This window comes from Engystomops pustulosus, chromosome 1 (assembly GCF_040894005.1).
Source record: "Engystomops pustulosus chromosome 1, aEngPut4.maternal, whole genome shotgun sequence".
NCBI lineage: Eukaryota > Metazoa > Chordata > Amphibia > Anura > Leptodactylidae > Engystomops > Engystomops pustulosus.
In genome coordinates, this window is record NC_092411.1 from 162,177,779 (window position 1) to 162,407,319 (window position 229,541).

The following is a 229,541-nucleotide window of genomic DNA, read 5'->3' on the forward strand; positions in this document are numbered from 1 at the left end:
ATTATTTCATTGCGGGATGTAGTTAGCAAACTAGGGCACTTGTGTGTTTTATGTTTTTTTATTTAGGTTTTCTATTTCCCCTCTAAGTCTCTGGATTTGTTAGCAGATCCTTTATAAGTTCTTTATTTATTTATTATTATTATTTATTTATATTCCAAGTGCTTTATCATTCGGGAGCCCTGCTGTATTTTCTGGCTAGAGTTTAGGATCACAAGTTGGGTCTTTCTCACATCAGGAAATATGGCTTCGTAATCTGAGAGCTGACATTTTACAGTGGCACAAACTGGGCGCCACATAACGGGCACCACATAATGGGCACTGAACTTTCCAGAAATAATTGCAATTTCCATCTTGGACTCCATTGCCCATCATATTTGGAAACCACCTATATCAGTGGTGGCGAACCTATGGCACGGGTGCCAGAGGTGGCACTCGGAGCACTCTTTGTGGGCACTCAAGCCATCACCAGAGGTGGCACACAGAGCACTCTTTGTGGGCACTCAGCACAGAGTTTCCAGACAGGAATCCTCCTGCAGTCCCTGGGCATATGCTGTGATCAGTGCTATTTTGAAGCTATACATCCTTAGCTGCCTGGGACTACTGGAGGAGCAAGGAGGTGCAGACAATTCCAGGGGACCCTGGAAGGAAGCTACAATGATAATTTGAATTTCTCCTTCTTTCTACTGTATTGCTGTCCTCAGGACACCGATACAACTAAAAGCTGTAACAAAACAGGTAGCAACATGTAACTGCTTAAATTGCCATGTTGGCACTTTGCATTTAAATAAATGAATTTTGGTTGTAGTTTGGGCACTCGGTCTCTAAAAGGTTCGCCATCACTGACCTATATGTTCAAAATGCTCATTTCACCATGTATATTACACTATACCACATATTACACCTTGCTATATTCCCCAAGGGGTGTACATTCAACAGTTACGGTCACTTTTCGGGTTTTCCTCTGTTTTGGTACCACTAGGGCTCTCCAAATGTATCCTGACACATGTGAAGGATTTCTATGAAATTTGGCCTCTAAAAGACAAACATCCCTCTTTTCCTCTACTGTGCGCCCATAAAGCATTTTATATGCACATGTGGGGTACTTCTACACTCGTGAGAAATAGTTTTACACCTTTTTCAGGGTTATTTCATGTATTATCCCTTGTGGCTTACAAAATTAAGGGGTAAAAGTGACATTTATAGGAAAATTGTCACCTTTTTAATTTTTAGGGCCTAATTGGATCATTCACCTGTAGGGGCAAATACATATATTACACATTGTAAAATTCTTTAATGGGTGTGCGTTCAATAATTAGGGTCACTTTCCGGATTCTTATTTGTTTTACACCACTAGGGTTCTCCAAATGCATGTCAAACATTTTTTTCAAATTGGGCTTCTAAAAGGCAAACTTTTTACTTCTAGTGTGCTGCTACACTCGAGAGAAATAGGTTTACACATTTTTGGGGGTTATTACATTTTTTTTTATCCCTTGTGGCTATAAAAAATTAGGGCTAAAATGATCTTTATAGGAAAATTTTCACCTTTTTCCTATTTAAGTCCTAATTAAATCAAACACCTTTACAGACAAATACACATATTACACCTTGCTAAATTCTCTAAGGGGTGTGCTTTCCAAAATTGTGATACTTGTTGGGGTTCCCCTCTGTTTTGGTACCACTACGGCTCTCTAAATGCATGTAAAGGATGTCTGTCAAATTTGGCTTCTAAAAGGCCAACACCACTCTTTCCCTTCTGAGCTTCACTGCGTACCCATACAACATTTTATTTGCATGTGTGGGGCAATTTTTTACTCGGGGAAAAATGCTAGTACACATTTTTTGGGGTTGTTTCATCTTTAATGCCTTATGGGATACAAAAATTAGCAGCAAAAGTGACTTTTTTGGGAAAATGTTCATCTTTTTCCTTTTAGGGACCTAATTGAAGCAAACACCTGTAGGGGAAAATACACATATTACACCTTGCTAAATTCTCCAAAGGGTGCACTTTCCAAAATGGTGACACTTGTTGGGGTTTCCATCTGTTTTGGTACCACTAGGGCTCTCCAAATGCATCCTGACACATGTAAAGGATGATTGTCAAATCTGGCTTCTAAAAGGCCAAAGCCCCTCTTTCCCTTCTGAGCCATACTGTGTACCCATACAACACTTTATATGCAAAAGTCGTGCAGTTCTGTGCTTAGGAGAAATAGTTTTACACATTTATGGGGGTTGTTTCATCTTTTATCCCTTGTGGCTTACAAAAGTTTGTGGTAAAAGTGACTTTTTTGAGAAAATTTTCACCTTTTTTCCTTTTTGGGGCCTAATTGAATCAAACACCTGTTGGGGCAACTACACAAATTAAACCTTGCTAAACTCTCCAAGGGGTGTACTTTCCAAAATGGTCTCTCTTGTTGGGGCTTTCCTCTGTTTTGGTACTACTAGGGAACTTTGAATGCATCCTGACACATGAAAACTTTGTCAGCCATATTTGCCCTTCAAAAAACGAAACAACGCTCTTTCCCTTCCAAGTGCCCATACAGCAGGGTACAGTGACAAAATGGGTATTGGCATACTCAGGAGGCATTGCACTAAACATTGTGAAATGCATTTTCCGTTTTAACCCATTGTGGAGGTGCAAATTTTAGTGTTCAATGAATCTATTTTAAGATAAAATTACATTTCTGTAATTTCACTTTCATTTATTTTTCACCCTCATGAAACGCTCAAAGGGTTAACAAAATTCCCAAAGGCTGTTTTGAATATTTTGAGGGGTGTAGTTTCTAAAATGTCATTTGTCAGGGTTTTCTGTCATGTGGGCCTTATAAAGTCACTTCTAACTAAATTGAGCCTCCAAAAGTAGGTTTTTAGGATTTTCGTGAAAATCTGAAAAATCGCACCTAAAGTTATAAGCCTCATAACATCCTAAAAAAAGGAAAAGATGTTTGAAAAATTATGCCAAGTTAAAGCAGACATATGGAAAATATTAGTTATCAAGTTATTTTAGTGATATGACCAACTTTCCAAAAAGTAGAAAATTTTTAATTTGGAAAACATTTTTTTTAAAAATTTTCGCCAAATTTCCATTTATTTTGAAACATCCCCCACCGGGGCCTAGCCTTTTCTCGGGGCCTGGAGACAGCCGGGGCCCGCAGTACCTGAGTGGCTGGCGGTTGCGGCCTAGGCACGCTAGTGTCACGGTGCTTGGTATGGGGAACCGGAGGGCTGTCCTACAGCCTGGCAGGTCTCCAGTAGGGTGGTGTTGGCAAGAAATGATGAGGGAGAGGCTGCTATAGCGGATCTCCCTGGGGCAACCCTTTGGTGTCTGGAGTATGGGTCTCTGTGTGGTGGACAGGGTGCCCGTGATGGTGACAGCCGTAGTAGCAGGGACCAGACGGAGGCAGACGTTGAACAAAAACAACTTACAGTTCTTTATTGGAACCGACAGGAACCGCAGCAACGTGCCTTAACAGGATGGTGGAGTGCTGGAGATGTAGTTGGAGGGAGCCACAGGATGGATCCTCAGCCTGGATGCAAAGGGCAGGCTGGGAGGTAGCTGTGTCCTGGAAGGATGCTTCAGCTTTATCCTGGATTGCTTCAGGTATCACCCTTAAAGGTAGGATGATACCCCTTTCCTCACTATACTAGCTATTAGTTCCACTCTTCAGGCAGGGGCTAGGCTCACCTGCTCTTGGTCTGGTGTGCTAGCTGCACAGTCTCCTCAGAGTCTCTAATCTGAGAGAGTGAACTCTCTCCTAACACTGCACTCTCTTCTGAGAGAGAGCTTCACTTCTTCTGGAAGTTTCCTGAACAGGGCTCTTGTACTCCCCCGGGTCAGGTGGTGGCTGCTCCTCCAATTACATCTCAGCTCACAGAAACAGAGTGTAATACATGTGATTGGCTGACACATATGATATCACACAAAACACTTAACTCCTGCCTTACCAGGCAGTATCTACCACTGCAATGTTCCCCTGTGTCCTATAAGGACTATGTAGTGTGATGTAGTGACATGCTGTGGGGCTGATCAGACCCTACACAGGCTGCAAACTACATGGTGGGACGTATTCGCAACCACTCCTCTGCCTTGCATCGGCGAGGGTGTTGCATACCCCCGGGGCAATTGAAAGAGCCGTCCTCGGCTCGACTACAGACTGTTTGGGGCACAGAGGTAGATAGGGACACTTCTGTGAAGTGCAGGCTACATGATCTGTAGGGACAAACCGCCCATGGTCCTGGAGACAGGCACCTGGGTTGGTGTCGGACTAAGACAAGGACATGTAAATGCAAAGTATGACAGTTGGTCGCTAACGCCATTAAACCAAACTGTACAGTAGGAAAGGTGTGGTGTCATGTACTGTAATCCACTCCTTGCACCAGGGCCTGTATATTTGTTATATAAACACTTCTTCCCTAGCGACAAATATATAGTGTGTGTATATGCATTACATTGGCATATGTGACACAATGAGACATTATACAAATGTATAAGTACCTGCCGACTGACATTCTTACACTTGTATGAGTGGCATCCAGGTGCTATCTCTGTAACACCCACTTACAAACTTCGGTTTGAGGCATAAGATAGCGGTCAGGGTTTACATATTGGACGGTCCGACACAGCCACACTACAATCTGGAAAGCCTATAAAAGGTTAGTGCAAACTACTGACATAACATTGACAGTGTGCAAACACATTGGTAAACTCACATTGGCTTAGGAGCCCAATGGGTACACATCTTATAATATAACAAACGTTACAGATAGGTAGGCTACTCGGGGTAGCAAAATAAAATGTCTCTTTACCTGGAAAGGAAAAGGCATAGTAGTGCATGTAGAATGTCCATACCTAAAAGGAAGGCATTAAGTGCAAGACAATAGCAATGAAATAGCAACTTTTCCTTGTAGTATCTGGAAAAAGTCTCACAGAAGGTCTTTATTGGCAAAGTCCATCTTCTGGGTACAGCCCTTGATGTGGGGAAAAGTGCAATAAAAGAAGCAAAGGGTCTCCTCTTTGTGTAGAGGGACAGAGTCCTTTGTAGGAATCTCTGCTGTGGCAGAGGAAGGGGTGCTATCATAGCACATGACAGTGGGCAGTTCAAGGAAAGTCTCTTGACTGAGATAAATAAGGGTGAGAGTCCCAGGAAAGTCTCTGGCTCTATAGGGTTAGCGGGCGCTCAGCCCAAATGGGAGTAGCAGAAATAAATATACATATGTACAATAAGCACAGTACCTGGTAAGGCTTTCAGCCCATCAGGGGTTACTCAGTATCTTCTTCGGTGGTAAGTACTTCGGTGTCAGAAAAGCGTACCTGCCTCCTCCTTCTGTGTGACACCAGTTGACACCAGGAGCTTTACCTTTTGTCTCCCTTTGGGACCTCCGAAGTTCCGGCTGGGAGAAGATAACAACCTCCTCATCGTCCTCCTCTGAGTCAGGCGCTGGAGTCGAAGTCTCAGCTGTCTCTGATGCTTCAGGGGTTGCAGACACTGAAGCAGGATCATCCTCCACAGGCAGCAATATTGGAGACTGCGGTGGGGATGATGGTCTCTCTGGGGTACCTCTTACTGGAGTGGAAACAACAAAACAGAGTTGTGGCACAGTCACAAGTTCTAAGAAACTGGGGGTAGGTGAACACAAGGAGGTCTGTAAGTTGGGGGTCGAGGTGAGAGGTGTGGACATAGGGGCAAAATGACGAAGACATCTCTTCAGCCGGTTCCTATGTACCCGGAGTAGTGGACGGTCTCCTTTTGAAATCTCGTAGACTTCAGGGGAGAGACTGTCCCTAACTAGGTATGGCTCACGCTCCCAACGCCCATCTAGCTTACTGGTGGGATGGTTGTTGCGCAGCCACACTCGATCTCCTGGGGCAAGAGGCTCAGCACACGCATTACGATCGAAGTCCCTTTTTTGTTTCTCTCAGGCCTCTTCCAACCGCAGATCCACAACTTCTCTGGCATCCGCCAAGCGCCTCTGGTGTTCGTGAACCCAGTCAGTCTGAGGGAGTAAAGACTGGGAATCAGGGGACTCCATGTCCCAGGTCATATCAGCAGGGAGATGGCCGTGTCTCCCGAACATCAGATAAGTGGTATTGTTGTACAGGTACGCTAATTCAGGCAACAGTTTTGGCCAGTCAGAGTCCTCAGCATGTTGATTAGAGTCTGATTCATCTTTTCGCAAAGCCCGTTGCCTTGGGGATGATAGGCTGTGGTCCTCAGCTTTTTGCAGCCATATAGAGTGCACAGCTCCTGGAAGACTTGGGACTCAAAAGCTGTTCCTTGGTCTGTAAGGATCTGGTCCGGACAGCCATAGGGGAGGATGAAGCTCTTCCACAGGGCCGCTGCGGTGGTCCTTGCAGATAGATCTCTGACAGGTACTGCAACCACAAATTTGGTATAGTGGTCGATGATCGTGAGAGCATAACTGTGACCGGATCTGCTGGGCTCCAACTTCACATGATCCAATGCCAGGATCTCTAAGGGCCGTTGGCTCACAATGGGATGTAGAGGGGCCCTTTGATTGTGTCGCTCTCCTCGAGCGATGGCGCAGGCTGGGCATTCCCGACACCAGGCTTCAATGTCGGGCTTCATGTTGACCCAGTAGAAGTGCCTTCGGAGGGTGGCTTCAGTCTTCTGAGCGCCAAAGTGTCCGGACTGGTCATGGTACATATCCAGTACTATCTTGGCGTCCCTCTTGGGAATCACAATCTGGTACAGTCGGTCATAAGTGATAGGGTCCAGAGTTCTTTAACAGGCCCTGATGCATGTTTAGAGTCTTTCTCTGGCGCCACAATTGAGACAATTCTCCATCAGCTCTTCTCCGGCGAATTCTTTCAGGCACTCGCCCACTAGAGAGATAGTCCATTACTTCTCCTATGGCACGGCTATCAGCCTGAAGACTTATCTAGAGGTCCTTTTCCGCAGGGGGCTCTGACTCTTCTCGAGGAGTAGCTGGCGCTGCCTCTGACGGTAAGGAGTAAACTCTCCGGGCATCTTGACGCTCAAACCGGGCATAGAACGCTGGCATCTCCACATCTTCCCACTGAGCATCCGTGGAGGGTCCCTCCCACTGGTCAGGGAGACGGGACAGAGCGTCGGCGTTGTCATTGGTCTTACCAGCCCGGTACTTGATGGTAAAGTTGAAGCTGGCAAGTCTGGAGGCCCACCGTTGTTCCAGTGCTCCAAGACGAGCGGTGTTCAGATGCGCCAAGGGATTATTGTCTGTGAAGACAGTGAAGAAGGATGCAGCCAGGTAGTCCTTGAACTTTTCGGTCACAGCCCAGACTAACGTCAGAAACTCCAACTTGAAGGAACTGTAGTTCTGGTCGTTTTGCTCCGGTTCTCGGAGGGAACGGCTGGCGTAGGCTATGACCCTTTCAGTTCCATTTTGGAGCTGGGATAGTACAGCCCCTAGGCCTTGTTTGCTGGCATCAGTGTATAGGGTGAAAGGCAGACTGTAGTCTGGATATCCCAACACCGGAGGCTCAGTCAACCGTTGCTTGAGCATCTGGAAGGCAGCTTCTCGTTCGGCTGTCCACTCATTGGATACTCGGGAACGTTGGCTCTCTTTTGGCAGGCCCTTTAGAAGTTCTTGCAGGGGAGCCGCCAGCTGGGCAAACTTCGGGATGAAACGCCTATATAACTGGCAAATCCCAGGAAGCTTTTGATGTCCCGTATGGTTGATGGGGTAGGCCAGTCGTGGACAGCTGCAATCTTCTCTGGATCTGGCTCAATTCCATGAGCGCTCACCACATGTCCGAGGTACTTGACGCTAGGTTGTAGCAGGTGGCACTTGGATGGCTTGACCTTCAACCCATGTTGGGTCAGGATTTGGAAGACTTCTGCCAGATGGTGGAGGTGGTCTTCATAAGTCTTGGAGTAGATGATGATGTCGTCCAAATATAGCAGGACGGTCTCGAAGTTGCGATGACCCAAACATCTCTCCATCAGCCGTTGAAATGTGCCTGGGGCGTTGCATAGCCCGAACGGCATGTTGTTGAACTCGAACAGGCCCATTGGGGTGGTGAAAGCAGTCTTCTCTCTGTCTTCCGGCGCCATGGCCACTTGCCAGTAGCCACTGGTCAGGTCCAGGGTAGAGAAGTAGGCAGCTGACCCTAGGACTGCGAGGGATTCCTCGATTCGAGGCAGAGGATAGGCGTCCTTGTGGGTGATATTGTTGATCTTCCTATAGTCAACACAGAATCGAAGGGTTCCATCCTTCTTCTTCATAAGGACCAGCGGGGCAGCCCATGGGCTGTGACTCTCCCGGATAACGTTGGCTGTCTTCATCTCTTGTACCAGCTTTTTCACCTCTTGGTAGCAGGCTGGAGGTATGGGCCGGTATCGTTCCTTGATAGGAGGATGAGAGCCAGTAGGGATGGTATGTTGGATCAGGGTAGTCTGCCCAAAATCCAGTGGGTGTTTGCTGAAGGCCTGGTGGTGCTTCATAACGACATCCAGGACACCTTGTACTTGGTCTGCAGGAGTAAAATCGTCGTCTCCAATATAGAGCTCAAGCCACCAGGATTGCTCGGCAGGCTCACCTTCAGCACTTTGCTTCAGTTCCAACTGTTGGGAGGCAGACAGAGAGGTTTCCACCAAGTCTTAAGGATGGACGCTGAAGAGAGTGGCAACGGCTTGGTACTTTCTCAGATCCACTGGGGAGTCTCCCACATTTAGTAGTCGAATGGGTACTTGTCCTCGGGATACAGTGACTAGGCTCCTGGCGGCTAGAATGGGCAGGTCTTCATCAGCTGGTAGAGGTTCTACTATCGCCTGGTAGTCTTGACCTTGGACGCCCATGTAGGCTCGACACCATACTAACGGCGGACAGGTTGGGGATCCTTGATCCGGGCTCTGCAGATTTCTCCATTAGGGCCAGCAAACTTCTGTTGCACCGCTAGAACCTGCATAGTCTCCTGAATTAACCTTCCAGGAACCGTTGGGCACTGTTGGCAGGGAGTCGTGGAGAGCCTTCAGCACTTCAGGGTAGCAGTTGCGGAGGACATTGGTACCCAGTACCAGGGAGAAGTTACCGTTTTCGGGCACTCGTGTCACCACTACGCCCTGTCTGGTTAACTCAGTGTCTCCAATGGCGAGTGTGGGCTCCCAGTAGCCGCTGATGGGTACGGGTTTCCCGTTCGTAGCAATAATGTTCAAGTAAGCCTTGGGAGGCTGGACTAAGGATGCTCCTCCTCGGCATTTCTCGAAGGCAGCACTCCGGAGGGTGGTCACTTGAGAGCCGGTATCAATTAAGGCCGGTAGGGTAACTCCGTTGATGGTTACATGAACCATGGGGCGAGTCCCCACGGACCTGGGCATCCAGTTAGCATCTCAGGGACTTACAGGTTCTTCCCTTGGAGGTCGTCCCTTAGCTCCAAGGGTTTGTCGTTTAACTGACGACATCCATCCTCTTCATGCCCATATTTATGGCAGTAGCTGCACCGCTGGCGGGGTTTCTTCTGACTCCAGGTGCTTAACGACTTCGCTTCTCTTGGTAGCTGTTTGGCCGGAGAGTCACGAGGGGTAGCTGACCGTACAGAGTTCTCTGGAGGTTTCTTCCTCATAGCGGAGACAGTCACTTCCAACTGGGTCAACCGATCGAGTATTTGATACAGGGTGTCCGCCAGATCAGAGACCTGTCCTGCTAAGCCAGAGTAGGTGATGTTGACTGCGTTGGATGGCAACATAGAGCATATTCCTCCATTTCCACGGATTCAGGCTCTTTCTGCGGTCCAGTAGGCAGTCGGTCCCCTAATATGTCAATGGCAATTTCCTTAAACTCAAGAAAGGAGGCCTGGGCATGTTGAGAAGAGAGGATCTTTAGTTGACACCTTTGATTTCTATCAACAAGTCCATTAATGAATTGTTCCCTCAGGGTTTGATCAGAGGTTTCAGCGTCTTTGGGATCAAGACGGGTTATGGCCTTCCATGTCTCCTGTAGGGAGAGGGCAAAGTCTCGGAGGGAGTCTTGGGGCTCCTGTCTTTTCCCGAAGAATTGCTGCTTCAACTCTGAGGCAGTACACTTGTCAAAGGTGTTGCGCAGCCTATCAAGAATTTGGACCACATTCTGACACTGTTCTCGGGGCCAAGACTTGACTTCCCAGAGAGCGGGTCCTTTCAACTGCCCGGTTAGGATGCCCACTTTCTGTTCCTCTGTGAACGGGTACAGGGCGAAGGTGGCTAACAACTTGTCCCTGAATTCAGGGAGAGTGTGTGATTCTCCCTTGTAGTGGGGTAACCAGGGGGCCCCCAGATAGTAGGCATAGTCAGAGGCATCATGGTGGGGGTCCCAGGGACCCTGGCTGTAGCAGGGGTGAAAGGACTCTCTGGAGGGCTTAACATGCTCCGGCACCCTGAGGAGGGACCAGGGGACGGGACCTGCTCCAGTCCCGTATCTTCGTCCTGGGCGGACATGACTGGCCTAGCTGAGGGAAGTCTGTAGGGTTACACAATGTCCGTTGCTATGGGTGATGGCTAGAATGGGACGTGGGCACTTTAAGACACAGTCACTATTCCCTGGGAGGTGAGCCAATAACCTTGCGTCTGAAACAATCTCTACCCCCCTTTAACTTCCCCAGCGGTACTCACTCAGGATCAGCCGCGGTGACAGGACAGCTCCGGTGCATGAAGGACTCCGCTCCCGATGTCCGGCAGGCAGCAGGGGCTCAGTGATGCTCAGCGGTGTTCTCCTCCAGTCGCAGGACCCGTGCCCCGGAACTCCGGATGACGCGCACACTGCTGGCAGGCTTGAGGCTCGGCCTGCGCCGAAATCCAAGATGGCCGATTAACCCTCTTCGTTGCCGGCCGCACACGCTTCAGCTCCTCCACGGTACTTTGCGCCACTCGCGTAGGGGGCGGAGCCTAGTGACGACTCTGGAGTTCCCGCCAGTGAGTACTTGCTGCGCCACACGCCTCTGAGGTAAATTGCTTCAGGCGCAGCAGCGCCGGATGTAGTAGAGCTGACAAAGTGCAGGGTTTAACCTCTTGAGTGCTTGAGCGGTGCTCGGCAGCACGTGGCAGCAGTATAACACAGTTCAAAGTAGTAATGCACACAATCACTTGGGCCTAAACCCGGATGGCAGCAGCGTTAGGCAGCACAGTCTTTGTAATAAAGTACAGTCTATAGTGCCAGAATAAGGCACAGAAGTATATATCCTGTTCGTGACGCCACTTGCAACATCCCCCATCGGGGCCTAGCCTTCTCTCTGGGCCTGGAGACAGCCGGGGCCCGCAGTACCTGAGTGGCTGGCGGTTGCGGCCTAGGCACGCTAGTGTCACGGTGCTTGGTATGGGGAACCGGAGGGCTGTCCTACAGCCTGGCAGGTCTCCAGTAGGGTGGTGTTGGCAAGAAATGATGAGAGAGAGGCTGCTATAGGGGATCTCCCTGGGGCAACCCTTTGGTGTCTGGAGTATGGGTCTCTGTGTGGTGGACAGGGTGCCCGTGATGGTGACAGCCGTAGTAGCAGGGACCAGACGGAGGCAGACGTTGAACAAAAACAACTTACAGTTCTTTATTGGAACCGACAGGAACCGCAGCAACGTCCTTTAACAGGATGGTGGAGTGCTGGAGATGTAGTTGGAGGGAGCCACAGGATGGATCCTCAGCCTGGATGCAAAGGGCAGGCTGGGAGGTAGCTGTGTCCTGGAAGGATGCTTCAGCTTTATCCTGGATTGCTTCAGGTATCACCCTTAAAGGTAGGATGATACCCCTTTCCTCACTATACTAGCTATTAGTTCCACTCTTCAGGCAGGGGCTAGGCTCTCCTGCTCTTGGTCTGGTGTGCTAGCTGCACAGTCTCCTCAGAGTCTCTAATCTGAGAGAGTGAACTCTCTCCTCACACTGCACTCTCTTCTGAGAGAGAGCTTCACTTTTTCTGGAAGTTTCCTGAACAGGGCTCTTGTACTCCCCCTGGTCAGGTGGTGGCTGCTCCTCCAATTACATCTCAGCTCACAGAAACAGAGTGTAATACATGTGATTGGCTGACACATATGACATCACACAAAACACTTACCAGGCAGGATCTACCACTGCAATGTTCCCCTGTGTCCTATAAGGACTATGTAGTGTGATGTAGTGACATGCTGTGGGGCTGATCAAGCTACATGGTGGGACGTATTCGCAACCACTCCTCTGCCTTGCATCGGCGAGGGTGTTGCAATTTCATAAATAAATACTAAACATATTGCTTAAATTTATCAACCAACATGAAGTACAATGTGTCACAAAAAACATTCTCAAAATCAACTGGATATGTTAAAGCGTTCCAAAGTTATAACCACTTAAATAGACACATGTCAGATTTTTAAAAATAGGCTGCGTCAGGAAGGTGAAAAGTGGCTTAGTGCGCACGGCCCTCCTTTACTTCCTATGTAGCCGCGTGCACGGTCGCGCGCATGGTGCGCCGAGCGCGTACCTCCCTGCGCCGAAGCAGCTTCGGCAGTAAAGTTTAAAAAGTGTTTTAAACCGCCATACTGCGGTTTAAAACACTAACAAAAATAAGCTCCGTCACCAGCTCACCCTGAGCTGGTGCTCGGTAGTTCCCTCTTATACCTGCCACTTCAAGTGGTAGGTTTCCTTTAAGGGGTTAATAAATATATGCAAATGCAGGGCAAACTCTTTACAATGAGAATATCATTTCTTTCTTTCAAAGAGTATTGTATTCCCGTCAGCCAAAGGCCTTATTGGACTTATTTTTTTGCCAGATTTGTCCAACATAACTGAATGCTTTCCTATGAAACTAGAAGCACAGGGAGGCACAGGCACATAACATATCCACGTGCACCAGGCGTTAGCCACATTTTCAATTGCTATACTGTAAAACATAGGCTATTGTTTAAGGCACTACATGCCATGTATCTTTGTGGGAAGATAAGGCGCCTGCTTAATAAAACTGCAGACACAGCCTTAGTACAAAGTGTTTCATTACAAATCTGAATCATTGTGATGAAGTAGTTAACCCACCGCCTGTGCAGTCTATGGGAGGGATGAGTGAGCATAGCTCCTCCCTCACCCCTGCAGATGCCAGGGGGCACAGGCCAGACGGGTACAGCCAATGTGTGATGAGGAGGGGACATGCAGATAAGGAGGAGGCGACACATGACAGGAAAGGAGGGGGTGACTAGAGGTCCAGGGTAAATATTGAGGCGGGCACACCTGACCTGAAATGTGAACGTAGAGAAATGAATGCGTTGTGAGTGCACATGTAGCTGTGTGATAGCATCACGTAGTCTGGTGCCTTAGGAGTTGTACACTGAGGAGCAAGGCACACTCTCCAGCTATGAAGCCCCTGAGGGGCTGCTGGGACACCATAGGGCGCAGGGTGACGTCCCCTTGAAAAGGAGGTCGCATTCTAAACAGGCAGTTTAGACAGTGGCCCGGTGTTTTAGGGTGCTTCTTCATCCCCAACTCCCTCTTCCCTCCCTCCGGCCCAGTAATTCCCCAGCTGAAGCAGCGGGGAGGGCAGTACAGGAGCTCACACTATGTTACTCAGCATTTCATTCACAGCACCAGTTAAAGGAGACGGGGGCACCGGGACCCGCAGTGGCCACTGAGACAGGACACAAAGGGACCTTGATGGCGTTCTCATCACTTCCCTTCTGTTCTACCCAAGCAGCATGGACCCGAGAAGAGCGAGTGGCACCTCCAGTCTAATTGTGGATTCCTCATTATAGCGGGCACAGCAAGTGAGGGAGCTGGATCATGGTAGGTGTCAGTTCCAGCGCACTGTGGCAGGGTGGGGTGCTGCCATCCGCGGAGAGAGAAAAGCGCCCGCCCGGCAGTGTGGCTTCTTTGCGGGCAACATACTTTATACATAGGACAGTATTGACTGGCGAAGGGACACCCCCATCCCTTCACCCCGCTATGTCTAGCTTTGTAACAGAGGAGGGGAATTTAGGACAAGGGGGTGGGGAAACTTTGCTTTCACAGACTAGAGGTTGTAGCTGGTTAAAAATGGCCGCGTAGGAAGAGGAGGACCCAGCACAGACATCGGGATGAACTTAGAAATGAAGCCGAGAAGGGGTTCACCTGACTAGACAAGTGTCCAGGGGCAGCCCAGCAACTCCATTCTGCTACACAAACTCCTTGTGAGCAGGCCACACGTTACTGGTCGAGCAGCCTCACATGTAGGACAGTGCCGTGTCCTCATCTACCCACGGGCAGCGAAAATCACATGCAAATGAAGAGGCAGCCTGGCAGAGCTGCCAGCCGCAGTCCTTACTGCTGCAGTGCCCTCACATCAAAACTAGGAGGTGGCTCCGGGCACGCGAGAAGTTTCTGTGTAACCAAGCCTTGTAGGATAATAAAGCACTTGCTGTACACAGGAGCTCAGGACAATCTATTAGGCTGGGGTGGGTTTAGTTATTCTGGGGCCCCATTCAAAGTTATGCCCGAGGGCCACTGAATGCAGGGATCCACTCTCAATGCCCTTTGCTCTGCCATAGCTCTAAACTAGATTGGCACCCTGAGGATATCAGTTGGTGCAGTAAATCGGCTATTGCATATGAGCTACAGTAAGAAACGACTACAGAAAAGTGTAAGAGAAAGAAAAGGTACAGACACCCTTCTAACGTAAGCCAGCCATAGATCTACATTGTAGGAAGAATTCAAGTTCACATCAATAAAAGACCATATCCTTCAAATAATATTACATCTCCTGTATATGAAAGTCTCAGTCAGATGTACAAAGCCTGAATACAGACAACCATTTTCAGCATGGTAAAAAGAGTATTAACTCAATATAGGTCTGACCATATACTGTGCTTGTACATAACTTTGAATGCCATTACTGCCTTGGAGATTTAAAGTATAAATCGCAAAGCGTAATAATATAGAAAGTTGCCTAGTAAAATAGTTTTCCAGTGAACCCTTTCAATGCCACTACACACTGTAATGTAACATGAGAAAATGAAAAGTCTCTGATGTGCAGTTACTCTCTAGTTGGTGGTAACATCTCACCATTCTCTCCTTGGTGGCTGTGTTAGGTTAACCAGTTGTTTACTAGAATAGTATTGAGGTGCAGAGGGAGCAGCACAGCCTCTATCACCGACAGTGTCTTCCTTCTTTGTTTATAGATACTACATCTTTAAAGGGATGTCATTTTATATCAGTTTTTTTTAAAGTAGTGTAGGATGGGCTTGATGTAGGACGTCACTCATTTTTCTCCTCCCCACCCCTCCTTCCCACACTCCTCTCTTTTTTTGTCTTTTTTATTCTATCGTTTCTCTCTGCTCATTTTCCTAATGGAACACAATTCACAAAGTTGCCTTCTACCTCTCCGGGAGGAAGCCTAAATTGGGCAATGTGCTTAAGAAGGGATTTGTAAAGGAAAACCTCCTGCCACTATCCAAATCTGGAATTCCCAAAGGAAGCCTTTCTGCCTTTTTTAATGTGTATTTTGCAGGAATATTTTTACTTTTGGGGGATACAAAGAATTGGATGTGGGATTGCAGAAGAAATAGCAAGTGTACAGCTGCTGCCTGTGACTCAGTAACTTTGTGTATGTAACAGTGGAGTATAAGAGGATACCTTATACAGTCATGTATGCTTCACCTTTATGTCTGACACAGGTAAAGTAACTTCAATCTACTTATTATGTCTTGCAGCTTAAAATACTCTTCTCCCACCCTTCTCTCTACTTCCCGCTGCATTCTACAGCCTTGTAATACGCAGTTCTGTTTTCATCTTTATGGGATGCTTAATACAGGGCAATGTGGGTATAGAAGGTTTGCATTTAGATGAAACAGATCAGAATAAAGCCATAAGCTATGCTTCTACATTAAAAGGATGGTAGTTTAGACGTGTGGCTTTTTAGAACATGGTAGTATGATGAGAGAAGAAACTGATTGTAAGTGGGACGGAAGTCAATCCTCAAAAAAGTCACATTTCCACTTGTGTTTATTTTGTTGAATATACTAATTCAGATAAAGTTCTGGATGCAGGCTTTTAACAAGTTTTTCTTTCACAGGAATGTGTTACAGGCCGTTCTACGCTTAAAAAAAAGGGAGTCACATGTCTAGTCCGCCCATCGCCCCACACCCTCTTGCCCGCTCTTTTCTGAGACATGTTTTTATATCAGATATATTTATATATTACAAAATATATTCTATAACTTTATGTATTGATGTTTCATGATGTAGTGCAGAGGAGAGACATTTGGCACCATCTCTATGCTCAAGGGGGTGGGTGGGTTGGGGGTTGTGAGATATTGTGAAGTTTGCTGCGCAGTTTATTCTCTATATATTTAATGCACTGTAAAATACTGTAAGTGAAGGATTTTTGTTTATTTTTTATCAAATTAAGGTTATAGAATTAGTGCCTTTATTCCCTGGGGTACTGAATAATTGTGGGTGTTTTCTAGCTCACCCCCCCCCCCCAGTTTTAATGTGCTGAAGCTTGGCAAAAACTAGGTTCAATTTTTTGTGTATCTTATTACATGTTCCAACGGTAGTCCAGGGGTTAATGGACTGGTGGGTGGAAAAGGCCTCGTGTGTGAAGTGACCTTGGCCTGGTATGACAACTCTCAGTAAGCAGCAGAAACCAATTGTTCACACTTTCATAGCATTTTACTGCACCTGCTGTTTAAATTGCTATCTATCTATCATACACATTTATTGTTACCTCTGTTTATGTACCTGTGTGTCAGAACTTTTCAATATTTGTGTATTTAGACATGCAGACTATAATGTAAAAATACATTCTATTACAGGTAGTCCCCAGGTTACGTACAAGATAGTTTCTGTAGGTTTGTTCTTAAGTTGAATTTGTATGTAAGTCGAAACTGTATATTTTATAATTGTAAGCCCAGCCAAATTTTTTTTGGCCTCTGAGACAATTGGATTTTATAGATGTTTGGTTGTCATAAGAACCAGGATTACCAATAAAGCTTAATGGCAGATACCTTAGAGTTGTTTATTTTAGTCTAAGGGTAAAGTACAGTAAATTACCAACATCCAGAGGTCCGTTTGTAACTAGGGGTCGTCTGTAAATCGGTTGTTCTTAATTAAGGGACTGCCTATATTGTGCATTAACATGTCTTCAATATTTTTTCTTCAGTATTTTGTGGCCTAGTGATCATTCATGCTAAATACAAATCAGCTGTGTAGTGAAGACCATTGACTTGTGCTTTACAACCAAAGGGGCTGCATGTGAAAAAACTTTAAGAGGCAAAGCCTTGGCATAATGCTGGAAGTCGGCTCTCTGGCTTACAGTGTAAGCCTCATTTCAGACCACCTATGCCCACAATTGCTTAAATATCCAGGGTCCAAGCACAAGTCTATTTACAGTATACACTGTTATTTTTCTGACTGTAAATTTTTTATAAAATGATACACTGTACAATTTCAAAGAATAAGTAAGGAAAAAAAGCACCAAAAATTAACCTGTATTGATAAAGAAATAATTGTATCCCTGAAGATGATTTATATCATATATCTCTTGGCTATAATGGTGTCTGTCACTAAATTTAATGGCTTAGCTGGTTTGGGAAATTTCTTTGTTATTGGATAAGGTTGAAGCATAAGGCCATATATATCCCCATTACTTTTTTCTTTTAATTACATAAACATATAAAAGGTACATAAACCTTAGATCCCTTTTTGCATACACTGTTTTGCCACTAGTTATTTTGTTGGAGAAATAATTGGTCTGTGGCTAGTTTTCAGTTTGATCTAGGTAACATTTGCTGACCACAGACATAAGACTTTGCAGACCGATATTTAACTTTCACAACAAACTTCATCAGAACAGATAGACAGTTGCTGGTTAAATTTAGGGAATGCTCAGTGCTTCATATTTTCAGAATAGGCCTGTAAATAATGGTTTTTGATTTTGTAGGCAAGCATAGTTCTCTGACTTCAACCACATCCATTACTTCTAGCTATATGGACCCAAATCTCAATTGTCAGGTCCCAAATCCAAACCATTTCAGAATATGTTGTGGGTGTGGTGTGGACTTTTCATTTAAATAATAATTGTGCAGGGACATATTTAGGTACAGCTATTTAATCTACGTTTGTATTATGCCTAGAACAAATACAAGGTCAATGGGTCTAGCATAGCCTCCAAATGCTTTCATTGGGAGCAAATAAATAGTAAACTAGAATATTTCTTGCTGGGAGGAGGGGGATATCCTGACTTCTCTAGGGATTTGTGATTTATTTGTTCAAGCATATTTTACTTTTATAACATTCACTATTATTTTAATTTTATTGGATGATTGACCGTTGTTAGTCTGTCAAGTTGATGTACTCCATATTTATCATAAATATCTGGAATAAAATTAGATAATTATTTCAGGGCAGAATTGTAAAAGACTTCACATTTATCAAACATGGGTGAAACTTTATTATTTACAACTTAATCTGATTAGGGCTGTTGGTCCCGTCTGTCATAACACACTGAAAAAGCTTGCACAGGCTGCAAGCCTGCTCAGGAATAACACCTGCTATATAATTTGCAGCCTGGGCAGTTGGTTCATGCATGGGGCCTTTGGCATGAGCCAATATCAATAAATGAGGAGAAATAAATGCACATGCCCATAAGGCCTTAAAATGTATGATAGTTAAAATTTTGAGGCATGGTTTCTTTTTTATCGAAATGTGCAACTTTGAAGGAGAGAATGTCTCCTACTAGGGCACGGTCTTACTATAATCTATGCCAGCAATTGGAGTAAATTATTGTTCAAATCTGGGGCAGCACCTAGCCAATTTTTAAGGGACAAGAGACAATTTTCATAAATTTGCCCCAATTATACCATATTAATAGATTTGGAGCAAATTACAACAAATTTAGACTCCAGGATAAGTGATTTGAAAATTCTCCTCATGATAACTCTCCTAGTAAAAAATCCTTTTGAAGTGACAGAAGCTACCATATGTACCTACTGCTTGGATGTGACGCCATCCAATATTTACTGTACCATAGACTTCAGATATTCATACATACTGCTGATACATGGTTTCTAGGAAACATAAATTACAATAAACCCTTAGTACAATAACCTCTAGGAACTCCCTTACCATTTTCCTTTAGATTAGAATTGGTACTTTTTTACAAATGTAAAAGGTTAATGTGAAAGTGATCCAGAATACTGTGCATTGGAGAACACAGTACAGAGCATTTCTGTCTTACTGCACATGCACATCTACAGTACTTTCCTAAATGCACACACAGACACTGTGTCCTCGTATAACCTTACTTTCTGTTCTCTTAACACAAACACCCCTCTCAAGCTCCACCTGTTCTTACTCCGGAAGTAAGATTCCCCCCCCCCCCCTTCCATTACTTGCATTTGCTTTGTGGAGTTAACCATTCATCGACCCAGAATAATTATTATAACTGAGAGCTCTCTTCTCAGCTTTGCTTCATGTAATAAGATTGGAGATTAGGCTGTGTTTATATATTCATCTTATAGGAATGGTGTACATTATACATTAACATACACTCTTTCTGTGCATTGCAGAACTTGTGATTCACTTTGGGGATGCCATAAAGTTTCCTCTCTGTTAAGAGTTTCCAGCAATAGTATTTTCAGAAAGAAACTCAATGTATTCAACTGAAATAGGCAATGAATTGTGGGAGCATATTATTATTATTATTTTTAGGAACATAATAAATATTGTGCTCCTATCCACCCCATTTCAGCTGAGTGTTACATTAATGTTAAATTATAGATACAGGCAGTCCCCGGGTTACATACAAGATAGGGTCTGTAGGTTTGTTCTTAAGTTGAGTTTGTATGTAAGTCAGAACTGTATACTTCATCATTGTAACCCCAGCCAGAACTTTTTTGGTCTCTGTGACAATTGGATTTTAAAAATGTTGGGTTGTCATAAGAATCAATATTAACACTAAAGCTTCATTACAGACACATGTGATAACTGTTACAGCTGTTTATTGTAGGCTAGGACTATAGTACAATAAATTACCAATATCCAGAGGTCCGTTTGTAACTATGGGTTGTATGTAAGTCGAGTGTTCTTAAGTAGGGGACCGCCTGTATAAGATTTACAATTTGCCTCCATTTTTGACATCACACTTATTTTTGGTTCTAAATAAAGCAAGCTTTGTTTTTGATCCACTAGCCTGACAATCCAATAACTTAATCTAATTTTGGCCATGCTTGGTGGGTCACCAAAACACAGTATTTTCTAACAATTATCCAGATTTTGGGGGAATGTTTGGGAAGGGATGAAGAAGGGCATCAGTGACTGGAGACCAAGAGAAGGCGGAGATACTTAATGAGTTTTTTAGCTCTGTTTATACAATAGAAGAAAGAACTTCTGACGTGGGTGGTGCCAGTGCGGGTCATGCATCCTGTAATATACTAGACTGGCTGAATGTAGACTTGACCCAATCTAAGCTCAATAAAATCAATGTGTACGAGGCTCCTGTACCAGATGGGTTACACCCCAGAGTTCTTGAAGAACTCAGTTCTGTTATTGCTGTACCGCTGTCTAAAATCTTCAGGGATTCCGTAATGTCTGGTGTGGTGCCAAGTGACTGGCACAAGGCAAATGTTGTGCCAATATTTAAAAAAGGCTCTAGAACTTCACCAGGCAATAACAGGCCTGTAAGCTTAACTTCCATTGTGGGGAAAATATTGGAAAGGTTAGTAAAAGACTATATACATTCATTTGCAATCGGATTGAAAACTGTCTGAAGGATCGTATCCAGAGAGTTGTGGTCCATGATTCCTACTCAGAATGGTCACCAGTTATGCGTGGTGTAGCCCAGGGTTCTGTGCTTGGCGCACTACTATTTAATATATTTATAAATTATATAGAGGTAGGAATTAATAGCACTCTGTCAGATGACACCAAGCTGTGTAGCGTACAGTCTATATGAGAGTATGTTCATAGGCTGTAGGATGACTTGGACAAACTAAATGTTAGGTCATCCACTTGGCAAATGTGGTTCAATGTGGATAAATGTAAGGTTATGCACCTGGTGGCTAATAATCCTCAGGCAACATATGTCCTTGAGGGAGTAAATCTGGGAGACTCCCTTGTTGAGAAGGACCTGGGGGTACTAGTAGATCATAAATTGAATAACAGCATGCAATGTCAATCAGCTGTCTCTATAGCCAGCAAGATCTTGTCATGTATCAAAAGTGGTATGGACTCTCGTGATAGGGATGTAATATTACCACTGCACAAGGCATTGGTTTGGCCTCACCTGGAATATGCTGTCCAGTTCTGGGCTTCGGTCCATAAAAAGGATGCCCTGGAGCTGATGAGGGTTCAACGAAGAGCCACAAAAAAGAGGTATGGAGGGTCTTGGTTATGAGGAAAGATTAAAAACAACTAGATTTATTTAGTCTAGAACATAGACGACTACGAGGGGAAATGAAAAATTTATATAAATATATATAAGGTCCATACAAAATATATGGTGGTAAGCTGTTTAGATTAAATCAAACCAAAAGACGAGGGGGCACTGTCTCCGTTTGGAGAAATCAAGGTGTAATCCCCAGAGGCGACAGGGCTTTTTTACTATAAGAACTGTCAATTTGTAGAATAGCCTGCCTCAGGCGCTGGTCACAGCAGGGACAGCAGAGAGCTTCAAGAAGGGTCTAGATGCCTTTTTACACATAAATAACATTGATATATATATTGATGATATTGCTATATAGAATTGTTTCCCATAACTCTCTTCCTCATCCAATCCCTTCCCTTCCTTGGTTGAACTTGATGAACATGTGTCTTTTTTCAGTTGTATAAACTTTGATATTATGATACTAATCTATGATACTATGAAGGGGAAGGGAGAAGGGAGATGAATACTGCTGCATAGGAAACTTAGCGGCCATGCCGCAAATCCGCCCGAGGATAGTAGCTGATGTATATTTTGTGGCCATCTGGCTATTATGCCTTTTCCACCATGCCTTCTTTATTATGCCATCTCCGCTAATTTTCAGCTCTTTTCACCCCGCACGCCACTTTGGCTGTGTTCAGGTGGCGTTGATCCGGGGGGCCCTGAACACCTGCCAGAAATCTGCTGGAGACTATATAAAAAAACTCAGTAAAGCTAGACCTCGTATAAACAGGTCAAACATGGCAGAGCCTGTGCCTGCATCTACTGAGAGGTCGGAGCCTGGAAACTCCTTTTGTGGGGTTATATCACGCCCCACAATATGGCCATGTGCATGGACCTTAGGCAATATTCATATGAAGATCCCTATGTTTAAACTGTTTGGTGAAAATTATCAGTTAGTACATATCTGAAGCTAATCTAGACAGAATTCCATTTAATCAACTTACTCAAATCCAATATTAAACCTTTTAAGGACAGAATGGTGTCTCCATCACAAAGCCATGTCAAATCATGGAAGAAAAAGTTGTACGACATTCCTTTCTTTTAACCCCTTCGAGCTCTGCCGAGGATATATCCGCCGCTGAGCGAAGTGACTTACCGCTGCAGTGCTGATGCCGGCTCAGCTCTGGAACAGAGCCGAACCAGCATTGGGATACACGGGGTGCCGGCTGTAGCTAACAGCCGACATCCCAGTGTAACACACTCGGCCGAAGTGGGCTCCGATTGCGTTTGTTTAACCTGTTAAATGCGCAACCGCGTCATTTAACATGCCTCAGGGGGTCTTTCCCCCAAGATCGGCCCCACAGCGCTGTCTTCAGGGGGCGTCCATCGTTCCTATGGCAGCCCTGGGGTCTAATCAGGACCCCAGAGCAGCTTGTAGGCACTGCCTGAAAGATGGCGTCAATGACGTCATCTTAAAGGCACAGAGTCAGCCTATGCACATGCACACTGCTAATACCCTGCAATACATCGGTATTACAGAGTATTATCATGAACAAGCAATCAGATGAGCAACATTCATAGGTCCAAGGGCCTTCATGTCACACTGCTCAAGTTTAAAGGGGTATTCCAGAAATAATCATAATTCATAATCAAACGGGTTAACAAATATAAACTAATGTCATGAATACATAAGCTTAGCAGAAAAATGTTGTGGAAATACACTATAATGAATAATTAAAATGCTACTGTCCCTTTAGTCAGTCTATTGATTTTTTTTACCTGTGGAGGAGAGACAAGATAAGAATATGGCTGATGGTCATATGTCCACATCACATATTTTGCACCTACCTGGGCAGGTCATGTGATCATCACTATGTTTGACTGTAGTCGGTTGCTTGCAGTGCATCCGGTATGGCCTGTGTTGTGGTGAGACATCATCTCAGTGAGGCAATGTGCAGCGATGGCAGTTACACATCATTAGTGTGGTAACAGTGCAGGACAGCCTGTTAGATCATCACTGGGAGCAGAGCATAAGGTGGAGGAGCTGTCACTGTGAAATGAGGGCTCATGGGAGTTGTAGTTGTAGATGGCAGCGATCTTGAATATAACTACTTTAGAAAGATCATAAAGTGAATCATAAAAGCAAACTATTTTACCCCTTAACGACTTGGCCATTTTGCACCTTCCTGACACGGCCCTTTTTTTGAAATCTGACATTTGTCACTTTAAGTGGTTATAACATTGGTACGCTTTAACATATCCAGTTGATTTGGGATTGTTTTTATGTGACGCATTGTATTTCAAAAATTTGCGACTTTTTGGAAAGTTGGTCATATCACCAAAATAACTTAATATATAACATTTTCCATATGTCTGATTTAACTTGACATCATTTTTTTAAATGTCCTTTACTTTTTTTAGGATGCTAGGAGGCTTATAACTTTAGGTGTGATTTTCACGAAAATCATCAAAACCTACTTTTGGAGGGCTAATTTAGTAAGAGGTGACTTTATGAGGCCTACATGACAGAAAACCACCACAAATTACACATTACATTTTAGAAACTGCACCCCTCAAAATATTCAAAACAACCTTTAAGAAGTTTGTTAGACCTATGAGCGTTTCATGAGGATGAAAAATAAATGAAAGTAAAATTACAGAAATGTAATTTTATCTTACAATATATTCATTGAACACTAAAAATTTGCACCTTCACAATGGGTTAAAAAGGAAAATGCATTTTACAATGTTTAGTGCAATTCCTCCAGAGTATACCAATACCGATTTTGTCACTGTATCCTGCTGCACGAGCACAGGGTAGCACTTGGAAGGGAAAGAGTGTTGTTTTAGTTTTTGGAGGACAAATATGGCTGAAAAAGTTTTCATGTGCCAGGATGCATTTAGAGATCCCTAGTAGTACCAATACAGAGGAAAGTCCCAACAAGAGACACCAATTTCGAAAGTACACCCCTTGGAGAGTTTAGCAAGGTATAATTTGTGTATTTGCTCCAACAAGTGTCTGATTCAATTAGGCCCCAAAAAGGAAAAAGGTGAAAATTTTCCCAAAAAAGTCACTTTTACCCCTAATTTTTCTAAGCAATAAGGGATCAAAGATTAATGAACCCCCAAAAATGTGCAAAACTAGTTTCTCCCGAGTATAAAATTGCCCCACGGTGTAAATAAAATGTTTTATGGGTACACCGTAGGAAAGAGGGACGTTGGCCTTTTAGAACCCAAATTTTGCAGACATTCTTCACATGTTTCAGGATGCATTTGGAGCCCTAGTGGTACCAAAACAGTGGAGAACCACAACAATTGACACCATTTAGGAAAGTGCACCCTTTGGAGAATTTAGCAAAGTGTAATATGTGTATTTGCCCATAAAGTTGTTTGATTCAATTTGGCCCTAAAAAGGAAAAAGGTGAAAATTTTTCTATAAAGGTAATTTTTACCCCTAATTATTTTTATAGCCACAAGGGATAATAAATGTATTAACCCCTAAAAATGTGTAAAACTATTTCTCCCAGGTATAGAAGTACTGTACATGTGCATATAAAATGTTGTATGGGTGCACAGTAGAAGGAAAAAGGGATGTTTGCCTTTTAGAAGTCAAATTTGACAGAAATCCTTCACATGTGTCAGGATGCATTTTGAGAGCCCTAGTGGTATAAAACAGAGGAAAACCCGAAAAGTGACCCTAATTGTTGAATGCACAAGCCTTGGGAAATTTAGCATGGTGTAATATGTGGTGTAGTGTTGTACACATTGTGAAATGATCATTGGGGGGGCAGCAAAAACCCTCTGGATCGTGAGGCAAAATTAGTGGCAGTCAGGAACAGCCGCCCACCTTGTCCCGATCACCGTGTCTACAGACATGATATTGGTATGACTGATGTCATAAGTAAAATCACTGCTATTGACTGGCCTGCATTGATCAGCCTATAGCAGCGATCATGACCTGGGGAGGGGGGGGGGCGACGAAACCCTTCTGGATGAATGGCTGTCGGGAACAGCCGCCATCTTGACCCGGTCACTGTGTCTGAACTGTGTTGGTAAGTCACTACCCGCCGTACCGATCTATGTCAACGCACGTTGGGAAAGGTCTTGTAGGCTGTACAGTCTTTATTTTTTGTGCAATTTTGACAAATGAGGGCTAATTTTTTACGAGACGAGATGCACTGTAAAAAAACTTCATTTTAGTGTGTCTTTAGCTTATTGATGTGATTTTATTAACTCTTTACGTGTGGAGGGAAATAAAATCCTCAATTCTTGTTTTGGAGTGTTAGCATTTTTTTGGGGGGTTTGGCGTTCACTGTAACATAAAAAATAATATATTATCTTTATTCTTCAGATCACTACGATTATGGTGATACCTCATTTGTATAGTTTTATGTATATTTGTCCAATTTTATTAAAGAAAAACTAGAATAGAAAAAATTGCATTTGTTTTAGTATGGACATTTGTACAGCAGCTTAACTTTAGTATTTTTTGGTTGACAGAGCTTGTTGTGGGCTTATTTTTTTCTGGACAAGATGTTCTTTTCAGTGGTACCATTTTGGTGCTTGTAACTTTTTTGGATCACTTTTTGTGTTTTTTTTTTGTTTTTTTTACCGCGTTTACTGAGTGGGTCCAATTTTGATTTATTGTGCAGATGGTTACAGACGTGGGTTTTTTTGTACTTTATTACTTGTGTATAGGGAATTTTGGTGTTTGGGGGACTTTCACTTTCTTTTATTATTTAATTTTATTTAAAAAATCTTTGTTTTAACTTTTTTTTTACATTTACTGACATGTTAGCTTGAACAAGTGATTTTTTGATCACTTATTCAAGCTCAGATACAGCTAACACAGTGCATGAGCTGTGCATGCTCACAGAGCTATGCATGCTCAGTGTATTACAGCCGAATCCTCCCAGGATGCAGGGACCCGGCTCCCGGAAGATTGGGCACTGGCAGACCCTCGGGCTGTCAGTGGAGGATCCGACCCCCCGGTAAGTGCCACGGGGGGGTCCGATCCACATCAAAAGCACCTCACACGCATTGGTCATGTTTGATTAGCTCTCCCCACTGAAGCCAGAAGAGGACAACGTGTTTGTAATTGGCAGATCTGAAGCATGTGATGAGTCACTTGCTTGTGACATCACTGAAGGTCCTTTACATCACACTAAGCATTTTCAAAGGATTCCGGGCAGCTTGTTTGTAATTGGGCAACCTGAAGCATATAATGAGTCACATGATTGTGATATCACTACAGGCCTTACAGACCCTCTCAACAAGCGTCCTATTGTCTCTAGCTGTAGTATATGGTTTCCCGTGGCAACCAGGAAGTATGGCAAATGGAGATTAGTCTGGGGGGCAAGGTAAAACCTCCGCTTGCTGCTAAACAGCTGCAGATAGATACCATATATACTCGAGTATAAGCCGAGACCCCTAATTTTACCACAGAAAACTGGGAAAACTTATTGACTCGAGTATAAGCTGAGGGTGTAGTATACAGCCAGCCAGCCCCCATGTAGTATACAGCCAGCCAGCCCCACAAAGTATACAGCCTGCCCCCATGTAGTATACGGCCTACCTCCTTGCAGCATACGACCTGCCCCCTTGCAGCATACGACCTGCCCCCTTGCAGCATACGAACTGCCCCCTTGCAGCATACGACCTGCCCCCTTGCAGCATACGACCTGCCCCCGTGTAGCATACGGCCTGCCCCCGTGTAGCATACAGATAAAAGAAAATAAACTTCATACTCACCCTCCGGTGTCCCCGATGTTAGTCGCGTCTCCCGATCCCCATCGCGGCTCCCGGCGGCTTCTTCGCCCTTCTATCTTCTCTGGCTGACATCATCAGCGGCAACAGCGCTGCATCACAGTGTGCGACAGCCGGCAGATCGCACATTTTTTGTGCTGAAAAACTCGGCTTATACACGAATATATACGGTAATTATAGTAAATTAGAGAATTGCTTATTTTTGCTACATAAGGTAAAATTTTGTAGACTTTACAGTTGTACTTTTACAGATAAGTACAGACAAATAATACTGGGGACCCTAAAGCAGAAAATAAAATTGGAGACATCCAGAGCATAAAACTACCAATACTGCAGACCTCAAAGCAAACAAACAATACTGGAGAGCCCCAGAACATATAGTAATACTGGATACCCCTAGATAATAAAATACTAATACTGGAGACCCCATAATACACCAATATAGTCACCTGGGGTAATATCTTAATTCTCTTCTATAATATCAGTATCGCTATACTAACATTTATCATACTTCAATACTAAATATTACATATAAGCTATTAAGCTATTTCCATATGAATACTGGCACTAGCTATTCATCAGATACTTGTTAGTCCCTATAAATAGAGGCAAGTTCCCACAATTGATGCATTTTTTGTTGTTTATCTAATTTTTGTGGTGGTTTGTTTTTTCATATGTACTAATTAGATTTTGCCCTGTTGAAGTCTCTGGGCTGACTTCTTTGTACCGATGCATTAATTTTAAATGTATAGTATTTTTAGAAAATGTTGGAATAAAAGTCAGATATTTGTTATATGATTAGAGTTGTTTGTCTTTTGTTTATATAAGGTATATGTAATACAGGAGACCCCAAGAGAATAAAACTAATAATACTGGAGACCCGCAGCAGAAAGATACTGGATACCCCAGAGTAGACAAAAAAAAAAAAAAACACTCTACTTTTCTGGCTCTTCTTCTGCTCCCTGCACCACACTGCAGCTTCTTCTGTCCTCCATGTGCCATTCTCTCTGTTCCTCGCTAGTTGTATGCACCAGATCAGGACCCAGAGCAGAGCTGCACCAGGAGCAAGAGAAAACTTTGTAGGTTCCCTCCTACTCTTGTGGTTGTTCTACTCAGTATCCTTAACCCAACTCATACAACCAGTGTGAGAAGTCAGGACCTGGGAGCAGTGGGGACTTCTGCCTTTTGCATCAATGTATGCTATGTATGTAGGCTTTTAGGGCCGTTCCACACTTACGAGTATGATGCGTTGAACTCGCATCACACTCGCAACGCATACTGCTCGGAACGCACGGCCCGAACGCTGCACACCGGGAGTGAACTCAGCATGTCAGTTCACTCCCGGTGTGCAGCGTTCGGGCCGTGCGTTCCGAGCAGCATGCGTTGCGACTGTGATGCGAGTTTAACGCATCACACTCGCAAGTGTGGAACGGCCCTTAGTTAAGGGGATTGTGTGTATACTTTATGCACATGCTCAGTAGTGAATCTCAACACTGCTAGAGTGACATATAAAACAGGACTGTGGAGTCAGAAGTCGGTGACCATTTTGGTGCACTTAATTGTGACACACTGCTTCAAAACTGTGCCACATCTGGGGTCTGCCTAATTTTTGGTCCATATTATTATATTTTGTCTGTTTTTTGTCTATATTGTTATTACCATATTTTGGGGGACTTTAAGATGCACTTTATAGCAGGAAAATGCCTTGCTAAAAAGTGCCTACATATTATAGTTAGACATCAGGAGATCCTAGCACTGCCAGATCCTCTTGATCATTGCCCTAGAAATTGGGTGAAGCGCTGACAAAGCCATTCACCAGATCTCTGAGAGAACTATGAATGACATTTATTATGCCTTGTCTGACAGTTTTCTGGTAGGCAGGACATGAAAAAAGTCTCAATTTCTGACTGTTTTTCAACTAGCACTCTACTTTTTCGGATAGTGAGTGCGACAGGGCAGGCTCAGGCGTGGATGCCTGGGTCTGTTGTATCTACTATAGTTTATATTGATCCTGTAATCTCCAACAGGTCTGACCTGGCAGAGATTTCAATTCGGCGAATTGCAGCCAATTGGTAAGATCAAAAAAGTTTTTTATTTGCTCATTAATCTATGCTCTGCACCCCATCTTGACAGGAATATAGATTTTTTTGCTAGTTTATTATCCAAGAAAAACTGAAATATCACATGGTCATAAGTATTCAGACCCCTTCCTGTAATATTAAACACAGTCCTCCATGAGATGGTACTACTCCTTCATTGGACACCATTGCTTAATTAAACTGATTGGACCTGAGTAGGAAAGACATTCATGGTTCCTAAGAGCACAGTGGCCTCAGACGACCACAACTCTTCCTCGACCTGGCCATCCAGGCAAACTAAGCAGTTTCAGGAAAAGAGCCTTGGTGAGAGGGCTAAAGAAAAACCCCTGAGCTTTAAGGATGCAGTCGGGAGATGGGACAAACGTTACAGCATCCTTCCACCGGTCGGGGCTTCATGGCAGAGTGTGCCAATGAAAGCCTCACCTCAGTGCAAAACATATTAACTTTTTGATGTTAATTCTAAGAGATATTGTCACAGGTGCTCCTGCGACCCATGGCTCGGGTCGCAAGTGCACCTGTGCCCCTCTCCGCTGCCTGGGACCCCCGCCTTCTTCCTTACCAGTCTGCGTTCCTGCCTGTGCTCCGGCGGCCAGGCGCACGCGCCAAGTCCCTAATATTTAGAGCACCACTGCACAATTGATTTGCGCTGGCCATTCCCAGAATCCTTCATAAACCAGCCTCTCCCTGCACAGCCAGCCGATCTTTGTGCCTAGTGCCCTATAGAAAGCTTTGTTCCTATGCCCTGTGCAGATATTGTGATTTCCTGTTGTGTCCCCGACTTCGTTATTGACTTTGATCCCTCGCTGCCTGTCCTGACCTTCCGCTACGTCCCCGACTCTGATCCTGTGCTACCTTGCCTTACCTCCAGCCTGTCCCCGACTACGATTCTGCTCAACGTCTCTGTATCTCACCTTGGCCGCCACCACGGATAGTATATGAAGAACAATATGTGTGAAGAATACATTGCAGATGTTTCCATACATCTGCAATGTGTTCTTCACACATAATGTTCTTCACATACTATTGTGAAGAACACCATTCGGCGTGCGTGTCTTCCGATAAGTTGGCAGATGTTCGGAACATCTGCAATGTGTTCTTCACTGTTCTTCACTTCTTCTTTCTGTGCTCGGGCTGGGCTGTGATGTGATCAGGGTTGGACTGTTGGTCCTGCTCCATGCCCGCTCCAGTCCACGATCCGCTCCTCCATTCCCGCTCCAGCCCCGCTCCTGCCCCCACTCCGCTCCTCCATGCCCGCTCCAGCCCCTGCTCCGCTCCAGCAACCGCTCCGCTCCTCCATGCCAACTCCATCCCCCGCTCCGCTCCTCCATGCCCGCTCCAGCCTACGCTCCTTGATGCCCGCTCCGTTTCGCTCCAGCCCCCACTCCGCTCCTCCACTGTTTGGCGCTTGTGTCTTCGGCTTCGTTCTTCACTGTGTTCTTTCACTGTGTTCTTCACTTAAATGATCCTGTGTTCACTGTTTTAATTGTATTCTTCACTGTCTTTTCTAAATTACTCAATCTTTTCTAAAATGCTCAATCTCGAGCAGGGGAAATACTCGTCCGAGCAACGAGCCGTTCCGAGTATGCTAATACTCGAACGAGCATCAAGCTCGGACGAGTATACTCGCTCATCTCTAGTCTGAATACAATTTGGTACTTAAGTTTTTTTGTTTAATAAATTAGCAAAAATATCTACATTTCTTTGTTTTTTCTGTCAAGATGGGTTTCAGAGTGTACATTAATCAATTGACTGCAATGAAACAAAGAGTGAAAAAATTAAAGGGCTCTCCATACCCACTGTATGTGTAGCAAACTGACCGGTACCGTCAGAGACAACCAGAGACCCTAGTGAGAAGGGAGATGCGGTTCATTACCGCTTCTCCACTCCTCATAGCATCGCACTGAAAGAGCATGATGCAGAGAGGAGCAAAGCCGGCGCTGTATTTCCCCCTGTAACTGGAACTCTTATAGATGGTCTTGTAAAAGAAGACAAAAAGACACAGACAAAATATGAATAAATATTCATAAAAAATACATTTGCATTTCCAAATATTAAAAAAACAATTCCCTCCCTATACTACAAAAAACATTGGGGCACATTTACTTACCCGGTCCAGTCGCGATCCAGCGGCGCGTTCTCTGCACAGGATTCGGGTCCGGCTGGGATTTAAGAAGGTAGTTCCTCCGCCGTCCACCAGGTGGCGCTGCTGCGCCGAAAATAATCTTAACGCCCCGGAATGCACCATCCCATAGCAGGTGAAGGTGAGCGCTTCCCAAGCGACACATTTCGGTTTTTAAATGCGGCGGTTTTTCCGAATACGTCGGGTTTTCGTTCGGCCACGCCCCCCGATTTCTGTCGCGCGCATGCCGGCCCCGATGCGCCACAATCCGATCGCGTGCGCCAAAAACCCGGGGCAATTCATGTACAAGCGGCGCAAATCGGAAATATTCGGGTAACACGTCGGGAAAACGCGAATCGGGCCCTTAGTAAATGACCCCCATTGTCTTAGTCTCCCCATTTGCCCGAGACTATACATATTATATGTCAAAACGACCAAAACAAAATAGGGAATTAACTAATGATGCTCATTTTGAGTTAATTTAAAACCTAAAAAGAAATACGTACTATACATTACAAAAAAGCCTTTTTCCAATTTCAACACCAAAAAACTTTTATTATGTTTTAAATAGCTCTGTGTCCCGAAAAAAACAGTGCAAAAAATTTTACGGTAGCACGCAAAAAAAAAGGTAGGCTCTTAACCCCTTTGTGTCTAAGCCCTGTGTCATTATAGGTGGTTATAACTTTGTGACGCTTTAACTTAACCAGGGGATTTTGAGATTGTTTTCCCGTCACACATTGTACTTCAAAGTAATAGAAAAATTTTGATGATATCTTTTGTGTTTAGTTATGAAAAAAATTGAAATTTGGCAAAAATTTCTTAAAATTATTCAATTTCAAAGTTCCAAATTTTCTGCTTTTTAGCCAGATAGTCATAGCGCCCAAGTAACTTTATAACTAACATTTCCGGAATGTCTGCTTTATATTGGCATAGGGTTTTATGCATCCTCTCTCTTTTCTAGGTTGTTAGGAGGTTCAGAATTTTGGGTGCAATTTTTCTCATTTTTATGAAAATCGTCAAAACCCTTATTTAGAGGCTCCTTCTCAGCTTTAACTGACTTTGAGAGGCCTAAACAGCAGTAAAACCCCATAAATTATGCCATTTTAGAAACTACATCCCTCAATGTGTAAAAAATCAACTTTAAGAAGTGTGTTAACCCTTTAGATCAGTGGTTCTCAACCTTTCTAATGCCTTTCTCATGTTGTGGTGACCCCAAACAATGCAACTCGCAGTAAAAACACGATAAAATTGCGGCTCCGATGGCTTTAGGCGACCCCCCGATTTGGTCGTTCGACCCCCAATAGGGTCCCGACCCACAGGTTGAGAACCGCTGCTTTAGATGCTTCACATGGGTTAAAACAATATGGAGGTGTAATTTACAAGCTGTAATTTTTTTTAGACAATTTATTAATTTTGGCCAAAAATTAAACCGTTACAAAGTATTAAATGACAAAAAACTGCACAAAGTTTGATACCCAATTTCTCCCGAGTATGAGGATGCCCCATATGTGGTGGTGACTGCTGTATGGGCGCACGGCAGGGACATATGGGAGATTATTTCTTTTTGTGGGTAAGATCCACTTTTCAGGTACATCATTTACAGGGGGGCTCAATAGCTAATAATCAGATTTTATTAACTCTTGGTGGTGATTAAAAAAAAATCATTAATTTTTGTTTATGGTTTTAGCATTTCTTTTTGCCGGACTTTCACCGTACCATAAAAATAATGTATTATCATTATTCTATGGGTCATCACGATTACGGCGATACCCCATTTATATGGCTTTTTTATGGTTAACTTGTTTCGCAGAATATAGAACTCATTTTGTGAGAAATATGCTTGTTTATGTATCGCCATTTAACAATGGGCAGAAAATTTATATTTTTTTGTTTACAGAGCTAGTTTAGAGCTTATTTTTTGCAGGACAAGCGGTACTTTTTCTTGGTATTAAGTCGGGGTAAATGTTACTTTTTGATTACTTTTTATGCGCTTTTTATGAGGTCAGATGTGAAAATTTCATAATTTTTGCAAGTTTTTTTTTTATGCCGTTCACCGTACGGGTTCAGTGACAATTTTATTTTATTGTAAGGGTTGTAACGGACGTTGTGATGCCCAATATGTTGTGTTTTTTTTGGTGATTTTTACTTTTTTATGTTTTATTGGATTATTGCATGGGATGGGACTTCAAGGGACTTTTATTCTTTTTTTAATATTATGACCGCGGCGTCTATAGGGTTAAACAGCCGGGATCGCGATAGTCGCGTTCCTGGCTGTTACTATGCGGCTACCGCATACCGCCGGGATCCCGCGTGGCGATCACATGGGCTCAGCTTCTGAGCCCGGGCGATCGCCATGACGTGATACTACGTCAAGGTGCGGGAACGACCCGCATCCTATGACGTAGTATCACGTCAAGGTGCAGAAAGGGGTTAAACCGCCACATACAATAATTTGCTAAAATGCCCTGGCCATGACCGCGGCGTGTAAGGGTGTTCCTGCTAAGGATCAGATCCCCCTGCTGAGTGCTCCGCGGCTGCCCGATCTCCCTGGCAGATCTTCCGGGTCTGACTGTAAACTGTCTGCGCATGCTCTGCATGCTCAGACAGTTTACACTGCTCTACAATGAAAAAGTATTGTAGAGCAGTGTATTGAACTTGAACCAGCGATCAGAGCATCGCTGGTTCAAGTTCAAGTATGTATAAGTACAAAAAAAAGTTAAAAACACTAAAGGTAACACATTAGAATAAATAAAACACAAATACATAAAAATATAAGCCCCTAAAATGTCACTTTCCCTTAAAAACACTTAATAAAGTATAAAAAACATAAAAACAAAAAAAAATTGCCACATATTTGGTATTGCCTCATCCGTAACAATCTGTATAATAAAACAGAATCTGGTGGACCTGCACGGTAAACGCCGGAGGGAAAAAACGCAAAAAACGTTCCCAAAAAAAAAAAAATTAATGCCTTTAAAAAATGCTCTAACAAGTGATTACGCACTCTAAAACAAGACCATTAAAAAGAACAACTCTTCTCCCAAAAAATAAGGCCCTAACCAGATTTATCAGCCGAAAAAAATAAAAATGTTATGCATATGAAAAGATGGTGATGCTAAAATGAACAAAATTGGTCTCCAAATTAGTTTTTATTCAGTAAAATTGAATAAAATACACAAACCCCAACATATTTGGTATTGCTACATCCGTGGCAATCTGCATAATAAAACAGAATCGTTATTGGACCTGCACAAATAACCTCAAAAATGCTCAGAAAAAAAGATAATTTTTAATTAACACCCTTTAAAAATGCTCTAAAAAGTCATTAAAAAAAGTTACGCACTCTAAAATAATACCACTACAAAGAACAATCCTTCTTGCAAAAAATAAGTCATTAACCAGATTTGTCAGCTGAAAAATAAAAAAGTTATGCATATGAAAGTCGGTGATACTAACATTTACATTTTTGCCAAATTATTTTTTATTCAGTAAATTGGGGAAAAAAATTAAAAAAACTATATAAATGAGGTCTTTTCGTAATTGTGGAGACCCATAGAATAAAAATAATATACTATTTTTACGGTATGGTAAATGGCCAAAAAAAACCCACAAAAAAAGTTCCTAAAAATTGATGATTTTAATTTCCTCCACCAACAAAGAGTTAATAAAATCTCACCAATTAGTTATAGATGCCCCAAAATTATGTACCAGAAAAGTGCATCCCATGTGACAAAAATATAAGCCCCTATAGGTCCACAATAAAAAAACGAAAAAAATTATAGCCTGTACAATGTGACATAGCAAATCTGATCTGCATGGCGCCTCCTTCCCTTCTATGCCCGACTATGCGCCCATACAGCAGGTTATCACCACATATTGGGCATTGGTGTACTCGGGAGGAATTGGGTATCAAACTTTGAGGAGCCTTTTTTCATTTAATCCATTACAAATGTTTAATTTTCCACCCAAAATGAATGTATTGTCAAAAAATATTACAATTTGTAGATCACACCTCCATATTGTTTTAACCCCTATAAAACACCTAAAGGGTTAACAAACTTCTTAAAAGTGTTTTTTCATACGTTGAGGTGTGTAGTTTCCATAATGGGGTAATTATGAGTCTAGCTATTATTTAGGCCTCTCACAGTGAATTAGAAGTTGAGCAGGTCCACCTAAATATTAGTTTTGGTGATTTTCCCAAAAATTTGAAAAATGGCCCCAGATTCACATTCTAGTAAAATATGTGGAATCTTAAAAAACCATGCCAACATAAAGCAGACATTTGGGAAATGTAAGTTATGAATTTATTTGGGTGCTATGACTATCTGCATCAAAAGTAGAGAATTTTGAATTTTGAAAATAAAGAATTTTTGCCAAATTTATTTTTTTTCATAACTAAACACAAAAGATATCATCCAAATTTTTAAACTAATTTGAAGTATTATGTGTCACGTGTAAACAATCTCAAAATCCCCTGGATATCTTATAACATCCCAAAGCAATAAGCACTTACAGTGACAGAGGGCAGATTTGAAAAATGGGGCCGCGTCCTAAAGGCCAAAATAGGCTGACTCCCGTAGGGGTTAATAACTTTTAACTGTGTCAGTGATCTGTAGTGGGCAGTTTAAAGCATGCATAGAGGATGTGCGTAGTCATCACATTTGAATAACTGTTTTAGTACAATTATATGCATCCCACAACTGTGTGTCATTCCCCAATCTCTAGAACCCCGAGCCATTGCTTAAGTTGCTTTATTAGTAAATTTTGTAAAATAGTAAATTTCAGAGGCAGATTTATCAAGCTGTCTGAAAGTCAGAATATTTCTAGTTGCCCATGGCAACCAATCACTGCTCCCCTTTAAAATATTCATGAGCTCTGGTAAAATGAAAGCTGAGCTGTGATAGGTTGCCATGGGCAACTAGAAATATTCTGACTTTCAGACAGCTTGATATATCTGCCCCTAAGTCTTTACGGATCGCCTTGCTTGATTTTTAAGCATTCAAAGAAAAAAAACCTCTCCTAGTCTCCTCTTTCCTTGGCGGCTACGGATTCCGGTGAGCGGCATATTACACCCCATCGTCAAAAAGGTACCAAAGGGACCATAGGGACCTGTGGTTGGTTTAGGGTCCAAAAGCAACCTGACAGGTCTTCTTTAAGCCTGTATTCAGGAAAACTATGATAAAGCCTTGGAAAGTCATCCACCGTGATTGCAAGCTCTTGTACCATCATTCTAAAAATATTGCAAAAATAGTGTTTATTGTAAAAAGGTTAAACAATACAAAAATGCAAATTTTTTTTTTTTTTACCTTTACTGAACACATCACCAATTTTATATTTGTACACACTACAAAAGGGGCTTTTGACAACATTAAATGTAACAACACATCCAATCCACACTGGCAAAGATATGAAATTATGTGTAATAATGAGAGAGGGAAAAGTATTGGAAACACTTACTGAGATGTATTTATACTTCCGCCCCTGCGGCAGTTTTTTTGCACATTCTTTTTACTGCTTGCACATGCATTTATAAAGTGTCTGCGATTCTGTACTGAAATGGGCGTTCTGGTGCACAGTCGGACTATGCAACACATTTAGCTAGCAACGTCTGACAGAAATGTTATGGGGCTCTATGTTAAAGGCGCGCCAAAAAAAAGTTGGTTCACTCTGTCGATGAAGAATGCACCACAATTCATGAATCTGGCACTTTCTGTACTTTTTTTGATAAATGTGGGCTTTTGTTGTGATGACAGCTTCAAGACACCTCTTGTATGAAGAAAATAGTTACAGGCATTGCTCAGGTGGGATTTTGGCTCTCTCTTTCACACAAATACATTACAAATCTATTGGATTCAAGTCATGTGATTGGCTGGTCAATTCTAGCAGCTTTTTTTTCTTTCTCTGAACCAAGTTGAGAGTTTCCTTAGTTGCGTGTTAGGCATCTTGGTGTAGCCTTGTTCATCTTCCTCAGACTGGTGGATGGCAACAGATTGTTGTCTTGGTTCATTTGTCCATTCATCCTTCCTTTCATTACATGAAGTTTGTCAGTGGCATATGCTGAAAAACAGCCCCACCAAAATTTGTCTAAATTAGGGTTGCACTGATACCAAAATTTTGAGTGCGATATGATACCCAGATAGGCATCACGATACTCAATACCAATACGATACTTTCAAGAAAAGAGTATTATCTGAATTCAATGTTAAGGGTGCAGTCATATGGGGCGTTTACATTGCAATTACAGTACTCAAAGGATTCCTTCCTGTGAGGAAACCCCTGCAGACAGCTGCTGGAAGTGTGTAGAACTGCAGCAGTCATTCAGTACCGAAAATGACAGAAACCCATTATTGAACTAGTTTAAGTTTGAAAGTATCTAACCAGTACCAAGGTTTCGATACATTGTGAAACTCTAGTCTAAATGTTGTTGAGCAAACATTAAATGCCTTGTACATGGATTTTGGAATGGTATTAATCACAAAGGAATCTTGAGTGATGAGCATTCATACAGGCCGTGGAGGTTGAATGTACTACTTTTCTTTGAAAAAATTGTTTCTGCTGATGCCAGGTCTTTCTGTAGTTCTCCACAGTTGGCTCTTGGACAAATCCCAAATAATTCTTAATCCTCTGTCTGAAATATTGGTGGAAACAACTGGTCATAGGAGGTTTATGGTAAAATTATTTTATTTCCACTTCCACATTATAGCCCCAACTGTGCTTCAGTAGTTAAAGGAAACCTACCACATGAAATGGTAGGTGTAAGATGCAAATGCCGGAGCTTACTTTCGCCAGTGTCCTAAACGGCTGTATCGCGGTTTAAACACTTTTTAATCTTTATAACTGAAGCAGCTTCGGCGCACCATGCCACGTGACTGTGCATAGGAAGTAGACCTGGCAGTGAGACAAAATAAGACATGTTGGAGAAACGGTTGGTTACCACTCAGATGACTGTATTCCCAAAGGAAGATGGAAGATCCATGATAAATTCCATGGCCATGTGAGTCCACAGGTAGCTGTGTATTGACAACGGCATCAGGAGACCAGCAGGTTTGAGGCGAAGTGGCTTATTACGAGCACAGGAGGTGCAGGAACCCACAAAAACCTGTACGTCTTGGACCACTTCTAGCCACCAATAGAAACGGGAAATGAGGGCTACAGAGCGCTGCACCCCAGGATGCCCAGCCACACAAGAGCAAAGTCAAAATCTTCCTTCAAAGGGCAGGTCGGACATAAGTCTTGCCAGGAGGGAGCTGTAGAGGGCCACTGGAGCGGCCACAACCAGCCGTTCAGGAGGGATGATCTGCCAAGGAACCGGTTCTTTCCCAATAACAATAGAAATTGAAACGTGAAAAGAAAAGGGACCAGCGGGCTTTCGTGGATTGAGATGCTGAGCAGTCTTGAGGTACACGAGATTCTTGTGGTCAGAGTATATGCTGACCGGATGATGAGTTCCTTCCGGAAGATAGCACCACTTTTCCAAGGCAAGTTTAATGGCTAAGAGTACCCAATCTCCTATGGAGTAATTCATCTCAGCCGCAGAGCAGTTTTTAGACAAAAAGCCACAGGAACGCGTTCGGCTTTTGGGCCCTTTCTGAGTGAGAACAGCTCTAACACATAACGAGGAGGCATCAACTTCAAGGTGGAACAGGAGCAGAAGCAAAGGCAGACTTCAGTTTAGAGAATGGCCGAATCTCACTGTCAGGATCAGTGGTAGTGGATCCTCTGTACCACCGCGGACGATGACATAAGCCGACACCTGGGACTGGAGTCTAAGTGGTACCTGGTTTTTACCAGAGCCCACCGCAAAGCAGGTTGGACTTGTTGCGGCGTGGTACCTCCAGGTCGTTCCACAGGCACAACTTTGTATGTTGCGGCGGCCAAGGCGAAGTATAGAATCGCAAACTCATGGTCGGGGACAGGCAGGAGGTCAAAATAGCTAGCACGAGATCAGAGTAAATAATGAAATTGGGGTCACAATGGGAATTCAGAAACACAGCAAAATGCATGTAAATAGCTTTCTCAGTGGCACTAGGCATAAATCTCTGGCAGGGAATGCTGGGAGAGGCCAGCTTTTATCAATTTCCAGGGAATCCAATTAGCGGTGTGCTGGCCCTTTAAATCACACCCGGGACGTGGGTCGCCAGGGCACCCGTGGCAGAATATTTGTGGCGTGTTTAATACTTATTTAGCCGGCTGTATTTAGATAGGATAGGCTCACAACAGTATTAATAGCTTAGTTCAAAACTAAATACTGATACCACACAGAGGACCTTCAGTTTTGGTTTAGTTTTCCTCTAAGCCCAATTCATAGGTAAACCTAGGCCCTCAGTATTTTACATTATTATTGTAAGCTAAAACTATAAGTATGTCTCAGTTTAAATCTTTCCATACAAGATTTTTACTGGATAGATTCGGTGTTGGCCAAAACATGCCAAGGACCTCCCAGTCAAATCCATTTTGGAGCCAACCACTCATGATCAAGGGTAGCGGACCCACTGTACCACCGCAGATTATGACATAAGCCGATACCTGGGAGCGGAGTCTAAGTGGCACCCGGCTTTCACCAGAACCAGCCTCAAAGCAGGTTGGACTTGCTGCGGTGTGGTATGACCAGGTCGCTCCACAGGCACGACTTCGTCCGCAATGGCGGCCAAGCCGAGGTACAGAGTCGTGAGGCAGTGACTGAATCGGGGAGGGCCAGGAGGCCAGGACAGACAGCAGGGGATCAGAGTGGGGTACTTAGCAGTATGCCAGGACTGGCAGCACAGCAACAGAATCAAGGTCACAACAGGAAATCGCTATAAATGCAGAGGACATAGGGAACATGCTTTCTCTAAGGCACAAAGCACAAAGATCCGGCAGGGGTCATAGGAAGACCCTGGCTATTTAACAGGTCAGCGGCTGGCGAGCGCCAATTAGCGGCGCACTGGCCCTTTAAATTTTACAGAGTCGGTGCACAGGTACCCACGGAGGTGGGGACCTAAGCGCCAAGCCCCGGGAGATGGCGCTGGAGCACGGAGGGGTAATTGAGACTGTAGCAGGCACACAGAGGCACACGGGTGCGACTGCGACCCGAGACATGGGCCGCAGGGGCACTTGTTACACAACTGCTGTACAGCCAATTCCCAACATAGCCAACACTAATTTCGTGCAGTATTTACTTGTCCCCTAAGGTTTGCCCATGCTTAGGATAAATGGTATGTTATCAAAATCTGTATGCAGTACAGTACATACTCTGCCTTGCACCACTTATGGGGGTTGGAGCCTGTGTAGGTTCTACTACTATAATAATATTGCAAATTCTAATGCACAATGTAGAAATGGCCATAAAATTCCTAAAAAAAGAGTTCAATTGCTGTTTTTGGAGTTGAAAATTCCAGCAAAAGAAAATCTTAAGAAATCATACTCAGTGTTTAAGATTATTGAGGGTTAAAACCTCATTAATTTGTCGAATATGTCTGATTTCTCTAGCTACAGAGAAGCATGATTTGTACAGTGAAACAAAAGAATGGATGAAAATATAAAAAATAGTTATATCTGCTTTATCTTAATTGTAAACACTTTATGGGGTCAGGATTTAAATACCCAAGGACATGAAATAGACAGGATTGACACTATGGGGAAGATTTATCAAGCTGTCTGAAAGTCAGAATATTTCTAGTTGCTCATGGCAACCAATCACAGCTCAGCTTTCATTTTACCAGTGCTCATGAATATTTCAAAGTGGAGCTGTGCGCGTCGTGCGCGATCCCATCTCCTCCCCCCGGCTCCGTCCCTCCGCATCCCCACGAGGACAGTATGCTGCCGGCGTTCTGAGAACAGAGCGCCGCTCTCTTACATTCTCTCTGGCTGCCGCGGCCGCTGACATGGTGCGAGGGGACACTAGGAGTTTAGAGAGGAGCTTTCTCTGGAGTTAGGAGCGGACCCGCCGCTCCAGCTAGTTGGTGGTGGAGGACCCGGCGCAGAAAGGAGACTCCTGAGCAGCGGTTGGAGCAGAGTGAACAGTGGCCGGAGGCCCCCTGGGGCTGGCTCATGCGATAGTAGGACTATCTCCACACTGAGTTTTCTCAGAAGGGCTGTTTGGGCCGAAGGATCCGGGCTAAAAGCGTCAATAACTGGAAGCCATGGAAGCCAGATAAGTATGATGCTTCTGAATACCAAGTGTGGAAGGTATCAATATTTGTCTTTAATCTCTGAGCCTGGTGGACAAAGACTGCTCCTTTGCCAAAATATTTGCAGGGTTAACCCCTTCTGTGCTGGCTGACTAACACCTGCGGTGCTCCTGTTGAACTCATCTTTTCTTGCGAGATTCTGTTATCAAGTACACCAGCTCTCTAACTCCTGGACTAACCCAACATACTAATTGCACTAAGTAAGATAACAACTGGAAGCTACTAATATCTGTCTTTAACCCCGGAGCCTTATACAGGGGCTTACCCTACCCTTCCTGTGTTGCGGGCTAGCCGGCTAACAAAAATTGTCTGCACATGTGTTGTAAACTAATTTCTGCTCTTAACTCCTGGGCCTTTTTTTAACAAAGTCTGCTTTTGTATTAAGAAAGTGCGGGGTTAATTCTTCTCGTGTTGGCTGGCTAACTAACATTTGCTGTATATCTGGTGAAGTCTCTCTTGGACGGGAGTCTATGTTACTAAAGACATTAGCTGTGCAACTTCTGGGCTAAATTGTACTAATCGAGACTAATATTGGACGCTCAACCCCCGGGAAGGATTGACGTTGCTCTATTCCTTGGTGGACTTAACACCTTAATAGGACTAGCTGATAGGCCGGCTGCAAATAAGATACTCTTGTGGATGTCTAACTTTAAATCTATTAACTCTCTTACAACTGAATGGATTTACTGTATGAATATACATGTTCTCTAATTTTTGGGTTCCCCGAAGAACGGGCATTTGCGGCCTATTGATAGGGGGTCACCCCTTTCTGGTATAGCCAGGCGGGTTAACTAACACCTGATCAACTACTGGACTTTTTTCCTGCTCAAAGAGACTATTATCAATTGTAACAAGTTTTTAACAACTTTGTTAAGTTATTGTATTCATTGCGTTAATCTGCTAAATATTTGTGGTTCTAGTAGGGGGGTAGCAGGTTGTTGTTGAATTACCTGGATATATTCACTATCAAAAGTCAACTCTTCAGCAAGTGCGGAGTGCTTAGAAACACCTGTTGCATAATAACTTGTTGGAAAACTTTTTTTTTTTTTTTTAATCTATTATCTAGAGTACTGAAGGCATACCTGAGGGATTCATTGGATACCCACTGATTTACAGCAATATTTATACTGTTATTTAATTAGAGTTGCCACAGTAGTACAGTGCTTTTCAGTAGAAGTAACACTTAGAGGAAACTCGTGGGAATCAGGATATCTGTCTTAGAACAGAGAAGATGCCCCCCAAAACCCAAGGGAGGAAATCTGGGGGTATGCCCTCCCCGAAGGAGAAGGAAAAAACGGGGGGGAAAACAGAGTCAACAGGAAAGTTAGATAAGCTGTGGAAATCCCCGAATATTAAAACTAGACAGGTGGGGAAAACCCCTCAAAGCCAAGCAGACGTCCAGGAAGAAGGAGGTGGGGGTTCAAGGTTTGATATTCTTGCAGTGGAGGGGGAAGAGGTAGAGCCAAACCCCATCCTTAAGGAAATATTGGCAAATGTCCACAAACTCAACTCCTCGTTGGAGGAATTGAAAAAAGAAACTGGGGACGTCAAATCAGACGTTTCTCTTATTCGAGGGGCCTGTGCAAAATCCGGGATTCCTTAGCAGATACTAAGGCACAAGTTAAAAACTTAGAAAAAGAGCAGAGAGTCCTAGGAAAAACTACAGAAAAATTAGAGAAGGAGAATAAGCTTCTGAGGGAAAAATTAATAGACCTGGAAGATAGGTCAAGAAGATCTAATCTCCGGATAGTGAGGATCCCTGAGGATTCAGGGGACAAGGACCTAGAAACATTTGTGGAAAAATGGATTTCCGATACACTGAAAGTTGAGGGGCTATCTAAAACCTTCTCGATAGAAAGGGCCCATAGGGTCCCAGGAAAGCCCCCTCCGGTAGGCTCCCCCCCCCAGAGTGATATTAGCAAAACTTTTAAACTCGAAAGATAGAGAAACAATTCTGAGGGCTTTAAGAGATAAAAAGGATGTGACATATAACGGCAATAAAATCTTCATTTTCTCAGATTATTCTAGGGAAACACAACAAAAGAGGGTTAAATTCAAAGAAGTTAAAAAACGTTTACATGAAGCAAAGCTGAAATTTGCACTACTCTATCCGGCGAAGTTAAGGGTGATCCATAATGAAAAATCGCATTTCTTTTACAATAGTGAGGAAGCTTTGGATTGGCTGGAGAGAATTGGTATGGAAAGGCAAATGGATTAGGAGGAGCGGGGGTGGGGTAGGAGGGGGAGGGAATCACCGAGGGTGGAGACCTGCAGAACAGGAAGGGATGTAGGTCAAGGGGGGAAGAGGGGGGAGGGAGGGGTGAAGAGGGGGGGGGGGTGAAGGGGGGAGGGAGGGGCTTGGATGGGGTGGGAGGAGGGTGTGGATCTGTGGCTGCAGACTTTCTTTCTTTTTTTTTTTCCTATTATCTTTTATTTTCCTTTTTTTTTTTCTTTTTTCCTTTCTCTTTTTTTTTTTTTTTTTTTTAGTTAAATGGAACTACAGATAGTAACTTGGAACGTCAGGGGGTTGGGGGACCGAACAAAAAGATGTATGGTGGAGGACCTTTTAAAAAGGCATCTCCCAGCCATAGTTTGTTTAGTGGAAACCCATCTCACTTTAGAAACAAAACAATGGCTGGATAAAAAATGGGCATCAAAAATATTCCACTCATTTGGTTCCTCATACTCTAGAGGGGTAACGGTCCTGTTCCATAGCAGGATCGAGTATAAGATTTTCAAAACAGAAATAGATAAACTGGGGAGGTATATATTCTTTCATGGGTCCTGGAGAGATCAGATTAATATCATGGCATTTATTTATATCCCCCCGCCATTCTCATTTCAGGTGTTGGGTAAATTGCTGGAATTTATGGAGGTGAGAGATCCATGTCCCGTTTTTGTTATGGGAGACTTTAATGCCATTATGGATGGGGAAAGGGATAGAATGAGGATGAGAGGTAATAAGAACTACAAGAATAGCAGCACACCAAATCTGAGAAATTTTTGCCTGGAGGCCGGTCTGGTGGATGCCTGGCGGTTTTTGTACTCAGAAAAGAAGGCATTTTCCTGTTTTAGTCGGACCCATGAGAGCTTCTCTAGAATAGACTTATGTCTGGGAAATAATAAAGCCCTGGATTTAATAAGAGCGATGAGGTATGAAGCTATTAATATCTCTGACCATTCGCCGATGGTCCTAAGACTGAACGTTAGGGGAGGAAGTAGGAATGAAATATCCTTCAGGTTGAACCCTCACTGGCTGAGTCTCTTGGGTGACAAAAGTGGTTTTGCAGGGCTTATTGTGGAATTTTGGGAAAAAAACTGTAGATTGTCTGATCCGCTGCTAGTCTGGGATACCTTGAAGGCGTATCTTAGAGGGATCTTTAGGGACAAAATTGATGACAAAAAAAAGGAATTCAGAGACCAGGAAAGGTCCCTAAAGAGAGTGACGGAACAAAAGCTCAGGGAAATGGTTAAGGACCCAAATAGAGAAAGGATGATAGCATGGTGGGAGGCTAGGGATGCATGGAATACCTATACTAAGGATAAAGCACAGCAAAAGATTTTTTTTAGGGGGCAGAAGAACTTTTTGGAGAGAGGGAAGCCGGGGAAAATATTAGCCTCTATTATAAACCCAAGTTTTCAGGATAACAAAATTGTAGAAGTGGTAAATCAGGAGGGGGGACTGGAGAAGACAGAGGAGGGCATATTGGATCAGTTTAGGATTTTCTATCAGAAACTGTACCAAACAGAGGGGGAAGGCTCAAGCTCTGAACTCCAGTCTTATTTGGATAATATTAATTTACCTAAATTAACATCAGAGGAAAGGGAGAAACTTGATGCTCCTGTGTCTATGGAGGAAATAATGGAGGTTATAAAGGCTACCCCCGACTCGAGCCCGGGAACGGATGGTTTGCCATTTAGATTTTATAGGGAATATGCTGAAGTTTTGGGTCCCCTCCTGCTTCGGGTGTTCAACGAGGCCAGAACAACTGGTCACATCTCCCAATCAATGGAAGAGGCGGTGATAGTAGTTATCCCCAAAAAAGACAAGGACTTAAGAGATGTAGGCTCATATCGGCCTATATCCCTGTTAAACTCAGATGTGAAAATCTACGCTAAGGTGGTAGCAAATAGGGTAAAAAAAGTGATCGCCTCCTTGGTTCACCCGGACCAGAACGGGTTTATACCCGGTAGAAGTACTAGCCACAATCTGCACCGCCTTTTCTCGGACATACAGTTGGGGGTTGGGGGGCGCCGCTCCATCCTGTCGCTGGATGCTGTTAAGGCCTTCGACAGGGTGGAGTGGCGCTTCCTATGGGCCATCTTAAAGGAATTTGGCTTCGGCCCAGGGTTTATTGAGGGAGTAAAAATAATGTATCAATCCCCGAGAGCCAAGGTCCGAGTGGGAGGAAGCAGCTCCCCCTTTTTTAAATTGACAAGGGGAACTCGGCAGGGGTGTCCCCTCTCCCCGCTTCTATTCGCATTGTATATTGAGCCTCTGGCTATTAAAATAAGAGAATCAAGGAATATTCAGGGATGCGGTAGTGGCGGGGAGGGGGATAAGATATCCCTGTACGCGGATGACATTCTGCTCACACTGCAGGACTCGGAAGAGGGGATCCCCAGAGTGATAGATGCAGTGGAAGAGTTTGGGAGGCTCTCTGGGCTCTCAATAAATTGGGAGAAATCTCTAGTACTACCACTGGGGGAGGAATTAGGTCTTAGGGACTGCAAGTTGAGGAACCTAAAAATAGGGGGGAAATTTAAATATTTGGGCGTACAGGTCTCGGAAGAGACAGGCAAATTTGTAGAGATGAACATTGACCCCCTAATTGAAAAAATCAAGAAAAGGGTCAATGGATGGAAAAAAATGCCATTCTCAAAAGCAGACAGAGTGAGCCTGGTTAAAATGGTGGTCCTTCCCCAATTATTATACCCCCTGAGTTGTTCCCCGGTATGGATTCAACAGAGGACTTTTAAAAAAATAGAGGGGGTTTTGAGGGACTTGATATGGGGAGGGAAGAAAGCCAGAATAAAAATCATCCATTTATATAAGCCAGTCAATCAAGGAGGTTTGGCCATTCTGGATTTTAATGTTCAATTTTGAAAACAGAATCAGATAGAAGTAGAGTCTCTTAGGGTACTGGGCGCCGACAACTTAGTAGGGGCTGGAGGGTATTAGTTCTGATCGATCACTTTTGATAAAGGAAAAATAGCTGGATGATATCCAGGTCCTGAGTAATTCTAAACGGTCGGACGCCCTAAAAATATAATCTAAATTGAGACTATACTTCAATTTGTCTAGTTTTTGTATTTAAAGGATTCTTTGACTATGTTTATGTGAAACTGTATTTTTTGCTATGAGACAATTTGTAAATCTGATTTCTGATTACAAAGGAGAATAAAACTTTCATTATAAAAAAAAAAAAAAAAAAGTGGAGCTGTGATTGGTTGCCATGGGCAACTAGAAATATTCTGACCTTCAGACAGCTTGATAAATCTGCCCCTATGTGCTATGGTGCTTCAAGGGGTTGTCCTTAAACTTGTAACCGGTAGTGACTACTGAGGCCATTCATTAGCTGCATGGTCTTGTGAATGTGATTATTACTTCAGGTCAGACAGAGATCAGAAGCTCTTGGGACAAGGCTTGGAAGTGCTTGAATGGGAGATCTTTTAGCAGGTCCTTTTTTATATTCAAATGGATAACTTGTCTCTGATTAATTTAGAAAATTTTAGAATTCCCATAAAAAGGAAATGTACGTATAGACACATTTCTTTTTGATTTATTAAAATCAAAAAGTGAAGCATCATTGTTTTCTGTCTGTTATTCTGATTTGATTTTAATTTTATTCTCCATGATTATGGGATAGCTAATTTTCTTGATTGTTGAAAAGAAAGAATTCTAAGCTTTGTGTCCCAGCGTAAACCAGTCACCTATCATCACTTGCCAAATACCTTACACCGAAGCATGGCTGCATCATGCAAGGAGCCTGGTCAGGTTTGAGGTATAGCTGAATGGAGAAAAGTAGAGGGCCAGAATTTTACCACCCTGACTAACAGTGCCTGCTGATAAAGGGTTACAAGTCCTCCCCATATCACCTAAAATTAGCTGCCAGTGAGACACTGTACCTCAATTACAGCCATTTTTCTGATATGCAAATTAGTTTCTCTGACTCATGTCCGCTGGCTCTGACTATTCTCTCTCCCAGGTTGGCAGTGAACCATGTCCCATTATTTTGACTGACAGATCTGTGTCAAATCATTTCTCTGCCCCCTTGTGCTTTGGGACTGACTGCTAATATTCTACTACAGAAATATAAAGCTCTATATTGTGTCAAATTTTTTACACAGTGCCTTATGTTACATTCTTGTCATGTGACCAGAGTGACATCATCGCAGGTCCTTTAGCCTTCTAACAATGGGAAACTGTACACTATGTATGTGATCACAGAAAATCACAGCAGCCTCCATGGAGGATAGAAAGGAGCAGCTGTCCATGGAGGTACAGGAGGTCACTTACAGTACAGGTACAGTTTGCTATTGTTAAGAGGCTAAAGGACCAGAGAAGATGTCACCCTGGTCACATGACATGAACTGATGAATAGTAAGGAGGCATAGGTGGACTAGAGGGGAGAGGGCAAGCAGGAAACGCCCCCTCTGATTCCAGGTAATATGGGATAAAAGATGATTAACGTGGATGTAAGTGAAACCATTTTTTTTAGCTACAAGAAGGGTGTCAGTTAATAGGGCTCTATAGGAACCTGTCACTGGCTGTATATGTGAAATGTTGTGGCAGGTTGCCTTTAAAGAGTAACAGTAAAAATTACTGACAAAAAATAGTTTTAAGAACAGCTAGAGAGAGCCTCTAACAACAATTGCAACGATACCTGTATCATGCTTCTGGCTTCTTTATATACTGAGATATAGGGCTTATAGATAAATGAGGCTATCTACAATTTCCTCTCAGCTTTTCCCGAACTTCTTGCTTGTGATATCAGATATGGGCAATGATGCCAATAGCACTCAGGCATTCACAAGAACAAACAGGGCAGACAATCAGGATACAGAATCACAGGAGCTCTGTATCACACAGTTATCTACTACATCACAAAGAATAAGATATATTAAGGGTGCGTTCACAGGTGGCATTAACGCATTCGTTTTCAAATGCATCAGAACAGCTGAGAAGAGAGGATTTGCCTGATTACATAGCTGTTAACATTGCGTTTATAAAATGCATGAGTAAGTGCAATGTAAACACATGTATTAACATAATGTTAACATAATATTGTCAAAGCTGTTAACATTGCATTAAAGCTATGTAATCAGGAAAATCTCCTTTACTTAGCTGTTCTGGTGCATTTCAAAGTATGTGTGTGTGTGTGTGTATATATATTTATATATATATATATATATACTCACCGGCCACTTCATTAGGTACACCTGTCCAACTGCTCGTTAACACTTAATTTTTAATCAGCCAATCACATGGCGGCAACCCAGTGCATTTAGGCATGTAGACATGGTCAAGAAAATCTCCTGCAGTTCAAACCGAGCATCAGTATGGGGAAGAAAGGTGATTTGACTGCCTTTGAACGTGTCATGGTTGTTGGTGCCAGAAGGGCTGGTCTGAGTATATGCTGATCTACTGGGATTTTCACGCACAACCATCTCTAGGGTTTACAGAGAATGGTCCGAAAAAGAAAAAACATCCAGTGAGCGGCAGTTCTGTGGGCGGAAATGCCTTGTTGATGCCAGAGGTCAGAGGAGAATGGACAGACTGGTTCAAGCTGATAGAAAGGCAACAGTGACTCAAATCGCCACCCGTTACAACCAAGGTAGGCAGAAGAGCATCTCTGAACGCACAGTACGTCGAACTTTGAGGCAGATGGGCTACAGCAGCAGAAGACCACACCGGGTGCCACTCCTTTCAGCTAAGAACAGGAAACTGAGGCTACAATTTGCACAAGCTCATCGAAATTGGACAGTAGAAGATTGGAAAAAACGTTGCCTGGTCTGATGAGTCTCGATATCTGCTGCGACATTCGGATGGTAGGGTCAGAATTTGGCGTCAACAACATGAAAGCATGGATCCATCCTGCCTTGTATCAACGGTTCAGGCTGGTGGTGGTGGTGTCATGGTGTGGGGAATATTTTCTTGGCACTCTTTGGGCCCCTTGGTACCAATTGAGCATCGTTGCAACACCACAGCCTAGCTGAGTATTGTTGCTGACCATGTCCATCCCTTTATGACCACAATGTACCCAACATCTGATGGCTACTTTCAGCAGGATAATGCGCCATGTCATAAAGCTGGAATCATCTCAGACTGGTTTCTTGAACATCACAATGAGTTCACTGTACTCAAATGGCCTCCACAGTCACCAGATCTCAATCCAATAGATCATCTTTGGGATGTGGTGGAACGGGAGATTCGCATCATGGATGTGCAGCCGACAAATCTGCGGCAACTGTGTGATGCCGTCATGTCAATATGGACCCAAATCTCTGAGGAATGCTTCCAGCACCTTGTTGAATCTATGCCACGAAGAATTGAGGCAGTTCTGAAGGCAAATGGGGGCCAAACCAGTAACTAGCATGGTGTACCTAATAAAGTGGCCGGTGAGTGTAATATATATATATAATATATATATATATATAATATATATTATAAAACGGGGTTAGCTCTGGGATTACCGTCTCCTGGGATAGAAGAGCACTTTTTGGCACAACGCAGTCACAGTCCACTTCAGACAAATTGGGTGCAACTGGCCTCAACCAGTTTTATTAACTTCAAGCAGGAAAAACGGCAAAACAAAAGTAATACAGAAATAAAATCCTAGGCCGTCTGGCCACTAACTATACAATACAGTAGTTTCCTCACTACCAAGAAACTGTACCTACTGTACAGCTTCCCAACCACAGCATACAGCAATTGGCAACTCACATATAGAGTTTTCCCAGGAGCAGAGAGAGAGAGAGCGGGTCCTGAGCGCTTCCAATACCCACTTAATTGCCAAACATTCTTTCTCTACAATGGAATACTTCCTTTCATGGTCATTCAATTTCCTACTCAGGTAGACCACGGGATGTTCTTCGTCTCCCCTAACTTGTGACAACACAGCACCTACACCAACATCGGAAGCGTCTGTTTGTACAACAAATTCTTTGGTAAAGTCTGGTGTTATTAAGACTGGCTGGGCACAAAGAGCTTGTTTTGGGCTCTGGAAAGCCTGCTGAGCTTCAGTGGTCCATTTGACCATGACTGAGTCTTTGTCTTTCGTAAGGTTTGTTAAAGGGGCAGCAATACTTGCAAAATTTTCAATAAACCTCCTGTAGTAGCCAGTTAAACCCAGAAATGCCTCTTCCTGTTCAAGGGCACATTTCTTTGGATTGGCTGTCAAACCTGCTTCCCTGATAGAATTCAGTACTGCTTGAACCCAATCTAAACTATGTATGATGACATCTAAATAGGCAGCTGCATATTTTCTGTGCGGACGTAAAATTCTGTCCATCAGCCTCTGGAATGTGGCTGGAGCCCCATGCAACCCAAATGGAAGAACCACATACTGGAAAATGGCCATCAGGAGTGCTAAAGGCCGTTTTCTCTTTGGCCTGCTCTGTCAATGGTACTTGCCAGTAACCTTTTGTAAGGTCTAAAGTAGTGAAATACCTGGCGTTACCCAACCTATCAATTAACTCGTCTATTCGAGGCATGGGATATGCATCAAAATTTGATACTGCGTTCAATTTCCTAAAATCATTGCAGAAACGCAGGGTACCATCAGGTTTTGGGATAAGGACTATAGGACCAGACCAGTCACTGTGCAGTCTATAACTCTCAGTTTAATCAACAACTACAAGAATATGCTGGTGACCTCTAGCGGACTTAACCAGAGGACCTACGAGGTCCATTGCAATCCTCTCAAAGGGAGTTTCAATAATTAGCAGGGGCACCAAGGGACTCCTAAAATTTGGTACAGGGTTGTGTAACTGACACCTTGGGCAAGAGTCACAATACTCTTTTACCTCTTTATGCATCCCTGGCCAATAAAACCTTTGCAAGATACGGTCTTTTGTCTTCTCATATGCTAAATGACCACCTAGTACATGTGAGTGGGCTAGATCCATAACCTTCCTACGATGCGATTTTGGAACCACAAGTTGTTCAATAATATGTCCACCCACCTCATCCACTCTGTAAAGCAAATTATTTTCCATAGCAAAATGGGGAAATATTTTATCCACCCCAGGTTCTTGAGGTACCCCATTTATTACTTTTTTACCCTCTCGTGCATGAGTTAATGTAGGATCCCTGAGTTGGGCAGTCCCAAAATTATCGCTGGAGACTGGCAAATCAGGGAGACCAATTTCTTCATTGTTTTCCTCTTTATCTCCAGCAAATATGTCCGAGGGAAAACCCTCCGTTTCACCCAGTGTTACCCCTACAGCTTGCACAGGGTCGGGATCACTTAGTGGGATGGGGCCTACAAAAGGAACATCCCTCTTAAGCATTTCCCACAGCTGCCAAAACAATGGAAAATCACATCCCACAATAACATTATGCATTAACCCCTTAACGCTGAAGCCACTTTTCACCTTCCTGACACGGCCCATTTTTTCAAATCTGCCCTGTGTGACTATAAATGGTTATAACTTTGAAATGCTTTAACATAGCCAAGTGATTTTAAAATTGTTTTCTCGTGACACTTTGTACTTCATGTTAGTTGAAAAATTTTGGTGGTATGTTTTGCATTTATTTATGAGAAAATCAGATATTTGGTGAAAATTTGGAAACATTCTCGATTTTCAAACTTCAAAATGTTCTACTTTTTCCACACATAGTCATAACAGCAAAAAAACTTAATAACTAACATTAACCGAATGTCTACTTTATGTGGACATGGTTTTTTATGCACACTCTTATTTTTGTAGGATGTTATGGGCCTTTCAACGTTAGGTGCGATTTTTCACATTTTCATAAAAACCGCAAAATCCTGCTATTGAGGGACCTGCTCAGGTTTCAAATCACTTTGAGAGGCCTAAATAAAAGTAAAACCCCTTAAATTACCCCATTATAGAAACTACACCCCTCAACGTACATAAAACAACTTTTATGAAGTTTATTAACCCTTTAATTGTTTTACAGGGGTTAAAACAAAATCGGATACAATTTTGAAAGTACATTTTTTTTGGCTAAATTAATGTGTTTTTCAAACAATGTACAAATTCTCAGTGGATAAAATACCAAAACGCTCCACAAAATTTGATACCCAATCCCTCCCGTGTATAACAATACCCCATATGTGGTGGTAACCTGCTGTATGGGCACACGCCAGGGCATCGAAGGGAAGCTGCGCCATTCAGAGAAGATTATGCATTGTCACTCTTTATTGGCTATACAATCTTTATTTTTTTGGCAATTTGGACATATAAGGGCTTATTTTTTGCGACATGAGATGCACTTTACAAATACTTCATTTTAGTGGGTCATTAGCTTATTGATGAGATTTTATTAACTCTTGAATCTATGGGTGAAAAGAAAATTGTCAATTTTGGTTTCCTTTCTTTTTGCTTTTTTTGGGGGTCGTACACCGTACACTAAAAATACTATATTATCTTTATTCTATAGGTCACTACGATTACGGTGATACCTCTTTATATAGTTTTTCATTTATTTTTACAATTTTACTGGAAAAAAAGGAATATAGAGGAAATCTCATTTGTTTTTGCATCGCCATGTTTTCGGGGACATAACTTTAATATTTTTTTTGTTGACAGAGCTGGTTTAGGGCTTATTTTTTATGTGTTGAGTTGTCCTTTCAATTGATACCATTTTGGCGCACATAACTTTTTTTGATCACTTTTTAGAACATTTTTGTGAAGAGATTTTATGAAAATTTAACATTTTTGGCGAGTTTTTCGGGTTTTTTTTACGGAGTTCACCGAGCGGGCCCAATAATGTTTCTGCATTATTGTACGGATTGTTACGGACGCGACAATACCACATATGTGGGGTTTTTGGCGATTTTGTGTTTTTTTCACTTTATTGCATGAATATAGGGAATGTTTGTGTTTAGGCGCTTTAACTTTATTTAATTAATTTTTTTTATTAAAAAATGCTTTTATTAAATGTTTTTAACTGTGCTTTTTCACTTTTACAGGTTAGCTTGAACAAGTGATCCACTGATCACTTGTTCAAGCTATTCTTCACCTTACATAGTGTAATACAGATGTATTACACTGTGTAATGTAACACACTGATCGGAACCGCGGACCCCCCCGGTAAGCGCCGCGGGGGGGTTTGATTCTTGCAAAACGCCCCTAACACCCTAATATCACCCTAATATCTCCGATCGCGGGTGTTAGAGGCGGATTTCAGCTATAATATAGCTGGGGCCAGAAGCTTGACGTAATAGTACTGCATTTTGCGGGAACGCACCTCCCGCCATGCAGTACTATTACGTAAATGTCGGGGAGGGGTTAAAGACTTTACAACTCCTACTTCATGGCTCACTGTCCCACATAGAGTTTCAACTGACACTATAGCAGTGGGGTACTCTCTGGTATCCCCATGTATACAGATGACACCCATCTGCTTGTTTTGCAGTTTGTTAGTGTCCACCGAGCTGGCATTGATAAGAGTCACCAAACTACCCGAGTCCAGCAAAGCATCAACAGAATTTCCTTCAAGAACCATGGGGCAAGTTTGTCGCTCTACATTTGGATGAAATGAGGCAGAGTAGGCGGGTCTAGCAAACAAGGATTTTCTCCGCCCACTATCACACTCCATAGGCTCATCCACAAGGGGACAGTTGGCAGCCACATGACCCAGTCCTTGACACCGCCAACAAACAATGTTCTTTCCACTTATTGTCCACTTAGGACTAGCTGGGCTTGAAGGCCTAGCTACAAAGTCAGTCCCAGTCACTACTTTCTTGGCCTGTTTTACCCCCTTAACATTAGGAAAAATCTTACCAAGTTCAGAGGTCTTTTGGTTCCTTGGGGTTGCCTGGAAAGAAGAGACATCACGTAGATAGTCCTCTGTATTTACATATCGTTCCACCAGCGCCATTAGCTGATCCACCTTTGAGCTCTGTTTGTCCCACACAGCGTTGAATCCGAACTGGTAAGGCTCTAATAAACCTGTCCAGGACCACTTTTTCCACGACTTGTAATGCTGAAGCGAGCTCAGGCTGCAGCCACTTTTTAGCCAGATGAAACATATATATATGGGACCTTACTGGTTTATCCAACTGAAATGTCCAGGTATGTACCCGCTGTGCTCTGACAGCTTGTGTAACGCCAAGAAGCAAGAATTTCAGCTTAGGGAATTGTCTGGCATCCTGCTCAATTAAATCAAAGTAGGCTTTCTGGGACTCGCCACTGAGGAAGGGAGCCACGACATCCACCCACTGGTCAGCTGGAAGATTCTCCTGCAATGCCGCTCTTTCAAATATGGTGAGGAACGCTTCCACATCATCCTCAGGGGTCACTATTTGCAGAGAGGCTTGCACTCTTTTCCTAGCAGAGACACTTTGGGCCTGAACTTGAGGTCTTTCAGACAGCACTTTAATCTGTTCCATCAGATCTCTGTTTATCACCTGCTGTTCTCTGAAGGCCTCATACTGCTGTGCATTTGTCACTTGCTGCTGTGCATTGGCCTCTTGTTGCTGTGCATTGGCTTGTTGCTGCTGTGCATAGGCTTGTTGCAGCTGCATCAGCTGTTTAATAATGTCCTCCATGTCTGCAGAGTTGGATTTTCCAATAGCATTAGACTTAACCCAGACTTATATATATATATATTATACACACAGTGAAACCTCTCCAGAAGACCTCCAGACAACCTCTCTGAGAGCACCCTCCCTAAATGTTTTTTTTTAACTCCTTAACACCGCAGCCCTTTTTCATTTTTGTTTTCATTTTTCACTCCCCACCTTCAAAAATCTATAACTTTTTTATTTTTCCATGTACAAAGCTGTGTGATTGCTTATTTTCTGCATAACAAATTACACTTCAAAATGGTGATATTTAATATTCCATGCCATGTACTGGAAAGGAGGAAAAACATTTCAAATGCAGTGAAATTGGTAAAAAACGCATTTGTGCCGTATTCTTGTGGGCTTGGATTTTACGGCTTTCACTGTACTCCCCAAATGACATGTCTACTTTATTCTTTGGGTCAGTGCGATCACGAGGATAACAAATTTGTATAGGTTCTATAATGTTTTCATACATTTCCAAAAATGAAAACCTCCTGTACAAATTTATTTATTTATTTTTTATTTTGCCATCTTCTGGCATACTTTGGTTTACAGAGCTGTGGGTAGTGTCATATTTTTGCGACGTTTTCAATGCTAGCATTTTTAGGACTGTCGACCGTTTGATCACTTTTTATTGAATTTTTTTATATTTTTCAAAATGGTAAAAAAGTGCCAATTTTGACTTTGGGTGCTATTTTCCGTTACAGTGTTAAACACAATGAAAATCCGTTATTATATTTTGTTAGATCGGGGATTTTTGGACGTGGCAATACCTAATATGTTTATGATTTTTACTGTTTATTTTTATCAGTTCCAGGGAAAGGGGGGTGATATGAATTTTTAGGGTTTTTATAATTTAAAAACTTTTTTTCATTTTTACTTTTACTATTTTTCAGACTACCTAGAGTACTTTAACCCTAGGTTGTCTGATCCTACTATATACCGTATTTTCCGGGCTATTAGGTGCACCGGACGCATCATAAGGCGCATTAGTGATAAAGGCCTTATATATGGAATAAATCCATATATAAGGTGCACCGGTCTATAAGGCGCAGGGTCCGGGGGCGTGGCGGAGGTCCGGGGGCGTGGCTTCAAAACCGAGCGGAGAGGTCGCAACCAGCGACTCTCCACAGACCCGGCAAGAGGTAAGCGGTCTCCCCAGGGAGATGGGGAAGGGGGTCCGTTCAGGTGGAACTGCAGACCACGCGGCAGAAGTTGGTTCGCGCTATGACGCCTGTTGTTCGTGCCGCGTGGTCTGCAGTTCCCGCTGGAGATCTGCTGTCTCCGGTAGCGGGGACCTATGTAAGTAGGGTCCGCTGCCCTCCTCCAGTCACTGCCCTCCTATAGGGCGCACCGGACTATAAGGCGCACTTTGGCTTTCTAAGGAAATCTTAGGTTATTATGTGCGCCTTATAGTCCGGAAAATACGGTACTGCCATATAGGGATTTTCTTCCTTGTTCATTACTATGTGCAATTAGCAATTGAATGGGTTAAAACGAGGACCCTCTCCATGTACCCGCACCCGACTTGCGCCGTTCTATTACAGCCATTAAGGGGTTAAATACAGTCACTATGAAGTAAAATTTGCTACGCTGAAAACAAGCCCTCACACAGCTCTTTACATGGAAAAATAAAAAAGTTAGGGATTTTTGAAGGTGAAGAGAGAAAAATGAAAACACAAAAACAAAAAAGGGCCTGGGTCGTTAAGGGGTTAATGGCACAATGTAAAATTCTATGCAAAGTCTGAAAAAAATTAAAATGTGGTAAAACTGACAGTTTTTCTAGTTGCACCATCTTCTAGGCATTGTGCATACATACATATAAATTTGGCACACAAATGGTGAAATATTTACTCCACAATCTGACATTTCATAACATTCTGGGAACTGTAAAAACTTTAATCACTTTAATCACTTTTTATTAAATTTTTTAAAGGTGGCAAAAAGTGGGAAAATGTCTATTTAGACATGTGGACATTTGTTTCCTGTTTTAGTGTTTACCATATAGGATAATTATTGTTATATTTTTATAAGTCAGGCATTTTTGGATGCAGGGCTATTTATAATGGTTTTTATGTAATTAGTTTGTTTATATATATTTTCTAAGGAAAGGCAGTCATTTGAATTTTCCCTTTTTAAAACCTTTTTTTTATATATTTTTTACCTTTAAAATTTACTATTTTTTCAGGTTCCCTCGGGTATTTCAGCCCTGGGGGGAAGTCTCTTCTCATAAAATAAATTGCCATTGGCAGTCTATACTGGTTGCTGAATGACAGGCCAGAGAGCCTCATAGAAGTTCCCATTTAGTGGGAAATGATTGCTGGTCTCCTGTGGTCATGTGGTGGGCGTTTACCCAATTAGCGAAGATGGTGTGTACCCAATTAGAGGAGACATTCAGGCAACTAAGTGCTGTCACAATTTAGGTGCCACTTTAGGGATGACTAAAAGGTTAGCTGTCGTAAACTGTGCTAAAGCCCATCTTTGTAGTTAATGGCAGCTGTATAATGCCTCAAGTTTTGCAGCTTTTTGGGTGGAGCAAAAAAATTATTTAGCAAAAAAAAAAAAGTATGTTCCGCTTACCCGACCTCCTACAACTCTGTTAGTGTGAGCGGTACCCAATCCAGAGATTAGAGACACACAAAAAAAAGGCATACAATAGCAGAAGTTAAATATATGTAGGAACATTCCTCGACTGTAGTGAAACCAAAAAAGGCGACACATAACTGATCACTATCAAAACTACAGCTGTTATCTTTATTTTAATAGCAATGAATGAGGTTTTGTCTTAGATTGATACCCTGTGGATGATGGGTCTGCAACAAAAATATCCAGTAGGACTCCCTACTGTATTATTTTTTTAACATGGTTGCCCGCTCTCATTGGCTTTGTTACTTTTTCAATGCCTTGCCATCTAAGATGTGTGACAACTCTTTGTTTTACCACTCTGAAATGCCTGAGAGGGTGAAAACATTTACTTTTATTATTAGTGGCATCCGACAAGTGTCTAGGGATAAAAAGCATTTTTTTTGCAAGCTGTTGCCTGTTGATTTTTAAGTTAAGTTACATCATGATGAAATATTTATGGGCAGATCTGCCCTCTTTAGTAAAGTGTTAAATGATTATTTGGTTTACAGTGACAAAATAACTAATAATACTTTTCCCTCTTCCCATCCAGGATGAATTTCACCCTTTTATTGAAGCCCTGCTCCCTTATGTACGAGCTTTTGCCTACACGTGGTTCAACCTTCAGGCAAGAAAAAGGAAATATTTCAAGAAACACGAGAAAAAAATGACTAAGGAGGAAGAGCGGGGTGTAAAGGATGAACTTTTAAATGAGAAAGCTGAGGTTAAGCAGAAGTGGGCCTCGCGGCTTTTAGCAAAGCTTCGCAAAGACATCAGGCCAGAGTTTCGGGAGGACTTTGTGTTGTCTATTACTGGAAAGAAGGCAGCCAGTTGTGTCCTTTCAAACCCGGACCAGAAGGGCAAGATGAGGAGAATAGACTGCCTACGACAGGCAGATAAGGTGTGGAGGTTGGATCTTGTCATGGTAATCCTTTTCAAAGGCATTCCATTGGAGAGCACAGATGGCGAGAGACTAATAAAGGCAGCACATTGCTCAAACCCCCAGTTGTGTGTGCAGCCGCATCACATTAGTGTTTCTGTAAAAGAACTAGATCTATACTTGGCTTACTTCATTCGAGAGAGAGGTGAGACAATTTTTGGTGTTAATTCATCTATCCAACTACAGTATATTCCACATGTATGTTCTAACAGCTTTGTAGTTACAGCATATCATTTATTGAACCCTTTGTATAATTACTTTCACGTAGTCCATCTTACAATAACCCTGCGATTTGGGGTAATTTTTCTTACAGTAGTTGGCAGAGAAATGGGCTGCACGGCTGCAATGGCTGCCATGTTTGCTATTTTAGTTTATTTTTTTTCAATGTATCTGAAAAATTTTATATTTACTGCAGAATCATATTTGGTGATATTTGTTCCAAGCATTCTGTGTTCTAGGTGTGTTTTTTTCCATGGCTTGTCAAAAAAAAACTACCCACAAATTTTTTTACAAATCATCAGTTTTTTAAACTCCTCTCTGACTGCCTGCTGACTATACATGTGAGCGGACGCAAGTGTGGAGTCTGCAGCAATGTCTTTAGACGTCTCTGCACTAGTCATGAGACACCCATAGACAGGGTCGGACCTGGGGCCCACCAGTGAAATTGATTTTGGGGGCCCACCTACTACTACATAGAAAAATTCTGGGATGAGTTAATTTCTAAGCACTAGCGGGGGCAGTGAAGTAAAGGATAAGCTAATCCCTTTCTCCCTCCCTCTCTAGTGCTCAGCTCTTGGTTTGTGTACAGGGGCTGCAGGGGTGACGTTATCTCAGGGCATTAATGCTAGGGATAGTATAAGAGTTACTCCTGGTGTCCCGGGCTTTCTGCTGGTGGCTGGGCTGTGGTTAGGGATAGTATAAGAGTTACCCCTGGTGTCCCGGGCTTTCTGCTGGTGGTTGGGCTGTGGTTAGGGATAGTATAAGAGTTACCCCTGGTGTCCCGGGCTTTCTGCTGGTGGTTGGGCTGTGATTAGGGATGTAAGTGTTCGCACTGCACCAACCTTCCAATAAGGAAATGCTGAAAACCTTTACAAGAACTGATGACAATAACCCTACTCTGGCATCCCTGCACCACATAGACAAGTCACACCTGGCTCTCTGACCCTATAGATATGACAGTACATAAGCTGAGCGCTGTCTTAGGCTGCATTCACACTGCCGTTGCCCGCCGTACCGTAGCATGGCAGGCAACGGCAGCGCACGGGGAGAGGAGGAGGAGGTGAGCGCTGCTCACCCCCGCTCCTCTCCATAGGAACATATGGCGCACAGTGCCGTACTACGGAGAAACATAGGACATGTCTTATCTTTTTCCGGGGTACGGAGTGGTGTGGTGCTGCACCGTACCGCTCCCGTTGGGCGCCGTCTATGGGGGGCGTATATCGGCCGTATATACGTCCCCCATACGGTAGTGTGAATGTAGCCTTAGAAGGTGAGACCTACAATACAGATCTGACACAGGAAGAAGTAGGATCTTGTACCTCACAGGTGACTTGTCTTCTCCTTCATGTCCAGAATCGTCGTAAAATCTGGTTGCAGAATTTTTTGGCAGATGTGTTCAGCTCTGGGAAGCAGATCCCCCTCACTGCGCCCCTAAAAATACCACAGTTACTTACAGTATAATGTCTCCTGGATAAAACAATGTCATACACCTTGCCCCCTGCAGATTTTAATATGCCCCCCAATACACACTGCCACCCCCCTCTATATTTTATTAAGGCTCCCAATGAACACTGTCATTCCACGCCCTCCATATTTTATTAAGGGCCCCCCTCCCCTCCATATTTTATTAAGGGACCCCCCTCCACTCCATAATTTATTAAGGAACCCCCTCCCCTCCATAATTTATTAAGGAACCCCCTCCCTCCACATTTTATTAAGGCACCCCCACCCCTCCATGTTTAATTAAGGGACCCCCTCCCTTCCATAATTTATTAAGGGTCCCCCCTCCCCTCCATAATTTATTAAGGCTCCCCCTTCCCTTCATTTTTAATTAAGGTCTCCCCCCCTCAACTCCATAGTTTATTAAGGGCGCCTCCTCCCCTCCATACTTTATTAAGGGTCCCCCCTCCCCTCCATAATATATTGAGGCATGCCCCCACCCTCCATAATTTATTAAGGCACCCCCTCCCCTCCATATTTTATTAAGGGTCCCCCTCCCCTCCATATTTTATTAAGGGTCCCCCTTCCCCATCATAATATATTGAGGCATGCCCCCACCCTCCATAATTTATTAAAGCACCCCCTCCCCTCCATAATTTATTAAGGAACCCCCCTCCCCTCCATATTTTATTAAGGGTCCCCCTCCCCTCCATAATCTATTAAGGGCCCCCCTCCCCTCCATAATTTATTAAGGGCACCCCCTCCCCTCCATATTTAATTAAGGCAAAAAAAAAAATCAACTCACCTGAACCCGCGTCTCCAGTCCCTGGTGCTGCTGTGAGAGATGAGCGGCCGCGCGATGACGTCACGACGCGGCCGCGCGACGAGGTCACGGGCCGATCATCTAGGGCCTGAGTGCGGCGTGCGCCGGAAAGTACCCGGCGACGTTCACACTCACAGTTTCGGCTGCAGTCAGTGATCGTACTCAATGCGTACTATTGCAGCCACTGGCATGGGCCTCCGTTGCATCCGATCGGAGGTCCCTGCCCTAGTGACAGGAGTCGGGCCCACGGGCCAGACCGACCCTGGTGACAGGAGTCAGGGCCCACCGGGGGATTCCCCGCCCTCCCGGAGGGCCAGACCGACACTGCCCATAGATCCTAGGTAGATAGGAGATTAGGTTTATTTCTGCTTCTCCCTTCTCCATGCCTCACAGCTGTGACTGGTGGTCCCGCGACCCATATCGCGGGTCGCGGGCTCACCCGTGCTCCCCGGGGCTCGCAGGCGCGGTGCCGGTGCGACTCACCTCTCCCCGCTCCGGAATCGCTGCCAGGTTCCGGCCGCGCGCATCCCCGCATCTTAGGGCGCGCGTGGCATCTTCAGGAAATTTAAAGGGCCAGTGCACCGCTAATTGGTGCACTGGCTGATCACTTCCCCTTTAAAAACCCTGAACCTTCCTTACACTCTTGCCGGATCTTTGTGCCTCACAGCCTTAGAGAAAGCTCTGTTGCAATTTGCCTGCGTTCCAGTGTCTCCTGCGTTCCTGTGTCTCCTGCGTACCTGACTTCCTCCGTGTTCCTGTGATACCTGACCTCCTCCGTGTTCCTGTGTACCAGTGTTCCTCCGTGTTGCTGTCGTGTGTGCTGTGTTCCCGTACCCTTCTGCTTGGACCTCCTGTTGCTGACCCCGGATTGGACTCTTACGTTGCATCTCTGCCGCCTGCCCTGACCCTGTGCCTGGACTGTGACCTCGAGCTTGACTGCTGTTTCTGTACCTCAACCTTGGCCGCCACTGCAGACAAGTCACGCCTGAGGAACGACCTGGTGGTACCACGCCGCAGCTTGTCTAACCCGCCTTGCGGCGGGCTCTGGTGAAAGCCGGGTACCACTTAGACTCTGGTCCCAGGTAGTGGCTTGAGTCATCGTCTGCAGTGGTCCAGAGGATCCACACCTGCAAGCCTGACAACAGCATCGCACTGAAGTGGCGCTCTATAGACTCGGCAGTCACATAACCGTTGGGTCTAAAGGGGTTAATCAGAGCTGCTGGGTCTGATTAGACCCAGTACAGCTCTGATCAATATTATCCCTCACAGGGGGTTGTGTACCCCTTAACTGGGGCTCTTATGGATCCCCAGTTACAGGAGAAAACAGGTAAATGAAAAAAATGTAAAAATTAAAAACATAAACAAAAAAAACCTGTGAAAATGTCCCCCAAATTCATTTATGACATCATGGGGGGGGTATATAAAGTAAAAAAGCACACACAAAAAATATTAATAAATATTCTGAAAAATACATACACATTTCCCAATATAATTTTGTGCTGAAAAACCTCACCTAGGCTTATGAATGAGTCAATAAAAAAATAAACTTATATACTCACCCTCTGGCGGCCCTGATGCTCAGTGCGGCTTTTTTTTTTTAAGTACAGGCTGGCTGTGTACTACAGGTGGCTGGGTTGGCTTGCTGTATACTACAGGAGGCTGGGTGGGCTTGCTGTATACTACGGTGGTCTGGCTGGTCTGGCTGTATACTACAGAGGGTTGGCTGGGCTGGCTGTATACTACAGGGGGCTGGCTGGGTTGGCTGTATACTACCGGGGGCCGGCTGTATACTACAGGGGGATGGCTGTATACTACAGGGGGATGGCTGTATACTACAGGGGGCAGGCTGGCTGTATACTACAGGAGGCAGGCTGGCTGCATAATACATGGGGCTGGCTGTATACTACAGGGGGCTGGCTGTATACTACAGGAGGCAGGCTGGCTGTATACTACAGGAGACAGGCTGGCTATATACTACTGGGGGCTTGCTGGCTACGGTTACAGTGCTACAACATGCCTTTTTCAATAAAATGAATACTATTAGCACCAACAAATATATCAACAGTACAGTATATCCAATATACCACAAGCTCCACAGTGTAGCACGCAGGGACATTCACATATCTTGAAGGAGACTTATTACTTTTTTGTAAGATCTTCCAGACTTCTTCCAGCCACAACTCATCTCTGTGGACTGTGCAATACAGACACGATTATCAGTCATCATAGTTTATCTATCATACTCCTTTATGCCCTCTACAGAATAATAATGCCATGTTAGTTCACCGCTGTCTCATATGTTCAGTGCACCTTCTGCCCTCTTTTTTTAGTGCCCGCCAACCTTTTAAGCTAAATGGCTACTTATTTGTTCCCGTCTTTTACACATTAGTTTTATTGTGCTTGTTTTCCCACCGCTCAAGTGTCCCTTTTTAGAATTACTGCCTCCTTCCTTCTCACTTCCATCTTATCCCAATGTTAATGCCCGCGACTTGAGCCTTTTTGTTTTTGTGTTTTTATTTTTCACTCCACCCCTTCAAAAATCCATCACTTTTTATTTTTCTAGACCCATATGAGGGCTTGTTTCCTGTGTAGCAAATTGTACTTTTTGTGACTATATTTAATATACCATGCCTTTAATGGGAAGCAGTGAAAAAATGTAAAATGTGGTGAAACTGGTGAAAAACGTGGGTGGATGATTGCTGCAATATGCCCATTAGCCCATATGCATATGCCCATATGCGTTCCCGCACCTTGACATAGAATCATGTCATGGTGATCGTCGCGGATTCCCGGCGGCATGTGGTAGCCGGGATCCCGCCGTAACAGCCAGGATCGCTATACTCGCGATCCCGGGTGTTTAACCCTATAGACGCCGCGATCATAGTGACCGCGGCGTCTATGGCGCATCGGCGCAGCAAACGGCACCCTCCGTGCGGGGCATGGAGGTGCCGATCGTTACCATGGCAACCCTGACGTCCGATAAGGACCCCAGGGCTGCCTATAGTAGCAGCCTGTTAGGATTGTGCACTGTGCGTGATCTAACAGTGCAGCTATCAGCCAATGCAGAATGCATAGGCTGACTGTAATATGCTGCAATACAAATGGTCACTTGTTCATGTCCCACCCTGGGACAAAATAAAACAGTAAAAAAAAAGTTAAAAAAAAAAGTGTAATTAAAAAAAAATATTAAAAAAGAATAAAAGTCCCCTGAAGTCCCGTCCCATGCAGTAATCAAATAAAACATAAAAAAGTGAAAATCACCAAAAAACCACAACATATTGGGTATCACAATGTCCGTAACAACCCGTACAATAAAATGAAATTGTCAATAAACCCGTACAGTGAACGCCGTAGAAAAAAACACAAGAAAACCTCACAAAAATTATGAAATTTTCACATCTGACCGCATAAAAAGTGTATAAAAAATGATCAAAAGTAAAATTTACCACAACATGATACCAAGAAAAAGTACAGCTTGTCCCGCAAAGTATAAGCTCTAAACCAGCTCTGTAAACAAAAAAATATAAATGTTCTTCCCGTCGTTACATGGCGATGCAAAAACAAGCAAATTTCTCACACAAAATTAGTTCTATATTCTGCAAAACAAGTTAACCATAAAAAAGCCATATAAATGGGGCATCACCGTAATCGTGATAACCCATAGAATAAAGATAACACATTAATTTTATGGTATGGTGAACTTCCGGGGAAAAAAATGCTAAAAACCATAAAGAAGAATTAATCATTTTTTTTAACCTCCACCAAGAAAGATATAATAAAATCTGATCATTTGCTATTGAACCCCCTGTAAATGATGTACCTGAAAAGTGGATCTCATCCACAAAATAAAAATCCCCCATATGTTCAAATTACAAAAAAGTAAACATTTTATAACCTGTAAAATGTGACATTGCAGATCTGCTCTGAATGGCGGTTTCTTACCTTCTATACAGCAGTCACCACCACATATGGGGCATCCTCATACTCGGGAGAAATTGGGTATCAAACTTTGTGGAGTTTTTCGTCATTTCATACTTTGTGACGGTTTAATTTTTGGCCAAAATTAATATATTGTCTAAAAAAATTACAGCTTGCAAATTACACCTTCATTTTGTTTTAACCCCTGTGAATCATCTGAAGGGTTAACACACTTCTTATAGTTGATATTTTACACATTGAGGGGTGTAGCTTCTAAAATGGTATAATGTATGGGGTTTTACTGCTGTTTAGGCCTCTCAGAGTCACTTAGACCTGAGCAGGTGCCTCTAAATAAGGGTTTTGGTGATTTTCATAAAAATGAGAAATATTGCACCCAAAATTCTGAACCTTCTAACAACCTAAAAAAAAAGAGGATGCATAAAATCCATGCCGATATAAAGCAGACATTTGGGAAATGTTAGTCATAGCACCCAAGTAACTTTATAACTATCTCTCCGGTAGCTCTTTCTGGCATTGGGCTCTTACACTGCTCTAGGGGCCCATGGCTGTTACAGAAATGTGACAAACGCGGGCCCCGTTTGTCATTTTTTTTCATTTTCTTACTTTGTCAACCACATTGTTGCTTGGCAGAGGTTAAAATCTTTCTCAGGTGGACAAAAATTTTATGCATGGCCTTACAAAGATCTATGGGTCACCCACTGAAAATGTACAATTATTTTTTTTTGTGTATATGAGCATTACATAGAACCAACTACACCCAAATATGTTGCATATGCCCTCCAGAAAATACACGTATGTATGTTCATATCACAGAAGTCTATGTCTATAGGACAACATTGTAACATCTGCAAATAATATAGTAAATATACCCCAAAATATATGGTATATATACATGACAAAGTTATTTGTTATAAAGAGTAAACTCAATGGGTACAAATCAAATTGAGTGCAACCGAGTTGAACAGAGCAGCATGAATATCCACTCTTGGTTTTGGCACACGAGCGCTGGCATATGATAAATTCCCCCTTTATGTCTATGTATATTATGTATATATACTATATGTGTTTATAATGTCTATGCACTATTCAGAATGTGCGTACACGATGTGTATATACTTAACATGGGTATAAATGTATGGACGTGTACATAATGTGTGTATATACTTTGAGTTTGTATATAATGTATGCATGAATGTATAGATATATGTGTACATAAATGTGTACATATTTTTAATATATGTGTGTGCATGTGTAAGACTGTATTAATGTGTGTATGAGTGTAGAACTTTATGTGTGTGTGTGCATATGAGTGTATACATTAAATGTGTGTATGTTTGTTAAGGTGACAGGTGGACCAATGCATAAGTTTGCAATGGGGTCCAGCATCTCCTAGTTACGCCTCTGCACCCATCCTTATGGACCAATGATTTAGTGCCCCAACTAGGCCAAATGATTTTCAGGCATTAAGTTAAAAAAAACAAACTTACCGTTATATACTCATCTCGTCCAAACGTTCCCTCAGCCCCCTCTGTAGTCCGGCAAGTGAAGCTGGAGTATTACACCTCGGCTTCACTGTGCAAGCGCCGTAGCTATGGCGCATCCGCAGTCAGGTCAGGATACTGTCCTGGCTTCACTTGCTGCACTGTGGGAGGAGGCGCAGACACGGGCTCTTCTGATGTGAGTCTGTTGTGCCTCAACTGACTCAATCCAGGTAAATATTTAAATACATTTTTTCTTTTTTTAACATATAATGACTTAAAAAAGGTCAATTTGGGACCCTAACCACAGATCCATTAGACCTGTATTTGGGTTCCAAATCGACCTGACAAGTCTTTTTTTAAAGAGCATCTACCACCAGGATGAAGGACTGAATGCAAATGTACCTGAGGGGCTCCAGGCTCAATAGGTGATTATGGAGCCTGGAGCCCCTCAGGTACATTTGCATTCAGTCCTTCATCCTGGTGGTAGATGCTCTTTGTGATAAAGTGTATAGCTTGCTTTTATAATGCCATAAATTTAATCCAAGGATATGTAATCTTTTTCAGACTTTAAACATATCACTCTATTAATGCTGGTACAAAAACATAAAACATGAGAAAATAGTGATATATATTTCTCTGCTATTATTCTCTTACCCTAATTGTAACAGCCAGATGTCCATCTCTACTTCATAGGCAGAATAAAGGGAAGTGAACTTTAGTAACCAATTTGGGGGGAGATGTATCAGAAGTGTCTGAGAGCAGAACTGTTCTAGTTGCCAATGGCAGCCAATCAGAGCTCAGCTTTCATTTTATAAACAAAGCCGAGCTCTGATTAGTTTACATGAGCAATTAGAATAGTTCTGGTCTCAGACCCTACTGTTAATTCTCCACTGTGTTCATATACAAGACATGGAATTGATCTAAGAGTTGTCAGTGCAAAGTAAAAAATATGTACCCAAAAATAACACCTAGAGAAAGAACATTTTGACCTACACAATGGTCTTTGCCAGCATACACTTTTTCTGCTTAGATTATGTAATTTTCACATTTTGGATTTTTATAATGTGAACTCGTCCTAGATACATTTTCATTACCCTGTATGATCTGTTTATCCATAATGACACTGTCCTTTATTGCTGTAGGTGTAAAGCCAGTAAACGACCAGACTGGAGAGGCTACACCTCTATATATCATTGTGTCCTTGCCAGTTTTTTGGTCTATGTCTGCACTAAAAAGGATTTTTTGTATGTATTAAGTGTTTATGCCACTTTTGTGTTGCTGCTGCACTTTGACCGACACCTAAGGGTGTCTGTTCTTAGTTTGCGTCAGATTTATTGCTGCACCTCAACATAATTGTGTCACACGCTGTAGAATGAAAGTACACCAAAAAGAAAATGGTGCAACAGTGTGCACACTTTCCATAGCAGCGCCATAGTATTGAATTATCCCGCACAACCTGCAAATGAGTGAGGCATACTACATTTAGGTGGTTTGTACCACTTTTGATATATCTGGGCCTTTGTGCTGGAACAAATGTCTAGAGCCTTTAGAAATAAAGTGTTATTAGCTTGATCAGTCTCCCTATGTGATCCTTCCATTTTGCTGGACTTTCTTTTCTATTGTTCTTGTCACGCTTTGTCTCTCTTACATCAGCATTATTGCCTAAGTACCATGCTGGCTCCTTAAGGTTTAAACTCTAGGGGAATTTGGCCTGGAACATTTTGTCCCTTCTGTAGGGAGAATGTGTATTTGTACTCTTGGTAATGCATACGTATTGTACATTATTTTTCTGACTCTTCTGCTTTATCTGCCATGTCCTGCTCTTTTCTGTCCTGTGTTTTCTCTCTCCCTAGAAGGTCACATGCCCTCTTCCTCAATGTGGTTTCTTTTGCAGAAATAAATGTGCATATTTTAGTTTGGGGCTTAAATATTTGATTTCATGCATTATGAAGCAAACATACCGTGAGAATGCTGTAGCTACACTGATGCAGAAGCATATCTTGTTTAATCTCTGAGCTGAGTGGTTTTGCTTAAAAAAACTATTATAACATTCAGGACCCTGGGAAAGCTGGTTGCTGCTGGCTGCCATACATAAGCACATTACACGTGGATATTCCTGAACTGTCCAGACAGGACTAATCAGCCTGAGCTGGATCATTCATACACAGCAGCAGGGGGATGGTGCAGCGATTGATTATTTTATGCCTATCAGGCACAAAACAGTGATTACATAGTTCTCTCAAGCAAACCTAACTAATTTAAGAGGAAAAGCGCCGAGCCAGACAAAGGAGCGACAGAGCCTCATTATCCTGAATGTTATACAAGATATGATCCTGCATCAGTGCAGCTACAGCAGTCCCAATATATGTTTGGTTCATAATGCATCAAATCAAATGGTAGATTTTCTTTAAGAGGGAATTATTAGGGGGTAGGAGGGAAATTAAAGGGATATTCCCACAAAGACAACTTTCTTAAATGTACTTCGGATAACAAAATAACACATTCTCTAATTCACTGTTACTGTCTCTATCAGTGCTGGTGTACACAATTTCAGTTGCTCCTAAACACAACCTTGTAACTTCTGACTTAGGGTTGGGGACGCCATTTTGGATTTCTGTGAACGGCGGTGGAGCTGAGTTTCTCTCTCTCTCTACTCCCTGCACTGTACCCCGCCCCCTGCAGTCCAGGACAGAGCTCTCACTGATGCTCACTGATACACAGACACTGAGTTCCTGAGGCAGCAGCATGGGGCGAACTACAAGCTACAGACAGATAAGCTCTTTATCTGGGGAGGCACAGCAGGAAGGCACAGCAGATCTAGTGTGTTGTGGAATAGCAGAGGTGTTGGAGAGCTGAATGTATCATTGTGTGCAATAGGCACCTCATGGATCTCATCATCTCTGATCTGTCTCATCTCACTTTCTATGTGTAAGATACAGTACAATGTTCAGAAGCTAAATGAAAGTGCATATAAACCCTAATAATCTAACCACTTTGTCAGCTCGCAGAACTAGATGGATAATAATGTGTCTGCTTACAGGCAGTTAGACTGTCTCCCTCTGCTCCCTCAGAACTTCCCCCTCCCTCTGCCTGTTGTATGCTCACTGCAGAAGAGGGTGTGAGACAGTCTAACAGCCTGTGAAGCTGCAGTATCGAGGGGCAATGTTAAAACCCCCACAGCCCTTCTGACTCATTAGCACTCATTTTAAATGTTGATTTTTGGAAGGAGGCCATGGATAACAAATGTAAGATGATTACCATAGTCACAGTGTCTGGAGCTATGAGTAAGTGTTCCTGGTTTATTATGCTTCATTTTGATGGTAGATTTCCTTCAACTTTTCACTTATAAAATGAATGATGGAATGACTCCAATCAATTAAAAACCTTTCTCAGCTTAAGTGATTGTACCAAGTATTATTTCTATTCCCTCTCCAGAGGAACGGGCATAAAAATACGATCTAGAAAGGACCCCACCGATCACAAGATCAGGAATCCCATTCTCACTACTTGAATGAAGCAGCGGGTGGGTTGGCCACTCCTTTTAATTGTATAGGTCAGTTGAAACGTTTTCCCTGGAACTCACTTTCACTGTCTATGGGAGTACTGGAAATGAAGACTGTGTTCATAAATTTACTTCCAATAGCATGAAATGAAGATGTTGTACACATGATCAACCTGCTGCTTCATTCAATTTGTGAGAACGGGGAAAGAATTGAATATTGACGAGCGGGGGCCAGGCTGAGTCTTATGCTAATTACCTATCAAAGGTTGTAATTTGAAATGAGGCATCCCCCTGGGGCTTGAGCAGGTCCTGTAGGAAGGGAGCCAGGTAATGTGCAATGTGGGCATGAATGGAAGGCAACTAAGGTCTGATTATAACAGGTATTGAGTGTGCTTAGCAGTGCCTATTGGAATATGTCACCAATAAAATTCAGCCTTCTGGTGACAGGTTTCCATTAAAAGTGATCCTAAAAAGTATTACTCAATATTCACATATAATTTAAAAATGCATGTATCATATTCTTTACACTTCATAATTACTTGTTAGTTTGTGTTGCTCCTTTAAATACAATATCAATAAAATATGTCTAACCCTTTCATCATGCGCATTGGCTCACGGGTGTAGTCGGCACTACACAGAGCAGGTGTCAGCTGCATATCACTGCACTAACACCCACTACCGGAAATGCCTACAATCGTGGGTGTTAACTCCTTACACGCCATGGTCAAGCATGACGTCGGATTCTATATATGCGACCCATGGATACCCCTGTGAGCTTACAGTTAGGGACCAATCCTTCCTATCAGCGCTGAGGTCTGAAGATTGATCAAAGACCTTGTGACGTCTTCAAGCAAAACCCGACTGTAACTCACTGAGCATGAAATACCCTATGCAGCACCCCCAGCAATGAAATACCTCATACAGCCTACTCAAGTAATGAATTCTCCTCAGCAGCCCCCCTAGTAATGAAATTCCTTGCAGCAGCCCCCCACCCCCAGTAATGAAATGCCCTCCAGCAGCCCCCTAGTAGTGAAATACCCTATGCAGCCTCCCAGCAATGAAATACCCCATACAGCCTACTCTAGTAATGAAATTCCCTGCAGCAGCCACCCCCAGTAATGAAATGCCCTGCAGCAGCCTCCCTAGTAATGAAATGCCCTGTAGCATCCACTGCTACATCTTTTTCAGGTATAGTAACATTAAAGACCTCAGACGTTAGGTAGATTATTTTAAAATTCAAGAAACTGTTACCCTCTTCTTTTCACAGTAGCTGTAAGAGAGCTTCCATTTGAGCTGGTGAGAGGCAGTGCAGGTAAACAGAGCTCAGGGATTCTTCCACTTGGGCAGTGGTCTCTAGGGGTTCAAGGCATTATACAGAACTCACTAAATAAAAAACTCCCTTGTGACATTTTGAGTGTTTCTGATCTCACAGTGAACAGTGAAAACATGTCAGACATTTGATAGATACTTCAATTTGAATAGTAGGTTAGGCAGGTCCTTCTGCACCTGAACAGCTTTACAAAGCTAGAGCAGAAATATATCTAAATCTAAAGTAAGTGTTGATTTTAGAACTATGAGTTTGCTTCGCATAAATGCTTTGTGTGTCTCCCAAATGATCAATGATCTAGAGCAGTGATGGAGAACCTTTTAGAGATCAAGTGCCCAAAATGAGACCCAAAAAACTCTAGCTTTTCGCAAAGTGCCAACACGGCAATTTAGGAAGTAACAAACATATTGCTACCAGAATCTTTGGGCTCCAATCTGACCCTGTCCACACCTTTTCACTCTTCGGACAGTACCAAGCAGCACAGGATGGGTCAATTTAAAGTAGCAGGGCACTACCTGGACTGCCTAAGATTGCAGGAAGTTGCTATTTCTGGCAAACTCTGTGCCTGGGAGACAGCCCGTGTGCCCACCGAAAGCCCTTCGAGTGCCATCTCTGGCACCAGTGCCATAGGTTCGCCACCACTGATCTAGAGCCATCTAGAGCCTCATGATATGCAGAGGATCATCAATTTAAGCTTCATTCAGGGGTCATATGAAGGCGCAAAAGGCTAAGATTAAAGATCTTAGTCAGAGCCAGAGCATGGTAAGTCTGATAAGGGCAGCAGATGTGAAATGATTCATAAATAATAATTTCCTTATTCATATAGCGCACACAGATTATGCACAAAGCTTGCCAAGGTAGGTCCTACGACATAAACAGGTAGTCTAATCTGCGGTTGGTGTTATGGTATGTAGAAAGTCAGTGACGCTCCACTGGGGAATTCTGGAAAATATGCTAATACATTTTCTAGTATGGGGTAAGGAAATTATTGCCTCATTTGTCTACCTTGTAGGGCAGCCCTTTAATATCAATGTCACGGGTGCTCCCGCGATCCCTGTGACATGGGCTTAAAGCCAAAATAGTATTTCAATTCCAAAAGGAACAGATTCCCAATGTTTTATTGTCTTTGCATCTTGTCGGCAAGGGGGCCTTTTCTAATAACTTTGTTTTTAGTTTTGGTGGCTGATAGGATGTCATACACTTCTGAAGTTCTGCTCAATTTCATTAATTGGTTATGAAAGACTGTGGTCCCTAAAACGTTGACAATACTTCTATTTCTGTATTATTTTACCATAGTTCATTACATTTAGATTTATTCATATTAACCCTTTCTCTATTCATAGTACTGAATGTGTTGCGAACAGCTTCAATGTGTGCTTAGATATGCACTACTATTACATTTCATTCCTCCCAGATTATCTCAGTTTTTAATTCCTCTTCTTTTTTTGCTTCCTCTGCCTTCTTTCTGGAATCCAGTATCATAATATTTATATTCCGGTTGGTTTTGCTTCTTTGCTGACCTCAAGTCCCCTGTCTTCCTTTTCTGTCTATCCTTTAATTGATCCATTGGAGGCGCTAACCAGTAAGAAAAATTAACCCCTTTATAGTCAAAAATTATAGCAAAGTAGAACTTTTATCATATTGTAAACTACTTAGTTTAGTCTGTAAGATGCATTTGTCTCTAGATGCATACATACAATGAGGGACATTTATCAGGTCTTCTACAGAAGAAAATGTTGCATTGCGTGAGCTATCAGACCCCCTAATGTTCAAACTCTAGGAAATTGGGAACAAAATAAAATAATTAACAAAAAAAAGTTAAAATGTCTTTAAGACACTGTTAGGACAACTCTAATTTCCTTTCCTTCCTTCCTTCTGACAGTATATGAATGACTGACAGTTATCCTTTTTGAATAAATGCAGTGCTTATGTACACTCCTACAACTTTCTGATGTAGCTGAACGAAGCTGCAGGTGAATGCAACTTTGTATTGACACATGGCACAAATTCAATTACTGTATTATGCAGACTATAAGATGCACCTTACTCTAAGATGCATCACAGATTTAGTAATCCAAAAAAAGGGAAAAATATATTATACACCAATTAAGAATTCTGTTTGTCACACACAAGCACAGCATACAAAGTCATGCTACATCCATACACTCACTCAACTCTGCAACAAGCTTTACACACAGCTCTGCTACATCCATTTACAAATCACTGATACATACATTCAATCACACAAACACACTCAGCACAAATACACTCATAGTCACACACCCAGCACTGTTATAAACACAGCAGCACATCCAGCACTGCTTTACACACAGCAACACATCCAGCACCGCTATACACAAATAGAAACACACTCACATCGCTGATATACATACCCAGCACTACTATACACAAACACACAAAGCAATACACACAGCACTGGTATACACACAGCAACACATCCAGCGCTGTTATACACACACAACAAAACACCCAGCAGTTTTATACACACACAGCAATTATATAAATATACACACAGCAACACACCTAGTACTGCTGTACACATTCAGCAAAACACCCAGCACGGCTCTACAGACACAGCAAAAAACTGCTATACACCATACACACACTGAAACGTTTACTTACCAAGTCTCTGCTGGCAGGATGAGAGGCCTTGCAGTGATGCTGGAAGCATGTGTTCAATCACATGCCTCTTACACAGCTCCCTGCGTGTCGCAGTTTGTCCTGCCTCCTGGTCCCAGTCCTGACAGCAGCTGCAGAGCCGAGGCCAGGAGATTAGATCAGGACCTGTTGCCTCAACACGCAGTGTTTCTGCTAATCCCCTCAGCTGACCCCACCCCTGTACACTGAGTAAGCTCAGAGCCCGTCATCAGGATCAGAAGCAGAACTGCTGCAGGGAACGATGGAAAGGTAAGTAACAAGATTTTCTTCTGTTTAATACCTAGGAGGGGTGATGGACACCAATATAAGGAAGGATGGAGGACAGGGGGCCACAAAATTAGGGAGTATAGAGGACAGAATATTAGGAAGGATGGAGTAAAGGAGACCACAATATGAGGAAGTATGTAGAACAGGAGGCCACAATATGAGGGAGTATGGAGGACAGGAGGCCACAATATGAGCTAGGATGGAGGACAGGAGGCCACAATATGAGAGGGATGTAGCACATGAGGTCACTATATAAAGGGAATGGAGGATAGGGGAGGAAGAAATGGGCCATAACAATAAGAGGGAAAGGTGTAGGAGTACAGAAAGTATTATATATAAGTGAAGGGTAAATAAATAAAATTGGAGATACAAAAGTAAAGGTGGATAAAGATAAGTAAAGTTATTATATGTTTCTAAGTTGCATTAGGGGGTATTTCAGTGGGTATGGAAAGTATTCAGACCCCTTTAAATTTTTCACCCTTTGTTTCATTGCAGCCAATAAGTAAGTTCAAAAAAGTATTTTATTTTTACTCATTAATGTAAACCCTACACCCCATCTTTTACAGAAAAAAAAAACAGAAATGTAAATAATTTAGCAAATTTATTACACTAGAAAACTGAAATATCACATGGTCCCATTGCTGTGACACCAATATTTAACTCATATGCTGTTCATTTCCTTCTGATCCTCCTTAAGATGGTTCTACTCCTTCATTGGAGTCCAGCTGTGTTTAATTAAAAGGATTGAACGTGATTAGGAAAGGCACACACCTGTCTGTATAAGACCTCACAGCTCAGAGTGCATGTCAAAGCACATGAGAATCATGAGGAACTGCTCAAGGAGCTCAGAGACAGAATTGTGGAAAGGCACAGATCTGGCCAAGGTTACAAAATATTTTCTTCAGCACTCAATGTTGCTAAGAGTAGAATGGCTGCCATAATCTTTAAATGAAAGAAGTTGCGGACGGCCAAAATTTTTACACGACCAGGTCGTATGGCCTAACTAAGCAACCCCAAGAGGGTCACGAGGAAGGATCCCAATATAACTGAACTTTAGAGATACAGTAGGGAGATGGAAGAAAGTTCCACGAAGTCAACTTTCACTGCAGCTCTCCACCAGTTGGAGCATAGTGTGCTGATAAAAGCCTCTCCTCACTGACGAAGATTGAACTTTTTGGTTTTAATAAATGTGGAGAATAGATTCAGTACGAAGATGTGAAGAAAAAGGGTCACTGTCTGTACTTTTTTAGTTTAACCGCTAATTCGGAGGTGGCATGATGGGAAACAAGACTGGGTGCTGCTCAACATTCATAGAAAAAGACATCAGTAATGCAGTAAAGAAAGAGGAAAAAGCATTTTTTGTGAGGCTAGAGAAAGGGCCGGACGGCGCGATACGGCTGTCACCTTTGTATGTACCCCTGCTCCCCTCTCTACCCCACGCAGGCATACATGCCGAATGTATTTTTATTCCACATGAAATAAAGAAGACACTTTTTTCTGCATAAGTGTGGAGAATACCAGGCACTGCTCATCCCCTGCCAAATACAATCCCAACAGTGAAACATGGTGGTGGTAGCATCATGGTATGAGGGTGTTTTTCAACTGCAAGGACAGTAGTTGCAATTGAAGTAAAGATAATTGCGGGCAATACAGAGATATTCTGGATGAAAACCTCTTCCACAGTGCTCTGGACCTCAGACTGGGCAAAAGGTTCACCTTCCAACAATACAATGTCCGCAATATCAGAGCTTAAATAACAAAGTTGTAGCTTCAACTCTGTGACCATTCTTGACTGGCCTAGCCAGAGCCCTGACCTAAATCCAATTGAGCACCTGTGAAGAGACTTAAAAATGGTTGTCGACCAACATTTACCATCCATCCTGATGGAACTGGAGAGGATCTGCAAGGAAGAATGGCATCCATATTCAGTTGTTTGGATCAACTTTTATTCATTTTGTAAAATGTATGTATAAGTTCCCTGTTGTTAGGGTTCGGCCAGTGGATGAGGAATCAGAAATATTTTGCTTGTCTCAGGGCATCAGACAAGGCTGCCCCCCCTGTCTCCTCTCTTGCTTTACATTGAACCATTAGCTGTGAAAATTAGAAATTAAGTTGGTATTCTAGGTGGGGGATGTGGGCGCGCCAAAGATAAAAATATTCCTTTATGCTGATGATTAGGTATTTGCATAACTTGCCCGACTCTATCCAGATCTCTATACATGTAGTGGTAGTGTTAGGTTCCTTCTCGCGTTTAGAGATAAATTGGGGCAAATCTGTTCTTCTGCCCCTTGATCTTGAGGTTAGAGAATGGGATGTGAAAGGGTGTGAAATGCTGTGTTTGGATAAGTTTTGATATCTGGGCATTGAGGCATCCATAGTATTGGAGAATTTTATAAACTGAACCTTCTTCCATTGATTAGTAGCTTGAGGGAGAAAATAGGATAGAGGAGTAGGCTTCCTCTATATCGGGTGGATAGAGTAGGAATTAACATGGCCCTTTTGTCCCAAGTCCTATATACTTTGTCAGCATCACCAATATGGATTGATGAATCTTATTTTAAGTAAATAGAATTTGTATAGGTCTGTGGGGGAGGGTGGTTTGGGGCTCCCATTTAGAGGTTATTTTCTTAAAGCACAAATGGGATGTTTGGTTAAGTGGAGAGAGTGGCTATTTAAGTTGGTTTCGTTAACTCGTGGTCGATGTGATGTCCATTTATGAACCTTTGGAAAGTTCCTTGGTAAAGGAAGAGAGTTTAAAGAAGTGGACTTTTTGTAATACCCAAGAATGCTTGTAAAATTTTTTTACAAATATTGGGATTAATCAACAATACCCCTGTATGGTTCAACGCTAATTTGGTAGAGACTGATAAACTACCGGACAGGGGTTTTTGGTGGAACTTAGGGATTAGATATTTCGCACAAATATGGGTCGATGGGCACATTATGCCGTTTTTTTCACTACAAAGAATGTGTGGCTTGAAAGATGGTAATTGGAGTCACTATCGTCAATTAACCCCATGCTTTTAGAGGGAACACTCACAACACTCACTTGCAAGGATGCGAGGATCGCGGTCGCAGGGGATGCAACCGTGACTTGTCCCTGGGGTGGGCGTGGCTGTCACCATTCAATATCTTTCCCTTCTTCCTGCAGACAGCCGTGGGCCCCTTGACAAGAAAGGCAGGAGCTAGACAAGCTGTCTAGCTTCATTCCCCACTGATGAGATTCCCCTGCCAGGGGACTTCATGCTATGGGTCCCCTGTAGGCAGGGTGATTCACACTACAGCCTGCACCCAATCTCTCCCCTCTTTTGCAAGTCTAGTCACTGAAATGAGAGGAGGGGAGGAGGACAGCAAGACAGTGTTATGGCTTCTGCACAGGAAGAGGAAGCTGAGTTTCTTGACCCTCTGCCTCCCGGAGTGTGCTCGAAGCAATAACTAGTCCAACCTAAGAAGATTGTGTTCCTCACACTGACTTCACTCCTGGTAAGTATAAGTATGAGATATGTATGAATAGTGTATGAATAAATGAACATAAAGCGGCACATTTATTAAGAATGTACGGTAGGAAAATGCACTAAAAGTGCATAATGCTGAGTACGACAGATTCATGAAGAACGTGCACCAGAAATCATGAATCTGGCGCTTCTCTGCACTGCCCCGACAGAGTTCACCAACTTTTTTGTGGTGCATCTTTAACACAGGGCTTGCGACTTGCGACTTTGCATGTTAAATCTGGTCCACAGTCGGACTGAGCACCAGAACCCCCCTAATTTGTGTCATATGATGAATATGCAGCTGCGCCACAAAACGGTCGCGTGCGACACATTTGTGGTGCAGACATTTCTTAAATACCTGCACAAGCAGTTTCCACTTGAAAGAATGTGCAAAGTCCAACAGAAAACTTGCACAAAGCCCTTAGTAAATTTGCCCCAAAGTGTCTGCATGTGTCTGAATGTATGTGTCTGTGTATGAGGCAGACATACTGTATATATGTGTGTGCATATGGCTGCATGTATGTGTGGTGTGCATATTTTTTGTATATGTTGATAAAGCCAGCAGTTTATCACTTCCAAAAACGGGTAGCAGTAGGAGCTGCTTACTTTAGTAAGCAGCTCCTAGTGCCTTTTTTATGGGTGACACGTGCTCTCAAATGAACATAACACAACAAAGTAACACAATTTCTGATATCTCTTCAACATTCTATTGTTAGAGATGTCTATACAGTCCTCTTTACTACAAATGTTTTCCTCCTCATTTTATGGAATTCCCATAGATTACAGCTGAATAATGTTCCTCATGCTCATGCCACTGTGAACAATATATTGCAGTATACTTTGCAGTCCAGTATCCAGGATTGGGGTTAAATGAGGGGAGCTCTGAATTTTAATCAGGTTCTGATTGTCAGCCCAGACCGGAGACAGTCGATGCGTATTGATCAGCCTGTGAGAAGCATACTGTGTGTTGTTAAGAAGGGGATGGAATGGAAGTGAAACTCCTGCTTATTTTAACGCTGCATGTACTGATAGAATTTGGGTACATTTGCCAAATATCTTTGATTTTGATTTTAGAATTAGGCCATGTTCACACGTGGTGTTTGAATTATGTTTACGAACATTGGGGCTCATTTACTTAGGGTCCAAACGCCACACTTTCGTCAGGTTTCACGAATATTTACGTTTTGCGGTGAATTGCCCTTGTATTTTGGCGCACGCAATTGGATTTTGGCGCATCGGCTTGCACGCAACAGACGAATCCGCCGGGGGGCAGGCCGTCAGATAAACCGGGGGGCAAGGATTCGGATAAACCGTGGAATTTAAAAAAAGATTTGTGTCGCAAGATCAAGCACTTACATGCACCAGGAAGAAGCAGGTGAACTCCGGCGGACCTCGGAGCAGCAGCAACAAATGCAGAACCTTGGACGCGCGATGTTAGTGAATCATGCCGGACCCAAATCCTCGTCGGACAACGCACCACGGGATCGCGACTGGTAAGTAAATCTGCCCCATTGTGTTTTGTGAAACTGTAATGTTAATAAGGTGTTAACGCAATGTTTACAAACCTATTCAAACTGGAAAAGGAAGAGATACATACATAGATGATTGTATTTCTAAATACAATTTAAGCATAACTTGCCAAAGTGGCATGATCCAGGGGTTAACCAGAGCTGCTGGGTCTTATGCAAATATTATTTGCATTGTCAAATTTGGACAACAGTAATTTTTTGCATTTCTGTGTACAGAGCTGTGGAAATCTTTTTTTTTTTTTTCAGGAAAATTTTTCTGCCTCACTCGGCTTATATTTGAGTATATATAAAAAAATAAACTTAGTACTTAACTTTTGCTCTCTCCTCAGCTCCTCTTCTCTCTTACCTGATGACATCATAGTGTGTACATGAACAGAGCACATGGACCTGCCTCTACCCATGTTGTGTGAGTTGAGGCTGGGGATCAAATGAGTTTTGGGGAGGCTGCTGCTGGGCATTGAATGAGTGGGGGGAGACTGCAGAGCATTTAAAGAGTTGGGGTAAGGCTTCAATACATAGGGGGGGGAGGGTTGCTGGACATTTTATTGGTGAATACAGGCTTCGACCAATGGATTTCTCACCATAGGATTATACTCCAGTCAATAAGTTTTCCCAGTTTTTTTGTGGTAAAATTAAGTGCCTCAACTTATTGGGGTTGGCTTGTACCCAAGTATAGAAGGTATACTGCTATCGGAAATGTATGCCATTTTAATCCCTTTTTTACTTATTTTTTAAATGTATGATGTTTTTATTCAAGTGTAGTAGCAAATTATGTTTATTTTCTTCATAACATATTTTTAACATTTTAAAGCTCCACCTAAAAACACTAAAATCTGCCACGTTTGACAAATGACCCGCAGCGATGAGGATAAAAGAAAACCTGAAATCCTCTTGTGTGCCCCATGTGACCGCTGCTCCATTCTTTTCTGTGGAACTGCTGAAACTGTGATATTATAGTTTCCTAAAAGTCAATGGAGCAGCATTCACATATGCATAACACCACTTCATTTACTTTAGGATAGGGTAAGTATCGTTAAGGAGTTACAAAGATTGAAAAAAGAGACAAGCCAAACCAATAATTCTACATTGTGTACCTGGAGGAAGTTAAATTTCTAAAGACTCCTTCCTGACTCCTGTGTGTCAACAGAATCTCTGGATCACCCTTTCACTCCCGAACTCCCATAAATATTATCAAAAAATTCAACATACATATTGTGCCAAATATTCATTATATTATAAGTTATAAGAGTTGATGACTTTTCTCATTTAACTCTTTCTTAAAGGAAACCTACCACTTCTGATGGTAGGTATGAGATGTAAACACCGGGCACCAGCTCAGGGTGAGCTAGTGCCGGAGCTTACCTTAGCGAGTGTTTTAAACCGCTATATCGCGGTTTAAACACATTTTGATTTACCTCTCCGAGGTAGCTTCGGCGCTGCGCGCGGCCATGCGCGCGTGACGCCTCCGGCACTCCGTATGGAGGCGCGCACGCGCAGCACCGAAGCTACCTCGGAGAGGTAAATCAAAATGTGTTTAAACCGCGATATAGCGGTTTAAAACACTCGCTATGGTAAGCTCCGGCACCAGCTCACCCTGAGCTGGTGCCCGGTGTTTACATCTCATACCTACCATCAGAACCTGTCACCAACGCCCCCCCCTCCCCCCCACCACACACACATACACAAACCACACACAGTACCTTTTAGATATCTTTATACTTGTTCCACTGATATCTCTATGCACGGGATTTTTATTTTATTGTTTCAGTGTTTTCTGTAGGTGCCCAAAATGACACAACTTCAGGCCTAAGGCCCTGAAGGATATAGCTTATGTATTTCTATATAGAAATACCTCTGCTATATTTCCTGGGTGGAAGCACCTATTATGATGTCACATCTCCTGCAGGGTAAAGCAGTGGGAAGGCTCCAGCTCATACAAAAAGGTTACATATTTATTACAATTAAAAAAAAGACACATGTACATTAAATTCAACCATGGAAGGAAAGGAAGGGGAAGGGATGGAATGGAATAAGGAAGGAATATAAGGGGTTACAATCTATATTATAACATAACCGTCAATGTTATTTAGATGTAAAAAGGCATCTAGACAGTTTTTGAAACCCCCAGTTCCCGTGGCAGGCTATTCCACAGATTAACATTACATTAAAGAAGCCTTGTCTATTCCAGAGATTAACTGGTTCATGGAGAGGGCTCGCGGGCCGAACCCTCTCCATAGCCGGTAAGTCTCTGCTGCATATTGCAGCAAAGGCTTACCGGTAACACCCGCGATCGGTGCCGGCACCGATCGCGGGTGTTTTCTTGCTGATCGCCGCCAGCAAAGCTGCCGGCGGCTTCAAACGTGACATCATCGGGGAGCGGCGATCCGTCGCCATGGTAGCTTCGGGTCTCACGAAGACCCGAAGCTACTTCGGGTTAACCCATTCATTGCAATGTGCTATCAGCACATTGTAATGTATGAGGAGTAAAATCCCCAAATAGTGCCATACTGTAGTATGGCAGTATATGGTAGGATCGATCAGACAACCTAGGGTTAAAGTACCCTAGGGAGTCTGAAAAATGGTAAAAATAAAAAAAAGTAAAATAAAAAGAATTATAATAAAAAAACCTAAAAATTCAAATCACCCCCCTTTCCCTAGAACTGATATAAATATAAAAAACAGTAAAAATCATAAACACATTAGGTATCGCCGCGTCTGAAAATGCCCGATCTATCAAAATATGATAACGGTTTTTCACTGCGTTTAACCCCGTAACGGAAAATAGCGTCCAAAGTCAAAACTGGCACTTTTTTGCCATTTAAAAAAATATTTAAAATTCTATAAAAAGTGATCAAAAGGTCGTACAGTCCTACAGATAATATCATTGAAAACATCATCAAAAGTCGCAAAAGGTGACACCACCCACAACTCCGTACAGCAAAGTATGAAAAAGTTATTAGCGCAAGAATACAGCAAAATGAAAAAAAATTTTGTACATGAGGTTTTAATTTTTGTAAATGTATGAAAACATTATAAAAACTATACAAATTTGGTATCTCTGTAATCGTATTGACCCAAAGAATAAAGTAGACCTGTCATTTGGGGTGCACAGTGAAATCCGTAAAATCCAAGCCCACAAGAATACGGCACAAATGCGTTTTTTCACCATTTTCACTGCATTTGGAATTTTTTTCCCGCTTCCCAGTACATGGCAGGGAATATTCAATGTGATCACTATGAAGTGCAATTTGTTACGCAAAAAACAAGCCATCACATAGCTTTTTACGTGTAAAAATAAAAAATGTTATAGATTTTTGAAGGTGGGGAGTGAAAAATGGAAATGAAAAAATGGGAAAGGGCCCGGTCCTTAACCTGTTAAAGAAGGCCTGTCAACAGAATTTTACCCCTCGCACCAGCAATACCTGGTTTAAAGTTCTCCCCATTTCACCTTATCTGCCACTGAGACAATTTGTGCAGAGAATTTTTTTTTGCCAGGCTGCCAGTGAACTACACATAATTCTTTTAATTGACAGCTTAGTGTATTCTCAAATCTCAGCCTGAGTAGACAGGAAGTCATCTCCCCGTCCACTTCCTGTCCTTACCAGAATGCTGCCCCACTCGATGCATGTTGAATTTAGCAGTGAGCACTCTGTGGAAATCTCAACAATTGACACTCCCTGCGAAGGGTGGAGCCAACATAGACAAAGGCAGAAAATGTTTGGGGAACAATTTTACTGGTGAGAGGAGGCAGATTTAATCAGGGATGCCTACACTTTCTTTTCAATAAAGGCATAGCAGGGGACGGGTAACTAAGGTTTATTTGTGCCTGTTTTTAAAGACGGGCTCCCGTTAAAGCTTGTTTTCTACAGGCGGCAACAGTGACGGCGACAGTCTTTTGATTTGATATCACCTGGAACAACTTTCCATTAACAGGTGTTTGCGGCATATCACTGTACTGTCATCTCACAGTAAATGGTAGGAATTATTAGACCCCCTAGGCTTAAAGTACCATATGGGTCTAAAAAATAGTTACAAAAAAAGTTTATAAAAAAAGCTTAAAAAGATTTTTTTAAAAAAATAAACGTTCAATTAACACCTTTTCCCTAGAAGTAATATAACAATAAATAAACAATAAACAAAATAAAAATGTTAGGTATTGCTGCGTCTATCGATGTATAAAAATGGTCAAACGAAAATAGTGCCCAAATGTTGAAAACGCCACTTTGTAATTTTGTAATTCAGAAAAATGTAAATAAAAAGTGATCACAAGGTCGTACAGTCCGACAAATGTAGTCAGTTAAACTCCATCACGTCCTGCAAAAAATGGCACCTTACACATTTTGGACCCCTGAAGGATATGGAAGGTCACTTAGTTGTCCTTTTATAGACACTCCAAGAACGCACAGGTTCCGAGAGGCGCAGGAAGTGATTTAAAATTGTCCACACAACTTCCAGATATAGCACAACAATAAATCACAACTCTGAACCCAAGGAGCTGCCACCAGTTCTCCTTTAATATAAGACTGGTCCATAACAGGATTATATAGGGTGAGGAACCTAACCCAGTAGCATGTATAAAAGCAAGACTCGATGTGGGGATTCGTGGATCGAGATAAAAGTGCAATGCAAGTTAAATTTTATATTTAATTCCCTTAAGGGCACACTAGACAATACAGTACACACAATATATATACCGTATATACTCGAGTATAAGCCGACCCAAGTATAAGCCGAGGTCCCTAATTTTACCACAAAAAACTGGGAAGATCTATTGACTTGTGTATAAGCCAAGGGTGAGAAATGCATTGGTCACAGCCCCCCACCAGTATATAGCCACCAAGCCCCCAGTAGTATATAGCCAGCAGCCCCCAGTAGTATATAGCCACCAGCCAGCCCCTGCCCCAATATATAGCCTGTCAGCCCCTTTCCCCAATATATAGCCTGTCAGCCCCTGCCCCAATATGTAGCCTGTCAGCCCCTGCCCCAATATGTAGCCTGTCAGCCCCTGCCCCAATATGTAGCCTGTCAGCCCCTGCCCCAATATGTAGCCTGTCAGCCCCTGCCCCAATATGAAGCCTGTCAGCCCCTGCCCCAATATGAAGCCTGTCAGCCCCTGCCCCAATATGCAGCCTGTCAGCCCCTGCCCCAATATGCAGCCTGTCGGCCCCTGCCCCAATATGCAGCCTGTCAGCCCCTGCCCCAATATGTAGCCTGTCAGCCCCTGCTCCAAAATGTAGCCTGTCAGCCCCTGCCCAAGTATTTAGCCACCAACCCCTGTGCCCTCTTAAAGAGCTGGATCCCCGGTTATGGAGCCGGATCCCCGGTCCGTTATAGAGCCAGATCCCCGGACAGTTGATTAAAAAAAATAAAAAAGTCAAAACTCACCTTTCCGGCGGCCCGCACAAGTCTTCTATGCGATCCCTCTGGCTGCGGCGCCAGGTCCGTGCGGCGCAGCCGTCAGACGCAGCCGCTGACATCACAGTGTGTGCCGGCTGCCGACACACACACACTACGATTGCGGCAGCGGCGGCTTAAGTCTGTAACTGTGACATCGCACGGACCTGGGGCCGCAGCCAGAGGGATCGCATAGAAGACTCGCGCAAGTCGCCGGAAAGGTGAGTTTAGATTTGTTTTTTAGTCAGCTTTTTGACCCGAGTATAAGCCAAGTTTGTGTTTTTCAGCTCATTTTTTGTGCTGAAAAACTCGGCTTATACTCGAGTATATAAGGTGTGTATATATATATATATATATATATATATATATATATATATTTCACCCCCTGGTGAAAGACGATGTGACCTTAGAGGTGTCTGATTATGTCAGGTGCAGAGACACACTTCTGTCCACCCAACAGGAGGGTTTATGGGTCCCCCCTACGTGGTATTACATCCAGAACAGAAATTATAGCTTCTCAAGGTGAAGTCGTAGGGTCAATCAGGGAAAATCAGCTCAAGTCTTCAGAGACGATGTGGGTACAGAAATCCTTTGAAGCTTGGACACCTGCTGTGTTAGGAAACACTAGCTAGCTCCATTAGGCTAATTACGCTGAGGCTGGGGGAAAGTGAGGGATTTGAGTAGTACTAGGCCTCCCTCCCACTGGTCATATTTATCATAAGGGCAAAAAAGAAGACATTTTTCATTCTTACAAAGGGTTTTAAATTTTTAAAACCTATATAAATTTGGTAACCCCATAACCAACCAACCCAAAGGTGCCATTTGAAGGGCAAAGTGAAAATCGTAAAAACAGAGCCAACTACAAAGTGGAAACAGCGCAAAAAAAAAAGCAAGACATCCTTTTTATGGACTGATTCCTTGTACAGTGGTAATATTACATCCCTATCCGGAGAGTCCATACCTCTTTTGATACAAGACAAGATCTTACTGGCTTTAGAGGCAGCTGATTGACATTGCATGGTGTTATTTAATCTATGATCTACTAGTACACCCAAGTCCTTCTCAACAAAGGAATTTCCTAAACTTACTCACCCAAGGACATATGTTGAATGTGAATTATTAGTCCCCAGGTTCGTAACCTTACATATATCCACATCCTCATTTGGTGAATGAGAAAACACTCAGTTTGTCCAAGTCACCCTGCAGCCTATGAACATCTTCATAGACTGTATTACACTACACAGCTTGGTGTCATCTGCAAGAATTCAGCCTTAAAGGGGTATTTCCATTTCAGCAAATAAAAGGGAACCTGTCAACAGAAATTGGCCTAATAAACCACTACCAGTATGTTGTGAAGCAGCTAAGCAGCTTCTAGGGGATGTTTCTTTCATGACCCAGTGTGGTGGTATCATCCATAAAATCTACTTTGAAGTGAGATATAAATAAGTTTTATGAAGTCAAGAAGACGGAGAGTTGCACTGAAGTCAAGCTTTCCCTGCCTTACAGCAGATCTCCTAAAGTCCGGTGCATGACGTCAGTCACATGGGAGGACGTGTTCAGAGGCAGGGAGAGCTTGACTTCAGTATTAAACTCTCCGCCTACCTGACTTTATACATTTAATCTCACTTCAAAGTTGATTTTCTGGATGATGTCACTTAGCTGGTTCATGAAAGAAACATGATCTAGAAGCTGTTCAACTATTTTATAACATACAGTGATTTATTAAGCTAATTGATACAGAAAGTATATCGGAAAATTTTACATTTTTTTATCATAAAAACATTAACATTCATTTTCTGAAATTGGAATACCCGTTTAATCCCTTCTTGCCGCAGCCCTTTTTCGTTTTTGCGTTTTCATTTTTCACTCCCCACCTTCAAAATCTATAACTTTTTTATTTTTCCATGTACAGAGCTATGTTATGGCTTATTTTCTGTGTAACAAATTACACTTCAAAAAGGTGGTATTTAATATTCCATGCTGTGTACTGGGAAGCAGGAAAAAAATTCCAAATAGGTAAAAAAAAACCTGTAATCTTGTGGGCTTGGATTTTACGGATTTAACTGTATGCCCCAAATGACATGTCTGCTTTATTCTTTGGGTCGGTACGATTACGGGGATACCAAATTTGTATAGTTTTATTATGTTTTCTTACATTTACAAAAATTAAAACCTCCTGTACAAAAAAACTTTTTGGATTTTGAAATCTTCTGGCAGTAATAACTTTTTTATACTTTGTTATACGGAGCGTTGGGAGGTTTCGTTTTTTGCGGCTTTTGATGACGTTAACAATGTTACTGTACGACCTTACAACTGTACGACCTTTTGATCACTTTTTATAGAATTTGTAATTTTTTTTTAAATGGCAAAAAAGTGCGATTTTCGACTTTGGGCGTGATTTTCCATTACGCGGTTAAAAGCTGTGAAAAACCGGTATTATATTTTGATAGATCGGGTATTTTCGGAGCATCGATACCTAATGTGTTTTTGATTTTTACTGTTTATTTATATCAGTTCTGGGGAAGGGGGGTGATTTTGAGTTTTTAGGTTTTTTATTATAATAGTTTTTTTTAATTTTTTTTTTATTTTTACTATTTTAGACTCCCTAGAGTACTTTAACCAGTATGGCAGTATATGGGGATTTTACTCCTCATCCAATACAATGTGGTGATAGCATAAGTTAACTCGGGAAGACCCGAGGCTGTCATGGCTAAGGATCGTCACTCCTCGATGACGTCACAGGGAGTGATGATGCTCGCATGGGCGCCGCCATCTTTTATAAGCCGGCGCCGATCAGTGGGAAAACACCCGCGGTTGGAGCTGGCACTGATTGCGGGTGTTACTGGTAAGCCTTTGCTATGCAGCAAAGACTCATCGGCTATGGAGAGGGCTCAGCCCGTGAGACCTCTTCATGCACTCACACCCGGCATGTGACGTAGTATTACGTCACATGTCGGTAAGGGGTTAAGCCAGTTTTCAATCCAATTGCAAATGTTTTCCTGCCAAACCAACAGACCTTAATTTACCCATTTGACAGGGGCGTAATTAGGAGATGCTGGGCCCCATAGCAAACTTTGCACTACTCCTTAGAAAATATACATATTTTTACACTCACACATGTTTATACAATTACATACATTTATACTCTGTTACACACATACATTTACACATTCATGAACACACATTTATGCAGTCTTATAGACACATCTTATACCCACAATTCTCATACAGTATATGCCCAACTTATACTCACATACAGTATTGAAACATCAAATACACAAACATAGTATGTATACATGTTATTACACATACAGTATATGCACACACTCCATAAATACACATCTATAGGGTGGAAGAACATACATACAGTATACAGATACATTCATACAGTATTCACACTATACACCATACAAATCAATACATGCATACACTTATACACACATAAAGTATATATATATATATATATATATATATATATATATATATATATATATATATATATATATATATATATACTCACTGTCTGGCAGATTTCTTATCCCAGGTACCAGTTGCTTCTGGCCACATGGGGGGAATTAGAGGTTAGGAAATAGAGATGGAAGATCCCTAGTCCTGGCATACGGCTGTCCCCTCCCCCTCCTTCGACATTTCTTATCTGAGCTGCCGACTACACAATTTACAATATAATGGTGCACCTCCTCCATTCTTCAGTGTAGCAGGTCAAGTGGCTGATCTCCCTGACACTGTGGCTTCTATAGCTGCTACCACTATAGTTACGCCACTGCCATTCATTAGGGATCTATGAGGGATAATGTCGAATGCCTTTGCAAAGTCCATGAACATCTGCTCAACCCTTCATAAAAGCAGATCAGGTTAGTCTGACAACTTCTATCTTTAGTACACCCACTCTGGCTATCAATTATTATACTATGTGATGTCACATACTCCTGTATGTAGTCTTTTAGTATCCCTTACAATATTTTACCAGCAAAAGAAGATAACCAGGAGGAGGTCATTTTGTCAATACATTGCATGAAATCCATAACTTTTTTATATTTTTCTTGTACAGAGCTGTTTGTTGGCTTGTTTCCTGCGTAAATAAATTGTACTTCAAAGTGACAGTGTTTAATATTCTATGTCGTGTACTGGGAAGTGGGAAATAAATTTCAAATGTGGTGAAATTGGTAGAATAAAGCATTTGCACCAATTTACATTTTCTTGTGGGCTTGGTTTTTACCGGTTTTACTGTGCACCCCAAATGAAACGTCTACTGTATTCTTTGGGTTGGTACGATACACTGATGCCAAATTTATATATGTTTTATCAGGGTTGTAACGCTGGTAAGCACCCGAGGTCTGCACCCTGCTGAGAGTCAGAGTTCAATGAGCACTTCCATAACTGATGTAACATAACCGATGTAAGGGTTCATTAGGTGAAAAAGGACGAGTAATGGTGAGTGCAGCTGAGAAGTTCTCTCTACTACTGGGTTCTTTCCTGCTTCTCTGTTCTTCTGTGTCTTGACTTCTGACACTTCTTGTATGAATCGAGGTCAGGACCCAGAGCAGAGCATCCGTAGGAGAGTACCCAGGAGTGGTAACTTGTCAGCTGTACTCGACTCCTCCAGGGTTCTCTCCTGCTCCTGGCACATTTCTGCTTTGGGCCCTGATGCTGGCCATTACAACCAGCAAGAGACACTGAGCAGAGCGGCATATGGAGGAGAGAAGAAGCTGCAGTGTGGTGCAGAGAGGAGAACAGCCAGACAAGGAGCGGATTTATTCATTTTTTTGTCTGGTCTGGGGTCTCCAGTAATATTAGTTTCATGTTCTGGGAGTCTCCAGTATTTTCTTGTATGGGGTCTCCAGTATTATTATCTGTTCTGGGGGATTTCCAGTATTAGTAGTTTTATGCTTTGAGGATCTTCAGTATTTTAATATTGTAATACAAAGTGAATCGTGCAGAGAAAAATTAGATTGCAATTTATCAAATGTGCCATTGTAGTGTCAAATGTATTTTGCCCAACTCATGCCACTGGGGACAAACACGTCAAAAATCATTATCCGGGTTATCCTTGTTATAGCAATACCCCATATGTGGCAATAATCCACAGGATGTGCAAACAGCAGGGTTCACTGGGGAACAAGTCAAATTTAAGCTTTTGGATCTCCGTATTCACTAGACTGGGGTGCCCCTGAAGTACCAGTACATTAGAAACCCCCAGAAGTGACCCCATTTTAGCAAAAGGCCCTCCCTTAAAGAATTTATTTAGGGTTTTATGGCTCATATGGCTGGCTCATATGTAATACAAAGTTTATGGTTCAGAGCAAATATTGCATTGCAATTTATCAAATAAGCCATTATAGTGTCAAATATATTTTGCCAACTCATGCCACTGGGGACAAACATGTCAAAATCATTATGCAGGTTATCCCAGTTATGGCAATACTCCATTTGTGGCAATAATCTACAGGATGGGCACATCACAGGGCTCAGTAGGCAACAAGCAACATTTTTGTTTTTTTGGGCTACGTTTTTACTAGACTGGTGTTGGGGTGTCCCTGAGTTACCAGTACAATAGAACCCCTGGAGAAGTGACCCCATTTTAGGAAAGGGCACCCTCAAAGAATTTATATAGGGGTGTATGAGAATTTTAACCCCTAAGATGCTGGCTCATATGCAATACAAAGTGAATTGTGCAAAGTAAAAATTGCATTGCAATTTCTCAAATACAGGCAGTCCCCGGGTTACATACAAGATAGGGTCTGTAGGTTTGTTCTTAAGTTGAGTTTGTATGTAAGTCGGAACTGTATATTTTAACATTGTAATCCCAGCCAGAACTTTTTAGGTCTCTGTGACAATTGGATTTAAAAAATGTTGGGTTGTCATAAGAATCAATATTAACACTAAAGCTTCATTACAGACACATTTGATAACTGTTATAGCTGTTTATTGTTGCCTAGGACTAAAGTACAATAAATTGCCAACATCCAGTGGTCCGTTTGTAACTATGGGTCGTATGTAAGGCGAGTGTTCTTAAGTAGGGGACTGCCTGTATGCCATTGTACTTTCAAATATATTTTGCCCAACTCATGCCACTGGGGATAAACACCCGCAAAATGATTGTGCGGGTTGTCTCGGGTACACCGGTACCCCATTTGTAGCAATAACCTACAGGATGGGCACACCGCAGGGCTCAGAAAAAAGAACTGGCATTTGAAGCACAGACATTTTATATATATTTTCTTTTTTGCATCATGAAGAATTTGTAGATGCCCTTAGGGACCAGTACAGTAGAAACCCCTAAGAACTGACCATATTTGAAAACTACACCCCTCAATGAATTAATCTAGGGGTGTAGTGAACATTTTAACCCCACAGGTGGATTCCAAGCATAATGCATAGTAAAAAATAGCCATTATGTCATGTTATGCCCAGCTCATACCACTGGAGACAAATACCCCAAAAACCATGATGTGGGTTCTCCCGAGTACAGTCTGAGGGGCACAATTACTGGGGGTCACCCATGTGGGGTCAGAAGTCAAAGACACTTCAGGATAAGCGCAAGACACTTCAGGATAAGCCCTAGACACTTTAGGAGATGCCCCGGACACTTCTTCCGCAGAAGCCCCTGGCATTTCTTCAGCAGAAACCCCAGTCCTTCAGATTAGCAGATTTGATATCAGAGTCAATATAACTGTATGTCTCCCAGCTGTGTAGGTTTTACAAGCCATGTTTTTTCCTGACCTGAAAAAGGGAAAACGTACCATGAGGGAGATAGTATCCAAACTCCTCCTCCTCATGACTACTCCTCCTCCAGCACATGACTGCTACTCCTCCACACGACTACTACTTCTCCACATGACTCCTCCTCCTCGGCACGCTTACTACTCCACCAGGCGACTATTACTTTTCCACATGATTACTACTCCTCCGTGCGACTACTACTCATCCACACGACCACTACTCCTCCTCCACATGACTGCTAATCCTCTAGACGACTACTAGGAGTAGTAGTCATGTACCACTCTATCCGTGACTACTACTCCTCCGCACGACTACTACTACTCCTCCTTCTAACAGATCACACTTAAAAGTGCAGTTGTGGGGGAAGGGAAAATGGACAATGGGGGGATAACAGAAAGAAAAAATGGACGATGGGGGGGGGGGGTAAAAGTGACATCACAAATAGAGGAAGCACCTAGGTCCGACATATCGGACGCTGAATGCGGAGTTAAATCGCTTAGTGTCTGATATATAGTGGACACAGAGCGCTAAGTGAATTAAGTGATCTGAGTGAATTAAGACCTGATGGTTTTGGGGGGGGTTGTTAATTTTGAGTGTTTGAGCTGTGGGGGGTTATACTGAGAGGATGTGGAGCTGGAGATATGTGTGTGACCACCAGAGAATTTTTAATTGGCGCCACATATATTTATCCTTTGCTTCTTATGGTAAGGTGTGTCTTAGAAACCGAAAAATACAATATGTACAGATTTTCCTATGTCTTACTACTTTAGTACAAAAAAAAACACATTTTTGTGCCATTTTTGAGCCACTCTTTAACTTTTTTGTTACAACCAATCTCATACTGTTGACCACAAAATATATTTTATACTTTCAACTTTATAGTAGGAACTGTGAAGTACAGAGCTTTAAAATGGCAGAGCCCTCCCTCGGTGTCCCATTCTCGTTGTCATGGATAGGGTGCTCTCCTGTCAGAAAAGAGGCAGTGAGCTGAGAACATTTTTTTCCACTGAGTGTGTACCCTGTCTCTGTTGTACTTTAGATATGCGGTTTCTGTTGTTGAGAACACTTTCGCAATGCAAAATTAATATCATATTCAGTAAAGACTCTATTGCAACCTGAAAGGTGGAAAATGTAGGGGAAAATGAAAGAAAAACTGAGCATGATGTGGCTCCGATAGATATAGGAAATAATAGAAAGCTTGAGAAATAGGAAAGAGTGCATAAGATAAGAGGAAGTAAGAGAAGGAAATGGAATGAGCAGCTGAAAAGAGGGAGTGGAGGCAAAGAGAGAAGGAGGGAGATAGAGAGGAAAGAGGGTGCTTGCCAAATTCGAATACTTTGTTTGGCAGGCTTGCAGGGTAGAAAATTTAACCCTGTACTTCATCACCAATAGAGCAAAGACACTTTTGTGATTCGCTTGCTCGATTAGAGTATCTCTGTTATTAGAGTTACTCGCTTAAATTGTTCTGTATTAACTCTTTGTATGCCAGGGAGGCAAGTTTATGCCATATATTTTTAGTACCATGTTCCATCTCTTAAGAGGTTAATCTTTATCAGCTTTGCTTTGGATAAGGAGAATGCTGACACCCATATACTGTCTCTTATTCCTCTCCGTCTATAAAACACATATTCTTATTTGGAGACCACAAAATGGCCGCCATTCTTCAGAACTATGATAGGAGGGAACAGAAAATGATAATGTAGCAGAAAAAGAAAATGGGTGCCTAGACATTAGACAAGTACCGCGTGACCTTATGTATTACCCCCCAAACACACACACCCTCCTTTTTATTACGCTCCAAAATGTCTCCTCCCACACACACTCCATCTGTGTGCTGGACATCTGCCATTTTAAATATAAGAGCAGCACTGACTGTGTGTACATTAAATCTATTTACTCGTGTTTTATTGAAGACAGAAAGGAAGGAAGTGCCATAATAAGGTTGTGTTATATGTGTACACAGACAAAGGTACGTAGATACAAACTGATAAACACAAACTGATGTTGCTCGCTCAGTGGTTAGCACTGCTGCCAGAATCATATATATATATCCCTTCTACTATTAGCCATCTCTTGTCTTTCTTGCTAGAAAAGTAGAAACAAAATATGCAGTATTCTGGCACAATTTAGTTTAAAAGAGGGAATTTACTAGGTCATTTAGCAATTTACTAATTTTATTCTGCCCCTGTGTAATGCTGGGTGCGACAGATTCATTAAGAACGTGCACCAGAAATCATGAATCTGTCGCTTCCCTGCACTAGCCCGACTGAGTTCACCAACTTTTTTGTAGTGCACCTTTAACAGAGTGCGACAGACTTTGCATGTTAAATTGGGTTTACACCTAAAAGAACCTGCAAAGGTAAATGTGCCCCAATGTGTCAAATTTATTGATGCATCTCTTGAAGGTATTGTCCACTTTAACCACATTACAGCAAATAATTACGGTATTTTCGAGCGTATAAGACGACTTTTTAACCCTGTAATAGAAAATAGTGCCCCAATGCCCAAAATGCCACTATGGACTGGTGTTTACCTACAGGAAATAAAGAATGAAGCTCCCTGTTGCATGAAAGCAACCAGAGATCTAAAAAACTGAAGAATTAAAACAGAAAGTATATTGGAAAATTTTCATTACACTATCCATCTTTGCTGGACTATGCTTCAAGTGGACAACTCCTTTATAACTGCATTTGGACAGTTTTTTTCTAAAGATATGGTAAGAGGGGAAAGTGGTTTACTACTGACATGCAACATGCACATTTTTTTTATCATTCAAAAGCTTTATTTTGCTATACATAAGACCGCATAAATGTCAAGATTATCACATAACATCAGTGAATTATTTAGTGCGCAAAATGAGATTTGTTGGTATAAGAATCCATGGTCAAATCAACACATGCGAAGATACATTAACAATGTAAGCATACAGTAATTCTGGAAAATCCAACAACCTATATGAATAACCAGCATCTGAGTTTAAGGTGGGGGGCAGGGAAGGGGGAAGGAGTAGGAGGCAATGAAGGATGGGCAAAATATGGGGATATCTTCAAAAGAAAGGATAGAGTAGTGCATTTTATAGGGTACGGCAGAGGCATTGATGGAGACTATACCCTTTCAGATAGGAGATAGCAGATAAAAGGGTAATGGGACAACATGGGGTTTCAGAGAAGGGATATAGAACAGAATACACTCACCGGCCACTTTATTAGGTACACCTGTCCAACTGCTCGTTAACACTTAATTTCTAATCAGCCAATCCCATGGCGGCAACTCAGTGCATTTAGGCATGTAGACATGGTCAAGACAATCTCCTGCAGTTCAAACCGAGCATCAGTATGGGGAAGAAAGGTGATTTGAGTGCCTTTGAACGTGTCATGGTTGTTGGTGCCAGAAGGGCTGGTCTGAGTATTTCAGAAACTGCTGATCTACTGGGATTTTCACGCACAACCATCTCTAGGGTTTACAGAGAATGGTCCGAAAAAGAAAAAACATCCAATGAGCGGCAGTTCTGTGGGCGGAAATGCCTTGTTGATGCCAGAGGTCAGAGGAGAATGGGCAGGCTGGTTCGAGCTGATAGAAAGGCAACTCAAATCAAAGTGACACCACAGTGACTCAAATCGCCACCCGTTACAACCAAGGTAGGCAGAAGAGCATCTCTGAACGCACAGTACGTCGAACTTTGAGGCAGATGGGCTACAGCAGCAGAAGACCACACCGGGTGCCACTCCTTTCAGCTAAGAACAGGAAACTGAGGCTACAATTTGCACAAGCTCATCAAAATTGGACAGTAGAAGATTGGAAAAACGTTGCCTGGTCTGATGAGTCTCGATTTCTGCTGCGACATTCGGATGGTAGGGTCAGAATTTGGTGTCAACAACATGAAAGCATGGATCCATCCTGCCTTGTATCAACGGTTCAGGCTGGTAGTGGTGGTGTCATGGTGTGGGGAATATTTTCTTGGCACTCTTTGGGCCCCTTGGTACCTACCTGAGTATTGTTGCTGACCATGTCCATCCCTTTATAACCACAATGTACCCAACATCTGATGGCTACTTTTAGCAGGATAATGCGCCGTGTCATAAAGCTGGAATCATCTCAGACTGGTTTCTTGAACATGACAATGAGTTCACTGTACTCATGGCCGCCACAGTCACCAGATCTCAATCCAATAGAGCATCTTTGGGATGTGGTGGAACAGGAGATTCGCATCATGGATGTGCAGCCGACAAATCTGCGGCAAATGTGTGATGCCATCATGTCCATATGGACCAAAATCTCTGAGGAATGCGTCCAGCACCTTGTTGAATCTATGCAATGAAGAATTGAGGCAGTTCTGAATGCTAAAGGGGGTCCAACCCGTTACTAGCATGGTGTACCTAATAAAGTGGCCGGTGAGTGTAAAAGGACATAACAAGGACAAGATACAAAGTGCAAGAAAGTAGGGTGGATTGAACAGTGGCTTCGTCAATTATGCACACCAGAGACACTCATGTCGCTGATCTAAACACAGGGGACTGTTGGAAAACTATCCAGGGTGCCCAGCACTCATTATAGGTGGCAAATGTCCCAATGTTTGGTGCAAATTATCACATGATATACAACAGCTTGATAAATCTTCCCCATTGTGCAGATTGATCATTGGATACATAAGGGATAATATATTTTTATTCAGGAGCTCTTGTTAAACTCACACTCAACTGCAAAGTATGCCTTAAAAAAAATTGCTAAAAAATGTCAAAAGTCATTATAAAATCCACCACTTTCACCCACTCACCCACTGGAACTACAGGATAATAAAGCTCTATTTACTGTCATTGTGTAATTTTTTTACACTGTGCCTTGTTTTACATTAATGTCATGTGACAGGGCATTGTCATCTAAGATCCTATACCCTTTACATTTGCAAAATGTACCCCATATATGTATCTCATCACATGAAACTGCAGCATGTTGTATTTTTATGTGATCAGATATATATTGGGGTACATTTTGCAAATGTAAAGTGTAAAGGACTTTAAATGACATCTCCCTGGTCACCTGACATGAACTGCTGAATAGTAAGGAGGCACACGTAATACAAAGTCCAGTAGAGGGAAGTGGGGGGCACTATCCTATACTCTCCTATTATTTAGCATTAAGCCATTATCAAGACATATGACTGAATGGCAGTGGTTCTCTGCTCCCATCAGCATGAGAAGCTTGAATCCACTTTACAGCATAAAAGAAAAGAGGTGCAGCACTAACCAATTGAAAGTAGGCTTCTTTATTTCGGCTCAACGATAAAAAATTGTTACATCTGTAGGCAGGGATGAAGTATAGGTAGGGGGTTTCAGGTAACAGCCGTTTCGCCCCGTCCGGCTTCACTCTGGCCTCTTGCTTGTGGTGTTATCATTTGACTACTTATGAAGCAGGCGGTGCGTCACGCCCTTGGTACCCAAGTAAGCATGACGCTAACCGGCACTCGGAGTAAAACTCTTCGATGCTGGATAGCTAAATCATGTACATAAGAGCAAAATATTAAAATAACAATTCGGTACATTGTGACTGTCATATGTAATGTGTCTCATGCTTCCTATACTTGCCTAAACCGGCACTGGTTGCTATATGGCATTAACCATTTAGGGGCGTATGTGAAAAAAATATACTAAGTATAATAAATATACTATTTACTGGTCCTAATTCATAAAAAAACTCCCATATCATTTCTCTTGTTCAGTCCCAAAGGGTCCATCGCATTGGTTCTCATAATCCAGCGTGCCTCTTTCCTGAGGAGGGTTTTGTGTCGATCTCCCCCCATTTGGTGGAATCGATACATGTTCTAAGCCCCCAAACCTTTAAATTGAAACATCCCCTTGATGAACTTTCTTCATATGTTCTATGAGCCTCGGGGCTAATTATTTTTTTTAGTGGAAGTAGTCTACTTCTAACTACTATGTACTTGACATTACTGCTTTTTCTAAAGCATATTAAGGGGAGAGTCCCTACAAGGTCTCTAAGAAGTGGTCTTCCTTCAGCATAAGCCATTTCTTTTTTATAATCGACTTTATCCTTTTGGCTGCGGGACTGTAATTAAAGGTAAACACAAACCTTTTCCTGCTATCTTTTTTTATCTCTCCTGCTTCTTGACTGCAGTAATCCTTCTCTATCCAAAGTTGCTGCTCTCTTGGATAGCGGCACTTGCCGGCACTTGGAGATTTAAAGGGCCAGCGCACAGGTGATTGGCGTTGGCCACTCCCGGGTCTGCTATTTAATCTGGCGGCTCCCATCATTTTTCGCCAGATCTTCAAGCCATTCCTGCTAAGTGAGAGCCCCTCTGAGTTCCAGTTCCTGTTCCTGTGTTCCAGTCTGTTCATGCATTTCTGTTCCGTGTTCCTGCTCTGAGTTCCAGTGTTCTTTCCAGCGGTGTTCCTCTCGCTGTCACCTGAGGCTCGGACTGTGTTCTGCATTTCTGGAAAATCCAACAACCTATATGAATAACCAGCATCTGAGTTTAAGGTGGGGGGCAGGGAAGGGGGGAGGAGTAGGAGGCAATGAAGGATGGGCAAAATATGGGGATATCTTCAAAAGAAAGGATAGAGTAGGATAGGATAGAGTAGGGCATTTTATAGGGTACGGGAGAGGCATTGATGGAGACTATACCCTTTCAGATGGGATGTGAATGATACCTGAGAGGGGGACCGGGGGTTAGGTGATCAGTAGATATACCGACCCCAGATCTCCAGTTGGGGGAAGGGAGACAAAAAAAGACAGGAGCGCTCTCCTCGTGTGATATTGTAAAAGCTGCTTGCAAAAGGTCTAAAAGAACAGTTTAAAAGTCCTCACCTTGTAGCACAAACACATGTGCATGTAGAATAAAATAAACGATTCCTGGCGCTGTTCTCCTTTCTACCTGGATCCGCCCATGGGGTAGACTGATCGGTAGTGGTATGAATTCAGCAATAGATTCTGAGCCCCAAGCACTGGAGCAGGATGAAGTGGCGTTCAACGCGGAATCAATATCCAAGGACAGGGTTGCTGGTCCAATGCTGGTTTATTTAAATGCTATGCGTTTCGGTCCGGTACCCGGACCTTCGTCAGGCATAAAATTCATTCCAAACAAAGTTGTTTATATAGATGAAATAGATAAAAGGTATGAAAACGAGGCACCGTTTATCTATTTCATCTATATAAACAACTTTGTTTGTAATTAATTTTATGCCTGACGAAGGTCCGGGTACCGGACCGAAACGCGTAGCATTTAAATAAATCAGCATTGGACCAGCAACACTGTCCTTGGATATTGATTCCGCTTTTAACGCCACTTCATCCTGCTCCAGTGCTTGGGGCTCAGAATCTATTGCTCCCTTTCAGATAGGAGATAGCAGATAAAAGGGTAATGGGACAACATGGGGTTTCAGAGAAGGGATAAAGAACAGAATAAAAGGACATGACAAGGACAAGATACAAAGTGCAAGAAAGTAGGGTGGATTGAACAGTGGCTTCGTCAATTATGCACACCAGAGACACTCATGTCGCTGATCTAAACACAGGGGACTGTTGGAAAACTATCCAGGGTGCCCAGCACTCATGATAGGTGGCAAATGTCCCACGCAGCTCAGCTGTCAGCTCCTCCATTCTCTGAATGCGGGAGACCTCTGAAAACCACTTGCCAATTGAGCGGGCCACTGCTGATTTCCACCGCCTTGGAACAACTGACCACACAGCCAGGAGCAGGACACTAATCAGTGAGCGCAATGGTTTCCTAATCTGAACAAAGGAAGTAGGGTGATAGCTGGGTCATAATCCAGATCGACGTCCAATATTTTTTGCGTGAGAGCAAAGACTGTGTCCCAAAAACTGTGGATCCAGCGACAGCCCCACCAGATATTTAGTATAGTGCCCCTGTCTTGAGAACAACGCCAACACTGATCTGAAACAGAGAGAAAGGGGGCATAGAGTTTTGCCGGAACTCTGTACCATCAAGACTCTGTAATTGGTTTCCTGTGACCTACAGAACATAGAGAAACTATGACAAAGATTAAAGGCTTCTTGCGGGCATGCTTTAGAACACACTACTTGAATGCATAAATCAATTAGAAGAGAATGTAAACTATATGGAGTAATAAAGTCTTTATTAGTACATATTTAGAAATGGTAAAGTGGTACAACAATGGAGTACATTAAAAACAAGAAGGCAATACATGTAGATATAAAGTAAATGTATAAGACAAATCAAAATCAAAGGTAAAAAGGTAATAGGGACATCGGCAAGCAGACAAACAGAAATGGATGGCACAGAGTACCTGTGCAACAAAGCAGTAATGAAGCCTAGGCCATAATTACCATACAACAGATATGAACATGCACTGCACGACCCCGACACGTGTTTCGCGTAAGGCTTTTTCAAGGGGAGTATCTGGGACTGAGAGAGATAGGTATATATAGGAAGGACCAACCAATCAGGCAGCGTTTTTTTCAATGGCCATCACTCAGGTGGTAGGTGTTAAGGCGTATAGCTCCAATGAGGAGCGTTCATGTTGCAGCACACGCTGGACACATCGGGACCCCAGGTGTATGGCCGGCCCTAAGAGTCGCCGCGCTCACATTGCTTGATATCGTGAGACCCAGTGGGATCACGGACTCCGGGCTAAGCCGGGAAGTTTCACGATAGTGTGACACCATTGAGCTTTAGGCTGGCGCATGCGCCACCACACCAGACGGCCGGACAAGAGAAAGAAGAATGCGCAGGCGCACATCCACATAGGCCATACAGGGACCGATTGGCTGCATAGAAAGAAGGGGGATTACAGTGAGTGGATTGCAGACTTTGTATAGCAGCGTAACATTAATACAGAAAGTGTTAGTGCTGGTAAAAATTGTAAAAAAGAGGGCAGTTTATTTAAATCTCCTAGAGTGTTAAATAACCATATTAAATATATTAAATAACCATAAAAAATTTGATAATGTATAAATTAAACATTCAACGATAAATAGCTAAAAACATGACATAGAGGCAATATTACAGAATATTAATATATACATACGAAGTAAAAATATATCTTATATTATGCATATATAACAATTGTATATAGATAAACCTATAGTGTTGTAGAAGTGAGGACAAGTGGGGTGAAGTGCAAAACGTGCAAACCTGTGCAAAATGTGACATGCAGTGTTAAAGTGACACATAGGCAAAAAAAGAAATGCCCATATTTGAAGGGGTCCACAGCTAGGTATGCGGGATTCAAGGTAAGTATATATATATGAAATGGATCAGGGAAACGCTAATGAAGAGACGAAGGTGGTGGTCCATGGATGATATGAAATATCTGTTAAAACAAAAAGAGAAAGAGGGCATGCTTTAGAGTAAGACTTTCCCATTTGGTAAGATAAAGAAGACCCAGTCCACCCGGTCAAAATCCTTCTCTGCATCAAGCAAGTAGAAAGTATAAAGCTAAAAGTCTGGGCTTGCTGCCTATAAAAGGTATAGAGTCCTTAATGGTTTGAGAAAGCATCTGAGGACGCGAAACGTCCATCGCCATACCATGTCCTCTATGTGCTGCATCTGAAATTAAAGGATTCGAACCTCACATCGCTGGTGAAAGCTCCGGTTCAGAGTTGAGACGCGTTGCAACAATAAATCCCCTATCTAGAGACGAGGTTTTCGACATTCTTTGATTTAACTAGTGCGCCGGTGCACCATCATCTTTCTTCCACATGGGATCAACCACGTGGTTGAACATTCAGAGAAATCCGTGTGTCACTGCTTTCCAGGTTCTCGCTCTAGTTTTCATTTTATAAACTGCTGTGGTAAAATGAAAGCTGAGCTTTGTTTTGTCATGTTCAACTAGAACACTTCTGCATCTCAGGCACATATGATAAATCCCCCCCCCCCTATATACATTGGATGCATATGATTTGTAGTATATTGTGAATGTAACAGTATAAAGGATTAAAGAACATAGGGGTGTCCTTTAACAGTAGGGAATGAGGGATGTCATAGTATATTGGAAGGTGGAAAGAGGTGGTCTATAGGAGTGAGGGCTCATGGTTATCAATAGGAGTTGTTGCATAAAATTATATTGGATTGGGAAGGTAGTGGTAGGATTATCGAAGTGGGGTTAGTAGATTGGAATATAGTATATTGCAAGTATATTGGAATGGTGCAAAAAGGGGTCATAGTCTGTAGTCTATAGTCTATAGAGTAACAGTTGATGAATTTTGCTAGGAAGAGACAAGGTGAAACTCATGAATATTCCCTTTTCTCATCTGGTTTTAACATCAGGTTACAGGTCCCATAGGTTTATTTTAATAGTGTACATTAATTTTTTCATGGATAATCCTTATACACTTACCCTACGGCGCTCCCTGGATCTCCTTCTCTCTCCACGGCTTCACATGTAACAGAGACATGTCCTTGTGCTTTTCCTGTGCACACTCTATCACATCATCAATGGCTATGCCACCGCATAATAGGGTGTGTGGGGAGAGTGCATGAATGCGTCTTTGCCTACTCTATATTTTTATATAACAAGGGGTTGCTGCAGGGCGTTACATTACCAGGAAAGCATGAAAACTTTCTAAATCCACTGATAAATGTAGTGCATACAGTTTTTTGGTGCAAATTATCACATGATATACAACAGCTTGATAAATCTTCCCCATTGTGCAGATCGATCATTGGGGATCATAGGGGATCATAGGAGATAATATATTTTTATTCAGGAGCTCTTGTTAAACTCACACTCAACTGCAAAGTATGCCTTAAAAAAAAAATCTCTAAAAAATTTAAAAAATCCACCACTTTCACCCACTGGAACTACAGGATAATAAAGCTCTATTTACTGTCAATGTGTCATTTTTTTACACTGTGCCTTGTGTTACATTAATGTCATGTGACAGGGCAATGTCATCTAAGATCCTATACCCTTTACATTTGCAAAATGTACCCCATGTATGTATCTTATCACATGAAACTGCAGCATGTCTCCATGGAGGCATGGAGAGTAGTAGAAGTCCATGAAGACATGCTGTATTTTTATGTGATCAGATATATATTGGGGTACATTTTGCAAATGTAAAGAGTAAAGGACTTTAAATGACATCTCCCTGGTCACCTGACATGAACTGCTGAATAGTAAGGAGGCACACGTAATACAAAGTCCAGTAGAGGGAAGTGGGGGGCACTATCCTATACTCTCCTATTATTTATCATTAAGCCATTATCGAGACATATGACTGAACGGCAGTGGTGCTCTGCTCCCGTCAGCATGAGAAGCATGAAGTCACTTGTACAGCATAAAAGAAAAGAGGTGCAGCACTAACCATTTGAAAGTAGGCTTCTTTATTTCGGCTCAACGATAAAAAAATTGTTACATCTGTAGGCAGGGATGAAGTATAGGTAGGGGGTTTCAGGTAACAGCCGTTTCGCCCCGTCCGGGGCTCACTCTAGCCTCTTGCTTGTGGTGTTCTCATCTGACTACTTATGAAGCAGGCGGTGCGTCATGCCCTTGGTACCCAAGTAAGCATGACGCTAACCGGCACTCGGAGTAAGACTCTTTGATGCTGGATAGCTAAATCATGTACATAAAAGCAAAATATTAAAATAACAATTCAGTACATTGTGACTGTCATATGTAATGTGTCTCATGCTTCCTATACTTGCCTAAACCGGCACTGGTCGCTATATTGGCATTAACCATTTAGGGGCGTATGTGAAAAAAATATACTAAGAGGCAAATTTACTGGTCCTAATTTATAAAAAAACCTCCCATATCATTTCTCTTGTTCAGTCCCAAAGGGTCCATCGCATTGGTTCTCATAATCCAGCGTGCCTCTTTCCTGAGGAGGGTTTTGTGTCAATCTCCCCCCATTTGGTGGAATCGATACATGTTCTAAGCCCCCAAACCTTTAAATTGAAACATCCCCTTGATGAACTTTCTTCATATGTTCTATGAGCCTCGGGGCTAATTATTCTTTTTTAGTGGAAGTAGTCTACTTCTAACTACTATGTCCTTGACATTACGGCTTTTTCTAAAGCATATTAAGGGGAGAGTCCCTACAAGGTCTCTAAGAAGTGGTCTTCCTTCAGCATAAGCCATTTCTTTTTTATAATTGACTTTATCCTTTTGGCTGCGGGACTGTAATTAAAGGTAAACACAAACCTTTTCCTGCTATCTTTTTTTATCTCTCCTGCTTCTTGACTGCAGTAATACTTCTCTATCCAAAGTTGCTGCTCTTTGCTGAGTGTCACAGGTGCCCCCGTGATCCATGTCACGGACAGCAGGCATGCCCCTGCCCCTCTCCGTGGCAATGCCCCAGGCCCTTCTTCGATCTTACCACTCCACGCTCCCGCTGCTCTCAGGCCTAGGCCCTATGCGCAATCCCACTCCCCAGGGGGGCACGCCGGCACTCGGAGATTTAAAGGGCCAGCGCACAAGTGATTGGCGCTGGCCACTCCCGGGTCTGCTATTTAATCTAGCGGCTCCCATCATTTTTCACCGGATCTTCAAGCCATTCTTGTTAAGTGAGAGCCCCTCTGTGTTGCTGTGTTCCAGTTCCTGCTCCTGTGTTCCCGTGTTCCTGCTCCTGTGTTCCTGTTCCTGTGCTCCAGTCCGTTCCTGTGTTCTTTCCAGCGTTGTTCCTCTCGCTGTCACCCGGGTCCCAGACTGTGTTCTGCATTTATACCTTGGCTGCCACCGCGGGCTAGTTGCACCTGTGGAACGACCTGGTGGCACCCAGCCGCACCAAGACCATCCCGCTTTGCGGCGGGGTCTGGTGAAGACCAGGTGCCACTTAGACTGTGGTCCCAGGTATCGGCTAGTACCATCTCCCACGATGGTCCAGATGGTCCACAGACCCAGAACCCTAACACAAAGCCTCATCAGCATATTCAATGAGTACCCTCTTATACACAATCTGCACTTCAGATCCTCTGCCTGCATCGTAAAGATATCATTTTCCCTATAGATGCACCTTAACTTTACAGATTGACCTTATAGTATGGCCATTTTGACATGTTGAGGATGATAGCTTTTGGGGATGATGCAGTAAACTATTCGTAGCTGTACTTTTTCCAAATACTGTTGTGACTAAACCAGAATCTTTTGCTTTCACCACTAAGTCTACAAACTCGCATTCAGACTCCGTGATTATAGAGGTAAAAGACATACATATTCCTGGTGTTGTCATTGATATATAGCATAAATACCTGAAAAAGTTCTTCTGTGCTGGACCACACCACAAATATGTTGTCCACATAACGTAGGAAGGAATGTATATACAGGCAGTCCCTGGGTTACGTACAAAATAGGTTCCCTGGGTTTTTACTTGTAGTAGTTGAATTTGTATGTAAGTTGGAACTGTATATTATATAATTGTAGCTCCAGACAAAAAATTTTTTGTCTCAGTGACATTTGGATTTTCTAAATTTTTTGCTGTAATGGGACCAAGGATTATCAGTAAAACTTCATTACAGACAACTTACAGCTGATCATTTCAGCCTGGGACTAAAGGAAAGCATTAAGAGAGCTTCACAAGAGGTCACAGTGGGCAGAGGGGTCATCTGTAATTAGGGGTCATTTGTAAGTGTAGAGTCCTTAAGTATGGGACTGCCTGTACTTTTCATATAGGCTCGCTTTTGAAAATATGTATTTATCTTCAAACACTGCAAGGACAATATTGGCATATGTACACATCATGGGAGTACCCATGGCAGTGCCGTTGACTTGTCTGTACCTTTGGTGTTCAAACTTGAAGGTATTATTTGTTAATATAAAAAGGATAGCCTCACACAGAAACTCTATAAACACTTTGTTTCTTTTTTATGGCTACAACTCCTATCGTACGGAGGATGTTTGTATACAGACCTTCAACATCAATAGTTGCCAGTTTAAAGCCTTCTTGCCATGGGACGTTGGTTACAAAGGAACTCATTAGTGTCCTTTAGATAGGTGGGAATACTCTGCAAAAGAGGGGGCACTATCCTATACTCTCCTATTATTTCTTTTTAAGGCATTATCGAGACTGACCAGACATATGACTAAACAGCAGAGGTGCTCTGCTCCCATCAGCATTAGAAGCTTGAATCCACCTGTACAGCATAAAAGAAAAGGGGTGCGGCACTCACCGATTAAAAGAAGTCTTCTTTATTTTGTCTCAACAATAAAAAAATTGTTACATCAGCCGGCAGGGAAGAGGTATAGGCAGGGGTTTTCAGTTGACAGCTGTTTTGCGCTGTCCAGCGCTTACTCTAGCCTCTTGCTTGTGGCGTCACACCCTTGGTAACCAAGTAACCATGACCCTAACTGGCACTCAGAGTAAATGGCCCCTGCGGCCATTTCTATATAGGAAAAACAATCAGACCCGTCTATGTTAGGTTCAGTGAGCATTTTTATTCGGTGAAAAGTAGCAAAGGAGCCCCGAGGCTCATCGAACATATGAAGAAGGTACATCAAGGGGATGTTTCAGTTTTAAGGTTTGGGACTTAGAACATTTATCAATCCCCCCAAATGGGGGAGATCGACTCAAAACCCTCCTCAAGAAAGAGGCATCCTGGATTTTAAAAGCCAATGCAATGGGGCTTGTTTAGGCATTTATAGGAAGCATGAGACACAATACATATAACAGTCACAATGTACTAGGGTCAGAAGGTAAGAGTTCTCCTCATGGAGAGTTTGCCAATCAAGGCCGCCTCATAGGAATGTGGAGACTTAAAGCCCTATATTCTCCACTAGGGAGAATTCTGGGAACTGTGCAAATACGATTTCCGAGAAATAAGACAATCGCACATCATGTTTTCAGACTTTTTGTAGGTCATACTTGGTTGTTAAGGGGGCTGCCTTTCAAGGTAGCAAAAGGAGGCATTGTTTTCTATTTAACACCTTGGAAAACGTATTTGCATACTTCCCAGTCACAATGTACTGAATTGTTATTTTAATCTTTTGCTTTTATGTACATTATTTAGCTATCCGGCACAGAAGAGTCTTACTCCGTGTGCCGGTTAGTGTCATTGTTACTTGGTTACCAAGGGTATGACGCATCATCTGCATCATTGGTAGGCAGATAAGGATGCCATAAGGAAGAGGCTGGAGAACGGCTGTCACTTGAGACCCCCTGCCTATACCTCATCCCTACTCACTGATCCCTGCTCATTTTGTTTAGATGAAATAAAGAAGACTACTTTTAATCGGTGAGTGCCGCAACTCTTTTCTTGCTGTATGAATAGTAAGGAGGCATAAGGCATAGGAAGGAGAAGATGGGTGGGGCATGCTGTGATGATTAAGCAGTGCGCGGGAGGCAGGCGTGAAAGCAAATTTCTAGTGTGCATGCGCAGTATATCCTGAGAGAACAGGTATGTGATTGGTTAGGAAGCTGTGAATGAGCAGTGAATCTGTACACAGAGCCCTTATTTCATTGTAAATAACAGATAATATTATCCTAACCATTTTTTCCTTCTGTGGTTAACACCCTAATGTCAGCATTTTGTACCTTTAGGTTCAGCCCCATTTTTTTTTTTTAAGGATAGAACCCATCTTAAAATTTGTTTAGCAATTTTTCCTGAGTACGTGGACAGTGCTAGTGGATGACATAAGCAAAAACATTGATTCCGCAAATGATTTTATCTCTTTTTTTATGGTGTTTACCATATAGCGTAATAAACATGTTACTTTTATTTTATGGGACAGTACGATTGCGGCGATACCAATTTCTATTTTCTTTCTTATGTTTTACAAATTTTGCAGAATAAGACATAGGCCCACATTTATTAAAGTGTTTTTGCCAGTTTTCTGTCTGACTTTGCACTGAATAGAATGTGCAAATTGCTTGCACATGTATTTATAATGTGTCAGTGCCGGTTTTGTTAGTGCTTAGTTGGAGTTTATGCCACATTTATTACTGACGTGCAGAGGTCGCACTAACGTATTTCTAGAAGGGTAATAATACTCCTCTTACTATTTTTGAGGAGTATTTTTAGCCGGGAAGGAGTATGAAATTTTCAGTAATACAAGTATATAACTCATGGCTGTATATAATGTTGATAGACGCTATTTATATAAGAAAATCATGTGTCAGTATCTTCTGTGCTTAAATAGCATTAACCCCTTAAGGACGGAGGGTTTTCCGGCTCATTTCTCGCTCTCCAACTTCAAAAATCCATAACTTTTCCATTTTTCCGTGTACAGACCTGTGTGAGGGCTTATTTTGTGCGTAACAAATTTTACTTTCCCGTAATGTTATTTATTTTAACATGCCGTGTACTGCGAAGCTGAAAAAAAATTCCAAATGTGGAAAAATTGAAAAAAAACCGCACGTGCGTCACGTTCTTGTGGGCTCAGTTTTTACGACTTTCACTCTTCGCTCCAAATAATACGCCTACTTTATTCTTTGGTTCGGTGCGATCGCGGTGATACCAAATTTATATAGGTTTTATTGTGTTTTAATACATTTTCAAAAATTAAACGAATGTGTACAAAAAAGAAAAAAATTTTTTTGCCATCTTCTGACGCTAATAACTTTTTCATACTTTGGCGCACAGAGATGTGTGAGGGGTCATTTTTTGCTAAATGAGGCGACGTTTTCATTGCTACCATTTTGAGGTCTGTGCGACATTTTGATCATTTTTTATTTCATTTTTTATGTTATGTAAAAAGGTGTAAAAGTCGCATTTCGGACATTTGGGCGCCATTTCCCGCCTCGGAGGTCACCGCCGCCTGTAACCGTTTTTATATTTTGATAGATCGGGCATTTTGGGACGCGGTGATACCTAATATGTCTGTGATTTTTACTGTTTGTTATGTTTTATATCCGTTCTAGGGAAAGGGGGGTGATTTGAACTTTTAATATTTTATTAATTTTTTTTATTTTTTAAACTTTTTTTTTTATTTTTTTTTTCACTATCTTTTAGACCATCTAGGGTACATTAACCCTAGATGGTCAGATCGCTGCTACCATATACTGCAATACTTCTGTATTGCAATATATGGCATTTTTGCAGCACATTCATTACAATGAGCCACTGGCTCATTGTAACGAATCTGCAGCTGCCAGATAGCCTCGTGTCAAAAGAAGACACGAGGCTACCATGGCAACCGATCGCCGCCCCCCGATGACGTTCGGGGGCGTGGCGATCGAAAAAAAGATGGCGGCGCCCACGCGCCGCCGTCTTTTAAACGCCGCCGGCGACTTTGCCGGCGGCGTTGAAGGGGTTAATAGCCGCGATCGGTGCAAGCACCGACCGCGGTTATTAGCGGTGGGGGTTTTGTGCAATATGCAAAAACCCCCACCTCTGTATGAAGAGGACTCAGCCCGTGAGCCCTCTTCATACATCCCTTATACCTCTGCGCCGTAGAGCTACGGCGCAGAGCGTTAAGGGGTTAAATAGCAAATTGAGGCAGTTATAGTGATGTTACATCATGCATTGCCCAGACTGGAGCCAACGCCACCAACCCCCCAACCACAGCCGCCGAAACCTCCCACCACCACACTGCGGCCCGCCGAAACCTCCCACCACCACACTGCGGCCGCCGAAACCTCCCACCACCCGACTGTGGCCCGCCGAAACCTCCCACCACCACACGGCGGCCCGCCGAAACCTCCCACCACCACACGGCGGCCCGCCGAGACCTCCCACCACCACACGGCGGCCCGCCGAGACCTCCCACCATCACACGCGGCCCGCCGAGACCTCCCACCATCACACGGCGGCCCGCCGAGACCTCCCACCACCACACTGCGGCCCGCCAAAACCTCCCACCACCACACTGCGGCCGCCGAAACCTCCCACCACCACACTGCGGCCGCCGAGACCTCCCACCACCACACTGCCGCCGAGACCTCCCACCACCACACTGCGACTAACGCCGCTGACACCAAACGTACAGACTGCGGCTAACACACAATGTATCACCCTCCCCATGTGACCAGACTGTGGCAGCCGCCGCCGAGCCCCAGTGGCCAGACTGCAACTGACACTGCAAATCCATGATAGTTGCTTTGTAAAATGTTTTTTTTTTAAAAGAAATTTTGGTTTATTTTTTTTGGAATTTGTGTCTGTCATTTTTTACGTGTTTTTACTGTTTATGCAGTCCCGTTTCACATACACCTGCCACCTCAGCACTCGCCAGACACGCAGTCCCACGTAACCTATACCTCATGCCACTTCAGCACCAGACACGCAGTTCCACGTAACATATACCTAATGCCACCTCCTCAGCACCCGCCAGACACGCAGTCCCACATAACCTATACCTCATGCCACCTCAGCACCCGCCAGACACGCAGTCCTACGTAACATAAACCTCATGCCACCTCAGCACCCGCCAGACACGCAGTCCTACGTAACATAAACCTCATGCCACCTCAGCACCCGCCAACCCCCCAACCACAGCCGCCGAAACCTCCCACCACCACACTGCGGCCCGCCGAAACCTCCCACCATCAGACTGCGGCCGCCGAAACCTCCCACCACCCGACTGTGGCCCGCCGAAACCTCCCACCACCACACGGCGGCCCGCCGAAACCTCCCACCACCAAACGGCGGCCCGCCGAGACCTCCCACCACCACACGGCGGCCCGCCGAGACTTCCCACCATCACACGGCGGCCCGCCGAGACCTCCCACCATCACACGCGGCCCGTCGAGACCTCCCACCATCACACGGCGGCCCGCCGAGACCTCCCACCACCACACTGCGGCCCGCCAAAACCTCCCACCACCACACTGCGGCCGCCGAAACCTCCCACCACCACACTGCGGCCGCCGAAACCTCCCACCACCACACTGCGGCCCGCCGAGACCTCCCACCACCACACTGTGGCCTGCCGAGACCTCCCACCACCACACTGCGGCCCGCCGAGACCTCCCACCACCACACTGCGGCCCGCCGAAACCTCCCACCACCACACTGCGGCCCGCATTGGGTGGGCGCTCCCATTGGGGAATGGGCCAGTGCTGAGTTTTCATATGTGTGTTTTTTTGTACAAAGACTGCACAGACCCCCACCCCCCCACCCGAGTAGTGGTGGGGCTATCATAAAAGTTTTTTTTTAGCTAGCTGATACTAGCCGATAGAACTAAAATAAACTTTTCTACATGATTTGATTGCCACATTCCACGGCTCCTGATGTATCCCCTGTGGCAAAGGGGCTTGTAGACCATGTAGGCTTGTGGCGGAAAGGTTCCTATGGCTTAAAACTTTATGGACATACAGTTAGTAATAAGCACCAATGTTAAGAAATGTATTATTTCCGTTATCTCAATTTTCTGTCTTCAAAATGTCAGAGAACTGTTGCATCTGCTGATTTGCAAAACACATTACATATTTAATTTCATAGAACTTATTTCATATTTATCAAGTGGACTTTTCATAAAGTAAAAAATGTATCTGCTGATTCACTCCAGTCCCCCAGTGGATCTGGAAACACTGGAATTGCAACTGGTTTTCAATCGACAGATTCACACCTCATCTGCATAAACTACATTTACCAAACTGTCTAAGCCACTTTATTACATCTGATCAAAAAAATACACTAAGGCTACATACAACTGCGTGCTGGAGAGTAGAAGGTGTGACCCCTACCCTCTCATTTAAATAAAGCTGCACGGCCGTTGATAGAGCTATGTCTTTTTTGCAGCCATGTCTTGGAAAGGTACCAAGCCCAGGCACCATAGTCGCCTATGGGGGACATATATCCGTTGACCCAACTGTTGTGTGAATGCACCCTAAAACTATAAAAAATGAAGAAGGATCCCAGCTTAATGATACATTGTTCCTCCATGCTTATACAAATGAGTATTACTTTATGTCATATAATGCAGGTCCAAAAAGATCAAACTAGTTAATAGATTCTAGGAATGATTTAGACTATCTTTCAAGGTTGCATACATGAATACAAAGAATATTACCAGGGCATACAGTAACTCCAGGACATCCGGCTATATTCTTTTCTAATTGGGAAAAACATAGAAAGTTACTATTCCCAGTAACTATGAATCTATAGTCCATTAGATAGGAGTGTCAACTTAGACTGCAACTTGTTATCTGTAGTTCAAACAAGTATCATTTATAAGAATAAATGGATGTATAGCATTTCGTAATTTACTTATGTTTATGTGCTGGAATACTGCAGCAATTTGAATTAATCACAGTTTCTGTAAAGTTAATTACAAGTATTGACTAGTAACTTCTAATTTGTTGTCCCTCAAAAGACTGCAAATCATGTAAATAATTCTGTAGGTAAAATGCATAAATAATAAAATAAATAACTTTATATATAGGAATCTATCTATAAGTGCAGTATGTGAGGGAAGAGGTGTGTTGTGAATGGGTAGAGTGCTGAGTGCGCAGTGTAGGGGGATGTTCTGCTCCTCTGCAGGGAGGACAGATGTGAAGATCTTGCTGCTGGGGAGCGAGAATTGCTGAGCTCAGCGTCTGCAGGAGCAAGATATTAATAGAGAGACGCAGAAACGGGGGAGGGCTGCCCGCGGATGTTGGCACGTTCAACATGGGTGCAGGGACTGGGGAGACCCTATCACTGAGAGAACAATTACTTTCCATTCTTTTACTGACTGTAACAATGAATGAGGAGAGAAATGGTCACAGTGTAAGCTTTACCCAAACAGAGATTACAAGCAGACAGTGCAAGTATATATATATATATATATATATATATATATATATATATATATATATATATATATATAGATCTATCTATATACACACACAAATGTATTTGTGCATCTGTTTAGACATTCAAGAAATCATGTTCATATAAGAATAAACAGCAAATATATGGAGAATTGGAACAACTAAAGAAAAGAGTGAGGACAGGGGCAGCATGTTAACATGTAACATACAATGTAAAACTTAGTGGCCTTTTGAAACACATGTATATTAGCTTCATTCACTGTCGTATTCTATATCCCAGCAAAAGCTAGATTAATAACATAAAGTTCATTGTGTACAGGCAGTCCCCGGGTTACATAAAAGATAGGGTCTGTAGGTTTGTTCTTAAGTTGAATTTGTATGTAAGTCGGAACTGTATATTTTATCATTGTAATCCCAGCCAGAACTTTTTTGGTCTCTGTGACAATTGGATTTTAAAAAATGTTGGGTTGTCATAAGAACCAGGGTTAACAATAAAGCTTCATTACAGACACCTCTGATAACTGTTACAGCTGTTTATTGTAGCCCAGGACTAAAGTACAATAAATTACCAATATCCAGTGGTCCGTTTGTAACTAGGGGTCGTATGTAAGTCGAGTGTTCTTAAGTAGGGGACCGCCTGTATATCTCTTGCTTACTTCATGGTGGCATTTGTTTCATTTACCATTGTACAGTTGCCATATTTGTATGTTTAATATGATGCCATGTGATGATATTATAGTTCACTTAGGTCCATAATGCCCAACCTATAATCCTACAGTGTTTCTCCACTGGAAAGCAAAAAAAACCCCTACATTGCTGATGCAAATTGCACTGTAGCGGGGAACTAAATCCCCACAACCCCAAATATGGAAGAGTAACTTACTGGATCAACGTCAGAATAATAGAATATTTTGTTTGCCTTACCTTTTATATTATTGTTCTCTAGAAAAGCAACAAGGCCTCTCTTTAACATTTACAAAGTATCAGCTATCACAACCTCACGTTCCATAGTCTCACTGCTCTTACAGTGATGGTAGAATCACCTCTCCTCTAGGCATAGGGGATGTCCCCTTGTCCAGGTTTTTCCAAGCTGAATAACCCAAAGTTTAGTATTCTGTCATTGTATTCTTGTCCCCCCATTCCCTTAATAAACCTTGTCTCCGTTCTCTGCACCCGTTCTAGTTCTGCTATGTCTTTTTTATACTGGTGATGAAAACTGTACACAATATTCCATGTGCGGTCTGATCAGTGATTTGTATAAGGGAAAGATTATGTCCTTATCATTAGCATCTTTGTTTTTCATGTTACATCCCATAATTATATTAGCCTTAGCAGTGTTGCCTGTCCCCGGTTACTAAAGTAAAGCTTTGTCCACCAATACTCATATTCTTTTTCTGTTGCAGATTTACCAAGTAATACACTATTGGAAACAAAATTGTACTTTTTGTTTCCTCATCCAAAGTGTATAACATTACACTCAACTAGATTAAATTTCTTCAACCATTTTTCTGACCAGGCTACCACCTTCTACGAGTCTCTCTGTTGCTATACTACCCTCCACTTTGTTAATCACTTTATAGTATGAATCCCCTATGAGGTCAATAATAAATTATTAAAAAGAAGGGGTCTTATTATTTGGTCCAATAATTAGATCTATGGCGCACCACTGTAACCCATTGAGAATGTGCAATTAATGACAACCCTTGGTGTTCTATCACTAAGCCAATTGTTAACCCAAGTAAAACGGTTTTCCCACAACAGATCAGATTATTCAGTCAGGAATTATTCCCCATAAAAACACAGTCAAGGCTGTGTTATAAGGTTATAATCTTTGAGAAATTGCAGGATAGCATCTGCAAGGAACCACTTAAATATTTTCCCCGCAACTGATGTTAAACTCAGAGGTCTATACACCACATTTACAATTTGCCAGTTTTGACTCCAGAAGGTTTGCACCAACTATAGAACATCAAATGGCACCATGTTTAGGTGCCCATCACCATCAAAGGGCATGGGTCATTTGCCCCGACAGTTGGGAGCCTGTAAAAAGCTGTCAGTCCCCTTTCTGTATTATAGTGTGCCTCTGTCAGATATATAGAAACAGTATACTGACAATATACTGCAATTCAATTGTATTGGAGCATATAGTATAAGTGATAAAACCCCCTAGGGATCAAGTACCTCAAAATAAAAATGTCTTTTTAGAAATAAAGAATAAGAGAAATTCAAAACATAAGTACAATATAAAAATAAAAAAGCAAAGTGAGATATCCAGTAAGGTAGTGGTATAAGAATGGAAAGCTGTGTTTTCCATAGAGATCTTCTTGGAGAAAACTTGAGACCATAGAAATTACAAAAAAAATATATTTTTGAAGGCATCCGTTAATGCTGCAATACTGGTCAATATTTCAACCATTATGGTTTTACATGTCTTTACAGTCTATTGCCTGTTCCTTTCTTTATCTATATAGTTTTTTAACTATCACATTTCAATGTTTGCTTAGCAACAGTGTTAATCGGTCTCTCATGACACACCTTCTATACTTCTATGGATATCTATATGTCATCCTTCACATGCACAAGGTGAAGAAATGTAAAATCAAGATGGAGAGGCAGCACTGATGCAAAAGTGCATAAAAAGTACAGAGTGTGATATAGAGACATGTGCAGGGAAATTAAGTTTTCGTTACATGTTTTTCTTTAATTAAAAAAAACTTTTTTACGTGTTGCATTAGATTACTAATCTGCACTTTAGATATATGTTTTGACCATTTTGGAATAAATTTTTCCCCTATGACTACATTTTTGCTACAGATGCAGAACAGGATAGCAGTCCTCGCACAGCTATTGGCTCAGACCTGGAGGACACTAAACCGATCAATTTGGGTGAGTATTTGTGTGATGCCACTTACTTTCATTCACTCTCCTGCATCCACCTATATGTATTCTGTACATATATGAATCATGATATACCTCTTTTTTCTCTGCAGATATGACAGATTTCCAAGAGAGTTTTGTCACTTCTGGTGTTTTCAGTGTGACAGAGTTGATTCAAGTGTCTAAAAGTAAGTAACAGTTCTTAATTTCTCATTCTCAATCTCATTCTCACAAACTACTTTGTCATAAAAGTACAATTATTTTATTCTTAGTTCTAGAGATTGCATGGATAATATGTATAGTATTTGTATTCTTTGATGACACTGGAATAGAAAGTAATTATTCAGTAACTGGTTATAGCATACATTTATTGGCTGTAGACAGACTACAGAATCAATGCAAGTATCTGTCATGGAAACAGTATCATGCAATCAGACACAGGTATAATTTCAAATCATACTATTTAACAAAATTCACACTAGTGCTTGCTATATTTTATTTTAAACTGTGAGACCCTGGCAGACTTTACTTCCAATTGGCGAGTGCCAGCTCTTTTCTTTCTTTTTTTGGGAATGCAAAATGTAAATAAGTTTATATCTGTGTCTGAAGGTCTGGGAGCCGCTGCAAATTCCATCAGAAAAAAACTGTAGAAAAGGCCTTCATGGGTCCAATTTAGCATTTATGAATAAGACACTTCAGCATAGGATTGCAATTGCACACAATGGGAAACATTTACTAAGAACAGTGCTGTTTGCCTGTGAATTGTACAGGGTGTGCCGGATTCGTGATTTATGTCTTACATTCTTCATGAATCTGGCGCCCACTGCACTGCTATGACAGAGTGCACCTTTAACATGGGGTTTGCGACACATTTCTGTCAGACTTTGCATGATAAATATGGTCTGAAATTTGTGTCGGGTATAGTCTAGCTTGTGCCACAAAGTGTCGCATGAGCAACAATTGTGTCGCATACACCAGAAATGTGTCTCAGACACTTCTTAAATACCTGTACAAGCAGTTTGCACTGAAAAGAACATGCAAAGTCCGACAGAAAACTGGCGCCTGACATTTCAGATGATGGCATTCATTTGGACCTTAGCAGATTGCCAAACATAGAGAGAGTCTATCCAGTTCATTGGCCCACATTTACTAAGGAGTAAATGTGGGCCAATGAACTGGATAAACTCTCTCTATGTTTGGCAATCTGCTAAGGTCCAGATGAATGCCATCATCTAAAATGCTTCCCCTTATGTCTTTCCTGAGTAAGGTTAGATCCAACCACATCTGGGTGTGATGTATGTGTAGATATATCAATAAAATTATATGTTTATTATACAGCGCCTAGATTGAACAATTAAATAAATAACAATTAAATAGAGGAAAGAAAAATGTAATCTTCCCCTCCAGTACAATAGTACTTTACTGGTCAGCAAAACACTCCCCCTTATTATAAAAATAATTAACACTGTACTCACCTTTCCAACACCCCCCCCCCCCCCCACAATAGGTACTCTACTGCTTTTGATGCACCGGTGCCTCCTCGGGTCCTTTGGGTCCTCTTGGGGTTCGTCGGCACCACTTCAGGTCGTTCCGCTCCTCTTTGGGCCCCTTCCCGATGTCGACGGCTCACAAACAATGACATCGTCAAGCAGCTAGCATCATTCTTTGTGTCGGCTGGGCACGAAGAGGAGCGGAACAACCCAAAGAAGACTGAAGAACCCCCAGAGAAACCGAAAAAAGAAGAGGACCTACGGGGGGTGGGGTGGAAAGGTGAGTTACTACATGGGGCAGGTTATACTACTATATACTATGGGGCTGGCAGGCTATATACTACAGGGGCTGGCAGGCTATATACTACAGGTGGCTGTCAGGCTATATACTATGGGGCTGGCAGGCTATATACTACAGGGACCTGGCAGGCTATATACTACAGGTGGCTGGCAGGCTATATACTATGGGGCTGGCAGGCTATATACTACAGGGACCTGGCAGGCTATAAACTCAGGGGCTGGCAGGCTATATACTACAGGGGGCTGGCATGCTATTTACTACAGGGGCTGGCATGCTATTTACTACAGGGGCTGGCAGGATATATGCTACAGGGGCTGGCAGGCTATATACTACAGGAGGCTGGCATGCTATATACTACAGAGGGCTGGCAGGCTATATACTACAGGGGGCTGGCAGGCTATATACTACAGGGGCTGGCAGACTATATACTGGGGGGCTATATATTACAATAATTCAATATCCACCACAATTGTTAATAACTCATGGAACGGCAAAGAAATTTGTATGTTAAAAAAGAATTCACAAAAATAGGTGTGGGTAATTGAGCCTCACACGTATTGCTTCAAACAGTGTGGATTCATCTAAGACAACTAGGTATAGTTCTCAATCTGTATTTATAATAGAGGAAATAGAAACTATGGGAGACATTTATCAGGGCATTTATCAGGGCTTGAATGCCAGTTTTCTAACGTACAAGTACTGAAATAATCACAGTAAATAATACCCCTATCTGTATTAATTATAGCAAGCTCATCTGCTCAATATTTGCACGTGCACATCCTTTTTGCGTGCCAAATCTGTGAATTTTATATGTGAAGTCCTCCCATGCCCAAAACAACATAGGACACTTACTCACACAAGCACAAAGTTTTAGATTATGAGTGGAATGAGCATCACACAAAACGACTTTCACGTTGTTGGCAGATTACAGTGTTAGACACATCTTTGTGATGATTACAATAATATACAATTTCTGCCAACCGTTATTCTTTAATTTTTTTCTCTTGGCCACTTACTGTGATATGTTTAGTTTTGATGCACTTAACAATACAGTGAATCTTTGATTAAAGTAACTTAGTCTGAAAGCAACAAGCTTGCATTTTACATTATTGTAACTTTACACAAGATTGTAACTTGGTTTACAAGCTAAATCTCTGAATATAAGCATTGGGTGACCCCTCCCCACCTTCTGTATTGCACCTCTCTCACAAAATTTTTTTACTACAAGATGTTGTACTACACATGACTAAATTGCCCGTGTTTCAATGATTTCCTTGTTTGATTTACGTCCACAAGTTTTTATTTGTGACTAAAGGTATTCTGTTATTGTTTTAATGATTTCCTATGGAAAAACGTGCTTTGATATATGAGAGATTATGGATTACAAGCATGTTCTCAGAACAATATATGCATGTAATCCAAGGTTTCAATGTATATTCAAACTCCTATATATTAGTTCATTGATTATTGCATGTCCATAATTTACAGTTTGGGCACTCGGCTGTAAAACTATAACCATGTTTATGTGCCGGTAGATAGAAACAGGGATGTGTGCATGTAACCTTATTCTGTTGTTTTGAATCAAACTTTTAGGTTTCATCTTCTTCCTCTCTCTTCTCTCAGCCCTTTAAAAGGCTCAAGGCTCTAGACATTTTAGTATCCAGCCTATGTCCATAGAGCTGTGTTTAGAGTAGACTGAAAATTACATATTGACCCTGTAGAGAGATAAAATGATGATAACTGATGATCATTGTATATTATTTATTTTTTGCAGCCCCGGTTGTGTCTGGCACAGGACCCAATTTCTCTCTAGGAGAGTTGCAGGGACACTTGGCATATGATTTAAACCCTGTTGGAACTGCGATGAGAAGGACCCTGCCTAGCACTTCATCAAGTGGGTATGTAATTTGTTGTGTATGCCTTAAAGGAGATTTCCATCACTGCTGTGAGTGTTTCCAAACATGACACTAAGAGACACTAGAAACACTAAAGATTAAGTACTGACTATTCTTTATGGTGAAACTGCGAATGGCTCATTAAATCAGTTATGTTTCCTTTTTGTTGGATAGGAAAAAATATTTACTCATATCTTTCTAAAAAAAAAAAAAGTTGGCATAAATATCTTGATTTCTTGTTCCTCAAAACTAAAACCATCAACCTGGAGATCCTTGTAAGTGTCAATACAGGAGGTGGAAGGGTGAGTAAGCCATAATACTCAACCTCTCTACATGTAGTAAGGTGAAGGGAAAGGGAAACAAGCCAAGTCAAAACCAGGGGAATATGTCTATAAATACTTACAAACCAAGGAATTACAGGTCCACACAAAAGTCACAATTGGCATAATATCAAATCAGAAATACAAAGGACTAGTCAAGAAACAAAGCTGAAGTCTGAGAAGTACTTAGGTCTAGTAGTCTTTCTTCCATAACAAACCAAAGAAAACTGGCTAGTCTACTGGGACACTGAGGTTTCATTCACATGTGATATTTACATTGCATTTTGAAACACAATACAGCAGCTGAGGAGAGGAGATTTGCCTTATTACAATGCTGTTGACTTTTGCGTTTACAATATGCATGTTAACTCACTGGGGCTCATTTACTAAGGCTTGCAGATTGCACTTCCGTTGGACTTTTCAACTTTTACGGGGATTGCACGGCTTGGGCAGGTATTTAACAGGTTTCTGCACTGGGATTGTGTCGCACGCAATCATTTTCTTTCGTTGGGGGGGAGCTTGTCGTCTAAAGGATCCAACTGATTCGGACTGAGCGCGGGATTTTACTTTCAAATTGTGTCACAAAAAATGCACTTACATGCACCAGTAAAAAGATGGAGAACTCTGTCAGACCTGAGCGGGAAAGCAACATGCAGGATATCAGGCGCACAATGTTAATGAATCGCGGCACAGTGCATGATAGTCAGACAGTGCACTTTAAGTGAACTCCGGTGGGAATAAATGTAAATGTGCCCCAGTGTGTTAACATTGCATTTTCAAACTGAAAACATTAACACAACGTTAATACATGTGCTAACATCCTATTAACATTGAGGCAGATTTATAACAAGTGTCCTAAGGTGCAGAGTTAGACTAGACAGTCTTATTCTGCAGCAGATTCATATAAGTGTCTGGTGCTGGGTGATAAACATGGTGCAGTATAAGTCTGACTAATCGTACTCTGCACCTCCTACACCAGAAAACTCGGACACAATTCTCTTGGTTCAGCAGTATTTTTGACGCACAGACCTTTTTAGTGCAAACTATGACAGAATTCTTTCGTAGACAGATTAATAAGATCTCCACCATTGTGTTTTGTAACAAACGCAAATGTTAACCGCAATGTAATTAGGCAAATTTACTTTCCCCAGCTGTAGTTATTGCGTTTCAAAATGCAATGTAAACAACATGTCTGAACGAAGCCTAACTTTAAAAAAGCACAGGCTCTTGTTACATATCTTGTTAGCTGGGGACAAATAGTTGAAGGACATCTCCTATTAGTAGATGTGGCACAAGTGTGCCAGATCTGTATTGAAATAGATTTCTACCAAATTTTTAATCATCATTCATTTCATGTGCAGAGAGTACATCAGATCACAATTAGGAGCTCTTTGGGTACCAAGGTCACCGTGGCTTTCAAGGCTAAAAGTATTTTAGAACTCTCTCTATCAATGGCATCTACTGCTAATGACGCCTACTTAGCATAGTGTGCTAGTTGGGCATAAGTAGTATATCCAAGCAAATCTGTTGTTTTGAATCCCTGTTCCTTAGCTGTTTTGCTGTGATTTGAGATAGGATGGATTCCCATGGTTGTCCAGTGCTAGTCCCATATTTTGAAAACATTGCTTCATTGTTCCAGAAAAAGCACCACCCAGTCCACCCACCATGTCATGTGCTATTGCAGCTTAGATTCAAAGCCGGGCAATATCAAACACGATCAAGAAGAATTTTATCTTTAGTTTCTGAACCATAAATTCAGAGGAGAAAGGGACGATTAAGTGTATTCAGTATCCAAATATTAACCTGAAGAGTTTGAGTAAAATGCACCATTATTCAAGTTTATACATTGAGTACTTTTTCTGTTCAGCTATGTCCACCTCTGGGTTTGGGGAATTTCATATTAAAATGTGTCACAGTGTCTTGCCCTGGTTTCTTAAATCTTCCATGCTTTTTTTTAAAAAAGGGAGACAAACATCAAACCTTCTCTGGTAGAAAGTGTGCAATATAAGTGTGTCCTTTACCCTAGACAGACGAGTGCTAGAAAAGCCACTGTGGAAAGCCACTGTGTTACCATGAGTTGACCACGCAATTTGCTGCTTGTGTAAATCTGTTGTTGGTGTTCTTTTGAAAGGAGTAAGAGACATAAATCTGGGTCTCTGGAGGATGATGTGGATACAAGCCCTGGTGGGGAATTCTACGCATCTCCATCTTCTCCAACTGGGAGCAGCCGAAACTGGACAGAGGACATGGAAGGAGGTTAGTCTTTAAGTACAAATTGACATTTATACATTTATAATGTATTAGGTATTATTATTATGTTCATAATATGTTGATTCTGCTTCTGAAATTGGGGATGTTGATGCTGCCTACCTTGGTATTTCTTCATATAGGACAAAGAACATTTCAGTTCTCATCCTGTGTCATATTGACTGAAATTTGCAACCTTCCATAATGTGGTTGATCATTTTAATTTTCTTTCGATATGGTACACTGACCCTGGAGTAATCCTGTTCATTCTCAGTTTTTGTGCAACTATTTATTTTCATCCCCGTCTTTTCGTTAATTGACATTGACCCTGTCATCAGTGGCAGATTAAGTACACAGTAGGGCATGAACTGTTTAACAATCCATGGCCCCCTCTTCCTAATCACAATTCTGCCAAACAGCTGATCGCTGCCCTCACATAATGCATGTTTTCACAGGCAATGCAAAAGCTTCAAGAAAAAGGCAATTCACTGAGCACTTTATTTGTATGGAGCAACAAGTGTTTTGCCTTTTAAAAGGGTTGTCCAGTAGTAAAAATATGTTATTGTCAGGCTCCAGGGGTAGTGGACCCAATGGACCACCGCAAATTGAAAATATTAGAGAAACGCATTTATGTGCATGCAGCACTATTCCACTAAGTTACCTTAGACATTGCTCCCCCTAAATTACTAGTAACATATACAGTTTCCCCCTTTAATCAAAATGTACAGTGTCATCCAAATTATAAGATTGTGCCTATCATAAATTGTTATAATAGCGATCTACTTATATACTTCAGAATAAAGCTTACTACATATATACAGCACCAGTATGGAGTTCAATACATAAGTACAATACTAGAACCAAGTATCATACAAAAACACAGCACCAGGACAATCCCGGTCCTTATATACATATATACAGTATTTCAAATGATTTTACATATGTACAGAGCACTCTGATATGCATGTATACTGTACCCCCATAGTGAATGTATACATGTAGTCCCTCCTTTTAATTTTTACTGTGCCTCCTGTTTTTAGTTATATACTGTGCCCCATCTATTACATACCATCCTACCTTTATTTATATATATATTATATTATATATATATATGATGCACCTGTATACATATCATTGATCACACGCTGTATACCACTAAGGCATCAGCCCTGCAGGATTGCAGCACTGCGCTGGTAACCAAAGCAGGGAAAATAAAGACTCCAAACAAAGAATATTCACAATGGCAGTTTAAAAAAACATAATAATCCCCCACAAATATATAGATATCCAGTGCACTGCCCCCAGTATATAGGGAGCCAGAACACTGCAGCCCTCTCCAGTATATAGTTATCCAGGTCACTGCAGTCCTCTTGCGCCCAATATATTGGTAGCCCTAGCACACTGCAACTCCTCCACCCTTCTCAGTTTATAGGTAGCCCCAGTATACAGCAGCCCCACTATCCCAATATATAAGTAGCCTCAGCACACTTCAGCTCCCCCACTGCCCAGTATATAGATAGCCCCATCACAATGCAGCCCCTTAGTATATAGGTAGCCTTAGCACAATGCAGCCTCCCCCCCAGTATATAGTTAGCCCCAGCACACTGCAGCCCCTCACTCCCCAGTATATAGGCAGCACCCACTCCACAGTATATAGTGACGTCATAGTGTGCATGCAGAGCTCGGTCATGATGCAGCTGCTAGTAGAAGAGGGGAGAAGAGGAGCCTCGGTGAGCTTCGGAAGGTGAGTGGGGCAGTGAACTCATTTCCTCCACCGGGTTGTGCCCGGTGCCGTCGGCGCCATGCTGGGTGAAATAGACGGGCCTGATATGTCTGGAATGTGAGGGTGGCGTTATAAAAAGAAATAAAGCTCATATACTCATTTCTCTACAAGCTGTCATTAACCTGTGGAACCTCCCATCACTGTCTATCTCTGTTCGTATACAATGGCCAGCCATCCTACCACAGCCACACACCTTTTAAAGCAAGAGTTTCATGCAGTAGCAGGCGTACGTCTGTGGTAGGTTGGCACTGCTGCCCATTGTATACAAATAGAGATAGACAGTAATTGGAGACGACACAGATTAATGGCAGCTGGTAGTGAGTATAAAAGGGTTTATTGTTTTTGTAGCAACCTCCCCCGCCCCCCCCCCCCCGCCATATATATGATTCTTTAATTTCTGTAAAACCCACTTAACATTTAAAATAATGAGTAACATTGCAAAATACAAGATGTCACTTGTTCTGTGATTTTTTTTAAACCATTAACGCTCAGCGTCCGATATATCGGACGCTGAGCACGGTGACCTAGCGCTCAGCGTCCGATATATCGGACGCCGAGCCAATGCCGGTTCAGCTCAAGATCTGAGCCGAACCGGCATCGGCACCCCAGTATAACACCCGCGATCGGAGTTAGCAGTCAGCGCGACCGCGGCATTTAACATGCTTCTGGGGGATCTTTCCCCCACGATCTGGACCCCAGTGTTGCCTGCAAGAACTGCCAGTAAGATCAGTAAGATGGCGTCTATGACGTCATCTTACTGGCAGAGTGCCAGCCTATGCAAGTGCATAGGCTGACACTGCTAATACCCTGCAATACATGAGTATTGCAGAATATTATGATGAGCAAGCATGATTGCAAGATGATTGCTTGTTCATGTCCCATGGTGGAAGTAGTGTAAAAGTAAAAAAAAAAAAGTTATTCAATAAAAAATAAAGAGAGAAATCAATAAAAATGCCCAAAAGCCCCAAAACATATAAAGAGACATATAACTCAAATAAAAGTCTAAATAATGACACAAACCTCACATATATAGTATCACTGCGTCTGTAACAGCCCGCAGAATAACAGTAAATAATTATTGAACCCACACGATAAACGCCATAAAAAAAACTGTTATAAACCCTCCAAAAATTATGATTTTTACCTTTTCAATCCCACAAAAAATGCTATAAAAGTGATCAAAAAACATATGTACTCCAGAATTATACTTGTGCAAAGTACAACATGTCCCACAAAAAACAAGCCATCAACCAGCTCTGTAGCCAAAAAAGTAACAATGTTATGCCACTTGGAAGACAGCAATACAAAAATGATAGATTTTTTCCCCACATTAAGGTTTTATTTGGCAAATTTAGTAAAACGTAAGAAAAAATATTCATATATGGTATCCCCATAATCGTATCAACCCGTAAAATAAAGATAACATAATTATTAGGCTAAACGGTGAACACCAAAAAAAAAAAAAAATCCAGTACAGCATTGATGCTTTTCTACTCCGGGCCAAAAAAAAAAAGTTCCTAAATTTTCAACAATAGGGGATACCAACCCCAAAATGGTAACGCTGGAAAAAGCATCTCATCCTGCTCCTTCCCTTCTGCGCCTCGCTATGCGCCCATAAAACAAGTAACGGCCACATGTGGGGGGTCTCGGTACTCAGGAGAAATTATAGAACAAATTGTATGGTGGGTTTTCTCTTTTTATCTTTTGGAAATGTGTCAATTTTAGGGCTACATGAACGTATAACCGGCACAATTTGACCATTCTAAATTTCACCTCCATTTTGATTCACTACTTTGAAAATCTCATGGGGTTAACGATCTTCGTAAAAGCTGTTTCTGATAGCTTGAGGGGTGCAGATTTGAAAATGGGTTGGTTATATAGGGGGTTTTGATGCTAAATATGTAAAATTTCATTCAAAACTGTATTTATCCCCAAAATAGTCAATTCAGAAAATCCGGAAAATCACTATTCGATTTGTAAGCCGCGTGACATCAAAATAAATTATCCAGACATTTCAAAAATGATGAAAATGTAAAGTAGACATATGGGAAATTATATTCAGCAATTTATTTAAGTGGTAAATCTATCTGCCTGAAAATGCAATGATTTAGTATTTCGAAAATGGCAATATTTTCTTTTTTTTGTAAATAAATGCAAAACTTATCAGCCAAAATTTACCACTAAAATGAAGTACAACATGTGGGGAAAAAAAACTATCTCAGAATTGTTTAAATAAGTAACAGTGATCAAAAGTTATAACCATATAAAGAGACGCAAGTCAAAATACAAAAAATGGGGCTGAGCCTTGAGCTGTAAAATTGCTGCGTCCTTAAAGGGGACCTACCACCACGATTCTACCTCTAAAGGTAGAACGGGTGGTAGGTGGATGAATGGGACGTAAGGATAGCCCTTTTTGGGCTAATCCTTACGTCCCGGCTATCCTTTTGTAAACTTTAATCAGTTGATATGCTAATTTAATTAAGCGGCTACTGGGGCGTGGAGTAGCCGGACATGAGGCTACTAGTCGCGGCTACTCCACGCCCCAGTAGCCTTGTTCCTCCGCCTACCATGTAATCTTCGGCGCGCAGCACCTCGTAGCTGCGCTCCCTCGTCCAAGCACCCGGCGTCTGCGCATGCGCAGTAGCGCCGGCCTCGGAGCTACGGCCGCGCACCCGTAGGCCTGCGTCCTGCGCATGCGCAGAACGCAGGATATTCGCACGAGGGCGCGCAGCTACGAGGAGCTGCGCGCCGAAGATTACCCGGTAGGCGGAGGAACAAGGCTACTGGGGCGTGGAGTAGCCGCGACTAGTAGCCTCATGTCCGGCTACTCCACGCCCCAGTAGCCGCTTAAATAAATTAGCATATCAACTGATTAAAGTTTACAAAAGGATAGCCGGGACGTAAGGATTAGCCCAAAAAGGGCTATCCTTACGTCCCATTTATCCACCTACCACCCGTTCTACCTTTATAGGTAGAATCGTGGTGGTAGGTCCCCTTTAAGGGGTTAATGATGCGTTTCCAATACAAACACCTCATGTGAAGGCAGCTGTTAGCTAGTGGATCAGTTCAAAAGATAACAGCCAATTAAGAATATGCTCAGGGCTTTTGATATATTTGTGGCTTTTTAATTGGTTAGGAAGAAGGGGATTGGGGTGTGGATACAAGGTGTACGTGTCTATCGGAAGAAAGTGAAAAGCTGTGGGGGGACAATCAGTGGGGAGAATATATCATGGCTTGTAGTCCAGTTTTCTGGTGTAGAAGCCACGAGAAAGTCGCAATTCATTTTTTTTCCCCCTACACCAAGTGGGCGTGATGTGCTCAGTTCCTTGTGCAGGCTGTAGCGCAATTCTATGCTAGCTGTGAAAGGCAAAAAAGGAGGAATAATAATTTATACAGCTCCATCATATTCTGCAATGCTATCAGATCATGGAGTACATGGCGACAGACAAAGTATTCTGTTCTTTATTGTATTGCCGGTCATTTGCCACCTCAGCATTTGGTTGCATATTTCATAGGTCATATTCCTTCATATGAATAAGTGACAGCTGGAAAAGTGCAGATAAGGCAGCACCACCATAAAGTATGATATACCTGATCTTCCTTCCCTCGACAGAAGGGCTGCTACCTTCCATCCTCACACGTTGCTGCTGTAGCCTGACTGCCCGACAACTGCTTCTCTACTGTGCTCATTGGCTGAAGTAAAGTTCGGTGAGACAGAGAAGAAGATTAAGGACAGAGCTAAGGAGAGGGGTTGGCAGTGACTCTCAGCAAAAAGAAGTGTTGAGATCGCAGAGCAGAGCGGCCAACAGCAGCCGCACATTTCTCCACGGTGGATCATCATATCACCAATTTGGAGGAGCAATGGGCCCCCGGAGAGCTTTGGGCCATTGGCGACCTCCCAGAACACCCATATGATGATCTGCCATTGCCTGCCATTATCAACCTTTCACTTTAATTACATTCTTTGACAACAGCATTCCCAATTGCAGTTATGTTGGTGTTTGTTTCTTGATAACCACTGTTATCAGATTTCATTCTTGTCTGTTTACATAAAAACAATGTTACATGGGATTACGAGTATAATTTGTTCCAGGAACATACTTGCAATCCAAATAGCTTGTTTAACACCTAGAACTTTTTATTTTGCTATTCCTGGACAATTTTTACAGTGCTGCAGTGGTCTTTATCGCCTGGGAAATAAAACACTGGTATACAGTTGTCATCAAAGGGTACATTTTGCTATGATGTTTTATTGGTGGTCCATGTCATAAATCTACATAAACACCAGTACCCCAAGGTTTCAGTGATCAGATTATCATATTTCTCTACTTGCCATTCTGATGTCATCTCCTCCACAGGTAAGAGACGAAGGTACAAAAATGTAATTTATAAGACAAGGCAACTTCCTACATTTCTCCATGGCCCTGTTGTAATGCACATGTACCAATCATAGCTACTTTCAGCTATCAACATGGGGTCAGAATGGCACTAACGTTTTCAGGAATTCTTGCTACAGTATCACTTCTGGTATCAAGACAGACTGGTCTTCAGTCACCAGGCGCATTTAGCCAATAACCAGTTTGGAAATTTTTAAAGTCGCCCACAATATAATTTTTTCCGACAAGATCAAGACTCTTTTAGCACCTGCCAGAGGTAGTTTTGCATTGTTTTTTATGTGGGATTTGAGGATTGCATCAAATAAACAAGCTACAATAATGGATAAATGAAAAAAGCTAAGGTAGACAAATTGTCCTTAAAGGGAACCTACCACCCCGATTCTACCTATAAAGGTAGAAGGGGTGGTAGGTGGATGGATGGGACGTGAGGATAGCCCTTTTTTGGGCTAATCCTCACGTCCCGGATGTCTTTTACAAAACTTTATTACATCTATATGCAAATTTTTTTATGCGGCAACAGGGGCGTGGAGTAGCCGGACATTAGGCTACTAGTCGCGGCTACTCCACGCCCCCGTAGCCGCGTTACTCCGCCTACCAGATAACCCTCGGCGCGCAGCTACCAGGAGCGGTACCTCGTCCGGGTCCCCTGCGTTCTGTTAAAGGGATTATCCAGGTAATATAAAACGCAGCAGTGTATTTACTGCTAAGTGATTATTATTATTAATTAACTTGTGTCCCCCTTGTTACTGCAGGTTTAAAATAATTCAGCTAGTTTGAGGAACCAGCACGCATAGGATTTATACTGTCCTTCTCATACTGTCTGTTGTAATGCATTAAAATATTGCAGTTTAAATGTTGTGGTTTATTATAGTGGATTTGCAACAACCGCCGCATTTATTTCGAAAGTCCCGACATAATTGTGGAGCATGACCTATAAAGAAAAAATTGGTGCACTAAGTTTAATCCACCCTAGTGACAAAAAGGCTCTAGTGACCGGGCATTTATAGCGAATTTTTGCAGGCGGTGGTTTAAGGGCCATAACTATTGCGTGCTAAATTTTTTGCCTTGTTTTTTCCGGGACACATAGAGCTAGTTCAAACGTTATCAGTTTAATTTTTTAAAAATTTAGGATTAAAAGTGGAAAAAAGGTTTTTTTGTAATTTAAATTACATTAACTCTAAATGAACATTATTAATGAATTCCCTATTTTGATTTGGTTGTTGTAATATAAAATATGTATAGTCTCAGCAAACGGGGCGACTATGGCAATGGTTTTTTCCCCATAATTCCAACTTGTCTCTATCAGTCCTGGTGTTTACAATTTTGGTTGCCCTTGGATCCGACCATAAATCTTCTGACTATGGTCGTATTATTCTCATGATTAGCTTCTCTTGTCTGCACACTGCAGTTTTGTCTGCCTCCTGCCTCTCCCTCTGCCATACAAGACCAACTCAGACATAGGAACTTCCTGACAGCAAGTACAGCAAGGCATAACAGAGCTGACTGATCTGTCCCATCTCTCTTTTTATATATGTCATATACAGTACTAATAGAATGTTCAGAAGCTAAAATAAAGTGTAGATAAACCATGTACCCTGATAATCTAAGCACATTGTTACCACACAGCATTTAATAGTACATAGGAATCATAAAGTGTCTGCTTAGAGAGTCCCTGCCCACACTCTGGAATTTTACACTGACCATCACTGTGTTATAGGAGCTAAACAGCAATAAAACTGAATAAAATTGTAAAGTATGGAGGTTAAACATTATCTTTATTGTGTAAACATCACTAGGGGAGTAAAATTTGAGAACTTTCTTTTATGGACTACCCCCTTTAAATAGTTTGTTTTTATGATTCATTGGGGGAGATTTATTAATGTGTCGGTCTTAAGACCAGTGCAGAGTTCAACTAGATAGTTCTTTGTTCCGCAAGATTTAACACTGTCTGATGATGGATGATTAATCTGGTGCAGTATAACACTTTTAGTTACGCCCCTTTTTGTGTAAAACAGCCTGAAATTGGTCTAAATCTTCAGTAAATGTATTTTGGGTGAAAATGACTACAGTTTTCTGGCATAAACAGATTGGTAAATCTCCTCACTAAATTTTCACTGGAACATGGGTATAGAACAAATTAAAGGGCAAAGGGACATACATTATACGTCCACAGCATTTTTCTGCTAAGGGCTGCAAAATTTTAAATAACAACTAATTACGTCTTATATTTTACATTTTGATATTAATTATGCCTTTTCCTGGAATATCCCTTTAATTATTATTAATGCATATATTTCAAAATATCAGTTTATGCCCACATATATGCTTGTGCTGTACCTAGGATAAGACAGAATAGGCCAGTCGGCCGTTTTAACCCTTTGATGCTCTTTAAAATTTAACTTTTAATTCTTATCCACTTAAAATATAGAGTGAAAGAACAAACAAAAATTGTGTGGAATAAACTGTGTTTCTAACTCAGTTGGTTGTCTAAAATTATCAGAGAGCAGTGGTTAGCCTGTTTTGGCTCATTAATCTATCACATTCCTTTTGGGATGTTCTAGTTAGTATTGGAGTCTTTCATTCTGGTCAGCTTGCACACAGTGGGTAGTTAGTAGGGTAGGGGAGAATTTAGGATTGAGGTAGGGTAGTTCACACCATGCATACAATCCACTACATCCATCTGCGGTATCCTATACCTGCTGGTTTTTCCCTCGTCTCTCTATGCTACCTCTCTTCGATGTTTGTCTCCCGTGTTCGAGCCTGACCTGACTCTCTATTCCATTAGGCTCCTCTCTTGTCTCTGTGCTAAAACCTAGCGTCGCCCCCCCCCCCCCCGACATGTTTCACCACCTAGCGTGGCGTCCTCAGGGTTTTGGGGCAAAAGCCACATATATGACTGTGCTGTACCTAGGATAACCCACTAAAAGTCATAAATTGCCCTTTGCCACAAAGCAAGGCACAGATGGAAAGAGGTTCATCGTCTGGATAACAGATTTTGACTATATAGTTTTTGTATGCCATGCTACTTTTGAAAAACTTCTGAGGTGCCAGATTAGTGGCCTTGGATGTGGCCTGCACACCAAGGGGTGTAGTGAGCATTTTGAGCACTGTGTCATTCAATTTTATTTTCTAGAAATGAATTCACAGCAGATATAGCAAGCTGAAAATTAAAATACTCCATTTCCACACCATTAATTTGGAATGGTAGGAAAATTGCAATTTTCAATTTGCACCATAAGTTGTATACAGGCAGTCCCCGGGTTACGTACAAGATAGGGTCCGGAGGTTTGTTCTTAAGTTGAATTTGTATGCAAGTCGAAACTGTATATTTTATAAAAAAAAAAAAAAATTGGACAATTGGAGTTTAAACATTCTTTGTTTTTGAGTCTTTGCGATTGCCTTCCAATTCTGTGTAAATCACTAAAATTCCTTTCACTCATCAGTTGTGCCTTATTTCTAGGTTAAATTTTAGGGTCACAAGCATTAATATTCATGTATTTATAAAATCAAGAAACATGCCGTAGTGGCACCAACTAAGTACAACATATAGGTGATTGAAATGGCGTAACTGTGGAAAAATTGCAGCGTTTCCTGCATTAATGCATTACTTTATGGAAGTAATATGGGGGGTTAAAATGCTCACTATACCCCTTGAAATGATGCAAATTATCCCAAAAATATGATTTTTTGCGATTCAGAAATTTTGTTTTCAATCACAAGACTTCTAACCTCTACGGAGCGCCTCTTGGCTCCTCCCATAAGTAATTATTTGTGGTGCCTGGCTGGCTCCAGCTACACAGCAGTTAGAGAGCCAGTGGCTCTATGCGTGATCATAGCATTACATCTAAACACTCTGCTATGATTGCACATACTACGAGATTGGAGAGCTCTCTGACCGCTGTGTAGGTGGAGCCAGCCGAGTTGGGAGCCCTGATTAACAAAAGAAGTTTTCTGCAGATTGACCCGGGACGGCAGATGAGTTGTAAGCATATTCTTTTTTTTTATATAATTGTATTTTTATTAAAAGTTGAACATACAATGTGATGACACATGTCAGCAAATAAACAGGCAGAAAAAGAATTTTTCTTTTTTTTAAACAAAACATACAAATAAAGATAGGAATTGTCGGATCTGAAGTTTTCAACAATTTATTTATTTAACTAGGGATTAACCCTTCATCAAACATATTTATTATACAGCGATTCTCCGGTCTATGACTGTACCTTATAAAATGCAAATAGGGTTGGGACCTGAACACACGCAACCAATAACCTTATGTGGTGTCTGAAATTGTTGGCCTCATAACTGAGGTTTGTAATCAGATTTATCCACCTATGTGCTAGCACGTTTCAAGCAAAAGTCCTAATATACAAGAAAGGAAAAGAGAACCAGTAGAAGAGACACAGGGACCTCAGTCATACCCACAAGGACAGAAGACAACATATGAATCTCAAGACAGAACCTCCTCAAACAGTTGGGCTCTCACTTCACTCCTCCCCGCGCCCCAACTCCTCCGCCCAGAAGCGATCCCACTGTTCCCACATTTTATCAAAGGCCAAAATACGATCATCCAGGGAGGCAGTTAGGGACTCCATAGTGCGAATACTTCTCACTCTGGAGAGGAGGTCCAGGCGGGAAGGGGGGGCCTGCCTCTTCCAGAATTGCGAAATCAGGCATCTGGCTGCCGTCAGAATGCGTAGGCACATCTTGGTGATTGTCTTGGCCAGGGGCTGGGGAGAAACATTCAGTAGGTAAAATAGAGGGCAAAGTGGGACATCTACCGCTGTGACTGCTTTAATAAGGGCCTGCACCTGTTGCCAGAAGGGCTGTATGAATGGGCAGCTCCAGAAAATGTGCTGAAGGGTCCCGCCGGCGAGACCACAGTGCCAGCAAGTATCGGGTGTGTCCGGAAACAGTTTATGTAGCAAGGAGCCTAACCCGCATGTAATATAAGTTGGCGGAGGGCGGAAGATTGAACTTATCTCGCAAGTTCTCAAACGGTAAAACCTTCCTATCTCGGTAGTCCACAATATCTGCAAATCTGAATAGACCCTTTTTATGCCAGGGCTTGGAATCCTGGGCACTCCCTGAGCAATGCAAGGATGGAGTATGTAAGAAGGACTGCATTGGGGAACACTGTGACACCAAAGGGAATTTGTTCATACAAGCTTTCCAGACTCTGATTGTGAAAGCAATGGGACCTAGCAAGGAGCTAGGTGTCGGGGGCGGTTTCTTAGACCAGAGGTAGGAGTTGGGATGAAAGGGGGCTTTCTCCATCCATTTGGAGAAAGCCCACAAGGTGGACCAAGCCGGAATTCGTCTCAGGTGGGTCGCCCAATAATACTTAATTATGTCTGGGACTTACAAGCCTCCTCTGGACTTATGGGATAGCAAGAGTGATTTGGAATCTCTTTTTGGCCCAAATAAAGTGCAAAATCATCGCCTGCAGAGATCGCAGGACGCTCAACGGGATCGACACTGGTAAAGTCTCGAATCCGTAGAGCAGTTTGGGCAAGATGGTCATTTTGACCGCAGCTATCCTGCCAAAAATAGACAGGGGGAGGGAGTTCCACTTATCCAGCAGGGTTTTTATCTCCCGGAAGAGACCGGGGAAATTCTGCGTGTAAAGGGAGCCATAGGAGGGAGTCAGCAGTATCCCAAGGTATTTGATGGCATCTGTTTTCCAGTTATACTTGAAGGTCAATTTAAGGTTGTCCACTAGGGGTTGCGGTAGATTAAGCGGCAGGGCCTCCGTCTTGGAGGTGTTGACCTTATAACCGGATAGACGTCCGCACTGTAACAACCGAGCTTGCAAATTGGGCAGGGAAATGAGGGGTTGGGTTATTGTAAGTAAGATGTCATCCGCAAACAGCGCCAATTTAAATTCTTTATCTCGAAGAGCAATGCCGTGTATGTTAGGATCTTGCCTGATGATGGAGGCCAGGGGCTCTATGCACAGTATAAACAGAAGAGGGGATAGCGGGCAGCCATGTCGGGTACCATTTCGAATCTGCAGAGGTGGGGAAGACGCATGCTGGAGCTTAATTTGAGCTGTGGGATTTGAGTATAGCCCTTTCAATGCCTGAAGGAAGGGACCTCGTATGCCTATTTGTTCTAGAACCTGGAACATAAAGGGCCAACTGAGGCGGTCAAACGCCTTCTCAGCGTCCAGGCTCAAAACTAACGCTTGATCACCCCGTTTGTTAACCAAATCAATGAGATCAATCGTTCTTCTGGTGTTGTCACCCCCCTGCCGACCAGGGACAAATCCCACCTGATCTTTATGAATCAAATGGGGGATCCACTGGATCAGACGGTTGGCCAGTAATTTCGTAAAAATTTTAAGATCCGTGTTCAAAAGTGCTATTGGCCTATAATTAGCACACTCAGTCGCGTCCTTCCACGGTTTGGGGATGAGGGTAATATACGAATGGGTGAGGGTCTCAGGCAGGGGTTCACCTTTAAGAAAGATATTAAATAGCTTCGTCATTCGGGGCAACAACACATCAGAGAAGGTCTGATAGTATAAGTATGCGAGTCCATCCGGCCCAGGAGACTTCCCATTAGGCATATCCTTTATTACCTCTTCTATTTCATCCGGTGTTAGTTCTGAGTTAAGGGCCTCAACTGCCTCCCGGGACAACCCTGGAAGGGAGCAGGAGTCTAAGAAATCCACCAAAGCTGCATCCCTGTGATTTTCATCTCGAGGTAAGGTATCCGGCAGGGAGTACAATTTGGCGTAAAAATCGTGGAAGCGGGATGCTATAGCCCTTGGGTCATGTAATAAGTCCCCATCCGCGTCCCGTACAACATGGGGTACCTGATGGTCTCTTTTTTCCTTCAACTGTCTCGCCAACAGGGAGTGTGGTTTATTGGTCTGCTCATAATACTTTTGTCTAGTAAACACAAGTAGCTTTTCTACCGCTTGGGTTTGAATTTCCCGGAGCTGCTCCCTCATCTCTGTCAGCCGGCGTAGGCGACTCGAAGTGGGGTTAGCCAGGAGTGCTGCCTCTTGTTTGCCTATCTCTTTTCGCAGTTCCCCTTCCAGGTGCAGCCTGTTTTTTTTGAGTCTGGCCCCTTGTTCCATACAATGTCCCCTAAAGACTGCCTTGTGAGCCTCCCATATCATAGGGATGGAGGGTATTGCTTCCTCATTGAAATGAAAGTACTCTTTCAAAGCTGCAATAAGCTCTTCCTTAATTAGGGTTTTTTTAAGAAGGGACTCATTTAAGCGCCAGTGACAAGCCCTGACTGAGGAAAAATCCTCCTTGAGTGCCAGATGGACAGGCGCATGATCTGACCACGAAATATCCCCCACCTCTGCAGATTGCATCAACCGCAATATTTGTATGTCCCCGAACCAGTAGTCGATCCGGGTGTGCGTGCCGTGCGGAGTGGAATAGAAGGTGAAGGAGCGGTCGCCCGGATTACCCACCCTCCATAAATCGTACAAAGCGAATCGTCGGATAACCCTACGAAAGGCTGACAAAATGCTGTTTTGGGATCTTGCTGGAGGTGTTGGGTTGATTGCTAAGCGGTCCATAGTTTCTAAGAAAATTACATTGAAGTCACCCCCTAACAGTAATGGCGCAGGTGGAAGTTTGGCTAATTTGTTCAGGACTTTGGTGATAAACCGAACCTGAGACTTATTGGGGGCATACAAATTGCATAGGAGAATTGGCGACCCAAACATTTTACCCTGAATGATAATATATCGCCCATTGGGATCCGAGGTCACCGATTCCGGGACAATGGGACAGGAAGTAGAGAATAAGATCGCTACTCCCGCTTTCTTATTGTCTGTGGAGGCCATATAGGAGACGCGATATAGGTGCCTCACGAAGTTTAGGTTCCCTGTGGTGTCAAAGTGCGTTTCCTGCAGGAAAACTACATCAGCTCTAGACCTTTTCAGCTCATTGAGCGCTATGCGGCGGTTACGGGCTGAATTGAGCCCCTTCACATTCAAAGTCAAAAACGGAACCATGATGAGCTAAACAGTTAGGGCGTGGGTATGGTGCGGCTGATATACCCTAAGCGGGTTTTACCTTAGACCGGTTTCTGACGGGCGAGGTCTGTACACTGCTACTGCCACACCTCCTTTAAGTGCAGAGAATGGAGTCCCATGTGCACAGCACCCTAGAACAACAAGGAGACAAAAACTACACAAACACAGACACAACAAATACCTAGGAAGACAAACACTCGATCCGAAACAACAGGAAAGGGGGGGACAGATAAAATAGAACTAATCCAAGAAAAAAAGGGGTAGAGGGAGGGAAAAAGGACGGAAGAAAATAGAACAATCAATCTATAACTAGAGAGAGGAGACACCTCCTGTCTCCAGTGTAGGCCTAATCAGCCGATCTACCCCTAGACTCGGGGAGCACTGTCGGCTGGTCCAGAATCCTTCACCACCTAAGGGTTAGGAGGAATAGGTCTGAGCAAGACCTACTTACCGAACGTGTCGTGGCAACGGAAGCCTCTAAAAGGCTGTAAACCTTGTAATATACAAGTCGATAACAGCTTAAGAAAAGGATTAAACAACAGAATACAATAAGACATCACACTGGGAGAAGCACCCCAGCGCCCTAGTGCACGTATGTAGGTAACAAACTTAGAGAGGAAGTACCCGGAGGTACACCCAGATAAAAGAAAGCCCCCCTCCCCCCCGAACCAACATAGCTAAAGAAATTAACTTCAAAGGATATGTAGCAGGGCGGTTAGCCGCCCTCAATCACACGAGTCCCTGGAGAAGGTTCTGGGGCTGGCTTCCCTCTCGCCTCTGATACATCGGTAGAGGGAGAAGGTCCCAGTCATCCATCTCCGGAATCGGGATATCCCAGACCTTGCAGAATTCTCGCAGGTCCGCGCTCGCAGATAGAGTGGTCGTGACTCCGTCTTTAGTAGCTAACAGAGCAAATGGAAAGTTACAACGGTAGGAAATTCCCATGTTCATGCAGCACATTCAGCAAAGATCGCATCATCCTCCTCTTCTGAAGCGTAATTCCTGACAAGTCCTGGTAAAGCTGCACCTCTGCGCTGTTAAAGGTGAAGTCTCTCTTTTTCCTTGCCAGAGACATAATCCGCTCTTTTAGCTCGAAGTCATGAACACAGCAAATGATATCTCTTGGGTTCGCCCCCATCGATTTAGGCCTCAGTGCTCGGTGCGCCCTGTCAAGCTTGACTTGTGTCTCCGGCTCATCCAGCAATGCAGAAAACAAGGCTTGAAGAGTAGAACAGACATCTTCCTTACCCTCCACTTCGGGGATGCCCCTCACCCGGATATTGTTGCGTCTGCCCCTATTATCCAAGTCTTCCAGATGTCTGGCCATATCTTGTATCACGAAGGACTGAGTATGCAGGGCTTGTTGCGTGTGTGAGATTTGGCGTTTCGTCTCTGCTTGTTCGGCTTCCAGGCTGCCAATTTTCTGAGTCATAGACTGGATATCGCGCCTCATCTCCGAGAATTCGGATTTGAAAGTTTCTTTCACATCCGCAATCAGACATTTAAAGTCCTCTTTAGTGGGCAGATTCTGTAAGTGAGTGTGCCAGCTTAAGTCAGGGGCTGGTGTTCTCCTACCCGCAGCAGAAGCGGTGAATTGTTGCTCGGGTGGGGACTCCCATAGACCGTGCCATAGCAGGGGTAGCACTAATGTCATCTCCAAATGACTGTGACAGCGGAACATACGGGATTCCGGGTGTAAACACCCCTGGTTGCGGGATAGCTGAGAGGAGAGCTGAGAGGCGGCACCTTTGTTTGAAAGTCCTCTTGGTCAGATGCCGTGAGGGCCAAGCTGTCCTTGATAGGCGAGTGATGGGTAACTTGGAAAGGTTGCTCACCTTCATTCTGCTGCCTGGGAGAACCCTGCTGTGATTCTTGTGTCGATGCGCCAGAAATTTGGTGCTGCTGCGCCAGAATGGAGCCCTGCTGTATTTGTGGCGCAGGGGCGCCACGATGACGACCGGAGACCGCATGGTGCGGGGAGGCGGCCGCATGGCCTCGTACCTGCGGCGGCTCCGCGGTAGCTTCCGGGGAGCCGCCTTTGCCTGCAGGAGCTGTGGGCGACATCTTGGACCCTGGAGGAGCTGATGGCGCCATTTTCGCTGGCATCCTGCTACTGGGTGCAGGCCCCGCCGGCGGTTCAGTGGCGGGAACGGAGCGGAGGTACCGGGTGAGTGCCATAATCCCTCCTGATGCAGCTGATTTTGGTCCAGGGGTCTTCACTCCCCTTGCAGGGGTCTTTCTGGGTTTGGGGGCCAGGGTAGCTCCTCTCTTTTGGGTTGAATCAGGCACCGGGGTGGCAGAGCTCTCTCAGTGTGCGGCCATCTTCCTTGAGGTCCAGCCACGCCCCCTGTAAGCATATTCTAATGGTAGATGTCCTTTAAGGTGATTAAGGAGATATAGGCTGGAAAGGGATCTTTATCTAAGCACAAATAATTTGGATTTTTGTTTGTAGTTAATTGAGGGAATGCTAAAAAGGATATATCAAACACTATCCAAGTTGACTGTTTTTTTTAAAAAGACAACAGAATCATTTTTATTTGCTGAGAGACTTTTTTTTAGATTTTCTGTGAGTATAGCCATATGTAAGCATATTTAGTTCACATCTGAGTTATTGAATTAGTTTTGTCTACAAGTCATTTTGAGTCAAGCTTGTGGCCGTACATATGTCCCCCAATGCGGTCGTGTATATTTGGCCTAAGGTTAGATGACCACAAATGAGCCAATTCTTGGCCATGAAAAAGGGACGTTAACGTCGCATACTTTTGGCATCAGTTTCTCACTGATCCTAATAAACTATATGAGTGATCGGTTCAGACCTGGACATGCTTTACTCCTTATTAGAACAGACACAGCTGTTTACTCTGGATCGAATTGTATGATTTATAGGTTGGACTTGATTAACTGATGTGATTTTTCCAGCTTCTCTACTATGATTCTATTTGTGTTAGGATAATATTTTGTCCTTTCATACCATCCCCTTCACTTTCTGGTATACACTAGTAGAAGTAGAAGCCGAGTTTTTCTAAAAATGTTTGTGCTACAAAAGCCCTGAGTTAAAAAACCATCTTGTCTACATACCCTCCTGCACTCCCTGCAGCTTCTCCCTGTTATAGTATGTGACAAGAGAGAAGAGGAACCATGGGTAGGAAATGCATTGGTCACAGCTTCCCCAGTATATAGCCAGCCACCCGCTGTCCCAGTGTATATAGCCTGCAGGACCCTGTCCCAGTGTATATAGCCTGCAGGACCCTGCCCCAGTGTATATAGCATGCCAGACCCTGCCCCAGTGTATATAGCCTGCCGCCGCTGCCGGACAGATCACACAGAAGATATACAGGGGTCGTCGGAAAGGTGAGTTTAGATATATTTATTTTTTTGACTCGAGTATAAGCCGAGTTTGGGTTTTTCAGCACATTTTTTGTGCTGAAAAACTAGGCTTATACTCGAGTATATAAGTATACACATATATATATATATCAGGGGCTGTCGCAGGGCATTTTATTACTGGGGGCTGCTTTAGGGCATTTCATTAATAGTATCATAGTATACAAGGCCGGAAAAAGATGCAAGTCCATCCTTTAAGAACTAAATAAATGTTTTATCCCCATAACCCGTGATATTTTTTCTCTCCAGAAAGGCATCCAGGCCTCTCTTGGACATCTACACAGAGTCCGCATTGTAATCTGTCATTGTATTCTAGTCCCCCATTCCCCTAATAATCTTGGTTGCACTCTCCTGCACCCGTTCCAGCTCTACTATATCATTTTTATACACTGGTGCCCAAAACTGTACACAATATACCATGTGTGGTCTGACCAGGGATTTGTATAAGGGCAAAACTATGTCTTTATCTTGAGAATCTATTCCTCTCTTGATACATCCCATAATTTTATTTGCTTTAGCAGCAGCCGCCTGGCTCTGGTCACTAAAATTAAGTTTACCATCCACCAATACGCCCAAGTCCTTTTCTTCTCCAGTTTTACCAAGTAATTGACTGGTCAGAACATAATTATACATTTTGTTTCCATGGCCCAAGTGCATAACTTTACATTTATCTACATTAAACCTCATCAACCATTTCACTGCCCACTCCTCAAGCTTCCACAAATTCCTCTTTAATGCTAAACTATCAACCTATTTATTACTTTGCACAGCTTAGTATCATCTGCAAATATTGAAACTTGACTGTGTAAACCCACTGCAAGGTCATTAATAAAAATATTAAAAAGAAGTGGCCCAAATACTGACCCCGGTGGCACTCCACTGATAACGTCCACCCAATCTGAGAATGTGCCATTAATGGCGACCCTCTGTTTTCTATCACTAAGCCAATTACTTACCCAAATACACAGATTTTCTCCTAGTCCCAGCAGTCTCATTTTATATACCAACCTTTTATGCGGCACGGTGTCAAATGCCAGATATACAACATCCACAGTGTTCCCCAGATCCAGTCTGGAACTTACCTCCTCGTAGAAACCAATCAGATTAGTCTGACAGGACTGATCTCTCATAAACCCATGCTGACGCTGGGTTATAAGGTTATGTACAGTGAGATACTCCAGGATACCATCTCTAACAAACTTCTCAAATATTTTCCCCACCACAGAAGTTTTGTATGTTGGTACCACATTTGCTATACGCCAGTCCTCAGTGAATCTTCAAATATTGAAAATAACTGTCTATCATGGTACATAGTTTATGTAGAACCCGGGGGTGTATGCCATCTGGCCCCTGTGATCTCAGTGGTTGTGATGCGGCGCTGTACCTCTTCCTGGGTTAAACTGTTGACATACCAAAGAGAATTTACATCATTCCTCATTGTGTCTTCCACCAGGGGATTTTCCTGGGTAAAGACAGTCGAGAAGGAGACATTCAGTAGATTGGCCCTTTCCTCATCTCCTTCCACCATGACCCCCATGTTATTCCTAAGAGGGCCCACATTCTCCGTTTTTAGTTTCTTATCATTTATATACATTACTGGGGAAGGCTGCAGGGCATTACATTACTGGGGAAGGTTTTAGTGAATTTGATTAGTGTTGAAGGCTACATGAGCATTTCGTTACTGGGGATGGCTACATGGTCATTTGATTACGCTTGTATATACGGTATGTGTTTAATACTTTAATGGGGTTGTCCGATCTAAGCAGACATGGGCAGACATCTTGCAGTAAGATTTGTATTTTCCAATGGGTTCATTTTTATGGTAAAAATAGCATAATAATTAAAATGAATGAACTCTTTCTCTCAGCTGAATAGTTTTTTTTGCTTTTAATTTATTTTTTTAAAACCTTTATTTAACTTTTTATAACTGTCCCACTAGGGGACTTACACTAAGGATACCTGAATCCCACATACAATACATTGCAGTACTTCTGTACTGCAATGTATTATATCTGTCGGTGTTTTAGTGACAGTTTACCTGTACCCTATAGGCTACCGTACATGACATACATGGAGATCTTCATCTGACCTCCAAGAGGCAATGGCAAGGAGAGATCTCAGCAGACGCAGAGGTGACCAGGCTGTATGTAACAGCCGGTTTCGTGCTGTTGACTGCGCTGGCACACTAGCAGTGGACAATGGCCCACTAATTTGGAATCTATATTGCCCTATGGCGTTAAACAGCCAATGTACTCTAAAGTTATATTCCTATAGCTAAACAATATTCCCTTCCTCTTAAGTTATTTTCTTTTCGTGTCTGTGATCATAGACCTTATGTGACTTGTAAAAATGCACCTGTCCAAAGGACATTCTCCCTGAAGGTTTGTGGCTTTACCATATGCATTTGAATCTTTTTTATAAAATTCCTTGGTTGTTTACACCTTGGCAAATACAGCAATGAATGTTGCCATCTGTACAGGCAGTGTGTCAGGGTATTGCAGGGTATTATAAGCAATACAAGAAATTAAACCACAGTGGAGCCAATAAAAAAGTGTAAAAATTTTTTTTACATATAACATAAAAAAGTGAGTCACCATACAAACGCCACATATATGGTATTGACGCATATGTAATGACCAGTACAATAAAACAAAATCATTATTGAACCTACACTATTATCAATGTAAAAAAAATGTATAAAAACCAACCAGAAATTATGATTTTGTCTGATATAATACAATATCCACGGTACTGTTGTGAAGTACAGCATGTCCCGCAAAAAACTATGATGGAATTCGGTGCCTTCAGCTCTCTCTATTCAGCACCATGGACAACATATCAAATAGCTTTATATCACAAGGAATATTGCTAGTTGTTCTAACTTTCCATATTGATAACTTCTGACTTGATTATTATTCATTTTGGTGGTCAATAAGTATTAAATTATTCGTTCATGGAATATATATATTTTTAAGATTCTATTTATGCTATTTTTCAATTTTGAATAGCAATACAATAAATAAACTTCAGACTACAGTATATCACATTGTGACAATCGGATAATAGTGGAATACAGGCGGTCCCCTACTTAAGGACACTTGACTTACAGACAACCCATAGTTACAGACAGACCCCTCTGACCTCTGGTGAAGCTTTCTGAATGCTTTACTATAGTCCCAGATTGCAATAATCAGCTGTAAGGTGTCTGTAATGAAGCTTTATTGATAATCCTTGGTCCTATTACACCAAAAAATGTTTAAACTCCAATTGTCACTGGGGCCAAATTTTTTTTGGTCTGGATCAACAATTATAAAATATACCGTTTCAACTTACATACAAATTCAACTTAAGAACAAACCTCTGGACCCTATCTTGTACGTAACCCGGGGACTGCCTGTACAAGCAAGTACAGTAATGAACAGCATGATAAACCAACCATATGAGTATTGCTCACATGATATGCAATAATAGCGCTAGGGATACCATAGTCATCAAACACCATACAACCAACCCAGCACTCACACAAATCAAACATAAAGACAGACTCCCAGCAATACGAGGGGAAATCTGAATACCCAAGAAGTTTATGTGGCTGTATAGGGATTCATGTACCACCTCGTCCAGATGAACTCAAACTTTTGAGGATATCTCCTGTTGATATATACCGAGCGGTAGTGGTGAATAGCACTATAAATTCGCAGCTGACACCGCACTGTAACACCCGCGATCGGAGCCGCCTCTGATCGCGAGTGTTAACCTCTTACACGCCGCGGTCAAGCATGACCGCGGCGTGTAAGAGTGTTTCCGCTATGGATCGGATCCCCTGTGCCGCTTACCGGGGGATCCGATCCTCTTTTGGACAGCTCCGAGGACTGGAGCTGCCCGCTCTTCCTGGAAGTCAGACCCCTTCCGGGTCTGACTGTAAACTGTCTGAGCATGCACCTGCATGCTCAGACAGTTTACGCTGCTCTACAATGAAAAAGTATTGTAGAGCAGTGTGTTGAACTTAAACCAGCGATCAAAGCATCGGTGGTTCAAGTAAGTATAAGTAAAAACATGTAAAAACACTAAACACTACACATTAGAATAAATAGCCCCTAAAATGTCACTTTCCCATAAAACACTTAATAAAGTATAAAAAACACAAAAAAACCTGCATATTTGGTATTGCCGCGTTCGTAACAATCTGTATAATAAAACAGAAGTGTTATTGGACCCGCACGGTAAACGCCGGAGGAAAAAAACATAAAAAACGTTCCAAAAAAAGATAATTTTTAATTAATACCCTATAAAACTGCTCTAAAAAGGGATTTAAAAAATGTTATGCACTCTAAAATAAGCCCACTAAAAAGAACAACTGTTCTCGCAAAAAATAAGCCCCTAACCAGATTTGTCAGCCGAAAAATAAAAAAGTTATGCATATGAAAAGATGGTGATGCTAAAATGAACAAGATTTTCTCCAAATTAGTTTTTATTCAGTACAATTGAATAAAATACACAAAACCCCCACATATTTGGCACCACTGCGTCCGTAACAATCTGCATAATGAAACAGAATCGTTATTAGATCCGCAAAGTGAACCCCGTGAACCCCCCTATAAAAAAAAGCTCTAAAAAGTAATTAAAAAAATGTTATGCACTTTGACCACTAAAAAGAACAATCCTTCTCTCAAAAAATAAGCCCTTAACTCCTTAAGGACGCAGCCTGTTTGCACGTTAAGGCTCGGTACTTTTTTTAAAAATTTGACCAGTGTCTCTTCCTGTGGTAATAACTTTTCAACGCTTTAAGATATCTCTGTGATTTTGAGATTGTTTTCTCGTGAGACATTGTAGTTTATATTAGTAGTGTTATTTCGGTGATCCGTTCCTTTTTGGGGGGGTAAATTCTAAAATTTAGGAAAAATTTGAAAAAAATGACTATTTTCAAAGTTTCAAATGTTATACTTTTTAGACAAAAAGTGATACAACAAATTTTTTTTAATAGAAACCTTTTGCCATTGGTCTTTTTAAATCCATTATTTGTTTTACGTTTCCATTTTTTTATGGATGTGAGAAGGTTTGAAGTTTTAGTAGCAACTTCTCAGATTTTCTTGAAATTTGAAAAATGCTAACTTTTTGGTGATCAATTCAGTTTGGAAGTGCCCTATAAAGACTTATGTACTATATACCCCTACAAGTAACACCATTTTATGAACCTAACATCTCAACCTATTAAAATCAGCATTTAAGAAGTCTGTTAACCCTTTAATTATTTTTCCGGAAGCATATGAAAATGGATTGGAAATTTTGAAATTTCAATTTTTGATTTCAATCTTTCTAATTTAGCCCTAAAATGGATACGGTAATACCAGACATGTGGATGTCAGCTGCTGTTTCCCCGCACAGCGATGTCCAGAACAGAGTTAGCGATACTGGGAATTTGGAAGGCCAATTTGGCTGCAAATATTTTGAGGTGCCACAGTGTAATTGAAGAGCCCCTGAAGTAAAAGTACAATAGAAAACCCCAAAAAATGTCACCATTTCGGAAACTAGACCCCTCAAAGAATTTATTGTGGTTGTGGTGAGCGTTTTAACCCCCAACACGCTGGTCAAAATTGAATGCAAAGTAAATGGGACAGAGTAAAAATTGTGTTTTTATCTCAAAAATGTCATTTTAGTGCCTCGTATACTGTGCCCAACCCATGCCACTTTAGACAAACACCCCAAAAATCATTCTGCGGGTTGTCCCGAGTACGGCAATACCACACATGTGCCAATAATTTACAGGCTGGGCACACGGCAGGGGTCTACCCCATAGGAGGCAATAATCTGTAGGATGGAGACACGGCAGGGCTCAAAAGGGAATAACTTGTTGGAGCACAGACATTGTACTTTTTTTTTCTTTTTGGCATCATGAAAGATTTGTAGATGCCAATAGGGGCCAGTACAGTAGAAACCCCTAAGAACTGACCCTATTTTGGAAACTACACCCCTCCATGAATTAATCTAGGGGTATAGTTAGCATTTTAACCCCACAGGTGGACCCCTGAAAAAGTGCAAAATGGATAGTGCATAGTAAAAAATATCCATTATGTCATTTTGTGCCCAGCTGCTGCCATGGGAGACAAACACCCTAAAAATCATGATGCATGTTTTCCCGGGTAAAGCATATGGGGCAGTAATCTACAGGCTGGGCACATGACAGGGCTTAGAAGGGAAGGTGCGGCATGCGGCATGATGTATAAGCTGTGCGTCAGGGTAACAACAGGGTACTCTAAAAATCCAGGGATGTATGATAAATTCGGAAGCAATCTTTCATACATAACCCTGGTTTTTCTGGGCATGTCTCACAGTGATGAATGGTGTCCTTCTGAATGCCATTTTTGGGGCACACCCTGCACCTCTTTTGTGACCTTCCCTTGCTGGCTGTTTGAGGAACTACTCCTGGAAAGTGCTAACCTGGTACAATACAACATGTGACCTCACTTCCAGATGTACTAGCACTCCCCCCTTCCTGGTCTCCAAAAAGAAAGTACTTTATTACCACCTCTTGAAATTCCAGGAAAGTTCCCCTCTGGCCGGCATATCGATGCAGCACATAAGCATTATACAATGCCATCTGCATGATGTGCACGGCCAGCTTCTTGTACCACACCCTCGATTTCCGCATGGCATTGTACGGCTGAAGCATCTGGTCAGACAAGTCCACCCCTCCCATGTATTTGTTATAATCTAAAATACAGTCCGGCTTGGGGGTTTCTGTACTGCTACCTCGCACTGGGACAGGGGTGGTGGTGTGCTCATGTATTGTGGTTAATACAAGGACCTCTCTCTTGTCCTTGTACTTAACACACAATACAGAGTCGCTGCATAGTGCCCTGCTTTCGTGCCTTTTAAGTTTTTGCCCAAGCAGCGACTTAGGGAGACCTCTCTGATTTCTGCGTACAGTGCCGCATGCCGCAGTATTTCTGCAAGAGAGGCACTTGAACAGGGTGGTGCTGGTGTAGAAATTGTCCAGGTAGCCCTGGTCCAGCAGTGGGTGCACTAAATCCCACACTATCTTCCCTGTAACACCCAGGAAGGGGGGGCATTCTGGGGGCACTATAGTGGAGTCCTTCCCTTCATATACCCTGAACATGTTTGGCGGGGGTATATGCCTGGGCAAACTTGGCACTAAAATGATCTAATATGGGCCTGACCTTAAATAACCGATCATAACTGGGGTCACCTCTGGTGTAGTGCAAAAACTTATGGATGGCTTCAAAGCACATCCTGCTCATTGCCATGCGGAACATGGGGGTGTGGTACAGTATATATGTGCTCCAGTAGTCCCTGATTGAAGGCTTCTTTACTATCCCCATAAGGAGTATTATGCCCCAATACTTAAGCATCTCTGCTGCAGTGACAGGGGTCCACCTGTAGGGTTGTGCATAAGAAGTGGGGTTTTGGGCAATATGCTGTGCAGCGTAGAGATTTGTCTGAAATATAATAACATTCAGCAGCTCCTCATCAAAAAAAAACTTTAAAAAGTCCACAGCTCTGAGCCCTGCCGTGTCAAAGTTAATTCCAGGATGGCCCAAAAAGTCAGGGACCTGAGGAGTATAATTATCTGGAGCTACCCATGTGGGGTCAGTGGAAGCCCCAGACGCTTCTCCTGCAGAAGTCACAGACACTTCTCCTGCAGAAGTCCCAGGCACTTCTCCTGCAGAAGTCCCAGGCACTTCTCCTGCAGAAGTCCCAGGCACTTCTCCTGCAGAAGTCCCAGGCACTTCTCCTGCAGAAGTCCCAGGCACTTCTCCTGCAGAAGTCCCAGGCACTTCTCCTGCAGAAGTCCCAGGCACTTCTCCTGCAGAAGTCCCTGGAACCCTACGGCGCCTTCTTGGGGGTCCTTCAAGGTCACTGGCAGATGAGCAGGAGGATGATGATGATGATGATAGGTAACAGGGGACATCATCCCCACTAGCTGACTCGGTGTCAGAGGCAAGCATGTTATATGCCTCCAACACGGTGTACGTCTTCTGAGACATTGCAAACAAAAAAAAATAGAGAACTAGAAAAATTAGATAATGTGCACCAAACTACACGGATAAACCGTCTAGCAGGACCACACAAAAAAAAAAAAAGATAATGCACACCAAACTACACGGACAAGCCGCACAGATGGCACACACAAAAATAATGCGCACTAAACTACACGGACAAGCCGCACAGATAGCACACAAAAAAAAAGATAATGCACACCATACCACACGGACAAGCCGCACAGATGGCACACACAAAAAATAGCTAAGTGCACCCAACTATGGGTACACCTACGGCGATCTGGAAAAAAAATATTACCAGGCACCGAAAAAAAAACTATGTGCACTGCGCAAAAAGGCGCTACAAATGCACCTAGCTTGCCCTAAGACAAACTAACTACCGCTAAAGATACTATGCAGCGCTATTCACACGGCGCACTGAAAAGTGCGTCCAGTGCAGAACAACGCTAACACAGCGCACTGAAAAGTGCGTTTGGGTTCAGAAGGGACAGACAGGGAAAAACGGAAGACACGTGGAATCACACAAGGCGATCACACAGGGAACACACAGGACACAGGAAAAAACAGATAGGGATAGGGATTTGTAGGGAACAATAGGGATCAGATAAGGATCAGAACACTAATTATAGTGTAAAAGTGTATTTTGGTGCACACAGTAACGCTCTTTCCAATCACGGCGATCGGCGGGTGGGACCGATTTGATTGGACGGGTGACGGAGACAGGAACTCCTCCTGCCTCTGTCACCCAAATCTCATCCTGATGTCACCACGTCTCGTCACATGGTGACAATTCGCGCAGTAGCTGTACTGCTCTGAGCGCCAATAGTGGGAAGCTGCGCAGTACAGCTACGGCGCGGAGCGCTAAGGGGTTAAACAGATTTGTGAGGCGAAAAATAAAAAAGTTATGCATATGAAAGACGGAGATGCTAAAATTAACATTTTTGCCAAATTACTTTTTATTCAGTAAAAATGGGAAAAAATATAAAATCTATATAAATGAGGTATTTTAGTAATCGTGGCGAACCATAGAATAAAATTAATATACTATTTTTATAGAATAAAATTAATATACTATTTTTATGGTATGGTTAAAGGCCCAAAAAAAAACACAAAAATTTTCCTAAAAATTGATTTTCATTTCCTCTACCAACAAAGAGTTAATAAAATCTCACCAATTAGCTATATATGCCCCAAAATTACATACCAGAAAAGTGCAACTCCTGTGGCCAAAAAATAAGCCCCTATAGGTCCACATTAAAAAAAGAAAAAAATTATAGCCCGTACAATTAGACATTGCAAATCTGCTACCATCACGTATAGGGTATGGGTGTACTCGGGAGAAATTGGGTATCAAACTATGTGGGGCCTTTTTTTCATTTAATCCATTGCAAATGTTTAATTTTCCACCCAAAATGAGTGTATTGTGAAAAAATATTACAATTTGTAGCCACACATTTGTGCTGTGCTACCAATCAACTGGTAGGCATGTGCTATGGCTACCTATCTAATGGGAGGCACATGCATATTGTAGGGCTCTTACAGAATAACATTTTAAAATATATGTGGGGCTTATGGCTCTCTCAGCCAAAAAGGTTCCTGACCCCTGATCTAAGGATACTATCTATTTGTTTAAACAGGCTCTTGGGGAGCAGAAATGGTCAGGCATGGAACAAATTGCGGCATTTAGGGAGAAATATAATTTTAAATATATTCATTTGCCCATACAACGAAATGGGGAGTGTACACCAGGCACGTTGGCGAGACTTGGTAGCTGATATTAGGGGCCCAATGACCAGGACACCTAAATACTTGAAACACAGCACCAACTGAATGGGAACAGGGAGGAAAAGATTAGCAGCCTCAGAGAGAGGGAAGAGGACTGATTTATTCCAATTGACCCGAAGACCTGATAAGGAGCCAAAGCAGTGAATCAGTGATAAGAGGGAGAAGCCAGCATCCCCAAGGTATACTAGGGTGTCATCAGCATAGAAAGAAACTTTTTCAATGATGCTACCCCAAGCAATACCATGAATACTATCAGATTGACGGATAGCCACTGCTAGCGGTTCGTTGGCAAGTGCAAAAAGTAGCGGGTGCCCTTGCCTGGTCACCCCGGCTATGGTAAAGGGATCTGAGATGTTGAGGTTGGTTCTGAACCTGGCCTCAGTTCCATGGTTGCGAAGCTGAACTAAGGCTCATAAAGTGTAGACCCACACCCAGCGCAGACCCATAAATAGGACCATTCCTAGTGATAGAATGAAGCCAGGGTCAGAAGAACCTTCAACCATTGCTATATTTAGGAATAGTCTCTGTATGTTAGGATCCGTCCACCTGTTGGGCATAAAGCCCATCCGGCTGGATCAATGACAGGATCACTTTGTTGTGTCTCGTGGCCAATATTTTTAAAGTATATTTATATTAGAATTTAGTAATCATCAAACAACAAAAGTATTGAAATATTTGGTTTAGATGTAAACACACCTTTTTGGCTGGTGCAGTCTGGTACAATGCATCAATATAATATATCCTTATTCAAGTGGTGGGCCTCTGCTGTTGGAGAGATGCAATTCAGCCTCCGATACCTGAGCCAGTATGTAAATCATGTAGTATCCCGGAAGCCTTCCGCAGAAGAGTATTTCTCTTCATTTCAGCGCAGGCCACGGAGGAGAGATAATTCTAAGAGAATTCATATTACAGCTTTACAAAGTTAAAAAACAAACAAAAATAATTACTTTTCCTCATTATTATTTTTTTCATTTGGTAACTAGCTCTTATTTCTATCTTTTATCTGTTCTTTCTTTTTAAAGACCATGTCCCGGTCCATTGCAGGCATCATGATGTCAGCCGCACGCTGACATTATAATGTGTGCGCCTGCATCGGCACACACTATGATGTCAGCGAGCGTGCTATGGACCGCACGGGTACACAGAGCCGATGCCGGAGCCAAGATGGATAAAAGAGGACCTGGGGGCGTCGGAAGGTGAGTAAACTTTTTGTTTTTTTCCTACAAGCATTATATTGGGGACAGGGGCTGGCTATATACTACAGGGGCTGGCAGGCTATATACTACAAGGGCTGGCAGGCTATATACTACAGGGGGCAGGCAGGCTATATACTGGGGCTTTGACCAATGCATTTCCCTTCCCTCGGCTTACACTTGAGTCAATAGGTTTTTCCAGTTTTTGTGTTAAAATTAGGGGTCTCGGCTTACACTCGGGTTGGCTTATACTCGAGTCTATACAGTAATACAGAGAAAGGAAGTTTTAAATGTTATAAAAAAAATCGCTGTTTATGCTGTAAGTCAAATAAAACAATACATTTAGATCACATTCTCAGATTAAATACAGTGTATACAATTTACAGTAGCCACAAAATATGATATTTATCAGTGTACATATTATGCCTCATTCTTAGATGTGGCACGAAAGTATCTTACTAATGGGCGAATAAGCTTAATGACATATCCATGCAGATATTTAAATATCTGGCGGGAAAGAAATATACAGAGAGCAACTATAAGGGCATGTCCAGTGCGGACTTGAAAAATGTATTGCCCCATCTTACATGGTTTTTACCCCTTGATGATGGGACCTGAAAAAGCTCTATTCACCATGCATTTTTAGTGAATTTTCGTATGCAACAATTTAAGGGCCATAACTTTTTTTGTGCTACCTTAAAATTTTTTGCTGTGTTTTCTTTTCGGGACACATAGAGCTAGTTAAAACGTAATAAAATTTTAAAGATTTTTTTTTCATTTTTAGTTTTATTTGGGGTTAAAAGTGGGGAAAAAAGCTTTTTTTGTAATTTACAGTACATATATACATTTTTTTTAATTTTCAGATTAACTCGAAATGAACATAATTAATGAATTCCCCATTTTTTCGGTTGTTTTGATATATAATATGTCTTGGGAAAAACGGGGTGACTATGGAAATGTTTTTTGTATTTGTGTAGCCTGGGATTTTTTGTTATTATATGGGTATATGCAAATGTATTGTATTTCACAAATTTTTATTAATATTTTTTTTGTATGTGAGTTTTTACTTTGTATGTCCCCCATGAGGTCATAAAAGACCCCTCGGGGACATTTTCTCCTGAGTAGTTGAAAAGAGTTTTAAAAGACAAGTGTCTCACAGGATTTAATAGCCAGTTTCATCTCGTCTTCCAAGATGCGGAAAATCTGGAACCGTATATAGAAGAGTAAAATTCTCGAAATACAACGTTAATTAATTTGGGGTCAGAAACCAAAAGACTACTTGCATCAACAACGGAGGGGACAGACACACACAGATGCTTAGCACAGGAGAGATATGCAAGTTATTTACCATTCTTATGACCAAACTCAAATACAGCCTCAGTAGCGAAAAGATGCTTACTGGTGCATTTTTAGCAAGAGCCATGTGCTCCCTTTGAGCATGAGCCCATGTTCGTTTATTGTCCTGACCCGGGTTCTCCAAATAGCATCTACCATGGAAGAAGATAACCTATTCTTCTGATCAGACAAGGTCTTTCTATGCCCTGCTACTCCAGAAATAAAGGCGCCCCTAACTGAGGAATCATACGAATACCACACCACTTGGGGATCAGGGTGTTCTGTATCGCCCAGAACTCATCGTGGGACGCTCTCACCATAGCCTGTAGGGCCGGAAAAGAGAGCTATGCAGGGTGCAAGCACCAAATGCAAGAGTCACTAGGAGGGCCTACAAGAAGAATATATTATTTAAATTATACAATTTTGTATTATATATTATAATTATATTAGGAGATGGGAATTGTGTTACATACAGGGAGGGTCAAAATAATTTTCACTAGGGACCACATCAGTCTCATGGTAGCATTATAGTGGCTGAAAGTAATTTTACCATTACAATCAGCTATTTGAGGGCAACTGCAAAGGTAAACATAAATAACCAGTATGGCCAGTATGTGACCCCACACAGTAGTCTACAGCCTAAGAGCCCCCACACAAGCAGCCAAATTGGCCCTGTGTCTTTAGATTCCCCTGCCTTTACTATGATGTATGTCCCAATGTGGAAAAAAATATATACTCAGCTTTTCCTTCTCCCCCAAAGCAAAGTAGAGAAGACTGCTAGCTTTGGGGGAGTAGGGGTAGCTTTGTAAGGAGTATTATTTAGGAGCTGTTGTCCAAGGCATATTAAAGGGAACTTATTATCAGGAAAGTCATTTTTACATGATCACAATTGCCAATAGCCTACGGTTGATTTTGTGGTGCATCTAAGTAATTCTAGTGCTTTTTAATTGTTTAGTGCTTTAACATTTACTGGTTCTCTGCCAGAATTGAGTGGTGAGTCCAGTTCAAATGTCACATGTAGTCTTCTCCTCAAGTTCTACTCCCCTTATCCTACTCATTACTCATTGCTCTCCCCTTCCCTCAGCCTCTCCCCTGCTTCCTCGCCCGGCATACTTCAACTCACTGCCACAAGCAATTCTCATTTGACATGGGCTGTAAAACCTGATTGGAGACATTACAGTTTTTGGGTTTATGAAAATTCTTTGCTGAAACATAATATTTATGTATACTAAAAACTACAACTGTTTGCTGGGTGGACACAAAATTTGATGTATCATACCCCGAAGTAAAATTATAGCATGCTTATTTTTGAGTTTTCATGCAACAAAAAAAAATCTGCTAATAACATTTCCAGGGACCAAGAAGTAAATGGCTCAAAATATTTTTCTCCTTTTGCTTGACACCCACGGCTGGGTTTGCAGATTGTGGTCTATAAACAAGAATGGAACAAAATAAATTAGGAGAGGTACAGTATATTCAATAATTCATATTCACACAAAGAGGAGGGCACTGGCATAGCTGACATGGGGATACATAATAAACCCACATATAGAAAGAGTTCTGGAGAAATAAGTTAACAGTAAACTAACTGTCTTAGGCTACATTCACACGAACGTATGGGGGACGTATATACGGCCGACGTATATACGGCCGATATACGTCCCCCATACACTCCTATGGGCGCACGGCCTGTCCTATCTTTCCCCGTAATACGGCGCCGTGCGCCATAGGTTGCTATGGAGAGGGGCGGGGGTGAGCTGCGCTCACCTCCTCCTCCTCTCCCCGTACACTGCCGTTGCCCGCTACGGTACGGTACGGGCGGGCAACGGCAGTGTGAATATAGCCTTAGTCAAAGTTAAATGAGAAAGGCAATCAGAACCATGTATGGCATAAATGAAATAAAAAATATGATGCAGTGTTTAAAGTGCTTAGTTCTTACCCATGTCAGGGAATGCCAGAGTCTACCTGGATGACTGATACCCTTCTTTTTCTATCTATGGTTTTATTCTCTGACATGGGTAAGCACTAACATCCCCATGATAGCTACTCCAGTGTCTGCCTGATGTTTGTGTGTCCCTCCATGTAGTGAAATCATTTATGTAGTCTCCGTTTCCTTATTTGTGATATTTAATATAAGTTTTCATACAAGTTTTTCCGTCTGTAAGTTACTGTAGATATAGATATTGTGGTCTGTAAGTTAAAGTTTAAGGAATTAACTTTAAATAAATACAACTCCCGAATAATAATAAACATTAATGATTTTAATATATGCAAAAAAAACCTTTAGAAAAATGTTATACACGTTACAAAAACATGGCTTATTAGTATACTAAAACTGTTGTTGTTATGATTGTGCATAGTAGTACAAATTAAGAATCCAAATTTATTTGGTTTTGCCGTATTTGTATCAAAAAATAGATCATGGTAAGTATGTTTGATACATAGTGAAAATTGCATATTTAAGCACCAAACAACAAAGGCAGAACTATTTCTTTTGCAGTCCTGCTCCACAAAAAAAAGCCTACACAATATAGTTAAATGAATGCAAAAGTAGAAAAAAAAAACTGGTAAGGAATATAGGTAAAAGCAACAATATTAAAGTGGACGCCATTATGTTATTAAAAGCCTTAGGAAGATAAAGATCTATCTGTATTGCAAGCATTACGTGCCAATATATTTTAACCAAGTGAATCCAGTATATTTGAGTCAGAATTCAATTTTACATAGAAATGTGTGCAGTGGTTAAGTATTTTAACAATCTCCGAAGCAATAGCAGGAAACTTACACTGAAGCTACAACACAGTCTGTCTGTGGCAATCGGAGGGACTTGTAGGTCTCCTCCCTGCTGTGTCACATGTTTACTGTGTTCTAGCTCAGCTGTCCTGAGATGAACTGCCAGGTCCTGACACCCCCTCCTCTTGGTCACCCCTCCTTTCCCTCATAACTCCCCCTCCCTCTTCACTCAGTTAATGTCTTTGTTCATACTGTGGTTGGATATGTATCAGGAGCTTGTTGTACTGGGCAGGGAGGGAAATTTCCCTTTAACTCAGTTTAGTTTAAGGCAGCTATGCAAGCATCTGCTCAGTTACCTCAGCACTGTTCATCAGCTTATGCACTGTAAATAATTGGAATATTTGTTTGCTAACACGGGTATATATTTATACTCTTCCTCGATTGTTAGCTCTGTGTTTTTTATGTTATAGATATGACTCAAATATCACATTGCAATTGAGAAAGGAAAGTTTGTGGATAGGGATAAGTCCATAACGGGAACTTTCATTTAGTGTACAATTTGGGATTCTTCATAGAAATGGCCATTTGTAATACTGGTGTCTTCTTATGCACCAAAGAAGTCTCACGAGCACAAAGACCTAGAAGTGACTTCTACCCTTACCTCATTAAACATCAGTATTTCAGGAAGGAGTATTCCAATCTCTGAGAGGCTGCATATTTCTTTAACACCTTTGTAGTAACAGTCTTCTCTGTAGCTGCAGTTACACAATTACCATCACTGCATTCCTTAAAGCTCTAGGTTCCTGTCAGGTCAGTATTTGTTACTCTGGAGTTTTTATAAGGTTTGTGTTGATCATGGGAAATCTACCATATTGTCTAGACTATAAGACGCTCTTTACTATAAGGCGCACACCAGATGTAGTCTTCTAAAAAAGAAAAAATATATTTGACACCAATTAAAAAATCTCTGTTGGTTGCACAACATCACAGCATACACAGCCCTGCTACATCCATACATTAATACTCAGAGTTCTGCTATATTCATTATTTACACATAGGGCACTGCAACATCCATATATTTACACAAATAGCTCTGCTACATCTATACATTTACACACACAGCTCTGCTACATCTATTTGTTCATTCCCAGATACAGCACTGCTATACACACACACAAACAGAAATAGGAACACACTCAACACTGCTATACACACACACACAGGAACACACTGCACACTGCTATACACGATGGGCACTGCTACATACACTCAGCACTACTGCTATGCATACAAAAAAACACACTTAGTGGGTACTGCTATAAACAGAAACACACACAGCTCTGTTATACACACACTGGGCACTACTATACATAGACATACACAGTTTTGCTATACAAATACAGAAACTCTGCTGCATCCCTGGTAGTATGAAGACCTTGAGTGATGTAGGAAGCAGGTGATCAGTCACATGAAATAACGAACGCTGGGAGAAAAATCGTCACCACTACACATTTTAAGACTGTCGATAGCAATAGCTTTTTAGAATATGGGAGTGCACACTACCCTAAATGGTTGAAAAATGTACCATTTAGTCAGTTTCACAGAATCAGGAAAAACTGTACATACAAAGAAGATTACACTAAACAAGCATCGATCCTAAAGAAAAGATTCCGGGAAAAAAAATACCCCCGAGATCTGATTGAAAGAGCATATCATAAATATGCCAAAAAAACCCAAAATGATTGTCTGTCAACTAATAGGAAAATAAAAGAAACTAAAGGCGAATCCAATCGCCCCTTCAACTTTATTACCACATATGACAGGTGCAACAATAAAATCAGATCCATACTCTGTAAAAACTGGGATATCTTAAGAAAGGATCCTCTTCTCCGTGGGATACTCCCAAGACAACCAGTGATCACTTTCCGAAAGGCCACAACCATCAAAAACTTGATAGCCCCTAGCCGTCTGAGATCCAACACGACCACAAGCATAAAACATAAGGACACAAGTGGGGTTAAAAAATGTGTGCATAGGTTATGTCTATGCTGTGAGAGCATCAACGACGGTACCAGTACATTTACATCTAAAAGTACTGGAGAAACTTTCAAAATTAAGAACATTCTATCCTGTTCGTCGGACTTTGTAATATACCTGATAGATTGCTCTTGCGGCCAGCAATATGTTGGTCGCACAGTACAATCACTCAAAATGAGGCTCAATGGACACCGACATAAAACAAGAATTGGTTTCCTTAAACAAAGTCTCTCAAAACATCTTTTTCTCAAACATGAGAGCAACTTCAACTGCATCCGTGTGACGCCCATCGAACGAATATCTGAGAATATACCAGACCGCGTCAAAATGTTAAATCGCAGAGAATCCTATTGGATATATAAATTAAACACCCTATGTCCGAACGGTCTAAACGAAGTCATAGAATCCATCTAAAAGCCCAACCCACATTATCCCCTGATCACTTCTTACCATCACACCCCCGTTGTCCTCTGCCGCATCTTCTTCATGACACTCTCTTGAAACATGGCCCCAATTCTCGCATCAGCCTGACATTCCATCCTTTTTGACCTCACTTGCGATCCGTAGCCACCTCGTCGTGACATCACAATCCGCAGGTCTTCGCTTCCATCCAAGGTTTATTTATTTATTCATTTATCTAATCTTCCACTCACTCCTCCAATTATGTTTGTAAGTCATTACATTCCCTTTCACACCTATCTAATCATCCTCAGACCATAATACAATCTATCACAGGACACAGTGCAAACAATTTTGTTGCCGGACACCAGCTGCTACAAATATACTATAGTATGTTTATATTTTGATGTTTTATGTAACTGATACTGTTTTTAAATTTATACTTGTTATGTCTTATGATATATACTTCTTTTTTATGGTTTTTTTTTGTTTTTAATGATCGTTGTACTCACGAACGGGACCCGTTCGACCTTTGATCTCCGGTAATCCACGTCATTTTCTGACGCACTTCCGGGTATGTTTAAGTATATGTATTACCGCACTGTTCGGTTATGTAATTTTATGATAAGCCTGACGAAGGCTCCGGTACGGAGCCGAAACGCGTAGCTGTTGTATCATTCAATAAAAAAACCTTCTGGCACATCCATGCCTCACGAGTAATAACGGCGCCGGTCCACCACTCGCCCCAGGTCCTCTTGCAAGTCACATGCTTTTGACATCACTCCAGGTCCTGTATCTTACAGTCGGGACATGAGCGAGAGAGCAGTGAGGAGGCTCTACTCTCTTGGAGATTGGGTGAAACGCCACAAAGTTATGTGGAATATGTAGCTATGTGGAATATGTATAAAATTTAGGGCCAGTTATTGCATTTATAATAAGGGAGGTCTACATTCATCTTGGGGTTCTAGTATGTAGGTTACTGTGGTCTGATGTCTTAATTTATTTTGGTGGTCTGTTCTGTGGTCTGTATAATTTTAGAATGTCTTTTTTGGGGGTGTGATGAAGACCATGTGTACTAATTTTCAGTTAAAATCTGTTGGTGGGAGTTTGCCCTATACAAACAGCGTCAGATATATACCTCACTTACCCAAAAAGCCATCAAAATAAATTTCCTAAATTTTAGCTTTGAAGTAATAGAATGAAAACTTAAAGGAAATCTACCAGTACCTGTAGGGCAAATTCTTGACACACCAGGATTGTCTGAAAAAGATACTTATTAAAAGCAGCCCGGAGCACTGGGGGTGCGATGTTCGGTGCTCTGAGCTGCTAATTATTTACGGAAGTAGGAGGTATCTATCATGCAGGAGGCATGAATAATTAGCAGCAAGGAGCACCAGATATTGCGTCCACACTCTCCAGGCTGATTTTTAAGTCTCTTTTTCAGGTGATCCTGGCATGTCAAGATTAGCAAAGACTAGTGCCAGGATCAAGATGAAGAGGATAGTAGGTGAGTATGTTTAGTGTAATTTGCCCCACAGGTACTGGTAGATTTCTTGTAAAGGAGGTTTTGTTATTGGCTATTTGGCTTTATGGTCTACTCTAAGGAACAACCTGGAAAACACCATTAACCCTTGCTGCTGTTTGGCAACATATACTGGAGATAAAAATTAGAGAACAATGTATGATCATTTGATTTTTTTCAAAAACAATGTAGTCTACATTGATCAACATTTAAAGGGTTTTGTAAGGGGCACACCATGCCACTAGAACATTGTTTTAAAAAAAAAAACAAGTTATATCAACATAATCAATATATTTATTTTGCAAAATAAACAACAATGACTGTAGCAGAGAGAAAGATTGTAATTACATTTTCTGAAGGTAACAACAGTCACCTACTATAACAGTATCTCTGCTCTGAATGACTTCAGCCCCCTGCAGCCACAGGACATCAGTAGTCTCTCACAATGCTCTTGTGAGATTGTGGTCCAATCTGAATGTTGTCGCCAAGGATTTTCCAGAGGTTTAGATCAGGACTCTGGGCTAGCCATTTCATTATTACAAAGTTTTCAGTTTCAAGGAACTGCTGTTCTACCTGTTTTTCTGTGTGACAGGGGGCACTCTCCTGTATAAAAATGGCTGGCTGGTTGAGTAGTGAAAGCAAGGAAGGAACCATGTGTTTTTTAATACACAGTTGCATTAACTCTGACATGTAGCTGTATAAAAGGTCCCTGGTGCACAACGCATTCCCCAAACCATGACATTTCCTACACCACCTTTCACTGAATTCTTTACACACTTTAGGTTCAGTCTCTCCCCCAGTTTCCTATCCGACCCAAATAAAAGAAAGTTGTTTTTATCACTAAAATGAGCTGTGAGTCACTTCTCCTCTGTCCACACAACATGCTCCTTAGCAAAGGTCAGTCTAGCCTTTTGATTCTTTCTGCTAATAAGAAGTATGGTCTTTGAGTGGGCTTTCAGACTAAATGCTTTTAAACATTGTGACACTGTATGACGAGATAGATACCACTGTTCAGTGGTGAAATTATTATCCATGTTGTTCCTCTCTCTTTTTTTGAACCACGGATTAAATGAGAGTACAATTTATTGCTTATTTTTGTTGATTAGAATTGTTGATTTGATTGTCTACCTTCATAACTGTTTATTGCTTTGTTTCAAGTTTGCTTAATTGTTTTCCCTCCCCTCCTTCTTTTCTTACTGAGCCTATCCTTAGAGCACCTTGCTCTGCACACTTTTACCCAAGGGAGGTTAATATGATTTCAGTGATACAAGATATAACTTCATTACCAATGGCCTAATACAACCTCACAGTATTTTACCCTTCACCCACTGCTAGGATAGCTTTCTTTGAGATTAATGTAAAACTTACGTAAGATACCCAGCAGCCCATTTATGAGCAGAATAGTACAATGCCAGTGGCTGTATTTCCAAAGTATCACACTTTGGAGTCATGTCTGTTTTAAAGGACTGTAGTCTAAATATATCACTCCAACCAAAATAATTGATTTTAAATATAAAACATAAATTTATTATTTTTCATATGATATTCTCTGAAAAGTTCTGGGAAAGCTTTCTCATTTTATTTGATCTGGTTGTCCCTGTTTTTAGATGTAATATTGACTTGAAATGAGTCCTTCAGCTTCTAATCACTGCAAGTAAAACCAGTATTGTGTAGGGTACCATACCATACCAGTTTTCAAGTAATCTATAATTTAAAAAATAAATATATTTATATTAAATATTTTAAATATTAAATATTTTATAAAAATGTTTTTTTTGGTGTTTTAGTGGGTGTCTGTGCCTCCTGTACCTGTTTTCTTCCAAGCTTCTATTTATGTGAACTTCAATTGATTAATTTGTAAAGTGACAGAGCTGAGTGGCTTAGAAAGAAAATAAAACAGATGCACCAGAGAGAGTGGCCACACCCCATGTTTACTGCAGAACCTTATTTGCATTAAGAGGCAAATTGAATCTTTCTGTACAGGATATCCTAGTATAATGAATCTTGAGTGGAATGTTTAAACAAACCTCATACATGTTCTTTATTGTAATTGATTGTACAGGAATGTCTCCAACTGTTAAGAAGTCTGAATTGGACAAATCACCATTTCACAGTCCATCTCCTCAAGATACATCCCCAAGAATCAGTGGCTTCACGCAGCATCACAGGCCAGTCATAGCTGTGCACAGTGGTGAGTGTACAACCCTTAGATTTGCTCACAAGTGAGCAATAGAGGGAGCAATAGCTCTGTACACCATAGCTCTGTAGTGTACAAATAAATATATAGAAGGTTGTCATATGACAAATTTGTTTTTGGTTATTTTTTTAATTGTTTATCACAATCTCTTTTCTTTCCCCCATCCATTACTTCTGTGTTACTTAGGCCTAGCCCGAAGTCCCCACACCTCCACTACGTTACACTTCCCACCTTCCTCCCTCCTTCCACAGGCTGCCTCCACTTACTTTCCACACACGGCTATTCGTTACCCCCCTCACCTAAACCCTCAGGATCCCCTGAAAGACTTGGTGTCGCTTGCCTGTGACCCGTCCAGTCAGCAACCAGGCCCGGTAAGCATGTGAGGGTTTCATAAAAATTTAAGATAAATTGATCAAAGAGACAATCTGAAATATTGAAATAAAATAAACACTGACATTGGTAAAATGGTTAAGAGTGGGTACATAATAAATGGTAATATTATAGTAAAAATATTTTAGTTATATTTAAGATACATTAAAGCGTAACTCAGATGCCCATAATGTGTTCCTCATCCTTTTTTTCCATAGTTATGGCATTTTTGCTCTGCAGCTATATGCAAAATATCTTTCTCACCCGCAGTGAAGTGGACGGAGACTAACTTCTCCCTGAATTTGCCCTAAAGCTGAGTCAAATTTAGGTTGCACTCACTACCCATAAGACACTCTCATTCAGTCATTTAGCAGCACAACCTGTGAGATTACTGCACGTAAATCCAATGAACACTGCACGTAAATCCACTGAACACTGCTTAGTGTACATACAATATGTATATAGAGACTAGCCCTACAGGTTTCTCCGTGATTTACAGAATGTGTGTAGAGAGCTGAAGATGGGGGAGGAATGAAGAGTCTATAACAGCATGAGGTGCAGACAGAGAGTGCAGAATCGTAGACGGGGATAGAGGGAGTGCTAGGAAACAGGGAAGATTTTGTACCTCACTATTCTGTTGGCAACATCTGCATCCATAGCACTGCACACACTCAACCCTGCTACTCCTCTCACTTAAACACAGAGAGCACTATCACAACACCTTCCTCCTATGTGAGTCTGCACCTGTAAACAAATAGACAGAATGGTAATAGAAATCAGCATATTAGAAGGATAGCAAAGAAACTGCTGGATACAAGTAAAAAATTAATAGGCAAAGTTGTTCTACATCCCAAGAGCTGTTGGTTTGTGAAAAAGATGTCAGAGTTGCGCTTTAAGTTGTTAATCATAACATGAAAAGCATATCATGTGCACATTAAATGTCTTGTTGTGCATAATATAATCTTGTAGTCAAGAATATTGTGTAATGGCATCATACTCTAAACTGTTAACACTTTTCCTCTTCACCCACTTGCTTTCTAAGCTGAACGGGAGTGGCCAGGTGAAAGTTTCAAGTCATTATATCTCGACGCAGATGTTGGCCCCGCCTCCACCAGGGATGCCCCGCCTCTCTTTGCCCTCTGATACCAAATCTACCACCGCATCCGATGGTGGTAACTCCTCACCCACTTCTCCAAGTGAGTACCTTTTAAGATAAAAAAAAATGTTTATTTTAAATCAACATAACTTTCTATGGTCTATATCTATGCTTATTTTATATGCCAGCCTTGACCGGCAGAATCCTTAATCCCAAATGCAAAAGGGAAATGATATATCATGCATTCGGTGTAATTACTAGTGATTATTGCTTGTTGTCACCATTGTGGTGATGATCTTGGTATTATTGAATCTTGTATTGAGTCACCAAGAATAATTTACAAAGATTGCATCAATGGTACTAGGTATGGGAAGCCTAAACCACTCTGAACTATATAAGGAAAATACAAATCGTGATTTAAAACTTAGCTTTTACTGAAATGGTTAAAAATAAACAAACAGTAATGTGGCTTCAAGGTGAATTGTGTGAACGCATGGTACCCATCTGAAAAAGAAAGACAATACAGGTGTGAGCCTGGTGGCCCCCTTTGTGAGGTTCAAAAATCTGTATAAGTCAGGAAATAAAAGGGAAAGCTCCCCTTAGTGGGCTACACATCTTGTAATGTCGATGATCAAAATCTACACTCTGGTCTCCGGATGCTCATCCGTTATGATGCCAATAAAGTATCAGTGAGATGGTTACGGGCACCTTATGTCCATAAAGAGTGCAGAAATAAAGGAAAGAATGAGGGTGACGTGACTATTGGCGTTAGAGGCAAGGGTCAGAATGGCTTCCACTCTCCCTGTTATTGCCCTATGTCCAAGGTCTAGAACACCCTGATTGACCTAACCTCGGGGTTGTGGCCCTAAGTGGCCTCAGCCCCGACTGGAACCTTACCCTAGATAACTGGCCCTGTTATCGGACCTAGTCTAAAGGTGTAGTCCCAGTCAAGGTGCAAGTAAGTGCAACAGTTGTAATAGATAGTTTTCTAGATATAGTGCAGAATATGTCAAAGGGCTTTTGCGCAACCAAATCCCGACAGGACCTGTTTCACCCTTTAGGGCTCATCAGGGGATAGATAGGTTCGCCTTTTAGAAAACCCTAATGAAAGACAACAGTATAAACAACATGTAATGAAATGTGCATGGCTATGAGAAATGTACAGGGTACAGTGTAATACGGCAAATGCATGATCTTACCTTGCACTATTGAATGGTGCAGGGATTATGAAGATTTCCTTTGGTAAGGAAGGGAGTTAACCTGTAACCATAATAGATACCAATATAAATATAAACTTCCCATAACGGGAGTGAAAATGCCATGATCTCAAATGGTATGATCTCGAATGGACATCCTACCTTCGGGAGAAATGGTTAGGTGCTGAGGTGCTGCGGGGGTGCAGATAAACAAAGCCCCGTTCGCAGCTGGCAACCAGTGGGTCCTCTCTGAGCTGACGTGCGACACAAACATTTAAGCGCGCCGCGTGTATGGGGTCCCGCCCCCAACGCTCCTCCCACCACACCGGTCCCACTCCAGATTGGTTGGTGTGGCCGGTGGCGGGCTGGGCGTGCGCATGCCCGGGAGCGGAGAGCGCTGAAAACGCCTCCACAAAGGTGCCCGCCCCCCGGTCCAAACGCGCATGCCAAAAGCAATGCACGGAGGATCGGCGGGACGCACACCTCGCGCATGCGCAATGGCGCCCACCGGGGTCAGACAGGAGAAAAGCCTCCTGGACAGTGGCGGACGTCTCTGGGAACGGGGCAAAACGCGGATGAATTGAATGAAAAATATGCGCTAAAAGATCCCTATGTAATGATGGGAGTCTTAAAGTATTGGACAAAATAAATTGTAAAATTACAAATATGCTCTTGTCCTAATGATTAGTGAATGGGGATTTAAAAATAGGGGCCAAGATACAAAGTGGAAAAAAGAGGCTAGTGGAGGAAAAGTCGTAAATATTGTGGTACTAGAATGCTTGATAAGGTTGTATCCACAAAAGGGTTTTTAATATCAAATGTCAGTAGAATAAATCAAATCATAAAAAGCAGGCAAAACTCAATTGTTCATTAAGTCCTTGTGGGGACTCCGTCTTTAGTTTAAAGATCCATTGTGATTCTTTTTGTCGTAACGTTCGGTCCCAGTCGCCTCCTCGTTCTGGGGGTTTAACTAGGTCGATACCCACAAAAGTGAGTCCCTTGATACTTCCCCTATGTCTCTCTTGTATGTGTCTGGCAAGGGGTTTATCCCTATTATGTTTAATGTCACCTAGATGGTCCCCTACTCTGCGACGAAATTCGCGGTAAGTTTTGCCCACGTACTGTAGTCCACATTCACAAGTAGCTAGATAGATCACACCTTTAGATTTACAGTTAATGTAGTGCTGGATGGTATAAATCCTGTTGGTGACCGAACTGCAAAAAGTTTTGCAGTTCCGTATCACCTTACATGCAATGCACCCACTACAATGGTAACAACCTTTGATGTCTGAATGTAACCAGGTCCTGATGCTTTCTGGTCTGGTAAAATGACTATGGACAAGTCTATCTCTTATATTGCGTCCCTTTCTGAATGTAATGGTTGGATGGTCTTGTAAAACCGTAGATATGTCAGGGTCCATTTTGAGTATATGCCAGTACTTGGTAAGGACCTGGCGTACTTGTTGGGATCCTTCATCATAGGTCCCTATGAGTCGGATTATGGGTGTGGAAGGTGGGTTGCCACGAGGGGTGAGTAAATCTGTTCTGTTGGTTTTCAGTGCTCTTTGGTATGCTAGTTTAAGGGTATATTCAGGGTATCCACGGGCTAAGAATCGGAGTTTAAGATCTTTGGCTTGATGTTTAAACTCCTCAAGGGAGGAGCAATTGCGACGTATCCTAAGGTATTGCCCGTACGGTATACCTTTCTTGAGCGCAAATGGATGATAGGATTCCCAACGTAGGAGGGAGTTGGTGGATGTAGGTTTTCTATAAAGGGTCGTGTCTACTTCTCCATTAAGTTTCTTTTTGACCAAGATGTCCAAGAAGGGGATACTGGAAGTGTGTATCTCGAATGTGAACTTAAGCCCTAAGGGGTTAAGGTTGAGGTCTTCAAGAAGATCCTTAAATTGCCCCTCTGACCCCTCCCAGGTGATAAAGATATCATCGATATAGCGAGCCCAGAGGCTCGCCATACCGATGTGCCGGGGGGCAATCTCCTCACAGAAGACGTGACAGTGTTCCCACCAGCCCAGGAACAAGTTGGCATAGGTGGGGGCGCAGGAGCTCCCCATAGCCGTGCCCCTGAGCTGGTGGTACACAACGCCGTCAAACACAAAGTAATTGTGCGTGAGAGAGAATTCTAACAGTTGGAGAATAAAATTGTTATGTGGAGTACATTGGTTGCCCCGGGTGCTCAAATAAAAGAGGGCCGCTTGGAGTCCTAGATGATGGGGAATAGAGGAGTAAAGGGACTCCACATCGATACTCGCTAGGTAGGTGTTATGACCTATTGAGAGTCCGTCTAGTCTCTTGAGTAAATCAGTGGTATCTCTAATATAGGACGGAAGAGCTACGACAAAAGGGGCCAGGATCTTGTCGATATAAATGCCTAGGTTCTGACAGAGTGACCCGACACCTGATACGATTGGTCTACCCTTAAGGGGAGTAAGTCCCTTATGAATTTTGGGGAGCCCATAGAAGGTGGCTGTTCTAGGGCATTTGGGTAACAGGAAGTCAAATTCCTCTTTGCTGATAAGTTCGTCAGTTAGAGCCGTTTGTAGTATCTTCTTCAGTTCCGACAGAAAGGGACTTGTTGGATTATTGGGTAGGATAGCATAGCTGTCCTTATCTCTCAGGAGATTGAGACACATCTGGTGATATTCTTCAGTTTGCATAACCACTATATTGCCCCCCTTATCGGAGGATTTAATAGTTATCGTGCGATCTTTCTCTAGGGAGGTGAGGGCTTGTATTTCCTCCGTGGTACAGTTCGGGTGCTTGATCCCCCTATTAATTTGTTCTAGATCATTGGACACTAATTTAGAGAAGATGTCTATGCTGGAGATGTCCCCTACGGGTGGAATACTTGTACTCTTAGGTTTAAGGTCAGTAAATGGGCCTTTTCCTGAAGTGGCTGCTGGAGGGTTGGCTAAACTCTCTAGTAGTCGTATATCTGCGAGAAGGTCCTGTGGAACGCCTAGGTCATGGCAGTCTTTCCTTTCTTTCATCTTGAAGAATTTATGCCATCTGAGTTTGCGTAGGAATAGGTGGATGTCCTTGTGCCAGTTAAAGTCGTCAAATCTACTGGTAGGTACGAAGGATAGTCCTTTACTAAGGATCGACATTTCTGCTTTTGTGAGGACACGATTGGATAAGTTTATAATCAAGGTGTCTAACTTCTTCCCCTGGGGTTCCGGTTCCTTAGCGGGTAAAGTGGGCCTGCTGCTAAAAAAACTGATGCAGAGGAAGAGGGTGCAGAGGAGGGTGGGGGGGCGGCATAGGGGAGAGCGGTGGAAGAAACTCCTATGTGACCGCCCCTGCTGTTGCCTATCGCTGCATTGCATGTTGTGTTTTCCCCTGTAAAAGTCTCTCTTTGATTGTAGTAGGTGCCTCTCCCCCTACCTCTATTGCGCCTACCTCTGCCCCTGCCTCTACCACCCTGATTTTTGGTGGAACCGTCTGTATCAGTGTCAGTGTCAGTACCAAGATCTGTTTCGTTAGAAGTAGATTTAGTGTTAATACAGGAATATGCCTTATCTCTGAAATCACCTAGGTCCCTGTTAAACTGCTTATGTTTCCTCTCTTTAAGTTGAAACTGAAATCTTTCGAGGTTAGACTGTAGTTGTTTTTCAAGATTTTGAAATTCAGGATCTGTTGAAAATTTATCTACAATGTCAATATGTTCTTGTAATCTAGTTGTCAAAGAATCAAGTCTCGTTTTTTCTTCCTGCAAGAGGAATCGCATGAGACGAATGGAGCAAACCGTAATTTCCTTCTCCCACTTAGTGCAAAAACCAGGTCCCTGGTATCTAGTTGCCGGCGTGAGAGGTATTCTAAGGCCTCGTGGTACTATGTTGTGTTTAATATAGTTTTCAAGTCCCTGGACCTCCCACCAGGAGCTGATCTGATCCCTGTACACTTGTTGCAATTCTCTGAATGCTTCTTTGACTGTGGGAGTGTATTTCTTAAGAGTAAGTGCTTTATCTGAAAATACTTCACTAGCTTCTGATAGCCACTGAGATGTATCGATTCCCGTTTTTAGGAAACCAGCCATCCCTCTGACGAAAGTCTCCAAGAATAATTTACAAAGATTGCATCAATGGTACTAGGTATGGGAAGCCTAAACCACTCTGAACTATATAAGGAAAATACAAATCGTGATTTAAAACTTAGCTTTTACTGAAATGGTTAAAAATAAACAAACAGTAATGTGGCTTCAAGGTGAATTGTGTGAACGCATGGTACCCATCTGAAAAAGAAAGACAATACAGGTGTGAGCCTGGTGGCCCCCTTTGTGAGGTTCAAAAATCTGTATAAGTCAGGAAATAAAAGGGAAAGCTCACCTTAGTGGGCTACACATCTTGTAATGTCGATGATCAAAATCTACACTCTGGTCTCCGGATGCTCATTTGTTATGATGCCAATAAAGTATCGGTGAGATGGTTACGGGCACCTTATGTCCATAAAGAGTGCAGAAATAAAGGAAAGAATGAGGGTGACGTGACTATTGGCGTTAGAGGCAAGGGTCAGAATGGCTTCCACTCTCCCTGTTATTGCCCTATGTCCAAGGTCTAGAACACCCTGATTGACCTAACCTCGGGGTTGTGGCCCTAAGTGGCCTCAGCCCCGACTGGAACCTTACCCTAGATAACTGGCCCTGTTATCGGACCTAGTCTAAAGGTGTAGTCCCAGTCAAGGTGCAAGTAAGTGCAACAGTTGTAATAGATAGTTTTCTAGATATAGTGCAGAATATGTCAAAGGGCTTTTGCGCAACCAAATCCCGACAGGACCTGTTTCACCCTTTAGGGCTCATCAGGGGATAGATAGGTTCGCCTTTTAGAAAACTCTAATGAAAGACAACAGTATAAACAACATGTAATGAAATGTGCATGGCTATGAGAAATGTACAGGGTACAGTGTAATACGGTAAATGCATGATCTTACCTTGCACTATTGAATGGTGCAGGGATTATGAAGATTTCCTTTGGTAAGGAAGGGAGTTAATCTGTAACCATAATAGATAACAATATAAATATAAACTTCCCATAACGGGAGTGAAAATGCCATGATCTCAAATGGTATGATCTCGAATGGACATCCTACCTTCGGGAGAAATGGTTAGGTGCTGAGGTGCTGCGGGGGTGCAGATAAACAAAGCCCCGTTCGCAGCTGGCAACCAGTGGGTCCTCTCTGAGCTGACGTGCGACACAAACATTTAAGCGCGCCGCGTGTATGGGGTCCCGCCCCCAACGCTCCTCCCACCACACCGGTCCCACTCCAGATTGGTTGGTGTGGCCGGTGGCGGGCTGGGCGTGCGCATGCCCGGGAGCGGAGAGCGCTGAAAATGCCTCCACAAAGGTGCCCGCCCCCCGGTCAAAACGCACATGCCAAAAGCAATGCACGGAGGATCGGCGGGACGCACACCTCGCGCATGCGCAATGGCGCCCACCGGGGTCAGACAGGAGAAAAGCCTCCTGGACAGTGGCGGACGTCTCTGGGAACGGGGCAAAACGCGGATGAATTGAATGAAAAATATGCGCTAAAAGATCCCTATGTAATGATGGGAGTCTTAAAGTATTGGACAAAATAAATTGTAAAATTACAAATATGCTCTTGTCCTAATGATTAGTGAATGGGGATTTAAAAATAGGGGCCAAGATACAAAGTGGAAAAAAGAGGCTAGTGGAGGAAAAGTCGTAAATATTGTGGTACTAGAATGCTTGATAAGGTTGTATCCACAAAAGGGTTTTTAATATCAAATGTCAGTAGAATAAATCCCCATTCACTAATCATTAGGACAAGAGCATATTTGTAATTTTACAATTTATTTTGTCCAATACTTTAAGACTCCCATCATTACATAGGGATCTTTTAGCGCATATTTTTCATTCAATTCATCCGCGTTTTGCCCCGTTCCCAGAGACGTCCGCCACTGTCCAGGAGGCTTTTCTCCTGTCTGACCCCGGTGGGCGCCATTGCGCATGCGCGAGGTGTGCGTCCCGCCGATCCTCCGTGCATTGCTTTTGGCATGCGCGTTTTGACCGGGGGGCGGGCACCTTTGTGGAGGCGTTTTCAGCGCTCTCCGCTTCTGGGCATGCGCACGCCCAGCCCGCCACCGGCCACACCAACCAATCTGGAGTGGGACCGGTGTGGTGGGAGGAGCGTTGGGGGCGGGACCCCATACATGCGGCGCGCTTAAATGTTTGTGTCGCACGTCAGCTCAGAGAGGACCCACTGGTTGCCAGCTGCGAACAGGGCTTTGTTTATCTGCACCCCCGCAGCACCTCAGCACCTAACCATTTCTCCCGAAGGTAGGATGTCCATTCGAGATCATACCATTTGAGATCATGGCATTTTCACTCCCGTTATGGGAAGTTTATATTTATATTGTTATCTATTATGGTTACAGATTAACTCCCTTCCTTACCAAAGGAAATCTTCATAATCCCTGCACCATTCAATAGTGCAAGGTAAGATCATGCATTTACCGTATTACACTGTACCCTGTACATTTCTCATAGCCATGCACATTTCATTACATGTTGTTTATACTGTTGTCTTTCATTAGGGTTTTCTAAAAGGCGAACCTATCTATCCCCTGATGAGCCCTAAAGGGTGAAACAGGTCCTGTCGGGATTTGGTTGCGCAAAAGCCCTTTGACATATTCTGCACTATATCTAGAAAACTATCTATTACAACTGTTGCACTTACTTGCACCTTGACTGGGACTACACCTTTAGACTAGGTCCGATAACAGGGCCAGTTATCTAGGGTAAGGTTCCAGTCGGGGCTGAGGCCACTTAGGGCCACAACCCCGAGGTTAGGTCAATCAGGGTGTTCTAGACCTTGGACATAGGGCAATAACAGGGAGAGTGGAAGCCATTCTGACCCTTGCCTCTAACGCCAATAGTCACGTCACCCTCATTCTTTCCTTTATTTCTGCACTCTTTATGGACATAAGGTGCCCGTAACCATCTCACCGATACTTTATTGGCATCATAACGGATGAGCATCCGGAGACCAGAGTGTAGATTTTGATCATCGACATTACAAGATGTGTAGCCCACTAAGGTGAGCTTTCCCTTTTATTTCCTGACTTATACAGATTTTTGAACCTCACAAAGGGGGCCACCAGGCTCACACCTGTATTGTCTTTCTTTTTCAGATGGGTACCATGCGTTCACACAATTCACCTTGAAGCCACATTACTGTTTGTTTATTTTTAACCATTTCAGTAAAAGCTAAGTTTTAAATCACGATTTGTATTTTCCTTGTATTGAGTCAGAATGATCAATTATCTTAGTAGGATAATTTCTATATAGCTGCGTTCATTCTCTTTTCTAGCACATGTATAGTGTAACAATGATTATTTTTTTTTTATTTACAGCATACTCTGCTCCTAGTACACCTCCCGCCAATCGATCCTTTGTAGGGCTTGGACCCCGAGACCCTGGGAGCATATATCAGCCACAGGTAGGTTTGATCTAAAGATGAATCATTAATATCTATGTGGCAGATTTATTATTAGTGCCTTGACTTCACACAACTTGAGGAAGAAAGTGGGGCACATTTACTTACCCGGTCCTGCGCGTTCCCTGATCCAGAGTGTCCTCCGAGAATGAACTCTGCCGTGATTCACTTACTTCTTGCGCTCGATATCCTGCATGTGTCGCTCCCCGCTCAGGTCCGACAGAGTTCACCATCTTCTTCCCGGTGCATGTAAGTGCATGGCTTGTGACACAATTTTTAAGTTAAATCCCTTGCTCTGTTCGAATCAGACGGATTGTCCGAAGGCCCGCCCCCCCGATATCTGTCGCATGAAAGCCGGCGCCGATGCACCAAAATCTGATCGACACAATCCTCTTCTAAATCAATGTCACAGCGACGTGATCCCCAAAGACCTCGGAAAACCCGGTGGAAATGCGGCCAAATAAGCCCCAGTGACATTGACATATCTAACTGGATTATAATCCTTACACTGTCTTTCATTTGGAGAACTTTTCAAAAGAAAACATGATTTTACAGCAGTTTGTGATCAAACTGTGATCCAGCTTCTACATACTATTCTTGCCTGCACAATAAAGCCTCTGTTTGAGATTGTAAATGGATCAAATGCTGGGTCAATGATTGTAAGAGATCAATGCTGTTTTACCAAAAATTCAGTTTAATACATTTTCATAAAGAAAAATTAACCACCCCAAAGTAATATCACTCAAAAGTGCACCTCATTCTGCAAATATTAGACCTCACATAGCTATATTAATAGAAAAAAAAACATTTTTATAGCTTACAAAGTGTGCCAATGAAAATCGTAAAAAAACGCCTCATGGAGCATAGTTCATGTTTTGGTGAACCCCATGTGCTTTGTACAGCACATATATTTACTTTTTTCACCATCTTCTTTTTTGAAAAAAGATTACATAACAACAGTGGGTCAGAATACTGTTTACACTCGATAAATTCCTGTAGTGATCGACATGTTGTCGATTTTCAGGCATTCCAATTTATTGGAATCTTGTAAGTCTCTGAAGAGGGACATCAAAACATGAAACTCTATAAATCTGCAATCCAAAAGCCAAATAGCGCTTTTCTTCTGTGCCCTTCTTTGTGTCTAAATATCATTGTTGTGCCTGGGTAACCCACTTTAGGTCATATATGTGGGCACAAACTACCTTTTGTAATACAGTATTGCACAGTTGGGAAAGAGCTCAGTTTGGCTTCAGATTTTATCAGGACAGTAAGCAGTTTGACTACCTCTCTCTTTTCAGGTACTGTTTAACTTTATTCTACAGAAATAAATGTGCAACACATGCTGCTAAGTGAAAATTGCAATATTGTTTTTGAATATTTAACTTAAGTAGCCCAGCTTGCTTGAGCAGAGAAGCACAATTTAAAGTATTCAAAGGGTTCATCAGTTTTTGATGCATGCGTCTCTGACATAAAAAATTAGGCACTGAAGTGTTTGATTTTGCACCATCCACTGTACAATGCATTTAATGTAAATTCTTTTTGGAATGTCAACAGTTTGACACCGTGCCACATAAAAGGTTGGTATATAAAATGAGACTGCTGGGAATAGGAGAAAATCTGTGTATTTGGGTAAGTAATTGGCTTAGTGTTAGAAAACAGAGGGTGGTCATTAATGGCAGATTCTCAGATTGGGTTGATGTTACCAGTGGAGTGCCACAGGGGTCAGTATTGGGGCCACTTCTTAATATTTTTATTAATGACCTTGAAGTGGGTTTACACAGTCAAGTTTCAATATTTGCAGATGATACTAAGCTGTGTAAAGTAATAAATACTGAGGTCGATAGTTTAGCATTACAGAGGGATTTGTGGAAGCTTGAGGAGTGGGCAGAGAAATGGTTGATGAGATTTAATGTAGATAAATGTAAAGTTATGCACTTGGGCCATGAAAACAAAAAGTATAATTATGTTCTAAACGGTCAATTACTTGGTAAAACTGGAGCTGAAAAGGACTTGGGGGTATTGGTGGATGGTAAACTTAATTTTAGTGACCAGAGGCAGGCAGCTGTTGCCAAAGCAAATAAAATTATGGGATGTATCCAGAGAGGAATAGATTCTCATGATAAAGACATAGTTTTGCCCTTATACAAATCGCTGGTCAGACCACACATGGAATATTGTGTACAGTTTTGGGCACCAGTTTATAAAAAGGATATAGTAGAGCTGGACGGGTGCAGAGGAGAGCAACCAGGATTATTAGGGGAATGGGGGGATTAGAATACAATGACAGATTACAAAATTTGGGATTATTCAGTTTACAAAAAAGACGATTGAGGGAAGACCTCATTACAATGTACAAATACCTGAACGGACAGTACAAGGATCTCTCCAAAGATCCTTTTATACCTAGGCCTGTGACCAGGACAAGGGGGCATCCTCTACGCCTAGAATACAAGAAGGTGATGTCTAGTTTTTACCTTAAATCTGACAACATATATTAACAGATTGAAAGTCATGGCCACATAACCAAGTTAAACCAAGCATTATGCGCCAAACATCGACTTAACACCGTGCTGACACCAATCACTGGTGTCAATATGAAAAATTTTCATGAGGACATCAGGGAGTGATGATCCATCGATGTGACAGCTTGTTGTCTGTACAGGACTTCAGGGCCTCAATACTCTAGTATACAGTCATCCAGCTCCCAGTATACAGCCAGCAAGCCCCAGTATATAACCTGCCAGCCCCCAGCATATAGCCCGCCACCCTCAGCATATAGCCAGTGTGATAAATGTGACCATGGGGAGGGGAGGCCTGCTAGTACTCAAATTCACCACCTTAATTGGCCTAATTGAGCTAGATTGCTGACAAACACAGCATGTGACTGGTCTTCAAAGATATGCAGATAGATCGACTCCAGGCACCCCCCCCCCCACACACACACACACACTGTATACACACAAAGGGCCATAAACTCCAAAACCACTAAGTTGAATAGGGACAGTTATGAAGTTATGGTCCATCTCACCAGAAGAATAAATACATTTTTGGATTAATGATATTCAGGTGATCATGGGGCTGCAATGTCTGGAACTCTAGGATGCTTTGTTCCAGAGATATCAATATCAAAATGGGTCAGGTTCGGTATCAATGCAATCTAGGGATTCACCCGGATCCAGTGATACCAGAACCATGACCCTACGACTTCACCTTGATAAGCTTTGGCTTCTCCAGGGCTCTGGTTGTTGTACCAGGTAGGAGGGACCCATGACTGGCAGAGGTGTGTCCACACCTGATATATTCATGTTTCTCTCAGCCAACATTGTCTTTCACCTGGGGAAAATCTTACCATCAACAAGCGCAGGGAGGATCTTAAAGTGTGGACTATCCATCCCCATTAGGGCCACACACACAAGGTAACTAACTTAAGGAACTGCTGTTATTTGTAGCGCTACCTTGTATTTTCTACTCTGTGTAACCGTATATAGCCCAACTGTATATATTGTTTCTAGTGTGCCCTTAAGGCAATTAAATATAAAACTTAACCTGTGTTGCTCTCTTATCTCGATCACGAATCTCACGTCCGGGTTTTTTGTTTCTATACATGCTACTGGGTTGGTTCCTCACCCTATATAATCCCATTACGGACCAGGTTTATATTAAAGGAGAACTGGTGGCAGCACAAGACTGATAATATTCTGTCTCACTGAGGGAGATGAAGATCCCTCTCACTGCAATACAAGTGTATTGCTGTGTAAAGGCTTTAACAAGCAATCGGATGAACGCTTGTTCAAGCCAAAAGTTTGAAAATGTAAAAAAGTTAATAAAAAAAAAAAGTAATTTTATAATACCGTATATACTCGTGTATAAGCCGAGTTTTTCAGCACAAAAAATGTGCTGAAAAAACTCACCTCGGCTTATACACAAGTCAAGTAAAAAATTAAAAAACCGTAATACTCTGGCGACAAGAGAACAGACAGTCTCAAAATCACCTGGATATGTTAAAGTGTTCCGAAGTTATAATCAATTATCGTGACACAGGGCAGATTTGAAAAATCGAGTCTGGTCATTAAGCTGAAAACTAGTGTCGCCGATAAGGGGTTAAGAGGAAACTAATTATGTTATGATCGCTGTTCCCGAGGGTTTCCCGGACAGTGACATTTTGGACAATTCCTGCATTGTTTGAAATCACGAGGTCCAAAAAAGCATCACCTCTTGTGATTCTACAAGCTGTACCATAAAATTATCCTACAGAAAGTTGATAAAATGTCTCCCCATCACAGATGAAGAAGAGCCCTGACTCCAATTTATATTTGAAAAGTTAAAGTCTTCCATTTTCACTACTGTCCCCTCCTGTGCAGTCCGCTCTGTTTATAAAGGTGACCCTCTATTTCCTCAAAGATATTGGGGGGTCTATAAATTACACCAAAAATTATTTTCTCAAAGCTCTTCTGGCTTTGAATTTCAACCCACAAACCTTCAGCCTCCTCAAACTCCACTGTCTCATTCACAATCTCTTTTAAAGGACACCTGTCACCACTACCTGTGCACAAGGATTCCATCCCAGTTTTTATCTACTCAATTCATAGATTAATCATTATAAAATCATCTTGTCATTATTATGTAATTGAGACTGGTCACATTGTTCAGAGGCAGTGATGTCACAACTGTTACTCCTCCCCCTGCTCATGTCTGTGTATAATGTATGGTAAATCATTGCTTGTGTCTGTGCTTTATCTGCTGACATGCTCTCCCTCCTAATACACACCTGTGAGACACATCAGCTACACTTGAATCTGACATAACATGGCTGCCTTTTATTCTGGTGATAGCACAGTATGGTGAAACCCGTCTGTGCTCACCATCCCGTGCACAGTGCACTCCTATGGCGGTCATATGCTAGCTGCCGTACGTTATATTGTCTATCCCATGACATTTATCTTCATAGGTCACATGAGGGAATGGAAGAAGGAATGATTTGTATTTAGTAATAAATAAATGCTGATTAAAATAATTACTACTAAAAAAGATGGTTCATACTGAATTAACAATCAAACCAAAACTGAATACGTTGTCATCAATATTTCTCTTTGTAATTTTTTAAACATCATCAATAGTTTTTGGTGATGCCCAGCTCCTGAGATGGGTTATTACACACCAAAGACTCCTCATTTTTTAATGAAGAAATGAGATACCTATTTGAGGCTAACCGAGTATGATTAGATTGGTGTGAGTTAATGCACGAGTGAAGTCTTGGAAAACCTCTTAAAACCCCTGGTCAGAAATACTCCCAGTTACATCAAGGTTACTAGTGACGTTTTCATTAAACGAGTGTAGACCCACTACATAAAGGTACAGTTCTGGATGTGTAATCTTTATACACAAACATTTCATACAAAGATGGAATAGTGGCATGTTAGGCACACATGGAGAAAAATAACCTACCAACATAACTGGTCACAGAACTTATACAACTACTTTGCATTTGGAGAGGATCTGTGTCCACAGTCTGTGGGAACAGAAATGGGTTCAAGGTGTGCACCACAATATGCAAATCTTTTTATGGCAGAACTTGAAGGTGCATACCTTTCTACATGCACCAAAAAACCCATGATCTCCTTCTTTTACATTGATGATATTCTGATCATTTGGATAATAGGTAAGAAGGCCCTTTTTCAATTCCATGAGAGTTACAACAACTTTAAACTATACACATTGGGGGTCATTTAATAAGGGGCCGATTCGCGTTTTCCCAACGTGTTACCCGAATATTTCCGATTTGCGCCCATTTTCCCTGTATTGCCCCGGGATTTTGGCGCACGCGATCTGATTTTGGCGCATCGGCGCCGGCATGCATGCGGCGGAAATCGGGGCGTGGCCGAACGAAAACCCGACGGTTTCGGAAAAATGTGTCGCGGGACTCGCGCTTACCTTCACCAGGAATAGGCCGGTGAATTTCAGGGCATTCCGGCAGGCCACGGGGAAGTTCAGCGCAGCAGCGTCACCTGGTGGACGTCGGAGGAACTACCTTAGTGAATCGCCGGAAGACCCGAATCCACCGCAGAGATCGCGCCGCTGGATCGCGAATGGGCCGGGTAAGTAAATCTGCCCCATTATGGCCACTTAACCACATCAATATACCACAAACCAACAGATAGAACAGCCTACCTGAGAAATGACAGCTTCAACCCCAAACACACAAGACAATCCATTATATACAGTCAGGCTATATGTTACAACCACCTTACAAAACAGACCTGGAAAAACACCTCCTGGAGCGAATTTCTCCATTTGGGCTACCAACCAAAAGTGATTGACAATTAAATAAGCAAAGCAGCAGCCATCAACATAGACACCTTCCTTGCCTATAAAGTGACCCAACAGGAGGCCAGTGTGCCCCTAGTAGTCACCTACAGCCAAGAACTGGAGATCCTACATCGTATTGCCAGGGAACTCCAACCAATTTTTCATAAAGAATTGAGACTTGAGATATGAAACTAAAATAAATATTACCAGTCCCCCCTCTCCTTTCCTACCAGCAAGTCTATAATAACATGTTGTCTGGAGTGCATTGAAGCCCCCATTAGAAATTGGCGCTGCACCCTGCACGTTCACACTGGTGACCATGTACCTGTCCCACAATCACATCATGTAAATGGTTCAACTGTCCCACTACCGGCCTCTATGTGGCTTGACTTTATCAGTCTATGGATCAATGCATCAATATTAACATCAGAAGGAAAAATGTGGCCACACATTTCTCCAGAGCCCGGATTACTGTTTTAATGGGACATTTTAAAACACAAAGGGAATGGAAAGAATGGGAATATAAATTCATGCAGAGATTTTACACCTTAAAGTGGTAATATCCATGCCAGATTCATGAGCTCCTAGCTCTGACCTGGAGGCAACAGGCAAATAAGAGCCAAGGCTCTCTTGTCAGGCCAACGCTCTCTTAGTCTTTTTACTACCATCCTGTTGTAAATCAGATGTCCGTTTCAATATTCTGTTATTTTAAAGCTTTTAATGTCTTTTGATGACCACTGCCTAGTGTGCATAACATTATGCTTGATGAAGAGAACTAGTATTCTTGAAAACTCATCATTAAATAAACTCAGCCTCAAAAAGGTATCACCTGATTTCTGCACTTTTCTTCTCCTCTATATGGCTAAAACAGTACAAGTATACACCAATAGCTTTTTTTTTGTTTGGGCAGACAGTGCCCCCTTGTTGTTAATTTGTGTAACACCACAAAAGGCTTTATTAGTGTATCATCACAGCATACTTTTGTAAAGAGCTAGTGATGGAAAAGAGGAATAAAATACCTGAACAAAACCTGAACATCCCTGAAATTTAAAATCTATCTATATCTGAATAAAAAATTAGAAATGTTTAATGACATTCAGTGTGGAATCAATAGTTTCTTAAACTATATCTGTCATTCCTCTCCATAAAAAATGCTCTACAGCCATCTACATTATATAAAACCTATATATCTCATAGTGGCCCAAAGGATATGAGATGTATTATATGAGACTAAACATATTATATATCAAAACGACCAAAAAAAAAAATAGGGAATTCATTAATAATGTTCATTTTGAGTTATTTGAAAATTAAATAAAAAAGTACTATAAATTACCAAATAAAAATGAAAAAAATATCTTTTATTAACTTTTTAACTAACTCTGTGTTCCAAAAAAAACCAACGCAAATATTTTTAAGGTAGCATGCAAAAAAATGCCCAGTCACTAGAGCCATTTCAGGCCGCTTCACTAAGGGGCTTAAAAGAAATGTAAGGGGTGACCTCTTTATGTTGTACAGATATTTAAATGGGCAGTACAGAAATCATTCTATACATACAGGTGACCAGGACAAGGGGGCATCCTCTATGCCTAGAGGAGAGGTGATTCTACCATCCCCATAGACAAAGATTCTTTACTGTAAGAGCAGTGAGACTTTGAAACTATACTGCAGGAGTTTTTGTTGGCTAACACTTTGTAAATGTTCAAGAGGGACCTGGATGCATTTTTGAGAGCAAAAATATCAAAGGTTATGGGAACAAAAAACTGTTAATGTGACACTTATCCACTTATTCTGATTGCCATATTAGTGTGTGGAAAGGAATTTTCCCCCATTATTATCGGCCAGTTGGCATCAGCCTTATTAGGTTGTTTGTAATTTGGGTTGCTTTATGAACCTTTTGACAGTTTGTCCAGACACTTCCCAGAATATAAATCATGAGTGCAAGCAAAAAACACATGAAAAAGGACTAATATTAACTGTCACGACTGCCATTTGACTATATATGTATATGCAGATACAACATGTATACAAGTCATGACAGTGTCACACTTTAAACAATCAAATCTCCTGAACCATAACACCTAGAAACACTATTCTGATGTCATATTTAATCACCACTTTAATTTAATATCAGGGTTGTGTTCCAGGTGAAACAGACCCAAAGATATCCACTGTTAAAATTGTAATTATAAATACAGGCAGTCCCCGGGTTACATACAAGACAGGGTCTGTAGGTTTGTTCTTAAGTTGAATTTGTATGTAAGTCGGAACTATATATTTTATCATGTGACAATTGGATTTTAAAAATGGTGGTTTGTTATAAGAACCAGGATTAACAAAAAAGCTTCATTACAGACACTTTTGATAACTGTTACAGCTGTTTAATGTAGCCTAGGACTAAAGTACAATAAATTACTAATATCCAGTGGTCCGTTTGTAACTAGGGGTCATATGTAAGTCGAGTGTTCTTAAGTAGGGGACCGCCTGTATGCCATTGTAATTAACTTTTAACAGTGGATATCTCTGGTTCTGTTTCACATATAAACACAATATTATGATATTAATGGAGATATGAAGTGAGTCTTCCTCCAGCTGAAGGTAGAATGCAGACGGAGCTGCAGAAGACACTGGACCACTGCAGATGATGACGTAAGCCGACACCTGGAACTGGAATCTAAGTGGCACCCGGTTTTCACAAGAGCCCGCCGCAAAGCGTGTTGGTCTTGTTCAGCGTGGTACCACCAGGTCTTTCCACAGGTGGGGACGTAGCAACAGGTCAAGGAAGGCAGCAGAGGAGCGTAGTCAGGACCAAAACTAAGGTCACTACGGGAAAACACACTAACAGCAAAGGGCATGGGAAGAAGCTTTTTCTAGGGCACTTAGCACAAATATCTGGTAGGGTGTGCAGGGAGAGTCTGGATTATAAAGGATTCTGGGTATGGCCAGCGCCAATTAACAGCACGCTGGCCTTTAAATCTTCTGAAGCCAGCGCGTGCCCGAGACGGGGATGTGCGTGCTCGCCCGCCGGACGTGAAGCAAGAGCAAGGACGGATGAGTAGATGCTGCGGGGGAATGGGGCACACGGAGGGGCACAGGTGAGCCATGACATGGGTTGTGGGAACAACCGTGGCATATATTCAACCCTCAATCGGAACTTGAACCGCAAAAAAGATAGTGGATTGACACTACACATATTTATAACATAGTCTGGTAAAGTTTGCTTACATTTAACCACCAAAAAAGCTGTTTTTTTTTTTACAATTTTAGTTGTTTGTTTGCTAATTCTATATTTTAAGGGGTTATTAATAAAATTATACTATCAATTTAAAATCTCACACGTAATAAAAAAATTAATCTAAAGCAGTTCCAATGATATATTATATATTATGAAAGGCATAACAGAACTGCAAAAATTGACCTGGATATTAAGGCACCAATAACCCTTGGTCACCAAGAGTTTAAGCGATACATTGGAATACTATTCAAATTAATCAGTAAATTTGTTCATGTTGTCTGTCTACTTTTTCTAAAACAGGTTGAAAGCAAGCAACCTGGCTTTGTTCTGTAGTGAAATACTAGTTTTTAGTGATACATCATTACACCTCATATAAGAGTCTACATATTTAGTCACACGTGACTTGGGAACATTTTCAATATCGGCACAATACTTGTGATAAAATTAAGGCTACTTGTGGTGATTGTTATTTGATCATGCTAGTCATTGTTCACATTTTATTCTCACTGTTGTCTTTCTTTTCTCTTTTTCCTATTTTTTTTTCCAGTCGTGGTACTTGGGATAGCAGCCTGACCTACCTCCCATCCACTGTAGAACAAGCAGACAGAAAATAAGGGTCTCTGCTGCGTTTCTGGTCCAAGTGAACAGCTAAATGAGTCTTTTTTACATAAATATTGTTTCCACAAGTGAATAAATCAGCGATACTAAAGTGGCCGGAGATAGATGAAGAAATAATATACTAAGATGTGTTCTTATCATCAAACACGATGTTTAAAGCTATGGCTCTTGCATTATGGATTTTGAGAAAATATATGCGTATGATTTTAATATCTTTTTACTCTTAACCCATTCATAAGAGTTGAATAGCCAACCAGCAAGGAGGAGGAAGAGCTAAGATCTTCCTGTATGAATATACTTTATTACTGTTGCTATTATTAATATTATTATGCGATTGATATAACTTCATTGTTTATTTACTCTGTTCTGCTCCTTCCCTGAAAAGTTTAACTGTTCTTTGCTAAAAGACTTGATGACAGCTTGCCATTTGATCGACACACAAAATATTGTACCACCTTAACTATTTTCCCAGTTCTAGTTTGTAACTGCAGGCTACACTTGTGGTTTGTTTAGAACACTGACAGACTAGTAAGTGTCTAAACTCTAAATTGTGCTCTTTTACTTACTGAATGAGTTAAATAAAACTCCAGACCCTTGGGTAAAATATTGTTTTTGCATTTAGTGATGTTCTTTCTCCCTTGTGCTATATATATATATATATATATATATATATATATATATATATATATATATATATATATATATACACATATATAGATACATCACTGAATGCAAGAAGTACTCAGACTTAGATGAAGGCCCAGAAGCAGAATGAAAAGTTCAGCCAAGCATAAGTAAAGGAAAATGACAGAACTATAAATATGGTAAAATATAGTGTCTGTTCTTTATTCACCATGTGTTCACCAACATTTGGGCACCTTCACATTAGCGCCATTTTGAAGCTTAAAATAGGCTCTAGTGTTAAGGAGCTAAAAATTGCCGGTTAGTATCAATGTACGTCCGCAGCCATTTAAATGCCGCTTGCGAGTTTGCCAGCACCGATCATGGATGTTAACTGCGGGGGGAAGTTGAGCCGAACCTAGCCCCAAACTTCTAATGAAGTTTGGATCCGCTCAACACTAATGATAAAGAAAGGACCCTAACTTTTTTAATGGAAATCTGCCCTTCCAAGAAATACTCTAATATATATCCATTTATATGTGAGTATATATAGACACATATCCAGTTGTAATATGACTTGTATATACAGTAGTGCAGTTATAAAAGTTGGATACTTCAATTCCCAAATTAATGAATAATTGTGGAAAAAGTATGTTTACACACACAAAAAACACAGGCACTTTTATCAAACTGTTTAGACTACACCAAATTTATCATTCAGTATCACAGACTTTGATAAACCTTGTGCAATAAAAGAGTGGCCATCTATGTTTTCACTCTTTGGGGGTTATATATTATTGACTTTCTATCTTTTTTTTAAAAAGATCACTCCACTGCCCACCATGGTGTATGTGCTGCTGCGATTATTTTACTCTTCTTATGATTATTTTGCGATTATTATAACAAAATCCCAGAGAGATTTATTAAAGGGCCAACCACACTTTAATAAATCTAAAGGGCAGTGGAGTGCCAAAAGCAAACATTGCAAGGAGCCCCTTTAACTTTTGCAATCTTATAAAAATCAGCCCAAAACTATGTAAATCCCACAGAAAAAAGAAATGTAAGTTCTTCCCTTCTTAAGCTAGTTTTACACAAGCTGTGAAAAGGTAACTCAAAATGTTGTCCAAAAGTTGGACATGCTCACTATCCTGCTAAGCAACAAACATTTTTTCAGTAGAAGTGTCTAAAATGCTGGGAAAATTCGTTTTTCTAAAAAGTTTTATTTTTCTGTGGCGCAAAGTAATGCCAGAATCCTGTCAAATTTTTCTTTTCTCTCCAAATGTTTTAGAAGAATTCTGTAGTTTTTCATACACTTTGTGTGCCAATGTGGATTCATAGTCCAAGGCCACTTTAATAAATCTAAAGGGCAGTGGAGCGCCAAAAGCAGACATAGAACTATTGCAAGGAGCCCCTTTAACTTTTGGTACCTTATAAAAATCAGCCCCATTCCAATATATCTTATAGTGGAATATTATGGTTGTCATATTCAGTAACCTTGTGACGGATAATTGTAACCCTATATGCCTCCACAGTTAAACCTGTCAGGGATGAGAGGAGCGGAGTTGTAACATGAAAAAATGGAGGACTGAGTCTGTAGAGGAGACTCTACATGCCAAGACTAACTTATGCAAAATGATACAGACATCAGCATTCCTACACTTATGTCTTCGGAGATGGTACTGCATTTATTGAGGCTACCTTGTACCTACCACTGCCTGTAATAGCACTTTAAATTAGGGTGGGTTTTCAGGACAGCCTCCTGCTTCTCCACAGTCCCCTGAACAGATGTTTTGACAATTTATTTAGGTATACATTTTAAATGAACATATAGGGGCCAAGACTAAATTGTTATACATTTACAATTTTTTTTTACAATGCGCCCAAGCTGTGTGTACTTAGTGCACTCTGGTACAACATTTGCTTGTAAACAGAGACTAAGCTGTAACATTATGTCAACAGCTGTGCTCCCTTTATTGCCTCTCGGCCACTAAAGCCCCCAAAATATGAAGGTTAGATTAGAAACATGAACTCAGTTTGCAATGTAAATAGTTATGCTTTAAGCCATCTCCATTAATAATAATAAAACTAACAATAAAAAAGTCATAAACTTAAAAGGGTTGCCTGTGATTAGAAAAGGGGTCTTTTATTTTTTTTTCAGAAACTTGTATTGCAATCTAGCCTAATGCAACTTTAGTGGTATGCACGACTGCAAAAGTCCTAAAAAATTAAATGATCACATAAATTTGAGTAGTCTGGAAGTTCCAGTGAGCATTTACCATAAATTTATAGCAGTTGTTTAAAACAAGTTATATGTTTGACATGTGTCTGTATATACAGCATATGCAAGGCCCAATGTCATGCAATTAATTGTCACTAATTGGTCATAGGTAGCCCTTTAATTTCCAAGCAAATATGATAGAAAAAATACATACTGGGCCTTTGTTACTTTACCAATTTCCTGAGAAATGATTAAGACATTCTAAGAAATGTCTGTAACAGCTCATATTTGATTGTGATGCACTAAATATTAAACCACAATGGTAAAAGAGGGAATGGATAAAATAATTTTATCTCAAAGGAAAATAACAAATCCTGCTCTAAATAAATGAAATATGTTGTATAGTTAGTTTATATGCAAATATATTGTAACCAAAATGACATGTAAAGTATGTGCATTACTGGGGTGTGCTCCCTCGAATTGAGACATTGCTATTTGAATAGTGTTATTAAGTTCTAGATACAGTCCTTACTAAATTAAAACATCAGCCACATTACAGTAAACGGCATGGTGCTTCATCCTGCGTTCAACCCCACTATGCACTCATCATACAGGCTTGTGGCTGAAGACCTGCATGGCAGATTTAAGTATGGCACTTTACCCATTAATAGTATGGGAGTGAGCATTCTTTATAATTCACCCCATCATCTCTGCCATCTAACAGTCTGTCTTAAAGGAGATTTTTGCTAACCGTGTTTAGTACTCACTGTGGTAGGAATGTCCTTCTTAGCTTACCTACATTAACCCCAAGAAAATCCTTAACTCCAAGAAGGGTTCTCAGCATTTGTACAGACAACAATTACCTAACCTTCAGGAAGCTACTCTAGCTTTTTAATTAAGCATGTTATTTTCTACCACTGACGGGAGTCTGAGATGGGGTCTGCTGAGTTAAATTGGAAGGAATACATGAAAACCACAATATAAAAAACACTAGAGATTACAAAAATATCATATAAAAATAGTATATATAAATATATATAGCATTAAATATGTACAAATGATCTTTTTTTCCCTTATTTGCACGGAATTTTCTATCACATTATGTGCCTTGCCTTCTGACAAATGATGAATAACCACTTGCTCATTTGCTGCATGCTCTGACTTCAGTATACAGGAAAACATGAAATGTGTACAGACATTAAACAGTTAATGATTTCTGATTCCTTATTATTTTGGTAATGGATTTTTATATTTTTTTCTCTTGTATGTTGTTGTCTTTACCTTTTATGCAGTATTGCGGTTGCATTTGTCTTTCCATTGTTGGGTATGTATCTTACAGTTGGGTTGTCATGTTCAGGTATTTTGTAAGCAGTTTTTAAGCTAAACCCAGAAGTAGATCATAAAGGGTCATAAGGGGTAGATCAAAATAAAAATTAAAAAGCATCTGCTACTTCTACATTTTGGTTTATCAGCCTAGTTTTAACTTCAAAAACCGCATCACAAAACTTTAACATGGAAACCTGGCTGAAGAGAGGCTGTTAAACATTAACAATGCTGGGCATAATTTGATTTCTCTGATATGTTCTCTTCTATACCTAGTAAAAATTTGAAAAAATTATTGGCTTGGGGTAGCCCGAATTTGAATATTTCACTATTATTTTATTTTTAGGTTCTGTCACATGGTCAAACCTATGTATTTCCCTAGCAGATCAATGCAGCTGGAATAGAGAAAACAATAGTGTAGCTGAGGAATGAAATTAGAGGCTAAGGAGCAATAAATGTTGAAACATATACAGCTATGTAATAAAAATTAGGCTGGATGCCTCTTACATGGTCTGTAATAGAATTGTAGTTTAAACAATTGAAAATTACAGTGAAGGAAAGCTAAACTGTTTTAAACTGAGATATCTTGATATAATATTTTCATGAACAACCACAGTGCAGATTTAGTTTACTAACAATGTAGCAAAAAGGGCTAAGCTCTGACTTGTTGTTTGCCGCTAAGATAGTGTGCCCGATATCCTGCATCTGTCGCTTCCCTGCTAAGGTCCGCCAGAGTTCACCTTCTTCTTCCTGGTGCATGTAAGTGCATTGTCCTGTGACACAATTTAAATGTTAAATCCCACGGACGATCCGAATCCGTTGGATCGTCCGCCCGCTTTCCCCCCTGATTTTATGTCGCATGAAAGCCGATGCGCCTAAATCCAATCGCGTGTGCCACAATCCCCACAAATAACTTTGTTTTTTATTTTAGTCGAGGCTGTAAAATCAAACAATATGTGGCCACATGTAAACCTGAATTTTTGTTGCTTTTTTCCAAATAATTGGCAGATTGAGGTTTAATAATTAAATGTGTACAAGCACCTCCTTGATTTCAATTTGTAGGAATCTATTGATATGGATGGTAGCATGTCAACTCTTTAAGTGCTTTACACAACCAGCTATGTTAACAGCCTCTCCAGCTGTTTGGGTCAGACATGTCAAGTTCTGCATTTATATTTCCCTACCAGGTAATAATTATATTGCACTATTGAATATGTATCTAAAATCCCTATAGCTGTTACATCTCTCATGTCCAAATGATCCAAACAGGATATATACACTTTTTTTGCATTCATTCACTTTTGTAGCTGCAATCCTAATCATTCCTTCATGTGTGTTTCTTCTGAAATCTTTACTATTGTTAAAGAGTAATGATTATTTTACCTTTTAGCCCTGTTATTTTGTTTTTACCAGAAATGTAAACTCAGAACTCTGGCCTTCCTAAGTGATCTGATTGCCATATGGAATATTATTATATATACATGCCAGGCATTATTTGTGTTGAAACATGCAAAGTAAAGAATAGCGTCATCTCAAAGTTTGGTCACTAGTAGAAACCCCCCAGCCCCACCTCTAGAATATTGTTTTTAACTTTTTAATATTTTGAATGTTTTTTTGAATACTTTAAATAAATAAATTATTAATGATAATTTATTCAATCATTTGCATATACACCATTTAATGTGTTGTGGCATATAAAATATTATGATCCAGCTGTCTTTACAATTATGCTGTTTGAGATTGAAACCTGACAATATACTTGTTGATGGACATGTCTCCCTAAGCTGCAGTGAACTCTTGTAGATTTCTTCTTTCACTTACCAGACTGCAAGATAAAGCTTACACTGGGACCTTAGTCCTGAGCCCTGGCATTTTGGGAATAAAGTTCTTGATTATAATGCAATAATTAAACTATAAACAAAGATACTTTTAGGATTGCTTTTAAAAAATAATATATATATGTAATTTATAGAGACACCTAAAATTCCCATTTATATTTATCAATTAAAATATATGAGATTGATCTTATTGATACACGTAAATGTATGGCAATCTTTTCACTTTGAAACTTACTCTTTTCTTTCCTCTTCCGATTTATATATTTTCTGTCTTATCTTCTTCTGTGTCTCTTGCGTCTTCCAAAGCCTCCTAAATATATGCAATTTGTTCTATTTGTCCTACACATAAGAGAGTAAAGGGGAGAGGACATCTCCAATAACTTGCCAAGGATTGTATTTAAAGGGAACATAAACATAAGATACTGATAATTGTCTTTAAATATTCAGTAAAACCAAATGTAGGATGTCCTTTTCCCCAGAACTGGTTGTAGGACTTACTAACTCCAATGTAGTCAAAAGGGACTGTAATATGTTGCAATATCCTTTAGCTGCTTGAGGGTTAAATCAAGTGACGATTTGTTTTGTTGAATTTTAATAACTGGGTTTTTACCTGTATAGTTTTCATCTGAAGAAATATCCTTTTCTTCCGCTATTTTGTTTTTGGGATCTGGGGCTGAGGGTGGGAGGAAATGTGCGTTTCCCTATTTTTTAAGAACGGACAAATAGTTTCTTTTGTAAGTGATCATCAAATTAAGGTAAAATATATAAAAGGAAAAAAAATATTCAAGATTTTCTCGTTTATTCCGGAAGCTGTGTTGAATATTTGCCTGCATTTGTGCTATGCGTGTGGACTTGTCTGAAGAATGCTAAGGGATTTTTTTGAAGGTTGATAACATAACATATACTTAAAGTGTAACCGTCATTCTGAGCAAAAAAAAAAACTAAAAAACATAATTCTGCTTCAGATGTCCATAGGGAATCATTCCTCAAAGTATTTTCCCTCTCGGTCCTCATTTAGTACCTTTTTTTGCCCATAGAAACCAGGGTTTCCGACTCTCAAAAAACTACAATCCGCAAGATGGAGGAGCGGAGCCTGCCTCCTGTCACCTCATCACAAGCCTGTGCTGCTGACCAATGACACCAGAGCTATCAATCTATCTATCTAGTATGCATTTATCTATCTCATATCTATCTATCTCATATCTTTCTATCTCCTATCTATCTATGTATATTCTCTCTATATCATATCTATCTATCTATCTACCTACCTAAGTAACACTCCAGCACAGCACATGACAGGACAGCTTATAGACTTGGAGAGAGTCTCCTGCCATTTCCTTGTGTGAGGTGATGGAGGGAGAGGGGGGATAAGTTTCTGTCAGTGTGGATTATGTGTTATACACAAGTGTAGGGAAAGCTGAGGAGAGATAAGAATGTAGTTGCTTGGTCACTACATTAGTGAGGGCTTCTCCCTGCACATGACACATGAGGTAATCAGCTGATTGGAGGTAGAGAGATGTGGGCGTGTCTCTCCCTCAGTAGTCTCACCTTCTTTATGAAGACAGAATGTCCATAGTAACAGCTATCTGTGACTGATGGCAGTCACTGCCATCTAGGGGAAGTCTACAGAATACAAGAGGAAGGAGCAGGATTCGGGTAACTACTCCAATTGCAAAAGGGCTTAAAATTACCTGCCCTAAGACATATCAAAAGTTTTTTGAAATGACGGTTACACTTTAAAACAGCTGAATGTAAATCCTCTTCTACCCTCTCCTTAATGAATGATACAGAGAAAAAATGTCTGGAAATGCCTGCTCAGCTAATCATTGACTGAGGTGATTTACTTATGCAGCCAGTGATTGGTTAGCCAGGCAATTCCAGGAAATTCCCGTCTGTAAAGAAACACAAAGAAGTAGAGGGTAGCAGGGAATTAAGCAGCATTCGATTTTCCTGGAAAACAGCTTTAAATGTGCAGTTTGTGGGTATGTATGAGAACTATAGATGAGCGGACCCGATGGTCAGATTCGAGTTAGTCCGTCTAACACAGACATATTGCTGGACTGGCATCCAAACACCCAATCCAAACCCAGGGTTTTGACACCCCTTGTAACAAGCCATGGCTTTCATTGGCCAGAGTGTCACCCTGAACTCAACCATCGGGTCTACTCATCTTTTATGAGAACTCAAGTGTTCTGGTGCTGCAACATTGGCCATTGAGAATGGTCAAGAATTAAAAATAATACATTAAATTTACTGTGTGTAGTTGTAAAAGAATTCATATTGTACCAAAGAAATAATAGGGGAACTGTCCCTCAAAACCACACTGGTCACACCTTCAAAGCTTGGATTAGAGCAGTGGTTCTCAACCTTTCTAATGCTGTGACCCCGCAATACAGTTCCTCATGCTGTGGTGACCCCAAACCATGCAACTCGCAGTAAAAACACAGTAAAATTTCGGCTCCGATGGCTTTAGGCGACCCTCTGTTTTGGTCGTTCGACCCCCACTGGGGTCCCGACCCACAGGTTGAGAACCACTGGATTAGAAGCTTACACAATACTGTGTTGCTCAGCAGTATAACAATAGAACTAGATGTCATCTCATGAGCATAAGCAAATGGAGCATGTAGAAAACTGTGGCACTGATTACAAGTCCATAATCTTTATTCAAAATTCCTTTATAAAAAACAGCAGCCAATCAGGTGGAGTAGGAGCAGGGGCAATGTACCACGAGCACCAGCTTGTATAGCACAAAATAGGCTGTTACTCATTGTGTATTTCTTCTGCTCCTACTCCTCGCGATTGGCTGCATTTTTTTATAAAGGACTTTTGAATAAATATTATGGACTTTTAATTGGCTAGTGACACAGTTTTCTTCATGCTTCATATGCTTATGCACATGAATTGTAAAATAATTTTCAAAGAAAACTGCTTAATTAGTAATTTATCATCAGTACATCAGTATTGCCAACGAGTTTTTAAAAATAAATGAAAATTTATCTTACCAAAATTTTAATATCCTGGCGTCCTGAAGCAGTACAAATACAAATGAGTTTACGCACCTAGGATGATACTTTAAGAGACATGTCAGTAAGCAATAATTAATCAATCAATTATCATTTCACCACTTTTATAAGGCTTTGCAGACCACATGATCCATGTGTTGTTTGTAGCAGTAAAATTATCTTATGGGTAGGAAAGCTGTGTAGCCTGAGGACTCGGACTGAGAAAATGAAAGGCTTGCAGCACAAGTACAAATGGGAATTTCGAAGCAGTGTATTCTTATGGAGAAGGATAAGGACAATTCCTTTCAACCCTGTACTTATGTTTCCCAGCAGTAGCACCAAACTTCTGTTGTTGACTTGGATCCACAAAATTGAGCAGCTGGTTTTCTGGAGTGGAGAGAATTGTTCACCTTAATAACCTTTGCCACTTAAATCCAGAGTTATGAAGTGTAGATCATTGTCCTGAGTCTAGATAAAACTATAGGAGAAACCTCTATTAGTTGTTTTTTCCATACATTGTAAGAACACGTCGGGCGGATTCCTGACATGTCCTTACAACATATGGCACAGACATATGCCACTGTATGCTTATACAGAGGTATACGTTGCTCGGTGACTCCTCCGTATCTGCTGGATTCGCTCCCCAAAGGCTTCTATTGCCTCTGCTGTGTTGTATACTGAGCAGACGTAGATAACAACTATGCCTCTGTATGCCAGTATATGGCATATGTCCATGGGTACACTCAGCATAAATGTCTGAAGCTTTCCTGAGCGTATACTAAAAACAAGTGAACCCAGCTTTAGTGCAAATTTTATTCCATTATATGATACATCAAATGCTTAGATTGGGGAAGCCCATATTGAAAACCACTTGCCGCAAATGGATATATAAGATTGTGGAACAATAATTTGAACTGAATCATGGACCTTTTTTGTTGATAGAGAAAAGAGTTGTAATTATATTAATGTTCTGTAAAGAACCTGTACCCTTTCCAAGCTAAAGAGACAATAAATCTGTCTATATATCTACATACATATTCTAAAGCAAAAAAATGGTGGTAAATTTAATTATCTGACAAAACCTATTAAACGGCAACCTAACTTTCCAGCTTTCAAAAACTCTCCAGTTAGCAAAAATGGTGTGTGAAAGCCTCTGGCAGTAGGTTTTCCAAATGAAGGCAAAAGTGGTGGCCCTATCACCCATAGCAATAGAAGTTGGTTGCTCCAAGTGTGTGATTTCTAGAATATGGAATCTTTACAACATCTAAACTCATTCAAGGCCACCAAGGAGGCTGTTCTTGTTAGGGTTGGGTAACACAGAAGACAGGGGATAGTGTGCCCTGAGCTTGCCCCAACCTCTGTCCCTTCCTATAGTGCCCCCCCCCCCGACAACTTGAAGACTCGAAATACACTGGATAAGTGTGGAAAGGGAAACACAAACAGACTGACAAACATAAAACACAAAAGAATGGTAAACTTGCCGGAGTCACAACGAGAGGGTACGTCAAGAACAAAGTCAATAAGCAAAGAGTCAATGTCAAAAACTAGCCGAGGTCACAACGATACAGATACAGAGTGAGTTAACCAAATGCAGAGAGCGAGTGATGAAGGGATTTCAAACACTGGCACAGGTGACTAGTGAAGCTGCAATTTATGCAGCCAGAACCCCACCTCCAGAACCTGATAGGAGCTGGACAACTTCTGGGAATTAACCCCTCATGGTGCAGAATAACCAGGCACCATGCAGAGGTACCACATGTCCCAGCAGTTCCGAACACAACTCCTAGACAGCGCAAGATCTTAGCAGCCGCTGCCCGGGGCGAGAGGTGGAGTTTGCGCGGATAAGCCCCGGGGGTCGGAGAACGCTGCTAGCACCACCAGAAGTCCCAGCATTCTCCCTAGCGAACCTGACATTTCTCCATTGAAAGACAAATGCAAATGGGGACAGGATAGTGTGGAGAATCCCCAAGGCTAATCATTTCAACACTGCAGTCTCTCAATGTTTAGGAGCATTTGGACTGAAAGCCCACTCTGAAGTGACCAAACTTCTCATTACCAGAAAGAATTAAAAGGCTAGACTAAGTTTTCTGAGGAGCATGTTGTGTGGACAGGGGAGAGTGGTCCACAGTTCATTTTAGTGATGAAAGTTAATTTATTTTGATCTGATTGGAAACATTGGTGTACACTTACTAACGGCTTTGCCCCAGTTTTCTGGTGGACTTTGAAAGTTCTATCTAGTGCAAACTGCTTGCACGGGTATTTAAGAAGTTTATGCACCACAAATGTGTTGCATGTTACCGTTTTGTGGCCCAGCTGCACTAGGCATCATGTGACACAAATAAGGGGGCGTTCCGGTGCTCAGTCGCACTGTGCACCAGATTTAACATGCAAGTCCAACAGAAGTGTGTTGCATGGCCTGTGTTAAAGATAGAACAGAAAAAAAGTAGTACACTCTGTCGGGCCAGTTGAGGGAGCCCCAGATTCATGAAGAACGGGCGCTAGAAATCATGAATCTGACGAACCCTGCATTATACACAGGCAAGCCACACTTTCTTAGTAAATGTGTCCCATCAACAAACTGGTGAAAGACTGAACCCAAAGTGTATGAAGAAGAAGTGTCATGGTTAAGGATAATGTTTTCTGCAGCAGGGTTTGGACCTCCCATACAGCTACATGGCAGAGTGAATGCAAGCATGTATAAGACAACACTACGTACCTTCTTTGCATTCTTTCCTCAATCAGCTAGCAATATTACTGCATGACAATTCCCCTGTCACACAGCCAAACGGGTAAAGCTATTCCTTGAAGGAAAAAAACATTGAAACAATGGGGGTCATTTACTAAGGGCCCGATTCGCGTTTTCCCGACGTGTTATCCGAATATTTCCGATTTGCGCCGATTTTGCACCTCAGACCTGGGTACAGGTCTGTGATCAAATTTTTAAACTCAAAAAATAGCCCTTTTAGGACTGCCAAGGCAATATAGCAATTTATTTACAAAACTGTCCTGAGACAGAATAGAGCCTTATCGGTCAGGCCTAAAACTTTACTTTTATTCAATTGGTAAGATACTTTAACAAAATATTTATCGCACATTGTTTCTTAAAATTCGCAGGTTGAGGCTGCTGTCCTTCCTATCAACACTTATAATGCTGAGTATTTACACAAGCGAGTCTCTGCAGCAACCCACCAATGAACCAGCCTCAAACTAATCAATTAAAAGAAACACAAGGCTACAAAATGAGTAATAGAAAAGTGATAATCTTTATTACATTTCAAAAGACATAAAACCTATATAAAAATAAAAGATAAATGCATCACAGGATGAGATACATAATGCACGCCAGGTAATAGGTCCTGATAAAGTAAAGTAGTAAAGAGAGTAGTACAGATAATAAGTAATATAAAGTCACAAAAGCACATATAATATAGCAAGAGGTAATAGACCATAGACACTGGTATACGTATACATGCTTACAAAAAGCAATAAGGTGAGGGGTGTACCATAGCTACCAACAGATGTACGTCCAACATGACAAGAGATATAACATGATAAGTGATAGATAAGTAAACGCCAAAAAGTGGCGAAAATACGTTGGAGAGCCAATAACAGGACAGACTATTACCTGGCGTGCAACCCTGACGCGCGTTTCAACCGCAGCAGGTCTTTGTCAAGGGATACTTATCTATCACTTATTATGTTATGTCTCTTGTCACGTTGGACGCACATCTGTTGGTAGCTATGGTACATTCCTTACCTTATTGCTTTTTGTAAGCATGTATACGTATACCAGTGTCTATGGTCTATTACTTCTTGCTATATTATATGTGCTTTTGTGACTTTATATTACTTATTATCTGTACTACTCTTTTGATACTTTACTTTATCAGGACCTATTACCTGGCGTGCATTATGTATCTCGTCCTGTAAGGCATTTATCTTTTATTTTTATATAGTTTTTATGCCTTTTGATATGTAATAAAGATTATCACTTTTCCATTACTCACTTTGTAGCCTTGTGTTTCTTTTCCTCATTTGCTTCTTCTTTTGGTATTTTATGTGATTACTCAAAGAGGCTTTTGGCTCTTCTGGTACATATTACTGTTAGATGTTCTACAGTATTTATTTATGTACAACATATTGTTTTTGGTTTATGTAATAAATTAAAAGCCAAACAAAAGCCCCCCCGGATGTTTCGCCGGAAAACCAGCATCATCGGGGATAGGAGCTAATGGATTGTGGGAGGAGCTAGGGTAGGTATACATAACCTTAAGGTGGGACTACTTCTTATGAGCACCAATGGCTTAAGGCTACTATTATGGTTGCCTAGGAACACATTATTGACCACTGTTTTAGCCAGTAGATTCACTCAAGGGCATCCAGGGAAGCTCATGGTATTCAGGAAGTGACCTGTACACTAAGGGATTGTGACGTGATTTGTCCAGAGTACTTGACACACCTTATAATGCTCTTTGACCTTCTTACCTCCTCCACCAATCACGTATGCCATTGCCAAGCCTTAAATGAAGTGAGGGATGACATCACTTAAAGCCTGTGGAATAATTGGTCACAAGTAGTTGGTCGTCACCGCGACATACATATCATTGGATGCCTCCAATGTTGAGGAAATAAACATGTGATGTCCTCCTCTGATGACGCCGCTAGTGACGTATCCAGGCTCACAATCTACGGCGCATGCGCGGATGCTAACAGAGTAATAATAATCCGACACGAAACCCAGGCATTTACGTCGATAAAATATTGGCCCCCTTTGTGGAATCTCTACTTTTGTTTTTTACGAGATATTAAAGACATGGTCACCAGGGTCCAGGATATGGTGTTCCCATTGAACGCTATGATTGCTAGCCTCGATGTAGAGGCGTTGTACACAAATATAGACCACGCTTTAGGACTCAAAGCAGCCCAATACTTTCTCTCCACTAAGAGTATTCAGTTTCATGAACATAATGATTGTGTCTTGACACTTTTGAGGTTTGTTTTGATGCACAATTATTTTTTGTTTGATGGGACATATTATTTACAGATTTACGGCACAGCGATGGGCACATCCTGTGCCCCTAATTAAGCTAATTTATTTTTGGGGTGGTGGGAAGCACAACATATTTTTATTCACAGTGATGAACAGTACACCAAGCACATCTCCCTAAGCACATCACCAAGCACATACCCTAACCCTAGCCTTTTCATGTGGCCTGGAGGCAGCCGGGATCCATAATACCGAAGTGGCTGGCTAGTGCGGCCTTGGGCAATCTGTGGTCACGGTGCTTGGTATGGGGACAGTAGGGCTAACTTACAGCCTGGCAGGTCTTCTGCAGGTGGTGTGTGCTGCAGGTGGTGGTGTGTGTAGGGAGAGGCTGATGCAATGGTTTCTCCCTGGGGCAACCCCTGAGGTGTCTGTAGGATGAATACCTGGTTGATGGATTGGGAGCCCGTGATGGTAAGCAGCCTGGATTCAGGGATTAGACGGAGGCAACATTATGCAAATCAACTCACGGTTATTTATTCAACAGCAGGCAACGGCCAAATGATAACAGCAGATTGCAGTGAGAGATTGCTTGGTAGGAACTGCGGGCTGGGCTGGTAGGGATGGAGCTGAGTCCAGATGAGGATCTCAGTTCTGGGGCTTTAGTCTACTGACTTGCCCTCAAGTATCAGGCAGTGGCCTGAGGTACCTCTTCTTCCTAGTAGTGGGTCTGGAGAGCAGCTCTGCAGGGAGCTGCAGACTGGACCTGCTTCTCTATCTACTGACTGGAATCCAAGACCATGTGCTCCCGTCCACCAGGGGTTTATTTACTCTCCAGCTTGCCTCACAGTATCACAAGAAACATCATTGGACCAGAACATTTAACAGTGTTAACTCTTGCCTTGTCAGGCAGTGGCTCCAGCTGCAATTAAAAAGTTCTCCAGTACTTAGAGACCAAGTAGAGAGGTGATGAGTCTCCCTAAAAGTTCCTTGTGTGTGCTGGCCACGACCCAAAGAGGAGCTGGAGAAACCTGAAGCTAGAAGATGACCTGTGGAGGACGTTGGAAAGCTGAGTACAGTGTTAATTTTTTTTTATAGGCTTGGCATACATGGAGCTGTCTATATACAGGGGGGACAGGGACCGCTGGCTATATACTAAGAGCAGGGAATGACTGGCTATATACTGGGGGGGTAGGTGCTGGCAGGCTATATACTGGGGGGCAGGTGCTGGCTGTATACTGGGGGGCAGGGGCGGACAGGCTATATACTGGGGGATATGGGCTGGCAGGCTATATACTGGGGGCTGCAGGCTATATACTGGGGGAAAGGGGCTCGTAGGCTACATACTGGGAGGGCTGGCTGGTTATATACTGCACGGGCTGTCAGGCTATATACTGGGGGGCAGGGGCTGCAGGCTATATACTGGGAGGCAGGGGCTGGCAGCTATATACTGTGGGGTAGGGGCTAGCTGCATACTGAAGGGGCAAGGGCTGGCAGTTAATATACTGGGGGATATGGGCTGGCAGGCTATATACTGGGAGGCAGGGGGCTGGCTATATACAGGGCAGTAGTGGCTAGCTGTATATTGGGCATTAGGGGCTGGCTGTTTACTGGGGGGCAGGGGGCTAGACATCTATATACTGGCTGGAGGCTGTGACCAATGCATTTCCCACCCTAGGCTTATACTCAAGTCAATAGGTTTTTTCCAGTATTTTGTGTTATAATTAGGTACCTCGGCTGATACTCAAGTATATACAGTATATTGGAAATTTGTATAACTTTTTATTAGCCTTCCGATATATAGGATGCAGAGCTGATGCCGGCTTCAGTTATGCAGGGTATTATCATGAACAAGCAATCAGATTGCTTGTTCATGTCCAAAGGTGGAACCAATAAAAAAGGTTAAAAAAAAGTTCTTAAATAAAAATAAATTAATTAAAATGCCCATAAGCCCCATAAATATATAAAGAGACATATAGGGGCACATTTACTTACAGCATCACCGCCTGATATCATGAATGTGTCGCTTCCCCGTTTAGGTCCAACAGAGTTCACCATCTTTTTAGTGGTGCATGTAACTACTAGGGCTTTTAAAGTGAAATCCCGCACTCAGTCAGACTGTCCCACGGCACGCCCCTTAATTTGTGTCACATGGAATACAGCGCAGCTGCGCCACAAAAAGCGTCACCTGCGTTACCTGCGTTACAATCCCCGTGCACACACTTCTTAAATACCTGTGCAAGCTGGCTTAACCCTGAAAACGGTGCACAGTCCGACAAAAGTGCGCCCGCAACCTTTAGTAAAGGCGCCCCATAAAACATTTCAAAATCCATTAAACAAATATATATAGTATGACCTGTAGAATTAAAAAACATTATCATTGAATCCACTCGATAAACACCATCAGAAAATACTGGTTAAGACCCACCCATTATTATTTTTACCCATTTCATCACACAAAAAATGCAATGAAAAGTGATCAAAACAACATATGTACTCCAGAATGATACTGTTGCAAAGTACAACATGTCCCACAAAAAACAAGCCATCAACCAGCCATCAACCAGCTCCAACAAAAATGTAATGCCACTTAGAAGATGGCATATAGGGGCACATTATGCAAAAATGATAGATTTTTTCCCCATTTTTAGTAAAACGTAAGAAAAATATCTAATTATGGTATCCCCATATCTTGACCAATAGAATAAAGATAACATGGTTATATGGTGTTCAAAAGTTATAGCGATGACAATAGCAGATGTGTAACCGCTTAGCTCTGCAGGGAGGGGAGGCAAAAGGCCTACTGGGGAGCGACCACGACGTGATAACTGCATGCATACCTGGGAAACTGGTGGGAGAAGCGTACCTGCATGTCCTGATGAACAAGGAAGGCTGAATAAATCTGGAATTGGGACAGTCAGAAGCCCATAACGGAGCTCCTTCAGCAAGTACCACATACAGTAGAGGCGGCATCTTTAATACCTGCCATAGAGGCCTCTCTGCGTGTACCTGACATGAGTATCTCAAGGCGTTCCAAAGGCATTCTGTTCACGGGTGCCCACAGAGACTATGATACAAGCCTCCCGGGTCTCCCAGCCCACACCATGCATCTGCCTGGATATGCCACCCACAGTAACCTCCCAAGATAGAATTGAGGAAATCATCCTCAAATCATCCTCAAAGGTGAGCTGCACAAACTTGGGCTCTAAATTATCTTAGGCCCCCTTAAACATGGACCGTTTCGACCGATAGCTCTATTCAGGGACTCCATGTGATACATATATCCTTTCCTTTTTACAGGAAGCAGATCAATGGTGGTTAAAAAGGCAATGGGGCTAATTTACTAAGGGTCCATGGAGCACATTTTTGTCGGGCTTCCCGGCGATTTACGTTTTGCACCGCAATTAACGGGTTTTTAGCGCACGTGATCGTATTTTGGTGCATAGGCTTGCGCGCGACACAAATAGGGGGGCGTGCTGTCGGACAAACCGACGGATTCGGACAACGCGCTGGATTTAACATTTCGAATTGTGTTGCAAGACACACACTTACAAGCACCGAAGAAGAAGGTGAACTCGGCAGGGAAGCGACGGATGCAGGAACTCAGGTGCACGAGCTATGTGAATCGCGCCGGACTTCATCTTCGCCGGACCGTCTGAATCGGGGATCGCAACAGTACCAGGTAAGTAAATTTGCCCCAATGTGTTCTGCTAGATTTACACTTGTAAACAAATGCCTAAATGATTAGAAATCATTAGTGTTACTGTTCTCCTAACTTCCAGTATGGTTCCACCAATAGTTCCCGGGTATAACACTACTTGTTTTGTATTAATATCATTGTTACCTCATCTAAGCAGGCCCAGCCTCCCCAATGGGTCTGTACTCCTACACTTCAGTCACTACAGACTGCTAGGTATAGAGTGCCTACTTTACGGGTAGCCAAGATAGCTTAGTATTCGCTATATATTAAAGGAAACCTACCACTTGTAGTGGCAGGTTTCCGATGGCAATATCGGGCACCAGCTCAGGGTGAGCTGGTGCCGGAGCTTATTTTAGTTAGTGTTTTAAACCGCGGTATCGCGGTTTAAAACACTTTTTAAACGTTGTAGCCGGCGCAGGCAGGTACGCGCTCGGCGCTTACCGTGCACGCGGCTCTCATTCACTTCCTATGTAGCCGCGTGCACGGTAAGCGCTGAGCGCGTACCTCCCTGCGCCGGGTATAACGTTTAAAAAGTGTTTTAAACCGCGATACCGCGGTTTAAAACACTAACTAAAATAAGCTCCGGCACCAGCTCACCCTGAGCTGGTGCCCGATATTGCCATCGGAAACCTGCCACTACAAGTGGTAGGTTTCCTTTAAGTTAAATGGTTAACAGTTCTTTATATGGATGTCTACTTGTCCTGTCAATGTATATTTTCCTTCTTATCTTTCTCATCTCCCCTAATGTGTCCATGGACCCTGACCTATGTCTCCACATTATCCTACTTCAATCCCTATGGCTGAAACTCAACGCAGTACCCCCTATGTGATTGTATCTCATAATGTACACTAAACTCCCCAATGAAATGTAGGAAAGCCTATTTATATTACAAATCACTGAAAGCCGACATTGTGTTCCTCCAAGAAACTCACTTGTTTCTTTCTTCCCAGCCAAAGTACTTCCACAGAGAATTCCCACAGGGTCATCTCTAGCTTGCTCACCCCCTAAACTCAGGGGAGAAGGTATTTGGTTTTCCAGTGTGAGAGATATATTCCTCTACAAGATGCCATTTTGGACCAAACGGACATTTTAGTCTTATTCGGAGGTGCTGCTGACCTGTGTACAGCCATTAAAATGACCGGAGACTTCATTTTGTGTGAAAGAGTTTAGAAATTACTGTGTCTTCATTAGCTACCTAATCTTTTCTTCAGTTTCTCTACGTGAAGGTCATGTTGTGACTTATACAGAGCTAACACAAGGGCAATTAGTACAAACATTCGGTCTCACTGGAGACAGTGCTCGGTGTGAGAGACTAGTGTGTCTTAGGGTGTGCTCTCATCCCGGTACTGGGGAGCCATTTTTGGCTATAAAGGGTTAATTCGAAAAGTCACCTTACAACTGTAGTAAGGGTGAGTTAAGCCTTAGATAAAGATCTTTTATATTTGGTTTCAACTGGGTCGGCATACTAGAATGGACACTTGACCATCGAGGTGACCTCCCCAGGAGTCCAGAATTGACAAAGAGCGCTCGGGGTAAGTCTACTTTATTGTCTGCCTTGACTGTCACTTCTGTTTTATTGGCTGGTTGGACTGGGTAAGGTCATTTCCTTGTGTGATTTGATGTACTTTGCCTTTAATTGTCCAAATATAACAGTATGCTCACTATAATCGTGGAACCACTTGAAAGGTGACTTACAGTGACTGGACAGTGATGGATGGTCGGACAGTCTGTGACGTTAGCTGAAGCTGTAAGATGGGAAGGAGTAACTCTTGGAAGTCCGCAGTGCTAGAGTGGAAGGTAGTCTGTTGTGATTGTCATAGTGTCAGTGATACAGTTGTTTCATTAAGGGTTGCCCACAGTAGTGAGTCTCAGAGATTTGCGGAGACCTGCCCTGGCCAGGTGTGCATTCCACTACCTTCTGGGAGTCTGAGCGGTCTCGTATGACTGTAAGAACTAGTCGAGTCTGAAGGAGAGCGACTTGGAGGGTTAGTCTGAGGTCAATGACTTGGTATAGAGTCAGTCTGGCCAGGAAGTGACTCAGTGTAGAGTGCATTGTGGAAGACTGAGGTGTCTAGTTTCTTTGGGGTCAGTAAATCAAGGTGTTGGCATCCATTGTGAAACCCTCTTGAGTCTGTGGGGACAGGTTCCTTTGACAGTATTGTGGTTGTGGACACTTATGATGGGTAGTGAACAAAGTAAATTGATTCAAAGTGCATTGCGGACGAGAGACTCAGATTGTTTCTCTCATGAAGGGAAAGTAAGTAGGCAGTTGGTTGTTGAGAGTTAAGTAGGACTGACGGAAAAGTGCAAAGTTGACATAATGGAACATAAAGGCTGGTAGCATTGTGGTGAAAAGAAAAGTAGTAGTGACGTGTTGGATGTGTCAGACGATCTCTTGAATATACAAGTTAGAAAACTTGATCAGATTTGCAAACAGACACTTAGAGCCTCTGGCTTTGACGGACGGACCAGGACAGAGTGACATGAATCCTTCAGAGCACCAATTGAAGAAAGAGACAGGCGATAAGAGACATTTCAAGATTTTTGATGTGGAGAGAATTAAGGAAAAAGAGATTTTATGTATTTTCCTCTGTGGAAAAAGGGAAAAAAATATGGCGTCTAGGATCCAGACCAGCACCCTCTTAGACTCCCCCCCTGCACCTGGTGGTTAGAGAAGATGACACGCCCTACCATCCTTCAGTGGCGGCCATCTTAGAACAGTTTATTTAGTCCCTGAAGTCAATTGCCTATGACTCTACTCTGTTGGCAGCCAGAGGCGGGTTGAGGATAATAGTTGTAGAAAAAAACTGGATTTTGTTGTAGTTTAGCAGCTGAGCACCCTTGGAGCTGAGAGAATTCTTGGAGTGGGAAGTTGTTTGTTTTGCTCATGATCCAGTTAATATTTATTTTATTCCGATTACGAAAAAAATCATGTGGCTTAGAAGTGATTTTTACAGCATCTACTGTAAGTTGAAAAGGGAGATCATGGGGGCTCCAAATCTGGGCTGCTTTGGATTGAAATGCTGTGTCTGTGTTTTGTTATCTCATATCTGACAGGCTAGTAACCTTGTAAATGTTTACAAAAGGTGGGGGCACAACACTGCGTCCGATGTTTTAGCTGACACCTTAAAGGATTCTGCTTGTGATGCAAGAATGCAGTGTGCCTTGTATGCCACGTAAGCTCCCCCTGTGTACTCCACAAGCAGACTAAGCAAGGACAAGTCCCCAACTCTATGACTTTTGTTTCCTTTTTGACTAAACACCAACACTTCATTGTTACTGACTTCTGTTTGAGACATTGGAGTCTGGCCAGAACTTTATAGAATCCCATATGTCTAGATGAGATAAAGCGGAGACTTAAACAGTTAAAGGAAGAGTTCCACAGGAACTGTTTACAGCTTTTGGACACATGGGGGGTCATTTACTAAGGGCCAGATTCACGTTTTCCCGACATCTTACCTGAATATTTCCGATTTGCGATGATTTTTCCTGAATTGCCCCGGGTTTTTGGCGCACGCGATCGGATTGTGGCACATGTGACGGAAATCGGGGGCATGGCCGAACGAAAACCCGACGGATTCGGAGAAACCGCCGCATTTAAAAAAAAAAAAAAAGCTGGACACGCGTTTACCTTCACCAGGAATAGGATCGTGACCTCCGGCGGACCTCGGCGGACTTCAGCGCAGCAGCGACACCTGATGGACGTCGGAGGAACTGCCTTAGTGAATTGCCGGGAGGCCCGAATCCACCGCAGAGAACGCGCCGCTGGATCGCGAATGGACCGGGTAAGTAAATCTGCCCCATGGTGTATGACTTGACAGTGTAGTGTACAACTAGTGCACTTTGCCAGCTGTTTTGTAACGGGTTGTTACCAAAGGTGTTAACGGACTAGAGACATAAGCCAGGGGGAACTGAGACCAGGATCGGCAGAGAGAGAAGTTCTGGTCCCGTGAGAGCCCAGCTCAAGGGGGCATATTTCAACTGCGGGAAGGAGACATTACCAAAGTGACTGAAGTAAGTGGCCACATTCTAGGACACGGAGAAGCCCCCAACAGGGTGGGACTAGAGGGGTTGGTAAAGGACGAGGATTTCAGCAAGAACACCCTCCCCAAGACCTTATGTGTTTTCTGTTCCAGAAAAGTTGCAAAGTTTCCATAGACAAGCTCCAGTACTGCCAGGAGAAGGTGGTCTTTCTAAGCCACTGCTTCTCAGCCACAGGCAGACACCTGACAGAGGAAAGAAAGCTGGTAGCCCCTCATGTGTCTGTAGCCAGCAATCTGCTCAGCAAGGCCAGTGAGTTGATCCTAGATTACTCGGTTACTGTGCAAAACCCTTCACCCAAGTACAGCCCAAGCATCCAAGCAATAGCCAGACAGCTCAGATTCCAGTTTGAACTCCTGATGTCCCAGAACGTCACACTGACAAGGTCCACAGCTCTGAATCCTGTCATTTTGTCGCCAGTTTTTCAGGATTCAGAAAAGGGGGAGAGAAGGGGGCTTAACCCAGATGTTGAGTTTTTCTTTTCTCATATGTTGGTTCCAGGTCTGCAGGAGAAGACAGATGGTTCTACGCTGGATATGCAGTGGTCAATGGTGCACATGAGGTAGTAAAAGCAGAAACACTCCCTCCACACAGGTCAGTGCAGGAGGTGAAGTTGACGGCAGTCAGGGAAGTGCTACAGCTGACAGAAGGTAAAAGGGCAAACATCTATACTCAAGGTATTGTTTTGGAGTCTAAACATGACTATGAACCCATATGGAAGGCTAGAGATTTCCTCACCTCTGCAGGGACCCCCTTTAAGCATGGCACACTGATTAAAGAGCTCATGGATGCTCTCTTACATCCACGAGAGGTGGGGATAATAAAAGTAAAAGCACACAATTGGGTAACTCCACAAGCCAAGGGCAAGTATGTCGCTGACAGGGTGGCGAAGGCAGCTGCACAGATGGAACCCAGAGACTGTCCTGTAGTCTCAACGGTGAGTTCTGATGATTTTGATTCACAGGTTTTCCAGTCCTGGTGGCCCGAGTGTTATCAGAAGAGAAGGAAGTGTGGAGGGAAGCTAAATTCCGGATGCTGATGGGACCTGGATGCTGGGATAGAGGGTGTGCCTGCCCAGAGCCCTGCACCCGACAGTAAGTCAAGTAGCCCAAGGACACACACACACATCTAAAAAAAAGTCTAGCAGGTAAGGGTTTAGCCCACCTGAAGGTACCTGGAGTTTGAGGAGATTGCTTTAGGAGGTTATAGGTCTGCAGGCTCAAATAATAGGATAATGTGCGATGTTGACCTGGGTACAGACTTCATTTTGTGTGAAAGTGTTTACAAATTACTGTGTCATCATTATCTACCTTATCTTTTCTTCAGTTTCTCTGCGTGAAGGCCATGTTGTGACTTATATAGAGCTAACATAAGGGCAATTAGTATAAACATTCTGCAACGTCCCTACCAATGTGCATGGCGGAGGAGTAGTTGCGAATAAGCCCTTTTACTATTCAGTACATATAGAGGTAATTAAGCAGCGGTAGATTCTGCCTGGATAGGCAAGGGTTAAGCATGTTAATGTTCCACTATTGTAACTGGAGTGTGATTGGAGGAGGAGACCACCTGACTAGGGGGTAACTAAACCCTTAGTCAGGGGAGGAGTTAGCTCTCTTGAGTTCAAGCTCTTAACACAGGAGGAGCTGAGAGCACATGTTCTGACCACAGGCCTTCTGGGCCTCAGCTACTACATACAGTACTACAGTACACAGGACAAACAGGACAAAGCTGCAGCTTCCAGCATTGGACACAGCTACATCCCAGCCTGCCCCTGCATCCAGGCTGGTGACATAACTCCTGAGATTCCTCTCCAAGATCACTCCAGTACTGCACTTGTACAGAATCATTTGGCGTGTTGTTACCGTTGGTTGAATAAAGAACTGTAAGTTACTTATATGCACAACATTGCCTCCACCTGGTCCCTGCTACGGCTGTATCACCATTAAGGGCGCCCCACCCATCTACCAGGGACACATACTACAGAATCTAAGGGCTGCCCCAGGGAGAACCAGTACCTCAGCCTCTCCCTCTACATCATTTCTTGCCAACACCACCTGCTGGAGACCTGCCAGGCTGTCGGACAGCCCTCCAGCCCTCCATGACACTAGCGTGCTTAGGCCACAACCGCCAGCCACTCCGGTATTCCGGGCCCCGGCTGCCGCCAGGCCCCAAGAAAAGGCTAGGCCCCGGTGGGGGATGTTGCAATTCTGTCTCCCTGTAGACAGTGCTCAGTGTGAGGAATAATATGTAGAGTTCACCTACATGTTTTGGAAAAGTGAATTTCTGGGGAGATATGGCCAATGGCATTGCAGTATTCTACCTCCTTTTCACACCCCTATGCTGATGATTTTATGTGTTTTATATATGCGGCTGCGCACTAATAAACTGGGAGATTCTGCATTTTCTAAGAGACTGGTGTGTCTTAGGGTGTCCTCTCGTCCCGATACTGGGAAGCCATTTTCGGCTATAAAGGGTTAATTCGAAATGTCACTTTGCAGCTGCAGTAAGGGCGATTTAAGCCCTAGATAAAAAATCTCTAACACCAGCCATGTCCAGTTTTCGGTGCAGACCACCAGCAAGGATCCGGAAAGGCGATTTCAGCTTCTTGCAGGTATGTGGGTATGCTGTCCTCTTACACATTAGCACAGTGTGTAATCTGACAAGTAGTTAAACCTCCCTGTCCTTTTAAGAAAACACTATGGAAAACTGTAAATCTTCTCTTTATTGATGGTAGACAGGAAAAGGTGTAAACTATAGGATGAATAACAGTGGTATTCAGAATATATCAAATTATATGGTACATGGAATACAAAATCATTCGCAACAACATGAGGTACAACTTCAATCATTCTAAAGCATACAAAACATACAAAGTGTGATAATGTCCTTACCAAATATGCTGGAACAGGCTGTTTATAATCAACCTGAGGTACAAAACAAGCAACGGAAGTGGCTCCTCACACTCTCAGACACAGGGCCGGATTAAGGGTGGTGGGGGCCTCTGGGCGCAAAATCTGGTGGAGGCCCCCACTGAGTGCAACGTGCATACTCGTCCTCCTGCTCACTATCCACTATCCCCGCAGTAACACCGCTACATACAGCCGCTTCATCCCTAGTAACACAGCTACATGCAGCCGCCTCACCCCAGTAACACATCTACACACAGCCGCCTCATCCCCTGTAACACAGCTACATACAGCTGCCTCGCCCCCAGTAACACAGCTACATACAGCTGCCTCATCCCCAGTAACACAGCTACATACAGCCACCTCGCCCCCAGTAACACAGCTACATACAGCCGCCTCGCCCCCAGTAACACAGCTACATACAGCCGCCTCATCCCCAGTAACGCAGCTACACACAGCCGCCTCGCCCCTAGTAACACAGCTACATACAGCCGCCTCATCCCCAGTAACACAGCTGCATACAGCCGCCTCATCCCCAGTAACACAGCTACACACAGCCGCCTCGCCCCCAGTAACACAGCTACATACAGCCGCCTCATCCCCAGTAACGCAGCTACACACAGCCGCCTCGCCCCCAGTAACACAGCTACATACAGCCGCCTCATCCCCAGTAACACAGCTACATACAGCCGCCTCATCCCCAGTAACACCACTACATACAGCCACCTCGCCCCCAGTAACACAGCTACATACAGCTGTCTCGCCCCCAGTAACACAGCTACATACAACCGCCTCACCCCTAGTAACACAGCTACATACAGCCGCCTCATCCCCAGTAACACAGCTATATACAGCCGCCTCATCCCTAGTAACACAGCTACATACAGCCGCCTCATCCCCAGTAACACAGCTACATACAGCCGCCTCATCCCCTGTGTTAAGGAGGTCGCACTGGTTTCGGACGCCATCTTGACTACTGTCCGCCATCTTAGATACAACGGCCACCTTGGGGGGGGGGGTATGCTTCCCTCTTAGAAGCTATAGGGTTAAATGTTTTAATTCAGCTATTTTTCTCATTTAAACTGTTGTTTGGCTTTTCACAATATCCTTGGCATTTCTTACCGTCCTTCGGGCCTCTGTATTCTTGTTATTTATTTTGGTTATGAAGAAGCTTCTAGGAGCCATTGTGTAGATAAGCATGGCTGTAAACAAGGCCTAGTCATTTTTCTCAGAATGTGCTGGTACAAAAACATAATGGCCAATAGAATCTAAGTGTCTTATCAACATCCCAAATGCTGATCTTCATGTGTTAAAATATAGCGGTATTTGTTTGGAATAAACAGTGTGATTTGAGTGCATTGGAAGACCGACTGTGTTTTTCATTTACTCTGTCAGCTCGCTGCCGGCAGCTATCTCATCCTCCCTCAAAGGGTTAATTAGGACTCACCTTACAAAAGTCAAGAGGGCTGTTGGGGCCCTGCATAAAAATCCCTAACACCTGTAACACAGCTACATACAGTCACCTTGCCCCCAGTAACACAGCTACATACAGCCGCCTCGTCCCCAGTAACACAGCTACATACAGCCGCCTCATCCCCTGTAACACAACTACATACAGCTGCCTCGCCACCAGTAACACAGCTACACACAGCCGCTTCACCCCCAGAAACACAGCTACATACAGCTGCCTCGCCCCCAGTAACACAGCTACATACAGCCGCCTCATCCCCAGTAACACAGCTACATACAGCCGCCTCATCCCCTGTAACACAGCTACATACAGCCCCCTCATCCCCTGTAACACAGCTACATACAGCCGCCTCATCCCCTGTAACACAGCTACATACAGCCGCCTCATCCCCTGTAACACCGCTACATACAGCCGCCTCATCCCCTGTAACACAGCTACATACAGCCGCCTCATCCCCAGTAACACAGCTACATACGCCCGCCTCGTCCCCAGTAACACAGCTACATACAGCCACCTCGTCCCCAGTAACACCGCTACATACTGCCGCCTCGCCCCCAGTAACACCACTACATACAACCGCCTTGGCCCCAGTAACAGAGCTACATACAGCCGCCTCATCCTCAGTAACACAGCTGCCTCATCCCCAGTAACACATCTTTATATAAACCTTCACCCCTACCAGATATGCAGTCCCATTTAACATACACCTCAGCCCGCACCAGACACACAGTCCTGCAGTTTATACAATTACACACATTTATACACTGATATATACGGTATGCTTGCACCCATATATATACAAGTATACACACATTTATATATCCATATACATTTATACACTAATACATAGAGTATACACAAACTCATAAAGTATATACACACATACGGTATATATACATCACACACATATACACTGACCATATATACACATACATGCAGTATAAAAACACCATATACACACAGAATATACACACATACAGCAAATACACACACATTCAGTATATACAGCATTTTCACACACATACGGGAAATACACACACACACACATTCAGTACACAGAGCATATACATACATACCACATACACAGCATATAAACATAATCATATATATTTAAATGTGCACATATATATGCTTATACAAATATATGCGTGTATAAATACAGTATATGCAACTATACACAGTATATACATATAAATACAGTATATACACATTATATACACAGTAGATGCATGTAAACACATATACAGTATATATACAGTAGATGCATGTATACACATATACACATTATATACACATTATATACACAGTAGATGCATATATACACATATACACAGTATATACACATTATATATACAGTAGATGCATGTATACTCATATACACAGTATATACACATTATATACACAGTAGATGCATGTATACACATATACACAGTATATACACATTATATACACAGTAGATGCATATATACACATATACACAGTATATACACATTATATACACAGTAGATGCATATATACACATATACACAGTATATACACATTATATACACAGTGTTTCTTTGGGCGGTGGGAGCGGGGACGGCTGTTTCTTCGGGCGGGGGGAGCGGGGACGGCTGTTTCTTTGGGCGGGGGGAGCGGGGACGGCTGTTTCTTCGGACGGGGGGAGCGGGACGGCTGTTTCTTCGGGCGGGGGAGGGCTGATTGTTCGGGCGGCGAGGGGGATGGAGCGGAGGACGGCTGCTTGTTCGGCGCGGGCGGGGGGTAGCGGAGGACAGCTGCTTCTTCAGGCGGAGAGGGGGATGGAGCGGAGCGCAGCTTCTTGTTCGGGCGTGGGGGGGGAGCAGCGGAGGACGGCTGCTTGTTCGGGCAGGGGAGGAGGGAGCGCGAACGGGGTTGGAGCGGGTGGGGAGGCCGGGACATGCAGCAGGATGGGCGGGCGGGGAGGCGGGTACCTGTGCCAGGGGGCGGACGGCTCGGCAGTGCAGCTGAAGGGCGGGCGGGGAGGCGGTAACTTGTGCCAGGGTCGGGCGGACGGCTCAGGCAGGTGGCGGCTGAGGAGGAAGGGCCCGGGGGGCGCGATCTGGTGGGGGCCCCCTGGGGGGGGCAAGATGGGGCTTGAGCCCCGGGAGCCCCGCCTATAATCCGGCCCTGCTCAGACATGACGAAAGGTGTCTGCTGTTAATACAGACTACAAGAACAAGAAATACCCACAATGCTTCAGGACATTTACCATAATGCATTGAAAACTACGAGCAAGTAAATACGCTAAATCAACAGTAGATGGTGCTGTTACCAACCATACAAACCATACACTGCAGACGGAAACCTAAGCAGCTAGATTTTCTGCAGATGACAGAACGCTCCCCACTTGACTTCAGCCGACGTCACTATTATGTTCATTGGATGAAAACAGTAGAACAAGTTCTCCTACTGGTCTTAGGAACAATTTTGTCTCACTCTGTTTCTGTATTTTTACTTCGACCTTCCATACATTTCCATCTTGGGAATGTCTTGGTAATGAGACCTAATGGCCACTCATTTCTTCTTGACTAGCAATCTGTCATGAGCACCAAATCACCAGGCTGGAGGTTAGGCTTCATGGTTTGCCAATTTCTCCTTGGTTGAAGGGTAGGAATGTATTGTTTTTTCCACTTGTCCCACAAAGTATTGGAGAGACTCTGAACTTGTCTCCATTGACTTCTGTAAAGGTGTTTACCTGCAAATTCTCCTGGTGGAGTGCAAACAGTGCCCATTTTCTATGTAAGAAGTTTGGAAGGGGTGAGCACAGCAACTCTGTCTTTGGGTACAGGTCTTTGACTGATTACACATGCAACATCCCCCAATGGGGCCTAGCCTTTTCTTGGGGCCAGGAGGCAGACAGGGCCCAGAATACCGGAGTGGCTGGCGGTTGCGACCTAGAGACGCTGATGTCACGGTGCTTGGTATGGGGACCAGACGGGATCCAACGTAGGCAACGTTGTGCAAAATAACTCACGGTTCTTTATTGAACAACAGCAGGCAATGGGCCTAAACAGTCCCACAGCAGATTCAGATTACTTGAGTGGTCATGGAGAGGGTCTTCAGCCTGGTAGTAGATGCAGGCTGGGATGGAGCTGTGTCCAAGTTGTGGAAGCTGCAATTCTGGATTTGAGTCTCCTGACTCTGTTCCTGGGATTAGGTTAAGTGTCAGCACTGATGGTGCACTGACACTGCCTCTCTCTATCCAAGACCCTGTGCTCTTCAAGAGAGCTGGAGGTAAAGAGTAGGCTCCTGAGAAGGAGCATGAGGTCCAAAAGGTTTTGCTCCTCCCTGCCCAGGGGTTTTATTCTCCTGGTCAGGTGGTAGCACCTCTCCAATCACACTCCAGGTTACATGGCAGAAACATAATTGGTGGGGGGCGTGGCTTGGACATGGCGGAGTGAGGACGCTCAACACAGGAGCTCCTCACTGACAGGCGCCAATACCCGGTCTCCGGTGACGATCCCCGCTCCCTGTTATGTCAAACAGGAGGGGGAGAAGCGCGGTTCGGACGGGGGCAACTCATAGCGCAGCCCCGACACCGGACCTGGATAGATTCCGGCGCCAGCCGCGAGACACGCCGGATCCTGCGAGGAGGCCCAAGATGGCGCCCGTTCCCGCCGCAGACCGCACTGCGAGTGTCGCAGCCGCTGGGAGGAAGGACGGCGCGGTGCGCACCTCTGGAGAGAGTCGCTTCTCCTCAGGGACCCAGGAGCAGGCACGGACACCCCTTCTCCACCGGCAACAGCAGGTACCAGGCCTTCAGCCTGATCTTACTGGGGTGCCCACACGCGCTGCTGCCCAGTCCCTAAACAGCACTGTGAGGGAGGAGGACATTAGTGGCTTGCCTACCTCTGATGGAGGCATGTGCTCCCCACGCAGTTTAGAGCCCGGACTTGCTGCGAGCCCTGAGTGGGAGAACTCACGAAATAGCCCCCAAAGTGGCTCTATCTCACCCTCCCCCCACACTGTCACATATGGGGGCGCGATCCACTCAGAATTTCAACTCCTCAGAGAGCTTATCCAAGCTCTACCTACACGGCAGGACTTAGATTCTGTGATACAGAGAGTAGAGGCCTCTCACCAGCAGGCGGTAGCAGAAATCAGGGAAGATCTTGACATGCTTGTTACCCGCACTGAGAACACTGAAAGCACTACTGCCTCTCTAATTGCTAGAGTCTCCGCTCTGGAACAAGAGACAAGTCAATCAAGACAGCATATGCAACATCTGGCACTTCTCCTAGATGACCAGGAAAATAGGGGCAGAAGAAATAATGTTCGCATCAAGGGATTGCCAGAAAATCTTCCTAATGACAATCTATTAGAAAGGATGACCCCCATCTTCAATAAGTTGCTATCCCGCCCTCCGGATACAGACCTGCCTATAGACCGCATTCATAGAGTGTCACGGATGTCACCTGCAGAGTCCCCCTCACCCAGAGATGTACTTTGCCGCCTTCACTATTTCACTGATAAAGACAAAATTATTCGTGCAGCCTGGTCTGAAGGCACCATCCGGATAGATGGGACCGAGATACATATATACCCAGACGTCTCAGCACGCACTCTAAACATGCGACGCACACTGCAACCGCTTCTGCAAAACATCAAGGAATTAGGAGCCACTTATCGCTGGGGCCACCCTTTTCACCTAGTGGTCAGATATAATGGCAATACCTTTTTTTTGAGGAAGCCTGAGGATCTACCGGAACTGTTCCATTTTCTGAATATGCCCCCTATGGATATACCTAATTGGCTCAGTATGGAACAAGCAAGGTCTAACGCTGTTCCACCTAGGAGACGGAGGGGTTCCTTGAAAAGAAGAGGCCTATCCGCTGCAAACACAGATAATCAACCCACCACTGCTCATACCGACAACGACGCCCCGATGGGCCCGGACTTATCTGTGGCGCTCCCCACCGAAGCCTGAGTTTACTCCCATGATGCGATGCTTTCTTCAGACGCATTTCTACTTATTATGGAAACAGAGGAAACTTTCTCCTCCCTATCTGGCTTATAGAGACAATCCTGCTAATGATCTCTCACCTTCCTGCATCCCATGTCCCAGTGATATCTGATGGGTGAGTTGCCTACATCGGTAGTGCGAGGGGTACTTTCAACGTGCCTCTGACTCCCCGCTGTGTGGAGAGAGGGACGGTGATCGTGTCGTGTAGTTGCGACTCCCTGGCGCACTGCTGAAGCGGGCAGAACATTTAATTGATTAAGATAGATACTGTGCCTTAATGTCGCTACTTTTAAGCTGGATGTCTGGTCTTTAGGCCTAGTAGATGGTACTGAGAAAGTATTTGTGTCTAATACTTGTTATTGTTCCATACATTTTTCTTTTTTTTTTTATGTAACTGGCTTGCCTCCCTTGGTAGGGGTTGCAGCTCCTTAAGCCTGTGCCTCCCCCTCCTGTCTTTATCGGCTCTGAAACACCACCTCTTGTGACAGGACGGGGATGTTGTTGCTGCTAGACCTTGTTATATGATGTTTTACAATTTACTGCCTGTTGGTTTACCAGCTCCGCTTATTGTTCTTCTACGCTTCCCATACGCCGCTTGTAGGTGTTCCCTGGTGTAAACACTCGGGATATAGGAGTTTCTCCTCTCTGTCAACTACACTTACTCCCCCACTTACTCTCTCTTTTTTTCTCCTTCTTCCCCGACTGCCTATACCTGACTCATCCCGCCTTCTCCCCATTCCCTTTTATTCCACATAACTTTTCCGCCTCTCTCCCCTATAGGCTCCCTCAATGTAAAAGGTCTTCATAGCCCTGAAAAGAGATCTATCCTTTTTAACTTGCTTAAACGTAGAGGGATCCAGGTGGCTTTTATTCAGGAGACCCACCTGACTGAAGTAAGGCCGTTCAACTTTAAGAATAGATGGTTCCCACACTCATACCATAGCTACACAGACGACACCAGGTCCAGAGGCACCTCTATCCTCTTGGCTAACACACTCCAGTGGACATTTGTGGATTCTCGCGGTGATGGAGAGGGCAGAGTGGTTATGGTTAAGGGAAGAATAGCCGACAACTTATTCACATTTACCTAATTGTACCTCCCAAATACAGGACATGCCCAGGCTATACGGTCATTCCTTGACATGGTAGACGACTTTGCCGAGGGCACAGTAGTGGTTGGCGGGGATCTTAATGTGGCACTAGATCCGCTGCTAGATACATCCTATGGCTCATCAACACTCACACACGCTAGTCTGCGGCGTATAAAGGGTACGTTGCATGAACACCAATTAATTGACACATGGCGGCTACTCCATCCTCCAGACAAAGATTTCACATTTTACTCCTCGACCCATGACAACTACTCCAGACTAGATTACCTATTTCTACGACACAGGGACTTAGGGTTACTCCAAAGGGCCACGATAGACAATATCACCTTCTCAGACCACGCCTTGATTTCCATTTCCATCTCGCTTCCAAACTCCTCGGAATTTCAATGGCAGTGGAAACTTAATGCCTCCCTCCTAGATGACCCTTTGATTCTGGAAGAGCTTAAAAGCTCGATTGCTTCTCATTTTGATAGAACCATGACAGAAGATGTACACCCCTGTACAGCATGGGAAGGCCATAAATTTAATGTCCGCAGCATATTAATAACACATGGCTGTCGCCGTAAAAGAGAAAGGGCCCAAGCTGTGGTCACCTTACTGGATCAGATTAAAGCGTTAGAGCTCTCACATAAGAGATCACCTGTGTCTGACACCAGGACTGCCTTAATATCAGCTAGTGAGTCGCTGCGGGCTCTACTCATTGAAAGAGCCAAGGGTACTCTAGCTAAATGTAGACGACACTTTTATGAATATAGTAATAAATGTGGAAGGACTCTTGCCAGGGCTTTGAGGGAGCAGAGAGCTCAGACCTACATTCCCAAAATCTCTTCCCCAACTGGAACGTCCCTACATCTCAGCCAGGACATAGCAGCTACTTTCAAAGACTTCTACCAGTCGTTGTACAATCTAGAACAGCCGACAACTCAGCAAGCTAGAGAAGGGCTTAGACGTAAAATACAAACCTACATAACAGAATCAGGGCTTCCCGCTTTGACAGAGACTGAGGCAGAATCTCTTGAAGCCCCCATAACAACATTGGAGTTCAGAAATGCTATAAAAGAAACCCACACTGGTAAAGCTCCTGGCCCGGACGGCTTCTCGTTACCTTACTATAAAGCACTGACACAACAGCTTGAACCCCACTGGACGGCGGCCTTTAATTCAGTGGCCACGGGTGCTCCCCTTCCAAAGGAGGCTCTGCATGCCACAATTACTGTAATAGCCAAACCAGGCAAAGACGCGACTTTATGTTCCAGCTACCGACCAATCTCGCTACTGAACCAGGACCTCAAACTATTTTCAAAAGTTTTAGCGACACGTCTGGCCCTTATCTAAAACAGACTATTCACCCGGACCAAGCCGGATTTATTTTAGGTAGAGAGGCCAGGGACAACACCACCAAGGCAATAAACCTGATACACAGAGCACACCAGGAACAACTCCCCCTCATGCTTCTCTCTACAGATGCCGAGAAGGCATTTGACAGGGTCAATTGGTCTTTCATGTCCGAAGTACTAAGACACTTTGGTCTTCGTAACCGAATGCTCTCCTGTGTGTTGTCCCTGTACTCCACCCCCTCCGCGTCTGTCCGTGTGAACGGTTTACTATCGGATATCTTCCAAATTCAAAATGGTACGCGACAGGGCTGTCCACTCTCCCCTTTACTGTTTGTTCTGTCTATAGAACCCTTCCTACGTAGGATTCGCAACAACTTAGACATCTCAGGCATCACAACTAGAGGGTCTACATACAAAATTGCAGCTTATGCCGATGACCTGCTCTTTTTTGTCTCAAACCCGCAGATCTCCCTACCCAATCTTCTACAGGAGATACGCCTCTTCTCCTCGCTATCCAACTTTCGTGTCAATTGGTCGAAATCTGAAGCCCTAAACGTGACCATACCCGCCCCGCTAGAGACAACGTTACGCGCTTCTTTTGGTTTTAAATGGGCCGCAGACAGCATAAAGTACCTTGGAATTAACCTCCCAACGGAGCTATCTAAATTGTATGCATTGAACTTCCCACTCCCACTTCCCACTCCTATTCAAAAGGATTGCTTGAGATGGTCTAAGGGCTTCTTTTCGTGGTTTGGGAAATGTGCCATCTTCAAAATGAACATCCTTCCACGATTGTTATATCTATTTCAGGCTGTCCCTATACATATTCCTGTGGCCTTTTTCCGCTCCTTAAACACCATACAACACAGATTTGTATGGGCGGGCAAACCAGCAAGAATTGGTCGCTCCACCTTATACAGACCTAAAAGGTCGGGTGGATTGGGACTCCCTGACTTACGAAATTATCACAACGCTGCACACATGGCAAGGGTCCTAGATTGGTGTTGCAACAAAAGCGCCAAGCCATGGATCTATCTTGAGCAATCCTTCACACAGGTCCCATTGCAAGTCTTGCCATGGTTGGAACCCTCCAAAACGACACCTTTGAAGCGTCACCCTACAATTGGCCCCAATTGGCCCCACATATGCCAGTCTAAGCTAGTACGTGACAGACTTATACCACCAAAGTCCCCTCTTACTCCGATCCTCGGAAATCCCGACTTTGCCCCGGGCACTGAGGATTTGATTTTCAAGCAGTGGAGGGAGTCTGGGAAGTTCAGGGCGGAACATTTCCTTAAAGACACGACATGGATAACGACCCAAGACATGACAGCACTGACCGAGCCTTGTCCTTTGGGAACCTGGAGAATTGGTCAATTAAGGCACTACCTGACTTCACTGCCCCCTAGTGAGCAGTATGCAACAACGAAAACTACTTTCGAATGTCTGTGTAGTAACGTGAACGGACTGAGGCACACTTTGTCGTTGAGTTACTCTTGCCTCTTATCAATCCCAAATGATCCAGGTCCTTTGTACCTCAGACAATGGGAGGAAGATTTAAACATCTCATTGACTCCGGAACAAAAGGACAGGATTTTTGAGCTCTGCCATCACGCGACTATCAGCTCTCGATATCAAGAAGCGGGCTACAAACTACTAACACGGTGGTATAGAGTTCCTACCAGATTACACACAATTTTCCCACAGGTCCCTGATACGTGCTGGAGATGTGGCGAAGAAAAGGGCTCTTTCCTTCACACCTTCTGGTCTTGCAGAAAACTCTCCACTAGAGATGAGCGAACATACTCGTCCGAGCTTGATGCTCGATCGAGCATTAGCGTACTCGTAACTGCTCGTTGCTCGGACGAGTATTTCGCCCGCTCGAGAAAATGGCAGCTCCCGCCGTTTTGCTTTTTGGCGGCCAGAAACAGAGCCAATCACAAGCCAGGAGACTCTGCACTCCACCCAGCATGACGTGGTACCCTTACACGTCGATAGCAGTGGTTGGCTGGCCAGATCAGGTGACCCTGGGATAGACTAGCCGCTGCCCGCGCTGCTCGGATCATTCTCTGTCTGGATGCCGCTAGGGAGAGAGCTGCTGCTGGTCAGGGAAAGCGTTAGGGTGTTCTATTAGCTTACTGTTAGGCAGGAGTGATTCTACAACAACCCAACAGCCCTTCTTAGGGCTACAATAACGTTATACTTTTTTTTTTTATTTGCTTGTGGCTGGGCTTGCTGGCACTAGTAGTGCAGCTAGTACCATATTGTGAGGAATTAGCAGGGGGACTTGCTACCGTTGTGTTTAGCTCTTAGTGACACACATATCCACCTCAAACACCAAAGTGGGAAAATTTATTAGGGGTTTGATTTCAATTAGGCACAGTCTGCCAGTTTCTTTTTATTTTACGTTTATTTTTTTAATAACTCAGTGTCATCTCATCTTGCATAGTAGTGTGCTTTAATACTTGGCTAGAAAATAGCCATAGGAGAATCCAAACGGCTTACTTACGCCTACAGTAGCGTTATATATATTTGATTTCTGGTTGATCTGCTGGTGGCTGTAGTTGCTGCAGTGCATCTACTAGCAAATTGTGAGCAATTTGGAGTGAGACTTGCGACCACTGTGTTTTGCGCTTAGTGACGCACATATCCATCGCAAAGACCGAAGTGGGAAAATTTATTAGGGCTCGGGGTTGGATTTCAATTAGGCACAGTCTGCCATTTCCTTTTTTATTTTACGTTTATTTTTTTCATAACTCAGCGTCATCTCATCTGGCATAGTAGTGTGCTTTAATACTTGGCTAGAAAATAGCCATAGGAGAATCCAAACGGCTTACTTACGCCTACAGTAGCGTTATATATATATTTGATTTCTGATTGATCTGCTGGTGGCTGTAGTTGCTGCAGTGCATCTACTAGCAAATTGTGAGCAATTTGGAGTGAGACTTGCGACCACTGTGTTTTGCGCTTAGTGACGCACATATCTATCGCAAAGACCGAAGTGGGAAAATTTATTAGGGCCCGGGGTTGTATTTCAATTAGGCACAGTCTGCCATTTCCTTTTTTATTTTACGTTTATTTTTTTCATAACTCAGCGTCATCTCATCTGGCATAGTAGTGTGCTTTAATACTTGGCTAGAAAATAGCCATAGGAGAATCCAAACGGCTTACTTACGCCTACAGTAGCGTTATATATATTTGATTTCTGGTTGATCTGCTGGTGGCTGTAGTTGCTGCAGTGCATCTACTAGCAAATTGTGAGCAATTTGGAGTGAGACTTGCGACCACTGTGTTTTGCGCTTAGTGACGCACATATCCATCGCAAAGACCGAAGTGGGAAAATTTATTAGGGCCCGGGGTTGTATTTCAATTAGGCACAGTCTGCCATTTCCTTTTTTATTTTACGTTTATTTTTTTAAAAACTCAGCGTCATCTCATCTGGCATAGCAGTGTGCTTTCATACTTGGCTAGAAAATAGCCATAGCAATAGGATAGCATCGTTTGGTTTTAAAAACTAAAAAACACACAAAAAAAAAAAAACACAAAAAAAAGTTAAAAAAAAAATTAAAGTTATAACTCTCATTTTCAAAATGTTTAACCCGAGGGCTAGGGGTAGAGGACGAGGGCGGGGACGTGGGCGTCCAACTACTGCAGGGGTCAGAGGCCGTGGTCCTGGGCGGGGTGAGACACCACCTGCTTATGAGGGAGCAGGGGAACGCCGCAGAGCTACACTCCCTAGGTTCATGTCTGAAGTTACTGGGACTCGTGGTAGAGCACTGTTGAGGCCAGAACAGTGCGAACAGGTGATGTCGTGGATTGCCGACAATGCTTCGAGCAATTTGTCCACCAGTCAGTCTTCCACGCAGTCCACCCATGTCACCAAAAGCGGCACTCCTCCAGCTCCTGCACCTCAGCCTCCTCCCCCCCAGTCTGCCCCCTCCCAGCAAAATTTGCCATTTGAACCGGCATACTCTGAGGAACTGTTTTCTGGACCCTTCCCACAGTCACAAACCACTTGTCCGGTTGCTGATGAGCAATTTTCCGATGCCCAGGTTTTCCACCAGTCGCAGTCTGTGGGTGATGATGACCTTGTTGACGTACTGGAAGAAGTGTGTAAAGAGGTGTCCGACGATGAGGAGACACGGTTGTCAGACAGTGGGGAAGTTGTTGTCAGGGCAGGAAGTCCGAGGGGGGAGCAGACTGAGGGATCGGAGGATGATGAGGTGACAGACCCAAGCTGGGTTGAGAGGCCGGGTGAACACAGTGCTTCTGAGACGGAGGAGAGTCCTCGACCAGAACAGGTTGGAAGAAGCAGTGGTGGGGCCAGACGGAGAGGCAGGGCCACAGCTGGTGCATCAGCGCCAAATGTGTCAACTAGTGAAGCTCCCGTGGCGAGGGCTCCTGCGGCGAGGGCTAGATTTTCAGAAGTTTGGAGGTTCTTTAAGGAAACACCGGATGACCGACGGACTGTGGTGTGCCACATTTGCCAAACCAGGATCAGCAGGGGTTCCACCACTAATAGCTTAACTACCACCAGTATGCGCAGGCATATGAATGCTAAACACCCCACTCAGTGGCAACAAGCGCGTTCACCTCCGGCCGTGCACACCACTGCTCCTTCCCCTATGTCAGCTGATAGTCAGCCCCCTGCCCAGGACCCTGGCACAAAAACCCCATCGTCGCCTCCACGATCCTCCACAGCATCCACCAGCGTTCAGCTCTCCATACCCCAGACGCTGGAGCGGAAACGCAAATATAGTGCAACCCACCCGCACGCCCAAGCCCTTAATGTGCACATCTCCAGATTGCTAAGCCTGGAGATGCTGCCCTATAGGCTAGTAGAGACCGAGGCCTTTCGCAGCCTCATGGCGGCGGCCGCCCCTCGGTATTCGGTCCCCAGCCGCCGTCCCAGCCCTGCACCAGCACGTGTCAGACAACATAATCCGTGCCCTGACCAACGCCGTTTCTGACAAGGTCCACCTGACCACGGACACGTGGACGAGTGCTGCCGGGCAGGGCCACTATATATCGCTGACGGCACATTGGGTTAACTTGGTGGAGGCTGGGACCAAGTCTGACCCTGCGGCTGGTCATATACTGCCGACGCCGAGGATTGCGGGGCCTACCTCGGTCCAGGTGTTTCAGGTCTACTATGCCTCCTCCTCCTCCCACCCCTCCTCCACCTCCTCCTCCGAACGACCATCCGTGGGCATGGCGCCATCAGTCAGTAGCTCTAGGCACAGCAGCAGTGCCGTCGCTAAGCGACAGCAGGCGGTGCTCAAACTGCTGAGCCTAGGCGATAAAAGGCACACCGCCCAAGAACTATTTCAGGGCATCACGGCGCAGACTGATCTGTGGCTGGCACCGCTGAACCTAAAGCCAGGCATGGTTGTGTGTGACAACGGCCGTAACCTGGTGGCGGCTCTGCAACTCGGCAGACTGACACATGTGCCATGCCTGGCCCATGTGTTAAATCTGATAGTTCAGCGTTTCCTCAAGACATACCCCAATCTGTCTGATTTGCTCACGAAGGTGCGCCGCATCTGTGCGCATTTCAGGAAGTCCAGCACAGATGCTGCCACTCTCAGGGCAGCGCAGCGCCGCCTCCAACTGCCCGCTCACCGACTGTTGTGCAACGTGCCCCCGAGGTGGAATTCAACACTGACCATGTTATCCAGAGTTTACCAGCAGCGCAGAGCGATTGTAGACTGCCAGATGTCAACTTCCACCAGAACTGGTAGTCAGGTCAGTCAGCTTCCTCAAGTCTACAATGAGGAGTGGACGTGGATGTCTGATATCTGTCAGGTGCTGAGTAACTTTGAGGAGTCAACACAGATGGTCAGTGGCGATGCCGCCATCATCAGCCTCACCATCCCGCTGCTTGGCCTGTTGAAAAACTCTCTGGTCAGCATGAAGTCGGAAGCTTTGCGCTCCTCACAAGAGACGGGGGAAGAAGATTCCCTTGTTGATAGCCAAAGCACCCTTAGGTCTGTTTCTCAGCGCATATCGGAGGAGGTGGAGGTGGAGGAGGATGAGGAGGAAGAGGAGGAGAATGTTGGCGAGACACAAGAGGGGAACATTGTTGAGTCCTTCACTGTTGAGCGTGTATGGGCAGAAGAAGTGGAGTTGGAGGAGTTGGAGGAGGAGGAAATGGACAGTCAGGCCAGTGAGGGGAGTGAATTCTTACGCGTTGGTACTCTGGCGCATATGGCAGATTTCATGCTAGGCTGCCTATCCCGTGACCCTCGCGTTCAAAGAATTTATTCCAGCACCGATTACTGGGTGTTCACTCTCCTGGACCCACGGTACAAGCAAAATCTTTCCACTCTCATCCCTGGAGAGGAAAGGAGTGTGAGAATGCATGAATACCAGCAGGCCCTGGTGCACAAGCTGAAACAGTATTTCCCTTCTGACAGCGCTAGCGGCAGAGTGCGTAGTTCTGCGGGACAAGTAGCGAGGGAGAGTAGGCGAGCAGGCAGCTTGTCCAGCACTGGCAAGGGTACGCTTTACAAGGCTTTTGCCAGCTTTATGTCACCCCAGCAAGACACTGTCACCTGTCCCCAGTCTCGGCAGAGTAGGGCTGATCTTTACAGAAAGATGGTGAGGGAGTACGTAGCTGACCATACCATCGTCCTAAATGATCACACAGCTCCCTACAACTACTGGGTTTCAAAGCTGGACATGTGGCACGAACTGGCGCTGTACGCCTTGGAGGTTCTTGCCTGCCCTGCCGCTAGCGTCTTGTCCGAGCGGGTTTTCAGTGCAGCTGGTGGCATCATCACCGATAAGCGTACACGCCTGTCGACTGACAGCGCTGAGAGGCTGACGCTTATCAAGATGAATAAAGCCTGGATTTCTCCTAATTTCCAATCTCCACCAGGTGAAGGAAGCTCAACCTGAATAATTTATCCACTCCTCCTCCTCCTCATTTTCCTCCTTCTCCTCCTCTTTGTACAGTAAAGCAGAGGAAAATGGCTATTTTTTGACAGGGCCCACTGGCTCTAGCTATAGTACTTTATGCATTTAATTTTTATGAAGGGCCACCGACCCGGTCCTCTGTTTTAAACAATTTTTGGGAGTGCCACATACAGGCACTCAATCTATTCCATTTTTCTGGAGGGCCACCTACCTGCTCCCCTGGTTTGAAAACTTTTTTGGACTGCCACATACAGGCACTCAATCTATTCCATTTTTCTGGAGGGCCACCTACCTGCTCCTCTGGTTTGAAAACTTTTTTGGACTGCCACATACAGGCACTCAATCTATTCCATTTTTCTGGAGGGCCACCTACCTGCTCCTCTGGTTTGAAAACTTTTTTGGACTGCCACATACAGGCACTCAATCTATTCCATTTTTCTGGAGGGCCACCTACCTGCTCCTCTGGTTTGAAAACTTTTTTGGACTGCCACATACAGGCACTCAATCTATTCAATTTTTCTGGAGGGCCACCTACCTGCTCCTCTGGTTTGAAAACTTTTTTGGACTGCCACATACAGGCACTCAATCTATTCCATTTTTCTGGAGGGCCACCTACCTGCTCCTCGGGTTTGAAAACTTTTTTGGACTGCCACATACAGGCACTATCCAAATTGAATTGTCTCCATAGCAGCCTCCACACGTTGTCTCCATTGCTACCTCCAAAAGTCGTCCATATAGCTGCCTCCATACATCGTCCCTTTATCAAACGAGGTGTGCCAGGCCGAAATTTGGGTTGTTTTCATGGATTCCACATCAAAGTTGTTAACTTTGTCGCCACCCTGCTGTGTTATCCACAAAATACACTGGCAAACTTTTACCATTTACGCATATTATTTCAGCGCTTCTTGCGCAGATGTTTACATTCCCCTAACCCGCCATATCCTAAACTTATAAGAACGCTACTACACTTGATCTTATACAAAAGGTTCTTAGAAGTGCTGTTTGGGGAGTAGCCTAGAGACAGGGGCTTGGATTGGCGAAAGCTCGCCTGGCAGCGGAGCGCCAGCTCCATGCCAAGAACCAACTAACATAGTTTTAACTGCAGCACCTTTAATCTACTACTAGTTCACTGCCTCCATACATGGCCGCCTTATCAAACGTGCTGTGTCAGGCAGAATTTTGGGTTGTTTTCATGGCTTCCACAACAAACTTGTTAACTTTGTCGCCACACTGCTGTGTAATCCTCAAAATATACTGGCAAACTTTTACCATTTACGGATATTATTTCAGCGCTTCTTGTGCATCTGTTTACATTCCCCTCACCCACCATATTCCAAACTTATAAGAACGCTACTACACTTAACTTGGTGCAGGCTGGGACCGAGTCTGACCCTGGGGCTGGTCATATACTGCCGACGCAGAGGATTGCGGGGCCTACCTCGGTCCAGGTGTTTCAGGCCTACTATGCCTCCTCCTCCTCCCACCCCTCCTCCACCTCCTCCTCCTCCGAATTACCATCCGTGGGCATGGCGCCATCAGTCGGTAGCTCTAGGCACAGCAGCAGTGCCGTCGCTAAGCGACAGCAGGCGGTGCTCAAACTGCTGAGCCTAGGTGATAAAAGGCACACCGCCCAAGAGCTATTACAGGGCATTCCACATCAAACTTGTTAACTTTGTCGCCACCGTGCTGTGTAAGCCACAAAATATACTGGAAAACTTTTTTCATTTACGGATATTATTTCAGCGCTTCTTGCGCAGATGTTTACATTCCCCTCACCCGCCATATCCCAAAGTTATAAGAACGCTACTACACTTGATCTTATACAAAAGGTTCTTAGAAGTGCTGTTTGGGGAGTAGCCTAGAGACAGGGGCTTGGATTGGCGAAAGCTCGCCTGGCAGCGGAGCGCCAGCTCCATGCCAAGATCCAACTAACATAGTTTTAACTGCAGCACCTTTAATCTACTACTAGTTCACTGCCTCCATACATGGTCCCCTTATCAAACGAGCTGTGTCAGGCAGAATTTTGGATTGTTTTCATGGCTTCCATGTTAACTTTGTCGCCACCCTGCTGTGTAATCCACAAAATATACTGGCAAACTTTTATCATGTACCGATATTATTTGAGCGCTTCTTGCTCACCTCCTTTGGTTCCTCTCTGCCACCCATTGGTTTGAAGCCTGAGTCCATTTAGGGTATGTCGCCATGCCACTCTCTTGCCTGCCGCTGCTGCCGCTGCCTCTGCATGCCGTCCCCTATAGTGTCAGGGTCAATTATTGGATGTTTTAGATGCTATCTAGCTTCATTCTGTCACTCTGTCATGGCCATGCTGTTGCCCATAATTTTGGCATAATGGTGCGATTAAGCAGCCTCAGAGGCATCCATGCATGCTGCCCCTGCTGTTTCCTGTCCATTTCCGTGGTGTTTCCATCCTTTTCTGAGGTTCCCAGGTGTTTGGCCAAGCTTCCCTGTGCAGAGCCTTGGTCCCCTTGAAAAATGCTCGAGTCTCCCATTGACTTCAATGGGGCTCGTTACTCGAAACGAGCACTCGAGCATCGGGAAAAGTTTGTCTCGAATAACGAGTACCCGAGCATTTTAGTGCTCGCTCATCTCTACTCTCCACGTTTTGGAGAGATTTGGGGCGAGTAATGAATACGCTATGCGGAGAGACGATTGTCCTAGAGCCCTCTCTCTTCCTTTTCCATCACTGCAAGATGTCTACACACCTATACAAAAAGTCCCTAGTCCGATTCCTTATCATTGCTGCGAGGGCCTGCATTCCACTACTATGGAAACAGACGACACCACCGACAATGGCTATATGGGTGACCAAAGTTAACGACCTTATGTACATGGAAAACTTGACCTCCTCTGTCCATGGTACATATGAAAGATTCCATAAGACATGGCTGCCTTGGATTCAATTCCAACAGTCTCCTGAATATAGGGAGCTACTGTGAAACCTTGAAGGTAACGTACCCCTCCTGGACGGGCCATGCCCCTGTCTCTCCCCTCTCCCTTCCCTCCCTCATCCTCCCCCTCCTTTTCTTCCTTTCCTCTAATTCTTATATCCTGCTTAAAGGCCCCAACACCCCCCTAGTTTGCCCCCTATTTTTCTTACACCCTGTTGCTGCTCTCCCGGAGACCATCTGGGACAGCTTGTTTTAACCTTCTAAACAAAATGACAGACAAGCGGATTGGTTATGTTTGTAAAATTTATTGTTAAGCTTACGTGACTTTCATGGGTTGGTCTTCTTTATTGACATGTACAATGCTGCCATCCTATGTAATGATCTGTTTGCTGTCTGTCCTCAATAAACGGAATTATAAAAAAAAAGAAACATAATTGGTCAATAACTTACACCCACTTAACAATTGCCTGTATAGGCAGGATCTACAGCTGCTATTACGTAATGTCCAGGTTCTAGAACTTTCCTAAAGGGTTTGCGTCTCCCCCTAACAGCTCCTGACCTGGAGAGGGCATCATGCGCAACTACCAGGCTGCCTATGTATTAACAAGGGTGTTGCGCACAGTCGATTTTTTTTGGAATAGGTCTCATGCTGTACTTCTCAGATGATTAAATTTTTTGACTACTCCAGATCAAGAGCCATGTAAATGAGTTTAAAATGATGCCAGTCTTCACAGTCACTTTTTTCTGATGATTTATTGTACGACCGAGCCTTGTGCATCAAACAGCTAATGGCATGGACAAGTGACCTCCAAGTAGAGAACCTACTAAATCGATAGGATTTCAGATGGCGTTCAAAGGTGTCGGTATGTAACACATATACCTGTGGGCGTATTTCAACATCAGAATTTGGTTCTACTAGTTCAAACATGGCTGTTTCTAATGTGCTTTGCATTGCTCTTTACAGGAATATAGGTGTTGTAAACCAGATTGTGTCCTGCAGGCAGTTGGCAGCAATGGATCTGGTTGCTAGGTCTGCAGGATTAAGAAGCGTAGATACGTATTTCCACTGCTCAGGGCTGGTAGATCTTCTTATTCTCAGCACTTCTTATTCTATGTTGCTGACGTAGACATAGAAGCGTCTAGTTTCATTACAGATGTATCCTAGTACAATCTTGCTGTCAGTAATTAAACTCGACATCTTTAATTTCCATTGTAATGAGTTCAGCCAACTCTAATGATAACACAGCTGCGCAAAGTTCTAGGTGTGGTATTGTGTGTTCAAGGAGTGGTGTTAACCCCTACGGGACGCAGCCTTTTTTTGTCTAAAGGACGTGGCCCCATTTTTCAAATCTGGCCTGTGTCACTATAAGTGCTTATAGCTTTGGGACGCTATCCAGATCCAGATATCCAGGGGAATTTGAGATTGTTTTCTCGTGACACATTGTACTTCAAATTAGTTAAAAAATTTGGATGAAATCTTTTGCGTTTAGTTATGAAAAAAAACAAAATTTGGCAAAAATTTGGAAAAATTCTTTATTTTCAACGTTCTAAATTCTCTACTTTTGATGCAGATAGTCATAGCACCCAAATAAATTCATAACTTACATTTAACAAATGTCTGCTTTATGTTGGATGGTTTTTTAAGATTCCACATATTTTACTAGAATGTTATGAGGCTCAGAATTTAGGTATCATTTTTCACATTTTTTGTAAAATCACCAGAACCCGTATTTAGATGGACCTGTTCAACTTCTAATTGACACTGAGAGGCCTAAATAATAGCTAGACTCATAATGACCCCACTATGGAAACTACACCCCTCAACGTATTAAAAACCACTTTTAAGAAGTTTGTTAACCCTTTAGGTGTTTTATAGGGGTTAAAACAAAATGGAGGTGCAGTCTGCAAATTGTAATATTTTTTCACAATACACTCATTTTGGGTGGAAAATTAAACATTTACAATGGATTAAATGAATAAAGGCTCCACAAAGTTTGATACCCAATTTCACCCGAGTACACCAATGCCCAATATGTGGTGATAACCTGCTGTATGGGCGCACGGCCGGGCATAGAATGGAAGGAGGCGCCATCCAGAGCAGATTTGCATTGTCACATTGTTCAGGCTATAATTTTTTTCTTTTTTTAATGTGGACCTATAGGGGCTTATTTCCTTTGCCACATGAGATGCACTTTTCTGGTAAGTAATTTTTGGACATCTATAGGTAATTGGTGAGATTTTATTAACTCTTTGTTGTTAGAGGAAATGAAAATCATCAATTTTTAGGAAAATTTTTATGTGTTTTTTTTTTGGCCGTTAACCATACCATAAAAATAGTATATTATTTTTATTCTATGGGTGGCCACGATTACGAAAAGACCTCATTTATATAGATTGTTTTATTTTTTCCCATTTTTACTGAATAAGAAGTTATTTGGCAAAAATGTTGTTAATTTTAGAGCTGTTCTTTTGAGTGGGCTTATTTTAGAATGCATAACATTTTTAAATCACTTTTTAGAGCATTTTTTATAGGGTATTAATTAAAAATGATTTTTTTCGGAACGTTTTTGCTTTTTTTTTCTCCGGCGTTTACCGTGCGGGTCCAGTAACGATTCTTTTTTATTATACAGTTTGTTACGAACGCGGCAATACCAAATATGCGGGGGGGGGGTTGTGTTTTTTATACTTTATTAAGGGTTTTTATGGGAAAGTGACATTTTAGGGGCTTATATTTTAATGTATTTATTTTTCATTTATTCTAATGTGTAGTGTTCAGTGTTTTTCACTTTTTTTTTTACTTATACTTACTTGAACTTGAACCAGTGATGCTCTGATCGCTGGTTCAAGTTCAATACACTGCTCTACAATACTATTTTATTGTAGAGCAGCGTAATCTCTCTGGCATGCTTGCGCATGCTCAGACAGTTTGCAGTCAGACGCGGAAGGGGTCTGACTGCCAGGGAGACCGGGCAGCTCCGGGGCACATGCCAGTCCTCGGAGTTGCCCAGAAATGGATCGGATTCCCCGGTAAGCGGCGCGGATGATCCGATCCATAGCGCTAACACCCTTACACGCCGCCGTCATGCTTGACCGCGATGTGTAAGGGGTTAACACCCGCGATCGGAGTCGGCTCCGATCGTGGGTGTTAGCGCAGGCTGTCAGCTGTGATAGACAGCTGACAGCCGCTGCTTCTGGTGCCGGCTCCGTTTGTGAGCCGGTGCCAGAAGCAGGACGTTATACTATGTCCCGGTGCGCATAGGATGTAGCCCCGGGGACGTAGTATAAAGTCGTGGTGCGCATAGGGGTTTATTTGCTTTGCTCATGAAGAACCCTATGTGGAATTTCTCTGCTAGTATCTATTGTCTTTAAATATGCCACGGACACAATTGCTGTGACTGAAGCATCACAGAAAACACAAAGGGGCAGATGTATCAAGCTGTCAGAAAGTCAGAATATTTCTAGTTGCCCATGGCAACCAATCACAGCTCCCCTTTAAAATATTCACTGGTAAAATGCAAGCTTAGCTGTGATTGGTTGCCATGGGCAACTAGAAATATTCTGACTTTCAGACAGCTTGTTAAAACTGCCCCAAAGTCTCTGTGTCTTGACTTTGGTAGATGTGAGGAAGTGGGCGTGGGATTCAGTTTTAGTGTAGGGCGTATTTTGTGATTGTTTAAAAAAAAAACCTAAATGTTTTTGGATATTGGTGTGTTATTTGTGTAGGGTGGTCTGTTATTAGAGGGTGTGGGGTGGTCTTTTATTAGAGGGTGGAGGGTTTGTTTATGTTCATTTATGTTAATTTTATGGGTGTGATTTGTTTTCAATTGTTGGTTTACGATGTGGGTGGGGGATGTTGTGTTTTTTAATTTAGATGTATATGTTATGTTTTTCTCATTCTTTATAAAAAAAACAAAACGCAGGTGCTAGGTGTGAATGGGGTTGGGCCAGCAGGGGAGTTGTTGTAAATATTTTGTATATATTGTATATAATGTTTGGTTTATGTTTTGTGTTATTGTTATGTTTTATATTATATATTTTAATAAAAGATCTACAGAAAGATATGGGCGCATTATATAAAGACCAGATAAGGCTGTGAGGGAATTCCCTCAGGCAGGGGCATTGCTAGGGTGGTAAAAGATCCAAGGCACGGGCCCCGAGGCATTTGTATTAAATTGACAGTAGTGACCATTTTTGTACATGACCCAAATGAGTTTCCTGCCAAAACTAATTGAAAATTCATGAGAAATCCCTACCTTTTCCATCCTGTAGGTATAAGAAGTAAAAAGCGGGCACCTCAAAACAGAGGTGAACTTTATTGAACAAGTGGCGACATTTCGGTGTATGACACTTTCGTCAAGCAACTAACAAGTGACCCACAGGGAATATATAAAGCAAAACATAGTAGGTGATTAGCATAAAGAGACATGTCCGCTCTTTACTTCTTATACCTACAAGAGGATCAAGCCAGAACCTGTAGGCCGCACCCCTCCTTGTTAGGAGTTTATAAGATTGTGCTGAATTGGACTTTACTTCCTTTTGCCTATTCCATCCGTCACCTGCAGACAGAGGATGTATCCTCGGACTGTAGTTGTTCTCTATCTTCTCCATTAGCCCCAGCATCACCACGTCTCCTCTTCAGCCACGTGTGCTCCCTGTGAAGTTTACAACACAGACATCTTATGGTCTTCATTGTTCCTAAATTGTGGTCTCCTTACATTGTTATCCTGCTGCTACCCCCAACACTCTCACTGTAAATATTGTAAGAAGACTACACAGAAAATCCACAATTTATTATTTCTAAAATTGTGGTAATGTACAATATACTGTTCTGGATTAGCCCCAGAACCCCAAATCACCTTCTAAGAATAATCCACATATATATACTACTCATTCTAGTTTACACATACTACATTGTCCCCATTGTGGCCCCCACAATTACTGCCCCCCACAATTACTGGCCCCATACTTTACATTACAGCCCCCTCATTGTACCACCAACTTGATAATGTTCCCTAAACATGGCCTAACATGTAATAATGCACTTAATACCCATCACCTCTACTAATGCCCCTGCAAAGTGACCTTTTCTAAATATGTGTAGTGAAATGAGTCACCTAATAATACGCAAACTAAATAATGCCCCCACCCACTGAATTATTCTCCCACATGAAATAACTCTCACCAATAAATGATGTCCCAACAGACCCCATTAAGTAATGTCCCCCACAACCCTCCAGTATATAAAGTTATATATGTAATGGTAAATTAACAATCCCAAAAGAAATTGATGTTCCCCAAAGCTGCCCAGAAATTCATGTTCTCTGCAGCCCCCTTAACAGTGGATGTCCCTTTTCACCCTCACACTAATTTATGCCCTCCCATTCCCTCCCAGTAATTGGTGTCCCTGAAAGCCCCCCAGCAATTGATGTACTCCACAACCCCTTCAAAAATGAATATCCCCCCCAAAACCCCAACAATGGAAAACCCCCAGCCCCTCAGAAATGGTTGTCTCCACCCCAGCAATGGATGTGTCCCATAGACCCCCAACAATTGATGTTTCCCCCTTAAAGCAATTGATGTCTCCCATAAATCCCCTCAGAAATGAATGTTGCCATTAGCTCCCCATCAATGGATGTCATATTCAGCCCCCCCCCAGAAATTAATATTCAACCCCAGCCCCCCCAAAGCAATGGATGTTTTCCACACTCCCCCCAGAAATTAATATTCCACCCAAACCCCTCACCACCAAGGAACAGATGTCCCCCTCAGCCCCTC

The 229,541-nt window shown here is 42.7% G+C and overlaps 1 protein-coding gene and 1 long non-coding RNA gene across 5 annotated transcripts; one reads left to right on the forward strand and one right to left on the reverse strand.

Moving 5' to 3' along the window:
* The first annotated feature begins 13,345 nt into the window (after positions 1–13,345).
* On the forward strand, positions 13,346–187,183 carry NFIC (nuclear factor I C). 3 transcript variants are annotated; one of them, XM_072113627.1, is made up of 11 exons: positions 13,346–13,698; positions 58,344–58,875; positions 115,005–115,076; positions 115,181–115,255; positions 118,633–118,756; positions 121,205–121,329; positions 159,977–160,105; positions 160,298–160,482; positions 161,523–161,676; positions 170,160–170,245; positions 180,331–187,183. In XM_072113627.1, exons 1-11 carry the CDS (start codon positions 13,696–13,698, stop codon positions 180,346–180,348), a joined length of 1,503 nt encoding a protein of 500 aa, XP_071969728.1. In that variant the 5' UTR covers positions 13,346–13,695; the 3' UTR covers positions 180,349–187,183. The 3 variants fall into 3 exon arrangements, with proteins under 3 accessions (XP_071969728.1, XP_071969735.1, XP_071969723.1); XM_072113622.1 differs by lacking the exon at positions 13,346–13,698 and adding an exon at positions 14,733–15,563; XM_072113634.1 differs by lacking the exons at positions 13,346–13,698; positions 159,977–160,105; positions 160,298–160,482; ... (1 more) ...; positions 170,160–170,245; positions 180,331–187,183 and adding exons at positions 14,715–15,563; positions 126,717–128,012.
* LOC140066086 (uncharacterized) lies at positions 96,825–105,845 on the reverse strand. Of its 2 annotated transcripts, none has more exons than XR_011848110.1 (3): positions 105,673–105,845; positions 97,653–98,013; positions 96,825–97,055 (listed from the first exon to the last, which is right to left on the reverse strand). It is a non-coding gene; the product is annotated as an uncharacterized lncRNA (long non-coding RNA). The 2 variants fall into 2 exon arrangements; XR_011848108.1 differs by lacking the exons at positions 96,825–97,055; positions 97,653–98,013 and adding exons at positions 100,620–100,873; positions 102,870–103,117.
* Positions 187,184–229,541: the final 42,358 nt, after the last annotated feature.

What these genes read in the sequence shown, in the direction of transcription:
- NFIC (XM_072113622.1), top strand. Translation starts at nt 15,534, where the DNA reads ATGTATGCTTCACCTTTATGTCTGACACAG. An exon ending in GTTGATTCAAGTGTCTAAAA is followed by an intron (nt 115,256 to 118,632) that starts GTAAGTAACAGT and finishes TATTTTTTGCAG; the next exon opens with CCCCGGTTGTGTCTGGCACA. An exon ending in CCAGTCAGCAACCAGGCCCG is followed by an intron (nt 160,483 to 161,522) that starts GTAAGCATGTGA and finishes TTGCTTTCTAAG; the next exon opens with CTGAACGGGAGTGGCCAGGT.